Genomic DNA, 288,358 nt, shown 5'->3' with positions numbered 1-288,358 from the left:
CAATTTCCCCATGGTGACATAAAATGAAAGGCTTATTTGGGTCCTCTGCAGTTTCTCATCAAATGGTCAAAAGAGTAGGAGTCCCGAGGGAAAGCGGCATACTGTGTGTACTAAACCCCCCCCCCCCCCCTTCTTTAAGAAGCACCCATGACATCAAACTAATTTATGTCTGGAATTTAATGGCTGTTCCACCCAGTCCTTGTTATCTGTGTATTTATTTATAATTTTTACTTTGTAAATCCAAGAAAGGGGCTCCAATCACAGGAAAGTTAAAGCAGGGGTACGTTTTCCTATCAAAGGATTACTCTGTTTATTGGCAGATTGCTTAATAGAGTACTGGGTCTGGTCCACAATGTTTGCAGCAATTTAAGAAGCTGATAAAGATAAATCTTTTTGATATTTGGCTATGGGTATTGGTCTTTTTGTCATGCACAAATTATTGTTTGTAATAAAGGAGATCAGTGTTGTTCAGATTTGTCAATGGATCGTGGCTGATGTGCCCGTGCAGAGCCTGACGCTGGTAGCAGTGACAGCATCATGTCCAGCCGAGGAGGAAAGAAGAAGTCGACCAAGACCTCGCGGTCCACCAAGGCCGGGGTCATCTTCCCCGTGGGGCGTATGCTGCGCTACATCAAGAGGGGATTGCCTAAATACCGCATCGGGGTGGGAGCTCCTGTCTACCTGGCTGCTGTCCTCGAGTATCTTACTGGTGAGATTTATTTTGCAATGGAAGAGAGTGGTTAAATATTAACAGACAGCAACACAAGGACTGACTCCAGAATCAAGACAATAGAACTACCAAATGACTACTTTAAAATCATTTTAGGGGTATGTAAGGGCACTTTAAGAAAGAAAAATCCCTGTGACGAAGCATGCTTTGTTATTTACATATTTGTAAATCTATTGGATAGCAATAGATGGATATCCAATAGAATGCAAAGTGCTGCAGATTAGCTGCTATTAGCGATGGTGATGCTAGAGGATACTGATGAGGAAGCACTGGAAATCTGTTTATTGAGGGATTTCACAGTTCAGAGATCACCCATGTTTGTCCTGATGTTTGCTTCAAATGACATTCGGAGGCACATTTACTCTTTGAAGACCTCATGAAAGTTAATCAGGTTCACTCATACATTCAGCATTCAGGACACAAAGCTGTTTTTTTTAAAGCACCCTTGATTATTTTTTCTTCTTTTTCTTTTAAAAAAATCCATGTAGCTGAGATTCTGGAGTTGGCAGGTAACGCGGCCAGAGACAATAAAAAAGGCCGTGTGACACCACGACACATCCTGCTGGCCATCGCCAACGATGAGGAGCTGAACCAGGTGAGCTGCTCTATAAATAATGATCCTAACTTCCAGGTGGTGCAGGGCATCATGGACATTGTCTTGGTTTGTCTAATTTCACATTTGCAACTGTTTCAGTTGCTAAAAGGCGTGACCATTGCAGCAGGTGGAGTCCTGCCCAACATCCATCCAGAGCTGCTGGCCAAGAAGAGAGGCGCCAAGGGGAAACTGGAGACGCCTGTCTCACCTGCCCCCGAGAAGAAACCCAAGTCGGTCAAGAAAACGACAGCTAAGAAACTGAGTGGGAAAAAGGCAGGAGGCAAGGCTAAGGTATGCCTTAATGTGAACAAGACTGATGCCTTTAAGAGCGACTGTGACTGAATTTAACTGTTTGAAGTGTATCATTAGTCGTTACTGCGCTTAATTGTCGGGCATGTCTCAAAATCAGTCCAGACTATTGGGTTTTTTGTTTTTTTTTTAAAAAGCATCCATACTGACCATAGCGGCAGATGCTAGACACTCCACTGCTGATTGCAGGGAAGCTATTCCTGTCCAAAGTGCTTGCAGCTCTCCTGCTGATAGCTGTGGAGCTGCACCACTTCACAAACACACGTTTGACCCATTGTGGCTGTAAGAGAGGAAATACACCCTCTTTACACAAACCAAGCAAATTGAGACTAATCAAATTTGGAAAGACAAGTAGGAGCAGAAAACCCCCAGCCTTCAACAAAACATACACAATGTTTAAGCAAACCTTTTTGCCCCAGTTATGTCTGGAGTGGATTTAACACTTCTGGAGCTTAAGTTTGGAACAAAATAATTTGCATTCAGGTAACATCAGGAAATTATTATTAAAAATTGAGATTTCATCCTTTTCCACATTGTAGGAAAATAAAACGGGAACTAATGGCACTGCAGGATTTACTGTATATACTTTCAGAAATATATGCAACTGAAGGCACAAAACTGAGGCAAGATATTATTAAAAACTGCAGCTTTAACACAGAGGCAGTAGCTGACCTCTGACCCTCCCATGGTGGGGGCATTATTGCTGCAGTGTCACATGTCAACATGTATTCTGTGTCCTCAACAGAAACAGGGTGAGGTGAGCAAGGCGGCGTCAGCAGACAGCACTACAGAGGGATCTCCATCTGACAGCTTCACCGTGCTCTCCACCAAGAGCCTTTTCCTGGGTCAAAAGGTCAGTCCTCTGTCAATTCAGACATGCACTAACCTCAACACAGGTCACTGCTAATTATACAGAGTCGAGTTCAAGTTTTAGATGGTGATTCATGAGGCTTACGAAGAAAGTCTACACAAATCTTTTATAGATGCAGTAAAACATACGTAGAGCCATACGTTGGATATTAAAGGCTGGTGAGGGTTTTAAGGGGACTCTATTGTGCTAAAAAGCAATGCTGAGGTCAGCGTTTAATAACTTTTCATTTAAAGGATGGACAGCTTGAGATAATGTTTTTCTTATTTCAGTTGTGAGTTTTCTTCTGTTTTCAATGTGACCTGTGTTTCTTTAGCAACCAAATGCTCTGTGTGTACAACTCAAATCAGATAAGAAGCAGAAAAGAATCCTTCATGCGCTGCCACAGGGTCTCTCAGGCTCTTGGTAGACTCAATAGACTACAAACTGTTGCCTCCATATTACATCCGACTGTTTTTATTCAGTCTTTTATCTGTGCTGCTCCCTCATGACTGAACTAGATCTAACACGGGAAATCTGACAAAGATGATTTGATAACATCGAAGCCATTCAGTTGGTGTCTTAAAAGGAAGTTTAAGTTTCTGTTTAATATAAGTTTCCTCACACTGAACATTGTGATAGTTTTGTTGTAACTCACGTGAAGGTCTAATAGGCTTAAATTGGAGTATAGATAGATAGTTAGATAGATAAAGATATGAATGACAGAGATATTTTGTGATCCGTTAGCTCCCATTGCTTTGGTCCTGCTGAGCATTAAAAACTGCTTTTTAACCCTTTGGCTGAGCTGAAACCTGAAAGTAAGTTTGCAACAAGTCATAATCAGAATTCCTTCAAAAGATTTTTTTTTTTCAGAATATACTTCAAGAGCATAAGACTGTCATCAGATCAGATGCTCATGAAAATCACTGGAGGTTTAAAAAAAACACATAAAAGGCACTGAAGTGACTGTATTAGAGAATGAATGACTCAAGAATGATGCAAGAAGTGCCACCGGTTCCCTTTTTATTAATTTCACACATTGAGAATTGAAGATAACTGCTGATTTAATATGAATCTGACCCTTATTCTTACCCTTTGTGCTAACTTTTTTTTCTTTGATGTGTAGACAAATATTTGAATGAACAGCATTCCTGTTTGTCAACACCAGTCTGACTTTTTTCACCTTTCACTAAATGTTTTGGTACTTTATCACAAATTAAACACACAATGGTAATGACATAACAACATCTGGACACTTTACTTGTATTAGACAGTAGTAGCAGTTAGACCACCACCACACAGAATCACCGATATGAGGCAGGGTGGATCCATGCTTTAGTTTTTAGGCCTAATGTCACAGCAGAAATCAGGACTTATGAGACCAGGCAACGTTTTTCTAGATTCATGTTGTCCAGTTTTGGTGAGCCAGTTCAAACTGAAGCTTCAGTTTCCTGTTTGTAGCTGACAGGAGGGGCACCTGGTGTGGTCTTCTGCTGCTGTAGCCCATCTAGTTCAAGGTCTGATGTGTTGTGCATTCAGAGATGCTCTTCTGCGTACCCTAAGTTGTAACAAAAGGGTGTATCTGAGTTACTGTTGCCTTTGTATCAGCTTAAAGCAGTCTTCTCTGAACTGGCTCACTTGATATTTCTTCTTTTTTGGCTATTCTCTGTAAATCCTTGTGCAGGAAAATCCTGGTAGACCTGGAAGTCAGCCACGCCATATTCAGTATTCAACCATTCTGATGCTCAGTTTGAATGTCGGCAGGTCATTTTGACCATATCTACATGTGCAGAACAGGTTTACCCAACAAAGTGTCCACTAAGTGTACTCATTTTTATTTTGCAAATTCTTGAATCATAAAATATGTTCTTACACTGTTTTAATGCAAAAAAAAAAAAAAAAAAACGCATTGGGAGAAGTAATTTACTTTAAGGTTTCACCTCAGGCCTCAGTCACACAGACTTGGAACCAGTCAGCAACAATCTGGCAACAACCGGTTGCGAAGGAAAAATGCGCCAGGGAGTTGCTTCTCTGTCCCGGTGTGACCGAGGGTTTAGCTTTCACCTGGCAGTTGGCAGCTCTGCATGCTTTGTTCTGCCCTGCGTATGTTGATGCTAATATGTCATTTCATACTAATTAACTTGACATTTTCTTGCTAGTGAATTAGAATTGATTCTGCCCTGATTTAGCTGCCGTCTTCTGCTACCGCTGGTACTTTAAAAGCATAATGACTCTTGGCACCGTGCTTGTGAATCTTTTATGAGCTGTAACAATGAACAAAGAACAATGAAGTGCTTGCATTCCTTGATGATGCATGTAGTGTACTGTAGTGTTTTAGTGAAGGATTAAAAAAATGATTAGATGCTGAAAATATTAAAAGCTTTCAGCTTTTCATTTGCGGATTGGAAATATTATACTCGGCAGCAGCAGAGTATTAGTGCTTGATTGTGTAGCTGACCAAAGATTACAGCAGCAGTTATCATCAGTGGATGATAATTAATCAGATGAATGCAATAAACCTCCCACTGACTATGATAATGAAGTCATTAATAGAAAATCTAGTCTTTTATTCTGTGTGTTTTTTAAGATTCAATTGTTGTAACTGCTATCGTTCTTTCTGATCTTCTTGGCTTCTGTTTTTCTTTGGCACAATCTGGGCGTTTATCATCAACTCTGACTTTCAAATGCTTGTTGCTGAAATATAGTGTCTGGGGAATAGCAGATGACTATTGAATCTTAAGCTGAGAGGTGCTTTTACTGGATGTCTGTTTGAAATGATAAACATTCAGAGGAATACCTTGACATTTTCAATTCTTTTTCTTGAAACTGTTGGTCCTGCTGCCATGAAATAAAACTTTAAAATCAAGTCAACAAAGAAGCAAATTTATCTTTTCCAGTTAATGCAGCAGGATTCTCCTTTGTACTCTACAAAGATTATTGCAGGACATGTAGGAGTTGGAAACCTTGTGGGACACCACGGGACATCCTACTAATATAAGCTTGTTTTAAAATGCGTTCAATAAAAAGAAGTCATTGCATTTAGATGTAGAATACCATAGGCTGCATCCCCTCTGGACAATATACAGTTGCAAATGAAAGCACTTTATCATGTCATTTAAAGGACCAGTGTGCTTATAGTTGGCTTTCAACTAGATACGGTAACATTCAGCTTTAAAGTAGTGTTTAATAAATGCATATAAGGTTTGCAAACTAAATCATTTTCAGGGAGTTTTCAGGTGTTTTCTTGCATGCCCTGTGCAAAATTGGCTTTGAATCTAAATTTAGGAAACAAAGTGCACTGTGTCCATTTCTGTAATTCACCAGAAAGTCAAGGTATCCCTACTGAGCTGCAGTGTTACTCTGGTTTTAATGGCTTTGCTTCCTGACCTCTTCCTTCTTGTCCACCTCCTCCTTGGCATGCCTGCTCCCCCCCTTTGCTCTCCGCCTCGCAGCTCAACCTCATCCACAGCGAGGTCAGTAACTTGGCTGGCTTTGACGTGGAGGGGGTCATCAACCCCACCAATGCTGAACTTGAACTTAAAGATGATCTAGGTGAGCTCCTCAACTCCCTGCCCTCCTTCCTTCACCCCCTCTCGTCCGCGTGGGCTTAGATATTCAAAATCATTGAAGGTTCAACAGTACAGCTTCTTCTAACTTAAATCCTTACTGGGTTAAAAAATATCAAAGTTTCAAGCTTCTTAGAGGGCCTTTTTCCACCCGTTCCATTCTTTCACACTGTGAGCAGCTCGGTTCAGATGGTGGACAGTGGAAGAGATATTTTAGGTTTCGGTTTAACAGAAGGTGAAAATCAGGTTTTTAAAATGCAATTTGTAGCACAACCAGTCTGTAGTTTCGACATTAATTGTATTAAACTGTGATTTCTAATCAGCAGGTATTTGAGATGCATTTTTATCTACATTTTCTGTTCCTTAAGACATTTCTATGCTGACGCTACTGCAAAAAGGCTTTAGTTATGTTCACCCATGGCCATTGGGGGAAAATCAGAAAAGATTTTTATCATTGTTTCCTCTGGGTTGATTGCTTTGAGGTGGCAGGTGGTCCTCTGCAGCAGTTGCACTGTTCAGCTGTCATTCAAAGACAGAGGTTCTTTAGTGCTGTAGCTCTCCAAAAAGGTGATTCTGTTCATCTGGACGTAGCGTTTTGTGGGTGAATCCAAGTGACTTTAGGCTGAATGACGAAACGTTTCTCCCACTAAACGCTACGTCCAGATGAACAGAATCAACTTTTTGGAGATTTCCTTCCCTGGATGATTGAGAATGCATCGAGACGTTTAGTGCTGTAGCTAAAACTTCCCTGCCATAAGATTTGTATGACATCAACTGTTCGTCTTTGGTTTGGGGCAAATTAATACTTCAATAGTTTGTTTTTCTGCTGACATTAGGTCAACAGTTTCAGAGAAACTTAAGTAACACTGCCTCTTTTCTGCTACATGGAGAAAATGGTTTCTCCTGTGTCTCCCTCATACATGCACTAAAGAGAACTGTGGGGTAAACTAGCATTTAAAAGTAGATACACTCACAATGCACTGAAATGAAACAAGTGCACACAAATTGTGGAAATAAAATTAATAATCTAATTTTGTTTATTGGTTTCATGGGGAGACACACCGTTTGTGGCAGCAGTCTGAAAACACTGAAGTAATGAAATTTTCTAAATTATATGTAAATGAAATATAACATTATAATTGTATAATGTTCTATTTAATAGAAATAGAAGATCAGATATATTAAAGCTTAGTAAACGCCAAATGTTAGATTAGATCTTTTTTGGGGTGTGGGTTTAAATAACTGCGTCTTGTTTTTATTTATGCTTATAATCTATTTGGTTAATGCTCCTGTAAACGTTCCTTAGTAGACTTATTCGATGCTTGCTGGATGGTCAGCTCCTTGGAAGTAACAGAACTGCTCACAGTGTGAATAAACTATGAGATGCTTTGATTCTTAAAGTAGCCGTTCCTGCTCTTTGACTCGTGAATATAAGAGCAGAAAGGTGGAAATTTTCCTTCAAATCAATAGAAAAGCATGGATAAAATGCCGCTTCTAGGAGAAGAAAGCGATTTCTGTGGAGACTTTCAAGGATTTTCTCAAAGCTCCTCAGAGCAGCGATCCTGCTTGCTCCTCCTGTTGTGTAAATGTGTTGCGGTTCATTCCAGGTTGTCCTCCTTTCAAAGGGCTGCAGGACCTTTTGTAATGCTTGAAGATCAGTGTAGTGCACTGAAGTAGAGCGAGAGAAAACCCGACACGAGCCTCATTTAGGCGCTCACTTCAGCCTGACTGTGAGGTTGTTCACCTGGAGTGCGATCATAACATTCAGGACTCGGGATGACACAGTTGGACGGAATAAATTCTGCTGCTGGAAAACTGTAGGAATAAAAATATTTTGGGGTGTGGTTATATGCCCTGACGATTACACGCTTTTGGATTATTTACTCTATTCTTGTTTTATTTTAAGCAAATCTAGCCAACTGTGCAGTCCTGCTTCCTGATTACATACTGTAACATGACCTACCATTCCCTCAGTTGCCTCCTTGTTCCCTGTGATGTCCTCAGCCAATAAGGAGCGTGCTCACTTTCTCTTTTCTTCTTCTCTTTCATTCATTTATTTCTTTTCTTTTTGCCATCTTATTGCTCCTGGTCACTCACTGTGTTTTTTACCACCATGTTTGTTTGCCTGTCGTTGTTGTTGTCTGTAGTTGCAAGTTGTCCAAGCCGACATTTCCATCGTGGAGAGCGACGCTGTCGTTCACCCGACCAACTCCTCCCTCTATACAGGTGGTGAAGTAGGTAAAGGAACCACTGACACTGCAGACACCACGACTGCCTGTCTGCTCTCCCTCTGCATATCCAGATGGTCAGCGCTGCAGTCTGTGGGCAAACATCACAGCAGCAGCACAGTTTTTATTCTTTAATGAAGCGCTTTTTAGACCACGACCAAGGTCCCTGCTGTTCTTACTGTAAAAGCATAACCACAGAATATATGATCAGAATTGCTCGATGGTTAAAAATTGAAAAGGGAGGAAAAACCATCCTTCATTATCAGTGAAAAATTAACTTGCAGAGGCTTGAAAAGTGCAAGTAAAGGCTTTAAGATTAGTGCAATGAGGTACTTGTGGGTAACTGCCAAGATCTGAAAGTTGGCCGCCAAAAAAATGTTCTGCATTCACACGCGATGTTTTCCACAAACCGAAGCCAGTAGGCAAACAAAATGTGGACACTCAACTCAATTGGTTCATGTAAATTTTGGTTTTCATCTCGACTCAGAATGTTTCGAAACTGGTTCCCGCTCGTTCTCATTCGCAAAGCAGTGTAACTGTAGTTAGCTGGGTGACCTCGAACTCCCACGTCAGCACCAGGGGTCGAAGCGCTGACACTGTGTGAGGTTTATATGTGGATGAAAAGCTGGACTGCCACATACTTCTGTGACAGCTTTTCAGAGATGTATCTGGAGCGTAGCGTGTTATAAGCTTTTTGTAAGCGTGTTCAACAAGCTTTCAGAGTCATATCATATCTTCTGCCTAAATTATTCCTCCTGCTTTGTGAGTCTGGCTCCTTGCCACAAAATCTTAAATCAGACTGCATTAAACGTTCATGGTCTCGGCTAACTTTCAAATCTTTGCCAGTTTATTATCACATCATCCAGGTATTATTTCCAGCTGGCCTGCAGAATGTGTAACAATTAACCTGGGTAGCGCATATTTTTGTGCTGTGCTCTCTCCAACAACCTTTCATAGTTATTCCCACCAAAGACAATGTACACAATGTTTATGCTTCTCCTAGTGATTCTCTTAGTCCAAGCATCAAGTAATGCATACACACACTTTCTCAGTGTGATCCTAACACAGTGCTGCTGCTTGTTGTTGCTTTGTTCCACTCGACTGAAACGCAGACAGTCTGGGACTCGCTTCATTTCCTGTGACATTTAACCTCTCTGACTGTGCTGTCAGTTCAGACGGTTAGAAAGAGAGAAAATGTCTAAGACGCTGTTTCCTGAAGCTTCATATTAAAACCCGTCAGGGTTGATTTGTGGCAATTTGGATTAATGACTGAACAAATATTAACTAGCTCTTTACCTACGAGGACCATCACCCTTTGTCTGCTTTTCTTGTAATGACTGTTAAATGATTTCAGGGGCTTTTCTTTAAAATGCTGACTTTTACTCTTACTTCCAGACCTTGATTTTTACCCCCCCCCCCCTGCCTGTTTTTAATATTGTTGCAGCCAGAGCATTCATTTGTCTGCTTCTGGTGACGTTAAATTGCCTCCCCTCTTCTCTCTTTAGCTCTGAGTGCATTTTAAAGTGGTATAAATGTCGTCAGTGAGACATGAATACACATGAAATCAAGTATCCTAGTTAAACTTAAATTGCTAGGACTATTTTACTTTAAGTCCATTCATCAGTGCTGCAAAGCTTTTACATTGTTAACTATAATATTCGCTCACCCACTTTTTTTTGTTGCTATTTTGAGAGTGAAAGAAAATACTCTCCTCACTGTATATAAGCCACTATGGAAGGACAGAGGGAAGTAATTATAGACTGAAGCTTTAATACATTAGTTTAACTCTCAGAATGAGTCATTCTGAAAATGGCAGCTTTGAATCCTTACACTTCATTTATGAGACTTTCCCAGACTCTTAAAATTAAAGTAACAGGAACATGTATGTTTGATTATAAATGTGAGTGCAGAGATTCAGAGAGAGGCCGGGGGAAATGATTGACAGCATCATTGTCTGTTGTGTGTCTGCCTGCCTGTCTGTCTGCATGATCACCAGTCAGCTCTCTTCTTGCTTGCTGTTTTTCTCGCTGCAGTATGTGAGGATGCATTCACCTCAGTCCTCTCTCCCCTCGCAGGCTCTGCTCTGGAGAAAAAGGGGGGTAAAGAGTTCGCCGATGCAGTGCAAGAGCTGAAGAAGAAAAACGGCCCTCTGGAGGTGGCTGGTGGTAAGTGCACAGAGGATTATTTTTATTTATATTTTAGATACAGAAAGTAGAGGTTATATCAGGAGGTCTGAAAGATCTCGCTCGGACTTAGCTGTGGTACTGTAAATAAGACATTAAATCATTCTATCACCATTATTTTAACACCACATACAGATAAACATGTGGAAATGATAAAAATTTGGCAGAATGTTTTTGTTTTGTTTTTTTTCTTTCAAATAAACGCTGGTGTATTTTAGTGATATAAAAAGATAAATCGCCATAAACACAGGGGTATAAAAACCTGCTACATGATGCTAGGCTGGCAACACAGGTGAACTGAAACATCATCGTCACTGAGTAAGAGGAGTATCAGCTGAACAAGGGGAAATGATATATTTTACTTAGAAATAAATACAAGATCCAAATCCAGAAATTTAAAACTAAATGCCTGCTCAATGATGGAATATCCAGATAATCCTAGTGAGTTGTTTTTTTGTTTTTTTTGTTTTTTAATAATTTTTTTTAGACATTTTCAGGCTCGATAAATCCTCTGAAGAGTGACAAGAACTCCTATAATTTCTGGTAATGATTATGAGACCATGTGATGAGCGAGCAGGTTCAGAGTTTAGTTTTCTTTGGAGTCTGAAAAAGTTGCTGATTGGATGAGGTCTACTGCTGTAACCTGCCTACACTAACCTTATCCTCCAATCACATCAGAGTGCTCCTCTCACTGTCTTCTTGTTACTGGCTTGTACAGTAACAAATAAGCATGTGCTTCTTTAAACTTTTAAACTACTCGATTAAAAATTAGAGGAACACTTTTTAATAAGGCTGTGGCATCAAGTCATTTAAAAATCTGGGCTATTGATCTGGTCAGATAAATGGCAGAGAGGTTTGTTGCTGTTTTGGTGTTAACAAGAAATTAACTACAGGTGCACCACCTGTGGGCAGGCGAGGACATGGACACCCAAATTTGTGAATGCAATAACTTGAGAACAAAGCAATGTAGGAATTTTAAATTCCTACCATAGGTGCTGCCACTAGTGTTAGTGTCACTACTGATATCATGAGGTGATACCTGGACCCTACAGAGGTGGCACAAGTAGTCCAACTCCTGATACATCAAAGGGTGCCTTTTCCAGAAGGTTTGCTGCACCTCCCAGCACAGAGAAGCAACAGAGAACGTTGTGCTGCCTGTAACATTCAGCATGACTGGTTTGCTGACGGGTCAATGATAGTCGAGGGACGCACAGGCTTCTACGGGCTAGGCGACGGCACCCTGACTGCTGTTAGGGGACCTATCCGATGCTGTCAGATTGCACCTCAGACTGTCCGGCTCCAGATCCCCCAGGACTGTATCCATGACATTGTCTCGTTAGAAGCACACCCTGATGTTGTCAAACATGCAAACAAACACGTGGGTCCATCTCCATGTCTGTAGAAGTCAGTGATTGGTCCATCCATACAGTAAAATTGACTAACCTGCCAAAATATTTTTTTTCACTTTGATTTTCGGTGTGTCTTTGAACTCAGGCCCCTGTAGGTTGACAATTTTGATTTCCATAATCAAAGTGGCATCCACTTATTCACTGAACACACACAGTTCATGATGTCAGTTGAGAAATCCAGCATGATTATTCAGTTATTTTCTTTACCCTGACGTCTTGTGTGTTTTCAAAGTCTTCCTTTTATTTAGGAATAAACAATCTCTGGCTTTCACACACACTGTGATGAAAAACCAAAACTGTCCATAAAATAAAAATGAATTTTGCCACCTCACAGGATTAGCTTAACATTTTAAGTGCTCAATAACAACTCCCACCTTTTCGTTCTCACTTCTTTTCGAAGTGTATTGTAACTGTTCCTGGGTCCTTTTTAACAATGTTAACAAGTTTATTGTAATTTGGTATCCAGAAACATTCTTGATCAGTGTTGTTTCTAGATTATTTTTTTGTAAAAAAATTTTTTTTAATCTTTTTTATGAAACATTTGGTTTGCTGGAAAGGAAGTATGAGCGTAACACTAAGATGCGCTGAAACTGCCTCTTTTTAAAAATTACTTTAACATTCACACACTGCATCAGATTTTTCCACACTTTGATCTGATTACATGATTGAAAGGGGTTGGAAAAGTGCATATTGATCCACTCGAGCACCACCCAGCTCGTATGACAGTGATGTCAGCGTGTCTCATAAATCTCTCATCTCGCACACCATGCAGAGCAGGGCAGGGTCTTTTTGGCCTTCCAGCTTAAGAAAATGACACTGCAGCCAGGATTAGCTCTTTGGACATGGAAGCCTAGATTTTACACACTTGGACTAATTCATTCTTTACTTAAAAGCTCAGTGTTGAACTTGAAACCGTGAATCCAGGAACTTTTTTTTTTCCTTTTGGTCATGACTGTGATCAAAGACATTTAGCACTGGCACATCGCATCTGTTCTTGGCGACTTTAGTCTGCAGCTACAGGGATTGGCCTTCAGAGAGCAATATTATTTTAGTCCTTAAAGATTATTTTATCTTTCAGTCTGTTCGCTCTTAGTGCCTCTCTTATTCTTTCTCCATCTGTCTCTGGTTCTTTCGCTTTATCTCTCTCATTATTCATCACTCACACTCACTTTTTCAAATGCTGCCCACCTTCAGCCAAGTTCGCTCAGTATCCTAATCCTGCTTTCTATGCGGAGCTCGTAAATAGATAACCAGGTGACTGAACACCAAGCCAGCAGCGCCTGACGGGGATTCTGGGATCGGCCCTGTGGTCACACTGACCACACCTGCCTCAGGACAGCTGTCCAAAAGGTCCTCAGTGATGTCTTTTACCAACATTTTTGTCTCTCTGCAAGCAAAGTTTCACATTTTAAGTCCAGGCAGGTACTAAAGTGAATTATTCAACCCCAGGTTATTCATTTAGTTTAATATTCTGAAATTACGAGTGATTTTTAGGTGGTAATTTCTAAAATTACTGCTGCTGCCTGCATAATAACATAAAAGAAAACGTTAGCTGAGTAAGTAAAAGCTAATTGTTCTATTTATACAGCAAAGCTCAGAGTGCATGAAATTTCCCTTCATTAGTTTTCTGCGAAGCCTGACTTGCTCTGCTGATTATAGAAGATTTTTTTTAAATGAGCAGCCAAGATTCTGAATTTTGGATTGAATAAACAGCAAAACTGATAATTTTACTGATTTACAGTTAGCTCATTAAATCTGTAACATTTACTGTTCTTAGAGGATAAATCGATTCATTTGTAATACACTCTGCACGAAAAGCAGCAGTGGGTTTATCTATTAACAAGAAGCCAAAACTCGATATGGCTTAATCATCAGTGCCATAAAGCTCCATTGTTGTCCAGCACTATAAAATTGCAGGAATTAACCACACTCTTGCACATGTTCCTGCGTGACTAATGAAGGAACTTGCCACTGCACTTTATTCACAATTAGTCCCACAAACACCATCCTGCTGCTCTAGATGGCCCCATGCAACCCTAAGGCTGGATGGGTCATCCCAGTCCAGCAGAGATGAAACAAATAAGGTCTGAGGGTAAATAAAAAGGTGTTTATGTAATAAAAATATTTAGTGTTTTGTTTTTTGTAATATATGTCAGATGACAGTACATAATGCCAGTCATGTTTCCAGTGGATGCATATAATAATCAACAAAGTTTCATACAGAACTGATGGATGGATTTTGTCTGTAAAATTGAACAAAAATTTAGTTTAATCTTTTCAGGAACCATTTGAATTTTCTCTCTAGCACAAAATGGTTGAGGGATAAGCTAATGTGAAGTGCACGTGGTAAAAGCACATTCTTCTCTCCGAAACATCTGAATTTTGTCTCTAGGAGAAATTAAGACTGACAGACCTGGGGTCAATAAAGGGTTAACATGAGTATCAAAATTTAAATGCACAATATGATTAGCCTGGCCATCGACCAGCAGCTGGCACTGGGTATATATATATATTTTTTTTGTTTGTTTGGTTTTTTTTAGCCTGTAAATGGCAGTATCAGACCCACAGGTACATGCTGGGTTCCTGAAGGTTCTTGTCTCTTGCAGCAATGTGATGGTGTTCATATTTCAGTGGCAGACTGATTAAAAGACAGCGATCATTAGCGTAACCAGATAAGTTCCTTGCACCTAGATGCAGAAAATCCACATAAGTGTTGCAGGGCTGGATTTCATCATCGTTTGATCGGCAGGTTATGCGCAGTGCACAAACACCACCACACACACTTCCTCCCACCCAAACCATAAAACAAATTGGACTCGGCAGGCAGTCATGAAAACCATAATCATCATCGTCCTTCAACTTTACCTCACAACCAGATCACACATGCGGTGTGACTGGCTCTCGCTCAGCTGTGTGAAGTCTCTCCGTCCTCTCTGAGCCATCTGGAAATGAACTCGTCCTCAGCGTTGACTTCGGTCCAGTCACACGTTCGCTGTGGGCTAATAAACTCTGACTGGAGGCTTTTGCACTTCACAGAATCAGAGGCTTTGGCTGAGTTACACTTTTTACAGCTGCTGGGTTTGAGGGAAGACTAAGCTAAATGTTAAACAACAGAGTACAGGCTTCTCTCATTTTTCTTTCTCTTACTTTCACTTCATTCCTTTTTCTTCCCCGTCTTTGCTGTTCTACTTTTCTTTTCCCCCCTTCTTCTCTGCTGTCTGGAGGAACAGCCCACCTCACTGAAATATCCTGGAGATTTTGGAGATTTTCCACTAAGCAGTGATCTTTTAGCACCTTTGGCCTCCAAACAACTTGTAGGTTTTTATTTCTGACAAAACTGAGTGAAAGAAGCTGTGACATTTGACTGTTCTGACTAAATGAATCTCGGGCTGTGTTTCAAAAAACTCATAATTGCAACAAGACTAAAAATAATGGCATTTTGTGCAAGCATAGTATTTATCCTTACTTGTTTCCCAGTTCTTCTCCGTCTGGTGTCTCGATTTCCTCTCCTCTTTCCTTCATAGTGATTAACCATTCTTTCCTCCCCCTTCTCTCAGCCGTGTTGACCGCTGGCTTTGGCCTGCCTGCTAAGTACGTTATCCACTGTAACAGTCCAGGCTGGGGCTCCGACAAGTGCGAGGAGATGCTGGACAAGACGGTGAAGAACTGCCTCGCTCTGGCAGATGAGAAGAAACTGAAGTCTGTGGCCTTTCCCTCCATCGGGAGTGGAAGGTAAGAAAACACGCAGATGAAAGACGCCTGTAAAAACAAGACACTCTTAGAAAATGTAATGTTATCTGGTCCACATCCTGTATATCACCAGTATGCAGTATGATTATCCACTTAAGGACATTTTTACTTTTACTTTTTTTTTTTTTGGTCTAAAGCTAAAAGTGTTTTTTTTTTTTTTTTTTTAAAAAGGGGGATAATATGAACACTTTGGAAACCCAAAAAACTGTACTGAGTTCTCCTGAAATAACATTCCAGCTGGGAGAAACGTCTCAGATCTCCTTTGAGTAGCATTCTTGGATCTTCGGCTATAGAAAATATTGTTCATGCTCATGTTTATGTGCGTACCCATACAGTTTTCCTTCTTTTATTTTGTAACTTAAAATGGGGATTGAGACGAATTCTTTGGCAACAGAGGTGAACACATCCAGCTTGATCCCATAGAAAGCACTGAGAGCAGCACAATGAGGTCATAGACTGTATGTAAAAGATGGAGATGACCAACATGACATCCTGACTGTACGTGATGTTGCATTTTAAGCGTTTTTTTTCCCTATAAGGCTGAAATCAAACCCGCTTCTAGTGCCAATCTTCATTTTAGATTTACATACTTGATATTAATTACTCAGAATTACTTTACTGAATATTTGACAATGGTTCAAAGTTCAAACAAAGGTTTGATTGAAAAGGTAACTCTGCATGTTGTAGCATCAAAATTAAGCAATAAAGCAACATTTTCCAAAGTAAAATGCTATGTGGCTTTACATTAGTCAACTTAACACACATTCACATCTGTCTGAGGAGAAATTGGCAAACTTTTTGGTGATCTGCAAACATCTTATGTCTTTACACACTTGTTGTTTTCTTAAACTCTATAAAAGATGAACAGGCCTGCAGAAGTTGACTCCTGCATAGCAATCAGATTGCTTTTTCTGGTCTAAAGCCACATCTTTGCATTTTCATAGAAATAAATTATATTTAATTTTAATGAAGAAATGATAATTATGGCCTCATTTAGAGGAGACTGAGATAAAATAGGTTGTGATTTAATCCAGAGTGTATTCCTTGACCAGTTGCCTATTGGTAGCATGAAATCCTTTGCAAACCTCTGCGATTTCTTTGGTGGTAGTAGTTTACATGGAATATGCTGACTTGTTTGCAACTCAGTCTTTATTTAGCAGGAGTGAAACTCTGAAAAGTGTGGCCCAGGCTGTTCACCTTTTAAAGTGAAAGCTGTGCCTTTTGAAATATGTTTGCTGTAGTAAGGCTGCTGAACGTGAACGTCTTCCAAGTTTCACTATGGCTGGGAAATTAAATTGGCGGATGTTTGCAGACAAGTCGTCATTTTTCCTGCAAACTACAGACAACTGCAGCAATCTGCTAAAGCAATCACATGGAGGTTTTTTTGGTGCTGCACCTTCTTTGCAACAGATTTAACTCAGCTTCACGCAAAAACCTTCAGCATGTACTCCAAACTAGTCAACGTTTATTTTAACCTCGTCGGATGGTCGCACAGTTTAGGCCTGTGTTACTGAGGTCTAAACAAGATAGTTAGCATGAGCTTTAGTTAACCCACACCACCCACTCATCCAAATGTGGCTGCATTCAGTATCTAAAGACCAAAATGCCAACAAGACGACAATTTCAAGACCAGTGGATGATGTTATACTGGCTACGTCTGACTTTTTTAGCTAACGATGTGTAATTAGCCTGCTAAACTTTTTAGCACTTTTACTTTTGTTCTCATTAGCATTTAGCTTGAAACCTTTTTTTTCTCATTTCTTATCTTGATAATCAGAAGCTCAGATTTGATCTTCCCAACCTTTGTTAAGCCACTGGTTGGAAACCAGCGAATAACGGTGGGCAGCCAAAGTTCAGGTTCATGAGGTTTGAACAGCTATAGGAAAAACTTTACCTTGCCATTCACCCTTTTACAGCTTAAAATTGGTGCCTGAGTTGAAAGCAGTAAAACTTGGTTCCAAATTCAATCTATAATATGTGCCTAGTAAATAACTACCTTCATGTGTATCCTTACCACTAACATAATGACAATCTCTGCAGTGTGTGCGTGTGAGACCACATTTCACCAAGTGTGTGCGAACTCTCCCATCAGGAATGGTTTCCCGAAGCAGACGGCAGCCCAGCTGATCCTCAAGGCCATCTCCAGTTATTTTGTGGCCACCATGTCTTCCACCATCAAGACCGTCTACTTCGTGCTGTTTGACAGCGAGAGCATCGGGATCTACGTGCAAGAAATGGCGAAGCTGGAGACGAGCTAAAAGTACGGAATATTCCCCTCCTTGTTTTTACCTGCAAGGAAAGAAGGCGGCGTTTACTAGTGATCGATTAATTTTGAAGAGAAGAAAAAAAGAAAATTTTTTCTTAAGGCTGGGAACTTGTTTTTGCATTAAGTTTGTAAAATTCCTATATTGTTTTTAATTTCCTATTTACTTGTCATCACTGGCATTTAAATGTAGACGTGCACTGTTCATTCTGCGGTCTTTTAACACACAGTGCCACACAAAACAGATTGAACAAGTGAGAACACTCACTCTAAGATTTAATTTTCAGAACATATACGGTTTAAAAAGATGCTATGAGACATTGCTACACCTCAAGTACAAAAGGCTTCCGGAGAAGGCCGATAAATACGGGTTAATGCATGTAAACACAGTACAGTCAATAAAAACAGCTACCCTCATTCTTTCGTGCTTAGTAACACAGGACACTTAATCGTGTGTTGTATTTTTTTGGGTATTAAGTCTACATTTTTGGATAATTTCTGTTGGTATCGCACTGTGTAATGAAAAGCGTAAAGAAAAGTTCCGTTTGGTTTGGTCTTTACGAGATCGGTGTTAAAGACTAAAGGAGTGAGTTTTGTTTTTGTGTTGTGTGTTGCAAATTCCTCTTTTTTTTTTTTTTTTTTTTTTTGCCTTTGATTCCACAGGCAAAAGATGCTTTCGCAGTGTGCTGCAGATGCCTTCAATTTCCAAAAAAAACCTCAATTGGAAAGAGTTTATTGATATGTCTTGACCCTAATATTAAGAGTTTATACTTGCACCTGGAAAAATGTACATTTACATTGAATAAGTGGAGATTGGAGGTCTTTGCAGAGCAACAATAGGTTATATTGTGTGTTCCTATAAGTGTTTATATAGATGGAGTATTTGTGAAATGTTATAGTAAAATAATGAACTGTAACATAGATTTTTATTTTCTATTTTAATTTTCTGACTGATTCTAAGTGGCACGGTATTTGGAAGGAAAAAAAAATGTAGAAGTGTGTTTGTCTTTGTTAAGCCATAAAACATACAGTATGTACTCATTCAGAGGCTGTCTTGCTGTTGCTTTTGGTTTTTGGTTCTTTCCATTCAGCCACCACCAGATGGCGCCCTATAATCACAAATTGGACTTTCCATCTCAGCCATTTTCTTGTGCAGCAGCAGACCTCTTCACACAGACAGCGGTTGATTTGAGGTTGGATTTGAATTGGGACTATTTGAACGTACATGAGGAACCGGACTGTTTTGCTGCATTTAGACTTTTCAACAGTCTAACTTTTTATGGGAAAAAAAAAAAGTAAGGTGCTTTCTAATAATTGCTACAATTGATGATTGCAAAAGGTCTGTACACACTCCGGTAATAAAATACCTTCAAAAATTCTGAGATCATTTTGTGTTTCATGCAGATCTGTGGGATGCTGCCAGTAACCGTGAGCTTCATGATTAAAAATGCATGTGTGAGCGTGAAGTTTAATTGAAATAGAAGCCTTCGTTGTCCCCTTTGGAAAAGAGTGTGTGTATGCTGGATGTAGTAATAAATCCCTCTCCACTGTTTTAAAGTGAGCATAATTGTAAGTGTTGCAGAACAAATGGCAAAAAGATGACACGCTACATTTATTTGATTTGACTGAGAGCCACAGCGAAAGCCTCACGAATCTCAGCTCATTGAGCATATGCGTGTCTGTGTTCAGGAGGCCCAAACGAGTTTTTTTTTACTGGAAGAAATCCTGAGTAGTTTTCATTTCTCTTTTAATTTAATTTAGGGTCACACGTTTAAGATTGGTTCAAGTTGTGCATGAATCCAAAAGACTTAAAGCAACTGTTTTTGGTTAGGATGAGTTTGTCATCGTTGCTTAACTTTTACTTCCCTACAGATTTTTTCACATGAGCTTCTCGCATATCTCCCATTTTCATCAGTGTAAAATGGAACATAAGGAGGCAAATGTTAAAATAATAATCGTAGAAAACCCAAACTTTTCCAGTTACTTATTGCAATTCAAGTTGTTCGAGTCCAATCAATAGCTTAAAATGGTACAAAGGTATGGTTAAAAAAAAAAAAAGTTAAGGTTACTCAAAACTGAAAGATAATGTACATTTCAGAATTATACAAAAAGGCCTTTTTCAGGGAACACAATTTAAAGCTGGAGGTTAATCAAGCCTTGACAGCTGGTGCTACCAATTCTTACAGGTGTTGCAACTTCTCTGGATTACTTATAACCCCCTCTGTCTGCATGAAAGCAGTGTTGGAAAACACTGCGGTACCATACCCCCGTGAGCATCAGTTGCACCACATTGTACTGCAGAAAGTAGTGTGTTGCTACAAAAATGGTAAGAAAAGGGCAAATAACAATGGAGGAGAGACAGACCATCGTAACACTTAAAAATGTCAATCTTTCCTATAGAGAAATTTGAAGGAAAGTCGAGGTGTCTGTGAGTACAGCTTCCTTCACCGTTAAAAGGCACTCAGAAAATGGGGTAAACTGTCACAGGAGGAGGTCTGGCAGACCCAAAGCCACGACTGAATCAGAGGACAAGTTTCTGAGAGTTAACAGCTTGCATGATAGGTGACTCACAGGACAACAGCTTTAAGCACAGCTTAATAGTGTTCGTGGTAAGCAAGTCTCAGTTTCAACTGTGAAGAGAAGACTTCGAGCTGCATGTTTGACAGGACGAGTTGCAGCAAGAAAGCCACTGCTAAGATGTCAGAATAAGACAAATGAAACACTGCCACTGGACTGCTGAAGACTGGAAGAGGTATTATGAACTGAGGAATCTAAATTTGAAATTGTTACGCAGGATCTTTGCACGCTGTTGAGTAGGTGAAAGGATGGCTCCACAGTGTGTGGCATCCACTGTCAAACCTGGACGAGGACGTATGATGGATCCAGGGTCGGTGACTTAAATAGACTGAGAGGCACTCTGAACCAAACTACTACTAGAGGGCTACCACAGCATCCTGCAACGCCATCCAATTCCATCTGATATGCACCTAATTGATCAGGGGTTCATCCTACTGCAGGATAATGACCCAGAACATACGTCTAAGCTTTGCCAGAACTACCTCAGGAAAAAAGAACAAGATGGTAAGCTTGAAAACATGGAGTGGCCAGAACAGTCTCCAGACTTAAACCCCATCGTTCATCATTGGGATGAACTGGACAGAAGAGTGAAAGCAAAGCGACCTACAAGTGCCACACATTCAGATCATCTACCTCCATCTCACCCTACACCTACCATCCCCTTCTATCACACTAACCCTCTCCATGTCCTCCTTCACTACATCCATGGACCTTCTCTGTAGTCGTCTTCTTCCCCTATCCCTGCTCTTCATTGCCCTGCATGTCCAAACCATCTTAGCTCAACCTGAGCTGGCCCTCTGAAATACTCATTTGGTATTTTGAGCAAAAAGCCTCTATGCATAATTATGATGCACCATCATTTTTAAAGTAGTGTGTGTTTTCTGCCGACTCATTCAACAAGTACAAAACATTTGGAGTCATTTAGAGTTGTGTTACTTGGCACGTGGTGAACAGGTTTAATATTCACTCTACTTTTTAAACTCGTTTTTTCTCATCTGTTTTTCTCATCTCCTGACTCTACTGCTCAAGGTCTCTTCCTATTAAAGAGGAGAGTTTGTTTACAGGGGACTGTCATATAGTTGATGTTCTCACTCTTATATTAAAAGCTCTTTATAACAAATTCATTAAAACGCCTTGAGATGACTGTTATTTTAATCTGGTACTATATAAATAAAATTTCAATTAAATTCAATTAAATTGAAGTTATGTTCTCAACTGATTTCAGCCACCAGGTGCTATCTTGTCTCTAGCTTGTTTGGTGTTGGGCATGTAGAGCAGGTAAAATCAAAAATTAGCTGAAAGATGAAAATAAGGAAACTGGGATATTGTACCACCATGTGATCCATTGTTGATCTACAAATGTTGCCGGTACAGTAGTAATAATATATTTGCAACATAAAATTCATTAAAATTGCTGGTAAAAAATTGTGGTATGTCTCAGTCATACTATAGTGAAAACAAGACGACAACTTCCTTGTACCTAGGAAAAATCGGTGGTTGCTCAGTGATCGCACTGAGTGTTTTCTCACAGTGACTCCAAGTGGTTGCAGTGACCAACTGGTTGCCCAGAGTTTGAGCGTGCAACACCCCCAACAATTGTGGCCAGACTGGGAATGGCTGCAATCACTCTCAGACAGATTGGTTAGGGTTTGGAAATAATTTGGGTCTACGTGATAAACACAGACAGATTGCCAACACAGTGTAATCAATCTGAGTCAGTATGGGCTGAGCAGCTTGTCTGTGATGTGTGTCTTTGCAATACGGGACTCAACAACTGGTGGTTTTCTGGTTATATTCCTGCATGAAAGCAACGTTGCAGATTGTCTATGAGTTTAAAGTTGAATCGATAGTTTCTATAGTAACTGTTTCACTATTTGTGAAGGAATCTCTGAATTTCAAATCTGTGAGCCTCAGGCTGGAGTCTGAATGTCAATAGTTAATGTTAATTTTTGTATGCTAAACAGCAAAAGATTTGTGATTTTAGCTGGTTTATCTCAGTTAATGGCTGTATTATCGCAAACAGACTGCATATAAATGCCAACTTGACTCCATTCTGTTGCAAATTCAGTTTTATTGCAATTGTAACTCTGTTTTGATGCCCAAGTTGCTTTGAAGACAGCAGCTGATGGTGATTGACTACAGACCTGGTACCTGTCACTAAAGCAACCTTGTCATAGGCAACATTGCTCACAGTTGCAGTAATTTGGTTGCGCTGGCATGTCCAACCACTGGCTTCCCTCGTATGATTATACCATTAGGCCTCAATGGCATAGGCCTGGAGACCAGTTGGTGGCAGTCTGGCAACCACAGGAAAAATTGGCATTCCCCGATTGAATGGTTGCTGTCCCAAGGTAAAGCTGGCTGACGTGAGGCATACGGTTCTGTACCGAAAACCGCTGTGTGATTGCTTTGGAAGACACAGACTGGTCTACCAACACTTGCCAATGGTTCTATAAGCAGAGAAACTGTAAGAGAAAAAAGATGTGACACAAAATTGACACAAAGGTCAAAATTGTGCCTCAGTGCTTCAGCCAACACATGTCAACACATTACATTAGGCGAGCGTCCTCTGTGTCAAGTTTATGTCATGCTTTTCAACCTCATCTGTATATTATCTGTGAATCAGACTTCTCAAACCAACTGTATACTTGTGTCCCCCCTCTTATTTACATTTAAATCAGGCTAGGTTTAATAGTTTTTGGATCATTTCAGTCATTTTAATGTCGGTCTTATTTACTGAGGAAAATTGCTCCAACAAAATCAAACAGGCTGTCTTTTTTCAGTGATTTTCCCAGCTCTCAGTAATCATATTGTTACTTCAGATAGAAATGATGAAGAAAAACTGTAAAAACAGTTACACTAAACCTGAAGTCTTTGAAGGTATAAAAAAACATGAAATAAACATTCTATATTTGGTGCACCATGCAGGAAAAGGTGAGCCGGCTGGTTATTGGATAGAGCCCAGGCCTTGGTCCTGTCCTGGGGCTACATGCTGGTAGGGAACAGGGAAGACCATGGAAGTCAGATGGGGGTCAGTTTCCCAGCCATCCAGGGAGGCCGGGACCTGAGACCTCCTCTGAGGGCGCCCATCTGATGCCTAATCCCCAGGAAATACAGGCAGGTTTCAACCCCCTTCCAACCCCTCCCATCTCTTTTCCTCCATCTCACCATCCATCCCTCCATCCAACCCCGCTTCAGCTCGCAGGCAGAAAAGCCCCATAAATTCAAAGCATCTGTACGGGCAAGGGCCAATCCGATGGTCGCCTTTCCCAGAGCCCGCGCAGATGAAATTTTATTCTTTGCACGAAAAAATTACAGGGGGAGGGGGGGGGGAAGGGAGGGGAAGGAAAAACAGAAAATAAAGTAAAGCAAACAGTGAGGAAAGATCAAGGAGTAGAAAGATGAGGGGTAAGAGGCTGGTCATCAGAGATCTGCCCCGCTTTTCATTGTATTCATAAGACGAGAGCAATATTATGTTCTTTATAGCCATGAGTCCTGACTGGAGCCTAATAACAGCAACAGTCTGGTTCCAACTGCTACTGGTTTTGGACATCGAAGTGTACGTGTTGGCACCGAGATGAGTTGAACACAAGAAAGAGTCATTAATAGAGGGTCAAAGAAAAGGCTAACAAGTGTGTTAAAGGTGTTATCACTTTGATTATTTCATAAAACTGAAATCAAAGAGGAAGAAAATGTTATATTTCTATTCTTTTAATAAAAACAGTTTCCATTAATTGGCCACTTTCGGACTCTGCAAATTGCAGGATGTTCTAAAAAGCTAACATATGTAGCTTACAACACAAACACCCCTACATACAGATCATTCAGTGGCATAAAAAACATAAAACCTCCAAATAAAGAACTTCATCAGCAGCATTTATTGGTAAACTACTCTGGCTTCTTTCTGATGTCATTGTCACTATCTTCTACAGTTTTTTACATTTCAGCTGCAACCTCCTGCTCCCCCCCCCCCCCCCCCCCCCCCCAAATGAAACAAAACTGTACATTAACATAAACTTAAAGAAAAATTATTATGACTATTTTTAAAAAGCATGTTCAGTTTGGTCACTTTTCCAGTGTAAATACACAGCTTACGTTTTCATGGTGCCTCTCAGAGCTCCAAGGACATTTTGAAAAAACCTGTGTACCAGACTGCTTCTCATGTTTGAATAAGTTAATAAAAACCTCCTAAACCCTCTGCGGTGCAACTGGTTTTTAAGTCGAGCAGGAAATAAAGCCTCTGTGAAGTATATTTGTGAGCATGGTTGGTGTTTTGTGCTTCTCTGAGACGGTTTAACAGTAGCCTTTGGTTGTTTTTTGGTCAAGCTGGGGTTTCATGTGGTCGAGGACAAAAGCATGGCGAGAAATTTGATAATTTCCAAGAACTCAAGAGATGGATTTACACATGAGCAAAAAAATATTGCATCTGACCTCATGTGACCCAAGTGGGTTATTTTGGGAAAACCATGGAATCTGGGCTTAAAGCAGACCTAACAAAAGACTCACTTTGAATCACTTCCTGTATACTGTAAATTTTAAACTCTTTGGAGGAGCGGATGGTCCCAGTTTGACCACATAAAGACAACAGGAATTGTGTCCAAAAATGACAAACTTTAGTGTCTAAAGAGCTCTATTTTCACATGCTTTCTTCTACTCCCTGGCATCATAGCAACAGGGGTGAATTTCATCTAAGATAAAACTAAACTTTGGTTTCTAACAGTTACGGTAGTTTTAAAATAAAAAGTTGTTTTAATACAATAAGGTTGTAGACCATGTAAAACATTAGCTGAATCGTCCAGCAAGAATTTGTGTCCAATCATGTGGAAAAACCCCATGTACACACCATGACTGATTAGTTTGCAGAACCACTTTCAGCAGCAATAACTTGACATAATCGTTTTCTGTATGACTTTATGAGCCTGTCACATCATTGTGAAGGAATCTTGGCTAAATTTTCTTTCTTTTTAATGTTGCTTCAGTTCATTCAGTTCTCTTAAGCTCCTTCGATCTGAACCTTGATTGGGACATCGGAGCGCTATGATTTTTTTCCTTTGCAGTCTTTTTGTTGTAGATTTGCTGCTGTGCTTGGGATCGTCGTTTTTTTTGCATGACCAAGTTTTGGTCAAGCTTTAGCTGTTTGTCAAACGACCTCACATTTGACTCTAGAATACTTTGGTATACAGACGGCTCAGTGAGAGCTAGGTGCCCAAATAATCACCTGTCCATTGCTTTGCTTGACAGCTGGTATAAGGTGTTTGTGCTGATAGGCTTTGCTTGGCTTTGACAAAAGGTGGGGCACTGTGCTTTATGGCCAAACATCTCCACTTTGGTCATGTTGTCCAAAGGACATTGCTTCAGAGGTCTTGTGGTTTGTTCAGATGTTTGTTTGTTTCTTGCATTTTCTCTGAGTGCTGGACAGTTTGACCTTAGAGTCAGAATTTGCTGGGAAGACTGTAGAATTGTATTAACACACAGCATAACCTCCTTTATGGAGGTGCTCACACTTGTTTGATGATCTGATTTGATTAGCAGCTGTAAAGATGTTTTCACAGGACTGCACAGAGTCCTTTTTTTTTTTTACTGAATATTTAGCAGTATTTGAGTTAAGCATTTGTTTGCTAAACATCCAAAATGTGAAAGTAATTGCAGTTTTGGGGGGTTATAACATGTGACTGCTTTTACTTCTGCATTTTGAAAAAACCCCACTCACTTTACAAAATGTTGATATTGGCTGAAATGCAAAACAAGTATCATTGCCAACCTCTTTAAAGGCCAATTTTGCTTGTTTCACATGATAGTTTTCTAAATTTGTTGTTTTTCTTGCGCTAGCCCCGTCGGTTTGAAGTGAGCTGCGATCTTTGGGGAAATGGCAGATGTTAGCAATACTGGAATCAGAAGCTGATGGCAGTTGCTGCTGTTTTCTTTTGCCGCCAGGAAAATGCCACCATCAGTCAAATGTGATCAAATCACACCCACACAGTCCTGGAGACGCTGTCCAGCTCTTCTTCTTCTTCTCCTCTATCTAACATACTGCTACAATCTTTCAATATTTAAAAAGTCTCTTTAAACTACACTTAAGGCTACTTCAACTCTATATTTAGTTAAACTGAGCTGTATCGTGTTACACTAAACTCTGTGCTTTTCCTTATCTAGCTTTCTATTCAGAAATAGCCTGTATATATATATACTGTATTAGTATCACATTTAGCTGAAGTTGTTCAGTACTGAATTGCTACAACTATAATAGTATGGTTAAGACTTAAGGATTTATTATGGCAAACACTGGTTCATGTCACAGGCGAGATATGCGCAGTATTATATGAAGTACACTGCCAGACAGGACTAGAGCCAAGCTTTCATTCAACATGACAGTTTTTATATTCATGCTTTCTGTCCACAGAGTCTAGCTTTAACATAGCTGAGATTTAATTTATTAACACTAAACTCTGGTGCGGGTTAGATAAATAAAACACCCAGTTTTCTTGGTTGAGGAAAAGCTTGGGAAAAGGTGAAAGGTGTGGGTCTGTAACCGGGTGAAAATGCTCGCATCCGGAACAAAAGCTGAATGCATCACACATACTTGCGTTCCAGTTTTGTGTGTTTTGTGTTGCAACAGAGCAATAGCAGCAAATTCAATTGTGAGGTAGAGAAACGTCCTCATGTTTTTGCCTTACTTTATAAAAATCTTGTGTGGGTACTCAACTGGATTTAAAATATGCCGCGCTGAATGATCAGGCTGGTATTTCAACAGTTTACTAAAAGGGAGGCTATGCCGAACTCCTGTGACCTACTGTGAGCCTGTGTCCCTTAATCCCATGATCCGCAACCATTAAACAGGGCTAAAGAAGGGATCGCCAACATCTACCAAACATTAGGAGGGAGTGCCATCCTTCCACACATGGTGTCACCTTCAGTACACACAAACAAGTCGATGTGTTTCTCAGTCTGCAGCCTACGATTGTCGGGAAAGAAATTAGTTTGGACAAGCAAGGCTGCTGCCTCTGATGCTTGTCTGCCACCTCGAAAGGGTTAAGTTGGATCCCAGACTGGCCACATCACACTGTTGGACCATTTAGTGCAGGAAACCTGATAGTTTGGTTCCTTTTGATGGCCTGATTCCCAGGCTTAAGAGAATAAATTAAATGCAATCCCAGCCTAGGCCTCAGCTGCAGCAGCAGGGCATACTGATTTAGGATTTTCATCTGGGGAGCTTTTCCTTCTCTTCCTGCTCTCCTTGTCCACAACCCCTCCTCCTCCATCAATCTCCACCTCAGTCAGAAAAATGGTAAATACATTTTAAAATATGGCTTTTTGTGAAAAGCTTCAGTGCAGCTGTCAGTCACTGCAAAGAGTTTAAGAAGGTGAACAGAGGTATGACTGCACAGAGGACAGTGACGGAGATGTGTCCCCAAGTGGCTCAAGAGTCTGAGATTCCAGATATTCAGTCTTTATCCCCAGTGTCTTGTTCCAGGTTGAGGGGCTTTAGTAGAGCCGCCAGTCTTATGGACAAAGGGGAACAGGCCGGTTTTATACGTTTATTCTACCGCTGTGAGTCAATGTCACCCATGACTCTGAACAGCAGAGCAACACGGGGGCTTTGAAGGATGATAAAACAAGAAAAAATAACAGTGGTTGAGATGAGATTTTTAAAACTGCATAAGCTAATATTATAGTGTTTACATCCAGCTGGATTAGAAAGTTTTAACCCTAGTAATAGCATTAATGTGTGTAATGTTAATGCATATTTGTTGGTAAAATATTATGAATCAAGTAAGTGTAGTCTAAGTAACACAACACAATTCTGTGTCTGCTTATATGTTTTCTATTTAGATCTGTGGAGGCTGCAGCTTACTGCAGAACATCACTACGTCCCGTTATCTGCAAGGAAGAGTAAATATAGAAGAGGGTATAAAAGCTCTGGCTGACCATACCTGCTGTAATCATCTGTTTTTATCTTTGATATCAAGTAATTCATTTATTGCTTTAATCCATCTATATTTTGTCCTTTATATCTGTGAACCGTGAAACATTATTTCCTCAACAGAGTATCACATGCTGACTGACGGCAGCAATAATCCTCGGTTCTTTTGTCAAAAGGGACAAAACTCCCAAAGAGCTGCAGTTTTACAGCTGTGATACTGCATTATGTCAAAGAGAGGGGAAAGAAGTACTCATTTAAATTAAATTTTATTTATATAGCATCAAATCACAACAATGGTCACCTCGAGGTGCTTGATATCGTAAGGTAAAGACCCAACAATAATGCATAGAAAACAATCAACAAGTGGGAACCAAAACCCCTCTGTTTAACAGGAAGAAACCTCCAGCAGAACCAGGCTCAGGGAGGGGCATCAGTTATGAGGGGAGGAAGACAAAACACACATTGTGGAAGAAAGTCAGCGATTAATGATAACTAAAGATTAAAGGCAGAGTGGTGTATAAACAGATAGAGAGTGAAGTGTTGAGTGAAGATGAAACACTTGGTGCATTATAGGAAGTCCCAGCAGTCTAGGCCCAGCTCTAACTGTAAGCTTTATCAAAAAGGAGAGTTTTAAGTCTAATCTTAAAAGTAGAGAGGGTGTCTGTGTCCTGAATTCAAACTGGGAGCTGGTTCCACAGAAGCGAGTCCTGAAAGCTGAAGGCTCTTCCTCTCATATGGTCCTAAAAAGACATGTTTGAGACACACTGCAGTCACACATACGTGACTTTCTATACATCCATTACTCCAGGATGTTTTTATGTTAAGAAAAGCAAATCTTTTGCCTGTATTCAGATCTGTGTCTGTCTCTGTGAATGAGACCGACAAGAAAGCTGAATCAAAAACTAGCTTTGGGGTGAGGAATTACAGAATTACAGCGCAGCCCAAGGCATCCATGTTGAATTACAAATTTAAACGAGTCATCAAAAGCCAGCCTAATATGAACGTGTGGACGGAGACGTAGAGTAGGGCTGGCTCTCGGGTTCTTTCTCGCCTTCCTTCTTGCTTATTCCATCCGTCAGCGGCAGACAAACAGACTGTGTGCTGTTCTTGTGTGATACATGAGCAGCTGTGGGTGGCCGCTGTGATGTCTTCATCCACCGTTTGGTGAGCAGTCAAACCGGAACAGAATTTCATTATAGTGGAATAAAGCGAAACCAGTTTTGTCCACCGAGGACATGAAGCCTCTGGGTTTTAGTGCAAAGAATGCTGACCTTGTAGCTCCACTTTCAGTGTTGCTCTGTTGTTTAAAGGGACAGCTTTATAACTTTAGGTTCAATTAAATGCCTTTACTAACTTATTTCGAAGAAAACAAAATGTGCAATAACCTCAGTAAAAATCTTCTGTTTAAGAATTGCGGCTGGATCTTTCAAAATAAACTCTGCTTCACGTTGACATTTGATAACAATCTGAGGATCATAAACTTTATCACTGGCTTAAACGTTAACACACAGCTAGGACAAATCTGTTACCATCATGAGGCTTTCTCTTTACTGCCAGGCAAATTAGCTTAACCTTTCAGTTTTAGCACTAGTCTGAGAAGGACACGCTAATGACGGGGCAATCAGATGTACTCTACAATTTGAACACATTAAACATAATTTCTGAACATTTTTAACATAGTAAAGAACAAATAGTTCCTTCTTAATACCATGCTGGGTTTTTAACAAGACCAAACTATTAATAAGAACTTCAGCACTCACCATGACGTATATAATGCATTTATTACGGCGTGGTAGTGGAAAAAACTGACCTGTTTCAGCCTGTGGCTTACCTCAGGTCTGAGGAAATTGCGAGCGTTGAAGTTATAATTAATATTTTGGTATTTTATTGGCTACACACTCATTAGATTGTTTAATTGCTTGGAGTTGGGCATGCGTTTTTTTTCTCCAAGACCAGCCAGCTGACCAATGCCAGATTAACATGAAGGATGAAACATTGCTGTGCAATTTGCAACATGTTGTTAGTAACTAAAAGGTATTAGTTACTATTTAGCACTACAGGAAAGACCTTGTGGGCATGAAAAGCATCACAAGTCCTGAGTTCAAATAAAGACTTTAGCTGCACAAACTGCAACAGTGTCCAAAAGTTCATCCTCTGGGGAGCAAGAATGTCAAAAAACACAAGTCTGGCCACCAAAACCTTCTGGGGGCCATGGATATTCTGGGCTTGGTTATATTGCAGTATAATCAGGCAGAAAATGCTAACATGCTGATAATTTGTTGCTTGGTGCAGTGATGCAAACGTGTTCTCCAGTAGCATGATGTGATTAGCGAGAGTGATGCTGCGCTGAAAATGCAGTGGAAATATTTTTAGAACCTGACGTTTTATGGGTTCTGTTTGTTGAGCGGTTTTAGGCAAAGAGCAAATGAGCGATCACTTTTGAATGGGCTTTCGTTGTGTGTAGGTAAAGGGCTCATTTATTAAGCAAAAGGGGAATTGTATCTGCCAAAATGTAATCTCATCTTGATCTTGATAGTTTGACAAGTGAGAGATGGACAGAACTGAAGTCTTGGGTCTGACAGATCCTGTCTACACTGGGAGTCGACCCCTCAAAAAATTGTATATACTGCCCTCAGTAGCTAAGTCAGCAGGCTAGCCAGTAGGTTTAGGTGCAAGAAGCTTGCCCATTCAACTTAGTGCTTGAGGGGGCAGCAAAAACCTGTTGTTCACCCTGCTATTCACTGTTTGATTAGAAATAATCAAATAAGCATATCAAATAAGTTTGATATGATTGTTCACAGTTCACTGCTTAAGAACTAATCTTACATTTTCTGTAAATTAGTATTTAGTTCTTTTACTATACATTTGCAGAAAAAAAGGATCTTCATTAATATACAAATAATTTACATTAGTTGTACATTTACATACATGCCAGCTTCAAAAGGTCGAACTGAATGAGAATCATTCCAATAGCTAATGAGATACAGTACAGTACAGTATGGTGTGTGTGTGTGTGTGTGTGTGTGTGTGTGTGTGTGTGTGTGTGTGTGTGTGTGTGTGTGTGTGTGTGAGACTGCCATCTCCATCTTACTCTAGTGATTAATGAAAAAGCATTGCTGCAGAATCATAGATAAGGTGTTTACATGACAGATAAACATGACAGTGAATTTCTCCTGGGAACAGAACCGCAGGGTCAGGTAATGCATTGCTGGTCAGTTGTAAATAGCTTTTATTGGTCTTTCCAGGGTCTTTAGGGTCATACAGAGGTTATTCACCACTCAACCATCTCCACACACATATTCCCACACGACATATATGCTGACGGGACACACACACACGCGCACAAGCTCTATCTCTTTGTCTGCGGGGTTAATCTGAGGGCCAGATCAAAGGGTCAGGTCCAGAGATAAACTCCGGCCCCGGAGGTTCCAGCTTTCTTCTCTGCGTATATCTGCAAATCATTAAGCTCAGTGTGATTCACTGCAGTTCGAGCGGTGGGATTCTGGGCCAGATAGAGGAGGATTTGTTAGAGCCACTGCTATTGAGCCCACTGCCACTCATGCTGACGTTATTCTGTCGCTCAGCTTTGTGCCCCTGCATGTTCTGAACCAGACGTGCTCAAGACACCCGCAGAGATAAAAGAGTCTTCACCCCTGACAGGAGGGGATCTTGATGTAAACACACCACGCAAATTATACTCTCTCATGGCTTTGTACGAGGGCCCTCCAAGGAGGAATCCTTTTCAAAAGGCCAAATATTCAGCCAGTCGAATGTCTGGAGGCTTTATTGGGCAGAAAATTTTCAATGGGAAGCAAAGGGCTCTGCTTGTTCCTGCTTGACTTGGAATACTCTTCTAACAATGTAGACAGGGGAGGTTGAATGGGTACATGTGTCATCGCTGCTGACACGCTAAATGAAGGGTATCAAAGCATGGGGGTTTGGCATGAAGGGAGGGCCAGAATGAAGAGGGGGGGAAGGAGGCAAAGAGGAGAGGTGCAGGAGAGAAAGCCAAGAAAGAACTGGAGAGGAGAAAAGTGAATGGAGGCTGGGAGGCACCAACAGCTGGGCAGCTTTTCAACAAAGCAGGCCACAAAACACATGCAGCTGCCATTATGATTTTTAAAAAGAGGACTCGCCGCTCTGGCCTCTTTGGTCTCCACATTTCTTCATCACTGCGATGCTTGTGTGGAGGAGGATGCTGGCCTTCGGCTACCTAGGATCCCAACCTTCTTCAGAACAGCAAGAGGGCTCTCACCTCGGTGCTTTGACACCTTCAGAAACAGACAGGTGACACCAGGCCTCCCCTCCCCACCCAAGATGAAGAGGATAGAGAAGGGTGGAGGTAAGATGAGGGTTCACCTCGGGGCGAGCTTTAGCACCATGACTCATGCTCAGCTCCGTGTTGGTGGAAGTGTTGCTTTACCTGTGTCTTAGTGTATATATGATGTATACCTGTCTGTATTCATGCATGCACATGTGGAAGCCTGCACACTTTGAATACACAGGGAGGTGAGTGTGCGTTCGGTGCGTCCGACTGCTCATTCCTGCGATGCAGCACGGTGTGTAACTGGGAGTGAACACAGTGGGAAAAACTGACAGAAAAGTTCTTATACTCAATTAATGCCATAATTGATCATTAAAAGACAAAGAAAATGCATCAGAACTCCTAACTCACACATTTTCTTGCTGACTTTTGTAAAAATCAACAAAGTAAAATCAGCAGAAATCACTGTAAGTGTACACACTAACCAAAAAACTAAATGATATTGTAATTAATGAGCTATAAGTCAAGTGAGCCTAAAATATATGTACGTGCTAACAAAAGCACTACATAAGCAGTATTTTCTTATTAAATTTCCTTTTAATAACAAAGGGATTTAAAAATAATATTTATTCAGTTGTGCTCAAGTGACTTGAAATAATTTTTAAAATAGAACAAAGCCAACATTAAAGGTTTATCTCTTCCAGCTAGAATATTGTCAGAGAGCTGGAGACCATTTGCAGATTTGCATCTATCAGCATTTGGTTGGTGTTAGGCTGGTGTTAATTTCAAACACTGGGTGTGACCCTAAATCCACTGAAGCTGGTCTCAGCCACGCAGGCCCACTGACGCCACTTTCTTCAGCCAACTGATTTCCTGAATCTCCCGAGGCCAGAAGAAAGATGGCAACAGATGGAGGCATGGTGAGAATTGTGGACAATAGCGTGTTAGCTTTTCACATGCATCACTAGCAGCGAGAACACTTTAATATGGAGTCAACTGTCAAGTGTGTAACTTTTTTAATTATAAAGCAAAAGAAGAAAATGTGTCCCAAAGCATTACATTTTTAAATACTGTCAAAAATAAAATGCCTAGGGATTGTTATTGGACCTCAGATGAACTAGTTTTTCAGTGTCTTCCCAATCAGGAAAAATAGAAGTTTGCACCATTCCCTAAAGATCTCTATGTGCAATATCAGGAAAGAGTGTGTGTGACCCAAATACAAAAATAAATCAGATAAAGATTTTGACACGTTTGCACAAATTTAAGACGTCAGACATCACACATAAATTCATACAAGCAAAATGTTTCAATCCTAAACATCCTGCCTATCAATCTTGCACACACTCACATGGATACATCGGGGACAAATTGGAGTTCAGTGTCTTCGACATGCAGACTGGAGGAGCCAGGGCTCGATCTACCAACCTTCCTGCTGTTATCTGGCCGCTGTTGCCTCATAACAAGAAGTTTCTGGGTTTGAGCTCTCCTGAGGTCTTTGTTTTCCCTGTGTCACCTGGTGTTTGTTTTTTCTTCTTCTCCTGTTTCTATGCTATCTCCCCGAAAGTCCAAAGACACGCATGTTAGGTTAATTGGTAATTCTAAACTGGCTGTAGGTGAAATAAATAAGTAGATATTGTCACCAATGCTTGAAGACGAGTCTCTATGCTACATGATACAATAGAAAGATAAGTTCCCCCCCCCCGTCAACGGTTCAACAACACCTTTGAGGGGACTGCACCTATCTACGGTTACAGCAATGTAGTTCATTTTCTGAGTGTGTGCTGTAAACTGTAGTTTATTTTTATTTTATTAATTAATTAGTTTATTTTTCAACAGGTGTCTGGATGGTATAAATATATTCATAATTCTTTAGAGGTAAAGAGCAACCGGTCATTATGTGGTTTGAATGGCAGGTAGAATAAAAAGCTACTTCTAGCTCCTCCTTATTCACAGAGGGTTGTCACGGTAAGGACAAATATCTCATTTGGCCGTTTTCCTTTAGACGGATGCACTTCCTGATGGAACCCAAAACAGATACAATCACGTTTGTATCTAAAAACACCTGTCTACAAATCAAAGAACAACCGCTTGTGATCACACAGCAGGCGATGGCTGCTCCTTATACCATTGTAAAAACCACAAAACTATGTGAACACTATTGAAAAAAAAATTACTTGGATCAAAGCGGCTTTGGATTTATTTTCACATGGTTCAAATGAAATTGTCAACAAGATCTGTAATGAGCTTAATCTCCATCTAAAGCAGTTACATCTGGCATCTACAAACAGATATCCAAGAATACTGGCACTAACAGACAACAGCACGTGCACAGATGGAAAATGCAAGTGTAGACATCATAGCTTACACGATCATCCCTCAGGTATCAGTAGGAAACTGTCTGTTTTCGATTTTCCTTTTGGTTTTAGGCCAGTGTTTAAAGATTTTTGTGATTTTTTTTTCCTTTTCTGAATCACTTCTTTTATAAAACATAGCTGGTATAATCATGAACTGCACCAGAACTTCATGGGCACTGTTTCTATCATCTACAACATCATAAATATGCTATTTCTGAAATAGCATATATGAACATTTCCACATAAAATTTCCATTTCATTAGGATTTCAGAGCAATGATGTCCACCCAATCCAAAGCTGATGACACTGGATCACTATTTATGGCCAAGTGTTGCATTCCCATGGCCACTCCAGGTCACATAGCTACACAACACAATTTGTAAGTTGCAATAACAGTTTATAGCTCTACCTATCTGATCTCCAGATCCACATCTTTTGCCAAACAGAATTTCACAATTTCAAAGAAAGTAATTTGCACTAAAATTGAATAAAAACATCCTGTGCCAGTGACCCACGTCTCCATCACAATACACAATCGTGTTTCCAAACACAGAGACAAAACAGACAATCAACCAGTGCCAATCACAAATCTCCAGAGACTGTGCCACAACAAACCGTAACCGAGACATCAGGAAGGATTTACTGCCAATCATTTGACTCGACCACACGATGGATGATTTTCACGCATCTACACTTTGATTATCAGTTTAGATAGAAGGGAGAAGTGCAAATGAGGGGCCATTAGATCAAAATAATGAGTTGAAAAACACAGCCACTCATTAGTTTGGCCCTGCTTTGAATCAGGTTAGGGTCCCAGTATACATTACCTTGGCAAAACCCAGCGTAAACCCTGATAAGATGAAATTATTATTAATAATAATCATAATTATTTATTTATTTGTTTATTTTTCAACAGATGTCTGGATGGTATAAATATATTCATTATTTCTCAGAGTTAAGGAGCAATAGTTATATTTGTAATAATTTACCTTAATGCTTTACAGAATCTGGAACCGGTCATTATGTGGTTTGAACGACAGGTAGAATAAAAAGCTACTTCTAGCTCCTCCTTATTCACAGAGGGTTGTCACGGCAGGGACACATATTTCATTTGGCCGTTTTTTAAGCCGGATGCACTTCCTGATGGAACCCAAAACAGATACATCACGTTTGTATCTAAAAACACCTGTCTACAAATCAAAGAACAACCGCTTGTGATCACACAACAAATCGTAACCGAGACATCAGGGAGGATTTACTGACAATCACTTGACTCGACCACACGATGGATGATTTTCACGCAAGCCGCGCCAAACACTGCTTCTTACATATCTGCACTACGGATCTGTGCGAAAAATAATCATAAATAATAAATGACCCAGAGGGTACAAAATGTTTTTACAGCACAGAACATCTAAGGATTAGTCAGGACGTGTCAGCTCATTGATTCTTAGATGTCCTGGGATGCATTTGGTTTCACATAAACGACCACCATGACACATAATGGCAGTGAGTAGTGTTGAATTTGGAGGAATTAAATCATCCCAGCGAGTACAAGTCTGTATCTGACTGAAAAAAGAAATGAAATAAATACAAATGCCACACATTTTCTTAACTGTTCATTTGATTACAGTCTTGGGGAGGCTACAGTCTAAAGACTCAGAAAGCTTTGAAGCAGGTGAAGAGGCTAAAAAACACAAGCGCACGCTGCATGCAGTCAAATTAAAATCTTGGAGGCCAAAAATACACACGCCTTAACAGATTTTAGCCTCTTTAATGCAATTGAAAAATGTCATATATCATAATGTATTTCTACATATACATGGCTTATTTAAGCATGAACAATATAATGAGTAACTTAAATTTCTGGCCACTTTTTAAGGCCTAATTTGTCAACAAAAAAAGAAGTTGAGACTGAGATATCTTCAAATGTGTTTGATCGCATAATGTTTTTCATCCTTCTGCTCTGAGATGTCAGGGGCTGCAACTTAGACTCTACAAACCAATTATGTTAGTAATTGTATCAAAAGAAAACCCTCCAACATCTATGGTGCAAACCTGTGCCATAGATATCTCAGCCCCTTTACACAACATGTACCACTGTGAGATAAGAAAACGACCCTGGAGACAGATTATGTCTGAGAAAATCTTTTCAGGGAAGATGGACAGGTGGAGCCAACCTGGTGGTCTTCAGCCTGGATGCTTTACGAGACACTCTGAATCACAAAGACTTTGGTCTGGGCATGAAAAGTGCATGTTTAGATGCATGTACCTCTGTGTTTATTGTCACACAGGTGTTTTGAGTCTTTATATATTTATATGCTGGGTTTTCATGCTTTTTCAGGCCACACATGTACACCTTTATCTGTGTGTTTTGGGTGTCAGGGTCTCGACACTTTAAGCTTCTGCTTTTTGTACCTTCAGGATCTGAGGCCTTAACCCATCCTATGCACACACAGCATGCACACAGACACACACACCACAGAGGGTGTACAGGAGTCAAACAGCAGCCCTGGGTGTCATCTATCACCTCTCAGAGTTCAAAGTCCAGCAGGACAATGGAGCTCAATTAGGAGCTTACAGGGGGATCTGGGCCTTTTGCTGCCAGGTTAACAAATACTGACAGGGGAGCACACTCGAAATCTCTCTGTGCCTGTATTTCTTTCATTTAATGCCTGCCTTTCTGTCTGCTTTCTATTATATGTAAAATCGACATTGTTTAACAGGAAATAAAGGCTGTTAGACGACTTCCACAGACTGTACAAGGATGACTGTACAAGATTGACAAGGATGAAGAGTCTTCACTATTTACCATTATCATCATTTCAAAGTCTATTACCTTATTGTGGAGTGTAAATGAATTTATTTTGAGTTTTAACAAAATAAATTGAGGTAACAAGTGTTTTGGTACTTTTCTTCTATTTTGTATTGATTTGTCGATAAAGCTTCAAAATGACAATAAATATCCAGTTCCCACAGCCCCACATTTGAATACCCATACCCTATAATAGTACATTTTTGAGATACCCCATTTGCAAAACAGAGAAGTGCAGTAAATCCTCATATTTAGGAAGCTCGTAGAAGTTAATACGTTTTTTCTGTCACACACACACACACACACACACACACACACACACACACACACACACACACACACACACACACACACACGGAGAGAGAGAGAGAGAGAGAGAGAGAGAGAGAGAGAGAAACCTCCTCCACCCATTAAGCACATTGTCCATGGTGTCCCCACTGTCGGCATCCTAGTCATTGTGTGCGTCCACTGTAACTGGAGACCAGTCTAGACTGGCTGGCTACTACCTCTAATCCTCAGAAACATTCAGCTGAATCAATCTGAAACCAGAGAGCTGCCGTCACCCCTGTTAGCAGCCCAACAACACAAACACCCATTGTGAGGACAAACATACAAATAACAGACATCTACCAGCAGACAGGTCCTCATAATGCAACACCACGACTAGCCTGATGTACTGGTTTAAGTGGTGGTGGCACAACTAGCCGCAGATATGTTGGTTACTTTAATAAAGCAGCAGTAGCATGGAGTGAAGCAGGGATGTAGTACACATTTAACTGCAAGTTTCAACTAAAGCGCTTTTACCAAACTGATGCTTCACAAAACATGGTTTTAAATGTACTTGAATTTATCCGTTAGGCCATCAATTTAATTGAAAATACACCAGCAGCTGCTGAATTAATAACAGTTCATTGAGTAGTTCTCAAGTTCTAAACATCCACCACACTTTAATTGATCTTTGTGCACGACGAGCTGAAAATCAGTAAGCTAAACTGTATGTGGGGCTTTCAGAAGAAACTGGGAATATATTAACATAAACAAACACATGAGAGGAACTACTGAACAGGTTCTGTTGACTTATGGGCCACAATGATGCGGTCAGGGTTTATACAAAAATGTCTGTGGCACTCAGGAATGTGGTGTGGAAGAACCGGGCAGATTGTACTATGTCGGATACTTGTAACAAATGATTTTGTCTCTTCAAAGCAGAATGTAATAATGAGATGCAATGAGCAGCAGAATGGGACAAAAATGTTGATGAGCAGAGACACATGGTGACGAGGCGACAGGTGACCAGAGAAAATGTCGGCGATGGCCACATCTGTAGACCTCAGATCATCTTTACGTCCACGCTCTGGCTCATTCCACAGCGTGACACTGAGGGATGATTGTGAAATGACACTCCCTCACAGCCATATAACTAACACATGTCATTTGTCTTTAGATTTTTTTTCGGGGGGAAGATCATTTATGTGTAACCAAACCTCTGAGCAACATGCTGAAATACCTAGAAAAGGAAGACTTTGAAGGTGAATAAGTAAAATGACAACATGTCTTCTATTGTTTTTTTTAAAAAAAACCTACGCAGTGCATTGTCCATCTTAAACAGTAGTGATCCTATCACAACTCTGATAATTCTGATACCATCTTTTTTCCAGAAGTTTAACTTTCAAGGTCTTTAAAATAGGCCGGTAACCAAATGGGTTTAAAGGTCTTCAAAAGTGGTGCAGAGATTAGCACTGTTGCCTCACAGCCTAAAAGCCTGGGTTTGAATCCTCTGTGTGGAGTGTGCATGTTCTCCCTCAGACTATGGATTTTCTCGAGGCACTCTGGTTTCCTCCCACAGTTCAAAGACATGCCTATTTGGTTAACTGATGATTCTGGCTGTTCACAGGTATAAATGTGTGTTTTAAAGTGTTAGCCCTGCAACAGAACGGCAATCCAACCAGAGTATACCTTGTTTTTCATTCTGTGACAACTGGCATAGGCTCCAGCTCCCAACAGTCCAGTGCTCCCAACTATTGCATGAGCATAAGAAAATTGATGGATGGCCTTTAATACATAGGTCTAATCTGGAAAATGCTTCTTTCCAGGGAAGATCTCCTTTTTTGCATAAAAATGATTGTAAACCATAATTAATTACATTAGAACATTTAAAATGCTGAACACAGATAAAGGTAACAGTAGAGTTAATTAAATATCATCACCATCTTGGTCATTTTTGTCACTACTTTTTTGAGGGTTAAAAGGTTTTCAGATGAAGTTCAAGTTTTGGCAAAAGAGCATTAAACTCATTAAATTTTCTCAACACAACTGCACAGACGTTGCTTCACTTGACCCCGTCCCCCAAGTAACCGTAGAGGAATACTCCAAAATTTCTACTAAACTCAATAAAGAATCAGGACTCAGAAACACATCGAGTGCACTGTGCAAATCATTCATGCACTAGCATCATACAGTAATCAGACCCTTATTTTCCATTACAAACCTCAATAAAGTTCCATTTAATGTCTCAAAATGTTAAGCTCTGTTCAGACCAAATGCACAGGAAAGTTTCATGTTAAAACAGAGAGCTTATTAATGCACTCAGTCACTCTCAGTCATGGTTAAAAGAAACCATTGTTGCATTAGAAGTGGAAAGCACTAACTTGTTGACCATTTCAACCGCTCTGCCTCAAGTGAGTAGAAATAAACAGTAGACGAAGACGCACAATGGAACGACTCCTTGGCCAGTAATTGTGTAGAGTCATATTTAAATTGGGATTAGAAATTAAATAAGTGAAGCAGAGAAAACAAAGTCATTCTATTTCCTTATTGGTTCTGAATGGACAAAAGTGGTAAATCCCATGGCCAACAGATGCCTTTGTGATTTGAAGGTAAACATGGAGTACGCCATTTGCTATAACAACTGATGCCGGAGTACTGTGTCAACAATATTTTTCTAAAATCCCTTACCATGATCCGCACAGTCTACGAAGTCATATGTTATTCTGAGATTGTTCCTGAATCATTTTAAAAGCTTTAACAGGTTAAAATGAACAATTTTACAAACAGAAACAAGTAAAATGTAGCAAAAATCACATTCATGTTTCCTATTGCCAAATCACGCCATTTTTTTTGTGCAAACCCACCTGCTCTGCAGAGCCGGTAGCAGACATTATAATATCCCGCATCAGCCAGAATACAGTTGGCTTAGTAAAATGATCCTATGGTTTTGTTTGCGAAATGTCTATTTGTTACCAGGCGTAATGTAAACAAACACTGCGGACAGACAGAGAAAGTTTTGTGCTTTGACAAAACCGGCCTGCGTGGAAACCACATCGTCGATCAAATCAAGAGCTCCGGGGCACAAAACCATGTTATATTACTGAACTGTTTCCAACAAGGAAAGACAAAATTGTTTGATTTTTTAAATCTGATGATGTTTTCCTTCCCAGGAGCGACAAGCAACGCTAACTTTAGTGCTTCTCGCTGCTCACCTAGTGAGAGAGGATCACATTAATGGTGTAAATGGGCGCATGCTACACTGAGTTCGACTTCCCTCTTCTGATGGCCTCTGAGGATTGAGTTGTGTTTATACTATGACACCCTCCCATTTACCCCTCTCGTGTCAGCCAGCGATCCCAGCATACTTTAGCCGAGGACAGCTTGTTTTTCACTGTATAATCTGGGCCAGCAGCGTGACTCCATCTCTCTCTGTGAGGGGAGATGAAAGCGATGAAAGCGTCTGGGTCAGACGTGTATATTTGACTGAGGGGGCAACCACTCAAAGCTGGTCAAGATAAACCAACACTGCCTTTCCTCCCACCCTCTGTCCTCTCTCTTTCAGCCCTCTAACCATCAATTCATCCTTTTCTCATTTCCTCAGACTTGCTCACCCCACCCGTCACCACACCGCACGCTCTCACTATCACTCTAATGAGAAGAAGCTGGGAAATTATGAGTGGCTTCAATTACGGATAAAACAATTTCTGTCTTTAAATTCAGTCTTCATAAACCCCTGTAAAATGTTCAGCTTTCTGCTGAAGGACACGATTCAAAATCCAGGATTAAAAATGGAGCATTATATGCAAAAGAAATGTAGACACATCTTCATGTTACTAGAGGAATCAAGATCAGGTGAGACCCTGTATTCAGAGGGCTGCCATTGAAAAATGCTCATAGATGCCTAACTGCTGACCCAAAAAAGGCAGAGAGTATGTGATGAATAGGGACGACATTTAGGCTTCTCTTCTACTCACAAGGGGGTCACTACATTTTTATTCTGGATACCCTTCCCAACACAACTCCAAAGGGATTTGTGTATCTTCCCAGGATCAAACAGGGATCTTTCACTCATTAGGCAAATGGATAAACCACTACACTGTGGAGCCACTATATGAGGAAAAGGGTTGTTTTTTTTTAAGTGCTTTGAAGTCAGTTGCTAATACTGGTGTTCCACTTCATCTACATGTTACATAGGAAATAGCAGTTGCTGAGGTAAACTCCCTCACAGCTGCTACAGTAACCCATTTGGTGACAACAGTGCAATAGTCTGTCTGTCCACAGACCAACTGAGTTCACACTGAATCTCTCTGCAAGAAGAAGTGGGCATATATATATATATATATATATATATATATATATATATATATATATATATACATATATATATATATGTATAAAAAAAAACACCCAGCACGCCCCTGCGGGCGGTTTATCCTTCAAGCTCGGGTCCTCTACCAGAGGCCTGGGAGCTTGAGGGTCCTGCGCAGTAAGTATCTTAGCTGTTCCCAGGACTGCGCTCTTCTGGACAGAGATCTCCGATGTTATTCCCGGGATCTGCTGGAGCCACTCGCCTAGCTTGGGAGTCACCGCACCTAGTGCTCCGATTACCACGGGGACCACCGTTACCTTCACCCTCCACATCCTCTCGAGCTCTTCTCTGAGCCCTTGGTATTTCTCCAGCTTCTCGTGTTCCTTCTTCCTGATATTGCTGTCATTCGGAACCGCTACATCGATCACTACGGCCGTCTTCTTCTGTTTGTCTACCACCACTATGTCCGGTTGGTTAGCCACCACCATTTTGTCCGTCTGTATCTGGAAGTCCCACAGGATCTTAGCTCGGTCATTCTCCACCACCCTTGGGGGCATCTCCCATTTTGACCTCGGGACTTCCAGATTATACTCGGCACAGATGTTCCTGTACACTATGTCGGCCACTTGGTTATGGCGTTCCATGTATGCCTTGCCTGCTAGCATCTTGCACCCTGCTGTTATGTGCTGGATTGTCTCTGGGGCATCTTTACACAGCCTGCACCTGGGGTCTTGCCTGGTGTGATAGACCCCAGCCTCTATGGATCTTGTGCTCAGAGCTTGTTCTTGTGCTGCCATGATTAGTGCCTCTGTGCTGTCTTTCAGTCCAGCTTTGTCCAGGATTTCTGGATATCAGCCACCTCCTCTATCTGCCGGTGGTACATACCGTGCAGGGGCCTGTCCTTCCATGATGGTTCCTCGTCTCCCTCCTCTTTCTTGGGTTTCTGCTGCCTGAGGTATTCACTGAGCACTCGGTCAGTTGGGGCCATCTTCCCAATGTATTCTTGGATGTTCGTTGTCTCATCCTGGACTGTGGTGCTGACACTCACCAGTCCCCGGCCCCCTTCCTTCCACTTAGCGTACAGCCTCAGGGTGCTGGACTTGGGGTGAAACCCTCCATGCATGGTAAGGAGCTTTCTTGTCTTTATGTCAGTGGCTTCTATCTCCTCCTTTGGCCAGCCTATTACCCCAGCAGGGTACCTGATCACGGGCAGGGCGTACGTGTTGATGGCCCGGATCTTGTTCTTACCATTCAGCTGACTCCTCAGGACTTGCCTGACCCTCTGCAGGTACTTGGTGGTTGCAGCTTTTCTAGCGGCCTCTTCATGGTTCCCATTCACCTGCAGGATCCCCAGGTACTTGTAACTGTCCTCTATGTCTGCAATGTTGCCTTCTGGTAGTTCAATCCCCTCAGTTCTGACTACCTTCCCTCTCTTTGTTACCATCCGACTACACTTCTCCAGTCCGAACGACATTCCAATGTCATTGCTGTATAGCCTGGTAGTATGGATCAGTGAATCGATGTCTCGTTCACTCTTGGCATACAGCTTGATGTCATCCATGTACAGGAGGTGGCTGACAACTGCTCCGTTCCGTAGTCGGTATCCGTAGCCAGTCTTGTTAATGATCTCACTGAGGAGGTTCAGGCCTATGCAGAACAGCAGTGGGGACAGAGCATCTCCTTAGTAGATCCCGCACTTGATGGTGACTTGTGCTATGGGCTTGGAGTTGGCCTCTAGTGTTGTACGCCACATCCCCATTGAGTTCCTGATGAAGGCTCTTAGGGTCCCATTGATCTTGTATAATTCTAAGCATTCCAGTATCCAGTTGTGGGGCATTGAGTCATAGGCCTTCTTGTAATCAATCCAGGCAGTGCACAGGTTGGTCAGTCTGGTCTTGCAGTCTCAGCTGACTGTTCTGTCTACCAGTAGCTGGTGTTTTGCGCCTCTGGTATTCTTGCCAATCCCTTTCTGTGTCCCGCTCATGTATTGACCCATGTGCCTGTTCATCTTTGCCGATATGATGCCTGACAGGAGCTTCCATGTAGTACTGAGGCAGGTTATTGGTCGATAGTTGGAGGGGACCGGTCCCTTCTTGGGGATCAGGACCGTCCGACCTTCGGTTAGCCATTCCGGGTGTCTCTCGTTAACTAGCAGCTGGTTCATGCCAGACGCTCGTGGAGTGCAGTCAGCTTCTTTAGCCAGTAGGGCCCTGGTGCTGTCCAACTCTTCATACTGGAGACCCTTTCTTGGATATCTGCCACTGTCCTCAGGGAGGTCGCTGTGGTCTGCCCTCAGATCCACTAGCCACTGAGCATTGCCGTTATGGGTTGTGTCCTTCTCCCATATGCTCTTCCAGTATTGCTCCGTCTCCAGCCTTGGTGGTGCTGTTCTCTTATTATTATTGTTCCCTTGCCACTGAGAGTACACCTTTGCTGGTTCTGTGGAGAACAGCTGGTTTATTCTCCTGCCTTCTATCTCTCTGGTGTACCTCCTCAAGCGGCTGGCCAAGGCTATGAGTCTTTGCTTGGCAGTTTCCAAGGCCTCAGGTAAGGACAGCTTGCTGTATTTCTTATTATTCATGTAGCCCCTTCCGCCGGGGTTACTTGCGTAGTAGCATTCCAACAACGCCCTGTTTTCGTCTCTTGCCCACCGATGCCTTCTTGTTCCAGTAGCCCACTTTTCGTCAGGGTGCCCTGGTTCCTCAACACCTGACGCGGACCTTGTTGATCCGGGCGACGTCCGAGCCAGCATGCCTTCATATTTACAAACACATAAGTTAAGAAGAACAAGCTGATAAGAGATGATCGACACCGTGTCACACTACACTGTATCTGTCTGTGTGTGGTGTGAGTGTTGTTGTATTTGCATCTGTATTAATCAGCAGATGCCTCATATTCCTGTACGCCCAGTGCTACCATAACACAAAACAGACCGTTGCAGTTAGTTTCATAAACACTGAACAGAAGAATAAAGAGGACTCTGTGTCTCTATCCCCAACCTCTTCAGCGCCCCCTGCACAACGCGATCTCATGACTTTGAAGCTAAAGACAAATAAACAATCTATTTAGAAAACAGCACCAGCACCACTTACTGTATAAATTGAGCATAATGAGCATAAGCCATGACAACCTGCAGGCAGAAATGGATCACCATCAGTCAGGATGTGGCTCAGAAGCTGATAAACAGCAAGGGTAAACACCGACTCTTTTGTTCCTCACTATATCATTGAAACATGTAAAACTGAACCTGAAGTGTTTCAGTGTATGAAACACAAGATTTGTCCCACTGCTAAAACTTTTGGCCATGACTCTGCCATCAACATCTTTATCATGGTTAGACGTGGTGAGCAAAATAAAATCAGCAAGATGAGTAATTTTCATAATTTCATCATATGGAAAGTTTTGCAGTGACTCCCAGCCATTCACCAAGTGACGTGTTCTCTCATAATACTCTCTTACTATATATACATATATATATATATATATAAAAGATTGGAGTGTATACACACATACAGCAGAGGTCTGGGTCAAACACAGTTAAAGAGAACAAGCTGATAAGAGATGATCGACACCCTGTCACACTACACTGTATCTGTCTGTGTGTGGTGTGTGTGTTGCTGCATTTGCATCTGTATTATTTAGCAGATACCTCATATATCTGTGGCCTGGTGTTACCATAACACAAAACAGACCATTGCAGTTAGTTTCCTAAACACTGAACAGAAGAATAAAGAGGACTCTGTGTCGCTATCCCCCAACCTCTTCAACTCCCCCTGCACAACGTGATTTCTGAAAGGCTTTTAAGCTATAAAGACAAATAAACAATCTATTTAGAAACAGCAGCACCACTTACTGTATAAATTGAGAATAATGAGCATAGCCTATGACAACCAAGCTAAAAACCTTTAAGCAGCTACATTGCTTCTGACTGAAAGTATTTGGCTTTTTAAGAATTGATCACACATTCTCAGTCACATTAAGATCTGGGGAGTTTCCATGAATCCAAAATGCTGATTTGTTGATCTCCGAGCCACTTATCACTTTTCCCTTGTCACATGGTGTTGCATCATGCTGGAAAATGCACATAGTCACCAAATTGCTCCCAGATCATCGAAAAAGTTGGTCTTTGATGAAATTTGTGTTGGTTGGACCTGAAAAAGCAGGTGGGCAAGAGAAACCCCCAGAACTCACAAACTGTGATTAACTTGGAGTACGGGTAAGGCAAATATGGATCGCCATCAGTCAAGATGTGGCTCAAAAGCTGATATCCAGCAAAGGTCAACGCTGTAAATACTGACACTTTTGTTCCTCACAAAATCATAGAAACGTAAAAAAATCTTCAGAATTAAACCTGAAGTGGTGCAACGTCTGAAACACAAGATTTTTGCCAGTACTTTTGGCCATGACTCTTCTTTTCATGATTAGACATGTGGTGGGTAAAATAAACTGCAAACCAGCAAGACGAGCACATTTCATCATCACAGGCTATATGCAAATTTTTGTGTGGACGCCCGCATGCATTTCAGCTTGTCATGACTCGGAGACTTGGGTGCAGCAAATTGAGTAGAAGGGCATTAATTGTACACGAACGAAGTGCAAGCATCATCACTCTAACCTCTTCACAAAGAAAGCACATGGGCTGATGCAGCGGTGTAATGTTTACTGAATGAAAAAGGCTGAATATGTTTAATTTCTCAGGTATTTAGATTAACAACTTAATACCTAGTGTATCATATTTGATACACTGTCTGGGGTTTTTTTTTTTATTTGTCAGAAGAATCAATAAACATCCTCACTTTCTGGCAATTATTTCATGGTTCAGGTTTTAAAGAGTTACTGCAATCCACTGTAGTCCAATATTTGCTATATATTTAGTTCCAGATATTTCACTGAAATTGTGACGCAACACTTCAGCCAACAAACACATTAGAGCCTTGCCACAAATTTCCAAGCCTTTGCATAACATGATGAGACATAAACATAGCAAAAGGACCAATGAGAGTCAGTGGGAGAAAGAGTGTGAGCGACCAAAAGGAGGGGTAATCAGAAGAGCTTCAGACCCAAAGAATCCAAAGAGAGGTGCCCCCCCAATCATGCACCAAGCCGACCTCGGCGGGAAATTGCACTGTTTATAATTAATGCTCAATTAAATTTGACATGGTCGCCCCAAAGCCTCTGTAAGGTAACAGATTAGTCTGCACAGCTGGTCCACATTGGCTGTGCTGCAGCAGACTCTAGAGTTACCATGTTAAGGTACATTCCCTTCCTCAATGATAGTATTTATGAGATTTGTTTCATCTCTCTCAGCCAGCCCCTGAATAAGAGAGAGAGAGAGACGGTAACTTCACCATTTGATTATAGCAGAGCAACCACTGACACTTTGTTAGCACACACGCAAACACACACAGGAGGAAATAATCTAGGGAATCCTTCTGCACGTGTGTGTATTAACTTCTTATCAACAACACATGTTATCTGAGGGGAGAAACGATATGTTGACAGTGAAATGCAGCGATGCGAAATCTGTGCTGTTATGCCTTCTGTCTGTGTCACTATGTGCAGATATTTATTTAACAAGGGCTTCGTCCATGTCTAACAAGGTTAGATGTGCTGCTAGGAGGTGGTAAAAGCTCTGGTCTTCTCTCGCAATGTTTGCCGTGCAATTAGGTGAGCAAACAGACGAGACTGATTTGTTTGTTGGATACAAAGATAATAAAGAGAAGAAACTTTTTTTAATGGAGTCTTTAGCTAATGAATTTTGAGCATCAGTATTGTGTACTAATCATTCATCTGCTCCACTTTGCTGTTACATGGTAGCATTTCAGGAATTATCTTTGAGAAACCATCTAGATTACTGTGAAAGAGTTGAGCTTTTACAGGAGATAGGCCAATAGTTAATACACCACATATTCACCAGATAATGATAAAATCCTTTTTCAATGTTTTAGTGTCAAATTTGAATTTTGACCAAAAGCCTGGGGTTCAAATCAGGCCTGGAACTATTTTTAAGTTGGGTTTTTTCTCGTTGTTCGGTTATGTTTCAGAAACAAAGCCACTGGGAAAGATTATGTTTTGGGTTCAAACAGGCAGTTTTACAATAGCAAACACATGTTGGAAAGCTGTTTTAACAGGTTTCCACCATGAAAAATTTTACACAATCTAAAGGTGAAAACTGGAGGTGTAACTAGAGCTCACATGTAACTATGAGCAATTATATGCTGCTTGCACATCACCTGTGATGTCATTATTTGTAGAAAGTTGGGTTCAAGTTTATTAGTATCTGTTTTAGTATCATTGAGGAAATACAAGAGTAAAAAAGTAAAGTAAAAGTGAAATAAAAACAAACAAACGATGAGCATAATGTTTATCTGATATTTAATCTGTAATAAAAATAAAAAAAATCTGGGATTATTAATCCTAACCATATCTCTTTTCAGCTCTATATCTATTTCCTGGAAAGGGAAATAGAACCTAAACTAAATTCTTTTCTTTGTTTACCCCATTTCTTTTTTTAAAAGAACCAAAAAAAATCTTTATTATAATATATGAAAATTTGTCTCATAGTAAAAAAATGTCATAACAGAAATGGTTTTACAAGCAGCTGATCTAAACATTCTTATATAAATGTCGCACATTTGGTGTTTGGTTTGACCTAAAAAGCCAAAACATTAACCCCTCATTGTCACTCATTCTCAAACAGCTTGCCTTCACCTGTGACATTCCTGCTCGTAGTTTTATATGCATACCTGTGTGAGTTCTGTTTGTCGAGCGGTCTTTGGTGTTGTTGACTCTTAGTCAATGTTTACCTCCCCTGCGTTGTGTTGCGACAGGAACTGCAGTGGACACACAGGAGGCCATCGTGATAAACACCTCGGCTGTTAATTTGGGGTTGGGATCTGTGGTAATCGATACTAAGCATTTGTTCACTCGCTGGGTTTGTGTCAGAGGAGAATTTGCATGTGCTGGTTATTGATCAATGTAATGACCTACATGCCAGGAAAAGAGGCCTTTAATCTGTGATCTGTCATGAAAAAATGTGGTTTTGTTTGGAGGTTTATTACATGAAGATCTTTGCTGCTGATACCTCGTGTATGCAGGTGTGTTTGACTCCCCGTTGATGTCTTCTGTCATTAAAGCAGAAAGTGCAACCTGCTCTAATGTTTGGATAGTGATGATGTTCAGTTTGTTTTGTCATGAGAGATACAAAAAACCCTGCATGATCTAAACCGGCAACGAGAGATCAAAGGTTAAATTAAGTTGCGGCTTTGCAACCTGCTAACACGACAGGATCAGTTACCTGTTCATTTTATAGTAACCCTTAAAGGAAAGACAACTACATCTTAGCTGTGAGAATACAGAGAATTTTGGGGGATTTGAAATATTGTGCTGCTCTTTTTTTAAATACAATCGAGCCATTTCAAATCTTATAATTATACATTATACCACAGGATTGTTTTCATACTGACGTCACTCTTTGTTGCTTTAGTCAACTCATAACTCTCATAAATCTGAGCAATATGTTGCATGACGGTTCTTGACTTCATTGACCAAACATTTAAAAAGTATGGATAACAGAAAACATTAAACACGGCTCCTTCTGATCGAGGCCAAAAATACATACGAATACAAAGGTTAAAGTTCATATCAGTTGTTTTGTTTCTGGTAGCGTTTGTGTGCGTGTGTGTCATCATTCTGTTGATAGCTCAAAAAGTTTTGAATGAATAATATAATATAAAACTTTGCAGGGAGTGGGGTCATGTTAATTAATTGAAATATGGCTCGAGCCACCGAGGTCATCAAGCTCAACTTGACGATTTATTGGTCGAAAATTGACAAAAAGGCTAATAGCTTAAAAACTGTGATTCTTATAAGTGCGCTATGAATTGTCAACACATTAAAAGTATTGAATTAAGTATAAAGAATTCAAATATCATGTCACAGCTGACCTCTGATCTCTCCTTTAAGGTCAACAGATTTACCTGAAGGATAATCGAGCTATTTAAACTGTTTCTTATTGCCATTGCTTGAATTGACAACATGTAGGTATATGGGGATATACAGGGATTCTAAATACCTCATTACGTTGGACCTCTGACCTCTTCTTCAATGTCAAACAAGGTCAAGCTTTCATTAAATTTTTTTTTAGAATTATAATTTTTTTTTGTATTTGTAACATTTAGGAAATGATACTGGTGTGTGGGGATTCTAAATATCACATTTATGTTCAAATATCATGCCACAGTTGACCTCTGACCTCACTTTTACATCTGCATTTCTTTAAAGTTGACTCCAAAATGTGTTGTTGCTTTTAAAGTATTTTCAAGAGAATGAGCTACCTAGTTAGTTAGAAATATACTGTAGTATATTATAATTATATAATAAACTCAAGCTTTATGTCTAGTTATTTACAAATCAATACCGATAATCCGCATTACCTACGCTTACACAATGTTTGTGCAATCAAAGGAAACCTCTGTCATGTTACACTTTTCTGATTTGTACTGCAATACAAATTTCTTTATGTGCATTTAAAAAGAACAAAGAGTACCAAGCCTTTAAACTATAAGTGATATTTAACCATAAATTCATAGAGCACTTTAGCCTATAAACCCAAAGCACTTTAGACCAAGACACAAGTCATGGTGTTTTTATACATCTAGATGAAATACTTTTATATGTTTTACTATTATGAACTGTTTATGGAGATTACCATAGAACAATAAAATAAGAATAACAGTGTAATAACAACCAAACAGCTTATAGTATTATTTGCTAAAGGTTACACTTTTTATAACACATTACAGTATTTTTACTGTGGCTATAAAAGTTAAAGGATGGCAACACTAGTTTTCATTGTCAGTGTTTTACTGTCATTTAACAGGGACATTTGTTATGGTGTACTTACACACATCTACATTTTTATGGTGTAGTATTTTATTATGTTTACAATTGGGCATTAAAAATCATAACATTTCAAAAACAACTATGTCACTGTGGAAATGAAATGCAACATAATGAGTAAAAAGTTTTACTAAACATCTAAAAAACAAATGGGGTTTGTGTGCGTGCGTGTGTCTGTGTGTGTCCTCAGATCCCTTGTTAAATAATTGTCTTTTGACTGAAAAAGTGACTTATCTTGCCAATAAAACGATACATTATGTTACATTTGTTATCAATGAAAAATGGTTGACACACAAAAAAAGTCTTCTAGTCTAATTAGAAAATAAAGATAATAAAATCTATGAAAAGTTTTACGATTGATAGCTCTAATTGTACTATTTGTCTTCATATGTGTGTACAATTATACTACATGGTTAAATAATGTACACAGACTAAGTTAACAAATCCCAGAGGCCCGGGTTGACATTACCTCAATATTTTGCTCATGCGTCACAGCTTTTGCTGTGAAAGTCAGGTCAAACTGGTCCGTCTGTCAGTCGGACTGCTGTTTTTCCACCCATAACCTGCCCAAGGTGTTAAAATGAAACTGACACATGTGACATGTAAGTATGATGTTTGGCGTCAGTGGGAGGCATGGCTCCGGGGCGTCCGGCTTGTGCGCTGCCTAAAAACTTAGACAGGAGCTCAAGTTATGCCTCATCGTTTGGGACAAGTGTGTGTTAGAAAATCTGCATGTCTGTGCGGTGCAATAAAGTAAAATATGTTTCTTTTAATGAGTATTTAAGGCCTTAAAGCTAGTGTGTCAATCTTGAAGATATGATCTGTGTTTAACGGTCTGTAAGCGACTTGTTTCACTATCTAGAGTCAATGTTACTGACGCTGATGACATGATTACTGATGTCAAGCAGAAAATTTTTTATCATGTTTACTCATTTACCCCAGTGCTTTCAAATGCACAATATCTGCTTTTAAGACACAAACATAATGTACAGCTGAGGAAGGAAATTTTAATTGTTGTTCATTGAATTTTATCAATAAAATTTTTTAAACTAATGTTAGAGCACAGATTGCCAACCTTTACTATCAAAAGAGTCAAAATATCTTTTTGGAGCTGCAAAACATATTTAGGCCTTATAATAAGTAGGTCAGTTAAGTAGGTAAATAACAATTAGCCTTTAATGAACTAGTTTGCAGTGGGCTATTTATGATTATTTGAGACTTTATTTGGTAAAATGACATAAAGTCAACAACAAGAACAATTGTAAAGTGGTGTGAAAACATATTATAGTGTGCTGGCCTTCTTTGACAAGCTATAAAGTTATGTGAAATTAGACAGTCATAGTTAGGGGAACTCAGGATTAGCCATTGCCAGCTATATGTATAAATCCAGGCTAGGTACAACAGTTGAGGTTCATCAAAATTAAGAGGATAAGATGTCAGGTGGTAAGAAAGGGTGAAAACATTTGTTCGATGATCTGAAATACGTAAGATCCGGGGCAAATACTTTTTCACAGCTCTGCAACTGCACAGAGTCATGTGAAACTGTATTTGTTGACACAATGCTATGTGTCATCAATGACAGACATACAAAGAACAGCATTAAAATAGTTACCCCAAGCACACAGCTCTGGCTACAACCACAGCAGCTCCACTCACCTGCTGTTCAAACCTTTATTCGTTAGGGGCAGCCAATCAGAAGAATGTTGGTAGAGGTAGAGGATATGATAAGGGATCATTTCATACAGACGATGAGTTGAGGGGATGGCAGGAATAATAAGGATTATTTTAAATCATGTATCATACAAAGCTACTCAAATGGAAGAGTCCAAGAATAAGGAGCAGTGATGCATCTCTTACTGTGGATTATTTAGACACAAACACACAAAAACACATCAATCATGTATTTTGTAACTGTAACTCATTTTATTTCTAAAAAGGGAACTCATCATTAACAAACTTATTTGCTTAACTTCCTTGAACACAACGTTACCAAATCAGTTTGTATCATCGCTGCTTACTGATGGGATACTGCCATGTTGTAGCAGCACATCATGCGTTAAAGATGATGAGATGGCAGATTGTTGTGCAACTCCGCCACTTCCCACTGTTGTCAATGTCTGAGAGGATGGATTTGTGAGTTAGTGTTTTCGAAGGTCTTAGTGAGAGCGGGACTGTTGTCCTTATCTGATCTGCATTTTAGCGTGGAGGAAGCAATCCACTGTCAGCAGCTGCTTGTGTAAACCAGGGGTGAAGCTGAGGAAAAGAGGAAGTGTCAGCTTGTGTGCAGAACAGGCTTAAGAGCATTTTCAATTCACACTGAAAGGTTTCTGCAAAGTTCACCTCCTGATGGCTGAGTTTGCCGCCAAGAGGCCAAATTTCTCTCCCGTGTAATGTTTTCACAGTAAGATAATGCATGCACACAAAAAAGAAGCTTTTCAGTACATAAATATGTTGCTGATTCCCTTTTCAATGTGGTCTAAATGCTTTTGACTCTAAATAACCATAATACACATTTTATCTTTCTTTATTTGACGATTGTGAATCGAATATATTTGGGTTTTTGGAAAATGTACACTAACCACTAAACTTACAGCAACCTGTGGATAGAGACTCAAATAATGAGGTCATAACAGAGATAGGGTGAGGAGCTTGGTCATTTGAAAGGACTTTCAGATCAAAAAGACTCAGTTAAAGTGGTAAAGGCATCTCACTAGGCATCTTGCTGCCTCCTAGGTGATGTTTTCCAGTTAGTATCTTGGTGCCCCCCCGAAAAGCTGGAGGAAATGGCTGGGGAGTGGGAGGTCTGGGCATCTTTGCTTAGATCTGCCTCAAGGACCCGGATCCAGATACCTGGCAAAAAAGATGGATGGATCATCATATTGGAATTTAAAGGACTTACTGATTAATTGAGATAATAAATTAGATGTTAAAGAATATTAAAAACAACAATAGGTTCAAAGTCAAGATAAACAAAATACCTACTTATGTGGTGGTTTATTTATAATACAGTTAAAGTAAAACCAACATGTCTGATCCTGAGCAGACTTGTTGGCCGCTAAAGAGAGTTTTGTGTATTTAACAAACCCTTTTTATTCATTGTTTCACTTTATTACAAGTCATGAATTTACCAATCATGGTTTCTGGAAAGTACCTAAAAATTACAGTTTACTGTAAATTTGTGTCTTTACCTTAATTGACTGTCTAAACAAGGTTAAAAAAAAAAGAGTCACAAAACAAAAGATTACACTTTTAACTCTTCAGTAGCGCAGATCAAAACTTCACAGACTGAGCCTATATTCGTTCAACTTTAGCCCTGTTTAGAGATCCTTTAGGTGGCATTTGCTCCACAAATAGTTAAATGTTCTCTCTGATCCTCTGTAAATGTGGTCTAAAAGAGCGCAGTAAGCACTTACAGGTCTGTGCATGAGTCCAGAGCTGTGTGAGAAAGTGCTCTTTGTACTGCTGCTGCTGCCGAGTGCCAGCTACTCATCACATGTCACTGGTTAGAAGACTGAGAGAGCAGCTATTAAAAGGTTTTGTGCATATTCGGAGATTTCTAATGTTATTCAACTTGTAATTAAAGAGAAAAGGGATTTCTTCAGTGCGTGTATTTGTTTTAGACAGTTTGTATCGCCTTCATTCCTTTGGATTTTTTTATTAATAATGTGCAGTAGCTGAGCAATTTGCCAAGAAGATCTACAAAAAAGCAAAATAACAAAATACACGCAATTATTCCAAATTTTACTTAATAAGGCAGAAAACATTCCAGGAGTTTAATGAGGGTGACAATACATCCAACAAAACCAACATGAATTAATTTTATTAACATTTTCTCCAGATTTCTGCATGTTTGATATTATGCTTGATGTATTTAGTGCCTCATTAGTTTGTTATTCAGTAATTTTGTAAGTTTAGCTCGTCTAAACTAAGATATGCAATCAAAAAATTGAATAAATTATATCGCCATTATTCAACAGCCACTGTAGCAGTAATTTAAGTCTGGATTTGCCTTTGTGACACAAGCAGGGTCATGTCATCATGGGGGATGAGGAGGAGGAGAAGGAGGGTGTGAAGGCCAGCCTCCTCCCTCCTCCTCCCCTCGTTAGTTAGGAATTTGTTTACCCTCCGTCTCAAGCCGTGACCTGTAATGGACCACGAAGCCCTCTGGTCAACACTGGATTACCCAAGAGCCTCTCCTGAGGGCGAGGAACACACATGCACATGTGCACAAGCTACATACTGGGCGATAGGCCGCCTAAGCCCTACTGATAACAACCGTTACTAATGGCAATTAGCCCATTAGATCCTTGTTAATGCTCAATGACTTAAAGATAGTTTGGGTGAATGAATCTGGGAGTATTTGGTCAATGTGGCCTATCTCGTTTTACCTCTGTGTCCTTTTTAGAAGATATAAATCCCTGTTCAAACAGAAGGTGATGGTGATTTCCTCACAGTTTACCAGGAGTGATGTGGTTTGAGGAAGTTGGTCGATGAGTGCTTTAACATTTATGGCATGCAAAACTTTCAGAAATGAATATCGGAGAAGAAAGTGCCTCTATATCTGAGTTAGGAAATGAAATGAATCAGCAGAAATGACAGAATTCTGCATCAGATTGGGATTTGAGCTAATTGTAACTTAAATCAAAGGTCAGTAAATAAATCACTTTAATTAATATAAGGGAGCCTGCCATAGCTTGCTATAATGGCAAGTTTTTATAGTAGTTTACATTTCCATTTTTAACAACTACCATTTATCCATCAGAATACACAGACCACAGTGCTGAACACCAGGAGCCAGACTACCTGAGTATCTAAGTAAGTACCTAAAGCTTAAGTGGTGATCTTTAAATTTTGTTGGTGTGTTCAGTGTCTGTCCACCTCGAGCTCCATTAGAGGACTTTGTGTTAATCCGACAGGGATTCTGCAGCACCCCCCCACCAGCCCCAGGCCTCATACGTAGGAGATAGGATGGCCGGGGATGGTATGAAGGCTTGGAGGGAAGCCCAAACACTGCTAAAATAACTCACTAGCCTTTTCCCCCCCTCCCCGCATCCTTTCTGTGAGCAAAGACAACACACACATACCTGTTTGATGAATAGGAGTTTCTGCCTGGTCTGCACTGAAAACACCTTGGAGTGACTCATTCTATACACACAGACAAAGAAGAAGAAGAAGAAGAGGTAGAAGAAAGCACGTAAATGTAAAAATGGGGAGTTTTTGTGTTCCCTGCATCAAAAACATTTGCTTACTCTTTAATACAAGGCCAGAGTTGTATTGAACAATGTTAGGGAGTTTTTTCCCCTTGAAGGATGTAAAAGGATAATGCCTTTGTGAATATTTTGCCCCCCTATTGCCCCCCTTTCAATCAGTGTCAGTGCTCTTCCCTGACAGCAAAATACATACCAGTCGGCAACCATCTGTCAACCACTGGGAGGGAATAATGCGTGTTTGCCAACCAGTTTTTGAACTGTTGCTGCCAGTCTGTGGGTAAAAGTGGTCACAAAGAGGTGTCCTAGTTTGCATGGAAGACAGAAAATGTTCATCTTCAAAGGAAAAACCGTGCTTTTCTGCTGCAGCCAACACGTTTCAAAAGGCACAACTTTTACTTTGATGTTAATGTGCTCCATTCCCGGTCTCAGAATTTGAACTCAATGCCATCGATGACTTTGCACCTAATTGGTTGTATTGTCAAATAGCATAATTCAAACACCACTCAATAGTTAAATTTTTGCCAGTGCAGTAATTTGCAAAAATATTGATCTGTAAAGTAGATATTTTAAGAAAAACTGCTGAAAAATGGCAGAACAATTGCAATACTCTGTAGTAATTAAAAAAAACAAACAAGCTCGTTACTGAGATACCACTTTGATTAGAAGTAGTAGGAGTATTTATTAGTATTTATATCTGTTATGTTGCATGTTGGGAACATTTTCTTCATCATAAACAAGGAGTACACAACAGTACGAAAGTGTCTTGTCTGTGGATGGTGACCTGTGCAGAGACAAGTGCAGAGGTAGAGGAGGGGTGGGGTGAGTGGCAGCTACCTTGTGACGGAGAGGAACGAATGAATTATGGGACTTTTGCATCAAGCCTGGTGGTACGGTTGCACAAAGTAAACTTCTTGGAAGGGAGTTTCCCTTTAAAATGCGTTCATTGGAAAAACAAGCTGGGTCTGAAACAAAGAGTAAACAAATGTAGATGAATAGGTGGACGACATGTTCTGTTTGGTGGGGCGAGGAGTGGTGAGTGAAAAGCAAAAAAGAAAAATGCTGTTTGACATCTTTTAATTTAGAGAAAGTTCACTGTCATTTCGTGCCAAGTGAAAATATCTACTGATGCACTCTTTATAATATGCCTTAGTCCAAAACAAAGCATATAGCAGTTGAAGGGAGACGTCTACAAGAAGATTTAGTGACAAATATGAAAATTCAGGGAAGAGAAGTTAAAACTGGGCAAATGACATGAATGCCTGTAAAGTAAAGGCAAAAACAACTGAATAAACTCTTGCACAGTGGCCTTGCTATTCAACCATTTACAACACTTCATGTCATGATCAGCTTTTACCTGAAATGAGACCGATGCTCAAGTGGGGAAAAATCTTTTTTGAACAAAGCCTACAGTATCTGTAAGAAGTCATGGGTGCTGCAATGTTTATCAAAGGACTCGGCTGTTGTCAAAAAGACAGATAGTCACCCTTTGTCAACATTATTTTACGTAATGACCATCATTATTTATTTGGTGACTACAGTTGGACTGACCTAATGTAGGCTGCAAGCACGTTTCTCAAAGCTCTGACAACGGCATTCTCTCTAATGACGCATCCAGCGTTTCACCAGGACCATGCACTGCATGAGAATCCAAGCGTGAAACACACTAAAGCAACAACGGCTAAGCAAAAGCTTTACGTGACACTTTGAAGTGCATTTCATCAGGAGATTACCGACAGGAGGAGGAGGAGGGAAAAGAAGATTGCTCTGAATTTACTTCATGGTTTTCTGGCACACTGTACACATGGAAAAAAGCACTGAAATCTAAATTAATGAAAGGAATTTGCCATTTCAGACGGTTTCGCCCTGTCACTAGTCTTGTCATGGTAACTGATGCCGTGAGCAAACACACTCCCAACAAGCACGACATTAAAACTTAGATTCCTTCAGTTGTTAATGTTTTACACAGCTAAGGCTCATAAAGCAATAGCAATAGCTCAAATGCCAAAGTATATGTATGTGTACGTTGGTTTGAGTCCGTGCCGTATTATCTGCGTGCACGTCTGATTTCGGGTCAGATGTGACGCGCTGCGCTGCAGTGCTTCATCACTGCACTGTGCAGCAGAGATGTTCGTCTGACCAGAAAACTCTGGTCTGAAGTGCGGAGCACGCTTTGATGTGAGCCTAATATGGCTTGTAAAAAGGGGGATCCTGCACTTTGAAGTGTTGCCTGACGCTGTCCAGACACAACTGCCTAAGTGTATGTGTGTATGTATGTGCAGAACTTGGGCTGTAGTAGGTCTGTGAATGTCATCCCAGACTTATAAAAAAGTGATGTAAACATTGGGAGAGAGGCCTAGATAGGAGAGAGGTCATGAAGGAGACTGCTGTCATAGACCAGGTTATTACGTTCTGCAGAGCATCCACTAATTCTTTTATTTAATTTTTTGTATATAATTGAACCGTTAGTGAATTACGAGCTGTTTTTTTCCACCACAATTTAGGACAGATTTAAAGAAAAAAACTGCAAATGAAAAGCAGATTATGTACTTAATTGCTTTGCGCAAATTTTAGAAGTTGCTTCAGCAAGTTGGAGAGCTGCTGGAGGCAACTCTCAAATCAGCTACCATAAATCACTGCAAGAAGAAGAGGAAGAAATCAAGAAGGCTGCAATATAATGACACAATTAAACAGCAGTAAAACATTAAACATCAGCCACTTCTTAACATACCTGAGGAGTACATAATTGATGCTTTATTTAGTGCAAGTTTGTTTTTGTAGCACTTATTGCAGCATCACAATTTTCATATATTTTAGTCCAAATATTGAGAAAGAACAAGATGAAAATGGAGAATGCAGCAGCTGGATGAAATATACATTTCGACTTTGCACTGGTTTCTACGAGCACTATTAACTATTATTCTTGTTTTGTTCATCATTTTATGCTTTAAACTTAGCGTTTTCGCCCATGTAGAGATTAATTTTCTATTTTCAAATTGTTTGGTTTAAGTTTTCTCCCTCTGGACATCACTCAGTATTTCCAGATTGCATTAGAGTTAACTGGGTGATTGAGAAATTATCGCCACAACCCTAAAGCTAAGATAGTTGTGATAAGTTGTGATAAATAGATCATATTATAATATATGTGCCATCTTGTTGGCAAAGTGATTTTTAAAGCATCAATCAAAATACCAATAACACTCAATCACTCTGATTGGGTATGGGGGCTATTGAGGGAAGTGGGAGAAAAGATGGAGAAACAAAAACACAATAAACAAAGAGTTTGTCTTTTAATTTGCACGTTCCTAAAATCACAATTTGATTTTTTTTATCGCACATAATCCAAATGCTATGTTGCATTTATGTATCTTTCCAAAAAGCAAACAGGCTTCATATCACAAAAACAGAAATCTATGTAATATTTTGTACACGTGTAAACATTAAACTTAAAAAATGTGTGACTGTCTTAATATATGATGGTTTGCAAAGACTTTATCTGACCAAACAAAGGTATTTTCTTTTACTATTTTATGGACCGAAAGGATCCTTTCACTATGTAATAAGCTCAAACAAAGATAAAGAGCTGTAACGACAGACATAAAAACCCCAAAGACCTTCAGATAACACATTAAAAAGGGAGTTACTCAGCCTTGGCTCTTCACAGCCAAGTTATAGCACATATTAAAAGAGCTGTGACTTTGAATGTGTCCGGTATATCGACCAGTGTTAGTTGACAGCAATTATTAGAAGTAGAGAAAACACCTTTAGTTTGCAAAAAGTGCTAAAAATTCACTATGAAAAGAAAATGTGAAGACTAAGAACATTAACATTAACTTTTAGTCAGATTCTTGCAGGCAGGACCTGGGAGTTGGTATGTTTGGCAGGGTGTGGTGTATAGGAGCTGGGGGCTGGAGAGTATAGATCACAGTGCTAGTGAGGAGGAGGTCAGGGCCAGTGCAACTAACTCTTCTACTGATTGTTATGAAGGGCCATGTGTCAGCATCCATCTGACCACTTTATAACTCTTGCCTGTTCCCTGCGCCTCTCCGGCAAAAGGTCCTAATGCATTCTCTTTGACCTTGCTGGTGTAAATCAAATATCTGGCCTCAGATCTTGTCGAGCTGCATGGTGCTGTATATGTGTGTGTGTGTGCGCGCAGGGGTGTGTGTATAAGGGAAGTTATGTGGGCCTGAGTGACTGAAAGAGATTTAAGAAAAGAAGGAAAGGAGAATACAGTTTTGTTACTGCTGCTCTCGAATGAGCTAACCAATCTAAAAATAGCAGATACCAGCAGCAGGAGCTATGCCAGAGGTAAACACGCATTCGGTCACATATATTTCCCATGTTAAAAATAAAAAGATAAGCCTTTGATAAGATGAAAATCCTATGATGAGGTCTGAAATGGAAAGAACTCGGTGCGGTTTGGGTGATAGTAATGGTTTGGATTAAAATAAGCACTTAGCAAGAGTTAGCAAGATTAATGCAATGATCTGTGCTAAAGGAAGTAATGCTGACAATCGGTTTAAAATAGGTATATAAAAAAACCAAAAAAACAGCCCGCTGCATTAAAGTGCAAAATAGCGTTGGCCACTCCACTGACCTCCATATTCCTGCACAGGCTTTTTGGCTCTGGAGCTATGTCACCAAACTTCCTGCTTTGCTCCACATATCATTTATATATAGTCTTTTAAGAGTGCTGTCTTTTGGAAAATTGTTGATTAATTTGGCCTCATGCAACCACTTAATGGTGCTTACCAACAGAAGATACCCATTGTTCATCATACCAGTGAGGTCTTTTTAATAGAAGGTCTCCATGTTCGGTGAGGAAAAGCTTGCATATGTGTTTTTTCAAATTATTCACTGGGAAAACTTCTAAAGATAAATAAAGCATGCTGGAGTGGGCGTTTCTATTGTGCTCATTTACACAGGCAGAAGTAAATAAAACTTAGCTCTGACCTGTGATGGCCAGAGATGGCTAGTGATCAGAGCCAAACTCTGATCACTAGCCAATGTGTCAATGTAGGAGATGAGATACACACTGAATATTCAGATACACTGACACTATTTTATTAAATAAAAATGCATTGTGTACTCTTTATTTATATTAAAAAGGATACATCTGGTGGTTAGCACAATCACATCACAGCAAAAAAGCCCTGGGTTCAAATCCAACTGGCCAGATGGGACAATTCTGTTTGGAATCTGCTTGTTTTCTTCATTCTGCTACGACAAGGTCATAATTTGGCATAAGCAACATGAAAGCATGGATTCATCCAGCCTTGTATCAACAGTTCAGGCTGCTGCAGTGGTGTAATGATTTGGGTAATACTAACTCAGCATCATTTAAACTCCAAAGCCTACCTGACTGTTGCTCCTGCCCATGTCCATCCCTTTATTCCATCTTCTGTTAGCTCCTTCCAGCAGGATAACACAGGATGCCACAAAACTCAGATAGTCTCAAACTGATTTCTTGAACACGACAGTGAGTTCACGGTATTCAAATGGCCTCCGCAGTCACCAGATCTCGTTCAATACAGCACCTTTGGAATGTGGCTGAACAGGAGACTGACATCATCAATGTGCATCCAAAACACCTGCAGCAACTGTGTGATGCCATCGTCTCAATATGGATGAAAGTCTCTGATGAATGTTTCCAGCACCTTGTTGAATCTGTGCTATCTGTGATTAATTACTGCACTTCTGAAGGCAAAGGGGTTAAAAAAAAGTCAGCAAAAATGGATGGTTTTTACCAACAAAATAGCAGACAGTCACAGGTCAGTGACAGAAACTAGCCAAGTTCCTGTCAAACTTGGCTAGTTTCTGTCCAAAGCTGACATCAGCTTCTGTCAGTGATGGACTTTTAATGTGGCGAGACATTAAATTTCCTGTGACACGGTTTCACTTTTTAATCAATCAACACCAAACACTTTGAGAAATGTACCGTGCAACCACATCAATGTCTGCAGCTCGGAGAAAATGGACTTTAACCGTTAGTCCAAGCAAAAAAGAACTGACATTTAGCCATGAAACCACAGATGGTTTTATCCTCAGATTAATATTTTTTAAGAAAAAGTACTAAGAGTATAAAAGTTTCAAAAAAAAAAGAAGAAGAAAGAAATGAGATCCCTTTAACAATGACTCTATCTTGCTGCCTTTGTATTTTTTTTTAAACTAGTACTTTGGCATTAACATACAATAAAAACACACTGTCTAAATCTAGAGTCAAATGTCTTGGTGCACTACTGGCCTGTGAGTTTGGGTGTGTCTTAAAATAACTCAAAGTAGATTTATACACTCCTGGACAAACATGTCATGCACGCAAAGCCCTGAAATACATCACATACAGGATTTACTCCTAAAACAAGAAGGTAGCAGCGGATCCATCACAACAATGATGTGAAATAGGATAAACATATCAATAATAATAATAACAACGGCAACCTTTCTTTTGTGGATAGTTTCCATGTCATTATGTCTACGATTGCCAGAAACTCTGCTCTCAGCATTCCCAGCATTCCCATGTAGCTCTTGACCCCTGACAGCCTTAAATTATTAACATTCCCATATGGGCTTAAACCCCTTGATCGCCGCTTGCAGCTACACTTTTCATGTGTTTTTCATATTACCGCAAGAATTGACACAGAAGATAAATATCTTATTCTTAATCAGGGCCTGTGTGTGTTTGCATTTTAGGCCTCTGACTTCCTGTTTATCTGTCTTGAAAGTCTCACAATCATGTACTAAATTTTACTTTTTGGAAAACTGCAGTCAGAAAACTCTTCATCTATCATGCCAAAGCCCTTGCAGTGTTCTCAGTGAGCACCTGAGGCCAATGGGGGGCAGTAGTTTGCCTCTTTCCACTGTAAAAACAGTGACTCAACTTTCTGCTGCTGTCTTTGTATCCAGGACCACTGACAGCACACAGGGGCCAACTGCACAATGGGTTATGAATGAGCTCCCATTTATCACAATTAATCAGTGGGCCAAACCCATTAACTGTCAGCCGGAGGACGAGTTTGTCTTTGTAAGAATGACAGACTGCTTGACTGTTCAAATGCTTGAGACGGCCCCAGTCAGTCGAGGAAAAGGGGGTTTGAAACAGAGCTGGGATCTGTTTGTTTATGGGTTTTTTTGGAAAAAGTCACTCTTCTTTGTAGTTTCTTCAAAGAACCTTTAAAGATGTGTATTTTTTAAAAATTCTGAACAAAACCTGCTTTGTGATTTGATTAATCTGAAAACTACCCCTGCTTCATTTCAGAGCTCAAAAAAGCTTTTTAAAGTATATTTTGAGACACATATAGTCATTTTTCATGTACCGGTCCTTTTTACTCTAATGCTCCACTGCATTTTAGAAGAAAATATAGATTTTTTTTTTAGCATTTTTCCAGATTTCAGTTATGAGGTTTTTTTTTTTTAAAAACAGGATAAAATGTGAAACAAAGTAGCCACTTAATGTAACAGGATATTAATTTGTGGCAATAAGCTCAATTTAAATACACAAAAACAACAAAAGGGCTAGAGTTAGAGTAAATCATGTAGAATGAGTTTTGATGTGAGTTTCATTTATTAAAGTCTATTAAGAGCTGCTAAAATAAAACTACCTGTGCTGAATTTTTGTAACTTTTTCCTTGAGTTTTATATATTTTGAGTTCTATATGATATATGTTTAGATTTACAGCACATGAGCATCATTACATTCAGTAAAGTTTTGCCTAAGAATTTTTAGTATGGCGTGACCGTTATCCCAGACACTCTATGAAAAAGGTGGGGTGAGGACATTACCATATCATTTTGCATGATTTTTGATTAAAAGTAGCATGGATTAAACACGCGAGCCAGTGTAGCACGTGCTCGGTCAATAGCCCGTTGGTAACGTCTTAAAAGAGGAAGTCGAATGATAAGTATTTTAATCAAGTTTGAAAGAACGTCTGTAACATGTCTGAGTGGCCGAACTCTCAAAGTCTTCCTCAAACAAAACTAAATCTATCTTCTTTTCTGTTTTTTTCTCCCCTCTTTTCTCCTCACTATTCTCCCTCCATAACAAACACCACATAATGATTTTGGGTATCTGGTAGATCAAGCAGGGTTATGCCAGCAGCTGTGTGGTGGTTGCTGGGTTGCCAAACCAAACAGAGGGGGGCTCTCAAAGTCACCTCTGCCCAAACATACACCTAATCCTTCCAGCACCGGCCAGATCACAACTCTCAAAATGCACAAGACAGTTTAAAAATAGAGAAGGAGGACAAAGGTCAAATCTACAGAGGGATTTAAGGCCTTATCATTATCACGGAACAGCAGAGCCGAGCTGCAGCCCTGAGAAAGTGCCTCTGTGTCTACCAGAGCTGGAGGCAGGACGGGAGGCCTGTGCATGACTAACAGCAGGCAGCAGGAGGAGAGACAAAGTAAACGTCCATACTGACCCAAGGCTTTTTTTCTTTCTTTTTTTTAAAACCAAGGTTAAAAATCCAACCTGTAATTTTGGGTAATATAATTACAAGTATCTTTACTTCTACTTTGTGTATTTTATAGAGTCAACACTAAAGGCCTACGGCTGCACCTTTAACCTCAAAAGAAGATCCTCAACAGCTCTAAATGTCACATTTTTATGTTTGGCCTATCACATCGCATATACAGCATAGGAACTTCAAGCTCACATGCAGACCTCAAATAAAATAATCATGAAAAGTCTGATAAACATACGTGCCTAAAGGTAGCTGTCTATCTACTCTAAAATAAAAAACTGTCAGAAAGCCTTCCTACTTGAGTGTACATTTAGAGGAAAAGCGTGAGGGCCTGCTTTTAACTCCAGGAAAATCCTTGGACAACATGAATGATAAAAATCAGGTTTTTCCTTACTGATCAAATGGAAAAATGCTGAATCTTAGTAACAAGGAAGCAGATGGCGGTCACGCAGTTGTGTCCTTGTGTGTGAACTTCATGTTATCAGCAATTGTCAGTATGAAGATCACTTCAGGTCTGATGAAAAGCATTTGCACAGGCCATTGAGGAGTGGAGAGAGAACTCCCAGCAACCATATCAAATACAAGCAGTCAGGGTGGCTCGAGCACTGGCTCTGGGCTCAGGGAAGGGCTGCAGAGCTGCTGATGGATACACGATGGAAGAACACTAAATGAGCTTTATTGGTTTGTTACGTTTGTGTTTTTAGGAGAATCAGTTCTGTTTTAATATTCATATTAATTTGGGGAAAAAGATTATACAAGAAATTCTCTGCATGTATTTTATATATGTAGTTTCAGTACTTTACACTTCAGTAAGTGCATTGTATTTGGAGTACATTCAAATGATGGAGAAAAAAAAAGTAGTAAAATACACATTATAAAGTGAAAAGCAACTGAGCTAAGGTTACCTTGCTGCAAACTGAGAGAAAAAACATTTTCTGCATCAATCAGAACCTTTTACCTCTTGATGACAGTGAAATCCCACATAGCCCCATTATGGTGAAGCTGCAGCACAACTTTACTCCAACCAGTTGAGGAATTTGATTAAAATTGTCTGGTTTTGTAACTAGTTGGCGAAAGTGACCACAGTGATATTAAATCAAAACCTATTGACATGTACTCATTTTTTTTTATGAAATCTCCAAATCTTTGGCACACCAGTCATAATTCTGCAAGGCTTTAGCCACACCATGAGCAGTTAGCAGCTGGTTTATTATCACCTTGTTGTAGCTTAGCGTGTATACATACACTGTATACAAAGTTATTACAGACATGAAAGCACTTAAGCCCACTGAAGGAAAAAGGGTGTTCAGAGGCTTGATAAAAAAAAATCTCAGTTATTTCAAGGGGAGTTGAGGGCTTTATTGTTAGCTTTTGGCCACAAAGCTGGAGTCAGAGATGCTTTAAAAGTAAAACTCCAAAGCTGACCTTTAGGCTTCAATCAAAAACAGACCTTTGGTTAAAAATGAAGGAGGAAAGAAGGAGGGGAGAAGAATTTACCGCCCTTTAAGACAAAAAAGAAGCAGAAGAAGAAAGAGACTTGGCTCTGTGTGAGAAAGACATCATGAGGTTTGTTCAGAAACAAAAAGAAGTGAGCTGAGCTGATGGAGATTTAAACCTGCAGCAGAAACCTCAGCACTAATAACTGATCATTTTACTGCATTGTTTAAAAAGAGAGAGAAAAAGAACGAAAAAAGAAAAGCGTTCATGTCAGCAGTCTATTTGGTTTAATTACACTTATTTTAACTTCCTGCTCAGCTTTTGAACTAAAACGCCAAACACGTTTAATTTGACATGGCACTAATAAACAGACCACTGGTTAACCCATGCATGCAGTCTACCCACAGATGCTGTTAACTTTTCCATGACAGCCTTTATTGGGAGCCACCACTAAAAGCTGAAAATTATTTTGTGCAAGAAACGGCGATTAGCGACGATCCGTGTGCGTCTTCATTCATTTTAATATCGCGACAAGTGAATTTTCCCTCTTTGAAATAAAAAGCCACGAGCAACACCAAACGACTAAAAATCTTATGAGCTAATTTGCTCGGAATAAAAATCGGTTTTCCACGGATAATTCAAACAGGCAGACAGGCAGAGAAATCCGACGTTAATTGAACCTCGTTGACATTTCACTCCGCTTGTTAATATTCATTAAAACACGAGCAAAAACCTTTAATCAAAAGGAAACGTCGACAAGGGACGCTTTTTATTGAACCAGAGAAGACATCGGGGTTAAAAATACAATTAGGATGACGTTTAGACAAAGTGGAGGAATTTAAGGGGATTAAAGCCAAAATAAGAGTTTTTCTTTTATTAATGAATAAAACAAACAAACTGTGACACACGTTGGCAGATTCAGGCTCAACTAAACGTGATTCATCATAGAAATATAAAAAGGGACATTTACTGTTTCATTTTGTCAGTTACGGTTGAAATATTTCTCAAAAGTCCCTCACCAAATCCAACTGTAACTGTAAGTAAGTAAACAAATCGTTTTTAATAACGGTTCCTTATACCATATTTCTAATCTAAGGAAAAATATCTAAAGGAATTTTAAAAAACTAAACATCAAAAAAAATATACACAGCGTAAAATTTATCTGGCCTTAAAAAGTGCCTGCGTGGTTTATTTATTTTATTTTATAAAATATGTGGGCATTCGTGTATTTATATTTCTTCCTGAAAATAAGGAACTAATGCTTCTTACTTCATACACACTCTTAGAAAAGTATAGGCTACTTAAACCTTGTCACTTTAAATGTCCACCTCCCCCGGAAACACAAAAGGACGGGAAGATAAGCAAAATAAACATTGCTTGCATCTCTAATCGTATTCTAAAATATTACAAATGAAGCTCCTTATTTACCAGGAGCAGAAAAATACCCCACTTAACGAAAATAATACTGGGAGAACATAATCCCGCACTTCAGTGTTTCTGACCCCAAAAAAGGCAGAAAAGAAGTCACAGAGTGCACCGCGGAGGATATAAAGCGTCACAAGATGAAACCGTTTCGTTGTTTTGGTTCTCACAAAAAGAAGAGGAGAGAGATTATGATCCGAAAACATGAGGCCAGAAGAGCAAGGAAGATAAAAAGAGTGCAAATATCAGAAGTGATCATCTAACAGAAGCCAGAGGAGGCAGCAAATGTCACCTGATCTGATGGACACGGATCGATTTCCAGGCTTTAAACCTCAGTCTCCAGCTGAGGACGCATTATAGACATGAATCATCCCTTGGTGTATGCGTGCGCGCGCGCGCGCGTGTCATCGAATATTTGTCTTCCTGAAGGGAATTCAAGTATCTCAACTCATGGTCTTAATGCTTGAAATTATTCTTAGGTCACTGCGCTTTAAAGTCTGAAATATGTACGTGGATGCCCGCTCTTTTAATTAGACCCAATATATCTGCTGAGGTATCTATAATTTCAGAACAAATCATGTTGTCTCTTTTTTTTGTAGCCTGTCTGATCTCGAGAACTTTCAAAAACACTTTTAAACGTGCATTTATTTATTTATTTATTGAGCTAAATCAAATTAAATACATGAATGATTTGCAATTTAGGCCGTTTTTATTAGAAATGCATCAAATGCCAAAATGTAACATCATTTTTAGTGTTTATAACACCAATGTATATTTTAGTGTAACATCACTGCATCATGCAGTGACATTTATGTAGTCTTTTCTTTAATTTTTTATTATTTTAAATCTATTTTCATATACTTATATAAAAAGTGAATTAAAAAAATGTGAAAGCTGCTCTGAACTGACCCGAAGTGCAACTCTACTTGTGCTGCAAGTACAATCTTTTATTGTTCAGGCTTTCATAAAAATGCAGACAGCAAGAAATGGCTGTAAATCCCTTTGCTTCAGCAGTGAAAATTACTAGGAAACATGAATTTAAAGGAGATAATGCTAAAAAACAGAACAAAGAAAACCTTTTAAAAACCAAACAGCACGCTTTACAGAGCAAAGGGGTGAAACAAAAACAACAAACAAATAAAAAGAAGAATTTCAATGATGTAATAAGGACTTTAAATTTATACTGAAGTCTCCCACTATGTTAGAGCACAGTCTTACCTCCAAACAGGCAGACAGAGTGCTTTATAATAGAGTCCTTACTGTCTTATAAACCCTGCCAGGCTGTTCGCTGGGCCAGCAGAGCCATAAGCCCCTCACACACACACACACACACACACACACACACACACACACACACACACACACACACACACACACACACACACACACACACACACACACACACACACAAAGCTCTGCCTGCCTTCTATAGGAGGCTTGTGCAGCAGATGTGGGGTCAGCGCTGCAGGGCCTTACATAAGGCCTCGACTGAGCCGAGCTGATCTTTTATAGCACTAAAGCCTCAACCTGGATCCTTTAATATTGTTTAATTAGTTTTCAATTAAAGCAATAATTACAAATGAGTTCAGTTCAACCAAATAGCCCTAATAAGATTCATTAAAAAAAACCTTAAAGATTAGCAGATGTGGTTGTGGAGATAGGAAAAGACAATAGACGTGCAAAAAACTTTGCATGTAGAGCGGAAACATGTCATCCGAAGCGTGTTTGCGCATTTTAACTTGATTACCTTTTTTATGTGAGCATATAAAAATTGAATCCTTCACAGCTTTGGAATACCAGGACCGAAAACCTCATGTTTCACTTATGTCAGTACTGGTCCGAACCCTTTTAAGGCCATTATGCAGGTTTTTGTGTGTTTTTCTGTTGTTTTTGTTTTATTTTTGTATTGAATTTGCTGAGCCAGGAAGACATTAAAAATGACTATAACATCTTGAAATGTGTTTTTAAATATGTAAACTGCCCCAAACCAATTAATCAAAAAAAAAATAAATAAATACAGGACCCAGCAAAAATGTACACGTTGATTAGGTTTTTTTCTCTGACCCCATGGTTGCTAACGAGCCACTGAGTTTACTCATCTTGCCTTTTTGTTGTTTTATGGTCTAAAGTAAAGGATTAGCATTAGTTAGAAAAGTAACCATGGCAGCATAATTACAAGCAAGTGTTGAATTGTATTGTTTATCCAAAAGTGCACCAGTTTCCAAAACATATTGCCATTCCTACCTGACTCTTAGTGGCGAGGCAAAGCCTTCAGTGTGTCTGGCTCAGGCGGCGGGGCATTTGAGATCACAGCTGCTGCAGAGCCGGGGGGAAGGCACCCAGCTAATGCAGCCAATTAAAGCCTAATCCAGTGATGAAGCATTGTCTCAGGAAGATAACTGAGCTGCTAAGTGGCACTGCTAATGACAAGGAAGAGGTGAAGATCACTGCTGGATAATGCTGAACACCCTGTCTTTGTGGAACACAATCAAATGAAAACAGTGTGATAGCGAGAAAACAGAGGTAGAGGTCTGGAGAACACAGCTGGATGTAACTAACAGGAAGCATGAAATCTGACAAATTTGCCAAAATGTGCCTTTTGGCAGCGCACTCAACGACAAACCTAGAAACTGCTTTGTCCTAATAAGACTAAATCTTATTTTGACACAGGATACTTCACCGTGTCATAGCTGATTTTTTTAGGCTGAAATCCTTTCAGTCAGAGTTTTGGCTGCCTTAGTTAGGAGTAGGATACAGGTAAACTGGTTTACTTTCCCAGACATGACTTGTTTAATTACTAAATAAAAAGTAACATATGTAATTAAGTGTTTTTGTATATAACACAAGCAAGCTTGTATTATGTGCAAAACCATTACTCGATATCCAAAAAAACTCTAAAAGGAGGCCGTGCACACGTGCAATTATGCAGCTAGGAGAGCTGAAGCATGCTCCACTTTTAGTGTAATCTTGCTTCTTTTGTGAGGTAGCTACACAACATTTTCTGCACTCCAGCTGCACTCCAGGAAATTAATTGCTCCTGAACCAGTAACACAATTTACAAGAGCGCACAAACACACATGAAGGATCTGAACCATCACGCACAACTTTTTGAAAACTCAGCTACAAAAAAGTACTGCAGAGAAAAGCATACACACTGACCTCCTCCAAAACATCAACACACCACACAGCCCGTACTACTGTGTTAATTCAGCAGGCTTCCTCAGGCTTAAGCCAACATTGTCGTGCAGATTAAAACGTTATGGTGTTTAGATGCAAAAACAAGATTAGCGGCAACTTCATCCACACCTTCTTGCTGGTGCAGAACACACAAGCAGCGTCAGAGAGCTCCATTTAGACAGTGAGGCTGCCGCAACCAAATATTTGACTGTAATTTTAAGGTAACAGCATGAATGTAGGGCAGAAGCTGTGGTGTGGTAACATGAGCTACTAGCCAACATTAAATGGAAAAAAATACCTTTAAGTTAGATTTAAAATGACTAAATATTGTGTGATGTTTTCATGAATTAGATAAACTGCTACCAATTAAACGTTTGTTGACTGCATGAATGCAGCATAATGGAGAAAAGAGTCCAGTATTTTATTTCTTTGTCCTTACGCTGAGGCTGAATTCTTTATTCTTGGTTAAACTAAACCTGCTACAGCGCAAAGAACAAAACACTCTGGATAAACATATCTAAGTAGCTCGTTACGCATTATTCATAATTACAACTTTACCTTAACTTAGTTCATTTAGAAAAAGACGTCCAAGCCTCTGAAAAACATGCATTTCAATCTACAAAGGCAGCTGGGTAACTTAGATGTTGAGAGTACAAAACATTTTAAAATAATATTTCAGCCATACCTTCTAAAATATGAAACAATCCTGCGCAGATTAACTGCATTGCTACTGTAATTGCAGTAAATCACAAATTTTTGCACAAATATGAAACATACATCTGAAGTTTTCTGCTCTCCTCTCTCCGTGTCTGTTTTCTTTTATTTCTGGGGGGTTTTCACATTTCATTTGTCTGCACACAGAGAATATCCATGTACAGTTTATCTGATGATGTTATGCTTGAGTAGGTAGTGTTGTGCATGGTTTTTATAGTTGCCAGGAAGCTCATATGCTACATACAAAAGTTCATATGTTCCTTTAACATTTAAGTAAACTTATCACATTTACTTAACTTTCAACCCAACTTAATAAAATCTAATAAAGTATATTGCCAATTAACTGCATAAAGAGTGAGATCTGGAAAAACTGATGTTTGATGTGATTTAGATTCTTGATCTTATCCCTTTGTTAACTGTTTCAGGTTGTTGTGTCCTTCCCGCTGTTTCCTACCCGAGGGGGTTAATCCTGCTTGAAATACATCTACTGTGTCAACTTTCTCTCTGTGTGTTGTTGGCAATCTGTTTAAGAACTAATATTTTAACCTGCAGAGAGAAACACCCCACCCCGCTCATAAAAATGAGTGGATTCTCCCTTTAAACATGTAACACAAGCTCAGTAATCAGCCCTCCAAGTGCTTACAGGCGTAGCACTGTACAATCAACTGAAATTTGTAGGAACGGAAAGCCCTGGCAGGGCCCAAGCACCTGAGATCATGTCTGTTTTATTGGGGGATAAATGTTGCCATTGACATTGTGGAGGGGGGAAAACTGAGCGTGGTCGCACAACTCTAATTGGCTGTATTAACATCATCATTGCTGAATGCCCGCTCCTCCTACTCTGGCTCCAATTCCTGAGATTTCATTGGTTAAATCAGCATTCCAGTGCAATTTACAAGCTACCTCAGGGATATTTTTTTCCCTCTCCCTCCTTTACTAGTTTTTTTTCTTCTCTCTGCCAGGGCCTAACAAGCGTCATTGTGTGCATGCATGCATGCATGTCTTTGTGTCCTGTGTTAGCTCTAACTGTTTGCTAAATACAAAGAGGCTTAAAGCAGTGGAAGATTTGAGTGCAACCAAGCCCACTGCGCAAAGTGTCGTTGGAGTGACGTCTTTATAAGTCATTTTTGGACGTACAGTTTTGGTCCACTGAAGGGGTTGTTTTGCAACGTCAGGCGACGTCTTATTTTCGATGTCTATTATACTTCTAGTGTTGACGTCCATAGGACCTCCGTGTAAGGGCTATTTATAGTCCAAATGTAGTTGTTGTGGATGTCTTTTCAAGGTTAAACTTTTTATACTGCTTCCACATGTATAGGCTCTGAAGTCCCCGGTTTCCAGAGGGTGGAGATGATGTTTTCTGTGCAGAAACAGTTTAGTTTGAAGGAATCTCAAAGGTGGCGTGAGCTCTCGACTTCAAACAAAAGTGAGCAGCTGCACAGGGGATTTGGAGCAGAAATGTCCTGAGCTTCGCACAGGCAGTTTGCAAAATGTGCACATCAACAAAGACTGTCGAGCAGATAGTCCAGTTCTTACATAGTCACTTGCACAAACTTCTCACACTTTCCTGCTACCAATCACAAACACACTCACTTCCTCTTACACAGCTCTTCACAATAAAACAGGAGACCAACCTCACTAAAACAAAAATATATTGCAGATGTTATGTTAAACTTATTAAACACATTGTACTCCTTTTAACACGAATTCCCTTTTTTTCTACATACTTTAACCATTATTATTTGACATTTAACATGGATTTCAATGTTTTTAATATTTCATAAAATCTTAATAAATGTCAGTTTTAATCTGATTACACGCACATAAGTCTAATAATTAAAATAAACCAGTTAAAGAAAAACAGGAAAATTTAAAATAGCCAACAAAACAAAAAACCCCCACATGTACTGAATAAATCAACAGGCTAACACATAATAAATCATGTTTGTTTATAAATGATCCATATTTATATCTATCATATTGATTACAACAATGTTGTCATTTGTAAATAAAAAAAAAAAATTGTTAATCATGTAAACTCCCTGCATCATAGACGTCCACATGACATCCAAAGTTTAAATATTGAACATCATATTTATGTCCAGGTTGGGTCATAGTTGGACGTCCAAATTGTGGACCTAGATTGGACGCCGTACAGATGGACTGACAGGCCCAATATAGACACGAGTTCTAAATCTATCCGACGTCCAATGTTTAGTGAGAGGGCTGGAAAAGTAGCACTTGTGATCAGATTTTTAAAAAAGAAAAAAAGAAGCAAACTAATGAATATAAAGCAACAGAACAGCCTTTTTCAGATATGAACTGAATGTAGTTTAGCATGATGAAGTGAGGAAGCAGACGTTTATCACAGCTCTATGAATAAGAGTCTTCATAGTTTTGAAAAGTGAGCATTTTCCAAATTAAGAATTTATATTAACATAATATTAAGATTTAAAACAAATGAAAGAAAAGAAAAAAACAGAAAACCAAATTATTTGTGGCAAATGTGGGGGAGAAAAATGTCAATAAATTATTGTTCCTTTGTCAATATTGAGCAAACTAGATACAATTACAATTTGTTATACAGCACTATGATATTTGTGATAATCAAAATATTATGTTTACATAGCACAGTGCTACCAAAAGGATTCATCACAGTTGTTACGCTCTGCGTTGCTGTTATCCATAGACACATTTCAGGCTACAGGGTAAGCCACAGCTGCAGCACAGAATTACCACAGTATTATAAATCAATAGTATACAATTAACAGGGATTTGTACAAATAATCAAAAAATAAATTAGCTAACAGAAGAAAGGTTTTTTTCAGATCTTAGAGGTTTGTTATTTGTCACATTTTTCCCCATACAATCTGTGGTTATTTGTTGTTCTGTGGTTGCGGATGATCCCATTGAAAGGCTAATCTTGGAGATGCTGGCACCTTGTGGCACTTTATAATGGATGTGTAATGACAGCCGGTTGGTAAGTAGAGCAACGTGTCTGCCATTTTAGCATATTCAAAGTTTTGCGTAGTGATCTCCTTATGGTAAAGTCCAGCACAGATGAAAACCTAAGCGGGTTAGCAGGCAAACAGGTACAAAAGCGGAACAACCCATCAACAGACTAAGACAGACAGAAACCGTCCACCCAGCTCCCAGTGAATGCTGACAGTTCACAAATGTGCAGACACACCTCGTTAGATCTCCGCTGGTGTTCATTTGCGCAACTCTCCACCTACGCAATGAGTAGGATTATGGGAATTCGATTGAGTGCGTAGCCCTGCTGTATGTGCAGGCTGAGTATGGACTGGGTGATGAGCAGAAATCTAACAAACAACGGGTCTATTCATGGGCATTTTTTGTAACTGATTATTATGCAGCCTACTGGATATTAGCTCATCCCCAACACCGACCACTAATTTATTAACACCAGGCTGCCTTCTGTATTCTCAGCAGCAGGCTCCAAAGAGATAAAAGGTCCCACATGAGTATTCAACGTTTCTGCTTGTTCTATATATTTTTCTTCCTAAACCTAACCCAGTCGCAGTAGACAGCATAAAATAGAAGGGCATGTGTCTGCGGAGCAATGCAAAGCTCTTTAGTAATAAAGTATTTCCAACATGTTACTAACGCAATACCATTGCAGTAGCATGCTGGAGCCTTTGCCTCCATTCGTCTCTCACTAACTAACACCTACTCTCTCACATAGTAACATGAAAGATCAAGAAGCTTTGTGGGTCCTCTGTTTCATCCAAACCATCTCTAATCCCTGCGCAGGGATTGATCTCGTAAGGGGTGGGGGAGAGATCTTGTGGGTGATGGCTTCCCTCAGGTGCACTGAGGGAGCAAAGGCCTAATTGGGACCTTTAAAGCTAGTCAGTCCAGAATGACAGCTATTCTTTGGAAATCTGTCATAACATATTTAAGTTTAATTTGGGTCCAATTATGTGAGTTTCATCTTGGAATTATTTTATCAACATTATTTAATATTTCATAAAATTGCTAGTCTTCGCGTAATCCTGACGACAGGCAGACAGATAAATGGCACCGAAAACATTCAACCGCCTCCGCTCTCGTCTTAGAGGTTGGATTGCAAAAGGACAGTTTTACAGCACACACCAGAACAAATCTTATATTCTAATATTCCAGATGTCAAATCCTGTTTTCCATACTTCATCTTGAATTCAGGAATTGATCTGATTGAAGTGGAATCAGATCATTCTGGATCAGCTTGCATGTATATAGTGCATGTATAGGTTTTGTATAAAAAACAGTTACATCCTAAGCAGCTATCTACATGAGATATAGAAATGATAAAATGGACAGTGAGACATCTGTTGACGTGTCTAAGGGGGTGTTAGTTTTTTCAAGGCAGCTGCACAAAGTGAAAGCTTATTTTGTGTGGGTTCTGTGTCTTAATTGAGAACTGGCAAAATAAAGATGTTTTTGTCAGTGCTAAAGTAAACACAGTTGGGTGATAAACATTGATGTTTGCTCCAGAATCAAAATCTCTGGTTTTGGCAGTGTGACTAGAAACTGTAAACCAAAAAAAGAAAAAGGAAGTGAAGGAAATGACAGCCACATGAAAGACAAACAAGAGAGAGCCAGTAAAGCTATAAAGACATAGAAAAGTAAACTGAAAAATAATCTTGGTGTATTAACCACATTAAAAAATAGTTCAAGTCATTATATGTTGTATGAATTATGAGGAAGTAATGCTCATCGTGGTACAGTCCAGATTTCATAAGCTGCTGCTGTGTGTGTGACAGATGGTTCTCGGTGTGACGACTGTCGGGATGACTCAGCATTCATCCATTAAAGGATTAGATATTCTGCAGATCAAAGCTTCAGCAGAAAAGCTCGTCTGCTCCAGTACGTCGCCTTTCTTGCCTCATTGTTTTACGATGCATTAGAAATAAAGCTAATCCAGCTCAATTACCCAAACAATATAAAACAAGAAGTACACTAACAACACTGTAAATTATTCTCTTGTACAAATTACTTTCATATACTAATTTATAATCATGTATTTGTTACAGGAAATGTATCTTGGGATAAATGTAATCATCACTGAACTTCAGGATCTTCATCTGTCGACTAAATACATAAATATTTGTGACAAATGTGAAGGTTTTTGCAATAAATTATCATGTGCTACTGCCAGATTCCTGCATGCATGTCACTGACATGAATTTTATTTTACAACAACTTTACTACAACTATTTATAGTAACTCTATCACTTCCCATCCTCCTAAGTGTTCATATGTGGAATTAACCAGCAGGGACGTGAAGTGTTTCAGCCCATACTGTTCAGTACCCGACTCTTCTGATATGAAGCCATGCTGTTGTAATAGCTATGACATATCAATCCCTGAAAACATGAAATCTCGATGGGAGCATATGTTTCATAGAATTTTTAGTTTTCCACTTTGCCTCAGTCCTTTGTAGATGAGCTTTGGTCCAGAGAAGACCATCTCACTTTCCCTTTTCAGGGTCGTATGGTTGTCATAAGATGAGAGGAGGGGTATATCCTGGACAGGTCACAAGTCCATTACATGGCTAACACAGAGACACAGACAACCACATTCAGAGCTCACATGCATGTCTTTAGAACAGACAGGGGCACACAGAGAACATCAACACACTGTAAGAACAAAGCAGGCCCCACCTTGTGAACATTTTTCTAAAAGCTGGTAAAAATGTTGATTGGCTTAGTCAGAAAATATTGTGCGGCACATTGTGACTGAAGAGAAAACCATGTAAAGTCGTTGGTTGGTCTATTAGTCAGATCAAATGATGTACACAGTTTTTATTTGCGAGGGTGTGAAAAAGCATCCCATTGTAGCAAATGTTAAAGGTTTGGCTGTGGAGTAACTCACATGTTCATCAGCAAGGACTATACTTCACGAACAAGTATGCATAATTTGGAGATGCTAGCGGTTTAAACCAAACAGTATTTTTCAAAGTGTTTTTCATACCATGGGAAAAAGAATGGATAAAGGCGTTTATACTGTACACTCTGGTTTAAACTTTTCCCAATGTTAATATTAATAAAATGTGTTCCCTCTACTTTAGCTACACGTATGCTAAAGTAAAAGTGGTGACATGAGGCATGAGCTACGTATCCCATATGTTGAAATTGGACAGCAGTGTGAGGAAAGAGAAGAGAGAAGGGGTGGGTATGGTGCTCGGGATAAAAATCAGGTAACAAGGAGTGAAGGGAGTGTAAGGGTGAGTCAATGAGATGATACAAGGGAGGAAGGACGGGACAGGGAAGTCTATAATCGGTTGCCTGGAGAGGATTAACCTGTCTGCCTCAAGCCTCTCCCTTCTGCTTTAAACAATATACCAAATACCTGGGTTACAATGGCAACTACCCTCTTTGCCTTTAACCCATAATAAAAATGATTAATTAGGCATGAGACTCCCAGTAAGGGAATTGTATTGTCTGCCTGTCCAGGTAAGCGGAACACAAGTTACTGTATGCTACATTAGCCTCTGCGTTTCCTGACTCCTTCACCACAAACACTATGATTAAAAGGCAGGGAAGGGCATTCCCTTCCTTTAATCTTTGGATTTAATTTTGATTGACGCTTTGAGACTTCATACCCCACACACAGCAGACATGTACACATTTCACCGCGTACACACTCCCAACCTCAGATGTAGCCGCGAGGCAAGCAGCTACTAGTTTGTGTGAGAAACCAGAGGCCGCTAGACACACAGAAACACAGACAAACACTCCTATGAAAAGATGAGAGCACACTTGCGATGTTCCCACCATGCCACTGTATGACAACACACAATAGGACAGGAAATAACACCGAGAATACACACACCTTCATCCTGCATTCTGACTGAACAAACACTTGATTGAAAATAGTAAGATTAATGGATAAATGCTTTGCTCAATAGCAACAGTGCAATGTCTGACAATTACGTATGAGAACAAAGACTCATTTTACAGACAGTGTAATTGTGTAATTGCAGACCTGGGCTGTGGATGCTTGCTTTATCTGATTATTCATCTTACAACAATTGTTCAAATGTAATAATAAACAATGTTATGATGGTCTGAATAACTTGGCGGATGATCGATTACCTACTTTATACTTTTTTTTCTACCTTCAAAGCATGTGTACAACTCTGTGTTAAAATGTTGCCAGTTGAAACACTGAAACAACAAAAAACTGTAAAACTTTTTTTTTTTTTGCAGGACTACAGGAAGTACATTAGCTCCTCTATTGCAAGAAATGGGAAGAGCAAAAGCTACACAGTGGCGATTGACAACAACCCACCCATGAACTTCATGACTGATGTTGGATCAACTAAAGAGGCTGCTGATGATCCATGAAAGTCAGGCTTACCAAGATGAGTCCTAGTCATAACTTATAGTAACTCTCTTTTCTTTCTCGTAAAGTGTTTTACGCACCTGTGCTGAAGGAGTAAGCAAAAAAGATAGCAGATTAGCAGATAAGAAATCCTCCAGAAGCAAAGCGACAAAAATATAAATCAAAACAATGATTAAGGTTATGGTTCTTTTGCTGATAACATTTATGCGCATTTAAACACATTCTCTCACTGATTGAAATCTATATAAAAAATTGTAAAACAACAACAAACACAGAGCCTTCACTTCCCAAAACACATTATGAATCATATATTCATTCAAATCCATTATTAGAAAACATTGGCACAGTTTATAGACCGAGATGAGAGTCAAAAAACAAAAAAACAAAAACATATTAGTAGATATTCACTGCATTTTGTAAGACATTAAATGCTGCGACTCTTGCCATGTCCTCAACCCATTCTTGTATTGAGAGTACTCTATAGCACTTTCATCTTATCAAAAAACTCAATCTGCCTATCATGAAGCTAGTTTTTTTTTCTCAGGACTAAATACTGAAATTGGGTCATCTATAATTGTGTCTCACTGTAAAATTTAAATGGTAATGTATCAATAATATACCAATCTTTAATGGTATATTATGCAAGTTTGTTTATTATGACTCTATGTATTCATGTACAGAAGTAGATACACAAAAGTTAGTGTGTACTGTATCTTTTCTATGTTCCTGTTGTAGCAAATTTAATTACACTCTTTGTGTGATTCTGCATTTCTCCAACTAAATCACATTAAATGACAGGGTCGCATTGTGAAAGATATATCAGTTATATTCATACGTGTCAAGAAACTCATACACTTTTTCAATACACATCCGTGTATATAAATCACACAAAGAAAAGAAAATATTGTAGGTTTTGTCATCTCAGTCCCATTTTGCTTTCTTTCTCTCTTTGTTATTCATCTCTGCATTTCACAGAAAAAAAATCTGTACCCACAAACACTTAAAGTTCTCCAGGAAAAAATAGAATCAAATAAAAATGTTTGTGGCCGATACCCAGTGATGACTGTTACAGCTGAAACCCACATGCGGCAGAGCCACATACCTCATTAAAGACCCAGGGATTAATTTTTTAAACATCACGTCCTTAAACGTCCTTCTCACCAACTTTCTGAAGAGGAGTCTCTCGAACCACTTATGGGCAAGTCTGGACATACTCAGGATGTGTTGCCAAAAAAACTTTAAATCATACCGAACATTAAACACTCATGGAGATTAAAAATGAATTTTTTGGTCAGTATTCTTAATATTTTGAAATGGCACAACTCCACAATAAAAAAAAAATCAAGTTGTTATTTATAAGGTAAAAAAAAATGTTTGTTTCCGTTTTCTAATGGAAACTTTCTTGATGCCATCATAGAAAAATTAGGGATGTTCATGATAACTAATTTGCAAATGGTAAATTTAACAGTAGTTAAATGAGAAAAATAAAAATCAGACAAGTCAGCCACTCTAATAATTTTAAATCCTAATTTAATCAATCAATCTATTTAATATTTTTATAACATATTTTTTTCAGTGTGTAGGAAGTTGTATGAAACGCTTAATCAAATCATGTTTTCAATTTGAAACTTTACATTGTATATAATAACATAATATCATTATATAATATATAATTGTATATAATGATACACAATGTCAGTCATTTATAGAGTGGCTAACCCTTAGCTAGAGTCCACATCCCAGTGCTGAATGTGATTAGATTCAGTTTCCGATAGTCAAGTTTATTCTAATGAAGCCAACAGACAGCCACTGTTTTTTGTTCTTTTTTACTTGTGCATTTTTAAAATAATTAATTAATTTTCAACATTGTTTGATGTTTATCGTTCCATTCAGGGATACAGCACAGCTGTCTGTCAAGGCTGCAACACCGAGTAGTAGTGGGTGGCATATTAACATCTTTGAACCAGTGGCTGCCTTTGTATATTCATAAAATAATAATAATAATAATTTATACTTTATTGATCCCCGTGGGGAAATTCCTCTCTGCATTTAACCCATTCACTCAGTGAAGCAGTGGGCGGCCACTGGCCGCCCGGGGAGCAATGTTTAGGGATGGTACCTTGCTCAGGGGTACCTCAGGGTAGCCGTTCAGTGGATTCGAACCCCTGACCTTCCGATCATGGGGCCACCACTCTACCTACAGTAAGAAATTTAACCAACTGGGGGTGTTTTCAGTTTTTCTAGTTCTAGACTAAGAAAAAACATTGTATTGTGAATGCACAATAAAGTTACACCATCTACTAAGAAAGAATAAGATTTATATATTAAAAATGAAACAAAGGGGTATGTTTTTTAACTTTAACTTTAGATTTTGTTATGGAGAACGTTAAACTTAAGTCTTTTCTTCATTTTTCCATGTTCGTTTTAATATTCAAAGAATAAAGACAGATCTATAAATGTAATTTTCACCTTTTTTTAAATTATTGGCTATAATTACATTAACATTTTACTCATCAGGTTGATTTCTAAGGTTTAAAGAAAACCAGCTAACATCATATTCATTCCCACAGGGCAAGAACCACAAGCAGCCAGATGAGCATCAACCAACCAACCAATCATCTTAAGTGAAGAGAAACATAGCAGGAGTACGACAAACAGTCGAATGGCTTAGCAAAAAGAAAGGAGAGGAAAAAAAGAAAAGCCCATCAATCAAGTTGTCAGCTTGCCAACATACCAATCAAACAGCCATCCACTGAGGAGGCAACCATACCAGGCAACCACGCCTTGGGGTTTAGCACTGTGTGGCCTTCCACCACACATATTTGTACATTTCTGTGCCACATGGGATATTCAAAAGACAGAGATTAATTACACGCAGCAGGGAGAGATTATGTCTTGTTTACCCCAGAAGAATGCCATCTGTACAGTGCCAAGCCAAGCCCAAAAAAGCAGACCTGTGACTGTACAGGGCTACCTGCTCGGGAGCACTTAACCCTATGCCACCCACATCCTGTCTGCGTTACACAGGTGCAGTCGTACTTTGTTCAACAAATAAGAGAGATACAAGAAACTGTTAGTTTCTGGAATTTGAGTTTATTGTACAATTAGACTATAGCTATGAAGCCACCTGAAATGGCATATAAATGGGCTGAAGAGGGCAAAGAAAAGTGGACTCTAACTGAACAGAGTGGAGCAGAACTACTTACTGTTGCTTAGATATTTATACCAATCATTTCCCAATGCGGGACACTAAGAAGTCTAGACAGCGACATCAAAAGTTCTCCTCTAACACACCAGTTTCTACACAGTCTCTCTGGCACACTGAGTGATATATCAGCTATTGTTTATCTACATGCTGTCAGATCGTAATCAGTTTATTACAACCATCTAACATGACCACGTTCTGCTCTGACTTTTGCTGACTTTAGACATAACCGCCAAGCTCAAACAGAGAAAATAAACACATCCTCTGTGATCAGCCATGCTTGGTTAACATCACTGACAACAAGATGTATTTCATACAGTCATAAAATAGTTGTGTCACGCTGCAGTTTCAGAAACCAACGAAGCATGGGCATGCCGCTTTTTGATGTAATGCTCTCCTGCTCTGTCAGCAGATGTGTTAGGAGAGGTGTTGCTGGCACGGTTGCTGTTCTGATGAACAGCTAATTGTGTCAAGTGTCTCGCGTGTTATGTTTGGTTTCATATTTTATCTCTGTGAGGTTTGACTATGAAGACAGCAAGGTGTGCAAGTCTTTATCAGGTCTTGTGATCCGGCATTAAACACACAACTCAAGAATCTAGCATGCTTAATATAAATCATCATGGAAATGGATGGAGGTAAAAAGCAGTCGATGCATCATAGGAAAGGATATTTGGAGAGTTTTAAACAGCAATTTTCATCTTATAAGTCTTCTCTTCCAGAAAAAAAATCCTCTGTCCTGATTTCTTATTGTTTGTATACACTTCAATCTTTTAGATCACCAAGCAAATTTTAATGATAACCCAAGTTATCATAAAAAAATGCCATTTTTAAATGAAGATTGTCCCAAGTGAGCTTGAGCTTCAGGACACAAACTGATGTTTGGACATTTTCCTTCAGGACTTTCTGTTAGAGAGCAGAATTCATGGTTCCATTAATTACAGCAAGTCATCCAGCAGCAAAGCAGCTCCAGGCCATCACACTATCACCACCATGTGTGACGGCTGGTATGGTGCTCTTTTTGAGAGATGCTGTGTTAATTTTATGCCAGATGTTTTGGGACTCAAACCTTCCAAAAAGTTCAACTTCTGTTTCATCAATCCAAAGATTGTTTTCCCAAAAGTCTTTGAAATCATAAAGATGGTTTTTTTTTCCTGACAAATATGAAACAAGCCTCTGTGGGGGGTTTGTGTGGTTTTTGCTGTGGAATTCTCCCATTGATTTTTGCCCAGTCTATTCTAATCATGCACACTGACATTAACTGAGGCAAGTGCAAACTGCAGGCCTCACCTCTGTATAATTGCGCTCACTGTGGTTTGCTGGAGTCTTAGAAATGGCTTTGTAACCATTTCCAGACTGACAGATGTCAGTGACTTTGTTTCTCATTAAAAACAGACATTTACACCACGCCATGATGTGTTGTTTATTGAAATCTTTTAGCCTAGTTCGTGTTGTCAGACAGGTGACTTCTTGATTCAACAGGTCTGACAGTAATCAGACCTAGGTGTGGCTAGTGAACTTGAAAAAAATTTGGTTACTCCCAGTTACTTCATAATTTAGCAAGAAGAGGGGCAATTACTTTTTCACATAAGGCCAGGGAGGTTTGCATAGCTTTAAAAACTGCATTTTCTAATTACTCAGGTTATCTTTGCCACAGATAAATTAACATTGCTCTGATTTTCTGAAACATGTAAGTGTGACAAATATGCAAAAAAAAATGTCCAAATGGATTTTACCCTCAATATTTATTAGTTACTACTATTAAATATAGAACTTGGGTATTACATACTACAGTGCCTGCTGTTTCTTTGCTTGATGCACTTGCCTGGATGGTTGGTCTTCTTTTCCAGAGTGATGAAAAAACCCTTTGTGTTTGAGGTGTTTTGTCAGTTGCTACTTCTGCTCGTAATACTAATACTTGATTCATGGCTATGTAAATTAATTATGTACGCCTGATTTGGTAGAGAACTGGGTCATTGTAGATACAAGAGCTCATTAAATATTAAATGATAAGATCTACAAACACAACGTTAGTAATACCTGTTAGCCTTTCCCTTAGTTCCTCCTTGAGGCCATGCCCTGTTTGATGTTCTGGATGAGAGATAGTATTTGTTAATTCCGCCACTGGCAGAGACCTACCAGGTCAGCATTACCTCAAGTTGGGTCATGTCAGGCTGCCTGTGGGTGGCAAACATTACCTTAGAAATACTCAGATATGGAAGGAGAAGCTGTGGAAAAAAGGACAGAGGTGTGCTCTTTTCTGTATGTTTGAGTTGGGTTTGTACAGTTGTGGCCAAATGTTTACATGTATTCATCACGGGTGTGAATGTCATGGTACGTTTGAACTTTTAATGATTTCTTTAAACTGTTCTTTTTCCAGGGTGGATTTATTATACAGCATACATTTTAATGACTTAAATAAGTATTGGGTGCACAAGTTTGAATGTACTTACATTTTTTTCTAATAAATGTAATACACTGTGCAATTATTAAAATTCTGCATTCAAGCCCAAATTCACTGCACTGCAATTATAGGTTTTTGAATTTGATATCATGCAGGCATAATTGGTCTTTCTGTTTATAATACTTGGTGCAATTTGTAAAGTCATACAAATAGACACAAGTGAAGCATGATGAATAACTTCACCTGCTGTGGCCTTGTTTGCCACCCCGTTCTTTACAGTGCAGCTAATCCACAGATCCACTAGAGATCCCTTTATGCATTCTCCATGAGTGGAGGTCTGCAGCTTTGAGCATAGGCAGCCTAACTGCCCCCCGTGAGACCAGCATTAGCAAGGGAGCCTGAGCCTGTCAATTACCCCCAGGAGTCACTAAACCCAAGCACATCGATGCTCTAACACAGACCTGCGCGCAGCCTTTCTTTCATGTTAGGTAGAGGAGAGGTGGCATCATGGATATGTATGACATGTACATACACACAATCACACACCCAGACAGCTGTGATTTCCCCAGGTAGCCTATCTAAGCCTGCAGAGAAAGGACTTGTCAGAGGCCTTGTTTAACAAAGATGTCAAAATGAGTGCAGTGCGATGCAGCTGACGGGGGGTGAATTTGATTTTGACAGAGATGTTTCATCCTGTACTGCTTTGATTGACAAGCAGACAAGCTCCCAGTTTAACCCAGCACACTGACAGAGCACCTCCTGAATGATCAAGTGGTAACACAACTCAATTTAAGCAGCTGTTCACATTCAAGAGGTTTTGTGGGGTCAAAAAGGGTTTTGCATTTGAATCGACCGCAATTTTTGGTGTGTGCGTGTGCGAGAAAGACCGGTACATATGCTGGGCAATTTCAACTAAGCTAGCAAATGAAAGAATGGACATATCGGCCAGTCTAACAGTTTGGTTAAGACTAGAATATCTCAGAGCAACTAGATAAATTTGCTTTAAATTTTGCACATATATTCAAAGTCTTAAGAGCGTGAACATGCTGACTTTTCTCTATTGCCAAGAGCAGTAGATCAAATGGCTCACTTATCCTAAGAAATAAATCCAAATCTCTGGATCCATCTATTCTGCATCATTTGCCAAACAGCAGCAGGGTTGGCATTATCTTTTCATATGGTGCAGGCTGTGTACAGACACCTTTCCTGACTGAAAACGTATTGCCTCGCAGTCTTGGGCTGACGAGTTTGTGAAACCTTCTATTAAGCAGCTATGCTGTAATTTAAATCAAAAGAGCAGAACTTATTGGCTTCAATGATTCACTATATATAAAAAATGGTCATAGTCACCATGACTTCTGCTGTCTGCATTTTAAAAACCTCTATGTTAGCATTTTTGTCACTAAGTAACAAAATAAAAGAAATCCTACAATTGAACTAACAATAAGCACTAAGAATACTGAACTGATGTTTCAACCTGGAAAGGGGTTAAACCAGGGATGGGCAATCTCAGTCCACGAGGGCCGGTGTCCCTGCAGGTTTTAGATGTGTCCTCGAACCAACACAGCTGATTTAAATGGCTAAATTAGCTCCTCAACATGTCCTGAAGTTCTCCAGAGGCCTGGTAACGAACTAATCATGTGATTCAGGTGTGTTGACCCAAGGTGAGATCTAAAACCTGCAGGGACACGTGGACTGAGATTGCCCACCCCTGGGTTAAACAGCAAACATGCCTGAAATACAGATCAATAGATCAATTGCAACTTAACAATTTGCAAGCCCAGATGCCAAGCATAAACAGCCAAGAGGAAGACAAAAAGCTTCGCTATAAACACCCTGAAATAACCCGCCTGGAAATGTGATATGATGATATAAGGTAAGAGACGTTTACAGAAAATAAGAGACAAAGCAGTCAAGTGAAAAAGCGTGCGGCATCAAGTACCAGAACCAACACTGCAGAGCATTTCTTTGAGTGTCCAGTATGTGGTAAACTATATGTGTCAGACTTTGGCCCACAAGGTACACTAATGAATGGTACTAGGTTGTACTATACTGACCACAATAATCGATCATATACACCAGCGGTCCCCAACCTTTTTTGCGCCACGGACCGGTTTATGCCCGACAATATTTTCATGGACCGGCCTTTAAGGTGTCGCGGATAAATACAACAAAATAAAACTATTACCGGTACCGAAAAAAAGAAAATTTATTCATAACACACATGAAAAGACCCAGGAAAACCGAGTAAATGATAAAAACGATAACAAAATCACACTGAAAACTGATAAAAACTCTGAAAACTATACATTTCACACCTGAGCCTCAACTCTCGCATTTTGAAACCTCAACTTTAGCGTATTGATCACGTAACAGAATAAAGAACATCAAAAGTGGAGCATCAACTTCTTAGATGGTCTGTACCTTACAGTACGCTGTGTTATTTGTCAGAAAATGCAATTAAAATGATCATAAAGCCACCAACTTCACCAACACGGTGGAAGGGTCTAGCTTGAGGTACAAGAGTTTTGTCCCAGCAGAAAGCGCCGGGCTCCTGCTTAATGTGTTTGGATACCAGTGAATCAAAGTAGCTTCCTTTTAAGCCTTAATACAGTGAGTTTAGAGAGAAATCAGTTTTTAGGAAGGAGGGGATTTGCTAAAGAGGCTGTGACCATGTTGATTTCGCTTTTTGAGTTTCACATTTTTAATCGATATAGAAATGCCTCAGTCAGTTTTTCCACTTTCATCTTGGATGAAATTAGTTTTCACATACAAGAAGTATGACTTCCATAACCTGAACTTAGATAACAAAAAGAAGTAAAAAGATTTTTGACTTTGTTAAAAAAAAGGATGCTGCCTAAGAGAAACATTTTGACCTGTTTCCTATCAGACCCCAAGCACTGCTAAAAAGGACTCCACCTTAATGAACTCCTGTGACTGTCTGGAGCGTGGGACGCATGAGAAATATCAAAAAGATGGGAAAAAAACCACTAGAGATGTAATCTCCTCTCCTGAACCTGCCTGCAGCCTTTTGGTTACACTTGCAAACAAACGGTGTGTGGAAGAAAAAACCTCGCTCCTGTGGGAGGTGAAGACAACCCAGACAATGATTGGCAGCAGCTTAACAAAGCACCTGTCTGACAGACAACACGCACACACATGCACAGATACACAAACATGCAAACAAACACTAGAACATGCGCTATTCTATGCCACTACAAATGAGGCAGAAAGAGAAATGGTCTTTAACTCACTGCTGCCCTTCCAAATTGGTGTGAGAGGAGGAAAGGCGAGAAAGTAGCATTACAGCATAACAAAATGAGTGTGGGACATTATGCAGAGGCAAACAGTGAGCGTTCCTAGAAGAGGAGGAGAAGATGTGGTGACATCAGACTTAAAGCCCAGAGATGGGGCTTGTTAGCAGGAAGCTCTATTAGGTTCGCCTCATGCCCTTTTCTCCATTCTCCTTTGTGCTCCTCACCTCTCCCAGCAGACCTAAATTGGACTCCAGGACTCCACCTGACTCCCCTCCCAACCTGCACCGCTCATGTATATGCATCTCAAATCCCCTCTAGACACGGGCAGATAGGCAGGCCAGGCATAGCACTAGCCTCACCTAACAAAAGCAATTTACTGCGATAGACCGTTTGGGTCAAGTATCCTGTGTGTTCCCCTTCAATTGTTTTAATCAGGCCAAGGTAGCAGGAGAAAAAGGGCTCGGAGGCACCTAAAGGCACCTTTCCACTTGGCCATTATCCTCTAGTGGGTGAATCGTGGATGTGGCTGTTAAGAGAAACCGATATGACAGCCCATCTGTTAGACAAGTCAATTAAAAAAGATAGGAACTTTTTTAAGGGTGAAAAATGCATATAGACATATATGTTTTCTGGAAATTAAAGGACAAGTTTGACACCAGACAGGTGGGAGCGAATGCCAAGAGGAGAAAAACACTTGTTAAATGGAGACTTTGACATTTGTTATAAGAGTTGTTAAAGCTCTCTGGAGCAGACAAATGATCACACTGCAGAGTGAAAACTTTTTACAGTTGCCCTTTGGCTCCTTTAAAGTCCCATTACAAGTTGCTTTTCTATTTAAAGCATTTTCCAGCAAAGTGGTAGATTTACCAATACTGCCAATTTATAAGTTATTATAACTTATACAAAAATAATGCAGCTATTCTTCAGTGACATTTATAGTGAAAGTTTAGTATTCGCCTGCTTGATGCAAGGATTTAAACACACTTGCAAACTGAGTTTTAAACAATTCATATATAGATATATGTATGTGTGTGTGTGTGTGTGTGTGTGTGTGTGTGTGTGTGTGTGTGTGTGTGTGTGTGTGTGTGTGTGTGTGTGTGTGTGTGTGTGTGTGTGTGTGTGTGTGAATAAAATATTTACAAGCCAAAGAATTTAACAGATTGCAGAGAAAAAAAACAGGACTACTATCTGAATTGTTCTTGTTGTCAAGTTTGATCCTGACTTGCATGTAGTGCTGATTAGCAGGCGTAGTGGAAGCTTCAGATCTAAGCAGCAGTTCAAAATGCTGGAAAGTGAAGTGATGCGTTGGAACTGAAGTGATGATTCTTTAGTGTGATATGTGTCATTAGCTCAGCTAAATCAGCTCTCATCCTGATTCAGGTCACAAGAGAACAAACAACAGCTGCAGAGACAAAAGACGAAAAATGCAGATAGATTCCACTGATCAAAAACAAACGTTCATATCCTCAGGCAGTCATGCCTTTACATGATCCACCTTTACAAAGACTCTAAATGTTTTAATATCTGAAAATCCACAGGTGTTGATTCTTCTTGGTGTGAGCTGTCACAGCCCAGTGTCTTTGATATCTCTTTGGCCCGAGGCAGCTTTACTTGAAATACAACCGACAGACACCCTCACGTGAATTGATTAGAATTCTGTTTGACAAGCTCAGCGTGGTTCAGTAATAACATGGCATTCACCTGACAATCAATTCAGCTTTCTGCAAAATTTCAATGTTGATAATACCTTTTTTTTGCCTAGTTATTCTAATGGAGGTCATCTAAATCTACATCAGCAATTTAGGAATTCAGGAAAATCCAACACTCCACTCCATGTATGCAGGAATCTTTTAGTATCCTTTACACCAACCTATAATTGGTATCTATAGAGCACTACTGGATCAGTGTTACTCTAGATGTCACTGTAAGGTGAGGTATTTCTAACAAAAACCACATAACCTGTCACTCACTGAAAATTGTATTATAACACTCAAGAGTTCAGACTACTTGAAACCAGCAAGTCACAACAAATACCTTGAAAATACAGTAAGAACCACATGGGATGTTGTGAACTGACCTTTACAAAGTTGGCGCTGGTTGTTAACGTGCTACAGTGTACTGACAGATGCATGACTCACAAAAGAGTTTTGACAGACTGACTTCAGCCATGCACGTCTGAATCTAACAAAGCTCACGGAACTTACACAAACCATTTGTATAAAACAGCGTGGGTGGAATTTCGTGGTAGCTATGCGCTGTACCAACTCCACACCCATATCTGAATGTGTTATATTTAACTATGACTGCAATCTGTTTATGTTTATCCCCTGATGTTTCCTCGGAGATTCACGTCTAAGCTCTTTGACGAAATCTCAATAGCCGCTGCCTTGATAACCGTGAAATTGAAATTACAATCAGTAATGCTGATTCCATGACTTGGCATCCAGTGGAAGCATAAGACAAAAATGCCACTTTGTCCCTCACAAAACTACTTGCCTGGCTGTACGCTTCTTTTTCAAATGTGACAAAAGATTGGGAAAAAACTCTGAGAGGTAGGTATGTTCCTCCAGTGAGGATGAAATATGACAAGCCCTTAGTTTCACTGTGCTTTTTTATAGTTGCAGAAAGCATGAACACTTTCCATAAACTGTCAAAATGTTTAGAGCTACACATCTCACACCTTCAAACGATGGCGTGCGTAAAATGGAGGATGATATTTGAAAGGAGTTATTACTAGAAACTCTGACTGGCAAATTCTGCTTCTTCGAATACTTGCAAGGCAATTGTCCATGTTACAGGCAGAATCAGGTTAAACCTGTAGACAAACCTACAGGAGCAAGAAGAATGTGTTGATCAAAAGCCACAAAGACTAAGGTTTCAGCTTTTAATATTAGAAGTAACACAAGATGAGGCTTTCTGGAAATCATGACTTATAAAATGATGATCAAATATAAGCTATTCTGTATATATCTCCCTTAATGTTATAATGGAAAGCAGGAAAGCGCTTTGAACACAGCTCTGCACTCCAAAACACAACATCCAAGAAGTGACAGTAATATCGCAAACCTTCAGTAGCGTTATGAAAAGGATAGCCATCACAAATGACAATAACTGCCTCTAATCTAACATGCTGAACTAAATGCAAAAATGCATCAAGACGATAATGCAAAAAATAATGAACTTTATCTGCACACAAACTATGACTCCTTAGATGAAGGCAACCAATCAAAAACATTTGGCATGTTTGTGAAACTTGAAGTGAAAAGTACTGAGAATGAGTGATTTCGATAATACGTGCACCGAATAGTTTTTTCAAAATTCTCATGCCTATCAAAAACAGGCTCTCCAAAGGTGACTTCATGCCTTTCTTTGTCTTCGAGGTACCTCATTGGTTTAAACTTTCCATGCTCTGACACACCCAAACATTGTAGTCTTCTCCCTTATTACATCATGCAATCTTGCTCATTTGTCTGATTTACATAGTACACGGGTGGAGCATGGCAGACATCCTGAAACCGTTGAACTTCAGCCCAGCCTTAGAGGCTTTCCGCTTTTTAAAAAAATTGTAACTTTCAAACACAGTTGCGATTCTGTCAGGCAGCAGCCGGCGGATAAAAGATAATTTGATCGCTCTCTCATTTTCATTTAATGTCATGATGAGTCATTTGGGAGTGTTAATCATGAGCCACAGTTTACGCATGCACATGCATGCTCTTGCAATTGTCCAGCTGACTGCGTGCATACTAAAAAAAAAAAAAAAAAAAAAAAGCAGAATCAAAAACTTCTTCACATAATGTAAATCTATTTATTTGTGCACTAATGCCCGCACACTGTATGTGCATGATTATGTTTGTTTTGACTGTTCAATTCAAAGCCAGACATTAAGAGTAATAGTCTCCCAGGGTGTGCTCTAAACTAGACTTCCTGAATCTTTACTTGTTACTGCAGCTACTCACGTGTGCAGGCTCCTTTGTTTTTGTTTGTGAGCCAATTCTTTTAACAGCAGTAACTGACAGGTCACGCTTCGGGGAATTCTGTCATGCTAAGGAAAGGAAAGCAGACAGCGAGAGAGACAGTGCAAAGGACTCGAGGGAAAATCTGCACGGTGATAATTACACTGTCCTTGACCTCCTCTACTTAACCTCAAGATCATGTAGACCAAAATCGTTCTTGTCACTCTACAGGAAGCACTATCTGTGAGGTAATGATAGTCAAGCACTAAAGGGGGACTGACCTCTATAAGGAATATCAAAGATAGCCACAATAAAGTGTAAAAGTCCACTGATCTTGTTCTGCTCACTGTAAAATATGATAATGTTAATATGTACAACATATGCATGCACTTTATTAATTTAATCATCTTCATTTTTTTACTTTTAATTGTTAGAGTATCACTGCATGCTGCAGGGAGCAACTGCTTGTGATTAGGCTGTTCTTCTGAGGTAAAGATTTAAATCTGGACTTCGGGTTAATCAAGCGTGGCAAGAAATCCTCCAAAGTTCTTCAGCATCTCCCGCACAAGTGCTAATTTTAATGGTGTCTTTGGACGAACCTTTATTCTCAACCCTTATTCTATACTCAACCATCCTTCAACCATGTAATTCACCACGTGCAGCTCTATGAAGGGATACAGATTCATAAACCAACATGCTACATTTACACGTGTTTGTTGCCTAATGTAAACACCGTTGGTGTAAAATCTCTCTCAATCTTTCAGAGTGGAAATTATGTGGGCTGTCTGTAAGGCAGATTGTTTTTCAAGGGCTTATTTTTCGTCACAGGTTAAAAATAATTTAGTCATAACTCCTCCAGGGTAAAAAAACACCATAGCTGATTGAGGCAAACCACAAGCAAGAGTTTTAATGATGACCAGAGGCACGATTAGAAAGAGCGATGAAAAGATTAAACCTCAGACTATTTCAACAATTTCCCTTGTGTATCTATCTGAACCTTCTTGTTACTAAAAAAAATAAAATAAAATAAACTCTGCAGCAACTTTTTGAGGAATTTCAGAATTTCTGTTTCAATTCTGAATGTAAGTAGTTAATGTGGATATCTAATCTGAATGCGGTCACATTCTGTGACTGTATTTTCGCACATTGTACACTTCCTGTCAAATTTTGGTCCTGGAAAGCTACTACTTGACAAAAGACAGTGGAGGCATAACTCTGATTTTACAGCATGACACTTCATCCATTAATTTGTGCACGTAAGAAGATCCTAAAGTGCTTTCTTGGGATCATCCTGCCAAAAATCTTTTATATCAGTTTCCCAAGATTGACTCAGAAAGCTAAATTTAATTATCTCTAGGCCTTAACAGATTAGTAAAAAGACTGTTGTACTCTACCATGAATTTACAAACTATAAAGACTATCTTTTCAACATTAGGTTGCAGCCTGTCCATAGTAATCCAAATCTTCTTAGGAATTGAAAATCCTTTTGTAAACTTCATTTTTTCTTCATGCTTGAAGTGGATTTAACAGGTGAAATCAATAGGAAATGAGGGCTTTCACCTGGATTCAGGGGCTCTTTTGAGTTTATGAGAACAGCATGTTGTTTTTTGTGCTCTTTATGTGTGTGAATACAACAAATAAGCATTGTGTGTAGAAGAGAGAAGCTTTCTGGCCAATGCAAAGTGTGTGAACACCTTGTTTTGACTAGAGCCGTGAGAGAATTGCCACTCTGCCATTGAAGCAGTTCGTGCGTGTTGATAGAGGCAGGTTAAGAGTGTCAGTCTTGCATCACGCGGTCGCCCTGCCTTCAATGTTGTTGCTACAGCTATTCAAATGCTCCTCTGTCACTTTGACACACCGACTGTGCCAGAACAAGAGGGAGAACGGTAAACGGGAAGAGCGTCTGTATGTTTGCGCACATGTGTATGCCAGCTTTCTTTGTAATCACATGCCTCTTTAGCTGAGTTATTGTGACGTTTCATTGCAGGATCTCTGCGCATCTGTGCATTTCAAAGCCCATCCTCACCGAAGTGACTTTGTGACAAACAGGCAAAACATTTAACTCGAGGCTGTAATGTCGCTGATTGAAGCCTCCATCGTTTTTTTGTGACTCGGATTTACCTGCTATTCAAAGCCACTGAACTTCTGCTAAATAGTTTGGGAAGTTATTACTGCCCTGAGCCAGGCTGTTGTTGTTGGAGTCCAAATGAGACAAACAAGAATCAAGAGGATTTATCTGATGCTGCCTTTACTTCATTGAAAATCTGCTTATTTTAACTGAGACTCGTTAGTTCAATCAGGTTAAGAAACATCAATCTGATTATAAAAGCCAGTCAAACAACTTAGTTTCTATCGTCCGTAAAGTAAGTGACCATGTTGAGTTTATAAATTAAGAACAGGGTGGAAAAAAGAAGAAAGAAAAGAAAAAGTTCTTTAGATCATCACCAGAAGTGATTCAATTAAATGTATAAAAACATTTACTCTTAAGGTGAGACGAATAACCATCATCCTGTTACATAGAAAGAGTCACCATCACAACGTCACTCTTTAGTTTGTGAAGCTTTAAAGACTTCGACTAACTAAAGAAGAATGCTTTTTGGTCATTTCCATCAGTTTTTTCGAGCGAGAAATGACCATTTGGACCAAGCAGACTGCGGAAGGGTAAGCTATCAGTTAATGCTAGGTTGCTTAGTTAGCAAGGTAGAACAACAGACAGTACGGGTGCATCTGAAATACATAAATGCCTGAACCGTTGATACAATTCAGGATGGATCAAGGCTTTCATGTTGCTTATGACATATTCTAAACACCGCAGCAGAAATCAAGACTCATCAGATCACAGATTTTCCACAGATTCCTGTTCTTAGCCCATCTGCTTCTCCTGCATTTGGTTGTAAAAGTGATTTTTTTGAGTTATCAGTGCAAAGCAGTCTGGCCATTCTCCTCTCACCTCTGACATCAAAAGATCATTTTTACTGACTTGGCTACTTTCTCCTTTTCTGACTGTAAACCATTGACATGATTATGATAAGTCCCCGCAGATCAGAAGTTTCTGAAATACTCAGACCAGCACACTTGGCACCAACAGCCATATCACGTTCCGATGCTCGATTGAACTTCAGCAGGCTGACACGAGCAGTAAAAGAAACTCAGTGCATTTAGACATGTAAGTAAGTAAGTAAGTAAAATTTATTTATATAGCACATTTCACAGATAAAAATCACAAAGTGCTTTACAATAAGATCAGACATACAAGTTAAAATTAATTAAAAGCCTGTTTGTATAAAAATGTCTTCAGCTGCTTTTTAAAGGAGTCAGTAGAGTCTAGACAGCGTAAAGACAACGGCAGAGAGTTCCACAGCCTAGGTGCCAGTGCCTGAAAAGCTCGATCCCCACGTGTTTTAAACCTAGTACGTGGGACCACCAGTAGCCTCTGACTTGAAGACCTAAGTGCTCGGGATGAAGCATGAGGTTTCAACAGGTCAGAGATATACTGGGGAGCATGTAGGCACATGTCTTAATGCCATGTGATTGGTTGATTAGATATTTGTGTTACCAAGCAGTTGAACATGTGTACCTAACAAAGTGCCTAGTGAGTGCATACTAGTTAGCATTAAGTAACATAAAACAAAAATTCTAGAATTTCAACCTCCACAACTTGATCACAGACCCCTTATGCAGGTTGTTACTACAAATAATCACATAGCAATCACACAAGCCTTGATATTTGTCAAATAGCTGGATTTTTAAAAAATGCTCCACAATGCAAAAGGCGAGGTTAGTGACTCTAATTAGCCGAGGTGATGCTGAGCAGGCAGATAGCAGCAGTAGCAACAATGTACATCTACCTGTCAGTCAACATAGCCACACTTCTAATAATCTATTTTACTCTATTCCAAGACATGGTTTGTTGTAGAAAAGTTTGCAATTTCTTAAATAATCTTTTAATTCACCACACCATCTCTGATGGCAGGAATCTTACAGTTTACGGTAAGACTATATAAGACACTTGACATCTGTGACTTTAATAACAGTTCTGCCATAACATATATTTTGAAAAGCTTTGAGACATGATCGGCAGGTATTACAGTGAAATACTGGCATCATTACTTAACCTTTTAAGTATGCAGATTTTGTAGAACATCATCATCTTAATGACGCTGCATGATAGAGTGAACAAAACAATTTAGGCTAAACATTTATTATTCGTTAAGCAGCTGAAATCTACACAAACAACCATAATCACAACGTAGTTTCATCCAACGATTGATCTAGAAATCCATCATCTAATTACAAACTAAAGAGCAGCTCAGTGTTGGTACAGTTGCATCTAGGAAAACAGTGTTAATATATAATCTCAGGCACTTCTAAGGGTGGGCCGTATTTACTATACTGCAATAATACCCTATCATCAATTCTCTTTGTACTGGCGGATTGTGGCGGCTCACAGGATTACAGCAGGTAGTCTGAGTGAGGCACATTTACAGGTGTAAGCTCAGACTTTTGTCTGCACTTTGTCTGTGAAGCCTGTGTGAAGACTACTAAGACAGTGAAGCACTGTGTTCTCTGCTGCTGCCTTAAGCACACAGCCAGGACCTCAAGCTGAACAGTGCAGAATCCAAAATGACCGGTTATCTCCCCAGAGGGGGTTAGAAGGATTGCGCAGGTATACAGATGTAAAATCTATCTTCCGCATATTCTGTCACTGTCCTGTAGCAAATTGGCTGCACAGTTTTGTGATACAAATTCAAAGATGCAGTATCTCCAGGCCCGGGAGCAAATCTCAACACATGGCCTCGTCAACAGAGATCGAAACTCAAGCAGCGGAGAGACAGGATTACATCTGCGCTGCACCATATCCAGTCAATCCCTACCTTAACCTGCACATCCTGTCCTCTTCTGCGTCTGCTTCCACCTCACTTACATGTGCTGACCGGGGTGGCTCCTAACAGACTAAATGAGGGCCACTTAGGTGTCGGCATTAGGCTTAGATATCAGAGTGACACACTGAGGACTTACAGTAAGTCCACAGTAAGTCCTTACTCTCTCAGTGTCTCTTCCTCGCTCTGTCTTTCCAGCTCTTTCTTTTCTGTTTCATGACTTTTCCAGTCACGCTTACCATCTTTGTCTTTTTCTTTCTTGGCATTTTTCATGCATTCGTCTACGATTTTAGTTTTTATTGTTCTCTGTTTTCCATCTCTCCAATCACGGCTTATCAAAGGCTCACATGGGGTTTGTGTGCAATGACTTCAGTTGCCATGTTTGAATAGTTCAGGTGGGACTTCACCTTAACATGCTGTCAAAACAACAGTATCACTGTCACACCTGAATCCCCCTGGATTTTTACCACAATCATTCAGTCACAACACTCCAAAATTTGTTAATAAATAGGGAAGCAAAGAAAGTTTGTCTCGTAGAATGTCTGCATATGGACAAAACCCCCACAAACGATAAACATGAAAATAAAAATACACACAATAAAACTTTTCATTTTCATGCACTCTTTATGCAGAATGGCACTACTTTTTGGTAACTCTTAGTTCTCAACAGTAGAATTAATCTCTACAGTTCAATGTTCTTCATCATGAAGGAGAATGCACAACGGAAAAAACATTTTGTTTGTCTGCTTTCAGATTATTTCGTCACTTCGGCTGAAGAGTATTCTTCATAATTTCTGTTTTTATTAGAGAAGCTATGCAGTGCAGGGTTACAAGTTGTCGGAAAATGTTGACATTTCTCTTTAATCACATGCAATTTTCTCTTAGGAAAAGAAAAGCAACCTAAGGAGGATCAAGTCCCACACTCATGGTTTTCAACAGCTTGCGCAGAATATCTAAAAGAAAACAAGGACTCGCTGAGAAAGGCAAAGCTAGTGATACAGATATATAATCAGTTTTAATTATATGTATGGTGGGGAATACCTGGCTTCCGGCCCTCCTGAAAGCCGTAAACTGCCACTGCGGTCACGTTTTTTGACAGAGGTAATCACGTGGGCCGTAAAATCTCTTTCGCTTTTTTTGTTTGTTTCTTTTATAGCTGTGAAAAAAGCAAATGATTTGTTCTTCACACGGTTCAGTGCTGAGGTCGCTTAAAACGGTTGATGATTAAGATATCCCCCTTTGTTATATATTGATTACAAACCCAAATCTGTCACACACTACATGATGGCTCATTAGGTTAAAACACATACAGGAAATAAAGGTCTTTTCTTTTCTACTTTTGATTGTTTACACCAAATGGTTCAACAAAAATCCTGCCAAGTGTGTACAAATAGATATTAATGTTACAACCAGGCCCATGCACAAAGGGCAGAAAGATTTCACACGCACACTTCCACAATTAACTCTTTTTTTGTATGATGCAAATAAACAGCTTTCTTGTATATATTAATGATCTATCTGGTTCCACTCTGGCCTCTGCTCCTTTCAGGTTTTACTTAAAACACCACTAAACATCTAGTTTAGGGTATGGCTTATGGAAATGGGTGTTGAAACAACATGTGAAGTTGCCATGTGGTTCCAAAGCGCAGGAGGACTGCTCGACTTTGACACAAAGTTTGAAAAGTAAACCATAAGTCCAGCAAACAGACACCATCCTTTAAATAAGATAGAACGGTCCCTGTTAATGGCTCTGATGGCAAAAAAAGTACTTTAGGTGCTCCATTACAAAGTTTTGCTTTAAATATGTGTTAAACCGTAAGCTTATACTGATGTGAATGGAGCTGCTTGATGTGAAAGAGACAAGTCTCATCTCTTTAAGGTGCAGTCACAAAGATTTGCAATTCCATCCATGCAAAGTGAACAGCCATACCCAATTTAAATTTGGCTGACCTCTCCTTCAAGCTTGTGCATCTCTGGCTGCTGTTTTTAAGGTTTCTCTCTGACAGTGCGCTCTGCATCTATAGTGCATCGGACATCACATTTGCACTGAGAACAAACAGTGACTTCTGATTCAAACTGGCCTGTTGAAAATCATCACTGCTTATAAGAGTGTATATATGTAACCAAACAGCAGCCTTTAGTGGGCATGTCAAGGTGATGCATTGTATCAGGAACTAAATCAAAAGGAGGCAAAGTTATTCCCACTGAAAACGATACGTACAGATGAACAGAATCAACTATTTGAGATGCAAAGTAGGCATTTTGTTTGTTTTTAAGGGCTCTCTTTGGTTTTCTTTTTACTTTCTTTTTCACTGGTTTGCACATTGATTCAGGATTAGACTGACAGACTTCTACTGCAATCCATTTGGGGAAAGATTTTCTACAGAAAAAAAACTTTCCTGCCATTGTACAACTATACACAAGACACTGAAGAAGCACGAGTATTTTTGGCCACACTAACACAAACTTGGCCAATCACCAGTTCTCCTCACACAAATGGCAACCTGTGACATCTTACCCCACACAAGTCAAGTTGTAGGGCTGCAGCATGATTCATCATTCATTACAGACATGCAGTTACAAGACATCAGTTACACAAAGCAATCTAGAAATAGCAGTCAAGCTTAGATTTGGGAAGCACAGCCAAACAAAATGATCTGGAAAGACACACCAGTGAGTTCTCCCACCTTACAAACACACTACAAACCAAAGGTCTCTAGGACAGGGGTGTGCAAAAGCCTGCTTAGACCTCATACATCTATGACCCCGTACCTCTATGCATGTATGCTGAGCCATTTTACAACCATAATCTAACATCTTCAGCACAAACTGAACATATTATTCATTATATAGGAGGTACCGAATGTGTGAAAACTGAATGTAATACAGATGCGGCTTTTCAAAAGACTTAGCGTGCACGAACACCATTTGCCTTCAGGGTTTTTTTGTTGTTGTTTTTTCTGCTGCTACAGCCTGTAACAGTGACTATTAAGGACTCAACAGCTATTTATACCACTCACAGAGTCTTCTGAGGAAATGATTATCATTGATGACACATTTGCTAAAATATATCCTCAGAATCGCTAATATTGTATCATTGTTGTGACACAATACTAGCGTTTGAAATGTATCCACTTTCATGTAAAATGACCTGCAAGCATAACAGGAAGTTTTGGCCCAGATATCTGCTGACTTCATCAGAAACTCTGAAATATTGCCCATGGTTCCCACAGTCATCAGGTCATTGCTGATGAGTTACTATGTTGGAATCACACTGAACAAGGTTTGTTTACTTCAGGGAAAAATAAAGTAACAGCATTTAAAAATGTAGGAAACACTATGTATGACTTATAGGTGAGAAGCTGCCGCTTTTTTGTTTTCCTATACGCCAGCCTCACACAAAGACAACAACAGATCATTGTGAAAAGGAAAGAAAACTGAATATTAGTAGTCTGATGTGCATTCATTCATAACTCTGAATTTAACTGTACAAGTTCATTTCTTTTATCTTATCGTGCCCCACATGTACATAGCTATTAGGCTCTACAGTTATGCAAAGTGTGTTGTGCTATATACTCTGGAAATTGGTACAAGCAAATGCTTTGCATTCACTCACTGTAACAAAACATATGCACCACCAGGCCAACGGTCTCTATCATCTGCCTGCTGAATCTGAATAAAAATACACCTTCAATCTATAAGAACAAGAGCAAAAGGGGGGGTGAAATGTAAGCTTGTCTCTCCTTGATCTCCTTGCCAATTTATTCCACCTGTCTGTCAGCACTGCCATCCATCTGAAACATGAAGACAATGATGAAGCTGTCTCTCATTTGGCAGCTGTGGCTTCTTGTCAGGAGCCAACCAGTTCCTTTGCATGCAATGCAGATGCCCCAGCCTACCTTGAAGCAGGCCACTTTTCATTTTAAGCAGGTAGAGCTGGTTGGAGACAATCAGAAGAGGTGTAAATTTAGTTGTAGCGCTAGGAAAGGGCGGGGAGTGCATGAATTAATCAGACAGTGTTTCTGAATAGCCTTGACATCTGCATACAGAAAAGCAATCAGACCAGCACCGAGCAGAGGAAAGACTGCTACATGCTAGAGATCTTTAAGAAAATGCCCTGAAACCACTGGAAGTTCCAAAGGTCAGGCACGCCTCCTGAGACAAAACAAAAAACTGCATCACGGTGACGCATCCTGTGTGCTTAAAAACAGTATTTGAAAAGTTGACAAAAGGGCAGCAATTCATAACATCAAATGCTGAAACCGCCCAAAGAAAGAAAAAGTGCACACCTACTGTAGAAATGTCCTTAAACACAATTACCACATCCGTATGTGCTTCACTCAATTAGACCACAACTCTAACAAACAGGATATTTTCTCAGTTGACATCTTCCAGCAGAAAGGTGTAACCTTTTGTTAACCTTTATGTAATCCCGCTTGAATATTTATTCACTTAAGCACACAGCTTTCACTTAAGTCTTTTGTCTTCTATTGTTCTGTGCTGATATTTTATCAATTGTCTATTTCACATCAATAAACCCACAACTGTGTGCTGCTGTCTGCTGACCAGCCGGGCAGTCAAGCTCCATTCAAAAGTACTTTACACACAGAAGTAAGAACTGTACACTTATAATATTCCTGCTATGATTCTCGAAGTTGATACAGGAATTCATGTCTCAGCTAAAACAATTCAAGTGTCCAGCTAAGTATTCTCATAGATTTGATAATGTACAATTTGCTGTCTGACAACTAATGCTTGCTTTATGGTACTGTGGTTGTGCATGTTTGTGTAGGTATTTGCCTATACAAACCCGTTCGTGGAGGCAAAGAGTGGTTTTCAACTTATGCAAACATGCCCCCGTGCAGTCCTCCAAAAACCCAATAGTTAGCAGCTCACCTACATGTCAACCAGTCAAATAGCTGACTGGTTGACAAGTGGGCAGAACAGGGAAAGGAGCAACTGAGTTCAGTAGGAACAGAAGAAGCATGAAAAAATTCTTTCTTTGTTTTTAACACTCGTTTCATTTCAGCTGTTTGCATATTATAACGTCATTGTAACATACATTAACGTTATAACGTCGCTCTTCCCCGTAACCAACTGTCGGACCAGCAACAGCACAAGCAAGAGCAGCCCACAGAGCTGTTGTACCACATGCCATGGTGCCAGTGCACTGCAAAAAGAGAGAAACATGTTCAACCCATCGGGTGGTGGTAAGGTGGGCAGGAGTTTTTGTGGGACTTTTGTGGGAATGATCTCACATTTTGAGATTGTCCTACATTATGATTGGCTCTTGTTTTCCAGGTAGGAGGAAATCAGATCTGGTCATGATGTGTTTTGGTCAAGACCAACCAAAAAGAAATTACATAGATCCAGGACACCATGAAAAGGCTCAGTTACCTTGGTGTCCCCTCAGTGTGCTGTAGGCAGTAGTTAGGGGACAACTACTATGTCAAAGCCTCACATCGAGGTCTGGGTGGCTCTGAGTCTGCCGAGCAGCAGTAGTATATGGATGAATGGACAGATAGCTTTTAAAAGCTTTTAAAAGAACAAACACTTTTCTAAAGTCTGGCTATAATCCAGCAGTTGTGAAGAAAGCAAAAATAATGTTGTTGTTCAAAGGCACAAGGCAGGCATTTTAGCAGAATTTGCTGAACATCAGCAATAACAAAGCACATGAAACTGTTTCTATTTAGGGGAAAGTTGGTGGCTTTCTTCCTGAAGCTTTCTTTTTTTCTTTTTTTTCCTAATTTGTATGGAGATAATATGACACACATGTGAGCCTCACACAAAGATATTCTTTGCCCACATTTTGCTTTTTGGGATACGGTTCCCCTACGAGATGGCATTGATGGATGGAATCTCAGCAACTAAAGACAATGAGGAAGCTGCTGTTTGACATTCTTGGGGAGACATCTTCATCAACTAAATTGTATGAGGGAAGCAGACACTAGAAATGATAACTGGATGAAAGACTCTCCGGCGTGTAGCTCACAGAATCTTGAAACAAACTTACAGATGTGCACACAATTTAGAGCAAATATTTCCTAACGCACATATGCGTGCACATACACACCAAAGCACTTAGACGCATAAATCTTGTGTACAGACTCTAATCTTCTTGACTGAAGGGGGAAGTCTCTATAAGAACATGCTGACGGCCTGTCAAAGGTGTCCACTTGTTCTTCAGTTCATAACAGAACCAGCCTTAAGATCTTGAGAACAAAGACTCGTGGGAAATGACCTATTATAGGACACAATTTAGTGTAAATTAATCCAATACAAATTTTCCAACAACAGCCCGCATAATCAGGTGTTTAAACATCAGTAAACCCTTTGTATTTATCAAACAGTACACGGGAAACACAGGAAAAAGAAGTAGATACTTCTTATTTCTTTTACCCATGCTATGTTCAGAAGGATGGCAATGCTGGTCTGCTGAAATATCTCAGCAGCCACTGCATGGACAAGAAAGTCATTTTCACTCATTAAATCCAGACACTATCAGGAGGATCAGTTTTGGACAGCAACCTTAAATCAGTTCTTAACTTTGGTTGGTTTAGGCAAGCAGCAGGTGGTTGAGGAGGCAGGAAACATGACTCTCACGGCCACTCTCTGAAATCACCAGATAGTAACCTGTGCCAATCTCGCAAGGGCAAAGTCACATTACATTACAAAGACTTTGTACTAAAGAGCTGGCAGATTAAAGACTGTGTAATGTCAAATCCAACTAAATCATATATTTTCATTGTCACATACAGGTCTGCTGGATGATCTATGAAAATCAGTCCATGCCAGCAAGTAAAAAGATCACTCCAGGCTGTTTGAGATGCTTAAAATACTCAGCTTTTAATAATTCTTCATAAACATTTATCAAAAACAATGAATTTTGTACACTTGGACAACACATGTGCTTAGGTATAAAGATCAAAAGCAAACAAGAAAGTAAAACTTTATTTATACAGCACGACATTACAGGTGGAAGCACAATGTGCGGCACAATGAATAAGTTACCACAAATACTGCAGCCACAAAACTATACAGATACAGTAAAAGTAAAACAATAAACAGGGGTTAACAAAAGAAATTGTATAATAAACAAGCATAATAAACAGCTTAACTTGCAAACCACAAGATAATATTTACAATAACTCTGAAAGACTCCTAAGATCCTAAAGAAAGGATATGTCCATATGATATACTGATAGCTCTGACTTTGAGTCCAACATCAAAGGCCAGGTTTAATAATGCTCATGTAATTGCATTCAAACCGGTCAATGTACACGTGTAAAAATCAGGTATCCAAATAGTTTTGGCCACAATGTGTAGATAGCTCCACAAAGGAGACGGAAATAAGAAAAAAATGATTTATTAATAAAAGTGTAGAGATGATGAGAGGGATCTGGCGATCAGGGGAACATTCCAGTCTGAACCAAGATGATGAAGAGACAGAGAGAGAAAAGAGACAACAGATGTGAAGAGGAGTAGCAACAAGCAACAAGGGAAATAGGAGGGATAGAGAGGAAAATCAGAGCAAACTGTAAAAAAAAAAAAAAAGTATCACAGTGACAGAAAAGGAAGAAGAACTAGCAGGAAAGAATAGTAACAAAAAGGTAAATGAAAGAGTTAAAGGGCTGCGAAGAGAGAGGTGGGTGAGAAAATTGCAAAGGGATTAGAGAAGGAAATACGAAGACGGCAAGAAAGTTGCTGAACTAAAAGACTGAGAGAAAAAGAAAGATCACGAGGGAGGCAGACGTGACACAAAATAAGACTGACACAGATGAGGGAGGGAGAGATAAGGGAAGAGAGAGGAGGTGGAGAAAATAAAAAGAGGAGAAAACAGCTTTCCTAAGCCAGCCAGGAGGAGAGTGCCAGCTGTGTTTATCTGACCTTTGACCTGAAGGCCACTCCAATCTCTACAAGACCTCAGTCTGACTAGCAGGAGTACACAGACACACTCTCATGTATCTCACAGCAGCACGGCTGCAAACAATGGATTACTGGAGCACTACTTTACCTGATTAAAACAGAGCAAAGGTTAGATCCACTGACTGAGCATGAAATGTCGTTCATGAAAAACACACCTGCAGGAAAACTACATTTTGCCTTCACAGCAGCACTAGACCATCCGGTGTATTTACATCTCTCAGATTGGACTAATTTTAAAGATATAATGCTATTATCCCAAATACATACAAACAATAAACAGTTATATTAAAGAATTATATTTATATTTTATATTTAGTTTGTTTGTTTGTTTGCTTGTTTTAATCAATTTTAAATCATGCTTTTTATTTGTTTTTGTTTCTAATGTCTCTGTAAAGCACTTTGAACCACCTTGTTGTTGAATTGTGCTATACAAATAAACTTGCCTTGCCTTGCCTTATATTATGTTTTAATAGGTTAGATCATAGGAAAGCCTGAGAAACTCTGACGTTTAATCAAACACTGCTTCCTTCACCTACATATAAAGAATCAGTGGCATCCTGATAATTCCAGACTTAAACAGGCTTATTTTTCAGACATGACAAAACTTCCTCATAAGAGATGTTGCACAAAAGTTTCTTTCAACCTGAGTAGTATCAATCAGACTGAGTAAACTGACTTATACATGAAAATAGCTTGAGTATGAAAGAGCTGAATTGTTTTAATTATACCAAAATATTGAATTTAAATGATGTTGTAATAAATAAGATTCTTTAAGCAGTGTCTAAATAAGTGTGAAGTGGACAAAAACTGAAGGAGGGTACTTTTTGTTTTTTGCTTTTTGTGCCAGAAGACAAGAGCTGCTCCCTAATCCTGCAGCCCTGGCCTCTGGCAATAAGTTTCTCTCACACACAGACACACACCTACACACAATGCGTAGCCCAGATCAAAGCTCAAAAGCCTCCCCAGACCCCCTCCAAACTCCAAATTTGTCTCTGGGTTTCCACATCGTGCCTCTCTTTGTTGCTCTTCACAATTAATTTGTGTTTATTCCGTTTCTTGCGTATGAACCTCATCCATCCCCAAATGTCTAATGTGTTGTCTCACCATGTTCCCTCTCTTTCAGATCCACATCTTTCTCTGTCCCTGTGAAATATGTGCAGCTGGATTTAGCTTCTTCCTCCTCAGCACTCAACTCAGCAACCCAGGAGAGAGAAAGAGAAGCAGCTGGTTTGACAAAACAGGAGGAAAGGATAGATGGATGGAGAGGGGGAAGGGGTAGAATAGAGGGCTATGGATGTAGATAGGAAGAGAGATATAGGGAGTGGGAGATAGAGATATATGGCAGAGCGTGACTAAGGAAGAGTGGGAGAAGGATGAAAGCAATGACTACAGAAGGGAAGGGGAGCGATGTGAAGGTAAATTTGTTCCCAGTATCTTAAGAATTATGTCCATGTTGTACCAATCCTTAATATTTACATCCAACATTCACATCAAATGAAGGAATTTATACAGTGAGGCAGAAAGTAAGAGTTTAGATGTTAAAACATAACCAAAAATCGCATCGCACCCACAAGTGGAGCGATGTAACAGCAGCATAACTTCTAGTGTAATAACATATGTTTCAATATAAATATGGCTTTTAAAAATTTACAAACCAACACATTTAAACATGAACAAATAATATAATTAACTTGTATAGAGCAATCTACATCTACTATCTTTATCCAATGACAAACCACCAGGATCCTGTAGTGCACTCACTTCCTATTAAAGTTCCACAGTTCTGCCATCTACTCACCAAAATCCAAATTATTTCCAAGCTCAGAGAGCAAATCACCAGGCTATAAACTCTTTACCACTCATTGCCACACTGTTATTGCCAAATTATTCCAGGTCTAAACCAACCCTGTTTCCCGCACTAAAGATCAGGGGATTAAGCATTTCTTAAATCTCTTTCAAACACAAGCTACAACTGTTAAGTTCGCCAAAATACGCATTTAACCTTCAGTTACCATTAACCACTTTTTACATATTAAAAAACAGCCTGTAACAACTGAAGAAAAAAAAAGTATAAAATAAAAGAAACTTGCTAAATTTAAGGCTTAATGCTGTTTGTTGTTAGGCAATATTAGTCCAATTATACATGCAGTGGCCACTTTATTAGTTATAGGTTCCTTAATGCATTAACAGTGGTTTGAAAAAGTGTTTCCCTCCTTTCTGATTCACTATTGTTTAGTCACACTGTAATGTTTCAGATCATCAAACAAATTTTAACATACATAAAACAAAAAGCAGTTTTTAAATGATGATTTCATTGATTAAGGAAGAAAGGTTCCAAATAAGTAACTGCCCCCCTTGTTAAATAACGAATGGACTGTGATTAACCACATTTTTTTGGAAAGCTGAGTTCAGCTTTACTAAACACACTCAAAAAAATTAAATCAAGAAATGATTTCATTTTGGGTCAAGGAGGCTAAAAATTCTCAAAAAGCAACACATCCAAACAAACACCTGAGAAACAAAGTGACTGACAATCTGCAAAAGTTTACAAAGCCTAATAAGGCAGTGTGGTTCATTTCTAGCGCCATTATATACAAATGGAGAAAGCTTGGAACAGTGGTGAAGCTTCACAGGAGCGACCAAAATTAGCACATCGACAACTCATCTAGGAGGTTACAAAGAACCCAGAAAGAGATATGTTGATCTTAATGAAGTTATTGTTACTTTGTCATATGTATAAGTGTTATTAAAGAAAGCATTACGCATTACAACATTCAGCCATTAATCTAACACAGCTCAGGTCATTCCAAGTGCCATTAACTGCTGGATGCTGAATGACATTTCAACTTAGATTTTCATAGAATTGATACTAGAGATAAGTTTATTTTTTTCAGAAGTCCCTCTTTGTGTACACACTGCTGAAAGAAGACATGTACAAGACACAAAGGTTTTCATTGTGCAAACAGCCCTGTGTAGTAATGTGACCAAAAACCTGAAAAACTGCCAACCGCTCTGCTCACTGTGAAAAGTAACTTGGCAAAACAAGCTCGATCATTGTATGCGTCTTTTATTGGGATTCTCCCCCTCACTAAGAAAGACACTCAACATTAAGTTCAATTCAGTTAAGCTACGCTCCATTTCATCTAAATGCCAGTATTACTGAAGATCACAAATACATAGGATTCGGCTTCTCTAATTATGGAGGGTGAAGACTGAGTGAAGCACTACAGCACAGAGCCAAAGTTCAGGAACTTTGGCTCTGGGCTTCAGTCATCCACCTGCACCAATTACACAATCATTCACATGCCACCTTCTCATTGCAAATAAAAGAACCGAACAACAAGGGGCATAAAACATGACTTTTTTCACCATTAAATTTGGCAGAATTTGCAGTAAATTGATGGTTGAAAACCTTAAACCTTAAAGTTTTATGTTTCATTACAAAATTTTGCACTCTACAAATAAGTACGCATTGCTGTTAATCGGTTGGATAACTTTTTTACCTTCAGAACTGCTTTATTTCTTTGTGCCATATATTCAAACAGATACTGGGGGGGGGAATATGATATTTTTGTCCCAAGCTGCTCTACTGGATTGAAATATGAGGCTTGTGGAAGCCATTTGAGTAACTCATGACAGAAAATGTTAAAGAAATGCTCAGTTTAAGATCTATTATTGATATCGATTTCAATTTCAATTCAATTCAATTCAATTTTATTCATATAGCGCCAAATCACAACAACAGTCGCCTCAAGGCGCTTTATATTGTAAGGTAGACCCTACAATAATATATTCGGAGAAAAAAACAACAACAATCATATAACCCCCTGTGACCAATCACTTTGGCAACAGTGGGAAGGAAAAACTCCCTTTTAACAGGAAGAAGAACCAGCAGAACCAGGCTCAAGGAGTTGACCTGATTCAAACCACTGCAGCACAGTACCTGTAATACCTACTGCGTGCTCTAATTGCGCTAATAGGATATTATGGTTGACAACATCGAACGCTGCACTGAGGTCTAGCAGGACAAGCACAGAGATGAGTCCACTGTCAGAGGCCATAAGAAGATCATTTGTAACCTTCACTAAAGCTGTTTCTGTGCTGTGATGAGCTCTGAAACCTGACTGAAACTCTTCAAATAAACCATTCCTCTGCAGATGATCTGTTAGCTGTTTGACAACTACTCTTTCAAGGATGCTTGATATGAAAGGAAGGTTGGAGATTGGCCTATAATTAGCTAAGACTGCTGGGTCTAGAGATGCTTTTTGAGTAAAGCTTTAAATACAGCCAGCTTGAAGGCCTGTGGTACATAGCCGATTATTAGAGATATGCTGATCATATTCAAGATTGAAGCATTAATTAGTGTTAGAACTTCTTTGAGCAGTTTTGTAGGAATGGGGTCTAAAAGACACGTTGATGGTGTGGAGGAAGTAATTATTGAAGTTAACTCAGAAAGATCAATTGGAGAAAAGGACTACATAAATATAAATGGTACTAAGAGTAGCTGTAGATAATATTACATCTGTGAGATGATTATGGGTATTTTTTTTTCTCTTATGGTTAAAATTTTTTTGTGAAGAAGTTCATGAAGTATTACTGGTTAACGTTAAAGGGATGGTTGGCTCAACAGTGCTCTGACTTTTTGTCAGCCTGGCTACAGAGTGCTGAAGAGAAACCTGGGGTTGTTCTTATTTTCTTCAATCAGTGACGAGTAGTAAGATGTTCTGGCTTTGCGTACGGCTTTCTTATAAAGCATCACACTATTTCTCCAGGCAAAATGATGATCTTCTAAATTTGTGACACACCATTTCCTCTCCAGCTTACGAGTTATCTGCTTTAGGCTACGTGTTTGAGAATTATACCACGGAGTCAGGTACTTCTGATTAGAGACCTTAGTTTTCACAGGAGCAACAGTATCCAGAGTCGTACGTAGTGAGGAGGTGAAATTATTAACAAGAGAATCAACCTCTGTTGGAGTAGCGTTCAGGTAGCTGCTCTGTGTTGATACAAGGCATCTAAGATGACAATAGTGGGTGGATTATATTCTTAAACTTTGTTACAGCACTTTCAGAAAGACATCTACTGTGATTAAGTCTACTCTCCACCGCTGTGTAATCAATTATTGTAAATGTAAGTGTTATCAGGAAATGATCAGACAGGAGAGGGTTTTCAGGAAACACTGCCAAATGTTCAGTTTCTATTCCATATGTTAAAACAAGATCTAGAGTGTGATTAAAGTGGTGGGTGGGTTCTTTTACATTTTGAGAGAAGCCAATTGAGTCTAATAACAGATTAAACGCTGTGTTGACACTGTCATTTTTAGCATCTTTAGCATTTTGAGATTGAGATCGATTTATTATCTTTATTCAGTTGACTTGCATTCAATGATGAAAAATAAAGTAAATAACACACCAAAAGGGTGTAGGGCGAAGCTACAGCTTATATAACACCGAGCCCAATACAACAATCATCACGTAACGTTAAAGAAATTAAATGAACTATATCTTTAAATCTGGGCATAGATACCCCAGTAACCCCAGTAACAGAATGACACTTCTAATTGATGCCAACCTTGGGGTATTCAAAAATACAATTTCCTATTGATTTGCTTTCATTATGATTTTGAACAGCTTGTTGATATTAAGCGGTAACTGTCTATTATATGCTTTGTACATAATTTGAATTATGATCTACAAAATCTTTGAGTTTCAGTATATTTAACTGAATAAATAATGGATTTGTTGACTCTTGATAGGGTTTTTTGTTATCATTCTTATGGATTTTTGGCAAAACTTGATGTTTGTCTTGTGTTTCCACACACCTCAGTAAGTCCACAGTAAACAGTAAGTCATATATGGAACAATACGTGAAGTAATTTTTGACATAAGAATTTTCACTTTGTACAGTACTGGAATAGATTTAGGCATTTTAGCTTTGGCATAACTTATATGCAATTTCTGTTAGATTTGTTATCAACACTAACTCCCACAAATTCAGGTTAAAGAACTTTCGGCTTTGTTCATTTTCATTTTCATTCATTTATTTTCCCTTTTCCAAGGCAAAGGGACAATTTATTAGACTCAAGCCATTTTTAAACAATCAGTAGACCTACTGATTTCCAAGGTGTTTCAATTTTCCCAGCAACAAAACAGTTGGGTCATGAACAAATAAAATACACTTCAGAAACCTGGAAAACAAATAATGCAAACAACAATGGTCCAAATACATAACCCTGTGGCACCCCATACACTATCCTTAATGAACCAGAATCTGTGTTATTTATATATGCATATTGATAAATGTCATCTAAATGGCCAATCATACAGAAGTCCTGCTTAATTTGCTTAAAGGTTGTGATTAGAGATGGACCGATCCGATATTACGTATCGGTATCGGTCCGATACTGACCTAAATTACTGGATCGGATATCGGAGAAAAATAAAAAATGTAATCCGATCCATTAAATATCACGAAAGCACCTCACAAAACTTGCAACACGCAGTAACTCACCTCAGAACGTTAGCACGTCGGAGCAGTATGCATCATGTGATAGAGCGGCGGGACCTGTCGGTGGTCTGGATAGCATTTGGAGCTTCGCTAGCAACCCGGCATTTCATCTCCGACAAAGTTATCCCCGAGAGAAGTAAAGCAAGTGTGTAAGTCCATCTCTGAATGTTTGTAAAGCATTCCTGCGTTAAGCTTACCAAACGATATATGGAGCAACTGCCTCTTCTTGCTGCGACTTCAATCATGAAACTGCTTAATGATCAGCTGATCAGCTTTTCTGTCGCGAGTCCGTCTCTCTGGTTTGTTTTTGGCCCACTTTGCACCAGAAAGAGGAAACCAGCGGCTGAACAACAGCAGCATGTTTAAGCTTGATCAGCTGTTGTTAGAATTTATTTATTATTACTTTCTACTCAAGGATCTTTTTCTACGTAGCTGACGCTGGTAACTGTGCAGGGGCGGATCTAGCAAAGTTTAGCCAGGGGGGCCGATAGGGCATTAACAGGGAAAAGGGGGCACAAAGACATACTTTTCTTTCTTATTCTCATTTAAAATGTCTAGCTTTTAATAAATAATTATCCGAATCTTACACCCAAAGTTTTAATTTGATGTAAAATGAATAGAAGTCAATTACTGTATATAGTGACTATTAAGTCTAATATATTGTAACGATGGTTAAGTGTTACTGGACAGTGACATGTTGGTTTTCTCTGCACACTGTTGTTGTTCCTTTAAGATTCATGTTTGGTTGGGCTGCAGGAAGTAGTGAGGGTGGTGTACAGGAAGGGGTAGGGGGACCTGGTTGTTCTGTGTGTGTGCCAGGCTGAAGAGAGGTGTAGTTCGAGAGCGCTTCCCCCTGAGTTAACAACCCGCTGGCTTATGTGCATGCCACCATCAGTGCAGGCGGAGTTAGCTCGGGACCAGTTCCTGCAGGCCCTGAGCCCTAAAGAGCTCCGCATGCAAACTCAGCTTGCTCGGCCGGCCACACTCAGTGTGGCCGGCCGAGCAATATACTGGTTGGTTATAGCGTTGGAGAGGGAGATGCTTGCAGGATCCTCTGGGGGCGCTGACGACGCACACGTGGTGAGGGCTGTGTCAGCACCTGTGGAACAGATGGAGACGCCAGCGGGCCTGTGCAGTTTGGTGCAGACAGCTTCGCTGCAGTCGCCTTCCCCTCGGGCTGGCCCACACCGCCGACCTCAGAGCTGCTGGGGATGTGGACAAGTCGGACACCTCATCAGGCAGTGCCCCAAGCTTGCAGCGGTTCAGGGAAACGCCCACGGGCCCGTGTAGGCGGGAGTACACGGGCCTGGGAGAACGACATCCCCACACCACCGCCACCTCCACCCGGTGCGGCCATCACTGTGGGCTGGACCCAGGTTGGCGGCTTTTGCCATGTTCCAGTGACGATTGCGGGGGTGTCCTGTACGGCCCTGCTGGACACGGGATCCAATGCAACGCTGGTCCGACCCGATATTGTCCCAACCGGAGCTGCTGTACAACCAACTAACGTGCAACTTAAGACTGTGACCGGTGATCTGGCCCCAATGAGAGGGAAGGGAGTGTTCCAGTTCAAGGTGGGGGACCTCGGTGTGTCTTATGCTGCCTGGGTGGCTGACGTGCAGGACGCCTGCATCCTTGGGCTGGATTTTTTACGAGCCATTGGTGGTGTACTGGACTTAGGCAAAGGCCTCCTCGTACTCCCTGATGGGAAGAAGGTGCCGCTTATTCCTCCCCCGGTCTGCACAGCATCTGCCGCGGCGTCCACCTCCACCGCAGAGACCCCTGCAGACCCGCCAGCAGAACAGCGAGCGGAGGAGGAGGAGGAGGAGAGGCTCTCAGCAGTGAGGAGTATCTGGTCAAAGAACTGTGAGGGGCTGACTCCACAGCAGCAAGAGAGTCTATGGCAGGTACTAAAAGAGTTTAGTGACATTTTTGCCCTGAAAGAAAGTGATGTTGGCTTGACACACTTGGTAGAGCACGTCATTGAGACCGGGGATGCCCAGCCTATTAAAGTGCGCCCCCGCCGCCTGCCCCTGGCTCATCAGGAGGCTGCAGACAGGGAGCTGTGTGAAATGATGAAGGCGGGCATCATAGAACCATCTGATAGCCCGTGGGCCTCCGCGGTGGTGATGGTGCCTAAGAAAAAAAGTCCTAGGATGCGTTTCTGTGTGGACTACAGACCACTCAACAAAGTGACGAAGAAAGACTCTTACCCCCTTCCCAGGATTGATGAGTCCCTCGACTTAGTAGCCGGGTCCTCCTGGTTTTCCACCCTGGACCTGCGGAGTGGCTACTGGCAGGTGCCACTGTCCCCGGAATCCAGACCGAAGACAGCCTTCTGCACTAACAGGGGACTATGGCAGTTCAAAGTCCTGAGTTTTGGCCTTTGCAACGCTCCTGCGACCTTCGAGAGGCTCATGGACAGTGTGCTGGCTGGCGTCCCACGGCAACGGTGTCTGGTTTACCTGGATGATCTTCTAGTGCACGGGAGCTCCTTTGATGCTGCCCTGGATGCCCTGAGACAAGTGTTGGAGAGGGTGGCGGCTGCAGGCCTGAAGCTGCATCCCGACAAGTGCCACTTCATGAGGAGGGAGGTGGAGTTTCTGGGCCACAAGCTGGGTCGTGAGGGCATCAGCACTTTGGAGGAAAAAATTCACACCATTACCGAGTGGCCCACACCAGCAGACCAGAAACAGCTCAAAAGCTTCCTAGGACTGGCGTCTTATTACAGGAGGTTTGTGAAGGGCTTTTCCTCCATAGCCGCACCACTCTTCCACCTGCTGCAGAAGGACCGTGACTTCATCTGGACCCAGGACTGTCAGCAGGCGTTCGACACCCTCCGCAGATCGCTGACAGAGTCCCCAGTCGTTGCCCCCCCTGACCCCGCCCTGCCTTTTGTCCTGGACACTGACGCAAGTAATGTGGGGCTGGGAGCGGTGTTGTCGCAGGTTGGACCGGAAGGGGAGAAGGTGGTGGCGTACTTCAGCCGGGTCCTGAACAGGAGCGAGCGGCGCTACTGTGTCACACGACGAGAGCTGTTGGCTGTGGTGGCGGGGGTGAGACACTTTAAATACTACCTGTGTGGCACAGCATTTGTTGTCAGAACTGATCATGCTGCCCTTCAGTGGCTGATGTCTTTCAGGGAGCCAGAGGGACAGGTGGCTCGCTGGCTGGAGGAGCTCCAAGCCTTCAATTTCACCGTGGAGCACAGAGCAGGGACGCACCATTCTAACGCAGACGCCCTCTCTCGCCGCCCATGTGCTGCAGCTGGCTGCCGTTACTGTGAGAAGCGAGAGGAAATAGAGCGGGAACTCACGACAATAGACGGAGCAGCACAGCTCGCCTGCAGGGTTCTTCTGGTGGTGGATGCAGCGGAGTGGAGGGCACGGCAGGAACAAGACACAGACCTGCTACCGGTCCTGCAGTGGCTGGAGAAGGGGGAGCAACCCCTTTGGGATGAGGTCACTGGGTTTTCCATCTGTACCAGGGGGCTGTGGGCCAAGTTTGCAGCTCTCAGGCTGAAGGAGGGGGTGTTGGAGCGTGCCTGGAAGGATCCTGCCACGGGGGAGGAGAGGTGGCAGGTTGTGGTGCCAAGGTCGCTGAGGTCAGCTGTGCTGGGAGCCTGCCATGGGAGCACTGGCTCTGGCCACTTTGGGGTCTCCAAGACTCTTCGCCGCCTCCGCCAGGGCTATTACTGGGGTCAACAGCGGAGGGATGTGGAGGACTTTTGCCGCAGCTGTGATGCATGTTCCTCACACAAAGGGCCACAAGACCAGTCCCGGGCTCAGCTTCAGCAGCAACCAGCAGGAGCCCCAATGGAGCGAGTAGCTGTGGACGTCATGGGCCCATTTCCTCGCACAGACAGAGGAAACTGCTATGTTCTTGTGGCCATGGACTATTTTACCAAGTGGCCGGAAGCATACGCCATCCCAGATCAGGAGGCTGAGACGGTCGCTGATGTATTAGTGGAGGGGATGTTCAGCCGCTTTGGAACAGCAGAGACCCTCCACAGTGACCAGGGGCGTAACTTTGAGTCCAAGGTATTTGCTGCCATGTGTGAACGCCTTGGGACTAAGAAAACCCGCACCACCCCACTTCACCCCCAAAGCGATGGGCTGGTGGAAAGGTTTAACAGGACGCTGGCCCAGCAGCTAGCCATCCTTACCTCAGAACACCAACGGGACTGGGATTACCATCTTCCCCTTACCCTCATGGCCTACAGGTCGGCAGTGCAGGACTCCACCCAATGTACGCCTGCCCTGCTCATGTTAGGGAGAGAGCTGAGAACTCCTGCAGAGTTGGCTTTTGGGAAACCCCCGGACGCGCCAGAGGCACCACCGGGCCGGGACTACGCAAGGAAGCTGCAGGACCGGCTGGATTCTGCACATTCCTACGCCCGAGAGCAGCTGGCGAAGGCAGGCCTGCGCCAAAAGAGGAATTACGACATCACCACTAAAGGGAGGCACTTCCGTGCTGGGGAGCTGGTGTGGGTCTACAGCCCAAAGAGGAAGAAGGGACGGTGTCCTAAACTGGATAGCAGCTGGGTGGGGCCTTGCAGCGTCCTAGAGCGAGTGGGGGAGGTTGTTTACAGGGTGCAGTTGCCTCCTAGGGGGAGGATAGTAGCGCTGCACAGAGACCGGATGGCCCCCTACAGAGGACAGTCCCTCCCCTCCTTTCCAGAGGGACGTGTACAGAGCGTCCATGACCCTGCTCAGAGGGGCCCCCGACCGGGGCTGCGTTCCCCCCCCTCGGACTCTTCACCCCAAAGCCCCGAAGCTCCGCGTCCTCCTCAGGGGCTCAGGAGGTCAAGGAGGGAACGTAGGCTACCGCCCCGCCTCAGAGACTGTGTCGTTCCCTCGGGGACGAGGAACTTATTGCTGGGGTGGCAGTGTAACGATGGTTAAGTGTTACTGGACAGTGACATGTTGGTTTTCTCTGCACACTGTTGTTGTTCCTTTAAGATTCATGTTTGGTTGGGCTGCAGGAAGTAGTGAGGGTGGTGTACAGGAAGGGGTAGGGGGACCTGGTTGTTCTGTGTGTGTGCCAGGCTGAAGAGAGGTGTAGTTCGAGAGCGCTTCCCCCTGAGTTAACAACCCGCTGGCTTATGTGCCGAATAAATGGACAAACTGAGACCCCAACCGTCTGGTTCTTGTGAACGTTACAATATATACCCTAGTAAGCTATAGTACTTTTTCCTTTGGGAAGGTACCATCTGTGCAGTCTGCAATTTTGTTGAAGAAAGATGTTGAATCTATTTAATATTTCTTGAAAAATAATTGATTTCTGTGCATTTTTTTTCCACACTGCATCAAATTAAGGTTGATTACGTTGATTAAGCATCATGAGGTGGAGTGTGAGGGGTGGTTCCCTATTTTTTATTTATTTATTTTTGTTGTTGCTGGGAGTTGGAACCCTATTAGTTAGGTTGCTTAATATTTACGCTAAGTGCTCTTTAAAATACCAGAATAGGGAGGATGGTGTAGGTTTAAGTTTATTAGATTGATCAGTATTGCTGAACTATGAAATATATATTTTTTTGCATATAGGTATAACAGAATAGCTTTAGTGTAGTTGTTGTTTTAAACTTGAGTATGAACTTATACAAAATGCAGCAAGATATAAAAAAAAACAGTTTTGTTGATTAAAAAACACTATATCGGATTCATATCGGTATTGGCAGATATCCAAATTTATGATATCGGTATCGGTATCGGACATAAAAAAGTGGTATCGTGCCATCTCTAGTTGTGATTAAAAGTATCAAATGCTTTTTGTAGAGCCAAAACACCTCAACGGTGTGTTCCTTTCTGTCTGACTGTAAAATCAAAACTCATCAAAGCGGGAAACATTTTTAAACCTTCTACTATCCAGTGGTAAGCCTGTTTGAACTGTAGCCTCAGTTTCCTATTCTGACCTGACAGGAGTGGCAACCACTGTGGTCTTCTGCAGCTGTAGATCGTTTCAAGGTTTAATGTGCTGTGTGTTAAGAGATGCTCTTCTGCACACCTTATTTGCTACAAGTGGTTATTTGAGTTAACATCAAAACAGTCTGATGCACATACTCCAGAGGATAAAGATCTCTGGCATTTTCTCCCACAGAACTGCTGCTCACTGCATATTTTCTATTTTTCTCAGTTTTTTTCAGCACTTTCTCAAATACTCAGACCAGCCTATCTGACACCAACAACAACAACAAAGTCACTTTAATCACTGTCCTTCCCCGTTCGGAAACTTGATTTGAACTTCAGCCGGTCATCTCCAACATGTCTACAAGCCTAAATACAATGAGTTGCTGCTATGTGATTGGCTGATTAGATATTAGAGTTAATGAGCTGTTTGACATGTACACCTTATGAAGTGACCAGCGAGTATATGTAATAAGGTCAGTCAGAAAAATATCTGTGCCCATATCTTTCAGTCGCAAAACTATGACTGTGCTGCTTTGCTAAAAACAAACTGTAGTTTTTTGGGTTTTTTAAATTAACATTAAAAGAGGGCCATTGCAGAACCTTTTCATTCTGGCCCAAGAGTTAATGCATCAGGACCCCCAAAGTCAATAAAGTTATTTTCAAGGAAATGAAAATGAAAAATAAATAAATAGAATTAAATATTGTCAGTCTATTTGATGATTTCAGATATAATCTAGTCTGGATCAGAGTGATAGATTAGTTGACTATCTGTATCTGAACGGCTGTTCTTGAGCCACAGCTGTGGATTAAATCAGTATGATATTTAACAACTGCTATTTGCAGATGTTGCCACATGTTCATGTTTAACACACCTAAACAAGAAGATCTGAGTCTATATGTTCACAATTGAAATAAACTAATAACCTCTGGACATGTATTTGTTACATATAGTGAAAATCCATGGCACTGTTTCTTGCGATATATGCCTGCTTGCTTGTGTACGTGGCATTTCTCACATGCACATAAGAGACTGAATAAGAGCTTGTAAAGTGCAGATATCAAAAACACTGAACCAAAAGACAGAAAGCAATGTCAGATAAGTGCCTCCAAAATTCAGATTTAAGCTCAGTGTAGACAACAGCTTTTAGAGCTGCTGCCAACAACAACTATCAATGCCGAAGAGGAAAGAATTCCAACCATTCAACAATATACATTCCATTTCAAAAAAGAGGACACACAGCATCACAGACACGGGCCTGAATGAAAGAAAAAGCAAAGATCTCTGGGATTATAACATTTAACTCATCCTCACTCACCACAGATGGGAACACTGGCTGAACATTAGCAGTCTACATTCATCTTTCACATCATTTAATCACACCTATACTTAACATATTAATTTGGCATTTGAGGATTAGTTTAGTAAATTACAGTGGCGACTGTTGATTTCTATGATAGATCGAGTGCTTTGGGTTTTAGCACACCCGCTCTAGGAATGAGTCACAGCATTATACTTCTCAGACTGAGACAAACAGAGATTACTGGGCTTACCTACTGCCACACAGGTAGACACTCTGTCAAACGCATATTCACAACACACAGACACACACACACACACAGACAGCAGCTAAAGCCTTAAGATACACACAGTTAAGCACAAGCACCGAACACATGAAAATGGATCCAACACTGTTGCAATCCCTTTGAACTGCTGCTCAATTTTGCAAGAAAACTTGTTTAATGTTCTACCTCTTAGAATTGAAAGCGCCGTTTCAGTTTAAGGGTTATTTCCCCCTTTTGAAAAGAGCCTTTACGTCACTTCAGAAGATGCATTGTGAAAATTTTGTCGTTGCCTCTTATTCATATAAAAAACATTTAGCAACTTTGTGGTTTCCATGGATCTTGGGAAAGAGGTTCGTTGAAACCACTGGATTCTGCTGAAATGAACCAGGAAAGACTCTATACACGGTAAACCCAGAAGAGTTCGACCATAAGCAAACACGGATATCATGATTTTTGTTATATAAATTGTTTTTAAGACCACAGATTATTTATTAATCACCAGAAAGTCTCTATTATTTTTAGCCCCATAGCTTTTTAATGAGCCATATACGTATGCTTAAATTTATTTTTCCAGCAAATACTTTTAGTACATTAGTCATTTTTATATTGGAATAGCTGATTTTCATATTCATAATTCTACTTAAAAAATCTTAAAAAGTTTCAACCAAATTTTGTTCTTTTAAGAAAATGACGCTGGATCCACAATCTAAGTCACATAAGGAGCTGCAAAAGTTCTTTAAAGCTTTGGGGTTTTTTTAATGTATAGCTCAAATAATAACCTTTGACAAAACTGTTGAGAACAAAATGTAACCGATTAGGGGGTTTCCGATGAGTAATGTCTTCAACATTATTTCCCCATTTAAAAGCAGTACTCAGCATCCCATTGAACCCTGCTCAGGGAACTTTTAGCGATGATGTCGTTTGAATGCTGCTGAGCCTACAGCATACGTAACGACAAAACAAAAAGTCTCTGTGGAATAATACCACTTTTTTTTACTGCAGAAATTTTGATTCGTCATAGCAGGAAAAGAACAAGTGTAAATAACTGACTTCCTTTTAAATGAAGCCGTTTTAAGGGCTAAGCTCACTGGTATTGCCGACATTAAAAAAATGTTTTTATGCCGTGGAAAACATTAAATGTCAAGAAAAGGGTTTTTTTGTTTAAACAAACATTACATTGAGCTTGTTGAAGTAGAAATATATATTTTTTTATAATAATTTAATATTCACACCAGTAATAAATGTTTAAGGTTTTATAAGGCTTGCATGTGTCATAGTGTCCAATTTTGATTTCTGGATATGACTGGATACCAGTCATATGAAAACATTTTAAAGGTTATGCATATAAGCTCACAGATATTGTCACCATTAAAAAAACATGTGGTTTCACCCTTTTTGTGCTTTTTGTGCTGTGAAAAAAGTCATATGGCAAGAACACAATAATAATTATTATTATATGTATAGATACATATAATCTTAACTCCAGTAATAAATGTTTATGTGGTTTTATAGTTTTTTTAGACTTGCATCTGGCTCTGTTGGATTATGATACCTGCTTACTTGTAATTTTCCTATTATGTTATAGGCAAAAATGCCTGCTTTAATGAGTAAATCATACTATTACATATAAGTCCTTTGAGTAAAAATATGAGTAAAATTTAAGCATTTCTGATTTATTATGTTCTGAAATTTTCTTTTCCATATGTACAAAGCTGTCACAACTCACAAACCAAATTTGAAAAGCACAGATTTATATCCAGTTCAATTTAAAAAGGTATTTCATTTAGTTACAATTAATTTTATTCCAAAAAAGAAAAGATCAACATTTTTACATTAAAAGCTGAAATGAAATAGTTTGTTCTTGTAATGTGTGTCAATTACTTGTACATGATAGATAAAATAATAAAATAAACTAATATTTTTTTAATAATTTAAAATAATTAGATTCATTTTAATCACTTTTTTGTTAAACATATTGCTGCATTTAATATAGTATCGATTTTTTTCTGTCGATACTATACTGTGTGCAAGGAGAACTTAACATTTGATCATAGCAGATGAACAGAACAAGGATTTGTTTGTTGTTTTATTGCCAAAACAATTTTTCACTTATTGATGAACTACTTTAAAAGATGGGTTTTTGATGTGAAGGCTGGATGTCTTCTTCAGTGTTTTTCCACCCAAGGACATGCTATGTGTTGCATGAGCTAAGTCTCTTAAAAGCTTTAAAAAAGAAAAAAAAATGGACCTGATGTTAATTTTGATTGATTGATTTATCCTTTTTCATGTCAAATAGTTCCCAGAAAAATGCAATTTAGATCATTATTTCCACTATGTGTTCATGTTGCTATATACCATCAGTGACAATAACTCACAGGCAGGACCTCATAATAAATGCATGTCTTAAATGACAAATTGCAACACTTACATTGCATATAGATGGAAACAAAGAAGCACAGACACACAAACACACAATGCTAACCCTAAACCCAATTCCTCAGTCCTCTACTGCGTATTTTGTCTGCTCCTCCTGAAAAACTCATTAGTCACACGTATTTACATTTGTACACAAATCCGCCCAGCAACAAACACAACAGGAGCTGTGGGCTGTCCTTGCATGTGCAATTCACATGCATTCATGTAACAGGCCATTCAAAAAAACCTTATGTGTACAATTACACGGTCAGAAACACGTGAGAAAGTATAGATGGATGGACACACTTATAGACAATAATTTCAGCATGAGCACTATCTTATAGGAAATTGTACTACACAATTGGGGAAAATGCGCACACACTGGCAACACTGGTGGTCCTGCTTGCAAAGAGCTAAAGCTCCTTTTTTTTGTCTCTCGTGGGAGGCCCAGACAAAAGCAACAAACTGACAGGTAAACAAGCAGTCATGTTTGGGCAGACCTACCTGAGTAAAGCTCTCACCCTTCTCAGCCTCTCCCATCACACCCTCCTCCCACTGTCAGGAGCTCCATCCAGTGGTTTTATCTTCCCAATGCCCCTGCCTGGGTCTACGATTCATGTCTGAAACCTCATCTGCCTAGCCTTTAACTTCGTACCTTGATGCAATCCATAGCTCTGAAGGAAAACAGAGCTCTCAACTGAAACTGTTAAGGTGCTACACGTGAGATGCCTCGCAAGTGACGTAACAAAAGCAGCCATATTGAGCTCCGCAGCTCTCCAACTGATTGCATTTACAATTGCAAAACTTTTGAACAAAATATGTTCCAGCCATCCTACGTGTTAATCTGCAGACATGCAGAAAATTGTGTTAGTGGGTATAAATGCAGTGCAAAGGTTTTTATGTTTTTCATCATTTAACAGCTTCAGTGTGTAAAGAACATTACAACATTTTTACTAATAAGAACCTACCAGAAAAAATATTTGACTATATATCCCCATTGCTCAAAAAACTGCAGGCATACAGCTATGATTTGAAAAGAAGGACACTGAAATTGTAGTGGCTGCACATATTCTGATGGATGCAATATAGTATAATACACTATGATGCCCACATCTATCAGCATAACACCACTAGGCTATGGCTCTAAATGTAGGCCTGCATTTTCATAATGCATTAATTTGGTACAACATGGTTCGGAAAAGAGACGATGCTTAGCACTGCTGTGTCTGTGCACAGTACATCATAATTCAAAATATTCACTTTTATTGTAAAACTAGAAAATGAAATCGTATTATTATATCACAGATTCCTCTGAAAGTAGCGGTGTCAGCTGACTCTCTACCTAAAATCACTCAGAATCTATGTAAAGAACTGCTATGACTGCTTCACGTTTCATTTTGCAGACTTGTGTTAACAAGTTAACTTATGTGTAAATGTTTTTCTAAAATACAAAATACCTCAGGGCTTGGATTTACATACTTAACATGACTCCTAAGAGAATCAACAGTTCCAGTATCATGTTCACTGTGCAGATTGGGGCAAAGATGTTTAATCTTACAAGCTACAACAAAACAAAAAAATGAAGACATTTTTAACAAGACAGAACAACAGCTGAGGCATTAACCATTTTTCTGGGCAGCATGAGTCGCTCTGAATGGTCTTGTTTAGTCAAAGCTGGTAATAAAAGTCAAATGTCAAAAAATAGCTTAAAATCCATATTGAAAACAGAGAATTTGTAACAGATATAATATATAGATATATAAAGCACTTTTAGATGCTATAATATGAATTTGGCATGGCACATTGTCGATTCAATGTCTTTCCTACCCAACAATAAGGTTTTAATTGCAATGCTGAATTGTGTAAAAATCTTTTCCGATAAATTCAAACCAAAAATAACATATCACCAATCTTCATCGTTTGCATTGCAACATGTTTAAAAATGCCACGAAACCCTGTATGTTTGTCAGTTTCGACATGGAAACTGAACATGCGTCACACTAATTGACAAATATTGATCAAACCAAGTAACCAGGCCATTAGGACAGTGACATTTTGTTTGATAAGTGTATTATACACTGCTATTTTAAGTGCACAGAGATGAACACACATACACACATGCAGACACACACACACTCAGGCAGCAAATCCCCGTCAACTTCAGCCTTTCCAAACAATTCAAAACATTTGGGAACAAAGTCGAGCAGCGTAAGACAAGAGTCTAACAAAAGCCACCCACACCTGTTTTATCACTGGAGTGTGTTTCCCTCCAACTAAACATTGGAAACGGGTTTGCTCTTTTTGCACAGCAGATGTTAGACAAGGGGAAAACCACGACCACAAGGACAGAGAGGGAGGAAGAGGCTAATAGTTCTGAACTGAACTATTGAATAATGAACTGAATGAATAATGTATTTAGAAATTTTGTACAAAGACCCTGCTAAAAGATAAATGATCAGCGAGAAAAGGTTTTCTCACCTAATTATGTAACACTTTTTTAGCTAGATAAGAATGGACAAGTTGCTTTAAAATGATTAGAATAGATTTCATTTTAAAAAGTAAATCCTTTTAAATTTTAAAAAGGATTAAAACACACACACACACACACACAACACAATCTTTTACTGCCACAAATGTAGCCAGTCTGATATCAGCTGGCATTTATGGTGGCTAATGTTAGCCATTTTCATATCCCATAACTGAATTGGTTTGCTAAGTTTTATACTCTTATCCATTTCTCCCTCTGTTATGTTATGACATCTAAACATCTAAACACCCTTATTTCCTGCTCAGTTAGTACCAAAACCAAATTAAAATCGCCAAGGATATGTCATAAAAATATTTTAACTTTTTTTTAAGTGGGACTTCATTTACTTAAGCTACTTAATTTTATGTTCAAATTGTCACCAAACTGTACAGAGGAGTCTGGAGAGTTACATCAGTGAGTGCCTACAGCCATCTGTAAATCATCCGTAAGGCTCTGTCATGGTTTGTGGCTACATTTCAACCAGTGGTGGATCTTGTTGAAAAAGGGTAAAATTATAAACACAGACAAGCACCATCGGATTGCAGCCAACATCCAAAGCAGAGCTTTGGATTTCCTTCAAGAAACTGGCCTTTTGCCTTTCCACGTTTCAATAAATCACAGATTATGCATTGATTGATCGATTGACGGATAGATTAATGGACGGACGGACCATCCTTTATCGAAAGTGCTACCATAAGCATTTAGAAAAGACTATGTTGGGGAAATTTCTTCAAATTTAACAAGAATGTTCACTTTGATTTAAAGATGACGATGGGTTTAATGTCAAAGAACACAACGATCTCACAAAACACATTTTTGCCTGTTGCATAAGGATTCATAATCTAACTGACAAGCTTTCATAGAAAAAAGTCTAGCGCAAGGATAAAATGATGATGATGCAAAAAGTCAAAGGTCAAGGGTCATATTTCAAATTATATTGTCACAGAATGGCATAGATATAAGCTGTAAGTGGACACAAGCATACAACAGAGACATGATAAGTCTAGTTTAGTGGTAACTCTTTTAAAAGAAACAAAAATATGTTTATATATATATAATGGAGACATTAAATTGGAAGAAGTCAACATAAAAGTGTGTCTCTCTGAGAAAGTGAAAAATGGCCCATTTTGTTATTTTGTTAGAGACATTTTTGCATTTCAACATATTAAAATCTGCTCATCTGCTCAGCTTGGTGTCTGCACATGCTTGGTTTATTTAAATATATAGTATGCACGGTGCAGCACAGGGGTCATAGGTTATTTTTTATTGGAATCTTCATGATCAGATAAAACTAACAGAGCGAAAGAAGAGATGAACTCTGCGTCACACAGGCAGCCATGTGAATCTGCTGTTGCGTGTGCTGCTCTGGGAAAATGCATTTTACCGACTGAAGATAACCAGAGTCCCAGCAGTTCATCCTCCTACTCCTCCTCCCTATTTAACCTGGGCTGCTGGGTCAGGCTACTGTGTGTATGTGCTGGTATTAGCGCATGTATATACCTGTGTTGATCTATACCTGTGTTTGTGCATCTGGCTCGGCGGTGAGCATGGGAAAGAACGAGGGCAAAATACAGAGAAACCCATTAAAGGATGAATGCTTTACACAACATTTGCACCTAAAAATCAAGAAGTACAGCAAATTTTAATCACCAAAGAAGTGATTGTGGTGCTGTTTCATACGCCTTAATATTTATAAAGGATTGGTTTTATCCCTCATAATCAAAACACTTTACAAAGAGAACAACCAGACGTACAGTGCTTTCACAGAGTAAAGGCTCAGCATTTGAGTCTTTGATTGATGAACTAAGAAAGGTTTTTATTTCTCCGCAAATATGTTGCTGCTTTAAATAGAAGTCTTCTAAGGAATCTCCAGCCTCCCTGCACCTTTCTTGGCCTTTTTAATGACAGTGTTTTCGTGATTTTTATCAGAAACCAGAACGTGAGAAGGAGCTAAAGTGCTTCTTGCTAAAGACTCTCGTGTAGGACTTTAAAACACCAGATACTGTTTTATCTGGCAATCAAGATAAAACTGCCAGAGTGAGTTCACTGCTCCAGCTATTCCCACTCTCCATTCCCATACCTGGATCATGTAGAATTCCCAGAGAAGGGCAGTAAATTGTCCAGCGGGGAGACGTTGTCCTCTCCCTCCTGAATACCTTTCACCCTGAGAAAATGAGACAAGAATGGAGGCATGTTGAGTTTCACCCATGTGTCCTTTCTGAAAAACACATACATCACTTTTCGTTTTTTTTCTTCTTTTTTTTTCCATGGGAGGCCTGAGGTGGAGTAGCGTCTGCGTGTGTTCATGTAAATATCTGCTTGAATGCATTCAGTCCATGACTTTCTCAGGTCCACCACCTACTATATAGAGATGAATGGGGAGTGCGGTACTTTCAGAGAAATTAAATATGTGGTTGACCTTTTGTTGATGGACAAACATTACTGAGGCTCCAGAGCAAATATGAAGGAGGCGGATTCAACCTCTTGTTCAGTTTGCAACGTTTACTCGCTGCAGAGAAGTTCAAACCTCGCCAAGAACATGTCAGCACCTCTGGCTAATGTGCAGGATGTGATATTTATGTATTGGCATCTCAGAAAGAAATTAAATCCGCAAGGCGATGCTGTGGTCAATTCAGGGTTTGTTATCAGCTCTCTAAAGGCTGAGGTGTAAGTCAGTGCACCATATGGATGACTGGCAGACTCATTTTTACTGGTGCAGGAGAAGTCATTTGCACTATTTACCGCTTAACCAAGTAAATGTCGGCACCTTTAATGTGACAGTGCCGTAGCAGGTAATGCTATTATCATATTTCAAGTACAAAACAGACCAAACCCATAAAAAGCGGGATATCTAACAAATGGAAGGCTATTCTTTAAAGTTAAACTTCAAAGATTTTGTCCATTAATCAGAAGGGAAATATTCCTAAACATATCATCAATATTTTCACATTAAAGAAATTCTTTAAAGATGAAAAATCTTGGTTACTTGACATAACAAGAACACAGGAAGTCACTGCAGCCACCTGAGAATGATAATGTCCTGTGAATTACTCAGCGTGACAAAGGTGCAAAGAAACTGAATTAGCAGAAAAGCTCTAAAGTGGTTTGTGATCAGGTTTTTTTACACATTCACTTCATTTGATCCCAACTATTAATCACTGAGATCTCTCCTCACACCATCTCAGTGAAAAAAATTTCAGAATTAGCATCACGCGGTCTGGCAGAACTCTGAGCCTAGTTCTGCCAGAGGTTTCTTCCTTCCCACTGTCGCCAAGTGTTTAGTCATCTGATTGCTGGAGTTTTTTCTATATTATTTGACGGTCTTTACTTGATAATATAAAGTGCTTTGAGGTGACTTGTCGTGATCTGGCACATCATGAATAAAACTGAATCAAATACCTATCTTCACCATGAAACTGAAATAACACAAGATTATAAGACACCCAATCTGATCTGGGAGCATCATGGGACATAAGGACACCTGGGCTACCTTAATTAACCCCCTGCAATGTTCTGACATGTAGTTGTAAAGAGACATCTCTCTCATAGGGTGAGGTCCATATGTGGTCCACAATGGCCAAAGCTATTCTAGTAGCATATGATAGTTTACATAGTTCTCTGTCCAAAGAACTATGCAAAGATTTGCAGTGAGTCATGACATGATGCCGAACATCCCGTGAGAACTGTGTTTACTTATATGATGCTTTGGCCAGTTTGTCTTTTCTATTCTGCCGTAGCTGGACAAACTTGTCTTTGAAAAATGTTCCTCGCCCTACTGGCAGAGCGAGTACAGGAACATTTGGATTCAGATGTATAAATTAGCATACAGCCTAGTCAGTAAATGAGCTCAAAGCTGCAGTTATCCATATATCTGTGGGTCCATGCACTTAAACCTTTACCCCTTGGAGCTCAACTAGGAGTAAGCCTTGAAGCACTTTTCCGAACTGAGCTGTTTCAGGCCTGCTTATACAACAAAATTACTAGGTTTGCATAGTGAACATGGTCCCTGCCTGTGCAGCTACCTGTGGAAAAAACCCAGAAACTACCATCTTTATTGATATATATTGAAGAGGCAAAACTCATCACACAGGCGAGGTCATCAGATGCCATCTTTATGGGGGAAAGAGTTAACGTGCAGCTGTGCGAGTATCTCAGTTTGCATGTGTGTGTGTCAGTCTGTGCACATGCACACAGAAGTGTGTTTATAACTGTTTACACTCTCCGGCTTTGCTCAGCCTGGTTCCTCCGAGCAAGCAGGTACACCAACAGGCAGGGAGTCCATGGCAGCCTCTCAATCATGTCTCCCTCCTTTTTGTTTCTCTTTTTGTTTCTCTCCTTCGCTCTTGTGTGACGGCCCACAACGTCGCCCCGGCCTGCTTACCTTTTCAGCGCTCGTGAAGCGAGACTACTAATGCACTTGCTGCTCTCTTTGCCGCCTCATCGGCCCACACTGAGCTGCAAACTCCCGTGACAGCACAGGAGGCTCACTTTGTTTCATGTTTGCCCAAAAATTGTTTCAATATGTATTTTTGGGACCGGTGATGTTTGCATAATAAATCTTTGTGTCAGTGGAATACAAAGAGAGCTATAGGTCAAAACCTGGGTGGGTCACACTCTCTCTCTTTTTCCTCATTAACTCTCCTCTACTTTCTATTCTCTTTCTTAGCCAAGTTGTTTTTCCAGCCTGCTGTCAGTAGGTTTATATAGGCATGGTGCAGAGGCTGGAACTGTCTCTTTTAACAGTTCTCATTCTCCATGTATCGTTATTACACGTGGCCAGGTACAGTAAGCTGGAGGAGTATTTGCAGAGATGCACAACATGAAACAGCGAATCATGCTATGAACATTTTTCTGCCGTATGACTCAAATACAAAGCAAGACTGAACATTAGCTGTTTCAGTGTTCCAGAAAAATCCATCATCAACCTGAGTAAGCTTCGGGCTCTTTGACTAAAGCCAAAAACAACTTATTTAGAAATTACCCGTCAATTACACTTCCATTATGTTTAAACTGAATTTTTTTGAGATGGCCAAAAGAATTTTTCCTAATATTGTGCATGATGCGGTGAAGTTGAGTGGACCAGCAAAGAGTGAAGTCACGGTAATGTGCCTTAAATGGTGGGAAACCAAAGAAAAAATGAGGAAGTGGAGAAGCACTGACTGACATGCACTGTAGAGATAGAGATCAGCCCAACACCTGGCTAAAGCTGTATTTATTTTTAAGTAGCAGAGTACCAGAGTTCATTCTCTTTAAAACAAATTCTTTCAGTGTGTTAGTGGTTTAAAAACTGTTTGTGAGGTTTCTATATAAAAATACTTCATTAAAATAGAACTCAAGTTTAAGAAATATGCTTCTATATAAAAGCTATGATTTTTTTTTTTTTTAATGCGTTGGCCTTGTTGCACAATGCCAGGCTCAGATTATGAGAGTTTTGGATTTAACATTTAGCAACAATCCACCCCTAATTAGATTTCCGACACTGGCCTTTGCACTCTCATGAGTCACTGGACTCCAAGGAGGCTGTGTATATTTTTAAGCAGTAAAAGGTACTAACACAATTTTTCCTTTAATGTTCAATATGAGGAATAAGTACAAAATTATGTAAAATTTAATTTAACGAAGTTTGAATGTTTCCTTGTTTATGTTTTAACATTCTGGCATATATGTGGTACAGTGGTGCAGAAGTTGACACTTTCACCACACACTGAGGTTAGAACCTTGCCCTCCTGGACTCGTGGTCACTAAAAGTAGAAAAATGACATGTATGCCAGTCCATTTCAACCAGTAAACTAAAACTTTTTTGAAAAACACAGTTGCACAAATAACTAACCTCTGATATGGGTATGACCACAGTGTGCACCACCCCACTGGGAAGCCTTTATACCACAATAAGGCTACATTAAAGTAGGCTAATTTCTATTTTGAGAGTGCCAGTGGTCATCCCAGATTATCTGGTAACCTCCCAAACTGCTTGCTTGCATGCTGATAGTATCAGCTGCGACAAAGACAAATCTGAGACCCATAATATCAAAGGGAATATAAGCGACCATACTGTTGGCAGTCAAAGTCTTACCTTGAATAGACAACTTGTGCTGACAGTGTCTATCCAACCACTTTGTTGTCAGTTTAACCTTGTGTTTTTCCACCTCACTGCAAAGTAATGCTGCTACAACCACAGCCTCCATCTTTGTTTACATCTACGCCCCCATGACATCATGTGAGGTCGTGCGTGTTGTCCTCTGACAAGATGACGATTATAATTTCCTGCAGTGTGGATGTTATTCTATTATTGCCAAAGTCACTTTGAGTGAGAGTAGAATATCTGTCAAGTTTCTCCTTACATGTGTGACCTGGCCCGATTTCCAAATAGTTTAGTGTTTTAAAACTTCTGTTATCTGATCCTGGCATTACTGATAACTGGAACATCGAGCAGCTGACAGTACACAAAGGTATGAAATACTATACTGTTTGTAATCTTGTATTTGTTGTCATTTTCTGTGCAAAAACTGAGCGGTTAAAGGCGCTATCACATAAACTGTATATAAAAGATGGCCAAAGTCACGCACTGGTTTGCAAACTCCTTTTAAGGGGTTTTCCTAATTTTATTTTCTTTATTTATTAGTTATTTATGTTTTTGATTTGTTTGGGGGAGGGGGGGGGGGGGTTTGCACCTGAGGTGACCATATATGGACAACAGAGTGGACTGCTGTTATGGAGTTATCAGCTAATGCTAAGTGCCATAGAAAGTTGGCATTGACTGTGTGAATTCATGGCAAACAGAAGGATGTCTGCTAAAAAGTCTTAATATACAGGCTCCTTAGAGTACCGCATGGTCAGCCACATTGTTCCTGAAATAATTACATAAAAAGTGATGTAAAAGGGCTTGAAGCTCAGCAGACATCTACCAGCTATACTCACCTGTCCTGGTATCCAACTGTCAATCAAAGCGGCCACAGCCCTAATAATGCAAACTTGAATTGGATTAACACATTTCAAATGGAGAGGTCATAAAAACACTGTTGCTTCCATACTACTGTGGTTTCAAAGGGATGACGTAGCTATTAAAACAAAAATCTGTTTTTCTACCAGGTTAAAAAAATGTTTAATGTGTCGTGCTGCAAATGTTTTAGCACAGGAGCCAGCCTCAAGTGGCCATTCCACAAACTGTGATTTTGGCACTTCTCATTGTACTCACTGTTCAACAACTTCTTGGCAACTTCACCCAAGCAAAGCCTCACAGAAGCAGCATTTTTCAGAATAAGAGCTCTAAAAGCCCCGCTGTATACTCAAATGAGGCACATAACAGATGAATGTGGAGTTTTTAGTTTCAACGCTGACTGAAATGAAAACATGGATGAGGATTCTGGGTTTGAAAAGTGAAACCAATACACAATTGGCTTAAATCTGCATTCTTTCCAATTTGTCAGCAGGCAGCAACTCCTGTGGTTGCAAAAAGAAGCCAGATTATACAGATATTTATAAAAATAAAAAGATCGCACCCTCCCTCGATTTAGTTGAACACATGATGGTATTCATTTCTAAATTGTGGTTTCCATTTGAGTCAAAAAGGAGGATAAAGTAGAGTATGCTTTACAAGTCACTACCATCCAAGTGTGCAGTGCTTTCAGTCAGATCAGCCTGTCACTCGTCACAGCCGGTTTTAAAAACCAAGATGGTGATGGCTATGCTTCCTACATAAGTTGGTAGTGAGAGAATGAATATCAGACTGCCCAAATGCAGGGCTCTAAATGAGCAATCGTGGTTTTCTCTAATAGTTTATTTTGTAAAGTAGTTCATCATATCAATTTTAGAGGCGATGATAAGTTGGCACTGTGTTCAACTTATTTCTGCTACACACAAGTGGATAAGTAAATTAAATACTTGAGGTTTATTCTGTCAAGCAAATAAACTGCCATGGTGAGAAAACCCATCAAAAATCAGTTAAATCATCTGAATGTGAAGCACCAAAGTTCAGCCACTTTCCTGCAAATCCGACAGTCAAAACCCTGTAACCAGAGCAGCCACATGACCTCGAGGTTTTTATTGTCCCTCGCTGGTGACAGAAGCAGACTGAGAGGGGGAAAAGTGGGCGGACAGTTTTCCTCGACGAGCCAGAGCCTGGAGTGAAAGCGGGTGAGAGTACAGCGAACTTAGTGGGACGAAGCAGGACAACGCTATCCCATACACAGCAGAGTGCTATAAGCCACCACCATAAATCTCAGATCTCGTCCACAGCTAAGCTTTTTCAGTGCTGTGTGCTGCTCCAGAGGCCAGAATCCAGATGTTGGAGAAAGAGATAGTAAATAAAACAATCTATCAAAACTGAAAACGGGGGAAAAATAGGATTTTTTTCATGTAGCTGATATTAAAAAGCACAAATTCTCTACCTGTTTTAAATCATTATCAAATTAAATAGCATACACAGCAACAGGCAGACATAGAGAAACTCCCTCAGTGAGTGAAATCAGTATGTTAATCCCATTTGGGATAACAGATATTATAGCACCACTGGTCCATTGTAGCTCAAGGTGTTCCTGAATAAAAAACAGGCCTGCTCCTCTGGATTAGTTTTTATCATTTATGGTGCACGTGGATTGGAGGGATAAACAGATATGGAAGCCTCATTGTGGAACAAATATCTGAGGCTTAACATCTTATCGTCCAGAACATGGCGATGGCTTATTGTTTAAGACTCTTTGCCTCTGGACATGAACTCCTGCTGGATGCTGGTGATCTCTTGTGTCAATGCTGCTACTGCACGTTTCTCAACTTTCAGCTGGCTTGATGAATAAAATGTAATAAGAGAGCACCGAGAGATGTGCAGCTACTGCGTGAAGTTTTTTGTTTTGTTTTGTATTTGAGCAGCTGGAATCGAATGCCAACTTAGACCTATAAACTGGAAATGAAGGATGGACTATAATGGCTTCCATTGGTTAGTGAAGCCTTACATCGAATGTTTACAGAGGGATAATACACGCTTATATTGTGGTGACTTGTCAGTAATAATGTACATAATCAGTATACCCTGAATTCTCCGTGGCTCCGCTTGACTTTGCTTTTCAGACCTGGAAGCTCTTTCTGTCTTTTATATATTTTATAATTTAACAATTTATGCATAGAACACACAGAATTACTCAGTTTCATAGCTGAAATTATGGTGTCAGGTCAGTTGAAGGAAATTAGGTCAGTGTGGTCGGCTGCTACAGATATTACTCCAAATACTGGAAAATGGGGTTCACGCAGCTAACCTGTTGCAGCTATGTCATCCAATCAACATGCACAATAACTCAATTCAGCTTTGATTTTGTCCTGTCTTCCTCCCCTCGGCAGATGGCTGCTCCTCCCTGAGCCCGGTTCCTTCGGGGTTAACCTTCAAGATCAATAAAGTTTTATTGAATTGAATTCTATCGAAGGTTTCTTCCTGTTAAAAGGGAGTTTTTCCTTGTCACTGTCATCAAGTGCTTGCTCAAGAAGGTCGTCTGATTGTTGGGGCTTTCTCTGTATCATTATAGGATTTCTACCTTACAATATAAAGTACCTTAAGGCAACTGCTGTTGTGATTTGGTGCAATAGAAATTAAATGTCCTTTTATTATTGTAGCTAAAAAACAATCATACGTATTCAGCTGATCGTTTTCAGATTTTTGTTTTACAGTACTAATTTGTTATTAAAGTCAGTCTGTCAGATATAAAAAGCATGAATGAAATAAGATGAGTAAATCTTATTGCTTTATCTAATAAAGAAGTGAAACTCTGTCACTCTGGTGCTGAGTAAGGCTCTCCAGGTCAGCCGGTTTTAGTTTAGCCAGTGAAACATTACAACAAAAGGAAATATCACTTAGTCAGCATTAAGTTTATGCTCAGATGAAAAACTGGAAGCTGGACGTCCGATTCTCATCAGCACTAAGCCCGAGAGAGCTGCCGAGTTTGGACAGAGTGGAAAAAGGGAATGATGCCTCCTCTTGAAAAGATGATCTATGCACCAGACCTGTTTATGTTAGTAATCTCCAAGCCCAGTGTAATCAAAACATCACTAATTTCACTGCCGATTGGAAACTGTGACATCTGTGTTTTCAACACACTTCAAGGGGGACTTCTTCAAAGGGGGGGGGGAGGCAACTGGGAAGCATCCATTCCTTATAATAACCCTAGTGATGAGAGGATGACTTCATCCTTGTCCACTTAAATGTTTTGAAGAGGATATATCCACAGTAGTGGAAACTTTATGCAGTAAATACCTCGGCATTGCTTGCTGAGAGTGTGTATAACAGGCTGTCGTGTGTCCGTCTGAGCATCTGGGCAGGCTGGCTGGTTGGGTGTTTAGCTTGTTGACATGCCGGCAGATTCTCCAGCTCTGCTCTGAGTTAGAAGGTCGGCTGTGATGTTACAAAAGGTTTTCCATCCCGTCGAGCAGCCTGGCGTCAAGCTTGCAAGACCTTCCTGATTGATTCTACAGAGTCTGGATTGCACGTGGTGCAAAAGCACTTCTATAAGCCTCGCTCAGCGGAAATGGGCCTTAATGCAACCAGCACTGCTTTACTATGATCATCAGGGATGTGGCCATTGTTGAGCGTCACTGCTGAAAAGGCCACAGTGAAGAGAAAAACACAAAAATGAGAACCTTTTCTTTTCTTTCCGTTTTTTTGTGGGCTTGGCGAGAGCAAAAAAAGACAATAAATATAAAATGTGCAATGCTTGGTGTGTGTGTGTGTGTGTGTGTGTGTGTGTGTGTGTGTGTGTGTGTGTGTGTGTGTGTGTGTGTGTGTGTGTGTGTGTGTGTGTGTGTGTGTGTGTGTGTGTTAAATGTATCCCAAACACACAAATTCACCCTTCCGACTTCTCCAAAAAGCAATCTGGCATTTTGTGCACTCTGGGCTTGTTTTTTTCCACCTCTCAAACTTGGATTAGCCCTTGTGTTATTTAGGAATAACTATTTATGCTGCAGAGGTGACCATCAGACAGCTCCTGGCCACAGATACACACCTCCTCCCCCTTCGCACATACACTCTTAACAGCCCTAACAATCCCTCCACCTATTTGCACAGGAGAGAAGAGGCCACTGCCTCACCTTCAGGGTACTACTTAACTCTTCGAGTAACTCGTGGAGTAATCACAGCATTCTCCTGCCAGCCTACTGCCTAATTAGAGTGTGAGCATGTGTGTGTGTGTGTGTGTGTGTGTGTGTGTGTGTGTGTGTGTGTGTGTGTGTGTGTGTGTGTGTGTGTGTGCGCGCGAGACAGAGAGTAAAAGACTCATTATTTAGCATCCCAGGTCTCACAGGTTGACAATTACACATGCTTGTAGAGTATTTTTACTATTTTTTGGATACAATTTCATACAAAGTAGCTGGAGTCAGTACTGGAGTCTAAAGGAGCCATAACACATTTACTTTGTTGCTCCAGCCAAGCAGAGGCACATGTCTGAGGCATAAAGTTGGTTTAACTGCAAACTTTTAATTTACATTAAAAGTAAATTAATTGTAAGTTATTATTGTCTTTTACCATAATAAACTTGGTTGTGACAGTAATATCCAGCAAAAAGTGGCTCCTGATTCTAAGCACAAGCACCTCCTGGCAGTAAATGATTATGGTACAAATTGTCTGGCTTTTCTGCAGTTTCGGGTCTGTGGATTCCTTAGTATCTCCTGCATGCACAGGATAAATATTAACATGACCAGATACAGCCTTCCCTGTCTCCAAGAGGCACCTTGGGAAGCAGGTCTCTCCGAGTCCTAAAGGGAGGCCTGCAGCTCGCCTTTAATCCCTCCGGGATCCCTCTCTCAGAGCTGGGCTTTGCTTTGTGCGCAGCTCTTGGCCGAGTTAAAAAGGAAAGTGTAAGGGTGGGACAAATTTCGCACTTTCTCCCATGTCTCAGGCCAAAAGAAGGAGCTTGTAAATTGAGTATGTGAAGCTGGAAATACTCCCTGCCACACGAACTCTGCGGTGGTTCAGTGGTGGGGCCGGCTGTGTGCGTGGGCTGCACAATCTTGGCTGCGGACGCTTGAAATCCGGCCTGAAAGTGTGTTTTGTCCCAAGGATCATCTATCTAGCAAAGACAATTAGGACTTGTAATAACTTTTCAGTCACTCATTTTTCTTTTAAAATAAATTTCTTTTAGGTTTTTTTATTATATTTTCTTTGTTTTATTTTCATTCGTGGCCTAATCGGTGATGCAGTCCTTCCACGGCTACGGTGGAACAACTCTAATCTCTGTATGTGTTTCTTGTGGCCTTCGCTGTTACTTTGCGTCTCTCTTCATGCTTTTTGTCCGTTGATACAGCAACGCTGCAGAGTTTACCCGACCTAAATCTTCCGTTTATTTGCTTTTGCAAGAGTTGTTTTGTTGGCATGGCGTTTTTACTCTATTTCTCGCTCTCTCTGCAACCGCTCACGGACACACAAAGGCCTGAATGGCTTCGTCTTCCTTTTACAGAAAACATTAGCCTAATTATTTCCCCTTTTTAGGGCGCAAACGCTTGTTCACAACTCGGTCATATTTCCTCCATTTAAAACCTCAGACCATTTTTAATGGGATGCAGATCGAATGTTTTACTTTGAAGGACAAAACAAATCTGGACCCTGCGTGCAAAAATGAACAATTAGTCGTTAAATAATCATCTGCTAACAGAGAGGTTCACAATGGTCAGACGGCTTATTGTTTGCCGACCCGGTTCATTATCGAAGAGGAAAATACGGCCAGTGCGCAACCACGCAAAAGCCTGATGCCAACTTATAGAAATAAAATGTTGTCGCCTGTGTCAGCAAAATATTGGGATCTTTTCGTGCTTGAAAAACAACTTAAGTCATTACATTAAAATAAATTAATTAATTAAAATTAACCTATGTGTTACACAAAACTTTAAGATGTGTGGTTGTGTGTGATTTACAGTTTTTGGTTTTTTGAATTTATTTAAACTGTGATAAATAAATAAACAAATAAACATTTATCTTTATCTTTATATGTATACACACACACACACACATATATATATGTCTACATATAACAGGATGTGCGTCTTCTTTTATGTGAATTCTTCAAAATAGATTTTTTTTCTTTCCTCAAGCTGATGGTCATCGGTGTGAGGACAAACACCCTCTGATGAAAATCAAGAAAACTCTTCTCACCTTTTTTTTACGCCGAAACTGTCCTTCGTCAACGCCACACACACACACACACACACACACACACACACACACACACACACACACACACACACACACACACACACACACACCAAATAGGTTTATTATTATTACATCACTTGTTGCTTTCCTATGTTAAAGTAAAAGTCAGAAAAAAGCGTTTGAGAACATATTTTGCGGAGAAGAAAATCGTGAATTAAGATGGGGAGGAAGAAGAAGGTGACGTCAGGTGCTGATGGCAGCACAGGTGAGGAATTCAGTGATGTCTTTTTTTTTCTTTTTTTTAAGAAAAGTTCAAATGAAGATGCGATGGGATGAAAAGGAGACCAGTGATTGGGGGGTGACAGCGGGGGAGGTGTTGGTGGTGGTGGCGGCGGCAGCGGGGGGTTGCGGTGTGATGACGTCAACGCTAGGCGTGCAGCAGAGCAGTGAAGAAAACCAAGGTATCGTCACAGAGACGACCAAAGTGCTGATTACCGCGGACGCAGCATTTACGCGCAGCTGACGCTAAAGTGGATTTACTGAACACCTGCATGGGGAAACCGTGAGGGTTTATTCCGTTTTTCTGTCTTCTGCTGGGAACCAACTGGTGAGTAAGGCACGCACGGTGTCGTGTCAGGTCAGTGGATTTTAGCTGTGGGAATTGGTCAGAAGGTGTCGGCGGGCAGGTCGCTCTGTGCCTTTTAACACTTCAAGATATTGGGAATGTGAATCAGAGGGGAAGATGTGTCCAGCGTGAAGAAGAAAATAAAATATTTAAAAGCGCCGACTCCTTTAGGAAGAGCATGCTGTTGGCCATTTGGTTTTCAAAAACCTGGAGTAGAGACTGAGCGAATAGAGCTTTGCGCACAGCAACGATTTCTGGCATAGAACTGCAGCAGCGAGTGTGACAATAGTTTGTCTGAGCATTAGAGTCAGCCAGCTGCACCTTACAACATTATTCCCACTGTAGCCCAGAAAAACACTACATTAGATACTTAGAGTAACTAATATAGAGTACAAGCGTGTGCGCGCACTGAAGCGCGAAGGACGAAAGTACGAAGGGTACTGAGTAAAGATTTACTGAGGACATAAAAGCAGCAAAGGGATTCCTCTAGATAAGAGGGTCAATCTTTCGCTCTGTGTGTGTGTGTGTGTGTGTGTGTGTGTGTGTGTGTGTGTGTGTGTGTGTGTGTGTGTGTGTGTGTGTGTGTATGAGAGAGAGAGGGGGGGGGGGGGGAATTGAGGGTCTGTGATGGGCAAGGGAGAGGGTGTTTCTCATTCTGCGAGCCGAAAACATGAAAATCCTTTCTTTAAAAACGAATAAATATTACCACAAAATTCGCGTTATTTTTTTAAGTTGTATTAATCAGTTTATTAATTTTGCTATTGTCCTTAATTGTCTTGCATGTTTCTTCTCACAATCAATTTTAATACAAATGTATTAGCCAAGGGTCCAGAAAGAATTAAACTTGCTGTTGTAGGATTGTGACACAGCCTGCTCTGACTTGTTTTTTAAACAAACTTTCATTTATTCAATATTAAAAAAACAACAACATTGTAATGGTAACTATAATATGATGTGGTTTAATGAGAATAGGTGTGTTTAGCCTCTTTGATTTTTTTTTTTATTTGGAGGAGAAAGTTTGATTTAATTGGGTTTTTTGTGTTTTTCAGGCAACTGGAATGGAACTGAATCTGTCGAAGAATGTGATTTCTTGTGGGGAATCTGGTATGACATTTTTCTGTGCTCAGTTTAACATGTTGATTATGTTTGACTTTTCAAAATATCCATATATATATTCAGATCCACGGTGGTGTGGTGGTGGTTAGGACTGGGTTAGAATCCGGCTGAGGCGATTTTGTGTGGAGTTTGCATGTTCGCTCCGTGTCTCTGTGGGTCTCGGATTCCTCCCACAGTCCAAACGCAAGGATGTTAGGATGACTGCTGATTGTGAAGTACAAGTCTAGAGTGAGTGGTTGTCTGTATCTCTGTGTTACCCTTGCGATAAACTGGAGACGTGTCCAGGGTGTACCCCGCCTCTCGCTCTATGACAGCTGGTATAGGCTCCAGCCCGACCGCGACCCCCAATTGCATAACCGGAAGAGAGTGGATATTGTGATTCATTAGCTGCAAAATGATTATGGAGCTCTGTGAAATTGGCATCGGCAATAGATAAATAAGTACATATACAAACAATGAACTTTTTTCATCTTTCTGGTGATAAATCCCAACCATTTATCTTTTAAACACTAAAAACAAAAGGAAAAACGAAGCAACATCAAGCCAGATGCTACAAACGACACATAAACATGCCAATCTGTTCAGTGGAAAATATTTCATTTAATTTTTTTCTTCAGATCCAGCAGTCGTAGCTCACATAAAAATAAACCAATCAGTCTTTTCTGGATTTAATCACAACAAAAAACCAAGAATCCCCCATTCGTTAAAAAGATACGTAAAAAAGTTGGAATAATTTCGAGGTTTGGGGGAAATTTAAATGAAACATCGTGTGCAACCTTTCACAAAACGTTCCCCGAGGAAATAATAATATGCAGTAGCAATCAAGTTTCACCCTAAAAGGCAGTATATGTATATTTTTATGTTTTCACATATTAAGAACCACTCTCTTTTCAAATATCAACACCGCGTGTATGTAAAACTAAAAGAAACGACCGAACGTGTGGCGGACTGGCTCTGGTTTAACAACGAATGAAGGGGTTTAAAAGGAAATTTTACATATTCTTGCAGTTTAGTGGATTTGTCCTATGGGTGTTTCCCTGTGCTGGCTATTAGACGTTGTTTTATTTACACCTGCATTCCCTGCACAGGCTGTTTATTGGTTGTCAGACCTCAGGTCAAACAGGCCTTGGACCAAGCAGGGAAACCATCACCAAGGCAATAATCAGCTCTGTCCTTCTCCAGTTACGCACCGTGTCCAGTTACATCTCCGCTGCTGTACTGCTCTTGAATCAGCTCGCCAGCTTTAATTTTCTATATGCTTTGTTTTTTCGGTCCTGTGGTTAGCTTTACTGTGCTCGCTTTCCCTGGAGAGAAAAATAAACCAAGACTGTATTTTTGTGTGTGATTCACGGCGTTCGCCGAGTTTATTTTCACTTCTTGGGGGGAAAAATATGAGTGTTTGCTTAGCCACTGGCCTTTAACCTGTCCTGCCGGATGGAAAGGCTTTTTAACTCATCCATCACACGCAAGTGCCCTCCAGAGTGCTGGAGGAGCGGGACGCGGGCATAGATGGAGGCTGAGGAGGCTGGGTATTTAGATTACCCCCATCTATCAGCCAGGAACATGTGGACAGAACAAAGTAGAATTCATAAGAGCTCCGCCATGGCGAATCTCTTTGTGCTGTAAATCCCATAATATTGACTTCAAGAGTCACTGGGTTTATTGTTATTTTTTACCGCTGCTTTTGCTTTTGCTAATACTTTATGGCACATAAGACTTTTTTCTAGGCTGATTTTAGTTTTTCAGGAGTCCGCTGCAATCTTGAAACAAGCTAGAGCTTTAAGCACTTCATTGATAGACTACCTCCCACTAAACCCTACCAGCTACCAACAGGTAGTCTCTTTCACTCAACCTTCGCAACCTGAATAGTAAAGACCACCTGCTGGTCACGAGGTCCTCGAGTTCACCTCATCAACGCCTTTTCTGCTTTCTTACTCCAGAGTTTAGATGCAGATGAACTTTTGTTGTTTTCAAATATTGTGTCCAAACCATTTAACCATCTTGGAATATGAGTAAGCAGGTAGGCGATGCTGGTGTCGTGCCCAAAAGCACTTCGGTAAGCTGCGGCGGTAAACTTGTTGACTGCGATCCTCAGTAGGTTAAGGTGACGCATTCATATTAGCTAGTCAAATACTTATGCCATAGTAATACAACAGTTACACACTGTGCACTAAAAATTTAAAAAGTTCGTTGATGAGTTTCGCTGTATTCAAATTTCTTGAGTGCATTCAGTGTAGATGTCTATGAAAACACGTGCCACTCTCTCTGTGCAGAAAGGCTGAGCAAATATTGATGAACACGGCAGGTGATTTCTGAGAGCTAACACAATTCTTTGCCAAAAAAAAAAAAAAAAACCCTTCGGGGGCGTTTTGAACAAAACGAGGATCTCGTGTCAAAAGTCATACGCTCATACAATGGCCGAAAGTCTTCGACCCTGGCGCCTGTGACAGTCTGACTGTCTGTCAGCCTGAGACTCTGAGGCCTGATGTGCGACTCTACCTGAAGGAGGTAGCAGACTGGCCGAGCAAGCCAGCAGGTCAGCTGGTCTCATATCGAAGATGTGGCCAAATTATACTGATCTTTAATCAGCTTAGAAAGAGAAATCTGGAACTCTTTACATTCAGTAAACCTGTGATTTCTGGTCACTCAGAGGTGATTTAACTCAATAAATTATTATTGCCCGTAAGTGTTTGTCATATTATAACAAAACACCTACAGGCACATCACATTTAAATAGAAAATATATTTATCTCAAATACAAACTCAAACTTTCAAATAAGAAATGTGATTTATACACTCTGTGCGTCTAATGACTCAAACCCTAATGCTAAATGGAGACTTTTGCCCACAGATTCCAGTTACACGAGTAAAGGCCTTTACATTTTGCTTTAATGTAAAGGGTTACTCATAGTGGTCTGAAACAAACGCTTTTTACGCTGGCCTTCTTTTCTTTTACATTATTTTCAGCTTTCATGCGCAATTTGGTTAGGCAACGAAATACTTGGTTTGGTGGATGAAAAGCTCATGGTTTGGGTTAAAACAGAGACTTCTTGGCGAGTCTGTGGCAGAATGCCTGCAGAGCTTTTCTCATGCAAAAGTTACATGGAATCTATTTCTGCCATCCTATAAAAGAGCCCCGCGCTTGGGTAAAACTTTAAATATTATCTAACCTGCATCTGTGCATTCAAGAAAGACAAGAAAATAGCCAGTGCGACACAGACTACGATCAGCAACTCAGCTCTTCAGTTTTGCACACGGACACATTACAGTTCACTTAGCTCTAAAGCACCACGAGTACTGCGCATACCTGAATGTCAGATTATAATCCCTGTAGCATCTAATTTAATCTTACTTGTTTTCCATCTTTAGCGGGATGAGGTTGGTTTGAATTAGCACTGCTAATGGATACAAAGACGTTATGTTCTGGTGATGTTGGGGCTCCTTTATCAAGCCACTGCTTGCTGCTGTTTGCGCGTCATAGCCAACAAAACGCACAAAAGTCAAATGTGTCATCATTCGCAGCGGTCCATTTGTCATATTGCGGTTGTCACTGAAAGGCTGGGATCTATAGCGGTTGGATTCTGAGTGCATGTTGTTGGAGTTTAAATATATTATATCAGTAATGTCTGAAGTGGTGAGGTGGTGGCTGTTTAGGCAAAGTGCAGGGCAGACCGATCTGCTGCTGCTGATAGATTACTTATTCTTTGACTGATGTGGTTCAAACGATGTGGTGCACAAAAAACAGCACGGACAAACACATCCTGTTAAATAATGAGAGATGTAATGTTCCGTGTATTACTCCCGATTGTCTCTTTGTGAATGAGCGAGCTGACAGAGCGACTCTTGTCAGGTTACAGCGCTCGTATTCACGCACACAACGAGCCTGATATCATCGAGCACTTTTCATACTGGAGACACAGTAACTGGGCAGGACCGTGTTGGATGGCAAATGTTTATTCAGCTCGGTACATATCCGAGATATACATTGTGTGGCCGAGCGTGTGTGTATAAGCGCGCCCAGCTGCATTGCTTTGGACACATTTCAAACATGCCTGCGCGAATAAAAGGCCCCTTTTTTACTCCTGAAAGCAAAGCTTCGCTTTGTGCGCTCTCGATAATTGACAAAGCGTACACTGCAAAAAATAATAAAATGAAATAAAATACAAAGTAATAACAATAACTAGCCTTAAGACTAACAAATGAGCAGACAGCCACCGTGGCAGGTTTTTTGTTAGGAGTGTTTAGCAGATGAGTCACCTCTTATAGTTTCGCTCCACTCACACTGGAAGAAATTTCCTGATCTAAATGCGACATATACGTCTAATAAATCTAAAATTAATTAAATGCACCTTTTCACTTTGTTAAGCGCGACGTCAGACTTTGTCTTGTCTGGGTGGGTATTTTCTTGCAGCGGTCACGTTTAGTGGGTGGGACTTGTTTTGGGGAGGTTTAACGCAGCTAATGGGTGGGTCTGATGTGAGGGTTGGAGAGCCGGAGCTTGTTCTCAGTCACAGCGGGTGGAAGCTTTTCCTTGCTGCGGATAGAAGGAGAGCGCACAGGGCTGTCACTGCTTCAGAGGAGGGGAACGGGGCCGTGTGATTTTTTTGTCCTTTCTTTCTTCTATTCTCTCGAAGCACGTTTTGCGTGGAAGAACAAACGAACCTGCATGGTTAAATATCCCATGTCGTGGTGTGTGTCTGAGAGCGGGTGGATGTTTTGTAGCGTAGCTCTGAAAGAAAGCCTCGCGATCCACAGGATTCACCCCGTTTCCTCTTTTTACGCACCCTTCTCTTCAAGGTGGGATGAATTTGGACAGAATTGCAGAGGCAGTGAGAGCACCGCCGCCCCGCGACGTGGCCCCCGCGTTTCATTTACAGAGAACTTCAAACAGCAGTCGAGAAACTGTAGAGAACTCAAGCAGCGAGTCTTCAGACACAGAGTTGGCAGGTACACAGTCAGAGTGCTTTTAGCCTCTCCATTCTTTTTCCCACTGAGTGCTGTAACAGTTTATTTTACGTGTCCGTAAGCATTTTTACGGCGAACTGTCAGAGAGGCATCTCCAGCACTTAAAAGCTACAGAACAAAGAGAAAGAATATTTAACTTTTATATCCCTTGTGTTTGCTTGATTTATTTCCGTGTGTCATCGGGCAGCGTGCACGAAAACGACAAACTCTAAAATGTGTTTCCATCAAATCTTAGTATTTGAGTGTGTTTGTGTTTGTGAGCGCTTTTTGTGCAGTTACTCCCCATTTTTTGTTTACTGTGCTCCCAGAACCAAACATTTGGCAGGAACCCGAGATGTGTCAGGGAAAAATGTGCAGAGCAGCCTGGCCTGCTGTCAGTGAATGCATTAGAGCAAACTATAAATATTGGAGCTATCCACAAATCCAAACTAAAAACCAAGCGGTCTGTGTTGACAGTTCCCGGAGACACTTTTTATTATTCAGCTTTTCCAAAATTTTAGGGGAAAAAAACAGAGGCCTTTCTGGCCTTTCTTCGCGTATTTCAGGGCGCACTAGAAGCAAATAGAAAATACACCAAGGTCAGTTAGTTCTATTTTTTTAGCTATCAGTCACGACAGTAAATCGTTTTAAATAACAATCTTGAGTCGTGATTTTAAGCTTTTTTTTGTTTTTAGGAAACTCTCAAAATCCTAGCTCCCTTTCTGTGTGTGCGAGTGTGTGTGTGTGTGTGTGTGTGACTGACCTTTGCGCGTGTGGCCTCTTAAGTTTAACGAGGCAATTGTTAGGACACAAAATACAAGACAGTTGGGAGATAAGAGTGGGCAGACCTCATCGTAAAGATATTGATCTCTAAGCGAAAACCGGAGCGATCCGATGGCTAACTCTGACACACGTTTGTGAATGTGTGACTAATTTGTTTCTGTTCTTTTGAGGTTTATTTTTTATGAATGACTTCGTAAATAAATTAGCCAAAATGGTTGGTTTCATCGCGGTGGGTCTTTTTCAATTGCTTTACTTAAAAAAAAAATCCACGTCGTTGTACTCAATCCTCGTGGGAAATATTGAACTGTCGACGTACACACACTAACTTCTTCATTGTTTAAACTTCCCTTATTTGCATGCCATTCAAAATATGTTATAGGAGTACTGCTGTTTCACACCGGTTTGTCACCTACAGAAAAGGAAAGAAACGCTGAACACAGGAGCGATGACGGAAACGCGGACGACCCCAAGAAGAAAAAACAGCGGCGGCAGCGGACTCACTTCACCAGCCAGCAGCTGCAAGAGCTGGAAGCCACGTTCCAGAGGAATCGCTACCCTGATATGAGCACCAGGGAGGAGATCGCGGTATGGACCAACCTGACCGAGGCGAGAGTCCGGGTAAGATAGCGGCCGTGCGTAAACCATACGAAAAGTTTGAATAAAGACAAGCTGGCCAAGTAGACGCTCATCAAAAACAGCAATTATTAAACTTCCAAAACCAACAAAAAATTATAAGAAAATGAAGAAGATATTTTTTAATAACTTAAAATTATATATTTTTTAAATTGTCAAAATATGTAACTTTTGAACTTGGTTCCACAAGACTTTTTACCCAATTTCAAGTATTAAAAAAACAAAAACAAAAAGAAAAACAGAACTTTGTAGAAATTTTCAAATAAGGATGTCACAGACTCATTTATGCTGTTTGTCAGTACAGCGAGAAATCAGATGTATATTAAAGTCAGTACATTTCCCTGAAGGTTCTGAATTCATGCGTTAGTCACTATTCCTATTTTTAACAGAGTCCATGTCACATACAGACTTTGGTGACTTTAAACGGATCAGAAGTAATAAACTAAATCTGTGATACATTTCAAATACACGCTTACGAAAATCCGTCTCCAAAGACCTCGGAGGTTTTCAGCAGAATATTGTTAACATATTAAGTTGCAGTCATCCCTGACTGTCAGCTGTCAGCTACGGTGCATCCAAAAGTAAATCTACCGTTATTACAGCACGTGCACAATTCCCAATACTGGCACAGAGGACGTTACAGGCCTTAATGGCACGCAGTCATGTTAACACGTCTCGTGCTGAAAACTCAGAAGAAAGATAAGCTTTAAAAAAGAAAGTAAGGAGAAAAAAAAGTAGTTGAATCTGTTGGAAATTGCAGGTCCTTTCAAAGGGTGTATCTGCTAATGTAGCCAATGGATGATTCGCATTTTGATGACATCATCGAAAATCTGGACCCTTGTTTTTTTTTTTCTCCACGGAGAGCGTTCACGTCTCTCCTCATATATATATATATATATATATAGATGGCTTTTTAAAGAATATGACTTACATGTATTATATTTATTCTAGATACATTTTTAAACTGTTTTGAGTAAAAATGAATCATAACAATAATAATATAATATTTGAATCAGCACAGTTCTTATAATATCTTCAGTTTGAGGTGTAAAATGAAAATAAGTTGCTTTTTATGCATTTTGAGCCAAGAAACTCACTGCTGTCACGAGCAGGTTCAGATTTAAACAGCGACTTTTTTTTTTTCTTTCGTTCCCCTTTTTCATTAGGAATAAAAAAATAATAATATTAGGATTAAAAAAAGGGGGTGATGGTACGCTGAATGTTTGAGATTCAGTGAAATTTGAAATAATTGGAAATATTTTAAAGATCAATTTACATTAAATAAGATGCAATTATGATTTTAAATATAATTTCATAATATTTACAAGCACACTTTGACACGTCAGTCATTATACTCATATTCTTAACGTGGTTTTCGTCGTGCAAATGTCATTAAAATCCAAAGCATGCATTTTATAGCTGGGTGCAGGAAACTCGAGGCTGGGCTCTGCAGTCTTGAGTGTTTCCTCCACAGCTCTCTGTCACATCGCTCAAGTCTTTGTGGACAATTTGTCGGCCGCACAGTGTTCCCGCACCACTATAAATAGCTTCCGCGAGGCCGTCTGGTGATACCAGTTGTAAATTGTTTCTACTATGAATTAACAATGAATTGGAGAGTAGCGACTAGTATTTTGTTAGGTTTTGATAAGGTGTGAGGATATCCAGAAGCGCTTTTCTGTTTCATTTCGAGTCATCCGCGGAGCCGTTCGAGTTGCTCTGTGGACCTGGTTTTACGTCTGACTTACACAGACACACACGCCTTTTATTTACACTGATTTATCTTTAGAAATACTTCTTATTTCATTGTAAGAAATGAGGCCAAAAAAATCTACATTAATGCACCTCCATCTTAGATCTGGTGTAAACACACATTCTCGTTGTGATGTACAAGTGTGTGGTAGTCTTATACTAATATGTATAATATCAAAACACCTGGAAACAGTTTTCATAAACGATTTAATGTATTTGCTAGTTTATTTGTAAAGGGCAAAATAGTCTACAGGAAGGAAAAATTACATTTGTAAAGAGAGTGTCGAATATATTGTATAGTCTATATGAATATAACCAAAACGAATTTCTAACATCAGTCCACTGATTAGGATTAATACATCCCGCAGTCGTCGTCCACATGAACTTAAAGGATGTCCACTCATTCAGTCTCGCTGATTTTGTATTTATTTTACCGGGTTGTAGCTCGTCAGCAGAAACTGCTCCCCCTGACTCCAAGGCTAGTTTGTCGACTCGGGTATGGAAACTCTGAATATGCATTTCACTCAAAAAAGGATCCTTTCTTTTTAATGTCCGGATTCATCTTAATAAGCAAAAGTAAGTAACTGTTTTGGTATTTTTAAAAAACAAAAACAAAAGAAGTGCGTGTTTCGTAACTAATCATAAATTAAAAAGCAGTTGTTGATATTTGACATCTGAGAACATTGAAAATGGGACCGCAGCTGAAACTGCTGAATATGCAGTGGGCCTATAAAAGATTTTAACTCATCAACAATTAACCGCTATAAAATTCAAAGATAATTTAGTTAAAAATGCCTTTATTCTGTAATGGGTTTTTTTGTTTGTTTGTTTTTTTTAATTTGTTGTTGTTTGTTTCCTTTTAATGAAACGTTTTAAGGCACCCTAGACACTAACTCACCTTAAAGGCAACAATTCAAGGGCACCAAAGCGGGGTCTGAAGCTTGTTGCCACAATATATGTGGAAATAAATGATTCAGACATCAATAAATGATCATTAGTGTCGTTTTAAGAAAAAAAAAATTACACTTATGCTTCATGAACTGAATATCACACGAGCTTGAAATGCTGCTTCGGATGTGGACTCGAGTCATTCCTGTATCATCTGTAGCAACGTTGCAGGTTTATTTTATGACAAGAAAATTAATTTTACATTTTACAGCGTTCTGCTGTGGTTAATGCTCACGGTTCTGTGTGTCCCTTCCAGGTGTGGTTCAAAAACCGCCGGGCTAAGTGGAGGAAGCGGGAGCGGAACCAGCAGATGGACCTTTGCAAGAACAGCTACCTGCCCCAGTTCAGCGGTCTCATGCAGCCTTACGACGACATGTACCCGGCTTATACCTACAACAACTGGACCAACAAGGGCCTCACTCCGGCACCGCTGTCCACCAAGAACTTCACCTTCTTCAACTCCATGAGTCCCCTCACCTCGCAGTCCATGTTCTCGGCCCCCAACTCCATCTCCTCCATGACCATGGCCTCCGGGATGGGCCACTCCGCGGTGCCCGGCATGCCCACGCCAGGTCTTAACAACATCAGCAACCTGAATGGGATCGGGACATCCGGCATCAACTCAGCTATGTCATCATCGGCTTGTCCTTACGGGCCTCCCGGCTCACCGTACAGCGTTTACCGGGACACTTGCAACTCCAGCCTGGCCTCTCTCAGACTTAAATCCAAACAGCATCCAACATTTGGATACAGCGGCCTGCAGAGCCCGGGCTCCAGCCTGAACGCCTGTCAATACAACAGCTGACGGGCCAAAAGGGGGGCCTTAAAAATACAAATATATATATATATATATATATAAATATGTGATAAGCGGACACGGTGTCATAGCTTATGGGCTACCTGCGGATCAGGGGAGGGGGGGTATCAAAGACGACTAAACTGGATTAGTTGCAATCATTTTTTATTTTTTTTTTTCGAAAAAGAAAATGAAAAAGAAAACGTGGATAATGCGGGTTACATGTGTTTACCAGTGAACTTGCACAGCAGTTTAAATGTCCAGGTTTTTTGGATTCTTTTTTTTTAATGATGAAGACGTGTTACATGGCTGCACTGTACATATCTAAATGTAAATATATACAGGTCTAACATGTGAAACAGACGGTGGGATTTTTTTTTTCTTTTTTGTGCTTGCTTACTCTTGAAGACTGACTCGACCAAAGCGAGGATTTGCATCAAAATAATAATAATAACAAAAAAAAAAAAAATCGAGCATGTAACGAATCAATGAGAAAACAGAAGAAAATCCGGCCTTTACTGTACATACTTTATACTGCTTCTGTGTGCTTTCTATTTACCGCATATGCAGGGTGACTCCACGACGCCTCCCGTTTGAAATGCTTTTCATTTTGTTTGCTCCAATAGAAAAAAAGAGAGAGAGAGTGAGAGAGAGACCCTGCATGTTTAACTTGAGTGCAACGTGTTTTGTACAATAATGTAAGACTTTGCAGAAGTACGTTCATTAGCCTAAACTGTATACAAAAGGTGATTCAAAGTCCTCATGTGTTTATGGTAACATGTTTGTTTGAATAAACTCCAGGAAAAGAGAGGTTTATTTCAAGTACATGTCTTAGAGAGGTCTTTGTTTAAGGAGACAAGCACTCGGGCTCCGGGTTTCCCCCCTCAAAACATGAGAAAAATAAATAGGTTGGCTAAATATCCCCAGCGTAGTGGTCCACTTAGTTTAAGGGAAGGGGAATTACCTTAGAAAGATGAAGAATCCTTTGCGGTTATTTCGACAAAGTGGAATCAGTCCGAGCTTTAACTATAATATTTGATTTTATGTGTTTGTTTGTTTGTTTTTTGTTTGTTTTTTTGTTTTTTGAAGCTCCTTTAATATCATTTTTATTTCAGAGGAGGGTGGGTAGATAAATCCACCTGACCCAACTTTGGGACCTCAGCAGCTACATTTCTATGAACTGCTCTCATTATTATTTGGTCATCGTGTTAATGAACACATCTCAGCGCTCACTGGATTTTCCAGTAATAGATTTATGGTTAATTTTACTCGACTTTTGTTCCCTTCACTCCCTATACAGAAGATTAGATTGGGGGCTCATTCAAACCTGGCTATTCTGCTGCAACACAGAGCTATTTCTGTCTGCGTACTAAAGGACGGAGATTATGTCCCACTAAAAGGATGATTTCAGATCACCTGAAACCTGAGCTGCTTATTAAGAGTTCCACCAGCGTGTGTGGAAACCTGGAGTGCGCATTCAGGAACATTAAGGACTGACAAACACGGCAGTTAAACTTTCTGGAAGGGGGCGAAAAATGCTGAATACACTGAGCAGATTTCACAAAATAAATAAGTAAAAACATCTTCAAACACACCTGGAGGGAACATTTTATCTAATTACATCTACATGGATATTTTGTGGGCTAGAATCTTTTATTTGCACCTCCGGGGGGAGGAAAAAATGCAACTGGCGACAAGCCCGTGCACACAAAATGATTTCAGTCAATACCCTATCTTGTTTTCTGACACCTGCAGAAATCCCCATATCTATATTACTCACCATTAGACTGATATTAGTGCGCTGCTGGAGCAGCCACCAGTGTGTGCTTTAACTGATAGCGCTGGGTCTTAGAGGATATTGGATTAGAGGCAACACTTTAATAAACAACTGGATAGTGAAAAGAAATGATTTATATATACATATCTCAATAAGACAGCAAACTCCAATGTAAACTGAAAATAATTTTTAACTAATACTAATACTTTTTATACTTTTTAGTTACACGGTCCACACAGCAATTTCCTTAAGGTAATACTCACCTTCTGACATTTTGTATCAAATTCTCTGTTTCCCATGCTCAACTGTAAGTTTACCTTGATTCTGTGGTTATTATTCTCGATACTTCATGTAAAATGAAGGTGTCTATGTAATTTAATAAGCATAAAATGCAGTGTGACTCAAGCTCGTGTAAAGTAAGTGTGAATGAATTATGTCTTCTAAGGGGGCTTCATATTATTCTTCCACAACTTCGTCATAATTGTATCTTGACATAATCTTACCTCCACTCTCAGCACATGACCGTTTGTGGAGATCTTCCCTCTTTTTAAAGTCGTTTTATTCATTTAAAATGAAATATCAACATGGGGTGAGTTTGTGGCTCTTGGATGGCTCTCCAGATCCGATTAGATATGAGGTTATGCTCCTTTAAAGGACTATTGCACATTTTTATTACAGTTTTTATTTCTCTAACCTTCTGCTGTGGCCTTGCTGACGCTCTTTTGTCATTGAGATTTCACTATTCACAACAAGTCACAACAGTCATATCAACCGCGTGCCCGGCTGCAAATTCTTTCCTAGGGCGCGCCTGAGCGCACGGACGCACGGAACATTTACTTAAGACGGGCATGCGCACCGGGTGTAATTGCAGCCATCCGCTTTGATTTAGAAATGTTTGACGAGAGGACAACGCGCAGCCAAAGACTCACGGTGATTCGTAACAAAAACAAAGCGCGCAGGCGGTCGTAAACCTTTCCCATAATACCCGTTTCCAGTCGAAAATAAAGACGTGAATGCGCCCGAACCTGGAGGGCAAAGTTCAACACGCTGCATTATAGCCGGTAAATATTTGAACTAAAGTATCTCTGTTGAGGAAATCCCCACTGCTCCTGAATTGTTGGAAATACAAGAATATAATAAAATAGAATATAATAGAATAAAAAGTAAACCAGGTGTATGTTCACTGTATCACCGGTACTTTCTGCTTGTTTGGGTCTACAGGTTCCACGGAGGTGTGCCCCACTTGGGAAAAACTCCAACACATTCACAGCACATAACCAACACTTATTTTCACTTCTCCAAATTCTGCAACTAAATCTAGCCAACATTTCATGACCAGACATCCATCCAGATACAAACAAACTACACCTGGTGCGGGATTAATACAATAATAGGTCATCACTTATGCGATAAAGCAATTAAAATCTTCTTTCCTTATATACAATGACCACATATTTTTTTGAATATCCTGTTAATTGCATACTATTTCTCCCCCAGTGCTCGAAATATACTTGAGTGAGTTCTGCTAAATTCCCACATTGCATTCTGCAGACTACACAAACAGGGAAATGTGACACACAAGAAAGCAAGTGTGACTACTGCAACCGAGCCAGCAATAAATAATGATAATGGTGTTTTATCCCATTTTGAGCCCCTTCTTTTACCCACATTACAGAGTTAAAACACAGACCAGATGTAATAAAAGAAAAGAAAAGACACAGAAAATGTTAGACAAGACATTAATTGATCAACTATATTGATAATAATTGTGAAGAATTACAAAAAACAATCCAACTGACTGCTGTTCCTCATTTGTGAAGATTAAGTGCATCTCTCTGGTTGCTGAAGAAAACAAGACATTTAAAGGCATCCTTTGAACCCCACAAAAAAGAAAAAGAAATGCTAGCAGTTTTTAATGGTTTTCTGCAAATCAGATGGAGGGGGTGGGGTGGAAAATACCTAAATAAAACCTTAGTGGAAGCCCAGCAACTTGAGACCACCGCAGAATATAGCAAAAGGACTCCAGTATCACAAAAAAATTCTGCTGGATTTCAAAACGATTTCAAGGACTGTTTCTGAACAGTGGCATGATAACTCGTAGCTAAGCTTTTAAAATGGCTAAAGCCTTAAAGCCGATGCTAACATGGAAACAAATAAACACAAGAAAATCTAAGTTTAATTTGTAAGCAAAGCTTTATTAGTAGTTTTATTATAAAATCTACAGTGATATTAAATAAAAAATACTAGTTGTTTATGAAAAAGCTTTAAAATACACCCAATCCCCACCTCACATACACACACTAGTCGACATCATTACAAAGAAGCAGATTATCAGTCATAGTTGTGAATTTTTTCCACTGCAGTGCATTATCCTTTATGAGATGGTGCTCATTCTTTTATAAAGCTGTATTTAATTAGTCAAATTCTACTGAAAATGTTGCAGGTGATGTTCCACAGTAGCACAGGTCCATCCCAGTGTCTCTGATCACATGATAAAGCTACCCAAACAGCATTCTGCGTTGGGGGCCCGACAACATAATTTCTACCCTTGGGCCCTGTAAGAGGTTAATGTGGCCGTGGCTGAAGTTTCACCATAGTGGGCTATGGAGGAAATCTTTTCAAGCAACAAGAAGACCAGACTGAAACGGTATTTGCTGACACAACTGCATAAAGGAGGAAGCAACATTAACAAATGTAAACAAAGGCTTCATGAGTGTGGCGCAGTTATTAGTATTTGACAAGTCGAATATACAGCACTATGGTGAAGGAGTCCAAAACTTGCATTTAAAGCTGTTACAGGGATATTCTACCCATTGTGTGACTGACATTTGCAATCCAGCCCATCTAGAAACAAAACAATCTCTGCTAAACCAAGGCCTCCCCCTCAACTTACACTAATGCTGCTCAGCTTCTGTTTGTTTTCTCCTTCTGCTGCCACCAGGTCCCTGCAGCAGTTCACATGATCCTGAAATCTGTACTACAGCTGCTGCATCCTGTAAACATGCCAAGTCTCCGTTTAGATCCAAAACTTTAATTTAAATAAAAAAGCCGCTTTGGTCTAATATGACCCCATAGACTTTTTCTCACAAGGAGATCAACATTTATTTCTGGGTGTAAGGATACTACTATAAAACCCCAAATGAAACATAACTAATGATGGCTTTCCATGGCATTATGTTGATTTTGAGCAATAGTAGACATATTTCAGTGTATTAGGAAGCCATTAAAATCCAATTTCAAACACCTCAAAGACCTGAGTAGGGTGCCATCCATCCTAATCAATGTCTCATCTGCATCTATTATCAGCATATCAGCAAATTGTTGACAATAACGGGCTTCAAATCAATCAATAAAAGCAGATATTGACAGTGACAGATAACATTTTTATAGCCCCATTCCAACTGTGTTTAAATCCCTGCACACTGATTTTGAAACCACACTCAAATTAATCTAAAGCAAGGACTGTCTGGAAAGTAGGAAAAGGTTTACAATGAAGTATTTATTCTCATTCTTCTCTAAGACATGTAGTTTTTTTTACATTTCAAATAACTATGAGAACAATAACCGACATTCATAGCAAAGTAAACCAACAGGCTGAATCCTGAATTGCTGCTCACATCAGATTGCTTCTGGATTACTGTTGCCATGAAACATGTATCACAAATAGTAGCTCAAGATGCTGCATGTTTTGTGCTTTGGCTCATTTCAAACACTTTGGGTTTGAGATTTCAGTGAAGAGGAACCTCCACAGCGCACACACAATTTAAGCCACTGTTTAGTTTTCTGTTCTGTGTTATGTGTCATTATTGAGCGAGCTAACCGCAGCTCAGCCAAACTGTCATGAATGATAAACTTGCAGCAGCTGCCCCTGTTGCTGCCATTGTCCCAGTTTCAAATATTCAAATGCAAGCAGTTTGTAAGTCACATTTTCAGGTTTCGCATTTTTGTTTCTTTCCTTATGGAAGCGGCCTTGAAGTGCGTTCTAAAACACCTTTTAAGAAATCCGAACCATCAGTTACTTTTTTGGTTCACACTTATTTTAAAACATAAAATCTAGTTTATATTTGCCAAATGTTCAGATTTGACATCTTTTTGCATAATATATAGTTAAAAGGGAAGACCACTGTTGTTGTAGACTCACAATCTGTCCTGGATGTACCTTGCCTCTCTCCCCATAACAGCTAGGCCTCGAACTGGATAACTGCGGATGGATGGATCAGTAACCTCCTATCCCATTAACTTGAGCAACCAAACTTGACACATAGGCATATTTAATGCTCCTGAAGGTTCCTTTCTATATAAAATATTATGACAAGATCAAATTGCCTAGCAACCACCTAACAAAAGGCTGAAATGACCTGTTTTCAGCTTTATGCACCTACAAGACCTTATTAAAGCATATCATTTTTATTTCACGAACATAACATCTAATTCATGCTTCATAGGTTGCATGAAAGGTTGACTGAATTCCTAAATAAACAACAACTTTTGCATGAACAGTACAGTTACAGGGGAAAAAATGGATGCCACAGAACTGGTTAACCAGTTATTTAGAAGATCGGTACCAGTATGTCAGTGTAAATAACACAAGCCCATAATTATAAAGAGTTACATGTGGTGTTCCACAAGGCTTGGTACTTGGTCCTTTATTTTTATATATAAATGATTTATGTAAGGTATTTGTGAATTTATAATGCATATTGTTTGCTGATGATTCAACTTTGTTTGGTTGTGAAGAAAATCTGGATCAACTGCTTGATACTGTCAACAAATAATTCGATACAGTCGAGCAATGGTTTGCTATAAATAGGCTGTCACTAAATCGAAGTAACACAAAATTCTGAATATTTGGAAATCAACTAATAATACTAATAATAATAACAATAACAATCAACAAATTTACATTGTGAAACTGAAAGTATATCCAAAGCTAAATTCATCATATAACATTAGATCAGCGCTGATCTTTCACTATTTCTAGCTCTATATTTATTTACTATGATATTTGTCTTGTTTTCCATGTCTTCATTTTGTATTATTATTATTATTATTATTATTATTATTTGTATTCATTTTGTTTTATTTTTTATTTTACTTTTGCTTTGCATTCTATTGAGCACTTTATAACTTTTTGCTTGCTTGCCATTACATGAAAGACATTCGCAAGCTTCCAGTATGGAATAGTGAAACAAAGCTCTCTTTCCTGTCTCCATAAAGACATTTTAAAGACTAGAATGCTGACTGTGACCCGCAACACTATTACTAATGGCTTAAGTGGAGAAAAAGAAGCAAATATCCAAAACAAAAGAATGATGATTTTAACATTCAGTAATGTTCAAGTGTTATTTTTATTTTAATGTAAAATGATCTTATGACAGAAGATCCACAAATTTTATATCTGCCTTAAAATCAAGTGATGTCATGATACTGACAAACGGACAAAGCCTCCAATGCTGCCAGTGACATTTACCACGAGAGAACATAAAGCACAAGCTCCCTGCCTTGTCAGCATCGGGAACAGGACTTTCCATTTTCAGATCTTATCATCATCATCAGAGGTGCAGCCTGATGTTGAGTGGCATGTATCTGATTCATGTGTGGTTCATGTGCACACGATCAACGTAAGGAGGTATTTTTAAATTCAGCAAAACGGCTCCAATGTCAAAAAGACTGATGTTTCAGAGGTAACAAACAAAGCACATCATGCGATGAGTTGTGTACAGCCTGCATGACATATGAGGGCAAAACAGCTTCGCCCTTAGTACAACTTCCCTTGAACAGAAACCTGCATGCCGTTGCAAAAAGGAAGTTTTCATAAACTGTTCATTCACAGATTTCATTGTCACTTGATATCAGAGGGTGAACACGCGTTTTTCAGGTATCAGGTTTATGAATGTGAGCGTACTGCTATAATAAAACAATTGGCCAAAAAATAAACCACAACTTGAAATGTTCTCAACATGTCAAATGCATTTATAAAAACCTTTGCTTGCTGGACGAGGAAGCCTATGATTGCTTTATTGCAGACAATGAATGATGGTGGTTTTTATCTACAGAGGGGAAATTTCATGCCATGTATCCATTAGTGTTTGAATAAGATCGTCAGATTCATGAGTCTACAGTTTGTGACAGTTATGGAAGAAAACGAGAACTGCACAAAGGATGAAAATAAAAAAACCTAAACGCTGATAACTGTAGGGACCTGTCTTTATAGTTTGGGGTTTTTGTTTGTTTGTTTTTTAATCAAATATGCTTCTTTAACATTGATGATTTCGATGCTATTTGGTGCTATCATTACTTTGGGAAGTTGAGAACAAAATTGTTTTTGTTGTTATTTATGTTTTGGGATATTTATGTGTTTGTGTGCTTACCCTGCAGGTCACTAAGAGGTAGATTAATGCTCCACAGTCCAAATCTTTAATCAGAAAACAGGCTGAGGTCATTAACAGGTGATCACTCAGTGGACCAAACATATCCAGCAAGGCATAGTCAACAGGCAAATCCAAGAATAGTCCAAAAAGTCACACACAGGGTGAGAAATAACAACAAAATGGGGGACAAAACAAAGGGATGTCAGAACACTTGATTGCAAGGGGTACAAGTCAAAGAAGTATATGTACACACACACACACACACACACACACACACACACACACACACACACACAGGAGTAATTAGCTCAATGAACAGGTGAGGCAGACTGTACACAGGTAACATTAATGAGGCTAGGACAAGCGATCACAAAGGAGGGAAATTGACAACTGTCTAAAATGACTATGATTAACAAAATATAACAGAAAGTGGATAAACAAACACTCAACATCACGACACTAGGAGTTTGATACTTGACTCCAATTAAGAGATGCTTAGAGTAATATACTAGGGTTTATTGTGTGCCATAGTAGCGGAGTCTGAGTCCTGTGACAAGCTTTAAAATGGGTATATCCAATAAGTATCTGGGTTTATTTTTCTTCAACCCAATCAGGATGAATTAATTAAGGGAAAAGGGCAAAAAAGGAAATATTGGTGCTGATATAAAAGTTTGTAGCAAACTAGGTGAGAAGTAGTTTGCACAACACTATCCTGAATAAAATGTGCTGTTACAAAGGGTCACAAAAAGCGAAGGAATACATTTCACCAAGAAGAGAGCTAGGTTATTGTGGTGGGGTGTGGCTTGCGGATGCCGTGCATGGAAGACGGACGCACCTGCACGGCATCCGCAATCATGCCCTGCCTACTTAAATATGGTACTGGGTCCTGGAGTTTTGTTGTTGATGTGAGTCGGGCTGTGCGCTGCGGAGCTGCAGCTGACTGAGTTGAGTGTAGCCAGCTGCCGTGTGAATATTGTAAGAATAAAGTGTGTGAGATGCTGCAAAGCATGAAGGTGCACCCAGGTCTGCTGTGGGTTTATTACAGTGATATACATTCAGGTGCTGAAAGACATTCAGTGCATATCACCTTCAGACAGTTGTTAGACTTTTTCAACTGTATCAAGTGATTTAAATCTTTAGTTGGAACTTACACTCGCCAGCCTATTCATTATGTAAGGCATACTAGTATTAGGTTGGACCCCATTTGGTTTTTCTTTAATTTTAATGCCAACAAGGTGCTGGAAACACTCCTCAGAGATTTTGGTTTATATTGACATGATATCATACAGATGCTGCAGATTCAGAGACAACAATACTCAGGTATCATGTGGGGTTTAAACACTGCTCAGTTGGTACTAAGGTGTCGGAGTTTGCCAAGAAAATATCCTCCACACCATTACACCACCAGCAGCCTGAACTGTTGATGCATGGCAAGATGGAGTTATGCTTTCGTGTTGTTTACGTCATATGCTGATCCAGATTCTCTTATCTTGTATTATCTCATTTTGGTGAGCCAGTACAAACTGTAGCCTTAGTTTTGCATTCTAAGCTAACATGAGGGCCAATTGGGGTGGTCCTCTGCTGCTGTTGCTCATCTGCTTCAAGGTTTAACATGCTTCATATTCAGAGATGCTGTTCAGGATAACTTGGCTGTAGCAAGCAGTTATTTTGTTACTGTTTATTTCCTTTTAACTTGAAGCTAACTGGTCATTCTCCCCTGACCTCTGACATCTATAACACATTTGGCTCGGGAAGTGTCACTCTTTTGTACAGTCTTTTGCAGCTTGAAAAAAGAAAGCAACTGGACTTCTTTAGGTTTGTGAAGCTGTTTCCCTCTCATGCAAGAGGCTTCTTTAGTTCTAAAAACAAATAGTTTCTAACCAAGTCTGCAGATTGCAGATCATTCTCTCTAAACCTTAGAGATGGTTGTGCAGGAAAAACTCAATATATCAACAGCTAAACAACTAGAATCAACCTTTTATTCCCCAATCTGATGCTCAGTTTGAACTTCTGCAGGTCATGTTGGCCATGTCTACATTCTTAAATGAATGGATTTGCTGCCATGTGATTGGCTGATTAGATATTTGCATTAGCAAGCAGCTGAACCTGAACTAGTTGTACTTAATGAAGTGTATCTACTTCACTAAACCGACTGTGGCTGAAATTCACAACCAGAGTAGGAAAGCTTGAAAGCAGCAGAGAAATGTTGCTTTTTTTTAATGTGACCCAAGGTATATATTTTGGAGAGAACTTTCTTATGTTGAATATTTCGAGACTAAAGTCATGGTTAAAGAAAACACTTTTTTTAAAAAGCTGCTATGTGGACATGCTGGCTGAAAAAGTATGGAAAAGTTGATGGTATATGTAGAGGCTCACTGAGGTGGCAACAAAACTTCTTGACTCAGACACCAGCACACGAGTATTTCCTTGTGTTTCCCACGTTAACGACGTAACCAGCACCTGAAGAGCTCGATGTATATTCAGGATACACTCAAAGCCCAATACGTTATCTTAATTAATGAGTTTATTTTAATCAAGCCAAAGTCAACATGCTGCTTGTAATATTAAGTGATATAACAAGCCCAAATTCAAGCTGCGCTGCAAATTACACTTTGATTTATGGAGCTGAAGATTTATTACAAAATATTGGCTCACACAATCAAAAAGAGCATTTGGCCAATACGAGAATATGGTTGCAAGCCCAAGTACAACAGCATGAATTACTATAATTATATGTGTCCTGAGAAAATTATGTTATTACCTCCAGGACTCTGTCTCTGTACCGCAATAATTCTAACAAAACTGACACATGACTGTCATTTTGGGATTAGTGACTGTGCTGAGTCGAGCTGCTAGGACTTCACAGCCTAGTCAAAGAAAGCTGTGGGTGGCTGAGCAAAGAATGAAGCACATTATATGAAAGATATCAACATTATTTATTTTAAAAGACCACCAGTTATCTGACTTCTTGACCTATATACCTCCATCAAAGCAGTGTGTGCAAAGTTACACTGAGAGAGATGGATCAAAATGGAAGAAAATGAGCAAAACTGCTGCTTTCTCTTTGTTGGGTTTTGATGATAATTTCATGGAGAAGTAGCAAGTCACTACTTAAAATGCACTTTTTATTTGTTTTTTATGAGCCAAAGTTACACATAATGACAAATGAGCCAGCCCGCTCAGGTTTAGCTCACTCCAAACTCTCAGTTTCTAACATTTTTTTCTACTCTGGGGTCTTGTTGATGTCACTGAGAGGTGATTTCCTTACAGAGTCACAGGAAGATCCGTTCTCCAAGCACAGCATCAGTTATGAGGAAAGTTAAACTTGTTTGGCTTTCTAGAGAGAAAAGTTTGTTTCACGTCAGTACAGAGCACTCTTTCATCAACAGAGTCCATTATGTACCTGGATTTCCAGCTATGCTAACACCAATTATAAAAGGTATGTACTATAGAGGGAATGATGAGGAGTTACTGAAATGTTTATATGCTAAAAATGATAGATCTCTCCTATTTTCCATACAATGTGGCATTGTGACAAGGCTTCAAAAAATGTGTTTGTATTGGTTCATACAAAGTTACATTTTTGTAGAAGCTTTAACAGTACAGTGACACTGGTAACAGATGTGAGTTTATTTAGGACCTTCTGTTGCTGATCCTTTTCGTCTCTCTGGAATCGGCATGATATCCATTTCTGCAGTCTGTAAAAAGGAAAATCCTTTTTACAGACGGTTTGTCTTTTAAATCGAAGAAGACAGCGTGAAACTGCCATTTATCAGTAAAATAGACAGCAATATGTTTCTGTTCACACAGATAAGAACAGCCAGTGGTTGTTCAGTAGTTACTGCTGCACCACATGGGAAATGTACAACCGGGGGTGCATTTGATCAAAAAACAACTGCCATACAAATGTGTGTGCAAATGTTAGGCTGCTGGTTGTTTTTGGCATTGAGCGCACACTGTGATTACTATCACACTGTGTCTGCAATGAGTCCCACTACAGACAAGCCCACATGCTGAACGCTGGCCTGTTCACTCCCCCTGGAGGCTCCAAAAGCAGACTTAAGTCAAGACTGACTTTCAATGACCTCTTTATCTTTTTTTGTCGGGATCCGATTGCCACTACCAGTCCCCCTCGCCTCAAACCACCCCTCCACGGCCAGGGAGTGAAAATGCAGTTCACACACGAGAGGAAAAATATGGGCCGCTATCACGCACTGCAGCTACTTGGAAAAATCCCAGAAAGCCTCCCTCCTGCTTGTGGTTTCTTTTCTCACTTGCTGCCCCCCCCCCCCCCCCCAACTCCATGTCTCTCTTCTCCTCTCAGGGGCAGGAGACATTTATGCAAGGGAGAATTATTATTTTTCCATCTCAAGGTCTTCACAAAACATAGGCCTGCCCCACCTGCCCGTCCTACTCATCCATTCTCGACTCTGTCCCTTTCTACCCGCTCTCTCTGTTTGTCATTTACTCCCCTCCACCTCTGCAATCTCCCATTAACTGCCCTCCCCGCTTTCTCTGCTTCTCTTTTCTTCCTCGTTCCCTCTCCTGTTTGTCTGTCTGTCTTCCTCTGGCAGGACTGCTGGCAGCACAGAATTAGTAGGTGAAATGGATTAAGGAGCCAGAATCCAGGGACTTCACTAATGGGAGGTCTGCCTCGGTTGTCTGCTGCTGCTGCTGCTGCTGCTGCTGCTGCTGCTGCTGCTGCTGCTTCTGGCCATCAGCTGAGGTCAATTATCTGAAGGAGCCACATCTGGCCTGGCCTGGTCCAGCTTGGCCTTGTAGCAAGGTCCGTCCGGTCACTTAGAAAGTGGCCCTCCTCCTTCTCCTCAGACAAAATAGAGTGTTGAAGTGATAAAATATACTGATTAATCCAAAGGGGGATAAAGAGAAATGAATGAATGAGTGGATTTTTAACCAGTTAAGAGATTTATCATGGAAAAGCAAGAAGCATTTGCTAGATCAAGTTCTGAGACACGAGGCTCCAAGACATGGTCCATAAAGGGTTATTAAGTTTTTAATTAACTGTTTTTGTGATTGGGTTACAGTTGGAAACTCTTAATTAAACCACAGTTACTGATTTCACAGTATGTGGTCAGCTTGTTTGCTGTCTTCTCAGCACTTTTCTGGAGTATTGATTGCAGGTTGGTCTCTGCAGTCAGTGCAGAAAGAGCCAGCGAGTTAGTGGAGCAGAGGCAGGAGTTGCAAGGAGGCATAAATCCAACAGGGGAGGAAGATCCCTCCTCTGTTGGGTTATTTAAAAATAGAAAAATATAATTCTGAGGGAGAAAAAGAGCTTTGCTTTTTAATCCTCTGTCTTCTATTATTGTTTTCAACCTCAGTTTTCTAACCACAGAACAATGCACACCTCCACAGAAATTTGTTAAAAAGGAGCTAGTGCATTCACCTTGAGACAATACAGATGACACACACGTTAGAGTGCAAACAGAGGCAATGTGGTCTCTATTAGCAACACTGAAAACACTTGAATTCACTGCTATTGTTTCCAGCCTCAAAGTTGTCCTCCTGCACAAAAAGCAGTTTGAAGGGTGGCTGCCTGGGTCAGTGTTGTACAATGTAACACACAACAGATGCAACCGTCGTCTTATTTTGGTGAGAACTTCCCCGTTCAGATGAATAAACTGGGGCTACTTTAGTGCTCACAAATCATCTTTGTAATATGATATATATATATATATCTGACTTTCAGCATGTGCTTTAACCTCACCAGCGTGTGTGGGCTTAGATGGCCTTGGCAATACAATGTGAAAATTTGACAAATTATACAATATGTATATTCAAGTTACCCTGTAAGTGGAGGCCTAGCAGCAATGAGAAAACTGAATTTAGCAGCAGCATCCCGCGATCCAGCAATGCCATCTGAAAAAAGCATTACACAGTACAGAGCTATGTTATATGTTATGGGGGTCATTTTGCTGGCGGGGTTTAGGGGGTGAATTTTCTGATCCTGATGGGAATGGACTCTTCCAACATGAGAAGGTTCCATTCAAACAGGACAAAGGGATTATGGATAGCTTGATGAGTATTAAAATTATATGAATTATATGGTATGGGCTTCCCAGTCACTAAATTCCAATCCAATTGACTTCTGGGAGATTTCAGGCTGACAAGTTAGCGCTCTCCTCCGTCATTTAAATACCAAATGAAAGAATAACATAGGAGAGTCCCTCCAGCTTAGGTTTCGAGACATGTAGAGTCAGTGTCAAAGTACACTGAAGCTGTTCTGACAGACAATTCATATTTTGCTTTGGGTTTTTTTATGTCACTCGTTTGTGACCAGAAAAACCTCATCAAAGTCATTACCTGATGCTTTGCGCTAAAAGCCTTTCTAATGGCTAATATAGTCACCCAGGCTTGTCAGCATGTAATTAATTACCACTAATTGTGAGAAGAAGCACACCCAGTCCATCACCCCACATTTTAACCTTACTCTTTAACTAGAACAATTACTGATAGTTACTTAAAATCCAGTCCAAGCATCAGTACAACTGCAATTAGCTTCTGTTTGGCTTATTACAATCACATACCACATGGTCAGCGATGATTGAAAATCCAGCTGCATTCAAGTTGATGCAATAAATAAACTATTTGACATTTAGAAATACGATTAAATGAGAAAATTGATATTACAGAACCTGCCCTGTCTCTGATTATTCCATTCATTCAGTGTTTCCTTTGTTTCCCATAGCATGAATCCCTCAATCCAGAACTGTGATCAAGATTTAGTTTTTTTAGGTATTGCACATATGACTGATTGTGATCAGATTTAAGTAATAGAAAATGAAAATGTGAGCAGGGCAGGAGACCTCCAATGTTTTCACTGTCCTGAGGATGTGTCAAACTCCAACATCTCACCCATTTTGTAGAAATTAAAGAAATGGGATGGAACATGTTAAACGAGTCACTGTTGGATGAATTTTGTAACATTCAGACAGTTCATGCTGCCCAATTTTACTTTCTATGCTTAACTAGCAGACACTGACTTGTACTTGAAGTGTTGTCAGGTTCCTCATTTAAAAAGGTAGCAAATCTGTTTGAGCCGACTCTGAATTTAGTTTGGCGATAAAATGAGAATTTACAGCATTTTTTAAACTCACTATGATCAGGAAAGACCAAGGAAGCATATTTATGCTTTATTTATGCATATTTATGTTTATAAACTTGGATTTTCCCCAAAAAACTACAACCAAACACATGAGAGGTAGAAGGCACTGAATTTAGTTCAGCCTTTACAAAATCGCAAATCAAATTAATTCCCTTCCTACTGACTTTGACCCCTTCCACGATCAAGTGACAAAAGGAGAGCATGTGATCTGATGGACTCACATGTAAAAGCTCACTGGTGAGAACTTGACAGAGTACTGCTGACCAATCACGATCCATTTTAATTCCATATGAGAAAATCACTCCGTGATACCTTTCCAGTCTCTGACTTTTGGGGAAATCTAAACCAAAGAGCTTTCATACAGTGTTAATTCAAGATACACTGCATCATTTTAAAACAATTAGAGATGAAACAAGAACATTTGTAAACAGTGTAAAATGTTTATTTTATTTTGACAGATTTTATTTGGGACAAAAATCAGAAGCAGGATATGCACATGTGAAAGACTAAATACATTTAACTCTGTAGTGCAGTCGTCTTTTTAAAGAGTTGAAACTAAAATCAGTGTATCTACAAAGGCTGTGACAGATTGCAGACTAAAGACAAAAAAAAAACTACATGGAAAGTGAAATTTTGTCAATAAATTTGGCCATTTTGATGTCCCGTTTTGACAGCCCTCCACAATCATGTGTAGACAGTGTAATTTGGACCTGTGAAGACATATACATGTTAGTGTCAATCACAAGGCAATGACAACATGATCAAAATATTTTCCTAAAAACAACTTTTAAGAGTTTAATAGTTGCAAAAAAAAAAAAATCCAATAAAATTACATTCTTTGTCATTTCAGAAAACCTTCCATTCTTTTAAATTGTGGTATAGCTCAAGGTTTTGCGTTATTAGGACTGTGGTCACTTTGACAGGTAGGTGCCGGCGCCTATCTGCATCACCAGGCTTTGCCTTTATTCATTCGAGTGACTAAACAGGAGCTCTCGCAACTGTTTGTTTTGGTGGCGCCTTTTGGAGTCATCAGTTATGGGACAAATAATATGGCTTGCTCTGTGGTTAACTGAACCAATATACAGTTTTGTCAAATTAAATACCATGGTTTTACCTGTAAAAATATACTAATCTAATTAGAATCACCCCGTTTTCCAAATATGGGCGCGTCTGGCTCCAGTTGTATAAGCTATTAGGCTCAAGTCAAAATGCTGGTCACAGTCTAAAGGGGGGAATGTTAGAGTAATTATGTCCACCTTTGATTTCCAGTCTGTATTCAAGAGTACAAGGTACAAATCAGATAGCATATGTGTGGCCATCTAGACACAGCTTTCAGTGCATTATGTGTCGCATCCAGTGTTGTGCAACCTTGGAAAAAAATATTAAAACTATCACCTAGTTCTGTGACAGCTCTTGCACATTCTGGTGGAAATATAATGTGACCTTCCTGTGTATTGGTAGGTGTAACTACAGCGTGCAGTGCTCCCAGCTGTGCTGTGGTTTGCCACTTGCAGCCAGTGAATACAGGTTTTGGTTTTTGGTCTCTGTGTGACATTTCTGTGATGACAAACTCAAGCAAACTGCCCACAGGCGCTGAGACTTCCTGCTGCTGTCAAACAATACTCTCCTAAAAACCACTCTCTAATCATACTTTACAAAATGTGAAACTTTGTACATATTGTGATACACATTATAGTTTTATTTGACATAAACTGTGATAACTACTCCTTTCCTGCAGCAGTTTGACCCCCCCGGCTTCCAAAAACATTTTTTGTAAATACCCTTAAAACTGACAACCACCAAAACAGAACAGAAGGTTTAGAGTGAATTTTAGAGAATATTAGCAGCAGCTCAGCATACAGCTTCTGTTTTGTCGAGGCTGTACCTCAGTCGGTGTGGGATTTATGTGTAAGTGTCTGGTGGAAAGTGCTGTGGGGGCCCAGAGACCTGTTGCACCATTGTACAGAGACTTTAATAAAGAGTGGATTAGGAGCAGCATTCCTCCCAGAGCGGCCCGGTCCGCCACACAGTAACTCAGTGGCTACAGCCTAATGCTGAGAGATTTTCAGGGACTGGGTTTGTCATATCAACCACTACTTTATTTGTGAGGCAGGGAAAGTGAGAGAGCCTGTGTTAGTGCTGGGGCTGTGAAGGAAGGCAGACATATTTGCAGAGCTTTTCACAAAAAAAAAAAAAAAAAAAAACTATGGGAGTAAAGTGTGAACCTGATTTTCTCTTCCTTTTTCTTTTTGCATAAGGAGTGTGTGAAAGCCTGGCTATGGGCCAGTGATAACCGTTTGACATAAATAAATAAATAAATAAATAAATAAATAAATAAATAAATAAATCAGGCTTTATACAAGATCAGTTGCAGTGTGTCTAATTTGTTATTAACAAACCACAAAACTGTAAATATGGCAACAAATCAAACAAACCACTATTGATTTTGCAAGATGCACTTACTCTAATTGACAGTAAATAAACACAGCACTGTAAATGAATCTCCAGTCCCTGTTACCTTATTATAAACATTGAACCATTCTGGGTGATGGTTCATCTTCTCTGCCTGCAGAGCCACCCGTGACATGAAGCCAAACGCCTGTTAGGGGGAAAATAAAATGATGGCTGAATTTATTGCGAGCATGCTTCAAAATGCATGTTTTTAAGCACAAAGTGATTAATACACTGCATTAAATTTGATCCACTTTTTTATAAATAAATAAATAAATGGAAAAAATACAAAAAGATGATCAAATGTTCAGATGTACAAATTCTGCTAAAAGCAAAGTCATCAGAATAACAAACAGAAAAGGACTCCTGCATTTTTAATGGTCAAAATCTAAATTAAAATAAATAAATGTTAACAGTATACACATAATTAGTGAAAACAAATCATTCTGTAAGTAATCTTGCTAAATTGTAACACTTCAACAGAACTATTGATTAGAAAATATAGCGGGCCTGTTTAAAGGGCTCTGTCATCAAATTTGAAATAAGTTAAATGTGAAGTTTCATAAATAATAAATAAAGTAAGTAACGTTTATTTATATAGCACATTCACTGACATAAAGGTCACAAAATGTGGTACAACAATTAAAACACAATGTTAATAGAGAACCATGTTAGGACAGAATAAAAAAGTTTAATACTATATAAATAAAATAATGTCAATCCAAAGCTTAATAAAGTGCAATACTGCCATCTGAGGCGGGGAGAAGTACAAGACGGATTTCTGAATATAGAAGGTCCTCTTGGATGCATGTGTTCAATTTCCACAACCACAAAAGGACTTTAGAGCATGCATGCACACACCGAGAAACATACACACTCTTCATAAGTTTGGCATGTGACTCGCTCCAATCACAGGCCATCCAGGGAGTGATTACGGTTATTCTAATTATCTACAAAGAGGAGAGTGAAATCCCTCGTCATGCTCTCTGTGAGGAGAGGGAAAAAAAAGAAGAAAAAAAGAATCAGGTAGACCTATTTCAGAGCAATTTCCCACTGCAATCTCAATTAAGCCCCTAAATGCTTCCTCTCTGCCTAATTAAATCAACTGAAATGCCATTGTTTACATGCTATGGCTGTGGCCCCATCCACCACCTGACATGACGAAACAGAATTAGCCTCAAAGAGGAAATTGCGTTTAGCCTTTTTAGTGTGTTGTAACCAATTTCTGAGACAGCCAGCTCAATTCACGTGTAGTGCTATGCATGTAACACGATCAGGAGCTTGATCAAATTGGTTATCAAGGAAACCGTCTCCCGATCAATTTAAGTAATTGACATATTCCTGCAACTTGACCTCACTGGCACCAATTTAGAGAGCCGGGCGGTCTGCTTTTTCTCAGTTTTCATTGGCTTTAATGGAGATTGCTAAGCAGCCTGTCATGTCAGGTGTTGTCCAAACATGTCTTCTCCCTCTAAGGGCTGACTTCAGGTTAATATACCACTGAGGAACATTAAGTGACAGGTAAAAGGATTCTGTGTTAACACTTTTGGTTCCTGCACAATGTCCCAGTTCAAAACACTGTGCTTTTTCAGAAACTCCCTTCCTAATCTGTCCCTTGTTATAGAACAAAAAAGTCATCTCGTGGTATTTTAAGATACTTCCGACTGATTAAACATGGTCTATGAATGTTTATAACTCATTCTTCAGGCTAACATTTTTTTCCTTCTTTTTTGACACCATCATTGGTATTAGGGTTTCCACTACACAAGATGTTGGCTGAGACCATGCAAAGTGCCAAATACTGCAGTTCCTCTGGTGTCCACTAGAGGCTTGCTCCAAAAGTGAATTGATCCCCATACAATCCAATGTTAAAGTGCCCAATTTTACAGCAGAATTTAAGAGTAGACATTCACAGCCTAGTATAGAAAGTGTTTAGGGCTCTATAGACAGTTTCTCTAACTCATCTATCTGGAAACTAGATTTGGGGGTGTGGCCACTTTAACACAGACAACTGCTGTCACACCTCACCTTTGGTCTGCTCCACTGCATTTGTGTTGTAGGGACCTCATAAAGCAGTTTTAATGCATTTATTTGACAAAAAATGGTTTCTACTTGAGTTTTGCTAAATGAAGTTCTGGTATTTTGCTATTTAGCTACTTCACAATAACTGGAAGATTTCAATTTGTTACTTACAAAAATACAACTTAAGAATGGTAACCAAATTTGCTAGTGTTAGCTGACACTCTCATTCAAGAGTGGAAATGTGTGGCATTAGAAAACTGATGGAAACACAGTGTATAGTAACAATATGTACATTACAGTGGCTACGTAAATCCTTTATGGTAGGAACTAGCTTATACTGTACACAAGTGGGTTTTTCAGCTTGAGTACCTTTTTGTTTCAAAGAGAGAAAGATGACAGAAATTCAGTCTACACAGCTTTTAAAACTGTGCTCATGAATGTTTGTGTCCATTAGCATAGCACTTTGCTATGCATACATTCAATAGCAAGGCTGAAAGAACACACTGATGTACACTCTAAAAACTCAACAATGCTGTCTTAGTTGGCGAAAAAGCTAGCTTCAACAGAAACACCAAAATAATTCAACACACACACACACACACACACACACACACACACACACACACACACACACCTGAGAAGCAGAATCAATGACTGGCATGGGCAATGAACTTTTTTAACACTCAATTTCACTCCAATAAAAAGAAGTTTTGTTGTCTAAAATGACTTCTGTCTTCTCTGCAGTAGGTGCTAAGCTAAAAGCCCAACAACAGCACAAACATGAACAACAACAGGCCAAATGACAGTACACAGCTACAAACATATACACATGGATCTGTAAAGCTTTTTGGAGCACCTATAGGCTACCAGCCCAGTACCATGCTGGTACCGTAAAGAGACAAGCATGCATGTATAGCATCCTACGCTTTTAAATAAAAGCAAAAAAATACAAGCTGGAGAAGCTTCAGCTCATCTTTCTTCCTCTTCTCCCTGTGCACTGCCACAACTTGTACATAAAACTACAATGTCCTCTAGTGCCTTCAGGCAGCTTTTCACTAAAACTACACAACACCGCAGTGTCTAACAGGACACTACTCAGAACAGAGTTCACCGAGAAGAGAAAAAATAAAACAACGAGTTCTTTGTGTGACTTCCGTCTTCTCTATAGCAGGGGCTAAGCTAAAGGATCAACAGCAGGACAAACACAAACACGAGTAGCTTACATTTCCAGCTGTTCCACATATCTTTGACACCGTCCCCATTTGGCGGCAGACAGCTACGACATGTAGGTGTGCGTTTACTGATCATGCTCGCCGCCTGCGCTTCATCAATCCTATGCTAAAGTTATTGCTAACCACAAATATTAGCAGTCTTATTTTCACTGAAGACTTACATAAAATACATAGAAACGATCAATTTATTTGCAAATGTGTAAAAATGTGACAAGCTAACAAAAATTAAAAGCATGACAAATGGTTTCACTGGTGAACATGCAATTAAGCAACTTCTTAAAAAGAAAGGTTTGTCATGTTAGCATTGTTTCCAACAGCCTAAAATGATTATAAACAATAGGAATGAATCCCTCTGCAAGTATTTATTTTTTCTTGTTTAGTAAATTCAAGGATTTTAATCATCAAATGTAAATGCAGATTTCATAACTTTAATCCTGCAACAGCTAAACAGTATCATGACGTTTGCCAATGATGAAGAACAATGTATTTTGAATTATCTAACCATCCATCCATTTTGTTTACCCCTAATTCATTCAACTGAAACTGCACTAAACCGGACTAGTTTATATTGATAACCCAAGCTTGAAAAGTGCTGTATAACATGGAAGCTGCACTGCTTTTATCATAAGTATTGTCACACTTTCCAAGACATTTCCTGTCCCCATTCAGCTGTCAGTGATGTGCAAATGAACCAAAGAGCATTTGGAGGGAATGGGAAACATAAGATGACTGTTAAGTATCATGAAGCCTGATAAAAGAAACAAAAATGGAGAGAAACAAGAAAAAAAATTAAATAAAAGCAGTAATCTCTCGCTACAAATGAATTGGAGTTGAATGTCAAAATAACCTGAAATAGTGAATCCAGAAAATAAATCCTGCCCTACATCAGCCTTTTCTCAACAGACAGTGCTCCCTTGGGGGCAGTAAACAGAGCATGAGGAAACAATACAGGCAAAGTGACAGTGCTGTGCCTGTCCGTCATCTGTAGGTCATCTCAACACCCTCCACTTGGGCCAAACAGAAATTAAAACCAATCCTCAACTCCCAGATGAGGTCTCGTGTCAGCAGAGGTCAAGGGCTTGGCCTCTCAAAGTGCTTTGTTTATCCCATTTGTATTGTACGGGCCACACTTCTCGAGCCAACAGGTCAGCCAGCTAGTCGGCTATCCATCCTCTCAGCCAGCCAGCCAGCAGTTCTCTCCAACTGGCCCAACAAGCTGTAGCTGTCAGAGTCACATAATTTGACGTGACATTATGCAGGCCCCCATCTCAAATAATCAGAAACACCCGACAGCAGACCGCCACTATGCCCCTCTCCCCTCCACACACACACACACACACTCTTTTGAGGAGCCATTTTGGTGCTATTACAGCATGATTGTCATACAACACTGGATGAGACAATTTGACGTCGGAGCGGAGTGGTGTTCTCCCTCTCATTGCGGCTCTGGGCTGGAATACAGGACTCAGTTTCAAACACATGTGTCTGTTATTTACAGATCGGCTTTCCACCACCCCGCGGTCCAAGGGCTTAGAAGCGCCTGCACTGCTTTGCCAGGACTAAGTGCATGCAGATTGTGCCCACCCTTACTAGCCTCTGACAGACACACACTTTCACACTGGTGCATGCACAAATGTACACACACAAGCCTCCTCGGCATATGCGCGAGTATTCGCCGACACGCACGCACAGGAAGACGAGCCGCTCTCCTCCATTACACACCGCCGTGACTACCCGATGATTACTTCGCTAGCCCCATCATCACCCGCGTCAGCGTTAGCCCCCTGGAAAACCTTCGCTCCTCTGCAAGCGAAGAAAGCTGTGATTTCGATGGCGGTGGTTGTGGTGGTGATGATAATGATGATGACCACACCTCATTTCTCTTCTTTCCCCAAACAGCTCTTCACGAGCTTCCAGCTGGCCAGACGTGGGCTGCCCGCTGAGTTGACATGTAACTTAAAGCAAAATATCAAGTAATTATGAAGCAAAGCTGCCAGCTGTGAAGTTCTTTCATGTAGTCAGAGAGAGAGAGAGAGAGCTCTGCTGGGCAAGTGTAACATCAGCGGTATTAATCTTCTCAAATTAAGATTCTTAAAGTTGAGAAAAGCAGAGCAGGGTTTCAGTTTGACTCTCTGCCAGTGTTGACGCTCATTTAGTGACTAATATCATGTGTTACAACTCTTCACACACAACTCAGCTCCTTTTTGTAACGAGTGTCACGTAACGCTCAGGTATGGTGTTAAGGCCAACTTATGCAAACCCCTCATTAACTGCGGGGGTTAGTAGCGAGGGCTCAAAAAGGCATTGGGCTTGTCAACAGACGGCAGACGTCAGGGCCATCTTACTTTACCCAAGGTCTGATAGCCAGATTATCTAACCACCTCCGCTTGGGTGCCACACCTTGTGGCTTCCCTCCAGCTATTCTCACAGGATGGGATGAACGCAGGATGCCTCTGGTTCCCAGGGAAAGTTTCACTTTGGAGATTGAAGGTGGGAACTGAACACCGCTGAGCCGATTAATTGGCTTCTTGCTCGTCTGAGGACAAGTGTAGGAGTTGTATATGCAAATCTGTGTGCATACCTCTAAACATTTGAACAAATTATAACATTTTCTTGTTAGCTTTCCTTTTTTCTCCCCATCCGGTGGAATGTAAAACACTGCCTAAACTCTTTGAAGGGTGGCAAATCCCTGAATCATCGCGTCCAAACAATAGTCAAGAAATGTGGGATACTCCCGAGTCCACTTAAAGGTGGCTGAAATAATAGATCACCAAAGTCATGTATCAAGGAAACCAACCATTCACTAGTTCCAGCTTCTTGGATGTAACGACTGAAGTGGAAACTGATTATCTTTTGGTATCTGGAAGGTCTAGAAGGTCGACTGGCAGGTCAGTGATTTGATTCGCTGTCCAACCGATCCGCCAGTTTAAATGTCCTTGGGCAAGACACCAAAGCGTCATAACTGCCCACAATATATTATCTGTAACAGGAAGACGCTGAGGTTATAAAAACATTAAGGGCTGTATGAATGGGTGTGGCTTGCAGTGTAAAGTGGTCAGTAAGACTCAAAGTGCTACATAAATACAGCACACATGACGAAAGGAATTAACGTTCATTTCAAAAAGAAATAAATTCACTGATTGATATTGACTGACTGGGAAATTGACAAATCAACCCAACAGACTGTCCAATCTGATTGCTCAACTATTTGCCTGGGAGAAGAGGCCCTGCTTGTTTGGTATGGAGCATGAGCAAATGAATTCATCAGTCTAACCTGTATGCGAAAACATGTGCGTGTGTGTGTGAAGCTGGAGGAGGATGGCTTTGGGAGTTTGGTTTACCCAGGGGCTCAGTTTTAGTTGTAGGACAACTTATTCAACACAAGTAGACCAAGTCCCATAACGAGAGGCAGAGGCTTGAAGGAGATTTGGAGGAGAGGGAGCCTCTGACTGAATATAAAAAAGGGATGGGGGAGGGGGGGATCAGCCTCCAAGAGCAGAGCAGGAGCAGAGGCAGCTGTCTGAACACAGTATTGCACTCTTCAGTAAAAATCAGAGTCGCTACCTCAGACTCGAAATTGGAAGTTAAGTCCAGAAGTTTTTTCCCAGAGCTTGTGATGTAGTTATTGTTTGCGGCAACCTTGGGAGGTTGTTTGTGTATGGCAGACACTTAAAAAAAAATTCACACAAATAAAACTAAAATGTTCGGAATTTATTTTATTTATTTTTTTATTTGAAGTGACTATTTTTCAAAATAACAATAAATTAATTTTAAAATATTTTCCACAGCAGCTTGAAGTCGTTTCCGAGGAAAAGAGTTACAAGAGTAGGAGGGGAGTCTTTTCAGCCTTTCAAAATTATTTTAAAAATAATGTATGAGATGAAATCCAGGTAATTACTGATGCATTTGAGTAAAATTATACTTTTACATTTACAGTTCCACTAATGTTATGTGTTCAAGATAGGATTACTTTTTCATTTCTAGGCTGAAGTGAAATGTGAAAAAATAAGCGTACTATCAGCAACCGATGGACGCAGGAGTGGATGCAGTGTTTATACTTTAAGCTAGCCAGTGAAATATGTTTGTATTATATCCCAATATGGGGGGGGGGGGGGGGGGGTCTATAAGAACAAGATAGCAGTGAGTGAATAATGTAAATATGTAATCCCTTTAAAATAGTTAAACATACAGCAATTAAATAAATTTTACTACTAACTTTTACTATTAACTAAAACTGTCAGAATCCATATATATTTTAATACAGCACATGATAGGAAATACTTTTAAATGCTTTATCTTAATGTGTATATTTGCTATATGTTTTCGTTTCATCTAATAATATCATCGTAGGTCTTTGAATTGAAATGTTTTAATAATACTATTGTTGTGACTTAATTATTTATTCAATTACAAGAAAAACTAATTAATGGTTTTACTTTTTCTTTCATTTGGTTTTTATTTTTTTATTTATTATGTATTTTTATTATTTAGTTCAAATGTACAGCACTTTGTGTCGGCTGTGGTTGTTTTAAAGTGCTTTATAAATAAAGATGATGATGATGATTTGGAGCCATATAAATAAAATAAATTGACCCGAATCATCAATGATTGCACAATTACAAACAAACATGTTGCACAATTAAAATGAACATTCAAGGCAATGTTTTGTGTGGAAAACAGAAATGAACCAGATGCGTAAACATTGAGCAATATTTTACTATTTTACTGTTTCTATTTAACTGTTGTAATTTTATTATGCTCGTCTGAAACAGGTCTCTCTTGTAAATGAGACATTCAATCTCTGATGGGATTACCTGTTTAAATAAATGAAAAATAAATACTTTTATTTTTAAAATAATTTATGAATGAAAACTTCAAAACGATTGAAAATTGTCCAAAAATAACATTAATTGCCAACAATACTATCACTGATAAATTTAATAACCTCTTCACTGGTGCTCATACCCATTTGCTTTTTAATCCCTCTAATAAAAACAGTGGAGCATGCTATGGATGCAGATATTTAACCATTAAAAATTTCCCTCCTTAGGTTAAGACTGCCCTTGTTTACTTTACAAAAAAGACTGAAGATAATAACCGGCCATTTTTCCCCTCTATCCTAAATGTAGCTTTTGAGTGATTTTTTTTTCCCAGGGCTGCTTGACTGAATATTTGTGGGAGAAGGAGGAATGCCATCGATGTCAACCTCAGCTAACACAACACAACAGTTGAGCATGCACAGCTCACCCTCTCTTATACAAGCTGCACCCGAAAGCTACCCGTTTCACTTGTGTCGCATGAAAGTTTCCACTTCATCCACCGAAATGTATAGCAGATGGTAATCTGTAAACATACATAACATAAAGCTTGATGTGTAAACAATATCAGCGACCACAACTTAGAACATGTTCAATTCCAGCCCAGATTTACAGTATTAAACACACACACACACACACGTACGTCTATATGTGATTGCAATAACTCCCACTGACCAAAGCGACTCCAGAAAGAGGATTTCACCTCTCAAAGCACATTAAACAGACTGGACTTGACAGGAAAAATAACTCACAGTTACTCCTCCGACTAATGCCACAAACATCACACTGTATACCCACACGCCGCAGCTAAACTCCTGAGCCATTTATAAAGGCATCATAACACTTTCCACTTGCTGTAATCAAAGAAAAATAAACTCAAAGAAGCAATCCCAGCTGCCATGTTTCCTTTAAATTCATTTCCAGCTCTTGAGCATCTCATGAATTCGCTCAACTTGCTGTACTCACTTCAATGCATGAGTATGGCTCTACCGCCCCCTAGAGATCAGGAGAGGAAGTGTTTTGATACACAGGAAGGGGATTTGTTATTCTCATTATAAACTCTTGGGGATCTGATTTCCTCAAGCCCATCACTTGGAGATAAGTGGCGAATGGAAATCAGCCAGCATGTCGCTCCTCATCTCCATTCCCCTTCGGTAAAAGCCCTTTAAGAGCAGCCATGAAAAACGAGCTGGAGAGTTTGTGAAAATGCATCAGAGAGTTTGAGTGGTGTCTGGAGAGAATAAAAGAGGGTGAAAAAGAAGGATAGAGAGACAGACAGACAGAGCGAGCTGCCAGCATGTAAAATTGGAACAACATGAGCTCATTCCCCCAATAACATGGGGCACAGAATGGGAATGAGAGACAGACAAAGACTGAAAGGCAGAGACAGGGGAAAGGAGGGTGGCAACAAGTAAGAATTTAAAAAAAAAAAAAAAAGAAGAGAAAAAGAAGAAGAGAAAAAGAAGAGAGAAAGCGATGCACAGCAGAAGGAATGATGGGGTTGTTAGTGGTTTGTGAACCAGATGAAACATTTTAACCAATTTGATTGTTTGTGAAAGAAATCATTCTGATCAAAACCCTAATTGCTGCCAACTGGCCTCCTGGCGAGTCTCAGAGTAATGCAGCCTGACGTGTCGGGGTAAGAGGAGAGGCTTTAGAGCCAGGAGGAGTAGATGGGGGAGGTCAGCGCTCACCCTCCGACTTCAAACATGGGGAAGTGTAAAAACAGACTATTTTAGGGACTAAAACAACTAACGATGGGATTAGAGGAAGTCCGCTAAGTGGCCTTGAGATGCTGCAGTTTACTTCGCCCCGCACAGAGTGAGCGAACGGAGCAGCTGCTTACAAGACGTGCCAAAAAACTTTTGAAAAGAATATTTAATGTTTGTTTTACCCCAGGAAGCAAGAGAACTAGTTTCAGCTGCCAGGCAGCTCTCAGGAACTGTGTTACAGTAGACACAGTCACCAATATTATAAATAACTATATAAATATTATAAATAACCTTCTGATAAATTGCCATAATTCATTTTAAATGAAACACTTACTTTCAGTGCAATCCTGAAAATTCAGAGCTAAACTGTACCACCAATGTGCACCTGTCCATTTCATCTAAGTACCTCATACAGTACCTGCATATTTTTCCATCCATCCATTTTCTTCCACTTATCCAATTCAGCGTCTCAGGCTGTCATGCCCACTTATACACCTAGAGTCATTTTAGTTAGAAACACCAGTTGACCTAACCCCATGCATGTCTTTGGACTGTGGGAGGAAGCAGGAATTTCCCAGAGACAACCCATGCAGACAGACATGAGGAGAGAATGCGAAATGCAAACAGTAAGAGACCAAGCTGGATTTGAACCCAGACCTTCTTACTGTGAGGCAACAGTGCTAACCGCCATCCTGTTATTGCACATGGTTCACATGATCAGGTTCACTTGTCTGTATGGAATACTAGGTGTATTTGTTTCTTTATGCATTATATTGTTATGCATTGTATTTGGTGTAACTTCAGATGCCCTCATGGTTGGGTATCTTAATGATACTTTTATCTGGATAAATAAAGGATTACACCGCCGCCCGGCATATTCGCCCTACTCAAATATTACCATACTTTACTGTTGACTCTGATTAGCATCCCAAAGTATCCTTGCACTGTGTCCTTGTGTGTCTTTAGAAGCACTTAAAATTTAAACACTTCGTGATAAATATTCAAAGGATGGATGCTGGTTTTTATGGATAGTGGCACAAATTATATAAAGAACAGACCTCTGCAACATGTGCAATTAAACTATCCTGGTGTCACTGAACGTCCTGAGCACTGCCTCAAAGTGTCTCTAGACTAAAGTAACAATCTGGCATTCAGGGCTTGTATGGATTCATGGTCTGTTTTAGTTATTCTTTGAATAATATTCCCCAATGGGAATCATAACAGTTTTTAAGGCAAGGTTTTCTTCAGCTTCCCTTTTTCAGTAAATATTAAACACAGATGGACTGAGAAGTTTGGCAAGTTTGGTGGAATTATAAGAACACGGGCACTGCTTCTATTTAAAATTGTAGTTTTTGTTGAGAAAACGAAAAAGCAGAGTATATGGCGCGAAACCACAATGTAATTGCAGGGAAAAGTGTTTTAATTTAAATACTTTTTTTTTTTAAAATATACTTGCTAAGTATGAGGAATCTGATCTCAATGTCTGTTAGTGAGTAGACTGGACTGAGCAGTGTGCTTTGTATTATTGCAGCTACAAACCAGTTTGTTCATAAATAGATTTGTAAATAGATAATTTTGACTATTACACTGTATATATATTGAGCACTGCAGCAGTAGCAGGAGTAAGAAAACTTTTTTGTTGAACCATTTTTGTCTTGTTTATTGGTTATGAGTTTAAGTTGGAGATTTGTCTTTTGTTTGTTTCTGGCCTTTTCTTCGGTGTGGTTGGTGTGGGTAGCTGCACCTCATGTTACATCCAGGTTACCCCAGGCCGGGGACGTAATATTATTTAAATCACTAACTTTTTCCTGCAACTTCATGTCTTTTCTTGAACCACAAAATTTCTATAATTCAGTCTCACGTAAACCAAGTCAGAGATATTGCATAACAACCAAATAATAGTTCATTGATGACACGATGACACTGACACGAAGAACGCTAATCACAGTATTGTTTTTAAACAATACCAAGCCCTAGATGTTATTATCCTGCACATTTGGTGTCTTAGGTCATTCATAAGTACTTCAGAAAAAATGCTGAAACTTGACACAGTTATAACCTGTGGAGACATGTCTGACTACTGATTTCAATATCACAATTTTATGCTCAGTATGCTACCAGAATCACAGCTGAAATTATGAGTTTCCGATCAACACTTTGGGCATGCATCTGGCAGCGTGCAACAACCCTCCTATAGGTGAACAGATTTTCAAGGCTACAGAAACTGGAAAAATGACTGCTTCATCCCAGACTCTACTGGCCACCTGGAATAAAAAAAGACCACTAAGACAGAAATAGATGTGCATGTTTCTTTTTTCCCCCCCCTTTATGTCAAATTCAAAGAAACACCATTTACACACCATCCAGCTGTGCAGGCATGGCTGTTGTGGTCTGATATTGTGATCCCAGCACTTATATAAAACTGTTATTTTGAGGCACTTTTCTTTTATTACACCTTTAGCATCTTACATCCTGCGCTTGATTTAATGACAACAGACACTTCAGTTTCAATCACCATATGCAATGGTGCCTAGATGTCGAATTAGCTGCTGATTTTTGCCTGTCGTTCAATCTTTTGCACGCATAACTGCATACTAATCGTGGCAGAGAGAGGCGCCTGCCTGTCCTTTGGAAGCAATTACAGTTTCAGGGTTTTGCTCAAGGGAATGTGGACAGAAGAAGACAGTGATAGAATCGCCATCCCTGCAATTTGTGGACTAGTCCGCCACAACTCAACTATACGTGGTAAATCAAGAATAGGACCTATGCATATTTTGAAAAAAGTGCACACATGCATGACAGGGAAAGGGGAGAAGACGTTAGATACACCTAACTGCACCTGATCATGAATGGCTAGCCTTACATAAACATAATCTAAATTAGGTCTAAACTCAAATCAAAGGAAGTGATGAAAAAATAACAGCAATATAAAAAAAATAAAATTCTAAGTCATAGATCCCTAATTAGATCTAAGACTTCAACAAAGCTAATTACTATATTAACATAAATACACACACCTGATTAAAGGTTTTAAAGTGAAGCTCTTTGAAGATGGCATCACGGTCCTCCACCTCCATCCAGCCTGTGGCCCTGAGCTCGACCAATAGCTGCTCCCGGTCTTCAGGGGAGAGCCAGTGTGAGTCTGATGACTGGACAAAATCATATTACGGTTAAACTCTTTAGCCCTGGAATTATAAAGGACAAATCACGTTTTTTGTAAAAAAAAAAATTTCTTGCACTATAATGAAAAGTGCTGATTCAACCTTTACACACATGCTTAGTCTAGTATTAGGAGTTCTCTGACTGCTATTCACGCTGCGTCCAAAAGGTGGCGGTCTAGACCCAAAAATGAACGTTAACGCCGTCCTTTCCAGGACAACAGGTCAGGCTTACCTGGGTGTAACCTGCATAAGGGACCTAACTTGATTGGTTTAAATAACGGATTTGGACGGGACTCCACTCAAGCCCCGCCCTACTCTAAAAGTCTCAACCAAGCCCTAACAAAGCGTACAAAATGCAGGCATTTCACAGGCTAAAATAATAAATAAATGTGATGGTTAACTTTTAATATACAGTTAATCTCAACTTCGCAATAATATGAATACCAACCTCGCCCCGCTCACATTTCTATTGCACATGAGCCAAATGCCAACGTAAAAAGCAAAGGGATCAAATTAACTGAGAAATCTAAAAAAACTACTAACGCCGAATTAAAGAACAGCATAAGAGCAATTCATAAAACTGTTACACACTTTAATCGTTTGCGCCTTAACGTAAATGGACGCCTTAAAGTTTGTATTTACATTTTTCCTGGTAGAGTTCAGCGTACGGTTTCTCACGTGATAGAACGACGCGAGCTGGATACTTTGGAGGCTACACGTCGGAACGGTGCTTGGCTTGTCACGTGGGAGTGCACCCACACACTTAGCTGTGTTCAAAAACAGACTTTCCTCACGTGGAGTTTGTTTCTTCTGTTATTTAATGCTAATGCTAAAGCCTGTCACTACATTACTCACCATTTTAGATGAGTTGTTGCTGCAGAACGGAGGCGCCCTCAAGCTGCTCGGCAGGTGTAGAAGGCTGCCTGTCCTCAGGCTAAACATTAACCTAAACATTATCAGTAAACTGTCAGCTGTCCTCTCTCCCTACCAATGCCCCCTCTGCTCTTCCTCTACTGCCCTCTCATACTTTGCCATAGCTGTTTAACGTAGTGCCTGATTAAAATCACGCATTTTTCCAATGGAGTCTGGTTTTCTATTGAGAAGCAGTGGTATGATACTGCAAATATAGCCGAGAGCCATGGATTTGTGAATGCTTTTTAAGGACAAGTAAATGATGTGATTTTTTGCTTTCCACTGCTAATTATCTAACATGACAAAAGTCACTTTTCGCTCGTCTTCATGTGTTTTTCAAACTGGATTTCGATGCAATTTCTGTTGTGTGCTTATATAAATAAAAAATAACCCAAAAGAGTTGCTATAGCCAGATATTTTATGTTTGAGGTGTTTTTTTCACTTAAATAAAATTACTTACTGAACACGTTTCATTAGGTTAAATATATAAATATAGAATGTCTTAATACACCCTATAGGTATCAGTCTGCTAAAGTAACAACTATGATGACAAATTTCTCTTCAATTAATTAACACTACTACTGAACATCTGACATATGCCATGATTGAAACGTCATTTTCACCACTGTATAAGCTAACGGAATATTCTTTGATCCTTTGGAAGGACTCTGCCAGTGACCTCTGACCTGTGCCAGGGGGTCTGCGCCTCTGTCCTCTTTTCTTTTGCTGCCACAACAGAGAATTTCCTTCCTACACACATCACTGTTTGCAATGTTTTCATTTACAGCTGTAAAATATCTCCACAGGATGTTCCTCTCTTTCACTCACTGCAGCCTACATGTTTGTTCAGTGCAGCTGAATCAGGGGACTGCAAGACAACAAAACACAGTAGAGCCAGGAGGAGGAAGAGGAGCAAAGTGTGCCTGCATGAGAGGAGCAGTGTTTGTACAGACATGTCAACTATTTTGTTTTTTTGTACTTTGGACTTACTTGGGTTCAGCTGAACATCAACTAAAAGGCACAAAAAAAAATGACAGCACAGTTTGTCTTCTCGCACACAGCCTCAAAATGTTACTTTTAATGCAAATCTTTATTCTAAACCGCAAGAGCTCAAATGTTTTTATTTCACTCAAACACTTAAAACATGAGCACATTAGCCATTTTAATAAACTAAACTGTTTAGCGAACGATTCTTTACATCATTCTTGACGAACAGTCTGTGAGGTTTCAGTCTTGATGCTCGTGCTCTTGTCCGGGTATGAGCCAGCGTATGCTGTCAGTCCGCAGGATGGCGTACAGAGTGAAGCTTGTGATGAAGAGGATGGAGAAGACCAGCAGCCAGTCGATGCTCCTCACGGGAATGCTAGGGAGGGGACCGAGGCGGTCTACGTCTGTCACATTTCTATCAGGGCCGGCTTCAAAACCTGGAACACACAGAGTTGGATCTTTTGAGTGGTCGTTCAGATTCATTTTACATGACTCAAAATGTTCTTCCAACCACCCAATTCTGACCCTTTTTAGCCCAAACCAGTAAGCTCTATATAATGTAACACATAACCTGCATTTGTACCTGTCTGGTTAACAAGAAAAGATGTGAGCGTATCCAGCGTTCTGTCAGTGTGGTTGAAACGAGCCATCGGTTTTGCCCCTTGGAACAGCAGGATGTTGGGCACTGCCACAGTCCCAAACCTCGTGGAGAGGCTGGTGGAAGATGGAGACATGCATTACAAGAAAATAACACGCAATAGATTTAAATATTCACTGGTCAACAAAATAACCTACAGAAAAATCTTTTGAATATACATGATAGATGCATTCAAAACAATTTTTGAGTCTGCAGTTAGTCGATTTTTCTTATTTCAGCTGTTTCCTTTAAAGGTAACAACAGTGGATCATCTGCCTCCATCTAATCCTGTACCAAGTATTCTCCTCTGTCACACCAACCCTCTGTGTACATTATACTTACACAATGTCATGTATAATGTACAGGGATACAGATTATTATAAGCACCCTTTATGAGAACATAATCAATCAATTCTTGGATGTTTACACAAAATAGAGTCCAAACATTTGTTGCAACAAAATGATTTTCAGCTTTTCAAAATTCTGGTCTTTAATTTACTTACTTTTCCTCAAATGTGATTATAAAACCAAAGTCACAAAAAAGACTTTATTCTACATTTGTATTTTTATCATTTTCAACACAAAAGAACTTTTATCAACTACTCTAATTATGCAATTAACTGTTTGCTAATAAACATGAGCTATATTCTGCTTCTATATAGATGCTAAGGGGTGGTGAGCCACAGACGACAACAGCTTTAAAAAGTATTCTAAGAGGGGTTTTCACAGTGAGATTACACAGTTAAAACCAGAACAAAGGTGATCATTTACCTGCTGTGCTGTGAGGCATCCAGTGCCAAGAAATGCATGCTGGGAAAAACCCGGGGAAGGGCGTTGAAGTGAGGTGCCAGGTTGGCTGAGAACTGGCACCAGGCGGTGAAGAACAGCACCACAGAGCACTCTGTGCTGTTAGCATTGAGGAACTCCATTAGATCCTGAAAGAAAAGAAGGGATGGGTTTAGTGTTTTTTATCCAGGAGAGAAACAGGAAATTCTCCTGCATGGAATTTTATAAGAGGGATACAAACAGAACCTGAATTCTGGTAAATTCACTCAAAAATGAAAGGTGTAAAGGCAACAAACAACAATGCTCACGATACAAACAGTGAGTCATGCTATGATGAAATAAAACAAAACTGATTTACAAAAAGGTTTATACACACAAAAAATATACAAATAGATGCATTAGAAAAGTTGATAAATGAATCTTGTATATGGTAACTGGTGTAAATGTTTGGGAAATTGGTGGCACACTTTTTACACACTTTACACAGCGTGTAAACATGTGCCTCAGAGGACGGAGTGAGTACCTGTGAGGCATTGAGGACCTGCACAGTGAAGTTCTCCATTCCTGTGATGTTCCGTCTATCACAGTTGACTTTGTACGTCTTGGCGGTCTCCGTGGTGTTGTGCTCCTCAACCGTTATGACCTCCGCACGCACAATGTCAAGCGTGAGCTGCAGGGAAACATTCAAGGAAAAGTTAGTTTCAGCAAAACTGCATTTATAACTATGCATATTTGGGCTAATCTTCAGTGAGACATTATCAAGCACACGTCAAAACATAAAAGCTAAGCTGAGGCTGAAATTAAATTAACCTTGTTATTGATTTTTTTATCAATTCATTTTTAAGATAGGAGAAGACTTTATTGATCCAACAGCGGTTTAAGTCAGTTGGTTTATAACAACCAGTGTTAATATCTTAAAGTAAATTTGTCCAGGAAGACATTTGAGAATCAAAGGATCTCATTGTCTCACTTAATCATCTTAGAAGACAAATCTGCAAATCTTCACAAGTGCAAATTTTACCTTAATAATAAATCATTTACTAATTTGTGATTATCTTTATATTTTGGGTTTCTTTTGGAATTTATACATCAATTTAGATGTCAGTCACTGTGGTAACTGAGGTGGTAACTCTTTAAGGCTGCAGTCTAACAGCAGTCCCTTTTTATGTCTCACAGTTTCATCTTACTAACCTGCTGTGATGATTCAGCATCTTCCTCCTGTGATCCACCATTCTCAGCTGGAGCCGGTGAACTACACTGGGCACTGCTGTCATCACAGGGCGGGGAGAAGCCTGACTGAAAGTCTTTCACATTTTTGGGGAAGAGAGACTCGATGTCAGATGGATCGATGGGAGTTTCAGTGCCCATCACAGCATCTGCGATCTCAGCCGTCTTGAACTGCCTCTTCGGCAGAGAGTCCAGGTCTCCGGACTCTACAAACTTGGGGCTGTTCTCCAAATCGGACAAAGTGTCCTCTGACAAAATGAGCTCCAGTGAGTCGTCATACTCTAAGGGACAAAAAAATAATTAAACTCAGTACATATAACATATTTGTAATTGTTTTCCATTCCATCTGACTTTTAATAGTGAATCACTGCAGAAGTTTATCTGAGGACAATCAGATTTCTTGCCATAAGCTGACAGTTACACTCCTGTGAAAAGCATTTGTTCATTTCCCGATTTCATAGTTTTTTGCACATTTATGACACGTAATTGTTTCGGATTCATAGGCATCTGATTAGAATGAACAGCGTCTCTCACATTATTTCAGTCATCTAAATCCCTTTGAAAAACTAGCTAACTAATAGAATATTACACAGAGAGAATATCCTGTGTTACTGTTAATGATCAACCTAAATACAAACATTATATTAGATAAAGGTTTGTACTGTTAGCATTGAGGCTAGCTGCAGCTATCAGTCTCTTACCTTGACCAGACGAAAACTTGAAAACATCCTCATGATGCAGCAAAAACAATAAGACAAACCGTAATTGAAGCTTATTTAAAATCCCCCTCATGTTTTTGAAATGTAACGAGCCAAACACGATTATGAAACGCTGTCACGACATTTTGAGCCGTGAAGAGATGCTGGTGGACTCATAGGAAAGAGTGGTCGGATCTGTGGCGGAAGAAAATAGACGATGCACATGAAAAGGTGGCTTCCGGGATGCTTTTTTTTAACCCATACATTTATTTTTCTCTAGGAAATCCATCCCATATATTTCTAGACCATTCCTTGGCCGTTTTTGTGCTGTTATTGGTGCCTTTTACGGGGAACACTGATTTCCAGTTTGGGTACTCGGGTATATCAAACAGGGTTTAAGACAGCGTCACCTCACTTCCTGAAGTTTACTGCACAGCTCCACCTTTTGTTTTGCGTATGTGTCCATACTACGTATTACGGTAAGGGAAACCGAGAACCGATTTCAAAATAAACGCGATCTTCAATGGAACGTGATTTCAACATTACCCTACAATTTTAGTCTGCCATTGACGATATAATAAATAATGGAATAAAAAAAACATGCCAATATAGAAATGAAAAATAACTTTTAAATGACAAAAATAGTCAAATATGGCAAACCCACATACGTAAACTTGCTTAACCAAATTAGAAAATTAAGACTTCAAGATATGTAAAGGTGATTTGAGAGGGGGGAAATGGTTTGTATAAAGTGATGTCAAAACGCTGATATCCAAAATCAGAGTCACTTACTTACCCTATACTGCCTGAGTAATGGTGTCAAAATTACTCTGTGGAAACTGAATTTACTTGCAATGGCTGTACACTTCTTTTGAAATTGTAATTTCTAAATGTGGTTATGCATAAGTATTTCATACTTGAATATTTCTGCCTTTGGCAGTTTTTAATTTGTATTTAATGTTTATTTCTGTATTGATATTTATCTCATGGTATATTACATCATTGATCACCGACTCACGTTGATTAATGTTAAAATTACATTCACAACTAGATTGCTAGATTGCTTTTATTTTGGATTTAGGTCTAAGTTTCCCGTACCGTAATGTGTAGCACATACACGTAATGCAAACTAAGGTGGGGGCTGGCTTGACTGAGTGTCTTAAAGTGGTACAAAGTCCGTTTATTCCCTCCCCTTCTACTCCTCAGCCAGTTAAAATATGAATCTAAACACCATGTGATCAAATGAAAGCGCTGAAAAGACCATACACCACAGATTAGTGTGTAAGGAGGCAATGAATGCAGATTTTCTCTGGTAGCTGAAAGTGAAACTTAATTTGACTGGACAAAATGGCGCTGCAGCTGATTCAGCTGGATCAAGAAAAACTGAGCTGTTCCATTTGTCTGGACCTCCTTAAAGATCCAGTCACTATTCCCTGTGGCCACAGCTACTGCATGGACTGCATCAAAAACTGCTGGGATGAGAAGGAAACACACAGCTGCCCTCAGTGCAGGCAGACTTTCACACCGACGCCTGTCCTGGTGAAGAACATGATTTTAGGTGAGTTAGTGGAAGACTTAAAGAAAGCAGAACATTCAACAGCTTCATCTGATCATACCTTTGCTGGACCTGGAGATGTGGCCTGTGATTTCTGTTCAGAGAGGAAGCTGAAAGCCTCCAAGTCCTGCCTGGTGTGTATGGCCTCTTACTGTGAGCAGCACCTTCAGCCTCACTACAACGTAGCTCCATTAAAGAAACACAAGCTCATCAAAGCCACTTCAAAGCTTCAGGAGAACATCTGCCCTCGCCATGATGAGGTGATGAAGATCTTCTGCCGCACTGATCAGCAGTGTATCTGTTATCTCTGTTTAATGGATGAACACAAAGACCATGTCACAGTGTCAGCTGCAGCAGAAAGAGCCGAGAAACAGAAAGATCTTGAAACAAATCAGCAAAATGTCCAACAGAGAATCCAGAACAGAGAAAAAGATGTGAAGGTGCTCCAAGAGCAAGTTGAGGCTATGAATCTTTCTGCTGATAAAGCTTTCAGAGAATGTGATAAGGCTTTCAAAAATTTGATCAGTCTCATTGAGAAAAAAAGCTCTGAGGTGAAGCAGAAGATCAGATCCAAGCAAAAATGTGAACAGAACAGAGTCAAAGAGCTTCAGGAGAAAATAGAGCAGGAGATCAGAGATCTGAGGAGGAGAGACACTGAACTGCAGCAGCTCTCACTGACAGAGGATCACCTCCATTTTCTGAAAAACTACTCCTCACTGTCACATCAGAGTGCATCTACAAACGTACCCACCTACAACAATCTTACTCTGCAGTACTTTGAGGATGTGACTGCATCTGTGTCACGGACCAGAGATAAAGTGAAGGCTCTTCTCAGTGATGAATGGCCAAAAATCTCAGTTGGAACGACCAAAGCAGATATTTTACTGCCTCAAGGAGAACCCAAAACCAGAGACGACTTTTTGAAATATTCTTGTCAGATAACACTGGATATAGATACAGTGAACACACTTTTATCATTGAGTGACAGCAACAGAAAAGTAACACTGATGAGTAGAAACCAGTCATATCCAAGTCATCCAGACAGATTCCTTGTTTGCCGGCAGGTCCTGAGCAGAGAGGGTCTGACTGGACACTGTTACTTGGAGGTGAAGTGCAACGGGATGGTTGGAGTAGCTGTTGCATACAAGGATATCGGCCGTAGAGGGACGGTGAAGGAATGTGGATTTGGATTTAATGACAAATCCTGGGCATTAACAGTTTCAGGCAGTGGTTACAACTTCAAACACAACAACATTTCCACTCTCATCTCAGGCCCTCTGTCCTCCAGAATAGGAGTATATTTGGATCACAGGGCAGGAACTCTTTCTTTCTACAGCATCACTGAGACCATGAATCGTCTCCACAGAGTCCAGACCAGGTTCACTCAGCCTCTCCATGCTGGACTGTGGCTTCCACAAAGTGCTGGAGACACTGCTGAGCTGTTTGACTTCAAGTAGATAAGAGATATTGAACTGTGCAATACAGTATTTGTTAAGATGTATGTATGTACACTATCAAAGATCTTTATGTATGTTATAATTTGTACCTTATTTTTTTCTGTTTACAAAATAATTTTTCAATAATTTAATAACTAATGTATGTATGTAAATATTGTACTTTACTTTCAAACTCATAACTAAAACATTTATCAAAATTAGATTTTTCAGAAATTCTCAATTTATACAGTGTGTTGAGAAATAATGATAAAAACTGTTGTCACTAGTTTAACCGCGGGAAACAAAAAGAAAAATGCAAAAGGATGACACAATATGTGTCTATGATGACATGTAGGTTTGAATAATTTCGTTTGATGTACTTTTATTTTTACAAAAAAAAAGATTTTATATAGGATACCTTTTTTTAATTTACAAAAAAGCAAAGCATTGGCGTTTTCGCCCACATGAGATGCGCTGCCTTGGATCCTCCAAGATCCTGGGTCCTGAAACTTAGTTCACTTTTATTTATATAACGCCAAACTACAACAGTTGCCTCAAGATTCTTTTTATTTTAAGCCAAGACCCTACTTTAAGATCAAGAAAACTGAAAAAACCCCAACAATCAGAAGATCCCCTTTGAGCGAGCACTTTGGCGACAGTAGGAAAGAAAAACTTCCTTTTAACAAGAAGAACCCTCCAGCAGAAGGGCTTGTGTACACACAAAGCCTGAAGAAATTCATCTTTCTTTTCGAACCACTTGGAGAGCTCTATGGTTTCATTCGGCTTCATCTGGCCATCACTCCTCGAGAAGATCTGCTTAGCAGGTGCTGCAGTTTCACACTCTTTGCCTGCCTGCAGGGAGTTACTGATAATAGATACAACAACATGAAAGTTTGACTCAAGCCTGCCTTTTATCAATGGTTCAGATTGCTGATGATGTAATGCTGTGGTGATTATGTTCTCGGCACACTTTGGGCCCTGTAGTACCAACTGAGCATTATTTAAACCCCTTAACATACCTAAGCAGGAAACTCTCCATATTGTCAATATGGAGCAAAATGGAGCAGAATTCTGGACAAATGTATCAGTTTCCATCTGGTATATCATACAGACATATGGCTAGTATAGAGTAATGGATCTAAATGATCATCAGTTCCCAAAAGCTGTTAAATTTGTTTTTTGAAAATCATTCCAGAAATGAAGTAACCTTGGAAAATCCCAAAATATAAGTGTAAAATCCTAAATCCAAAGCCCCTACAGCAAAATTACCAAATTCAAATTTTCAAATTCAAATTTTATTTGTCACGTACACAGTCATACACAGTACGATATGTAGTGAAATGCTTGGACAACTGCTCGTGACCTAAAGAAAACAAAAAAGGAAAAGGCTATGAATAAGATAGGAAATAAATATGAAAAATTAAAAAGGGTAAATTTAACTAAGAAGGAATAAAATATAAATTAAGGTTAAAAATGAAATAACTGTACAACACAAATTAGAATGAAGGGTAAATTTAACTGGGAAGGAATAAGATAAAATATATAAATTAAAGTTGAAAATAAAATAACTGTACAACAAAATACACAATATAGAACTATATAAGAATGTATGAAGAAATATAAATATAAATAAATATATACACAATAACAGCAGCTGTACAAGTATTAACTGGAAATGAAGAATATAGTGACCAGTGTTGTGCAAAAAAAACAATGTGTGCAAAAACAATGTCCAGAAAGTCCAGTGTGTGTGTAAGAACCATATGTGTGGGTCAGTACTGTGTGGTGGTGTGATTGAGAGACCGTATCGCCTGCGGGAAGAAGCTCCTCCTCAGTCTCTCTGTGTTGGTCTTCAGGGAGCGGAATCGCTTTCCTGACCTCAGCAGAGAGAACAGTCTGTTGTTGGGATGGCTGAGGTCCTTCACGATCTTCCTGGCCTTGGTCCGGCACCGCCTGCTGTAGATTGAGTGCAGGTCAGGGAGCTCGGAGCGGATGGTGCGCTCAGCTGACCGCACAACCCTCTGTAGAGCTCGTCTGTCCTGCATGGTGCTGTTCCCGAACCAGGTTAAGATGTTTCCCGCCAGGATGCTCTCTATGGTGCATGAGTAAAAGTTCCTGAGCACCTTGGAGGGCAGTTGGAAGTCTCTCAAGCGTCTGAGGTGGTAGAGACGCTGTCGGGCCTTTTTCACCACGGTGTTGATGTGACAGGACCATGACAGGTCCTGCGTGATGTGAACTCCGAGGTATTTGAAGCTGTCCACTCTCTCCACTGGGCACTCGTTGATGACGGGGGTCTGGTAGTTCCTCTCCTGCTTAGTGCTGAAGTCCACTATCAGCTCCTTTGTCTTACTGACGTTTAGAAGGAGGTTGTTCCTCTGGCACCAGTTCTCCAGATTCCTAATCTCCTTCAGGTAGGCCGTCTCGTTGTTATCAGAGATCAGGCCCACCACGACGGTGTCGTCAGCAAACTTGATGATGGTGGTGGAGCTGGTAGTGGCCACACAGTCATATGTGTACAAAGAGTACAGCAGGGGGCTCAGAACACACCCCTGGGGGGCTCCAGTGCTGAGAGTGGTGGAGGCTGAGACATGTCCGCCCATCCTTACTGCCTGTGGTCTGCCAGTTAGGAAGTTGGAGATCCACTGACACATAGATGAGCTGAGTCCCAGATGCTCCAGCTTGGTGGTGAGTGTGGAGGGAATTATGGTATTAAATGCAGAGCTGTAGTCTATGAAGAGCATTTTAACATAATTCCCCCTTCTAGTGTCCAAGTGAGTGAGTGATGTGTGGAGGAGATGAGAGATGGCATCGTCTGTGGAACGATTTGGACGGTAAGCGAACTGTAGTGGGTCCAGTGTGTCTGGTAGTGAAGAAATGATGAAGTCTCTGACCAGGCGTTCAAAGCACTTCATCACTACTGAGGTGAGGGCTACAGGGCGATAGTCATTGAGAGAAGCAGGGTGGGGTTTCTTCGGGACAGGAACAATGATGGACTCTTTGAAGCATGTGGGGATCACCGACTGAGATAAAGAGATGTTGAATATCTCAGTGAACACAGGAGCTAGCTGGTATGCGCAGTCTCTTAGGATACGACCTGGGATGCCGTCTGGTCCTGCTGCTTTCCTGGTGTTCACTCTCTTGAAGGCTCTCCTTACTTCATGCTCGGAGATGACGAGCACGTTTCCGGTGTTGGCAGTATCTTCCTGTCTGCAGCCGTTAGCGCCGCTAACACTAGCATTGTTGGAGACCTTAGTTGCAGCTTCGAAGCGAGCATAGAAAGTGTTCAGCTCGTCTGCCAGAGTCACGGCCGCGTTCGTCAAACCGGTTGTTGGTGCTTTATAGTCCGTTATTGTCCTTAGTCCCCGCCACAGGCTCCTAGAGTCACTCTGTTGGAGTTGTGACTCTAGTTTCCTCCCGTAGCGCTGCTTCGCCTCTTTCACCGCCCTCCGCACGTTATATGACGCGGCTTTGTACGGGTCCATGTCCCCCGTTGTGAGTCCCGTGTTGTAGGCAGCAGTGCGGGATCTCAGAGCGTTGCGGATGGTTTTATCCACCCACGGCTTCTGGTTGGGAAACGTTGTGATAGTCTTTGTCTCCACGGTATCATCCGCTAGTTTCCCGATGAATCCCACAACCGCTTCCGTAAACACGTTGACGTCATCGTCGGAGCTGTTTCTGAACATGCCCCAGTCTGCGTCATCGAGTGCGTCCTGTAACGCGGCCACCGATTGATCCGTCCAGCGCGCAACCTTCCTCTGAACCGGAACTTCCTGTTTCAGCCTTTGTTTATATTTTGGCATGAGGAAGATGGCGGCGTGATCAGATTTGCCAAACGGAGGGTGGGATTGTGCCTTGTAGCCGTCCTTGACCGTAGTGTAGCAGTGGTCCAGTGTCCTTTCACCCCTGGTGGGGCAGGTGATGTGTTGATAAAAGTTCGGCGCTGCGCGTTTGAGGTTGGCGCTATTAAAGTCCCCCGTCACAATAAGCGCAGCGTCCCGGTGTTGTGTCTGGTGCTGTGTGAGTGCCTCATGCAGCTCGCATAAGGCGGTGACCGTGTCCGCTTGTGGTGGAATATAAACGGCACTTACAATGACCGATGTAAATTCCCGAGGTAGATAAAAAGGACGACACATGATGGACAGTAGTTCCAGATTTGGTGTGCAGGAGCGTGTGAGAGGAACAACGTTCGCACTGTTGCACCAGTTGTTGTTCACCATTAAACACACGCCGCCTCCCCTTGACTTCCCCGAGTCCCGTGTCCTGTCCATGCAGTGAACCGAGAAGAACTCGGCCGGCTGGATGGCGTGGTCCGGCACCGCTGGGTTCAGCCATGTCTCAGTGAAGCAGAGGAGATTGCAGTCCCGAATGTCTCTCTGGAACTTTATCCTGGCCCTGAGGTCATCAAGCTTGTTCTCCAGTGACTGGACGTTGGCGAGCAGGATGCTAGGCAGAGGTATGCAGTGTGCACGAGCTCTCAGCCTGTTCCTGATGCCGGCTCGCTTCCCTCTAGGCCGCCGCCGCTTCCCTTTGTTCTCCCTCGAGATCTCACTCGGCCAGCTCGGATCCGGAGTTAAAAACTTCGAATTGTGAGTACATTGTATACCAATAGAAACAAGAGTGTCACTGTCATACCTAATGTACCCAATGGTGATGATTTTGCCGATTTAGAAACGCTGAAAACTAACTTAAAAAACAAAGACAAAGAAAAAGTGGTCGGAGCAGTCGTGACGGCAGCCGACCTCACCGGCGCCATCTTCATCATATCTTGAAATAATAATAATGGGTATATTGAAATATCTCATTTTTATTTTCACTTTGCTAGTTTACTTCCTGCTTTAAATTTTGCCTTATTATGAAAACATTTTTCATCTGTTATACTCCTACTTAAATTAGTATAGACCTACAGTATGTACGTTTTTGTCATGGTGCTGGGTTGACCCAGCGTTTTGCCTTTGTCATTATGTTTTATCAGATTTGATGTTAATTTCTTCATGGTTATTAGTATGTAGGTTTCATTCTCAGGGTTTCCAGTCCTAAGGTTTATTTCCCGTGTCGTCCCCCTTCGTGTCCATGAGTTTGTTTTATGAATTTCCTGTTTTACTTTGAAGGTCTGTGTCTGTTATCACTGTGTTCAGCTTGTATCCTCCCGTCATCTTGTGAATTAGGATCATCTGTGTGTCATTGCCTGATAACCGTGTGTGTGTGTGTGTGTGTGTGTGTGTGTGTGTGTGTGTGTGCGCTCTTTGTCGGCTCGGCCCTGTTTCATGGTGTTTTGTTTTTTGGTCTGTGTCTCTCTGCCCTTCACCCAGTTTCATTATGATTTAAGGTTTGCTCTTTAGTTTTCCCAGTTTAGGTTTCTTCAGTAGCTCATTGCCTCTTTTTCTCCCCTTGCCACTTTGTAAATGAACATTCACTCATATCAGTCTTTTGCCTGCATTTTGGGTCCTTTTCCACCAACACCACACGGCTCGCCCCGGCAGCCGTGACATTTTTTAAGATTTTACTTTTTTAATTTCATCATTAATGCTCTACTGTAAATGTCTCTTAACAAAAGGTTCCATTCATCATGTTAGTGATATTTTATTTCTTGAAACAAGAAAGTTTAGTGTACATTGCTCACTTTATTTCACAAACAGCAGTAAATAAAAAAAAGGTTCATGAAAACATAACTGAAATTAAACATTTTACAATCCACCAACTTAAGTATAGAAATTTAAAAAACAAAAATAGAAGCAACAATTATAATAAAAGTGCCAAAAAATATATTCTGTTCATCTAAACGTTTCCAGTGGGAGAAACATTACATCAGTTATCCAAGTGACTTCTTCAGTCTCAGCTGACTGCAGTTTCCCCCGACCTTATAAACAGTACATATTCACAATAACTGAAACTAGCCCACTGAATGAATAATAGTATGTGAGGTCAGTTTCTTTATCAATAATATGCAAATTGTCATGAGCATTTCTCCTACTGAAAACGTTATGTCCAGATAAACAGAATCAGCTTTTTAGGATTTCCTTACCTGGATGATTGAGCATGCATCAAGATATAATAACCCTGATTCCAACATATCTGATACATAATTACTTTTTTCTCTAATTTTAAATATACTGAAGTTATTTTTATATGACTTTGTTTTTTTTGCTAATGTTACAACAAAACAGTGGTTAAATGAATATTGTTTTGCCAAATAAACAGTTTTACCCAAATAGCTATTGAAAACAACACAATCAAAGAAATTAAAGAACACACTTATATCCATAAGGATTCATCTCTAACAGGTGCAGGATAGATAAACACATCTCAACAAGTAGCACATGGCATCAAATTTTACTATTTTATGTTTATTCTCTTCTTGAGCTCACACACCTCAGCAGTGTGTCCAGCACTTTGTGGAAGCCACAGTCCAACATAGAGAGGCTGAGTGAACCTGGTCTGGACTCTGTGGAGGAGATTCATGGTCTCAGTGATGCTGTAGAAAGAAAGAGTTCCTGCCCTGTGATCCAAATATACTCCTATTCTGGAGGACAGGGGGCCTGAGATGGGAGTGGGAATATTGTTGTGTTTGAATTCATAACCGCTGCCTGAAACTGTTAATGACCAGGATTTGTCATTCAATCCAAATCCACATTCCTCTCTGGTCCCTCTACGGCCAATATCCTTGTATGCAACAGCTACTCCAACAGTCCCGTTGCACTTCACCTCCCAGTAACAGTGTCCAGTCAGACCCTCTCTGCTCAGGACCTGCCGGCAATCAAGGAATTTGTCTGGATGACTTGGATATGACTGGTTTCTACTCATCAGTGTTACTTTTCTGTTGCTGTCACTCAGTGACAACAGTGTGTGTGCTGTATTTGGATCGAGAGTGATCTGACAAGAATGTTTCAAAAAGTCGTGTCTGGTTTTGGGTTCTCCTTGAGGCAGTAAAATATCTGCTTTGGTCGTTCCAACTGAGATTTTTGGCCATTCATCACTGAGAAGAGCCTTCACTTTATCTCTGGTCCGTGACACAGATGCAGTCACATCATCAAAGTACTGCAGAGTAACATTGTTGTAGGTGGGTACGTTTGTAGATGCACTCAGATGTGACAGTGAGGAGTAGTTTTTCAGAAAATGGAGGTGATCCTCTGTCAGTGAGAGCTGCTGCAGTTCAGCGTCTCTCCTCCTCAGATCTCTGATCTCCTGCTCTATTTTCTCCTGAAGCTCTTTGACTCTGTTCTGTTCAAATGTTTGCTTGGACCTGATCTTCTGCTTCACCTCAGAGCTTTTTTTCTGAATAAGACTGATCAAGTCTTTGAACATCTTCTCAGTTTGCATTAACGCTTTATCAGCAGAAAGATTGATAGCCTCCACTCTTTCATGAAGCGCCTTCACATCTTTCTCTCCGTCCTGAACTCTTTGAAGAAATTTTTGTCGATTTCTTCCAAGCCCTTTCTGCCTCTCAGCTCTTTCTGCTGCAGCTGACACTGTGACATGGTCTTTGTGTTCATCCATTAAACAGAGATAACAGATACACTGCTGATCAGTGCGGCAGAAGATCTTCATCACCTCATCGTGGCGAGGGCAGATGTTCTCCTGAAGCTTTGAAGTGGCTTTGATGAGTTTGTGTTTCTTTATTGGAGCTACGTTGTAGTGAGGCTGCAGGTGCTGCTCACAATAAGAGGCCATACACACCAGGCAGGACTTTGAGGCTTTCCGCTTCCTCACAGAACAGAAATCACAGGCCACATCTCCAGGTCCAGCAAAGGCATGATCAGGTGAAGCAGCTGGAAGTCCTGCTTTCTTTACGTCTTCCACTAACTCAGCAAGCATGCTGTTTTTCACCAGGTCAGGTTTCAGTGTGAAAATCTGCCTGCACTGAGGGCAGCTGTGTACTTCCTTCTCATCCCAGCACTTTCTGATGCAGTCCATGCAGTAGTTGTGCCCACAGGGAATAGTGACTGGATCCTTTAGAAGCTGCAGACAGATGGAACAGCTCAGTTTGTCTTGATCCAGCTGAATCAGTTGCTGCGCCATGTCTCCTCACCACGACTGTAAAAGATTTCCTTTCTTTTACCGGATGCAAATATGCACTGAAATTTGAACTCAAGGTCCTTTTGAGGGAAGTCTGTGACATCTCACTTTCAGTTACCAGATAAAAGCTGCTTTCGTTTCTTTGATGTAGACACTGACCTGAGCGTAGGGTGTGACTAATGTCTGAGTGAGCAGTATATAAACTGAGTGGGGCTTAGACACGTGTGCTTTATTCCAGGAAAGGGCCTAGACAGACTGGTCTTGTAATTTGATACAGTACTGTTCTCACCATTTCAGCTGTGCATTTGTTAGTGGGTATTGTGTATATTTTCTATCTAATAAGTATAAGGGTTGTGAGTTTTCTGCTAGTTAATGTGAGTTATGTATTTTTATTTAAACAGGAAACCACCCCACTCTAACTGTTGATGGACTCATATAGAGGATAATTTTCACTGTAAGGTTTTAATTGTTTTTTTTAAGAATTCAATTTGTTCAGAATAACAAAGAATAATAAAGGACCTTTAAATATATTTTGTGCTTTGTCCTGAGCTCATTTTACCAGACACCACATATGAATAATGGCAGTCAATTAGTTTTTATAGTAGTTTTTGCTATTTTACTTTAGTTTTTATAGTAGGTTTTAATAGAGCTCATGCAATAGCTGTGCGCACAGGGAATAGTGACTGGATTTAGTAGTTCCTGACAGATGGAACAGCTCAGTTTTTCTCGATGCAGCTCAATTACTTGCTGCACCATTTCTCCTGCCCTCAAACGACGTCTTACTTTCTGTTTCAAGATAAAACTTGTTTTTGTCTCCTTGATGCAAAGACACTGATCTAAAGCATATGGAAATGTTCTGTTTTGCGTCTTATTACACGACTGGCAGATCAGTAGTCTGGGAGGAGCTTAGAAAGGTGTGCTTCATTCCAGGAAAGGGAGTATTCAGATTGATGTGAAACTGAAAGTGTTTCAGATAAAAACAGAAATGTAATCGAATGTTTACAGTGGAAACTGTTACTGGACAATTCAGAAGGACTGGATTAGTAATACTAAATATTAGTAACATTCAACCTTAATTCTTTGTTATCCCAGTAACAATTAAAACTGTTTGTTTTTTTTTTTGTTTTTTTTAAAGTGCTGTCCTTTCTAGGAATCATAACTGGGTTTCACAAGGGACGTATCGATCACAGGCGTAGACAGCCACACATTTCTTTGTAAGATTGACATGATGTAAGTAAGTAAGTAATGTTTATTTATAGAGTACCTTTCACAGACAAGTGGTCACAAAGTGCTTTACAAGAAAGGTAAGAAAACACAATACACTCATAAATACATCATAAAAACCATGGTCTATATAAAGCTTTTTGAAGGTCTCCACAGAGTCCAGACATCATAAAAATAGAGGAAGTGCATTCCACAGTCTGGATGCAACAGCTTGGAAAGATCGGTCCCCTCAAGTTCTAAAATGAGTGTGGGGGACCACTAAAAGGTTTTGATTAGATGACCTCAGGTTACGAGAAGAGGTATGTGTACGAATCAAATCAGCAATATTGGAAGGGGTCTGTCCCTGTAATGCTCTAAAAGTTCAAACTATAATTTTAAAATGGAACCTAAATCTGACTGGTTCGACCAGCGACTTTAAAACAGGGGTCATATGAGCTCCCTTGTTCGAGCAGGTCAGTAGCCTCCCTGCAGAGTTTTGAACAACCTGTAGACGAGCTAGCCCTTTCTCGTTTAGACAAGTAAACAGGCTGTTACAGTAGTCAAGTCTTGTAGAGACAAAAGTACAGAATTATGATCTCGAGTTCACTTGTTGACACGATGGATCTAAGTTTGGAAATGTTCCTCAAGTGGAAAAAGCAGGTTCTTACTGATTTAAATGTCCCTCCAAAGAAAAAGCTTAATCAAAAATAACACCTAGATTTCTAAGGTTATGCTTCTATAAGGAACCTAAATCACCTAATCGCTGTTTAATATCAGTTATTGCACTGTCTGGTGCAATAATCAAAGTTTCTGTTTTCTCTGGGTTTAGCTGTAAGGAATTATTGTTCAACCATTATTTAATGTTGGTTAAACAGTCAGAGCGGAGAGCTTATGAACTTCAGAAGGCTTAAATGAGTAGTATAGCTGAATATCATCAGCAAAAAGATGATAAGATACATCAGGAAACTGCCGTATTATCTGGCTTAAAGGAAGAATGTATATTAAAAACAGAATAAGTCCCAGCACGGAGCCCTGAGGAACTCCACACAGCAGCTCTGTAGATTCCGACATGACATGTAGGATGAAAACCAGTCTAGAACAGAGCCAGACATCCCAACCAGGTCTATCAGTCAGTTTATCAGGATGGTATGATCAACTGTGTCAAGGGCTGAGGTAAAGTCTAACAAGACTCGAGCTGTGTCCCAATTCAGGGGCCGCACACTTCAGAGTACCCGGCCTTCGCGGTCTACGAGCGAGAAGACGCAGACACACCACACTGACACCAGTGAACAGCCAGGGAGTGGACATTGAGATAGTGGACTCTTATAGGTACCTGAATAATAAACTGGACTGGAGTCACAACACTGATGCTCTCTACAGGAAGGGTCAGAGCAGACTCTACCTGCTGAGGCGGCTGAGGTCATTTGGAGTACAGGGAGCGCTTTTAAAGACCTTCTATGACTCTGTGGTGGCATCTGTCATTTTTCACAGTGTGGTATGTTGGAGCAGCAGTTTATCGGCAGCTGAGAGGAAGAGGTTGGATAAACTCATCAGGAAGGCCAGCTCTGTTCTGCGAGGCACCCTGGACCCAGTGCAGGTGGTGGGAGACAGAAGGACTCTGGCCAAAATAACATCTCTGATGGACAGAGTCTCCCACCCCATGCATGTAAATGTTGCTGAACTGCAGAGCTCCTTCAGTGACAGACTGCTGCGTCCTCGATGCATGAAGGAGCGTTTCCGCAGGTCCTTCCTCCCTGCAGCTGTCAGACTGTACAATCAGAACTGCTCCCAACAAACACAGATGTTTACATCTGCACTGTAACTGCAACAATTTAATCAACTGATTCGCACTATAACCTGGTTTGCCTCTTATCTGTAGTTATTTTTATTTAATTTGATAACTGTACAGTACTCTGTTTATAGTAATCATTGTCCTTAATGTAAATATGTAAGAAAAATTGTGTATGTTTCTGTTCTGTGTCCTGTTTGTTGTATATGTGTCTTTTTGGCTGCTGTTACAACCAAATTTCCCCTTGTGGGACAATTAAAGGATTATTCTATTCTTCTATTCTAAAAGGAAAGACGCACATGGACTGCTAACTCTGAAAGGAAATAAAGTGTGATTTAAGTCATTCAGTAACTCATAATACATGAACTCAGGAAACTCTAACAGAAACTCACTTCAGCTGCCGCCCCATGAGGGAGTGAAGAAGGAGTTAGCTGTAGGTGAATGCAGTCCTTATATAACTGGTTACAGGTGAGTGCAATTAAGGGTAAGCACCACACCCAATCAAAGGTGAGGAAAAGAAACTAGGTGCATCTGGTGAAGTGAGTGCACTGAAAGGTGAGTCTTTACAACATCTATATGACTGAATAAGAATATTTACATCATTTCCAGTAAAAAGTAGAGAACTGTCAAATATGATGGAGAACCTCCCAGCAGTAGTCTCAGTTATTATGCGTCTGAGTTTTTAACTTCCAAGGTGTTTGTTTAGAACTAAAGTTGAGTTCAAAAAAGACAATTATGATCACTCAAAAGTGCATGCTCGACAAACACGTTGCCAATGTTGAGGCCCAAGGAAAAGACAAGTTCCAAGGTATGGCCTTTTAAATGGGTTGGACCAGAGACATGTTGGACAAAGTCAAAAGAATTGGATACAGATAAAAGTTCTGCTGCAGAGTTTGATGAGGCATCATCAATATGAATGTTAAAATCCCCAAGAATCAAAACTTTCTCCAGCTGGATAATAGAAGATTAGAAGTTCGTAAAATCCTTTAAGAACACAGCAGCAGAGACAGGAGGGCGATAGACTGAAACTGTCATGTCAAACTGTCAAAGATAAAATATGTTCGTAGAGCCAACCTTAATTTTTTTGACTCAAAAGAAGAACAGTTTTTAGTTTGCATATCTCTGCATGTGTAACTGTCCTTAAAGACAACAGCAAGTCCTCCACCACGGCGACGTAAATGGGAGGCGCCCAAGTAAGAGCAGCCAGCAGGGCGCAGTTTGTTTAGGTGAATAAACTTGCCATCCCTCTGCCATGTTTCAGTGAGAAACAGAAAAAAAACAGGGAGGGGGGAAGGGTTTCTGTGAAGAGCTTATTCAGAGAGAAGGATTTGTTTGCGATGGAGCGGATGTTCAAGAGCAGAGTCCAACTAAATACTGGCAGCGCAGGTTTCACATCAGATTGTCGAAGTGGGACTGACAGCAAACACCTTGTCCGATCGCATGGTCTCCAGCAGCGCCACGGACCTAGTATTGCATGTGAATTTCTAATTATAAAACGCAAACAACTACAAATGAATTATACTTGTGTAGGGACCCTTCATGTCATATTTCTCCACACCTTAAAATTAGGGAGGTTTCCTATGATGCACTGAGCATTTCTTCTTCACTCTGTTCACTCTCTTTTTGTTCCTGCACCACTTGTTACAGTCTAGCTGAGTAGCTGACTGTGTGAAGTATGAATAGTAGACCCAAGAGCAAACAAAATGGAACATGGAACATAACTTGAGTTAACAAAAAGTGAGCTGTTTAAAGCGGCTGATGGAGAAACACAAAGTAATGCACAAGGCAAAAAAAGACGAGAATAAACAACAACCGAAACTGGGGGAAAATAAATAAATATGAAACTTGGTATAGATACAAAGAGACCTGGACCATGGAGACATGGCACAAAAAACCACAGATGACCTGACACTGAACAAAGGAGGACAGAGGACTTAAGTACACAAAAATATAATGAGAGGATGGGGAACAGGTGGAAACACAGCTGGGACAAATCAGACCTAACTAGACAAGGGGAAGAAATCTGGACACACTGCATACTGGACAGAGACTTTCACAGTAAAACAGGAAGCAGAATGGAATGCAGACATGACAACACGAACTTGATAACATAAGACACACAAACATGAAACACATGAAGGGTGAGGGAAACTTGAAACACAGGGGTAGAAGACACAAGGGGAATCTGAAAAACTATAAACTATAACGGAAACTTAGGTTTAGTGGAAATGAACTTAGAGAACCTAAAGTACTTAAACATAAACCACAAACATCAAAATAAGCTAAAACTCAAAATGCTGGGTCAAAAAACCCAGGATTATGACACATCCATATTCTTCCACTTAAATTAGTGTAGACCTACAGTTAGATTTGGATGTCTCAAGACAGGTCTTGGTCTCGAGACTTTGATGTGGTCTTGGTCTTGTCTTGGTCTAGACGGACTTTGGTCTCTGTCTTGTCTTGGTCTCACTGTCTCGGTCTTGCTGTCTCAGATCTAAATAGTGGTAAGGAGATTTGGAGTCAACAGTATCCATGACACACAACGTAACGTTCGATGATGTGTCATACGCAAAAGCATCAGCTCTAAGAGCCGTGCTTAGAGAGTGCTTTGTAGTGAATCAGAAGAGTCGACTCTCATTGAGCGAGAGCCGGCTCCTCAATTAATTTCCTTTCGTTGCTCAGCTCTCACACAGTGGCTCAGCTATGCTCCAATCCTTCCATATTGTGGCCAATCACATGCGAGGATATAGGATAATATCATTATGTGAAAAACAGAGAGGGTGAGAGACGCGACAGTCAAGTGGAGCGTGCGTCTGTCCTCTCAGTAAGTGAGTGAGACAGTAGACAGCAGTGAGGAGGGCTGTGCGAGTGCATCGCAAAAACACATAAATATGCCTGACACCTGTAAACAAAGCAGCATCTGGCTGCAGTTTATAGACTTTTTTGTGTTGGTCTCGGTCTTGGTCTAGTCTTGGTCTCGACACCCTCTGGGCTTGGTATTGTCTAATGTACATTTTTAAGGTTATACTTTTTTTAAATTTCATCATTATTTGAAATTGTTGAATGCTCCACTTTAAATGTCTCTTTACAAAAACCTCCATTCATCATGTTAGTGATATTTTATTTCTTGGAACAGGAAACTTTAGTGTACATTGCTCACTTTATTTCACAAACAGCAGTAAATAAAAAATCATCATGAACACATAACTGAAATTAAACATTTTACAATCCACCAACTTAAGTATAGAAATAAAAACTAAGTTGAAAATGCAAACATCACAATAACCCTGATTACAATTATCTGATACATAATTATTTTTTTCTGTAATTTTAAATACACTGAAGTTATTTTCATAGGAATTTATATTTATGGGAGTTTTTTCTGCTAATGTTACAACAAAACACTGGTTAAATATAAAATATATAAGAAATGAATATTGTTTGCCAAATAAACAGTTTTACCTGAATAGCTGGTGAAAACAAGAAAATCAAAGGAATTAAAGAACACACTTATATCCATAAGCATTCATCTCTAACAGGTGCAGGATAGATAAACACATCTCAACAAGTAGCACATGGCATCAAATTTTACTATTTTATGTTTATTCTCTTCTTGAGCTCACACACCTCAGCAGTGTGTCCAGCACTTTGTGGAAGCCACAGTCCAACATAGAGAGGCTGAGTGAACCTGGTCTGGACTCTGTGGAGGAGATTCATGGTCTCAGTGATGCTGTAGAAAGAAAGAGTTCCTGCCCTGTGATCCAAATATACTCCTATTCTTGAGGATAGAGGGCATGGGATGGGAGTGGAAATGTTGTTGTGTTTGAATTCATAACCGCTGCCTGAAACTGTTAATTACCAGGATTTGTCATTCAATCCAAATCCACATTCCTCTCTGGTCCCTCTACGGCCAATATCCTTGTATGCAACAGCTACTCCAACAGTCCCGTTGCACTTCACCTCCCAGTAACAGTGTCCAGTCAGACCCTCTCTGCTCAGGACCTGCCACCATTCAAGGAATTTGTCTGGATGACTTGGATATGACTGGTTTCTACTCATCAGTGTTACTTTTCTGTTGCTGTCACTCAGTGACAACAGTGTGTGTGCTGTATTTGGATCTAGAGTGATCTGACAAGAATGTTTCAAAAAGTCGTCTCTGGTTTTGGGTTCTCCTTGAGGCAGTAAAATATCTGCTTTGGTCGTTCCAACTGAGATTTTTGGCCATTCATCACTGAGAAGAGCCTTCACTTTATCTCTGGTCCGTGACACAGATGCAGTCACATCCTCAAAGTACTGCAGAGTAACATTGTTGTAGGTGGGTACGTTTGTAGATGCACTCAGATGTGACAGTGAGGAGTAGTTTTTCAGAAAATGGAGGTGATCCTCAGTCAGTGAGAGCTGCTGCAGTTCAGCGTCTCTCCTCCTCAGATCTCTGATCTCCTGCTCTATTTTCTCCTGAAGCTCTTTGACTCTGTTCTGTTCACATTTTTGCTTGGATCTGATCTTCTGCTTCACCTCAGAGCTTTTTTTCTCAATGAGACTGATCAAATCTTTGAACATCTTCGCACTTTGCCTCAAAGCTTTATCAGTAGAAAGACTTATAGCCTCAACTTCCTCTTGAAGCACCTTCACATCTTTCTCTCTTTCCTGGATTCTCTGTTGGACATTTTGTCGATTTGTTTCAAGATCTTTCTGTCTCTCAGCTCTTTCCACTGCAGCTGACACTGTGACATGGTCTTTGTGTTCATCCATTAAACAAAGAAAACAGATACACTGCTGATCAGTGCGGCAGAAGATCTTCATCACCTCATCATGGCGAGGGCAGAAGTTCTCCTGAAGCTTTGAAGCATCATTGATGAGCTTGTGTTTCTTTAATGGAGCTATGTTGTAGTGAGGCCGAAGGTGCTGCTCACAATAAGAGGCCATACACACCAGGCAGGACTTGGAGGCTTTCCGCTTCCTTCCAGAACAGAAATCACAGGCCATGTCCCCAGGTCCAGCATAGGCATGACCAGATGAAGCAGATGTGAGTCCTGCTTTTAGATCTTCCACTAGCTCACCTAAAATTATGTTTTTCACCAGGACAGGCTGCGATTTGAAAGTCTGCCTGCACTGAGGACAGCTGTGGGTTTCCTTCTCATTCCAGCAAGTTTCGATACAGGTCATGCAGTAGCTGTGCCCACAGGGAATAGTGACTGGATCCTTTAGAAGTTGTAGACAGATGGAACACCTCAGTTTTTCTCGATACAGCTCAATTACTTGCTGCGCCATGTCTCCTCCGCTCAAACGACGTCTTACTTTCTGTTTCCAGAAAAAAGCCATTTTCATGCAGAGACACTGACCTGAGCAGATGGAAATTCTTTGCAAATTTTTTTGTTTTGCATCTTATCACATGACCGGCAGATCAGTAATGTCTGAAGTAAATAGTCTATAAACAGGGAGGAGCTTAAAACGGTGTGCTTCATTCCAGGAAAGGAAGTATTCAGATTGGTGTGAAACTGAAAGTGTTTCAGATGAAAACAGAATTGTAATTGTACGTTTACATTGGAAACTGTTACTCAAGAATTCACTAGGAATACAATTAGCAATACTAAATATTAGTAACATTCAACATTGATCCCTTTATGCCTTTATAGAGAAATATTAAATTGACTCAAATTTATAGGAAAAATGGACTTGTAGTTGTCAAAAAATAAACATTTTAGTACATTTAGTGTCCATTATATAATTTTAAATACTGGGAATGGAGCAGAATAGACTGGAGCCAATACAAGTTTAGAATAAGCTTAACAGTTGATGTGAGACATCACTAATGCTGAAGAGTTCTTTCAAGTCTGGCTTGAAACATACGGAATATACAGATTACAGGTCAAGCATTTAACATGTTAATAACAAATATAGGCCTAATTACTTATTAGAAAGCAACTTTCACATCTCTGTTTAGGTAAATGTATTATGGTTAAAAGATGCTTTGTTATCCCAATAACAATTAAAACTGTTTTTTAAAGTGCTGTTCTTTCTAGAAATCATAACTGGGTTTCAGTAGGGACGCATCCATCACAGGTGTAGAAAGCCACACATTCCTCATTATAAAACGCAAACAACTACAAATGAATTATACTAGTGTAGGGACCCTTCATGTCATATTTCTCCACACCTTAAAATGGGAGAGGTTTCCTATGATGCACTGAGCATTTCTTCTTCTCTCTTTTGACTCCTTTTCTGTTTCTGCACCACTACTGTATTTAACACTTAGCAGTTATTAAACTCTCTTCGGTAGTTTGCCTTTTGTCTTGTCTCTCTCCTCTCTTTTCTTTCTCCTCACCCCCAGCTGGTCATGGTGGAGAGCTGCTCCTCCCAGAACTTGGTTCTCTTGGAAACTTCCTCCTGCTAAAAGGAGTTTTATCTCCATGCTGTTGCCAAGTGCTTCCTCATAGTGACTGAACTAAATGTGAATAAAACTGAACTGAACTGAACTGAACTGACCTGACATGAAGTCATCATGGGTATAAATATCCTGTGAACCAGCCAAACAGCTAGACATCAGCCAGAGAAGGTAAATATAGAGGACAGTAACAAAATATCACCAATATTAACAGTATTGGAACTAAACAATGATAGAATTAAATAAATAGCTCATAATGGGATGAAAATCAAAACAGGAATCCAAGCTCAAAATACAACCTAAAAAGAACTCAACTTAGAAAATGTTTATTAAAAAAAAAAAGAAAAGATAAAATCATACTGAGAATAAAGATTAACGCAGAATGGGGAAGGACAGAACATCGGCAGAACTGGGAAAAAAAATACTGCAAACTCTGTAAATACTACTCTAAAACACAAACAAAATAATTTAAAAAAAAATAATCCAGACTCCTGAAAACTCAAAACACAGGAATCAATATATATGGCTACAGCTGAATCAAAACTACTGACTCATCCCAGAAACTAAATAACAAAGAATAATAATAAACTAAACAAAACTGTGAGACACAAACCCAGGGGCAATGACAAGTTCAGGCCTGTCAATGAACAGTGGTGCTAGAGGGCAGTAGCATTGGAAAATATCTGCTGGTGTCAGAGTGAAGGGCACATTATTCCACACTTAAGTTTATCAACTTTTTGTTTTTCATTTTCTTTGTTTAAAACACAAAAAAGGAAGAAAGAGGAAAAGAGAAAAAAAACCAAATATTTTTGTTAATTATTTGAGCTAGAGCGTATGGATATTTCCTTTTTCTCAACTTGTCACATGACTGTGATAAGAGAGGGTGTGCCTAACGCCTGAGGTGAACAGTCTGTAAACAGAGAGGTAAATAGACGGGTGTGCTTAATTCCAGGAAAGGGAGCAGTCGGATTGGTGTGAAACTGAAAGTAACTTTTATAAGATATCTTTTTTTCATTTACAAATATAACAAATAAAAAAACATAACATTGGGGTTTGCCACGCGAGACATGCTGCTGTGCAGTCCTCCAAGATCTTTACACTTTTATTTATATAACGCCAAATAACAACGGTTGCCTCATGGCACTTTATATTTTAAGGCAAGACCCTGCTGTAAGATGGAGAAAACAGAGAAACCCTCAACAATCAGAAGACCCCCTATGAGCAAGTGGTTTGGCAACAGTGGGAAGGAAAAACATCTTTTTTTAATAGGACACACTTGTGTACACACAAAGCCTGAAGAAATCCATCTTTTTTTTTTCCACGTGGATGGAGAGCTTTAAGGTTTAATTCATCTGGCCATCACTCCACGACAAGATCTGCTTTGCAGGTGCTGCAGTTTCACACTCTTGGGTAGCTCTTTACCTGCCTGCAGGGAGTTACTGATAACAGATACAACAACATGAAAGTATGACTCAGTCCTGCCTTTCATCAACGGTTCAGAGTGCCGATGATGTAATGGTGTGGTGAATATATTCTTGGCATGCTTTGGGCCCTGTAATACCAACTGAGCATTATGGGAAAAAAAATCAGCCTACCTAAGCAGGCAACTCTCCATATTGTCAATAGGGAGCAGAATTCTTAACAAATATATCAGTTTTCCATCTGATATATCATACAGACATATGGCTAATATAGAGTAATGGATCTAAATGATCATCAGTTCCAGAAATCTGTTAAATCCCTTTTTGAAAATCTTTTATGAAATGAAGTAACCTTGAAAAATCCCAAAATATACGTGTAAAATCCTTAATCAATTCCAAAGCCCCTACAGCAAAATTTACATGAATTACTAAATAATAACGGACAAACTCGTCTGTTATATTTAAATTTCTTTCCAATTCAACTTTAACATCCACATCCTCCTACTTAAATTAGTGTTTTAGAGCTATGTATGTTTTTAAAATTACACTTTTTTAATTTCATCATTATTTGACATTTTTAAATGCTCTATTTTAAATGTCTCTTTACAAAGTTTACATTCATCATGTTAGTGATATTTTATTTCTTGAAACAGGAAACTTTAGTGTACATTGCTCACTTTATTTCACAAACAGCAGTAAATAAAAATGAAATCATCAATCATCAAATGAAAACATAACTAAAATTAAACATTTTACAATCCACCAACTTAAGTATAGAAATAAAAAGTACATTAAAAATGCAAACACCATATTAACCGTGATTACAACTTATCTGATACATAATTATTTTTTTCTGTAATTTTAAATACACTGAAGTTATTTTCATATGAATTTATATTTATGTGAGTTTTTTCTGCAAATGTTACAACAAAACACTGGTTAAATATAAACTATATAGGAAATTAATATTGTTTTGCCAAATAAACAGTTTTACCCAAATAGCTATTGAAAACAACACAATCAAAGAAATTAAAGAACACACTTATATCCATAAGCATTCATCTCTAACAGGTGCAGGATAGATAAACACATCTCAACAAGTAGCACACGGCATCAAATTTCACTATTTTATGTTTATTCTCTTCTTGAGCTCACACACATCAGCAGTGTCTCCAGCACTTTGTGGAAGCCACAGTCCAACATAGAGAGGCTGAGTGAACCTGGTCTGGACTCTGTGGAGACGATTCATGGTCTCAGTGATGCTGTAGAAAGAAAGAGTTCCTGCCCTGTGATCCAAATATACTCCTATTCTGGAGGACAGAGGGCCTGGGATGGGAGTGGAAATGTTGTTGTGTTTGAATTCATAACCACTGCCTGAAACTGTTAATGACCAGGATTTGTCATTCAATCCAAATCCACATTCCTCTCTGGTCCCTCTACGGCCAATATCCTTGTATGCAACAGCTACTCCAACAGTCCCGTTGCACTTCACCTCCCAGTAACAGTGTCCAGTCAGACCCTCTCTGCTCAGGACCTGACACCATTCAAGGAATTTGTCTGGATGACTTGGATATGACTGGTTTCTACTCATCAGTGTTACTTTTCTGTTGCTGTCACTCAGTGACAACAGTGTGTGTGCTGTATTTGGATCGAGAGTGATCTGACAAGAATATTTCAAAAAGTCGTCTCTGGTTTTGGGTTCTCCTTGAGGCAGTAAAATATCTGCTTTGGTCGTTCCAACTGAGATTTTTGGCCATTCATCACTGAGAAGAGCCTTCACTTTATCTCTGGTCCGTGACACAGATGCAGTCACATCCTCAAAGTACTGCAGAGTAAGATTGTTGTAGGTGGGTACGTTTGTAGATGCACTCAGATGTGACAGTGAGGAGTAGTTTTTCAGAAAATGGAGGTGATCCTCTGTCAGTGAGAGCTGCTGCAGTTCAGCGTCTCTCCTCCTCAGATCTCTGATCTCCTGCTCTATTTTCTCCTGAAGCTCTTTGACTCTGTCCTGTTCGGCTTTTTGTTTGGATCTGATCTTCTGCTTCCCTACAGAGCTTTTTTTCTCAATGAGACTGATCAAATCTTTGAAAGCCTTATCACATTCTCTGAAAGCTTTATCAGCAGAAAGATTGATAGCCTCCCCTCTTCGATGAAGCATCTTCACATCTTTCTCTCTTTCCTGAATTCTTTGAAGAAATTTTTGTCGATTTCTTCCAAGCCCTTTCTGCCTCTCAGCTCTTTCTGCTGCAGCTGACACTGTGACATGGTCTTTGTGTTCATCCATTAAACAGAGATAACAGACACACTGCTGATCAGTGCGGCAGAAGATCTTCATCACCTCATCATGGCGAGGGCAGATGTTCTCCTGAAGCTTTGAAGTGGCTTTGATGAGCTTGTGTCTCTTTATTGGAGCTACGTTGTAGTGAGGCTGCAGGTGATGCTCACAGTAAAAGGCCATACACATCAGGCAGGACTTGGAGGCTTTCCGCTTCCTCCCAGAACAGGCCACATCTCCAGGTCCAGGATAGGCATGATCAGGTGAAGCTGTCAGATGTTCTACTTTCTTTAGGTCCTCCACTAACTCAGCTAACATGGTGTTCTTCACCAGAACAGGCCGCGGTGTGAAAATCTCTCTGCACTGAGGGCAGCTGTGTGTTTCCTTCTCATCCCAGTAGTTTTTGATACAGTCCATGCAGTAGCTGTGCCCACAGGGAATAGTGACTGGATGCTTTAAAAGTTGCAGACAGATGGAACAGCTCAATTTTTCTTGATCCAGCTGAATCGTTCGCTGTGCCATGTCTCCTCAATGTAAGTAACGTCTCCCCAGATAAAAGCTGCTCTTGTCTCTTTTATATAGAGACACTGAGTATGGAAATTTCCTGTTTTTCCACTTATCACATGACTGTGATAACAGAGGGCGTGCCTAACGTCTGAGGTAAACAGTCTGTAAACAGAGAGGGGCTTAGAAAGGTGTGCTTCATTCCAGGAGAGGCAGTCATCAGATTGGTGTGAAACTGAAACTTTTCATGTTTTTGATTAAGATGTATTTGTAGGTGCTTCAAGTCTTTGTGCAATACTTGCAGGCTGGTTGGTAGGTTGAAGCCCATTGGTTTTCCTTACTTATTTGCAATGTATATTATGGGGTTATTTCATGTTTTATTGTTCTATTACTGAAAATGATGAATTCAATTAGTATTGTCTGTATTTTCTAACTGTTAATGTGAGTTTTGTATTCTGATTTAAACAAGAAAACAAGCCTCTATTTAGAGGATAATTTTCACTCTAAGGTTTTAATTGTTTTTTTTAAGAATGCAATTTGTTCAGAATAATAATAAAGAATAATAAATGACCTTTAAATATATTTCTACTTTGTCTTGAGCTCATTTTGCCACACACACCACATATGAATAATGGCAGTCACTTAGTTTTTACAGTAGTTTTTAATACAGCTCATGCAGTAGATGTGCCCACAGGGAATAGTGACTGGCTCCTTTACAAGTTGCAGACAGATGAAACAGCTCAGTTTTTCTTGATGCAGCTGAATTACTTGCTGCGCCTTTTCTCCTCATTCAAATGGTCTCTCTTTTCGTTTTTAGATAAAAGCTGTTTTCGTCTCTTAATGCTGAGACACTGAACTAAAGCATATGGAAATTTTCTGTTTTGTATCTTATCACGTGACTCTGTCAAAGAAGAGGGTACGCGTAAACAGTGCAGAGAGGAGCTTCCATCCAGGTACTCAGATTGGTGTGAAACTGAAAGTGTTTCGGATGAAAACCGAATTATAATTGAATGTTTACACTGGAAACTGTTACTCACTGTTTATCTACCCGCTGTTGCCAAGTGCTTGTTCATACTGAGTGAAGCAAATACAAATAAAACTGAATTTAACTGAACTGACCTGAAGTCATCATGGGCATGAATTTGGACCTTAAAGACTTCAGTAACTTTTCAACTTCAAACTTTTCATTTATTAGTTAAATCCTGGCAACACATGTCACATTTTTTTTAAAATTTTCAATCTGTGTTCAGATCACACCACAAAACTGAAACTGCTCTCATCAAAAACACAAACTACCTCCTCACTGCTGCAGACTCTGGCCATATAAGTACCCTCACTCTCCTGGGCTTATTACATTGTACTTAACTTATTTATAGGGCGATCGTCACTCAAGAGTTGGCAGTTCGTCTTGTAATCGGAGGGTTGCTGGTCCAAGCCCCGGCTCGGACAATCTCGATCGTTGTGTTCTTGGGCAAGACACTTCACGTACCGCCTACTGGTGATGGCCAGAGGGGCCGATGGCGCGATATGGCAGCCTCGCTTCTGTCCGTCTGCCCCAGGGCAGCTCTGACTACAACTGTAGCTTGCCTCCACCAGTGTGTGAATGTGAGACTGAATGAAGAGTGGAATTGTAAAGCGCTTTGATGATCTTGAAAAGCGCTATATAAATGCAATCCATTATTATTATTAATGCTTAGCGTTCATCCTCCAGCTTCACTGTGTTTCTATTATTTTAACCATAGCTGTGTGGCTAGCTCTATAAATACTACTCTAAAACACAAACAAAATAATTAAAAAATAAACCAGACGCCATATAACTCAAAACACAGGAATCAAAATATAGCTACAACTGAAAGAATGAAGACTACCAACTCACCCCAGAATCTAAATAACAAAGAATAAGGAACACTGGGACAAAAACCCAGGGGCCATGACAAGTTCAGGCTGGTCAGAAAGAACAGTGGTGCTGCAGGGCAGTAGCACTGATGTCAGAGGGAATGGCACATTATGTCACATTTATTACGTTTATTTTCTTTTTGTTTTGTTTTTTTGACACACAAAACATAAAAAAGGAAGAAAGAGGAAAAGAAAGAAACAAAATCTTCTTTTTATTATTACACTGTACTCTGTCCAGTTAGCAGTGTTCTTATATGCTGTACGTTTACAACACAACTATTAGTGTCAGGACCAAAGCTCTGAGTAGTAAACACTACTGATACAGTGTTTAGTGTATTTTGAGCTACAAAAGACTGAAAATGAGCTTTAGAGGAGATCCTTCTCTAAAGCTCGATTCTCACGTGAACACTGTGGTAAAATCCTGCTTCCAACTGAGGCAGCTGTCAAAGATCAAGCTTCTTTTGGTCAAACGCAACCTTGAAAGAGACATACATGCTTTTATATGCTCTCATCTCAACTACTGCAGTGCACTTTTCATCCAACTCACCCAGGCCTCCATTGCTCACCTTCAGCTGATGCAAAACGCCACCGGTGGATTTTTATCTTGTGCAAGCAAGAGCTCCTTCACTCACCGTTTTAAAACACACTTTTACTCCCTGTCCGTCAACCCAGTGTCAGATGTCTGTGATCTTATGTTACTTTTATGTACTTGTTTATTGTTTAACTTCAACTCCTCTTTTCTGTTTCCGTATCTTTTACCTTCTGGTGTGTGTTGTTTGTCTTTTGTATTTGATATCATTTTACTGCACTTTGGTTTGCCCTGTTGTTGTTTTTAAGTGCTTTATAAATAAAGTAGTACGGTAACTGTATTTGTTTAAATTACATACTTACAAGTCACCATTTTAGAAAATGCAAGATCAAATCAAAAATGAGTTACAAAAATACTTATATATTTGCCTCCAGTTAGCTGTATTATAATATAAAATACTTAAAAACATAACTATTGGAAAAGGAGTGAGCATCTTTACTCTCCAGGCAGAACAAAGCAAGTAACATGTTGAATATTTTCATGTTTTGAGACAGGCGAGATCACATGAAACAACTACTTCACCTTAACTCAAAAAATATATACCTAAGATCGTCTACAATCATTCACCGCACAACCCTTCCCTTCTTGCCCTGCTATCAGAATCAAAGTCCATTCAGTGTAAATATCTTTGTACCCTCCCCTTTCACAGACCTCCCTCAAAAGGACTTTGGGTTCGAATTTCAGTTCATATTTGCATTCTTATAACAGAAAGGAAAGCTTTCAGACATTTACAGTCATCGTGAGGAGACATGACGCAGCAAGTGAATCAGCTGGATCAAGAAAAATTGAGCTGTCCAATCTGTCTGGATCTCCTTAAGGATCCCGTCACTAATCCCTGTGGGCACAGCTGCTGCATGAGCTGTATCAAAAAATATTGGGATGAGAAGGAAACATACAGCTGCCCCCAGTGCAAGAAGACTTTTACACCGAGGCCTGTCCTGGTGAAAAACCATGTTAGCTGAGTTAGTGGACGACCTAAAGAAAGCAGGACTTCCAGCTACTTCACCTGATCATGCCTATGCTGGACCTGAAGACGTGGCCTGTGATTTCTGTTCTGGGAAGAAGCTGAAAGCCTCCAAGTCCTGCCTGGTGTGTATGGCCTCTTACTGTGAGCAGCACCTCCAGCCTCACTACAACATAGCTCCACTAAAGAAACACAAGCTGGTCAAAGCCGCACTGATTAGCAGTGTATCTGTTATCTCTGCTTAATGGATGAACGCAAAGACCATGTCACAGTGTCAGCTGCAGCAGAAAGAGCTGAGAGGCAGAAAGATCGATCAGGGAATCGACAGAACATCCAGCAGAGAATCCAGGACAGAGAGAAAGATATGAAGGTGCTTCAGGAGGAGGTGGAGGCCATTAATCTTTCTGCTGATAAAACAGGGAAGGAGAGTGAGGAGTTGTTCAAAGACCTGATCAATCTAATTGAGAAAAAAAGCTCTGAGGTGAAGCAGAAGATCAGATCCAAGCAGGAAACTGAACAGAACAGAGTCAAAGAGCTTCAGGAGAAGCTAGAGCAGGAGATCAGAGATCTGAGGAGGAGAGACGCTGAACTGCAGCAGCTCTCACTGACTGAGGATCACCTCCATTTTCTGAAAAACTACTCCTCACTGTCACATCAGAGTGCATCTACAAACGTACCCACTATCAGTGTTCAACCTCAACAGTACTTTAAGGATATGATGATGGAAGTGTCACACCTCAGAAATGAACTACAGGCTGCTTTGAGTGAAGAGCCGGCAAACACCTGTCAGAAAATGACTCAAGTGGATCTAAAAGAGCCCGTGACTAGACACGAGTTTTTGAAATACGCCCGTAAAATCACACTGGATCCAAAGACTGCAAATCCATATTTATCTCTGAGTATGAGCAACAGGAAGGCAACGCTGACGCAAGTCAAACACTTGGTTTCCATTCATCCGAAAAGGTTCTTTTTTTTTTTTTTTTTTGCCTGTCCCATTTGGTTCTTTAGCCATCAGAAATGTTGTCTGAAGACCAACAAGGATACCCAATGTTACAGACGGGACAGACATGAGTGAGGGATAGGAAAGGGAGAGAGAAAGAGGAAGGAAAGGAAAAACAGAAGGGGAGAGGGACAGTGAGAAAGGGGGGGAGAAAAAAAATAAAAATCTCCTGGATCACCTGTTGAGAGAAGAATAGAAAACAAGCAAAAAAAAAACAAAGCAACGTACTAAACACAACACCATCGCATTAATCTAGCTAAGTGTAAACAGCAGTAAATACTAAATATTCAATGTTGTGCAGCACGCAGGACAGATGTGCTTCGAAGTAGCAGCCAAGAAAGGTGTAATTTGGGTCTACGAGCAGTGAACACCCGTGTGCATACCTGTGTGGATCAGCGCGCTTGTATTCCAAAGGTTTCTCCATGTAACGATCTGCTAGGGAGTGTGGGGGCCACAGCCCCGTCCTCCGGGGTGTGAAGCGGGTATGGAGGAGATCAAAACTCCAGACATCCAGAGGCCCCCAGAACACAAGAGACCATGGAAGACCAACAGAGGGGCAGCCGCGCCACTGTTCCAGTAAGAGCTGAGGAGAGTCCCAGATGAGGGTTCACTCAGCAGCCGCGGAGCAGAAGCCAGGGGGAGTTGCAGTGACGCGCCCGTGAGCTCCGCCGGCCCCCAGCTGTGCCTGAGTGACCGAGCCCCAGGCCGAGAGGCCGGGGGCACCCCACCTCCGAAGGGGCCCAAGCGAGCCCCAGGCTCCAGGCCCCCGATAAGCGGCCGCCAAGGAGTGAGCCCACCTGGACGCCCACCCCCAGACACAAAGAACCACCAACGCACCGACACCTGAGGGAGTCCGCCACTGCATCCGAAAAGGTTCTTACCATGGTGGCAGGTGATGAGTTCTGATGGTCTGACTGGATGTTGTTACTGGGAAGTAAAGTGGAGTGGTAAAGTTTTAATTGCAGTTACATACAATGACATTTGTAGAACAGGAAACAGGATTAAATGTGGATTTGGAAATAATGAGAAATCGTGGGCACTGGAATGTGAGGACGGTAGTTATGTTTTCAGACACAACAGCATTTCCAGTTTAATCTCAGGCCCTCAATCCTCCAGAGTGGGAGTGTATTTGGATCACAGGGCAGGTATTCTGTCTTTCTCCAGCATAGGTGTCAAACTCTGGCCCGCGGGCCAAATTTGGCCCGCAGCCTAATTACATTTGGCCCGCAAAGCCATACCAAATTACTATTAGAGCTGGCCTACTGGTATTATACAGCTAATATATATATTGTTTAGTATTAAGCTTTGCTTGTTCCATATTCAGTTTTTCAGCAAAACTTGCTTCCTTTAGCAATTTGCATACATTACTGCAAAAAATCATGTCCAACTTCAGAGGGATGCATGGCACATTCCTTCCCCCCTACCTTATCTCTTGGTACATCATCCCCCTTTTCACATATTCATAATCCCTCCCCACATAAACTTAAACATTTTTCATATAAACCTCAACACACATGGAATTGGGAAGATGTAAGCAAGGTGGAGAAGGCCTGGTAGGATATCAGCTTTGATAACTAGCACCTTTCCCAAAATGGTAAGCTTCCTCTTGTTCCATAGCCCCAATTTTATACGCATCTTCTTCAAAATCTTTCCCCAATTAAAGATAGCATCCCCCTCTGTATTCCCAAAGGAAATACCCAAGACCTCCATTGGCCCTCCACATAATTGATATTCACAAATTGCCTCTCTCCTGCCCGCCCATCTTCCCAGGTATTTATACATTGACTTATACTTGTTTATTTGAGGCCCCGCAGCCTTCAAAAACTCCTGTATAACTCTTATTGATTCTGTTACACTTTTATCATCAGCCAGGTACAGCATTGTGTCGTCCGCATACTGTTAAATTTTTAATGTTTCTCCTCCCGGTAACTGTATTCCTGTTATGTCTGGGCTTTCCCTAATTGCACAAGCCAACGGTTCTACATATAACATGTACAGTAAGACTGAGAGGGGGCAACCTTGGCACAGACCTCTCATTTGTCTTTCTTGTCTTACATCCCAGCTTTTTTGGGGGTGACTGGGTGGGGGGATATTGCTCACAGCAAATTCCTAAAAACTCCCATTGATCATTGTTGCTCCCATAGATACATTTCAGTTTACCAGTCATGAGGCTCCAAATTATACCAGGAGTGGGGTTTGAACCCACGAGAGCATCCGCTCATTGGAACTTAAGTCCAACGCCTTAACCACTCGGCCATCCTGGCGCATATATATTGTGTATGTGTGTTCCTTTAGGAAACAGGAAGATTGGTAGGAGAAAGAAACGTATTATTCTTGTTTGTTAGGATCATAGCCATAAATGGAGGACTCTTATAAAGTCCATGGATTTTCATTCACACATATTACATGAGTTATCTACTCTTTACACACTAAGGATCCACACTACCAGGGCTACGGCACACAGCTGTTTTATAAATCATCAAAACCAATACTATCCTAAGATTTATTATATACAAAAATGATCTGTTCCAAAATGTTTTCATGTAATCCTGAAAACAGAAAAACAATCTTCTGCACTATTAACCATCCACAAATGGAAACAACAGACAATACAGGTGATTTTAGCTAAAGAAGCCAAGAAAAAATTGTGGGGGTTTTTTTTTTTTCAAACGATGTAATTTACAGCCACAGAGGACAGGAAGCTGCAGTATGTAGAGAAAGAGAAGAGTTAAACCTATAATCAACATGAGTCCTTGTAGATGGCAGCCTCCGGTTTTTAAAGACTTCTATCGGTCTCTAGTGGACAACAGAGGTAACTGCAGGATTCGAGCCAGAATAATGTAACTGCAGTTCAAAACTACATATTTTTTTTGATTTCCCATAGAAAGTGTGTGTCCACGTGTCAGTCCAAGTGGCAGGATTTAGTAATTCTCGTAATAGTTAAATGTAACTCATTCACAAATATTAAGTCGCAACATTTCAGCCTGACTAACCTTCGAAGATTACACGAAGGCAATGTCCACATATCCACATGCACGCATATACCTAACGTATAACAAATTTCTTTACAGAAACTATTGAATCAAATTACACTTCTTTTTCACAGCTTCAGGGAGTGCACCGTTCCTGGAAATACTGCAATACCAGGTCGATGCGTGGAGTGGACGGAGCAAGCCCCTATTCCATCTCCCTGTTCCAAAAATCAATTTAATATATGGTCCCCGGGTAGGGGACGTATCAGATATTAAACTGATAAGAACAGATACTACACTTGATCTTAGCCAAAAGGCCGAGAAGCGATACCCACATATGGCACGACAGAAACGACTCATTCTGCTTACTGCAACTCTAACTCATGGTTACAATGAAGAACACAGTCGCCTTCTAACAAATGGTAGAGGACAGGTCGATGTTTTACTGACGTTTTACCTCCGAAAATCACAATATAACTATGGTCGGCATGTTTCAGTTTATAAACGGCGCCACATATATAACGACACTTTAGTTTCTGAAACGCCGGTCAGCGCGTGCCGGTTAATGAGATTCAAAATCACGTGGTCGTCTGCAGTCCAATCAGCGGTCGTTAAGACGGAGCGTCTTCAATTCATTTTTATAACTTTCTTGGCGTTATAATTGTTTTCATAATATGATAATTACAAGATGAAAGAATTATAATACCAGTATCGTGCGTTGAAATGAAACGACGAAAATCAAATAAACACGTCTATGATTGTTTAAGGTTTCACAAAGACACACTTCCGCCCTCAGGTGTACAGACAGAAAACTGCACAAAGTCTACTCTAGACCACAGTAATCTACTGTAGAGTACTGACACTGGATTTGCAGCAGTTTCTAACCATGGAAGTGGACATACAAAACTAGCTTAAATAAGTTACAATTATTTATGCATTTTTGTAACTTTGGTGTGAAATGAGAAAGTCTGAGAAAACTTGCAGCTGGAGGGAGGTTGAATGTATCTGTTTATCTTTTCTGCATTTGTATTACTTTAACGAACTAACCCCAGTGCTATTTCTTTTTTTAAAAAAACAAACAAAAAAACATAACAAACAAACAAAAGAAAAGCGAATAATTTTTTTTACACTTTAGCTTGTTTAGCAGTTAGCAAAACACCCTTAGGTTAGAAAACACACAAAAAATAAACAAACAAAAACAATTAGGATTAACAAAACAGTACGACATCGACAATTGAAACTAGGGTTAAATGTCAGAATGAAATAAAAGGCACTGTTCATAAAGAGTTGGTTTGACCACACCTACGTTTAAAAGGTTCTCTTAGGGGGCAGTGTTTACTTTATACGAAGTAATAGAATACAAGCCACCCTAAGCCGTAGACCGCAAGACGTCTTAAGATTGTGGTGTGATGGTGTGACATTTAATAAAAACATTAAATAGAACTATTGCCAGCTATTTTTTAAACACTTCAAAAACAAAGCCAGTTTAACCACCTTAAACTAACAAAAGCTACACTTACACCAAAAGAATCAGACATGTAAACTGCTCTTGAAGCATTTACAATTCTTAAGATTGCAGTCCCATTTAGAAGAAAACTGGGTGATGTAGAGACAAGGCACCATCTTGGTTAAAATATATATTTAAGTCAGCTCAAGAGGACAAAGGCAAGGAAGGCAGCAGGTTCGAATGGAATCTGCTCCAGATTGCTCAGGGACTGTGCAGACCAGCTGTGTCAGGTGGTCCTGTACATCTTCAACCTGAGCCTGAGTCTGGAGAGGGGTCCTGAACCGTGGAAGACTTCCTGCATGGTTCCGATGCCAAAAATCGCACACCCCAAGGAGCCAAACAACCTCAAGCCTGTGGCCTCGACTTCTCATCTGATGAAGACCATGGAAAGGCTCGTTCTGCACCACTTTTGCCCACTGGTGAGCTTAGCGATCGACCCCCTGCAGTTCACCTACCGATCTGGAATCGGGGTGGATGACGCTGTCATCTACCTTTTACACCGATCCCTCTCTCACCTAGAACAGTCTGGGAGCACTGTGAGGAAAATGTTTTTTGACTTCTCCAGGAGACTAAGGTCCTTTGGAGTCTGCAGGACTCTCTTAAGGACATTCTATGATACTGTGGTAGCATCTGCCCTTTTCTATGCAATGGCCTGCTGGGGGAGCAGATGCACGGACAGGGACAGGAGCAGGTTTGACAAACTGGTGCGGCGCTCTAGCTCTGTGCTGGGATGCCCTCTGGAGTCTGTGGAGGCAGTGGGCAAGAGGAGGATATTAGTAACGCTGACATCCATCATGAACAACCCACATCACCCTCTGCATGAGTCTGTGTGCTGAGCAGCTCTTTTAGTCAGAGAGTGAAACAGCCTCACTGCAGGAAGGAGCGCTCTCGCAGATCATTCATCCCAACAGCAGTTAGACTCTATAACTCCTCAATCACAAAATCATAAGTCACTGGACATTGTGGACATACACTGTCACACTTCATGCATAATGCATCTTTTTATATGTATGGACGTGTGCAGGTATATGTGTATGTATACATATGTATATTTAGTGTGTACATTCAATTCAATTAGATTTTCAATTCAATTTTATTTATAAAGCGCCATATCACAACAAAAGTCGCCTCAAGGCGCTTCATAGATACAGAGAAAAACCCAACAATCATATGACCCCCTATGAGCAAGCACTTTGGCGACAGTGGGAAGGAAAAACTCCCTTTTAACAGGAAGAAACCTCCGGCAGAACCAGGCTCAGGGAGGGGCGGGGCCATCTGCTGTGACCGGTTGGGGTGAGAGAAGGAAGACAGGATAAAAGACATGCTGTGGAAGAGAGACAGAGATTAATAACAGATATGATTCAATGCAGAGAGGTCAATTCACACATAGTGAGTGAGAAAGGTGACTGGAAAGGAAAAACTCAGTGCATCATGGGAATCCCTCGGCAGCCTACATCTATTGCAGCATAACTAAGGGAGGATTCAGGGTCACCTGGTCCAGCCCTAACTATATGCTTTAGCAAAAAGGAAAGTTTTAAGCCTAATCTTAAAAGTAGAGATAGTGTCTGTCTCCCGAATCCAAACTGGAAGCTGGTTCCACAGAAGAGGGGCCTGAAAACTGAAGGCTCTCCCTCCCATTCTACTTTTAAATACTCTAGGAACAACAAGTAGGCCTGCAGAGCGAGAGCGAAGTGCTCTAATAGGGTGATATGGTACTACAAGGTCATTAAGATAAGATGGGGCCTGATTATTTAAGACCTTGTATGTGAGGAGCAAGATTTTGAATTCAATTCTGGATTTAACAGGAAGCCAATGAAGGGAAGCCAAAACAGGAGAAATCTGCTCTCTCTTTCTAGTCCCTGTCAGGACTCTTGCTGCAGCATTTTGGATTAGCTGAAGGCTTTTCAGTGAGTTTTTTGGACATCCTGATAATAATGAATTACAGTACACATGTGTGTGTAGTGTGCATGTACATGTCTATACTTATAGATATCTATTACTTACAAATTAATAGTAGCGGTAAAATAGTTAAATTTATGTCTTGCATGTTTCTACAACCATATCCATAATCACATACTGTGTATACTACCACTGTATATATCACAGGTGTCAAACTCTGGCCCGCGGGCCAAACTTGGCCCGCAGCCTAATTACATTTGGCCCGCGAAGCCATACCAAATTACTATTAGAGCTGGCCTACTGGTATTATACAGCTAATATATATATTGTTTAGTATTAAGCTTTGCTTGTTCCATATTCAGTTTTTCAGCAAAACTTGTTTGAGTCCATAAGAAAAGATTCATTCTTATATCTGAGAATCTGAAGATTTTGTTTTTCAATAAATATTAACGTTAGCCCGCAACTTTGTTCCAGTTTTGAATATTGGCCCACTGTGTATTTGAGTTTGACACCCCTGTTCTACAGCATCACTGAGACCATGAATCTCCTCCACAGAGTCCAGGCCAGGTTCACTCAGCCTCTCTATCCTGGTTTTTGGTTGTCAGCATTTGTTGGAGACACTGTTGAGTTGTGTAAGTTAAAGTAGACCGGAGTGATGACTGATCTGTGGTGAACAGTAAAATAATATATGCTGAGATGTGGCTGCACTGCTGAGGTCAAACTCTGTGGGTGAGAATTTAAAAAAATTGAAAAATACTGCATTTATAAAAGCAGGTATACTTATAACATATGCAGATTTTATAAGAATAAAACTTGCATTAGAAAGTGTTTTGATTTATTCATTTAAATAAACCTATTAATTTCTCTGAACACAATCATCTCCGAAAGGAATGTATTATAATGTAAGAAAATGTCATTATAATTTATATATTAATTAATTCAATGTCTATATTTGTTGCTGGGTATTTCATATGCTGTGTATTCTTCTTGTATATATTATAAAGCTGTTTTAATGATATTACAAAATCACAGCAGTATTAAATGTAAATTTAAGCACGTTTAATTGAAGCATTCTGAATAATGACCAAATTTACTTTTGGTAGCTATAATGTTAACACTAATGCTTTCAATCTTTACAAATGCAGGATTTTTAATTGTTATAGAGTATATTTAGTGTAAAAGCTCAGGTTATCTTTTCTTCCACTGAGCAAAACGGTCCCGTCTTTTGTAACCTGCAAAGCAGAAGAGCCACACCTGATGGTTGCATTTATTTCTGATAGATTTCCTATTGTCCTGTCCATGGCCATTTAAAATAAATCTTGGATTTGTTCCACTTTTATGATTCTCAATTTCTTTACTTTTATTTTAATATAACAAATAAGTAAAAGGTTACAAAAGTAAATAAAAGTAAACATTTCACCAGACAGTGTTACTTTCAGATTTATTACACAACTTGTTTAAACATTCCACAACAATCATGCAGGAATAAAATGGGAATTATACAAAGCTTTACACGCTTCTCCAATCACACTTCAGGAATAACTGGACTTCTGATCATTGTCTCAAAAACACTCAAAATGTGAGGTAATTTTTAAAAATCATTATCTACAGACGAAAGACCGTGTGTTGACTGAATGCCAAAGAGGGTGAAAGAAACAAAAACACTCATTATAGGGTAATGAAGTCAGCAATTAACTATACATAACTGTGCACTGCGTCAGCATTGAGTTCATTTGGAATATTAAAGTTTAAAATGCCAGGAATGTCAACAAATGCACCATCAATTCCTTATCCCTTATTTGATGTCCTCCTTAGAAGTAAAAAAAAATTACACATCAGAAATTATTAACATAACACCTTGTCCTTTTTTCTTTTGTACATCAATTCTACAAAAGAAATAAAAGCTACAGTAAAACAGACGCACAAACAAAGTCAGGGCGCTCTGGGATCATTGGACATTTATCATTTCATTCCCTTAAATTCTTACCATTCAGAGAAAATCTGTAAAGGTGCAGAAAGTGTCTTACCTAAATTCTGACTTTGAAAGGTCAAATACTTGAGAGTCAATCATAACTACCTCAGCCTCAGCATATATCTATACTTAAAAATATCAAAGCTTGAGATAATTAAGATAACGGTTGTTATAATTACCTTCTGTTCTTTTAACGCCTGTAACACAAAAAGCTTCCTGTCTTTTTTTTAAGAGCTGAAACATGTTTTGGGGGTTTTCCTTAGTTGCATACACTATACACACTATATGGACAAACGTATTGAGCCACAACTTTCAGTCTTTCAGTCTCATTGCCACAGGTGTGTAAAATCAAGCACCTACCCACACAGTCTGCCTTTTGTGAAAGAATGAGTCATTCTGAAGAGCTCACATTCAAGCGTAGTGCTGCGGTACCTCTGCAACAAGTCAGTTTTCATGCTAGATATATTCAACAATCAGCTGTAAGTGGTTTTATTGCAAAGTGGAAGTGTTTAGGAACCACAGCAACTCAGTCATGAAGTAATAAGAGCAGAGGAGGCATAGTGTTTAACAGTCAGCAACGCTCTGCTGACTCTGCCGCGCTCCAAAGCTCCTCTAGCATTAACATCCTGAGTTCAATTCCACCATCAGGCCGGGGTCTTTCTGTGTGGAGTTTGCATGTTCTGCCCGTGTTTGCGTGGGTTCTCTCCGGGTACTCCGGCTTCCTCCCACTGTCCAAAGACATGCACTTGGGGATAGGTTAATTGGTTAATCCAAATTGCCCATAGGTGTGAATGTGCGAGTGAATGTGAGTGCGAATGGTTGTCTGTCTCTGTGTGTTGGCCCTGCGACTAATTATTGGAATTCAATCCAGATAACAGTTTCCCCCTTACTTGCTAAAAAAAAAAAACGCATATGAGAGCTAGCTAAGCTCTTTCAATAAAAAATTGAATATGCCTGATGAGGGTTTTTTACACATAATCTGGGTGTTTGGCGTTAAACACTGTTGTTATTAACAGATTTTAAAAAACGCAAAGTTTCCAAAACTCCACTGTCTTTGTGCAAATATCTAGCTTTTAGCCGCTAATAGCAAACTAGCAAGATGTAAAAGTCTATTGGAGCTGCTAAAAGTGAACAAAGCTAATTGTGTGTGTGTGTGTTCACTTTTTCAGTAAGTTGCAGATGTTATAAGAACAGAAGCTACCCAGAAGATTGAAGAGCAGTAACAAAAAGCCATATGTCACAGCTTTTACTAAAAGGTGACTTACACATGTTATAAGCAACCTTAACATGTCTTCAAATCTCCCTTTAAGTCACTGCGAGCAAACTTCACAATAGCCATTGTGTATGCTCTTATTTATGCTTTTCCTGCTGTGTCATATATCAAAATGTCTGCTGTGGGAAAAGCTCCCCAGTTTTGTTGATCCTATCAGGGTTAGAAACAAATAATAACAATTTAATAAACACTTTAGCCACAAATACTGTGTAAAAAAAAAAAAGGTCAGATCATGAGAAAAACAGGCACCATATCCACCATAATCTCAATGGAAAATATCAGGTAAATATCAAACATGACTATATAAGAATTATGGATAAAAAGAAGTCTAATTTTGAAGCATATAAATAGAAAACAATGAAAAGTAAAGTTTGTATTATCAACGTGTACTACTTTACAGTGTGCTCATTAAACACATACTCTCCCAGATGTAACAATGTAACGATGAAGCCAAACAATCATATTTTATGGGTTAGTGGTTTGTTTGTTTTTTAACTTCCATTTCCATTTTCATGCGCCGGCTGTTTGTGAGGTTGTTCGAGTATTTTTAGATCAAGTCAGATGAGATCATATTCTTTGGTAAAAGGAGGGTGAAGAGGATGTTTGTATGAATTACCTCTGATAACACTACGCACGTCAACAAACCAATGATAAAAGGCCTTATACACAAGTTTAAAAATACAATGATAAAAAGTGATAGTATCAAAGTTTCCACAGTACAATACATACAACAGATTATTGCACCAAATGTAACTATTATAAATGTTATAGCAGAGCGACTTAGTGACACTGTTTCACTTTCTCCACTCTCTGGATTTAAAGCCACCCATAAATGAATAATACAATTAAAAAGCGAATGTTCAGTAGGGAACATTTTAAAGACCAAAAATTATTATTTGCTGAATGATTAAGTAAAAAAATTATAGTGGCAAGTAGTTACATAGCCAATCGGTCATTTTGTATCAAAATTCTCATTAACTATATGTGTATTACACATGTTGTAAAGTCACAAATATTAAACCAATAAAGCTTTGTGCATCTTACATTTACACTAAACTGGCATTTCAGAAAACATCGCTTTCACCTACAGTCGGCTTCAAGTGCGTTACAGGGTAATGGTAATATACCTAAAAATGCACAATAAATACTAACCTTAAATAATAAGCATGATTGGACTTTGTCATCACTTAAAAAATAATGAGCTGCTTAAACTTTTCCTTTAGGAAAGTTACATTTTAAGTGATGATTTTAAGTGATGATGCTGTGAGACTCACAGCAGTGATGGTGTGATCACCAAATGTTGCTATCAGCTCGTCTTTCCTCTGGAGGAACAGCGCCCTCTCTCTGCAGATTTCCCACTAAAACCTAGAGGCCTGTGGTGGGAGAAAGCCTTATTAGATGGTCTGATTTGTTTACTTTCAGCATTTTGTCCATACACTGCCTGGCCAAAAAAACAAATTTTACAAAGCAAAAAAAAAAGAAAAATTTTCATCCATCATTTTTCATCCAAGTATGTTGGAAGGGTCAAATTATTGGCCTCTTTCAGGCAAAGAAAACAACTAAAGAGACTGATAAACTACTAAAACCGGGTAGGGGCTTTCCAAGTTCTCATTACAATAAGGCAGTAAGCACAGAGTAAAAAGAACAGGACTAAACAAAACCACTCGTCAATGAAAGGGTAGAAAAGGGTTCAATTTGGTAGGAAGTATAAAGATTGGACTCAGCAGTGGAAAAATTGCCAGATTTAACCCTTTAACGCCTATTGTTTCATATTACATACATTCAGTTTTTTGTGAGTTATATCATCAGTGTGATTTTTTTTTCCCAATAACAAACCTAAAAAAATTAATTTTTAAGTATTTTCTTTGAAGCCAGATGTAGCAAACACAATATAAATTAAAAGTCATATATAGAAATTAAAATGTAATTCATTTTTCAAACAAATTTGCTAGATAGTTCAATAAACTCTCCATTTTCAAAAAATTCAAAGAACTTTCTAGCAATTATTTCATATTTCAGGCTTTCATAACCCTGCAGGAGCATGCAACTGTGTATGTACAAAAACGTGGTGACGCTGCATAAGCTTATCGAAACAATGCCATGGTGAATGCAAGCTGTCATCAAAGCTAAAAAGGCAGTGCAAGATATTATTAGATTTTTTTTGACAGGCAGTGTATTTTCTGATCTGTGAGCAAGGATGCCAATAAGACTTTTGAGTCTTTAGCTGGGTAAAAGTGTTTAACTTTTAAAAGTCATATCATTCGAATTACATTCAGCAACACATTCATAGCAGATGAGATTCTGAATATCTGTGAATCTGTTCACTATCTTGGGACAAATGTAACACTGACGCAAGATTTCATTATTTTACACCAACAAATGGACCCTGTGGTTTGACACAAAACAAGAACACAATAATAGGTAACAGATTTTCCTCTACAATGTGAGCCTTTTAGAATAAAGCAGTGTACCCTTTCTCTTACTTTATACTGACATCTACACACTAAAAACAGTCACACGGGTTTACATTTTGCCGTAGGAGTGATAAATGCAAAGCTAAAAATGAAGCTTTTAGATCAATATAAGGACATTTAAGCTGCGTTTCAAACACAAGTGCCTCCTAAAAACGAAACAAAACATGTCTAAAAGTTGTTCCAGAGCAGGAACAGTGAGGAAGGTCATATTTTTAAATGGGCATGTTGCTTTTTTAAGACATTAAGTTTGTCGTTCTTGTAAAAGTAAGCTGTGTAGAAAAAGAGCGCATTTTAAAAAATGATTATTTTGGTATTTGTGCTGAAATTTGCAAAAGAATAGCAGACAAAAGCAGAGAGTGGAGAAACAAGTCCCACCACAAATAAGCCAGCAGGTTGCTGGGACTAGCTAGTGGCTGTGAAGAGTGATCAAATACAAAAACACCATCCATCCAAATGTCTACAGCTTCTCTGTGCCGAATATGTAACAAAAAAGGCAACCACAGTCCACATTAGCCAATTTGTAGCAAGTCATCAGAGACGAAGAGTGTTGCTGTGAAGGTGTGTACATTTTTTTTTTAAGTTTTATACTTTTAGTTTAAAAAAATACAAACAAAACCTTAGCTGAATAACAATGATCTGCATGTTGAGTGGTTTTGCATGCAAATAATATGTAGATATTTTGCAATGTGACATTTAGAGAATAAAATCTGTTTTTAGGAGGAATTCCTTTTTTGTGTTACATGAGGAGCTGAGTGGAACTGGATCGGTCAGATTTTAGTTCTTGGATGCTGGATAAATATTTAGATTTCTACTTTTGAAGTGCCACTGAGCAAACCACTAGACTACCAACCTTTCCTCTATAACTATATTTCTTTACTTCCTATCAACCTGCCTGTTTTTCATGACGGCAGCTCATTTAAATTACAAACTGTAGTTCAGCAATAATGTCCTTGTTTACATCAAACAAGATTTTGAATTGTTTCCATTAGAGGTTTCCTCGATAATTTAAAAATAAATGATCAACATCACATCATACATTATTGTGTAGCTGTTCTTATTCTATGCTTTTGCATGGCTATGGTTACACACTCTCTTGCGAACTCCATTTATTTGGAGATTTAATTAAATTGCCTCAAAAGAAATTATGCAATAGACAACGGTGTAGATGAACTTGCAAAATTGCAATAATATTGTCGTTATCGGCAATAATCGTGAAGAGAAAATCTGACAGGACAGTCCAAGTTTCCAACATTTGTTGGCGTTAAATTGCTACATGTAACACTCTAAGACTTAACTACCACAGTAGCTGCTGGATAAAAGCCTCTTGTTCAATGAATATCTGGTATTTTTTTCTCCCCAGAAAACAGATACAGCAATGTGTACACTGTGTAGTGAAACCTTTCGCACACTATAGATCTCTAGCACTGAAAAACAGTAATTTTATCAGGTGGCAGGCACACAAAAGACACAAACACGAATAATAGAAAAATCCTCCCCTCTCTCTGCCACACAGCAGACTAGGAAAGTTTGCAATCACCCTCAATATGTGGCAGGAAACCTGTGCGTGTCTGTCTGTTATTCCAGAGACGAAGGGTGAAGTAGAAACGGGGTACAGGCTTTACTCATTAGCGGGCTTCTCTTTGCAGGAAGGTTCACAGAGGATTTCTTTGTGTGGTAGTGGATAGGGGAAAGCTGCTCCGCTGCAAGTGCTACTGTGAACCAGTTTGTTGAGGCGAGAGAGGCCCTTGATGCTGCCAGGAGGCCTCCCGGGGCTGACCTTATACCCCGCCGCTCTGGTCGTACCGAGCGGCCTTCCAGGACTCGTCTTGAACCCGGCAGCTCTGGTGGTGCCGAGTGGTCGCCCTGTGCTGGTTCTATAACCAGCTAGCTTGGTGGTTCCCAAAGGCCTCCCACGTCTGCCCGTCTTCCCGACAGACTTGTTCTTCTTCTTGGCATCATCTGTTGCTTGATTGGTGTTTTTTAACCCTGCTAGCTTTCCAGACGAGCGGGGGTCACCCCCAAGAACTTCCTGTCTCTGGCACACCATGGGCTTGTGGCTCTGGGTGGGTAAGGCCATGGGAGCCAGTGTCATCTGGAGGGATGATGGAGGGGGAGGAGGGTAGAACTTGCTGGCCTGTGAGGTGCACAGGTCAAAGTGAGCAGTGGGGTGGTGGCTGTCCTCTGCTAGGCACGACGGCCTGCTGTTCATGCAGAAGTCACTGGTTGTCACCTGGCGCATCATCTTCTGTTGGGGGTTGGAAATAATGCATCATCACTCAAACATCAGGACTAATGTTTTCTGGATAGTGCCATGTCAGGTTAAAGTTAAAAAACAACTCTGCAGTTGAAACTGATCATACCCATATTTGCATGAAGACAAGAAACATGGGAACACTAAGACTTCAGTGAAATATTCTGAAAGCATCATCTGGTCTAATCCAGATCTACACACGGTGGGTCTAATCCCATCCCAACAGATTATTCTCATAAGAAAGGTCAAGAAAGGGTGCTGCTTATTTCTGAAGTGAGCTTCACTTTTGTGCTGCTGGTCAAAGTTCAAATTTAGTGTCAGCGCTAAATATTAAGGGCTCATTACTGCCACGCTGACAGTAGAAGGCTGAAAGCATCTACTATGACCAAGGGGCAACAATGACCACATTGCACACTGAAAGGGGAAACTTCAAAGTGCATGAAGGTGGGAGACGATGCTATATCTGAACCATTTTAACAGAAGAAAGGACTTGAGGATTGTTTTGCTCTGCAGAGAAGGAGCAGCAGCATACTGTAATGTGGCTGTGTGCTGAAGTCGAGGTTGTTACAGCAAACAAACTACACAATAACTGTTGTCTCATGGTGTTTGTACTATAAGATAAAGACCCAACAATCAGACCTCAAATAAAACGTAGACTCAAAAAGAAAGGCAAACTAACAGAAACAATAATGGACTTACAAAAGTAATCCACAATATTGAGTAAATATGCTTAGTCTTAGTTAACTTGCACTACTTCTAAGCACTTTGTTCTCCAATTTCTCTTGTTTCTTATTTATTCCTGCTGTCTTACTCTTTATATTTTGTTCCTGCACAGTTGGCATGGAGGACTTATAACTTAGTTCTACATGTACAGTGACAATAAAGGGCTATTTTATTTATTTTCAGCCTGAGGAGGCATTGGTTAATCTGTTGGGTTGTGTGTTTGTTTGTTTTTATTATAATGACTGTGAGTCAACTGCCTTCACACAGTGTTGTCCTTGTTTTATAATACCAGCTTTGAACTTCCTAATCTGCCTTCAATAATAATTAGCACGGAAACATACAAAACTAAACTAAAAGTAAACAAGAAAAACAAGCAAATCCACTCTGAAACTAAACAGAATTAAAACCAAATTAGAAATTTGGATTCACACCCTTCATGTAACAACAACAACCCCTAAAAGTTAAAAAACATTATTGTTATTATTACTACTACTACCTATATAACCAGGCAAATACCCTTCATATAACAACAAAAAAACAAGTGCTGAAACTATTAAAATAAACAAGAAAATCCCCTGAAACTAAACAGAATTAAAAGTAACTTATTAGAAATATTGAAATAACAAAAAAAAAAATACAAAAACTATAGATCTCGATGAAAAATGCTTTGTTTAGAAACTCAAGTTCACATCTAGTTCGCTTGTTTACACGCAGACTTTCTCGTGTTAACTCGACCATGAAAAGCTGTTTCATAATTTAACAAACAGCATATGATTACATACGTCCCATAAACAGCTTCGACCTTAAGAATAAGGATAGACCTCACCAAAGTGGTGCTGAAGTGCCTTAGAGCAAGACCTCTCCTCTCGCCGGTCATAAAACCGCGTTAGACTGAATGCATTTGGCTGCTTTGCACACTTTAATTACAGTAATGAAGAGTGTAAATGGAGTGAAGTAAAGAGTGCACACAGCTGCTGTCGCCTTTTCTGCAGAGGAAACGGGACGCAGGGAGGTGTGGACTTTCACCATCACACACGCTACACTGTCAGTAGTAATATTCATTCACAAAAAACAAAATGCACATGGATTCCGCATCTTTGCATTCAGACAAAACCTCCAGCTCTCCGTTAACGAGCAGCACCGAGGGCTGAACGTAGCCTCGTTCCTGGCCCGAATAACGGGCTTTTTTTTTTTAAGAGACACAGAGACTGGTTTACTCTGTTTACAACATGGCAGCTGACCGCGGACAGAGCTGATTTATGTGCTCGCATTTGAGCCGCATAACGAATCTAAATGCCCCTCCGGAGACCCGCGTTAGCGCTAACGTTACTGTACCTCGATTGTTCGCAGATCTCGGAGCAGAAAGGGTTAAGGAGCAAAATGATCTTTCATCCCCCTCAAAGCGCGAGTCGATCCATTTTCCAGAATATTTTCTCGCCACAGGACATCGGTTCGCTAACACACGATCACCGCATCGGGTAGTTTCGACGCGAGCGACGATGAGAGGTGAGATGTGGTCAGCTAGACGGCTCCTTTTTTCATCTCCCAGCTCCAGCGGTTTGGATAAGAAACGCAGCCATTTTCCATTAAAAATTAATAAGACAGCAGCGCAGTCTGAGCATGCGCACAACAGCAAACTGGGGATGTGAAGAGGTTATTCTCCTTCCCCTCCTCCTGAACTGCTTTCACGACGGAAAACGCTTTTTTTGTCTCTCAAGTCCTGAAAATTCTAATTTTCACCAAACAAGCGAGAGTAAAGGCTCAAAAAACGACTTTATTTTTCAGATTATTATCCTGAAACCGAGCCATGAAGCAGTTTTAATGCTCACCAAGCATCACTTCCCACCACTGATGAATAATATACAAAGAACTGCTATTAAATAATTAACATTAGCAGTCTGAACAAATACGAAGCACCTTAACAGACTGGAAACAAGTTTATTTTCTTAGCAACATTGTTTTCTTGGGATCTTTCATAAAGATGATGGTTGGTGTGGTGTTCCTACATAAATGTGACTAAAAACATCTTATTAATGAAACCAGGTCTTATACTTAAAGACATATTGTGGATAGTTCACTGCAGCATTGTGCTGGTTTGATGGTATAAAAATCATTGGACATATATGTGTGTGTGTGCGTGTGTGCGTGCGTGCGTGCGTGCGTGGGGGGGGGGGGGGCAAAAATGCAAACAAACAAAATGCAACTAAAGTTGGACACATTACAAAAAATCTTGACTAAAATATTCTTCAACAACTTGGATGAAACTGTGGAGATGAGGAATGGAAGCTCCTCCGGTGTGCCTCGGTTCATCCTCTACAGCACTTTGTACCGGCCTTTGCTCGTCGGCTGGTAGGAGTTTTGCTGGGGGGGGAAAAAAGAAAGAAACGGGAAATAAAATTAAACATTTTCGGCATAAAGTCACTGCATAATAAGAGTGGATGACATGTTTTAACATGTGTGAGCAAAAAGATACTTACTAATCGGATGAGCTCTTCCTTGATTAGCCGTGTAATTTCTGTTTTGGCTTTCTGCACAGCCAGTTCATTTGCACCTACAACACAAATAACATGTTAATATTCAGTATAGGCTGCTCTGTTAAGGAAACTGGACACCCCATTAGGAAATTCATTGCCTTCGAGGTAATTAAAAAAAAAATACCAAAAGGGAGGGAGGAGTTGTATTTTGCAAGAGGCACTTTTAACAGCATGATTTAAGCCAACAAAAGCTTTTTTTCCTTCTTTAAAACTTGAAAAGTCAAGATTATCTGCTCCGTGTGATAACTAGTTTATAAACTTCCTGCGTTGTGCTGTTCTCAAGTTATCATGTTCATTGTTCGTGTTCACTGAACCTTAGAGTTCAGCAATTGTACAGCTGCCCTAAAAATATCTTGTTATATCAGGTGTCAGGACTTTAAAAAAAAAAAAAGGACAGACGTTCTTTGACACATACTCTCAATAGCCAGGTAGATCTTGCGCTCTCCTTCCTTGGGCTCTTTGCCTGGAGGGAAGTACGTTCCTCTGATGGTGATGGCAGCTTCAGAGTATTCACCGATCCTCTGCAAAGCTTCTTTAGATGTCACCTTCCACCTGGCAGTCTGAGGGAAGGAAGAAAAGGAAGATTTTATAAGCCCTTTTTTGTCTGCTTTATGTTCAGAGGAAGAAACAAAATACTTTGGGATTCTTGATTGTTAATCAGTCGTGACAAAAAACACAAAACGCTCAGTTTAAGCATCTGTCATCTAAAAGATAAGCCCCTCTCCCGGACAAAAAGCATTTGTATTGAGCATAAACATTTTGCCAAAAATTAGAACAGCTTAGCTTTTTTAATCAGAGATTAAAAGAAAGTTATTTTCTTAGTAGCTTAAAGAAGTCGAGGATTTTAATGTCAAGTATTTTTAATAGATGGATTTGCTTAATTTTCCACTCAAATTTGCATATGTTAGACTTTACATCATGATGCACCAACTACATGCAAGAGGTGGATTTTAAAGGAGTATAACAGGAATGACTACTAGGCCCTCAGGTCTCCAGCTGTCTGCATCCGTGTTCGCAATGGAGAATAATCAAGACTTACGTGTAAGCAAATCAGGAACACACATTCACAGATGTTTTAAAAAAAAAGTACAAATGGCTTTCCAACTTTAAATCTGAAATTGCATTGCTAAAAAAAGCGACAGTGTAAGTCTTACATAAACACTTAGAGAAACAACGTCTATGCTAGAAAAACTTGAACGCGTTTCACTTGAAACCACAACCAGGAGATGGGTTTGGTGTGGTGTGAAAATCACTAAAAAGAAAGCAAAGAAAACACTCAAAGACGTGTAAAGTGGAACTTCTGGTATGTATGGGTAGAATGCCTGCAGACTAAAAAGTGAGCAGACTCTAAAATGGGAATCATCTCTCAGTTTTATAGGGGTTTTAGCAACGTTCACTCAACACAACGTATAAAAAGCAAGATGAGAGAAGAAGGAGGTCTTACAATAATGCAAAAAGAATGACAGGATATCTGTGCATTTGGCAGGAAAAATAACTTTTGAAGGAATTTTGCTGGATTTTTGTTATTGCTCCCCACATGAAAGTACACTTTAATAATAGTAAATCTGGGTGTTGGAGGAATTGTGGCTCCCAAACTGCAGAGCATTATGTCTGCTGGGAATGTCAACACATGCAAAACTACTGGATGGAAACAGACAGGGTGTGACAGGGTGGATCGTCAACACTCACATATGACCTTATGTCTGGATAACTTTCCACCAAAGGAATCAATAAATAATCATATTGATGATGTTGTTTTATCGCCTTATGATGTATTATGATCCTTAGATTTCCCCATTACGCATTCGTTATTTATATACAAATGTATGGTTAACCAGGTAGCTGCAGGTTAGTCTTACATGTCTGTAAATTTGTTGAAAAGTTTTAAATAATAATAGTTTTGGGGTTTTTTTCTTTCTTTTTTTTTAAAGTGGGCTTGAAAAACAAAGGGAGCAATAGTAGAGCTCCGTTTAACAGGAAGTAGTCAGGAAAAAAAATGCAAAAGCAAAAGTTTGTTTTATGTTTTGATTTGTCTTCTGTTTGGTCTTTTACTCATTTTTAAGTCCTTACATGGCCTTGCCCCACACGACATCTGAGCTGTTTTATTTCCCAGTTGCTCAAATCAGCAGACCAGCTGCTCCTGGATGTGCCGAGGACACAGTGGAGGCTCGGGAGAACAGGGATTTGCCATGGCGGCTCCCAAACTGAGGAATTCTTTGCTGTTAAAAAGACAGGCCTCTTCACTACCAGTTTGCGCTTATGACCCACCTCTTCATCTTGGCTTTTCCCAAGTGTGAGATGTTGATTTTACGTTTTGATTTTAAATTTTTACTCGTGTTTAATTCTGTCTTGATGCTTTTATTTTACATTGTAATTTTAATTCTATTTATTTTATTCTAACATATCTTTATTTTTGTATCCTGAGGTTTTATCAGTGGTTGCTGTTTTTTAAAGTGCTTTAAAGGAAGTTTGCTTGGCTTATCAGCAGCACGGGCTAAGCTAACAATCCAACAACAGCACAAACAGAAATAAGCTAGCATGCAGACAGTTGATCCCCATATTTTTGACACAGACCCCTGGTGACAATACACAGCAACAACATCCAGATTCATGATTCCTTCCCTATTCTGTTTTGGAGAAATGACTTAGTCGAGTTAAACTACTGAAACCCAGCGGCTGTGAAAAGAAAACCTGAGTCCAAAAAACAAAGAGCAAAAATAAAACCGATCCTTGCTGAATATTTCAGTACAGCCCTGCGCTGTGTGCCGCTGACCTGAGGGAAGTCGTTGATCTCCAGCTCCTCTTCATATCTCCTGACTGTCTCAGCCTGCTCAGCCGCCTGCCGCTCCTCCTCCAGCTTCTCCACCGGGGTGTAGTTGAGCTTTGCATTGATCTTTTCTGCCAGCTGCTCTGCGATGGTTTTGGCTGACACTGAGGGGGTCATGATGGTGCCGCCCCGCAGGATGGCGTTGGTTGCCTGCTGCATTACATCCTGTAGACACAGAGTAATTGTAATTGTCACAATGCAAACAAAGTTTTAATTACTAGCTGAGGTCCTAGGATTTTTGTGGGTACTAAGTATTGGACACAATAAAAATTAAACCTAAGTGGTTAGTCTGAAAAATCACAAGTCCAGCAATCTCAGCTGTGTCATGAATACGTGCACAACCGTCCACTTCACGGTGGCACTGGAGTCTTGACGTACCTGAGCCTCAGCGCCCAGGTTCTTCTGAGCGTTGATCTTGAGCGCCAGCCTTTTGGCCATTTCCAATTTCTGGATGTTACCAGCAGACGTAGGCCCGAGTCCTGGCAAACCTCCGGGGGCAGCCGCTGTGGCGGCAACAGCTCCAGCTGGACCAGCAGCCGCGCCCGGAGCAGACAGATCCTTCACCCTCTTCTTGGAATTAAACATACTTTCGATTTGCTCCTCAATCTAAGAAGGAATAACAGTTAAACATGTTTAATAATAATAGAACTGCAATTAGAGGACAAAAAAAACTTGAAGCCAAGCAGCTTAGCAGAGGTAAGTAAATAATTTAAATAAAAAAATTTAAATCTCCATTATTTAAAAGTTACTCACATCCAGGGCTCCGTCCTCATCGTCAGAGTCCTGCAAACCGAGAGCAGCTTTCTGCAGCTTCTTCCTCTCATTGGCCAGAGCATGCTCAGTCTCATCAAACTTGAAGCCTTTTCCTGAGAAACCACTGCTGCTCTTAATGGTCTTACCCTCCTGCACAGAGCAAAGGGAGGAAAGAAAGAAGCTTTCAAGTTTGTCACATTGTTCTTCTAGATCCTTTTCAATCTGCTTACTAACTGAGACACCAAAGATCAAATTTTATCCCAATTAATGTTAAGCATTTACAATATAAGAAAACAATAAACAAATGAAATACGAAGTATAGAAGCAACAAACTAGCACCATGTAACTGCAAAGAAAGCATAAAAAATGAACATGATATTTAAGCTGATGCATTACATGTGCAGAAAGACGTTGCTAATACCTTCAGAAACTTCAACATACGTTTCTCCCTGGCAGTAAGTACTGCTAAAATATACGATTGCCTACTGCGGGTCTTTATCTTACCGCTTTTTGTTGGTCTTTGAAAGAGGCCCAAAGCTGCTCCAGTTCTGGTGGGACTGGAGAGCCCGACAGCTCCAGAGCTTTAATGATATCGCCAGCATAGCGAACCTGATCCTCCGTGATGAACGTGTAGGCGTATCCCTGAGAAGCAAATGTGTACAGATTTAAACATGATTACCACCAAAAACAAAACACCCCAAATGTCAACACAAATTTCCTAGTTTTTGATGTCTAAAATTAAATGAGCTCCCTTTAAAGGGGCTGACCTTGTTGCCTGCTCTGCCCGTGCGCCCGGCCCTGTGAACGTAGTCCTCGTAGTGGTTGGGACAGTTGTAGTTGACCACCAGGATCAGCTGCTTCACATCAAGGCCTCTGGCTGCCACAGAGGTGGCGACCATCAGACGACACGCTCCATTCTTAAAATCGTTGATGATGCTGTCTCTGTCGTACTGATCGATTCCTTGGAGACACAGAATTACTAATTTGTAGTAAATGTGGCCATAACAGAACAGAAACCTAAAAATATAACTGACAGATATAAAACTGACTGATTGTATATTCACATTAGGAGGACAAAAAAAAATATATGAATTCATGTGGTTTGATGAGACTTTTTAATATTCCTGGTCGTTGTTTAAACAGACCAGATCATCCCAAATACCTGAAATTGAAAAGTGATTGACAATCTGCTAGCCAATGAAGATTCAATATGATGAAAAAAAAAACAAAAAAAAAACTAATGAGGCTTCTAAATGAGACTTGAGAAACCAGAGGGTGATGTCACAGTAGCTTTGTTATTCATCATATGGCTGTCAAAGTCAAAGTGTGGCTCACTACCTCCATGTAAAGACATGCAGGGGTACGAGGCTTTCATCAAGTCTTTGAGCAGTCCGTCTGCGTGCTCCTGTTTGTCCACAAAGATGATAACAGATCCTTTTTCCTGGTAGTGACCCAGAATCTCCAGCAGCTTCAGGAATTTCTTGTCCTCATCGATTACTAGCTGCAGAAATAAAAACAGATACTTTTTAAAAAGGGGGGGAATTAAAACTGAACTAGTAAGCAGAGAAACTGAAAGGGAAAGTTACTGTTTAGTGAGATGTAACATAAATGGCTTACCACGTGTTGCTCCACATCAGAGCAGACGACACTGCGGCCTCCCACCTGGATCTCCAGGGGCTTTGACAGGATCCTGCGAGCCAGCGCCTCCATGGCTCTGGGGAAAGTTGCTGAGAACATGACCGTCTGACGGTCTGGACGCACGTTGTCAACGATACGCATCACCTGGTGTGTGAATCAGAGGGGGAAAAAAATATATCTGAGAATTTTTGTCACTGAACATTTTCTTTTGCAGGTTCAAAGTTGATTTGTCCTGGCTTTATAAAACATTATTGTGACAACCGTTCCTCAAGTGCTAAACATTATACACTAAAAATGCTTCATTTGATGCTACTGATGCATGAAAAGCTGTATGTTAATGTATGATCCCCCACCTGTGGCTCGAAGCCCATGTCAAACATCCTGTCTGCCTCATCCAGGACCACATATGTGACTCTGCGGAGGTTGGTCACCCGACCTACACATTAAGGAAGACGGGCATAAGGAAATCAGTTAAATATGAACAACGCCAAGGCTTAACAGGCATCCTGCCTTCTTCACATCACATGAAACTAGTCTAACAAAACACAGAAAAGCTTTTTCCATGATACAACTACTTGATACAACTGGACAATAAATCAAGGCATCCTAATTTCAGCACATTTTTCAAGTGGCCAGAGTTTTATTGCATTGGTATTTTAGGCTGTTCATTTCTTTGCTCGTCTTGCGTACCATCTCAGGGGCAACTGGGACCTGTAAAACATATAATACAAGAGATGGAGCCACATCAAGCACTATCTGAGCGAGCGCCTTTTCACCTACAAGGGAAACATATTACAGATTACCTCGCATGTGTGGAAGCAACAAGAAACCCCTTCTATCATACTAACTGCTACACACATGTAATAGCTACTTTCTAAGTACACTAATAGTGTTTTTTTCACATTTCTATGCAAAGGCTCAGTGCTGCGCAGGACTCTACAATCATATTTACTCCCAGAAGCAGCACATTAAGTCAAAATAACCTGACATGATGCAAAACTCTGATATAATACAGTGCATACCCCTGACCACCTTACATCCATGTTATGATACACTTATCAAACATTACGATTGTTTCCTGCTTTAAGTCAGAGGAACCGTGGAGGCAGCACCAGGTCCACCTACCTGTACTTGGCCTGAGCTTCGGGAATAACACATCAGTCTTGTAGATATGAGTGATCCCAAAGGTGGTCAAATAATGCCAACAGTTTAGTAAGTAGTACTGATTTGGTTCATTATGTACTGTATCATACTGTTTAATCCATGCAAAGCAACAAGAAAAGGCATCAAATGAGCAGATTTGCATTTATGTCCTATAAGGATAGAGAAGCGACACGACCAAGAGTGATGAACTCACCGCTGTTGGCCCCCAACATGTCAATCATTCTTCCTGGTGTGCACACGATGATCTCAGCTCCTCTCTTCAGCTCAGCGATCTATAATACAGAAGGCAGCGTTAAGGAAAAACACACATTTTCTTTCTGTTACAGGAGTTTTGAGGGAGGAACAATGTCCAGAATTTAAACACTTATAATACCAACACAAACACAATAAAGTGATTATGGTGCACGAGGAGCGTATACAATAATGAGCAACTTGAATTTGGAAGTTTGTGCTACTGGGTCTCAAATCGGTGTTTCCTCTAAAATTCTTCAAATTATTTTACAATATATTTTTTAAGAAGTCTCAGCCATGCATGTTTTTGTTTAAATATATACAAGAATTGCAAAATAGTCTAGAAGACCAATTTTAGGTAGGTATTTTATGCCGTTATTTGATAGTATAAAAGGTAGACGCGGCCACAATGTCGTCACCTGCTGTTTGGTGACGTTCAGTTTGACATCACCACCTTGGTGTTTTTAAATTAGATGTGAAAAGTGAGACTCAAACTGAGGATATCACCACCTGGTAAAGAGCCTGGATAATCCAAGTCGTTAGCCAGTGAACATAACCTGGATATTCCTCCTTTCTGACGACGAATGGCCATCATTTAGACTCAAGTCTTCAGGAAAGTGCTTACAGGTAACAGAGTAAAGGAAACCAAGGGCTGTTATAGCACAGACTCTACTACTTAAAATCTTCTTGCAATTGGAGGAATCACCCCCTTGCTGCCCATAAAAAGAAGCAGGTTTAATCTTCTACTCCACCTCAAAGTTAAAGTAGAATTTATTTATGGTTCAGCAGGGAGAGCTCGCTCACAATATGCTGGAAGTCCAGGGATGGCCCATCTACGGTCTACCTGCACAGAGCTTTTTGTCAATTGAGGCAGCGAACAAATAAGTGCTACAGCCGGTCTGTGGGCCACTCTTCTTGTGCTGTTGATATACAGTATTTTTTGACATGCACTACTGGCATTTTGGAGGACTGCATGGAAGTGTTTTGCAGTGGATGAAAACCCTTCTCTCCACTCACTGTCCACACAGAAACATGTACATGGATGGAACAAGCGGAACCACAATTTGCTCTGAAGCCTGTGTTATACTGTCAATGTTGACAGTAGTCCTGTAAGCAGTTATTATAGCAGCAGTTGTTCTTTTGTTGTTGTTTGTTTTTTTTAAAAACAACCTATTGTAGTTTCCCACACTATTACATCAACATCAGCCTGAATCATTAATGCAAGGCAGGATGGATCCATGCTTTCAAGTCGTCTATACCAAAATCTAACCCTACCATCCAATATATAAATCCATTTTTGGCTCTACTGAAAAGCATGAGCTGCTATTTCAGATGGACACCATAGGTCTATTAAACCTCTAAAATGATGTAGTTGTGCTACAGCGCACACTTACCTGTTCACTGATGCCCGTGCCTCCATAAACACACACCACCCTGAGTCCCAGCGGTTTAGAGAATTTCTTACACTCCTTTGTGATCTGCAGAGCCAGCTCTCTGGTTGGAGTCATAATTACAGCTGTGTAAAAGGGAGGAAAAACAGGATAATTGGATTGTTGTCGTTAGGAAAAAAAAAAGGAAGAAAAGAAAAAAAACTTGACCATTTGGTCTTCATCTGACCTACAGTTGGATTCTGAACCCGGACTATGAAAAGCAAAGGAATCAGACAGGATTCATATGTTTTTATTTAAATGTGATCAAAAGATGAGTTTATTTATATTTTAGTGAGAAGCCCAAAGGAAAAATAAAAGTTCCTGTTGCTTACAGATTGGGCCCTCAGATTCCTCCAGGGGTCTCTGGTCCATGATGTGTCGGAACATGGGCAGCAGGAAAGCTATGGTTTTCCCGCTGCCGGTCTTAGCAATACCAATGAGGTCTCGGCCCGACATGATGGCAGGGATGGCCTGGGCCTGGATGGGTGTGGGTTTCTCATAACCGTGCCTTTAAAAGAAAACCATGAGCATCTTGTCAGAAAGAGTCATATGCAATCCCAATATATTAATTATATATTTGTGGCTAGTCTTGAGTGAATATGAATGGTCATATTTATTGGCTTATTAATGGATTTTATATAAAGAGAAAAGACTGCTCACTGCACAATGATTTTCAAACATGCACACACAGAGACACACTCACTTCTTCAGGGCGTTCAGGATCTTCATCGACACTCCACACTGCACCCATGTCTTGATGGGTTTGGGACAGCCTTTCCCTTTCACCGTAATGCCTTCCAGTTCCAGCCTGTACGCATTCACTTCTGTATTTATTTAAAATAAAGTAAATAAACAAATTGAATAAAGAGATTTTAAACAGGTAATTAAGCATGAAAAAGACAAGTCGTTTATCATAGAACAGATATGGTTTTCTCACTGACCTTCTGTAGTCATCTTGGCCAGCTCAGGCACCTCCACGTAGAAGTTTTTGCGGTACGATTCATACTGGATCTTTGTGTGGTCAACAGGCTCCAGGATCTTCCTTTGTTTGGTCTGGAAGCCTGTCAGAGCCGTCTGGAGATCAACCTCTTCCTCCTCTGATGAGTACTGTCAAACACATGAGCATCATTTTAGATTGTTAAAAGATGAGCCCATCAGCAGAAAGCAGATTAATTACTGAGGATCTCTGTTTCATTCATATCAGCTTCTCGGGCAGCGAGAGAAGAGGTTTAACCTTTATTATATAATCAAAGCAAGCATTAAAATCTCACCTCCATGGCATCCTGGTCATTCTCCATCAGCTCTCCCTTCTTTTTGTGCGTGTGAGGTCCTTTCTTGGTTTTAACGACTGTCACCACTTTGGTCACAGTCATTGCACCTTTCTGCAGAAGAAGAGAAGACACGCATATTCATCAGCAGAAGAACAAACATCCATAAAGGCAGCATCTGGTCTGACACTAGTAGATGATAAACCCAAAGCCACACGCTTCCAGTGATGAACACCTAAAGACAAAATGATAGCAACTACACAAACATCAGGAAAATGTTGACAAACTTCAATTGCATTTGAACATTTTTTCTAAGATTTTTAGTTCAGGTGTGTTTTTAGAGCTGATCCTAATGACTTTGGGGAGGGTTGGGCAATAAGGATAACACTGCAAAATGCGGGATTTTGTCCTCACCTTATCATTTCCTTTCATGGCTCCAATGTTGAACTTCTTCACTTCCTGTTTCACCTCCTCCATGTAGGCATCCAGGGGATCTATATCATCCTCCTCTGTCTGCTGCTCCATGGGAGTCTCCTTGTCCTTATCGTCATCACCCTCTTTCTTACCATCCTTTAACTCCTCTTGCCTTTCCCCTTTCCCGTCCGCCTCCTCGTCATCATCTCCCTCCATTACAGCAGAACCGTCCTCGTCATCGTCTGAAATGAAGAGTTAATTAAGATGCTGGGCAAAGATAAACCTATAGCAAGTATTGGTCAGTTAGCTGATAAAATTAAAGCAAATAAAGGGTGACTGATTGGTTTATCACACAGATAAAGTTTTGTTAGACACAGTTTAAACAATTTAAACTACTCGTGAAGTCCAAAGTAAAAATTCAACAGTGTTTCCTCCAGTTACTTCCTCACCATCATCGTCCTCCAGGCTCCATTTCTTGCCCTGCTTCATCTCCTCCAGTTCTTTCTTGATCTCTCCGATGTTTTCGATGGCCTTCTTCCTCTGCTCTTCCCTCCACTTCTCCACCCGCTCCTTCCTCTTCCTCATCTCCTCCTCCAGTTTGTTCTGGTCAAAGTCTTGCTGCATGAAAACAAAGGAAAAGCACAAATATTTTACTTCTCGTTATGTTCTTTACTTACTTGCTTATTATTTCAAACAAAGAGGCACTTTAAAGTTCTTTCTATGGGCAAAGAAAAACATGAAGAAAGGACAATGGCATTCAAGCTAGCAGAAATAAACATATCAACCAACTTACATCCTCAACCTTTTCATCTTCTTTCTCCTCTTTAATCTTTTTCTTTTCAGCTATTGGCTCCAGGGTGTCCTTCTCTTTGCTTTTAGCCCTGCAAGGGAAAAAGAAAATAAGACAAAGTGTAATAGATGGGATTATGGAATTGCTCAGATTAAGCAAACCATCCATCCAATTTCCAAGGTCTTCTATACCGTTCACCACTTCTAGAGGACAGTTTAATCTTTATAAAAATGGAAAGCTCCATATATTATATGGTGTTTTTTTTAACTGTCGCCAAGCTCTGAAAATATGCCTCACATCCTGGCTGCTGATAGCATCTTTACATGACTCTGCGTGCCAGCAAAAGAACACAGTGGAAGTACAGAGTAGAAGACTGTGTGTTTTCAATTTCACAGATGGGAATTTAAAGCCTCACTTTTCATCCTTTTTACTGCTCTTGCTGGGGCTACCAGAGCGGGACCTCCGGGCTCGGCTTCTGCTGCCCGACCGCCTCCTGTCTCGGCTTCTCGACCTCCTCCTCTCCCTGCTCCTGGAGCGCCTGGAAGCCAAAGGCAAACATATCACATGTAAAAGGACAAATCAACAGGGAGACAACAGTTTTGTCAGTTTCAGCTTTTTAAGTGTGCAGATGCGCATCTGAAAGGAAACCTCACAATAGCTTAATCATAATAAAACTGTATCATAAAAAAAGTGCATGAGAGTTTTCATTGTCTCGATTCAAAATGATTCTTCGCCATCACTGTGATTTTTATCCACTGTCCTACTGGATTTGCAAAATTCAACACATGTGAAAGTTTTAGTTCAAAAGAATTTTCAAATCAATGGATGCAATTCTACTGAAATTAAAGATAATTACCAGACAGAGCAACAGCAGTAAACAGTTTTGTTAAAAACTAAATTTGGCTTCTGTTCATCACCGTATAGCTTGGACATATAGCCTGTTGTTTTTTCCCCCCATTAAAGCAGGCTATTGTCTGATGATGTTTATCAAAGAGTTTTTGGTGGACTCTGTTGTCCTAATGTCTCTGAAGGAAGAAAAAAAAAATTGAGAATGTGCCCCTCTCCAAGCAGACAATTGACCTTTTCTCATTGGCTCTGGACAAGAACTGTAATGTTTGCGAGTCAAGTTACTCATCTTTGCAAGTGGGAAAACAAAAGAGTGTGAGATTAGCGAGTGCCCCAGGAGTGATTTATTAACAGAATACCTGCATGCTGAAGCTGAAATGGGACAACAGGCAGGCTACAACCAAAACAATGTCAGACTTTTGAAACAGATACAAGATAAAGTGACTGAAATGAACCCAGAACTGCAATTGGTATTGTTGCGTCGTATTATAGGTCAGGAAGTGTTGTGCAAGTCTGCAAGAGATGGTCATTCTGCCTGCATATGGTTGGAAAGTCAGTATTGTTACATCGGATCAAAAGAGTGACCAAAAACTTCAATTTGTGTTCAGGCTGTAAACACCAGAAGACTTCAGTCCACTTCAAAATGTATTTATTTACGTGTACACTTAAACTTAAGTTCAAACCACCACACACCTGGCTCGTTTTCTGTCTCTGGAGCGCGACCTGCGGCGATCCCGGCTCCGTGACCTCTCCCTCCGGCTCCGCTCGTCTTTCTTGGAGCGCTTGTCCGGGGAGCGACTCTTTGATCGGCTACCCGACCGTCCCCGAGATGCGGAACGTTTCCGGTAATGCCTGTTGATTAAAAAACACATGATATGAGAGATTAGCTCTTGGTTAACGTGCATAAACATCAGTACGCTTTTAGCCAGCATGCTAACGCTAATCTAAAATCGCTTCCTCAAACAGAAGTTAGTCACACTCGATTCACCAGCACCAGACTAACCGGAAAAGTCCAGACATACCTCGACTCACGTCCCATCTCGAACCCACGCAGATAAGTCTCGCAAAAAAAGTGAAATTAGTTCTCAAAAAATAAACGAGTCTTGCGCGTCGAGTGGATGTTTGTGTGTTTGAACCCGCACGTAAAAAAAGTGCGACTCTACAACTCCTGAACTCCACGGGTAAAAGGTTGCTGCGCCACCAAGTGGTGGGAGGTCAGAATACCCCAGCCTTATCACAGGCTGTGTCGCAGGGCTTTTCATTTGTGAGCGGTTCCCGAACTTTATGAAGATGATTTCATTTTCATTTATTTCACCTTATTCATCTCTTTATCTTTCGTGGAACTGAAACATTTTAAAATGCTCTCATTCTTAAATATAAGATGTATTAATTGGAGGATCAGTGGTTTATTGGTTCCACCACAGAGTTATAAATTAAAAACCTATTTATCTTTCTTGTTATCTTCAACATTTTAAAGCTGAGACTTACATGAGAGATCGCACTGGATTTGAAAAAAAAAAATACTTTTTAAAAAAAATCCTCCAATGGCAGCTTTTTGTCACTACTGGGGTGAATCTAAATGCAAAATGTTCAACGTAGCAAATATTTGCCAGAAGATTGGTTAAATTTCAATATGAACCATGAATAGTAAAGTAAAAGAAGAGTAGTAACCGTAAAGACAAGACGTATAACAGCAGATCAAATAACTCCAATAAGTTTTACTCAAAGATAACCCAAGTAAATACAAAATGCAGTTTTTAAATGACTTCATGTATTTAGGGAAAAAAATCTAACCAAACTTACCAGGCCCCTATTAAATACTACACCATTACAACCAGAGGAGCGTGAGCTGTTGAAGGCAGAATGGATCCATGCTTTCATGTTGTTAACATCAAATTCTGACCCTACACTTTCAATTGTGCAAGAGTTTGTTGGTTTGATTCCAGCTACAGACACAAATACCCTTTAGGGTTACATCCTGTCTAAAACGCTGCCAAACCAAACATGCTTGACCATGCTTACATGGCTATACAGGCATTTAGTTACTGCCCTGTGATTGGCTGATTAGATTAGATACATATTTTTAATAACCTAAATTTAGTCATTTCAGTTCCCTTGGTCTTTCAAATTAAGGCTTTTTCAAAGTGTGGCTTAATAACTGACTGCCAAAAAAAAAAAAAAAAAAAAGGTGAGTCACACAAGTAGTATTTATTTGGTATGAATTGTTCGGTTGCTCATTCATCTTTTGGAGCAGAGACTGTTTACATCACATCAACACTACATTTGTTACTCACGTTCAAATATGTAAGATACCGCAAGAGCCATTAAAAACAGTATCTGCAAATTTACCTTATCAAAAAACAATCAAGTAGGTCAGACAAGTTGTAGGATAAATTACACCAAGTCATTCACATGGAAAAAATATTCACATTCATAAATTAATCAGGTTAAAATTACAAATATGAAACAAGGACAGCACAGAAGTAGAGAGAGCATACTGTATATTTATGCAAGTATGTATGAGAGAGGCTTGAACAAAGCAAAGCAGGATATGTCACCAGAATTACTCAACACAAATAAGCATACGAAGTCCCACTGCCTCACACAAAACTGCAGTGACAGCACTTTCTAGTAAAACCCCCCAAAACACTCTCAGCGTGTATAAAGTTCACCGCGGTTTTAAGCTCACCGAGCTTAATAAAGTACACAAAACATACAAGGGCTAAACTCTTCATCAGACGTAAACAAAGAAGGAAATTGTTTGTAACGTAAGTGGACCCTTCCCAAAGATCAGAGAAAATGTGATTTTTAAAGCAGTGCTATGAGGAAAAGAAAATCCCTCAGAAATGGGAAGGTCCTCAACACTCGACTATCTTTAAAATCTCTAACTGAAGGTTGGAGGGCCATCTATGTAAAAGTTTGTTTTGTAGAAAAATCAAAGAAGCTCACAGTTTGAGGCAATCCAGAAATTCTGTCATTCTTCCTCATTCCATTTATACCAGAGTAGTTTTGTTCTTCCCGGCCTCTTCTACCTCTAAGATCTCCGTCTTTTTAAGCCAGCTCATTCTGATGGACAGAAATGTTTGATACGGCTCTTTCTACAACAGATTATTAGTGTGGTTAAACGATGTCTAACTGCTGGCCTCTTTCTCTCCTTCTTATTATTTGTTTTAAATAGGCTGTGCAGCAGTGTCGGAGGTCATCCGAACCTCTCCACTCAGAGAGAAGCAACGTAACTGTGAGATCTCTGAGATTAATCACAGTATTCACAAAAAAGCTGAATTAATAAACCTGAGAATAAAAGTCAGAAAGCAAATTTCTGAATCTTGTCATTAATCTCAGGGCGAGTATTTTTCCAACGCTGCTCGAGTTAAACGTTTCTCACACTTTTGTTTGCGGGAGATTTTTCTACTGGGCTGCTATGCTACGATCTGTGACACAGCTGTCACGTCTCTATCTCGTCTACAGCTCTGGTGTGGACACTGCAATCAGCAGGGGTGTTTATGTACCGTATGAGAAAGAACAGAAAACTGCTGCTTCTGTCAATGTCATTCATACTGTCAATTGTAACGGATCAAGAAACTTCTCCAATCTTTCCTTGCAAGGTTGTACCAACGTCACTTTCACAATGTACAAATGAAGCACTTCAACCTAAAAGGCCAGCAGTGTTCTGCGTTTGATTTGAGTGGCATGAACTGAAAGTGAGTTGACCCTGTGCGATGCCCTAAGTTGACAAAAAGATTACCGTACTATAGTGTTGTAGACTAGCTACCTCCAAAATTCTCCAGCAGTTTTCATCGGTTTGACAGCAGATTTTGGTTTTACAGAAGAGTTAGAACCCTGCTGAGGAATCTGGCTGAAAATATGACACCCTGCTCAGACTAACCTCAACTTTGGAGGTTATTACTCCGCAGAATGACTCACAGGCTTGGCGATAATTCAAAGCGTTCTGACTCAACATCTTGTTCAGCAAACAATTGTTCCTATTAGGTGTCAGATTTTGAATTATGACCCAGCCTTTGAGGAGTCTCCAGTGTTTCCCCTTCATAAGTTAAATGCAATCTGTGGCTGCCCACTGGGATGTCAGACTGATGACTGTACAGTAATCCAATCCTCGGCGTGATACTTCCCATTTTCCGTACTAATAAATATCCTTCGGCGCAATAAATGGCAGTACATTCTTTACACACAGGTAACACAGGTTTCACAGCTTCTGTTCAGAGAAATATTAACCTGGAAGTCTGTAACAAACACCGAACTTTGTGGTTGGGCGTAGCTTTAGCGTTAGTGAAATCCCGAAGAGCTCAAATGACGAGCACTCGTCCAGCTGGCGTGTGCGGGCCTGATCATAAGGCAGCAGGGGTTCACCTCCAGACTGTCAATGATAAACAAGCACCTAAGGGTGCAAATGAGCATGCCTATGTTGCTATGACAGATGGGAGGGGACAGCAAAAAAGGAGGGGTGGGGGTTTACAGAGGTCCTTGTAACCTATCAGGGAGTCTCTGAGCCAATGAAGAGCAGTATCTCATGCGAGAGGATGAAGGTGAAGAAGTAGACACAGAGGTCAGCGAAGACGTCACCCATCCTCCTGTAGGTGTCCATGGAGCGATTGATGACCTCGGCAGGGATGCCGGACAGTAACAGGGCAGCAGTTAGCACAGTGGTCTGGGTCTTCTTCTCTACCTGCAGAAACAGGAGAACCCAAAGCACATTATATGCAAATATATGTGCTTACTTCTCATTATTAATCAATCTATTTTTGCACTAAATAAATCAAGATTAAAATGTTCAAAAACTAAAACTCTATTAGAAATTTGTGCCAAAAGTTCCTTCAGTGGCCACTTGAGGCTGGCTCAAAGAGCAAGTCAATCCCCATAGACTCCCATGTTAAAATGTCCAGCTTTGCAGCAGAAAGAAACATGTTTACAACCTGCTTTGGTTGTAAATTAAGTGGAGTCACTGAACTGGACCTCTCCATCTATTCTTCTGGTGATGACTTAACAATCCACCAGCTTTTCCAAATATGATCACTTCTTATTTAAAAACAAGAACAGCAGCTGTTAAAATTAAACCCTGAGCCTTCAAAATGAGTCCAAAACTAGTGGGTGATGTCACGGTGGCTATGTCCATGTTTTAAAATATCACTGGACCCTCTGTGGCATAAATTCAAAATGCTCCTGGAAATATTCCTCACATATTTTGGACCATACTGACATTAAAGCACCACACAGTCGCTGTGGATTTGTTAGCTGAACATCCATTATGCAGATCTCCAATTCCACCACATCATAAATGAGTACAGTGAACTCAACGTCATGCTCATGAAAGCAGTTCAAGAAGATGGGTATACTGTAGTCATAATGGGATGGGCATGGTCGGCAACAGTACACCAAAATCTGACCCTACTATCTGAATGACACAGCAGAAATTCAGACTCATTGGAACAGGCAGCATTTTTCCAAACTTCTATTGTCCAATTTTTGAGACCCTGTATGAGCTGTAGCCTCAGTTTCCCTTTCTTAGCTGACAGAAGAAGCACCCGGTGTGGTCTTCTGCTGCTATAGCCCATCTGCTTCAAGGTTCAGGGTATTTTGCATTTAAAGGTGCTCTTCTGTATACCTTAGTTTTAACAAGTTCTTTGAGTCAAACCCTCAACATGGATTTTTCTCACAGAGAATTGCTGATCATAAGATATTTTCTCTTTTTTCAACCATTCTCTGTAAACCCAAGATATGATTGTCTGGGGAAATCTTAGTAGATCAGTTTCTGAAATACTCAGACTGCCTAACTGGCACCAGAAACCATGCTATGTTACATTTGAATCATCTTTCATTCCCAGATTTTCTGATGCTCGGTTTCAGCAGGTTGTTTTAATCTGTCTAGTTGTTGAACAGGTATTTGTCTTTTCCTTATTAGCAAATAGTTTTTATTGTACTTTGTATGAACTTGGCGTTGGTTGAGAAGATTGTAGCTAAAAAGACTGGGCTGTCAGACACAGCACAACTACATCGGAACAACTGCAATAGGTCATTGTATTTGATTTTCTATTTATACAGAGAAAAACAAAACTAAAATATTATTCGTAGTGCTGTCCGCTCTGCATGCACAATGTGTGCATGCAGAGTGACGAGAGTCTTAAAAAAATAAAAACTCACCTTTGGAAAGTATTTGGACAACCCCATGTAGGCCAGTTCAAGTGTCAAAAATGGAGCAAATATTGACTAAAATAAAACAAGATAAATGTAGCATTAACAAACAAATAAATAAATACATATTTGGTACTGATACTGGCATAAAATGTAAAAATGAACTCCTTACTAGTGCACTAACAAGTCTGTGTTAAAAACCAAAGGCTCACCAGATACTTGCAGACAAAAACCCTGACAAAAACAGCAAGGAGGACGCTGCCGATGAGCCTGAAGACCCTGAAGGGATCAAACTCCTCTGAGTCCGACCTTCCATCCTCGGCCGGCTTTTCATTGGCCAGCTGACCCCGAAGCTTCATGGCATCATCAAAACGAGAAAAGTAGGATGCAGAGAGAAAGCCTGGACGAGGAGAGCCACTGACATCATCTGACGGCCGCTCGCCCCTCGGCCTCCGCCGGACTCCTCCGATATCATCTTCTGAGGATCCTCCGGGTGGCTCACTGGAGAGCTCTGGCAGGGGTGAGCCTCTCCTCTCCGGGGTGGAGCTGTGGGAGTGACTGCCAATCCCTGGAGACGGTCTCGGAGAAGATGAGGCAGTGGACCATGGCTCTAGAGGCAGATGGAACCGGGGTTCTGCAGGACGCCGCGACGCTCCTGACAATGAGAAGACAATAATCAATAATATGACATTAGCTAGTGCTAAAATGATTGGTCACCCCCCCGTCCCAAAAAACCCCAAATCCAGGTGTGATGTAACTGCAGTTTTAGCTTTAATTCAAAAGGATTTAACAAATTAATTAATTATCTTTATAAACAAATTGCAAGCAGTTTAGATTTTGTACAGGGGACTATGGTTTTACTTCAGTTCAGAGACAGCATAATATGGATAACAGATTGTAGTACCAGTAAGTTTCCATTAAGTTTTTTTTTTTGCTGGGTCTGATGGCGTGAAGACACTGATGAGTTCCAGCTTGTCTGTGTTGTTTAAGTTAAACTGGGAAGTTAATGTCAGCATAATTTTTTGCCTCACAGTGTTCAAGAGCACAGGAGTGAGTGAGAACAGAGAGGTCTGAGCAAAAACAATCAGGACTTGTCAAAACTCATAGTATGTTCCACAGAATTGAGAATTTCAACACATTCAAGTCTGGGAAGATTGATTTTGGATATTTAGAGTAAGATAACTTCAGCGAGGGCACTCATGATGATGGAGGAGGACCTGGGCTTGGTAGATATGGCCACACTGAAGAAGAGGGCTTGAAGAAGTCAATTAAGAAGAGAACAGTGACTGATGATGATGGTCGCTTCGATCACTTTTTGAAACATGATAACTATGATGTGTCGCCAAAGAAAGGGAATGACATCATAGACAGTACTGTTGGTGTTGTGCCATAGAGTGATTGTCTGCCACTTCTGATTTTTCTATGCATTTTCAATGTATAATATCTTTGCTTATTGTACCTACATTATAATAAATACAGTCATTTTTGGCCACTTAAAATATCTCAATAATTATTTGTTGCAATTTCAGCCCCCTTTTGGCCATATCTCTCTATTCTTCATGTCAATGACACTTTTTACCCTGATAAATAAAGGATATATAAAAGTCACAGCCAAAAACCAACTGCAGCTTTTACCTTGTCACTCACTCCTGTGCTTTCTGGTTCCAAATGACTAGATATTTGTTACAAGAGATATGCTTGGCATATATGTACTTTTTGTTTTCTTATGTACTGACTACTGCAGCTTCTCTGCAGGTGTCTTAAAGCCTGTGTGCAATAAGACAGGTTGGCTGAGGTACCTTCTATCTACACTGCTGTATTGTTGTGTATTAATTATTCTGTTTATCAGAGCTGAGCAGCCTGTGAGCCACCCTCTGATCTCCACCTGCTAATGCTAACAACATTTAGCATGATTTGAATCCCAAGCTGCTGCCATTTTCCTCTTCTACTTAATATATCTGTAGTGAGCCCGATTATTTACATAGTAAGTTATGGTCCTAAAAGACAGCACTAACGTCCTAACTGCAGCCGCAGGATGAGGCGGGTCTCTGTCACGACAGCGTGTTTCAATAGGAAAGACACGCCCAGGAGAAATTCAGAGGATCGTTTGTTACCGATTACCGTTATTTTCAGGCTCGTTTTTGGTGATTCCCACGATCCTGTTCATCCTGTCCTCTGAATTCATGAGCAGCCTTTTCCTCCGGATCTCCGCTCTTTTCTGTGCCGCCGACATGGAGCCCGTCTTCTCCTCGCTGGCCTCCCCGGACTCCATGTCGATAATTAAGTAAATGACCCTTTAATGCAAACTCAACCCACAGTACATAAAGCTAGTGCTTCAGTAGCTCACGGTACACGACACAGAAGCCTCAGACCACTGAATTAAACGCTTAACACGAAAGAGCGACGAGCCTTAACTGTGGCGCACAGTGATGATGTCAGCACGGCTTTTTTAGATTACGTCAACGATATGCGATGATTGCGACGGTCAATAGTAATAAAATAATAATAATAGTGAAGGGGCCGGATGGGTATATTCTGCAAAAAGGCAAATTTACAACAAAACGGGTCATATATTTAAAAGAGAAAGGTGATATTTAAAACAAATAAAAACAAATGGCAAGTTTACAAGAAAAAGGTAAAAAAAAAAAAAACTATATAAATTTATGGTAAATAAATTTATTTGTTCTTAGTTTGTTTAAATCCTCAGCCTCTTTATGCCTTTAATCGGCTCTAATACGCCTTCATAAAACTGTATAACAATATTAGCATTTAACGAGCATATAAAAGTACAAAGAAACACTAAGGAAACAGTGTGTTCTGAGTGGCAAAGCATAAGCATAACAAAGCATAAAGCATAAAAAACGGGATAATTTCATTTTTAGTTTCATTTTTGTTTTTCGAAATGGCACCAAATTTTAGATTTTCTCTAGACCTCAAGAGGCTGGAAGTGACAAGTTCTGCCTTTTAAAAAAAAAATCCATTTCTGAATGGTCTGTAGTGTTAATAGGAAAAATAGCTCTAACCTCTAGGTTTGGAGTATTCTTTACTCAAGCTGAAGTAAAAAGTGCATTAACGATGCAAAAAAAATCAGACCTGAAATAACAAATTTTTTCAGTTAATTATATAAAAGCAGGGCATATTGATTTAAATAATTGTAACTGAGCTATGGAAAAACTGAAGAAATGAAACAACTTGATCATTTTATTTGTTTCATCTTTTGGTCATTGGTTATATTAAAGCAATGAAGTGATATAATTAAAGGTCTGAGAAAAATGCTTATTGCAAATGTCAACACAGCACATACTGATGCTGAAAAACAGACAGACAGATATCACTAAAACCATATCAATATAAATGTCCACTCGTCAATATTCTACGATAGAGTACTAGCACTGTAGAGAAAGGTGGGATTGAAGTCCACTTGGCTAACCTCTCACTACATTGGAGATAGGGTAAAAGGTCTTAACATCCAGCCTTTATGATAACAATGAAACAAAGTTCTAGAAAAGATCTTATCAATGTGTGTTTTTAATTTGTATCAAAGTTATAATTAAAGTATACATCTAAGTAATATGATGAATGAGAAATCTGAGTAATGAAACTGATTTAATATTTAATCTCCTGACCTTTTGCTGTGATTTGGTGTGTGCGTGTGCTTTTGTGCTGAGGTTGATTGTACCAGCAGGGAATCTAAATATGGCACACAGCCTAGAGCTTGTCTGAGGTCTGTAGTGCTTGGTCAGAATGACTAAGCAAATACTCAGAGAAAGTTTGATTTTTAATGTTTATGATTTAATTAATTTAATTGATAAAACAAAATTATATGAAGTAAATTGTGATTGACAAACTGAGTTTTGAAGAGTAAAGATGAGAGAAAGTATTTCTATATAATGAGCTGTTTGGAAGATTGGATCTAAGCAGATCCAGCAGAGACAGCAGAGGGATCTATTGCTGAGCCGGGGACAGAGGCTGACTGGAATTTATTCTTTATTGACAAAAAACAAACAAAAAAAGTCTGGTGCTAAGAAACAAATATTTTATGGTGATAAGTTAATAAATTTTCACTCAATTGTCACTTTTCTCCCCTTTAATTATCTTATACCAACTATAACGCATGATGGCACAGGCATGATGATTTGGCCTTGCTCTGCAGCCACAGGGCACTGTCATGGCTGCTGTCATTGAGTTGACCATGAACCATGACCCCAGAACAAATTTCCAAATGAGTGCCTCAAAGCCCAGGCCTCCACCTGACTGGAGTGAATATCCACAAACCTCAATAATCTGAAACAACATTGTAAAGAAGAGTGGACCAGAAGTCATATGGAAAATAATTATTTCAAGTTATTTCATGTCACGCTGATGTTCATCTGAGGTTGTATTTAAATCATTTTAGAACCTGTAAGGACAAAATGATTTTTTGTTACATCCTGATTACATGAAGCCTAAGAATTAAAGGAGTGTGTACTTTAGTTTTTACAATGCCTGTACAATTAGGGAACACAGAGTGGGCCAAGAAGAATCAGAGAAGCCTCTCAGATTAGAGAAAAAACCTAAAATGAGTCTACATTCCTTCAACATGAGTACTGAGACTGAGGTCCTGCGCACAAACACCGATGATACAGAGGTAGAAATTCATCAGTGCTGCTACTGTTTTTGAACAGTGTATAGATGTGGGGCAAAGCCAATATTGATGATCCACTTTATACTCAAGACACAGCTAATAACTAACAGGTAAACCTCCACCCACCCTCCAACCAATTTTAAAGTTTCAAAGACAAGGTCTATTATATTGTATAGCTTTCTTGTTATATGTAAAATTGTATTGTATTTATTTAAATTTTTACTTTTTAATTATTTTACCTGCATTTTTTAATCACTCTTATATTTAAATGTTCATTTGCTATTTTATCTAGGGATTGAGAGTAACGTAGTTTCTATTCTCTGTATGTCCTGTACATGTGGCAGAATTGACAATAAAGGTGACTTTGACTTCATGTTGTCCATGTAAGTCAGAAGAGAAGTCACAGGTCAAGTCAAATTTGTATTATTTTCTACTTTATTTTTGGGGTGTTAAATTAATTCAATTTCTTGTTGAAAGGTGAGGTCATTCTAAAAAGCCAGTGGCATTACATCTGTTGATTTAATCCACTCTGTCCACACTCACGAGTGGTGTTATTTTAGCTGTAGTCATGTGACTGACATCCAGTCCTCAGCAGGTTAACTCTGTACAAAAACAAAGCTGCTTTTTATTTTCATCAGTATTTTTTTATGAAAAACAATTTTCCTTGTGCATGAAGACCAAAACATATTTGTCTGTTCCTAAATACATTTTTGTTGATATGATACATAGATTACAAACTGTATGAAATGAGACCAAACCAAAAAAAAAAAAAAAAAAAAAAATTCGATTCAAATGCATTCAAGAGAAATATAGACTGATTTGGTCCATGTTGTCTTTTGTAGTCTTTGTGTTCACAGAATAAACACTGTTCACCCACCAAAACACAAACTACACTTAAAAAGTCCCAACATTTTATTTTCTTAGCGTCATTTCACCTTATTTGTACTAAAATCATCAGCATGTCTTTACCTTTATATAATGCAATCTTTTAATATACAAGTATCAATAAGCATGATTAAAAGATCACAATGGCTTTGTTATGTCTGTGTTAAAGAATTTCCCATATCCTATTATATTAAAATATTTCATATATAGAGTCTGTATTTAAACAGAGGTTTTAATAATAAAAAGTGAGTTCCCATACAAGGCAATTATAGAATTTAATCAGATTGGGAGTCTCATAAATTAAACAATCAGAAAAAGAAACAAACAAACAGAACAGCAATGTCGTCAGAGGTGTTCTGAATATCCAGATAGAAAGAGCGAAAAGATGAGCGACAGACCAGACCGATGAAACCACCTTCCGCTGCCAAATCCAAACATTCGAGGCAGCGACGGCAACGAGGCTGATCTGCCTTCAAACACCTTTAAAATTCAGGCTTTCAAACAACAGAGTCTACAGATTTGTTCAACACACAAGTATAATGACTGTCAAATAAAAAGCACACGCTCTCTCCTTCAGGTACAATATTAGAGTGTTGTTAGAGCTCAGCTGCTGTGTGTACAAATACTCCAGGTGACACCCAAAAAACAAAACAGTCTTTTTGCCGGTTCCTTTCTGTCTTATAAACTAGTCTTAAGCGTATGTATATATGTTTGACTCTTATTAATAAAGACTGTGCTTTTTCCAAACACAAACACTTCACACATCTGTTTTCCTGCACTGTTTCTGAGCACTACCTCAGTTAGACAGCATTGTTCTGTGAGAATAAACACTGATTCATTCGATCATTGACACAATAATCATCCAGGATTTCTTGTTTCTTCAGCAGGGTTCAAAAGTGCCCAATAAGCATCAGAACCAATTATTTGTCACATCCTCGTCACATGACTTGATTGGGCTGATGCCTCGTGTTAAGTTCAGCTCGGGTTTCCCCCCCTCAGAGATATGGTGGACCACAGCTGAAGAAGGACCAAGAAGCGACCTTGAGTGTAGTCTCACTCACACGCATACACACTCTCACACCATATACATATATACTCCCACACATACACTGACGCACATGTTCGCTTCAATGTTCCCTCGTCTCCGCAGCCACACTGAAGATTATTTGGAGATTTGCTGTTGGAGGTGAAGGAGGAACTCGTAGTACGACAGGGCCGACTCTGTTCGGTCCTCGATCATGTTTTGCATAAAGCTGGCTTTCAGCTGGCTCTCGTCCCTGAGTCACATGATAATGGGTGGGAAATAAGAACACAATGAGAAGACGTGAGTTGGGATTGCTCCTACATATTCAGGTACTAAAGATGTGCAATTTAAAATACTTTCATTCATTTTAACAGGGAAGAAGAGGAGATGCTAAAGTTTTTCAGAGCATTTCCTTCAACATAGCACAATTGCAAAGCCTATATTTTACTATTTTGTTAACATGAAGTCTGTACTATAAAGGAGGGTTAGGAGGCCTGTTGACGACCGTCTGGGACTTTCCCATCAATAGTCATGAAAGAAAAATTGATTTTTACTGACCAGTTAAAAAAGTGTGACGCAAACCAGAAACATAGACCATGGGCTTTCAAAGTAAAAGCTGTGCTTCAGCAGTACAACCAACACGTTTCAAAAGTAGCAACTTTTACACTGGAGGGGAACGGTCTCTGTTTGCGGTCTGCACCACACTTTTCAGTTTCTTAACTGCTCAGTGAGTAGTCAATATCTGCCCTGCAAACTAGAGGTAGCAACTCCATGCCCACCAAAGCTACTGTAAGGTGGTTTTCGATGCTGCTTTGTAATCCTCTTTGCTTGTTACACAGATAGCAAAAAGGTCTATTGGTTTAAGAGATCATCTACAGTTTTTGTCTTTACTTATCAGCCTCAACAGGAAATACAGTCCCTCATAAGCCACTTGCCTTACTTGATTTATACATTACATTATAGTTAGTATCATAAGCGTTAAAGTGCTATAATCCTAAAGGCACAGGGTGGCTTGTATTTTTTAGACCCTTTTGTTTTGCTGGGTTCTGAAAGATCAAGTCTGAAACAGTCTTATATGCCCTGAGAAAACATTAAGTCAACACATCACCCTATAAAAAACAGTTACTATAGTGAAATTTTAGCTGTTATATAGATAAAGCTATAAACTGATCTTGATCTTTTACCTGTGGAAGAGTGTGGGAAAAACTGACAGCACTACAAAAAGTATCGGTAGTTTATAACAGTTCTTAGCTAGACCACCAGGGAGCACACTTTTTACTTTTGCAACTTAATTCATTCTTTTCTAATACCCAGTGAGGTCCCACCTGATGATATGCAGGGAGGGGAAAAATGGCCTCTGATCTCTCAGCCAACCAATGAAAGCTCTGGTTCTCTGAGACTCTGCAGTGTCCAGTTCCGGAAGCAAATACTGTGAGAGGACAGCAACAGTTTTTGTTATCAGCAAGTAGGGGAAGGCGTCAACATATGGAAATGTAGCTGGGCTGCATGTTTTGAGAAGTCTTGTTACAGAGATAGAGCAGTTGACCCAAAGTAAGAAATCCTACCAGATTATCAGGCACAGCAGCGTAGTTTGGAACTCCTAGGACCTGTGTGAGGAAGTTGGAGTGGCAGTTTCGTCCAATCCACAGGTATATCACCTTTGGGAAGAGAATGAGGTTCATTTAAATATCTTTAACTGAAGAGCAAGAAGATTACAGTACTGAGAACTGTGACTGAAGAGCTGAACACCTTTAAGTACAGCTCAGGAAAGCTCATAACTGATGTTTTTAATCTAGAACTGTGCTACATGGTTACATAAAATGTTGAGTGTACAAGTTATTATCAGGCGTGGGGGGAGAATGATTAGTGTCATGGAGAAAGCTGGAGTAAGGCTTCATCACAGAGCTACACATTTGCATAAGTCACACAGAGAAGAGGCACTAGTGATACAAAATGTACAATTCAGTGATTTCTCATTTTCCAGAAAAGGAAATCTCTCAATCTCTCTCACTATGCCAATATTAGCACCTTTTAAAAAGCCAGAAAAAAGGGCCATCTAAAGAATCTTTAGCACTGCTGCAAATAAGTAGGAAAAATGTAGGAAATAAATTAAATGAGACATTCAGGATGGGAAATGCCAAGCTGTAATTTTGCCCGACATTGAAAATTGTTAGCTTGCTCTAAGAGCTCATCTTGAAACGCACAATTCCAGCATCCATGAGGAAAGCTCCCTCCCTGCTGAGCTTCTCCACAGACAGCTGCAGCAGTCTGGGCTGAGGGATGGTCCGCTCGTTGATGTTTAATGCTCCCTGAAGATGGAGAAAAGAAAAGATCACTTAGTAATGAAGAAAAGCTGAAAATAAATAAAATCCTTCCGAAAATGGTTTTAGTCCAGTCATGTAATCTTAAAACTACACATTACGCATAAAAAGAAATAAAACACAGGGCTTTGAAACTTAAATTCATCCTCCTCACCTCGTCAGTCAGGTCGTCGACACGGTACAGAGCAGGATGGATCATCAGCATGGCGTAGGCCAGTGGCTGGTACTTCAGCTGAAGCATGGCAAACACCCGGTCATCCAGCCTGGTGCTGGTGCCTGTCCTGAAGGCTTTCTGCAAAGCGCACATATAAACACACCAAAAACCTTCAATGACGACTCAGTGGTGGCGTATTCAAGAAAGGCCTCTGGAAGTAGAGCCAGTTAGTGTTAATGTTCATAAAAATTAGTGAATTTAGCAAAGAGAGGATATAGTAGATCGATCTTTACACCAAACAAAGGTACGTTTAAGCACAGGGAAAGGTTGAAAATCAGTCAGTGGAAAAGATTAATGGCAGTGTAGCAGTTGTGTAAACCAGCCAACCTGTTTGAGCAGCGCAAGAATGTAGAGCGGGAAGAGTCTGAGGCAGGCCGGAACCAGCAGGCCAGGCTGCTGGATTGTCAACACAGACTGCCGGTAAGACATCAGCGAGTCGATAGCAGCGTTGGTCATTGCGTCTCTTGCATCGCTCAGACTTGCCGTCACCGAACGGTCAACAGCTGTGGAGAGGGACATTAAGAACTTTTAGGCAGATATTTGTGGGATTAAATAGAAGGGCTGTCTCTACAAACAACACCGACTACCAGAGTAGTTTAAAAGAGGCTCCAGTCTCACACCAGTTATGAGACAATCATGCATTTTAGGTCTGATATTGTAATATAAGGGGCGCTGTTCCTAGACCATGTTCAAAACGTAAAAAAAAAAAATCTGTGATCAAGACCTCAATAATTACACTTTTTAAGACAATGTTTTTTTAAAATCAGACTTTTATGAACCTTTCTTAAATAATTTAACTGAAACAGAAATATAATACTTCTCTTTACCAGAATATGGTAAACTAAATATTTGTGTGATTAAAAGATGAACTTTCTAAAAAAAAAAAAAGATTCATTAAAATTTTATCTGCTAATCTAATTCACCTAACAGCAAAATTGTTACTGTTAAAATTCACAATATGTGTGACTTTACAAAAACTTATTTTCCTTCATAGTAACGCTCTTCTAATAACATTTCAATGGAGACTATGATGTGAATTCAGTTTGAGGAAATTAAATAAATTTGTGTTTGACAGAATGAATGACCTGCAGGCCTGTGGCTATATTGGTTCTTGTGGGTAAGCGACAGTTGTGTTGGTGGGCCAGTAAAAGTCTGATCTACTTACCCAGAGGGTGGAAAGAAAAACATGCTGAACACTGCTAAGTGACCCAATTTTATGCAGTAGGACATTTAACTACCAAATGAATTTTCTGTGAATTTAAAATGAAAAAATACGTCCGTCTTTGAGATGTTAACATTTGTGACATGACCTGTAAAAAATGCTTATATTTCCCAGCAGAGCTTAGCATTAGGATTAGTGTTTATAAATCTTTTTGAGTATTAGCCTTGTGTATATTACAGTTGTGAGTTGATAATCATCATTCACATGGCATGGCTGCGCCTTACTATGCATTTGAAGTCACAGTGCTAAAACAGCCATGCTCCACCTGATTGTTATAAGATTAAAATGAAATAAACTCTTCTGAAACATAATATCAGTATCTGTTCTCCAAGTTAACATCAGATGAGCCAGCACAGATTTGAATGCTCGGTTATAGAATGGTCGCTAGGACACCGCAGCTGTCACCACTCATCACCATCTGTCAGTGCTTATAACAGCGAAGACGATGAAAACCCTGTGAGGATTTAGGATCCAGCCAATTAAAAGAGTATTAACTGTGACAATGAAGAATAATCGCCTAGTTATGCTTTCCACAAATCCAAGTTTATCCAGATTTTACAAACACACAATCACGTATCCAGAAATTTACAACTGGTGAAGACAAAGCTCTCACACTGTTACTTCACTTTCACATTTCTGCCTACAATTATTATATACAAGTTTCAAAACAAACATAACTGGTAATAACTCTTAAGTATGCAAAAGAGATGTGCAAACTGACCAAATAAAATTAAGTATGAGTGGTTAAAAAAAAATAACAAAATAATTGTAAAACTTTATTATCTCATGTGAAATTTTAGAAAACAGTTTAGCACGTACCCATGCAAGCCAACAGCCCAGTGATGGCTTGAACATCAGCCCCAGCAAAGATATCCGACAGAGAATTCACCACAGGGAGACACAACGTGTGCACGCGGATCCTCCTCTCTCCTGTAAGGGACCATTCATGTTATTTAAACATATTTTAGTTCTACCCATTTATTGCATATAAAAATGTGTAAATAATAACATCTGCTTTTCATTCGATAAAATTACACTAAGTAGTTCCATCTTATATAATAATAATATTCATAAGTCACTATTTGCATGGATGTTTTTTTTTCCATTTATCAACACTATTCTGCAAAAAGATAAGGAACCCAACAGGCTCGTCTAAGTGAGCATGTGCGTACCTTTGCTGGAGGTGTAAAGCAGCGCAGCCTGGAAAGAGACAACCTGCATGTCATCAAGGTTTTCCTCGATGGACATCTGAACTGCGAAGCCGGCGTCTGGGTTGACGTTGGGGAGGGACAACAGATCTGTGGAGCGCACAAAGAAGTTTCCGTGGAACGTGTGGATGGACAGACCTGCATAGGAACAGAGAGAAATAAAAATCAATTAAACTGGACTGCATTATCTTAAAAGGTAGCAAAAAACAGAAACCATGAATGAGTCCAAATGTGTTTTCCTCTCTATAATGACTCAGAGTTTAAGCTTTTATGTCCAATTTCCATGATGAGCAAATACAGGGCTACAAAGACCTTGGTGTTAGCAACAGTAAGCATATACTACTAATACTTTTACCAATAAATCAAACATGTAAAGAGAAACTTGAAACCATATTTGGGAATTTATCGCTGTAAGGAAAAGTTTTGAACCAATTACCAGGATTTCTAAAAATTATTTTTGAGTGAAAATCAAAACTATTTGTATTATTATTACTATTACAAGTGTGTTTATCTAATTGTGCCTTGGATGATGATGAATAGACCACATTTTATGCCAAATCAGTGCAGAGTTGCTAATTCCAAAGTTTATAAACAACATCATGCAACGGTAACCTTCACTTCTATTCAACACTCAATCATCTTTAGCTCTTTTGTGCCCACAGACCTTTGGTGCAGCGTATCCTCATGACAGCCTCAAAGCCAATTTTCCTGGTTAAATATCTCTTCAGATCCTTCTGGAAGCGCTCAACCTGAGCTGGGTTATGCTGGTGGTGGTAGGATGGGTAGTAGTAAACGCTCCCTGCTGAATATCTGGATATGCATCCTGCAATAAAGAGAGAACACACAGAAATGGACTGGTTAAGAATTTCTATCAATTTCCATCTCGTTAGGGAAGAAATAAAATCTGATAGCATCGATTCTGTAATCAGATTTCCTCCCATTAACAACAAATATTTTTGTGCTTAACGTTTTTACCACTCAAGAGTTTTAAAATCTAGGAATATGAGGGGATTTTTAAGCAAGAGGTTAACATGATAAAAACAATAAAAGATCCACTGCATCCATCTTTTCCCTCCATTGTCCCCCTCCAGTCCATTGAGGTGAGATTTACCAAGAGATGCCAGGTCACAGTACTGAGCACTGAGCAGGAACAGGTCTACAGCCACCTGCTGGCTGGAACAGTCCAGAGCCAGCTTCTTGTAGAAGTCTGTCGCCGGCGCTAAGTGCTGGATATCCTGAAAGGAATGCACATCAGATAGCGCCATGAACATAAAGTGTAAATGTAAAGCAACAACTCAAAAGTCGTCCAAAGTAAAACAAATTTTTACAGTTTGTGGAAAAGCTGACATTTTTTAATCCTGATTTAACCCTCTGGTTTAAGATCACCAAAATCAAATAACGCTAAACATAAAAAGGTAAATCTTCTCTCTCTCTCAGTCTCTGAAAAGTTAGTTTTTCTACAATAAATCTGATCTTATTCCAAAAAAAAATGCTTTTATTTTGCATTTACTAGAAAAGTTTAAAACTAGCTGTCAAACATTCGTCATGTCCATTTTTGTTCTATGACTGACTTGAAACACTAGTCATTAAGACTTACTTTGTTTAATATAGTTATGGCAACTGGTGTCTACATATAACACAATGGTTATATTTAAATCCCGCTGTATACCATTCAGCACACTTCTCTCATTACCTTGGCAGATGCCCGCTGGTTGGGGTCCTCTCTCGACTGCAGTGCCCCAACACCGAGGTTAGGCAGCTGCGTTTGAAACACTGACATGCGCCCTCCAGTGGGGGACAACAACTTAAAGGCTGCTTGCAGAGCTGAACCCAGGGCGGACTGCGTCTCCATCGTCTTCTCAAATAAATTTGGCAGGCTCTTCAACAGATCCTGCACAAGCTGAAAGGAAAATGGGTGGACATGAGTCATATTTTTATGACGTGTTATCGCTATTAATCAGAGAAAACGGATATGAATATAAAGCAGCAATCAATTTTACTTCCTACATAATGTAAACACATAGTAAACTGTTACACTGAATCTCAGTTTCAGAATACAGTCATTTATAAATTAAACAACACAGGACTTTAACAAAATGTGCATATCTGACCTCTTTGCTTTCATTGAGGTTTACTAGAAGGCTGTCTGGTGTTGGTAAAAAGATATCTGTAGAGAACAAAACGTATTTATTTAAACAAATATAACAGTAGGTAATGACAACCATAAATCAAACAGGCGAACAACCATAAAGTGGTTTCATTAAGAAATAAGAGTCACTGCATGTATTGCAACAGTTTTTACAAAGTTTCGCTTAAAATAAAGGCGAAAAAACATAAATGTACTAATTTACCAACATGGCATTCATGTTTAGTGAGCCAGTAAGTCTGTGACCTTATATGTTTGCTGGTTCTCGATTCCTGCAGCAAGTGGGCACACAGCTGATGTCAAGTTACTGTGATAATGAAAGTGTGGCCTTTGCCGTCAGCTGCGTCTCACCTTCTATGTCAGACACGATTAGCATCTGAGGCTGGGAAAGTCCTTCCTGGAGGTTGTAGAAGTGGATGGTGCTGTCAAAGGTGATGAAGCCTACCTTAGTCCGTGAGTCTCCAGGAAGTCTAGGACACATAAACACACACTTCAGTAAAGCTTGCCCTTATGTGTCAGGGATAACCTATTTTCATCGAAGTTAGCAAAGACCCAAATTAAGATCCTTCCATTAAGATATTATGTTGGATCGTGTTACTGCACATTACAGAAAATAACCATCTGTTGATCAAATATGTAGACAGGTGGTCAGAGTCAGCCTGCCAGGGGGTCCAGTTTGTCCTATATAAAAGGGATCAACCTTCATGTGCAAATATTAACTGTACATGTTTAATATGAGTATCGTCCACCAGAACAGTGTATGACAGAAAATAAGGTACACTATGTTGCCAAAATTATTCGCTCGTGTACCTTCACATGCATATGAACTTGGGTGACATTTTATTCTAATCTATAGGTTTTCATATGATGTCAACCCACCCTTTGCAGCTATAACAACTCTTAAACTCTTCTGGGAAGGCTTTCTTTACGGTTTAGCAGTGTATTTATGGGAACTTTCGATCATTCTTCCATTCCATTAAGCTCTCTACAAACTGTTCTTGAGCTAATCTAAAGTTCAAATAAAGTTTGGAGATTTGTAGCGAATGACTGGAGAAAGTCGGCGACCTCTGTGCACTATAAGCCTCATTGTTGCACAGGTGGGATCCTATCACAGTACCATGCTGGAATTCATGGAACTCCTGAGAGCGACCCATTTTTTCACAAATGTTTGTAGAAGCAGGCTGCATGCCTAAATGCTTGATGTTATACTAAATACGGAAAATTACTGTTTAAAAGGCTATTTTGTCAAAAGGACTCTAATGAATCAAAATTAAAGGTTGTACATACGAACTGATGTTGTCCAGCAGTGACTGACAGAACACATTTAGGTAGCCTGTCTCCACTGCATTGTGGGAAACGTCCAGAACGAAGAGGTAAACAGCAGGCTGGGGTGGCCTCAGCTGAACAAAATCAGAGCAAACACAAGCTAGTTAAAGCAGGGTTAATAAAAAGAGACAAAATTACTATCATGTACACAGAAGACTGCACAATTTCCAACCCTCAGAATTTAATTTAGCAGGTTAAAATAGCAAGTTAAAAGCTTAAAGTAACCACTAACTGACTTTGCCCTGAGACAGAGTCCTGGAAAGTATTTTCCCTGCAGAAGGCTACACCTCTCCCACCATCTTTGAAATCTCCCTCAGCTTTCAGATCATAATTCTTCAATTTTACATCACTCTGAAAATGCCAGTTTTATAATAGCATGGATTTAACTGGTGACAGATGCAATGTTAAACACCTACCATGTATTCTGAAGGAGCAATGAACTCAATGGTGGCATTCTGGACCTCAGGTCTTTTGTGTGGTTCTCCATATGATCTGCTGACAGGGTTGTACATGAACTCCTCTGGAACTACACACAAACACACAAAACTTCCAGTGAGATTTTAGTACTGAGTCAGATCTTCTACCTGAGGTGAAAACACATAAACTAACAAAATCTTCTTTCCAAAGTAGGTGACATTATTCTCTCTTTGTACTTAATCTGTGGGTGGAAAAAAAACCCCTCCTGTTACTTACCATCATTAACCCGATAGCAAAGGTTGCACTTCCACCTTCTCTGGTCCAGGAAAGAGACAAAGGGATTGATGTAGGTTCTGCAGAACCGACACCTAACAATCGTGCTGGATGTCACAACAGGAAGCTGCTGTATTTATAAAAGCAGATGAGAAACAACTTCTGTGAGATGAGAGCCTCAAGGCAAACATTATCTGGTATGCAGCTTATTTCAATAAAGACGTTTCTTGTTGCTGTCCAAGCTGTGAAATGTCTCTGGAATTTGTGTCCTCAATTAACAGGGAAACATAAACGTAGTCACTGTGATAGATTTTGCCCAGGGGTGTATTAAGTCAAACCCTACTGGGAAATAAACAGCTGTTAGGAAGACACTGTTTAACCAATACAAATTTGATGCAGCTCATGCATCTTTTTAAAGATAATATAGCTGTTATATGTTGGTGTTATATGAGGATGAAACGTTTAAAAATGGCTCTGGGAATGCCTCATTTTTAAAAGCACCACTAATGAGATTAGACAATTAGCTCCTGTAACATATACCGTAATGGTCGGGCTATAAGCCGCTACTTTTTGCACAAGCTTTGAACCCTGCGGCTTTTAGTCAGGTGCGGCTTTTCTATCCGGTTGTTCAGTGATGACGCCACGAATCCTACTTCCGGGTCTAAAGTTGTCTGCGTTTAATATGGCTTTTGTGTTGTTAACATGTTTAATGTTATGTATTTTCTTCTATTTGATCTCAAAAAGCTCCTAAAACAGTCAGTGATCACTGTTGACCTCCCTCGGCTTTTATTACCGCTAATCATTTATTTAAGCTCAGTTTTTAAAACCTTAGGATGTAACTACAGCCCAGCCCATGCAGCAGTATATGAATGACTAACCTCGTATTGTGGATGGATTATCTCAGTTGTTCTCCTGGTTGAAGTTTGGTCCTTTTACAGCATCCTGCCATGCGATTACATTTGTTTCTGACCACCGAGAACACTCACGTTAACTTTTATCAGTGGAAAAAAAGTTAGCTTGTTTATATTATGCTAACATACCTGTGTCGCTAGCGGTCACGTAGCACATCATTATATACCAGCTAGCCCAACTTCAGTAACCCTACAAACGTCACTGCTGTTTAGTTTTCTGTCTTCATTTATGCTGGAAGTGATAACAGAGCTGTACGTTTTAATTTGTTTCCAAAACCCCGCAGTCAGGACATGCTATATTGTATTTAGATAGAAGCTAGCGAGCTAACTCCCTGCTAACTTCTAACTCCGTTAAATGTCATAAATTCCGTTTTCATGGATGCCTGGATGTTAAACTCAATTGTTACGCCTGGTAGAGCAGACACTGATCATTTTATTAAAGATGAAAGACTTTAGACAGTTTTTCAACTCTCAGTAATGCCATAGTGATCGTTTGATATGGACCTGCAGCGGAGTTTAGACCCAGACACGGCTAGTGACGTCAGACTGAACAACCGGATAGATTGTCCATGATTTTTGTGATATCGTAAGACGATTTGTTTTGTTTGTTCCGCTGTTGTACGGCACTACGTTGCCTGGCGGAAGGATCGGGGTTCAAGAGTGGTATGTTGGTCACATGTCCATCCGCCAGGCAACATAGTGCCGTACAAGTAGCGCGAAAAACAAACTTCAAAGTAGCGCTATGCGTTCAGCGGGAGTCGTGGATGACGAGCGGCGATAAACTTGCGAAAAGCAAGTTGTGCTCAACTCCACCGGTGGATTCTGACAGCGTGGAAAAGTGTGAAAACATCCACGATCACCAACGGATTTCGAAGGGCTGGACTGCTGCATGATGAAGAGGAGGACACCGCCACGGCCCTTCAGAGGGTGTTCGACTCCGACACTGACAATGACAATGAGGATTTCTTTGGTTTTGAAAGTGACAACGAAGGAAAGAAGCTGAGAGTGGATGACGAAGCCATCCTGAGCCTGTTCGTTTCCGACACTGGAGAAGAGGACTTTGGTGGTTTTAGAGCGCAGGAAGATGGTGGTGAATGACTGACTTTTCTTCTTGTTAAAGCCGTGTCACTGCACCTGAGCCTAAAAGGTAGTCCGAATCTATTTTTCTGGTGTGCTGTAGGTTATTGTTATGTACTACATTTGTTACTCATTTATGAAGCACAGCACATGTGCAAATATGTACCCATAACTTGTTTTTCAAAATATTAATAAAAGGGGTGTGTCTCCAAACAGCCATCTCTTTCCTGACAATTCCTTTTGTGCATATTCTCTTACATATGATGAGTCAACATTGAAACACCTGCGGCTTTTGGTCAGGTGCGGCTAATGTATGTACAAAACAGGATTTTCCCCTGATTTTAGCTTGTGCGGCTAATATTCAGGTGCGCTTTGTAGTCCGGGAAATACGGTATATGATTTCTGTGGGGAATTCATTTAATGAACTATAAGTCACAGGCATATGTTTAAGGAAGAAGCCAGAGGAATGAGGCACCTATTCCAGAAAGACACAGAACAAACTCATTCACTCTGAGTTAAGCATGTGTGTGCCACTAAGTAAAGAGGAAAGTCTGTTCCACTGAAGGGAGACATTACCGCACTTTTATCATTCAAACCAGACATGCAGCAGTTAAAGCAGCAGAAAGAGTCAATATCCTAACGCTACATTTTATTCAATGCAATCCTCTTATTTATAATTTAGTCTTTTGTCAATGTGTGATAAGTGCCAATTGCCAGGTTTGACCCAGTGATAATGATGACATAAAACTGCATGGAAGTGTTTAAGATCAAGACAAATTCTTATCCACTTCAAATGAGAGAAAAACAGACAAAAACAGAAGTTAAGACATGCAACCTATATTCATAAACAGTCTATAAATATTCTCACCATATGACATAGCTATGACAGCGATATATGGAGAGAAATTTGTCTTAAAGTGTTAGTGCGTGAAATGATTAATACATGTGCAAATGCATAATACTGCAACCCCTGCATTCATGTAAATAACCAAAATAAGTCACTGCTTCGAAAGACATTTGAATGCTGGGAGAAAACGGAGACATCTGAGCTTTGGGTGTAACCCAGTATCGTTTCACATAGAGCAGACCTTTTTTCTAAACAGACAGAAATACCTCGCCACCCTCTGTCTAAAAGCCATTAACCTACACCTCTAATTGTTGATACATGATAATGACTACACACATTTGTGACTAAATTGTCTCCTATGTGTCACCAATATTATGTGTATAACTACTTAAATGTGAGGACAGAAATCAGTGCTGTCTCCTCACACTCAGGATTGATCATAAAAGTGGTAATGATAGTAAACATAGGCCCCGGGTAACAAATCTCCAGCTGGGATTGTGGTGATGTGTATGACATGTAATTAATGTTCTCTGCTTTGAAATAAACGAAAGATAGACTCAGCACTTGTTGCTGAAAACCTGCTGGCTTGCAGCTGAGGTTCACAGTGGAAGCTGTTGGAGTAACTGACCCAGTTAAACTGACTGACAACTTAGAATGAACATTCAATAATAAATTGACACGTTACCGAGAGGTCTTTGAATGGGTGAAGCAGCAAGCCCAGTGGCATCTTGGCTTTATTGAGCAGAGACTGGGTCTGAGGGATGCTGGTCAGTGTAGAGCGAAAAACTCTGGAAGCACACAGAGTGGCAAATTCAGCGTTTAGGCTGTGTGCACTTAACACGAAACAGTGATATGATTGATGTCCCACTTTAAACAAAGCATTTCTTAACCATTTATAATTTTGAGTTTAAAAACATAAAAACTAAACAGAGATCATTTACAGTATTACTAGCTGTATGAGATAAAAACAATCAATTCAATGAAAGACAAATGCAACAACACGGAAAATTAGTTCATTATGACTCACTCTGGGCTGCAGTTGAGTTTCTGCAGGTCCTGGGTGAGGCAGGGAGTCGGGGCAGGGACTGGAGCCGGTGGCAGCAGGTTCCTCTCTTGCAGGAGGTTGACCACTCTCAGGGCCTCTGGGGTGCTGGACTGGAGGCTCATGGCTGCTAATGATGGGCTTAGCTGAGCTGGCCCCGGGCCACCAGGTGGCTGAAACAAAAAAAACAAACAAACAAACAAACAAAAAATACATTAAGCCTGATAGTCTAATAATATTTACTTGACACAATAAATGTGAGAATTTTGAAGTCCACACGTGTTCAAGTGCTTTTTCCTAAATTCGTATCTTGAAATAAAATTAATTTAAAATTGATTTAAATATTGGTTGCAAACTGTTCCCTCACAAGCCCTTTACTATAATTCACCTAAGTTTGTTTAGCCATTCCAGTTCTATAACCAGTTCAACCCTATGCAACAGTGAAAAAAGCAACCCAGTGTTGGTTATTCTCCTTTCCATATAACCAGCACGTGTTTTGCATTCATGTGCAAGTCAATGAAAAATCGAATAAACAAACTGTGTATGCAAAGTCATAACAACCATCTGCCTCTCTTCATTGGCAGTGAGGCGGTGGAGAGGGTGAGCAGTTTTAAATTCTTGGGGGTAACTGTGACCGAGGACCTGTCCTGGGGCAACCATATCACCTTAGTTGCACGGAAGGCCCAACAGCGCCTCTACTACCTGAGGAGACTACGGAGCGCACACATTCCCAGACCTCTGATGTTGAACTTCTATAACTGTGCCATCAGCAGCGTCCTGACGCATGGATTTCTAGTGTGGTTCCCCAGCTGCACCAAGGCCGACCAGCAAGCACTCCAGCGGGTGGTGAAAGAAGCTGGCAGAATTATTGGAACAATTCTGCCAGAGATTAGTAATATCTTCCCCACTCGCTGTCTGAGGAGGGTGCACAGTATCCTGCGGGACCAACATCACCCTGCGCGCCACCTTTTCCACCTGCTGCCCTCAGGGAGAAGGTACAGGTCTATACAGGCCAGAACATCCAGACTGGCCAACAGCCTGTATCCACAGGCTGTGAGGCTCCTGAATTCTGCCCCCCTCCCCTCTCTGCCCCCCTCTCACGGACAATAACCATATCCAACTTCTTAATAGCACTGAACTGGTTTGCATTGGTGCATTATAACTTTATTCTCTCTCCCCCCCCCCTCTTTCTTAAATAGACAACCATCATATCTCACAGTACAATAATATTGAACGGGTTGCATTGTTGCATTTTGTCATGTTTCTCAGGTCTTTGTCTGAATGTCCTATGAACATTACCTGTCTTGTTCTCATGTTGTTGCTAAGGATTGTCTCATTGCACTGAAGTCACACTGGGTTAAATATTTACACTTGGGTTTTAAGGGGTATTTGTTTGTTTTTTTTACGGGTTGTACGGAAGCCCCAAACGCAATTTCATTGTTCTTTGACAATGACAATAAATAAATACTTGACTTGACTTGAAAGTGTTCTAAAATTATGTGGAACTGGGTTGTGACGTTAGGCTCACCTGCTGATATGGCTGAGGTGCTTGAGTGTAAGGCTGCGTGGCGGCTTGCATCGCAGGGTGGATGGGAGGGGTGGCGTGGGGAGCTGAGGTGTTCTGGTACCCAGGAGGGAGCGAAGGGTAGTGGCCCAAGTGCCGACCGGGTGGTCCAGGCTGAGTCGGGCCAGCTATGGAAGAAACAGTAACATTAAAAACATTTACACTTACAAAGGTTTACATGAGAACTCAAATAGCAGACATCACTAAAAATGGGAAGCTCTGTGGCTGACAGGTACACACAGCAGCAAGGCATATTAGTCACCAACTTAAATAAAACCCAGTGGCAATGTTTCGTGGTAATGAGGATTTGAATGTGTTTTTATAGGCTTAAGCTACTTAATGTTTGTCTACACAAACAATGGCTGTTAGCAGAAGTTGTTTATTGTGGATTTTGTTCTTTTCATGGGATTTGCTGATGATATGAAAAGTATATTACAAATTCCGAGACGCCTGCTGGTATGGAACCAAAGGGAAAAACAGAAAATAAAAGACTGTTCACCAGAGCTGACAGTCGCAGTGGGATTTGTGACAGTTAATATTTAGATATTTGTACTGAAAAGGGAATCCAGTTGGGATTCAAGACGTACATCACACAATTAAAGATTGTACAATAAAATGTAGAAATGCCTCATATTCGTCAAAAAATGCAAGGGCAGGCATTTGCAAAGGCTGCAAATGTGACTGGTGTGTGCACAGAAAACCGCCTTACCCATTTTGTTGTCAAGATGATTATAGCTGTTTGTTGCTTGCGGGCCATTGCCAGCCACAGCTCCTGTTTCAAAGCAAACACAGACATGATATGAATAATTTAAGCGGCACTTTGCCAACCACAAATAACAGGGATGGAACAAAATGAACTACAAAAAGGGTCAAAACAATGACAATACTAATGATGACGCAAATTAAAGAGACACTAAACATGTTTATGGGAAGTATTATTACATTGGTGATTTTAATATTTAGAAGTTGAGCCACATGGAAGACATGGTGAGTCTAGATGACTGAAAAGGTAAAACACACCACCAAGAAATAATTGTTTCCATGGATGCTCAGTTTAGCACTAAAAAGATACAGAGTTACTATGAATGCCATTACAATATCTCTAGATTAGTTTTCATTTTATATCCATTATTCTTTAAGACTATGAGATGAAACCTCTGTATATGCTCAATAGTGCATCCAGAGATACAAGCAAGAACTGTACAGATGAGACAGGACTGGCAGCACAGCACTGACACAACATCTAAGAGCTGAAAACTGATTTTGCCACACCTGGACATTCAATATCTCCCTCCTGGCTGTCGGGCTTAGTGGGGGAAAGAGTGCTGTTAACAACACCCCCACACTGAGCTGGCATGTAGTGGAAGGAGCGGAGGGAGGGAAACAATGGAAGGTGATCAGGAAAAAAAATATATAGAGAGATAATAACACGTTGGCTTATACAAAGGATATGCAGTCATTAAATATCACGATTATCACATCTGTGGGAGTAAAATGTTTAATGATTATTCTAATGTTTCCAAATGTGCTGAAATCTGGGCTCTGTGTTTTAAAAAAAACTTATAAAAAGATTACACATACCATCTGCTTTAGGTGGTGGTGGTGTGGCATTTGCCACTGGAGGACCAGTGGGAAACGATGTGGGTTTCATTGTTGGTGGTGGGCCTGCAGGTGTTGGACCTGTAGGTGGAGGCCCATAAGCAGGCCTGTTTGACTGGCCTTGGTATGTATGGGGCGCCATGGGATTCATTGGTGGAGGTGCCACACCTGTAGAGAAACAAAGACTGTAATTTGTCATGATTTCCTCTATTCAGTGTATAATGAGCTAATTACTTTGCATACAAAATGTGAAAAATTTGAGAGGTTTCTTTGACACGAGAACTGGAAAACTTTAAAATTAAAAGGCTTGAATCAATGACTATGTTTATCTTTTCTTCTCTTTAATAAATGACTAATTAATCAGAAACCAGTGTAGCTTGTTTCTCTGGCACACAGCCGGGACTTTAGCAACATCTTCTATCATCCCTGTGAATCTGCTGACATCATGTTACAGCTTTCAGCTGCTCAGTTATCACTTCTAAAATTATGTCAAGGTTGCAGTCTATGTAAAACAACTCCAACATGCTATCATGTACAAGACATCAGAGTGTACTGTACCGCACTAAGCTCCAGGCTGTGGTGACAGCAGCTGGTGGCGCTACTAACCTACAGCAAGTTAACCTCAGAGCACAAATGAATTCATCTGCACTAACACACCAGCTAGTTCAGGACTGTCTGTGCCCAAACAAACACTTCTTGATGAACTTAGTGATGACTGAAGACAGCAAGTATGTTTACTCTTTTACTATGTTAATTATGCAATTTCCTAAGCTTGTATGCCAAGGGTGGGCAACATTTGCTTTCTGTCTTGAAGAAAGAGTCCCGTTTTACCTACTTAAGTTAAACTTAAAAGTTAAAGTTAAACCATCAATTTGCTAGACAGCATTACCTCCTTTACAACAGGTCTGGCCAAGACGAAACAATTTTTGTTTGTTTTGTTGTTTTTTTGCATTAATATGAGACACTCCAAACTAAAACAATCCACCTAAACACTTATTATTTAATTTTTGTAATATTTACTGTTGTAGAGCAGGTGTTTGCAGCAATGAACTAAGAAAATATAAAGGTTCACAGACACAAATTAGGAGCAAATATTTAGTCAGAAGAATGACTAGTGAGAATTTAATCATTTTGTCTATGACTTGGACAGGTATCTGAAACTTTAAAACCGCTGCAGTAGAGACCTGTATCACCAAATTAGAGTGAATTAAGACATCGACAAAGATTACTAAATACATTAAGTTATTAGTAATTATGATGTGTGTCAGAAATGTGTAATTTAGTTTAATGAGAATAACTGCACCATCAAATCATGCCATCGGATGTTAAAAGGATAGATGTTTCAAGATCAGCTAAGAGCTCTAACATGATGTCTTTGTCGCCTCACAGAAAAAGTGGCACACCTTCTGTTAGAACTGGGCTTAGAAGCACTGCAGACCAATTACAGTCTAGTGATTCAGTCACATTCAGTGCTCTTTAATGATTTGGGGGGATTTGTTTAGACTTCTTTTTTAGGGATGCCTGGGGAGGATTTAGACTGTCTGTCAGGCGGATGTATTTGTGTGTGCATGTGCTGTATAGGTTGCACACACAATCAGTGGCTGTATAGGTTTCCATTGATAGCTAGGACCAAATCCAATCCACTGGAATTTTATGCCTGATCATCTCAATTCCTTTTATTAACACTGCAGTGGTTTTCTAACAGTTCACACTGCAAAGCAAAGATTTTGTTCCACACTGTGGGAGATAACACAATAGTTGCACTGATGCTGGAAACCTATGTCCTCCTACTTTTCTTCCCAAAAAAACAACAACAAAAACACAAAAACAAAAAAGGACCTGACCTATATGAAGAAAATCTTAATAACATCCATCCTTAATGAAGTTTTAAAATGTAGTTTGGCAGGTTCATTATGTATATAGACATAAAATGGCTTCAAGTATGCTTTTGCAGACTGGAGCAACTCAACAGAACAAAACCCAATTTCATGATCACAAGCATTTTTTTTACCACTTAAACTAAATGCCCTTTGTGCCCATACAGAGTTTATTCAAAAACTGATTTATGTAGTAAAAGCATAAATAGACAAAGAACTTTAAAAAAAAAACAAAAAAAACCTTTCCTTTACAGTTTTCAATGTTACAGAAAATGTTTCACTAATAATAATAATAATAATAATAATAATAATAACAAGAAGAAGAAGATATCAACACATAGTTCTGATGGGGCAATTTTAAATCAAAGTTGACTGAAAAATTAAAGACTCAAAGCAACCGTTTGACCTCTGCAAGTACTGCACTAAAACAAACAAAAATCTAGGTTAAATTACAGAAATGCTTTGTGAAATCACTTTGCCTCTGTGGTCACATATTACACAACCAATTTATGTCAAGCTAAATCATGTAACAAAGCCACTTCCTGTTACTAAGACTCTTTATGAGTGTTTTTTGTTACCGCTGTGAGCTAACTGAAGGCTACCCTTAACCCTCACAGGAAATTAAAATGTAACCAATAACCTTGAGATACAAATGAGTGAAACTGGTTAATATCAACAGCATTAATTTGTGCATTTTTCATTTTTCATCATTATCACCAGAGGCTGTGCCAAAAAGTAAAAGTGGTCCCAAAAGCTAAATTATATTCAGTATAAGAAACAATATGGTTTGTATTTGAACTTTGTATTCAGACTAAATGAGTTTCTGTGCTTGGGAGGGAGCCAGAGGCCACAGCAGGCCAACATGTTCAGTGTAGGAACAGAGGGCAATGTCCAGCTCCAACATATCAGCATTCTAGATATGCATATCTCCAACACATATCAATGAAAGAAGACAATGACAGGGAGAAATTAAAGCAATCACACCACAGAAAAGATACCAGAAAGGAACAGTGCCAAATTAACACACATTACAGTATATATTTTCAAGTAATTAAATAAGCAATAATTGCATGATAATAATTGGTTAAAGTTCAGTGCTTTCAGTGAAACCCGACAGGATGATTCATCTATTTACTGATTTGACCCCAGGACAGGGGGCATCATTATGGTTTCATTTGCAACAACTAAGAATTGTTGCCTCACCACTGTGTAATTACATCTTTTTTTAAAATGAAATTGCATTGGGTTAGTGCAGTGGCCTCTGGAAGTTCAGTGTTGTACACAGAATTCAACTGAACAGTGCATACAGTGGTGTGAAAAAATGTTTGCCCTCTTCCTGATTTCCGAGTGTTTTGCACATTTGTCACACTTGTTTCAGATCATCAAACAAATTTTAATATTGGACGAAGATAACCCGAGTAAATACAAAAAGCATTTTTTTAAATGACGATTTCACTGATGATGGTGAAAAAGTAATCTCTCCTCTTGTTAAACATAAATTAACTGTCACTAAACACATTTTTTGGAAAGCTGAATTCAGTTTCACTAAACTCAGGCCTGATTACTGACAGACCTGTTGAAACAAGAAATCACTTAAATAGAACCTGTCTGACAAAGTGAAGCAGGCTAAAAGACCTCAAAAACAACACATCATGCCAAGGTCTGAACCTGAGAAAAAGTCACTGACAGTTACCAATCTGAAAAGGTTTACAAAGCCATTTCTAAGGCTTTGGGACTCTATTGAAGCCATTATATACAAATGGAGAAAACTTGGAAGATTGGTGAAGCTTCACAGGAGCAGCCGGCCTACCAAAATTATCCAAGAAAGCATAGAGAACACATCTAGGAGGTCACAAAAGAACCCAGAAGAACATTAAAGAATCACAGGCTTCATGTGTCTCTGTTGAGGCCAGAGATCATGATTCAACAATAATGAAGAGACTGGGCAAAAATTGTCATACCACTGGTAAAATATGGTGGTGGTAGTGGGATGGTCTGGGGCTGTTTTACTGCCTCAGAACCTGGAAGACTTGCTGTGGTATATGGAACCATGATTTCTGCTGTCTACTAAAGCATCCTGAAGGAGAATGTCCAGCCATCTGTTCGTGATCTCAAACTAAAGTGCACTCGGGTTCTGCAGCAGAATAATGATCCAAAACACACCAGCAAGTCCACTTCTGAATGACTTAAGAAAAACAAAATGAAGACTTTAGAGTGGCCTAGTCAAAGTCCTGACCTAAATCTGACTGAGATGCTGTGACATTAGGGGTGGGGGAAAAAATAGATACTGTGTAGTATCGTGATATTTTGTTTGCTAATAATGTATCGATACAGGGACAGCAAAAATCGATATTTTGTTACAAAAAAGGTTTTTTTGCTCAGAGCATGTTGATCCTTTTTCTGAGCAAGAATCCTGACATTCCTTCACTGTCCAAATGTGTTTAACTTTTTTTTTGGCAGCAATAAACATGACAGTTTACTTATTTTAATTTAAGACATGTTTTATTTTAATTAAGTTTGAAACTTTTTTATTTAATGTAAATTTATATTTTGTTTTAATTTACTTTCAAATTCTTCAGTTGCTGAAGGGGCTGCATAGTTTTCATAAATTGCTTAGTTCAGAATAGCTATAATTGTACCAGATGGTTGCATTCAGTTAAGTTGGACTAGACTGTAATACAAACCGTTCAGTTTGTCAACAATAAAACTGACTGAAATGAGAGAAAGACTGAGTGCGAGACTTTGATATTAGATAAAATGAATATTGATAAAGTTTAACTTTATGTACAGAATCTGAATATTGCAAAATATTTTTTTTTTTTAAATCGCAATAATATCATATCGTGCGTTAAGTATTGTGATAATATCGTATCGTGGGATGTATGGTGATTCCCACCTCTATGTGACATGACCTTAAAAAGATGGTTCACGCTTGAAAACCCTCCAATGTGGCTGAATTATGGTAAATGGCCTGTATTTGTATAGCGCTTTTCTAGTCCCTAAGGACCCCAAAGCGCTTTACACAACCAGTTATTCACAGAGGCACACTGACAGAGGCGAGGCTGCCGGACACTGGCGCCGGGCCCTCTGACCACCACCAGTAGGTAACGGGTGAAGTGTCTTGCCAAAGGACACAACAACCGAGACTGTTGTGGGATTATAATATTATTTTATGCCATGTTAGACCCCTAATTAAAGATTGTGAATTATTATGTAGTTTTAGTTTGCATTATTCTCCTGAATTAGAAGAAGGTGATAACTATTGCATTTGTTAAACTGATTTGCATTACATTAGACCGCTGATTTATTGTGAATGAATGATATTGTTATATGATGCATTATACTGCTGAGTTATAAGAAATACTGTTCGCAGAAAGTCATCGCCTTATTTGTCTGATTAGAAGAGAACAGAATATACTGGAGTTTTCTGCCCCATCTCAGCAGGAGCAGATAAACAGGGAGCCAAGGTCGTAGCTTAGGCGCTGTGTGAGAGAAAGAATGTGAATGTTTAGGCTTTTATGATTAGGTGGGGGCCACTAGAGGCTATAAGAGTTTGATCAATGCTCCACCATTTTGAGATCTGATGCTGTCTGCGTACGGTGTCCATCTCCCACGCATGTGATCATTAAAATCATCGTTTGACTCAACCCGGCCGGACCAGTGTTGTTATTGTGGTTTTTCCTCTTGTATCCATCCCCAATATTTGAATCCGTAACAGTTTGGGGGCTCGTCCTGTGGTATTGGGGTGGAAGTTGGAGGTTTGGATGGTCCGAGGTTGTCGAACGGACAGGCACAAGCCAGTGGTCTGACGTGAGTGGGCATAAGCCGGCTTATACAAAGGTAAGGCACTACCTGTTGAATCTATTTCCAAAGTGTGCCAAATTGGACATGATAAAATTAAAGTCTACTCACTGAAGTTATTGGTAGAAGGCCTGTTTTGATTTTGATGAAAAAAATCTCATGAGAACTGAAGCTGAAGTAATGATAATGAAACGTTGAAAGTGACAGTACTGAGTATTTAAAGCAGTTGGACTGCTGATTGAAGTTAAAGCAGTTGGACTGCTGAGTGAATTTAGTTTGATAGGGAATTGGTCATTTTGTGGGTTAGAGTCCCATTGGTCAGACAGGTTGGACCTGGGTCAGTCATACACTTGTTTTGGGGTATTGACTGTTGTTTCAAAGTATTATAAATTATTATAGAACGGCGGTTGGACCGCTAAGAAACGCAGTGCTCAGAGGTAACGCTTGCCAAGGCCGGGGACGCCTAGGCCTTGTACTCTTTGAGGGATAGTCAGTTGGTCACTGTCACATTCAAAATGGAGATATGTAATAATAAACACTGGTCCCCATCTTTTGGGTGCTCTCTTGAAATAGTCAGCAATTTAAAAGTAGGGGCATGTGCTGAGAGGTGGTGCTGCACAAGAACAAGAGCAAAATAAAGAAAAATTATTGTGTTTAGCTTTGATAAATTCAAATTAAAATGTACCATTACACTCAGAGGATCAATATGAAATCAAATATATGCTAATTTTGTATGAAGTACATGGCTGATAACTGTTCTGTCCTGAGCATTTGTTTTTACAGCACCCACTTGACCACACCAACAGTTTCTCGCCACCAACAGGGGGTACTTGCAAAGAATAGGGAGGAATATCATCAAAACTGGGAAAGGTAAGCCCCGAAGGGGGGTGATAACACCATAACTTTCACTTATGGTCAAATTCTCAAAATTTGACCCCAAACTAGAAAATTCTTCAAACATTTAGAGACAGAGTGGATAAACATAATGTCGCAAACCACATAAGGATGGAGCATTTGAATCGATAAGATGGTGAAATAACACGCAGTAAAATGTTGATCATGTTGATTCTGTTTATTCCAGTGTGCAGAGCAAGGCTATTATTATTAACGAAAACAAATGAAATAACGAAAACTAGAAGTGAAAAAACATTTTCGTTAACGGAAATAAAATAAAAACAAAAAAAGGAAAACTAACTAAAACTGTAATGAGTGTTCACAAAACTAACTAAAATTAACTGAATTTATAGCAAAATGTGTTTAGTTTCATTGATGTGTGCGTGTCCTACAATAGTCAAGGGTGAAAATGAAGTTTAGCTTCCAGATTTTTTCTTGCTGTCTCATTATGCCAGCAGGTGGCAAGTACGTTAGTCGAGTCGTCTGTGTTGCTGCTCCGTCCACGCGCAGAATCATGTCAGGAAAAGTCGGGAGAAAGCGTCAGAGTCCAATTTGGGATTACTTTGAATACGACTGTGTTTTGGATAAAGCAAGTGTCTTGTAGTGGAAAGAGACAAATTGAGGGGCAAATAAGGGACATTTCTAAAGGGAAAAAATCCCACAAACCTTAAAGTGCACTTGAAAAGTTCACACCAGAAAGCTAACCTAGCTTACCTTGAGAAGGTACGGGAGCACACTCAACCGTCATCCCCAGAAAACAGAAGCTAACCCCAGACAAGGCGGCGTGATGCATCCCGAGACAACAGGACTGGGATATCTACATGACTGTGTGAGTCAATTGCCTTCAAAAAGTTTATCAATTCATTTGAACCAAAATTACGAACACCCGGTGCTGCAAGAGTTAATAGTCTCAATACCCAAGGATAAGCATAAGAGCATGACTGATATGATGAAACTGGGATTTTGTTACACTTAATTATTGCAGACACAACTAAAACTATAACTGACACTAATCAAAACTAAACTGAAACTAAGGATTTTCAGAAAACAAAAACTAGACTAAACTAGCAAACAATTGGTAAAAACTAATTACAACTGATATAAAATTGAAAATCTGAAGTCGAAGCTAAATAAAAATAAAAACTAATGAAAACTGCAAAGCTATTAAAACCCTGGTGCAGAGATTGGCAAATCTGACCAGCAAATGTTATCAAATGGATTGTCGGAACAGTCAGCGTTAAAGTCACCTTTGACAGTCCAGACTAAGATGGCGTTGAACATCTTCAGGGCGGAAAAGGGTTGGTGTGACCAAGGTGTGGTTTGGCTTGTTGTATGTATATTTCAAGATCATATGGCTCTGGATGGACCAGTTACCAGGGCATGGAAGGAGGACAGACTCATTAAATGAGGAGAAGGAATTTCCTGCGATTGAAGATCCTCTGGGTGAGTGGTTGACTAAAAGCATGCATAAAATAAAAGCTATTTTTTGTTATTGATTGATAATTGGCCACATTTACAGCTGTATTGACTTGTTGTGGACGCAGTCTACTTCATGTTTAAGCACTCTAATTAACAGATTGAACATAGAGACATTAAAGGAAGAGTATGCAGCGCCACCCTGTCAGATGCCAGTCACGGTGGGGCTCAGTGATGAATCAGGTTAGCCGGATTCATAGCATGAATCAAGACAAAGATTCCCCTGCTGTGGTCAGTGAGGGAAAAGCAGGGGGAAATAAAATTTAAAAGAGGCATTCATAAACGTTTATGTGTCAAGTTTATTAATGGGATAAAAGGGGGTGTTTTACTGTTATTTTAGCATCAGCATTATTGTTACATCAGAATCATATAACAAACATTGCATTGATCATTTATTGAAGCTTTTGACATTGTACTAACATTTGTGTTCCAGTGATTGTTATAACCTCAGGTTAATCTTCTATTTACAGGTGTCAGGATAATCATATGATCTTTCATTGCAGGTGTAACCATGATCATTTTTATACATATTGCAGTTTGTTGCTCATTATAGAGTTGTGCTCAAGTTAATAAGGGTTAAAAGCTACAGTCAACGCGATGTTTGGCTGATCTATGGACTGGAGTGACTTCGAGCATAGAAGGCCTCACGCGCTTACATAACACTGATATCATGTTTTTCTTGGCGATCTTTTATTCAGTTATATCTTTTGCTAAGTTTTAAGTAGTGGCAGTTAATTAAACGACATTCATTTAATATTACATACCTGATTCAGAGCATTACACACAGATCAACTTAACAATCTGCGAAACCTTGTAGCTGCAATATTGTGTCTCCATAAGGGACAGTTGGCTCCAGGAGATAAGTGGGAGTCAGTGCCTGTCCTCGAGAAGGAGAGAATGTTCCTTTGCTGTGTCAAAAGTAGTCAACAAGTTCATATTCCAGTGAAGTTCATATTAATGCAGGTTTTGTTTCTTGGAAATTCTGCAGACGCAGGCTCTGGGCGGAGCCAGGAGTTGAACAGATCTAACATGACAATTAAATTGGTTTCATTCCCTGGTACAGGCTGACAGGACTGGAGCAACGACACTGGATAGGAGAAGGTCTCATACTTTCTAAGATATGAGGTCACTAACCTTTTCTTTTAATTTTCTAGCTCCGTTGATTTGACACATGGGAACGTGTCAAAGAAGGGGGGAAGTTGAGTTTTAACATCAAACAAGGGTTATATGAACATCTTTATGACTTCATTTGTGTTTTAATAACTTAGGTATGGTAAAGCTTAAGCTAATAGTGACCCAAGAGGTTTCCGGACTTTTTTTAGAGATCCAGTGAGAAGCATAAATCATTATTTCTATGTTTAAGCGTTAATCATTGAAATGAACTGAATAGCGTTTAGATGATAAAATGCTTGTGTTCATGAGAAGCTGAGTACCACACTGGAGAGGAAACCATGGGACAGTAGGCGGAAGCAAACACATGATTTTTGGGGGGGGCAAATGTTAGGATTAAAAATGGCTAATTTGTTTTTGATGTCTTTTGTTAAAATGAGTGGTTTTAATAATTTTCAGACACACCTTGCAAATGTGCTTATAATGAGTTGGCACTCGGTCTTTTGAAGGTCATAAGCTTCGTTCGGCGTGATGGTCCAGACTGATAAAGTGTAGGAAATGCCTTGAGTGCAGAGGGCTAACAGCATTAACCCTTTAAGACCTACCATAGAACCAAGTCCGCCAGAGCTTATATCATATTTTTACATGCTGTGGAGCCATTTTTGGGAGCATTTCAAGTTGCTATACATCAATACAACCATTATAGCCCAGATTTTAATAATATGTATTCATTAAGTGCATAGTAATTACATAAATTGCAAAAAAGTGCAATAAACTACAAAAAAATTGAAAATCGTTTTTGCTTTTTTAACATATATTTGTAGTTAGAGAAATTTAAGAGGCTTATCCCTCAAAACTGTAAATACAAAAAAGTTGCACAAAATAGTTTCCCACCACAGGAAATTTATTTTGAGTGTCTTCATAGTTTTATTTTTGAAATACACCAATTTTTATACACTGCAGGAAAAACGAAAATAAATATTATACTGCAAATTTGCAAAAAAGCAGCATATGCATCAAAATAAACTATTTCCAGCAGTGCAATATGAGTCCTAAGCATCCCAGAAACGACACAGAAAGTCATAAAGTCAAAGATAACTTTTAAAAAGACGAGTATAGGCCCTGAGGCCCTGATAGTAAAAAAGACTACATTTCCGCGAAAATGACGTCACTTCCGGTTTCGGGCATGTAATGGCGGAAATGCAAAAGTTCGCGCTGACATCTATTCCAACGTAGGAAGTGTTATGACCAGCTGATTGGATCGGTAAAGCGTGTTTCTGGAATATTATGTTTTTGTTCCTGCAAGCGCTTTTTATTCAGTTTTTGCAAAGCTTTATGTGCTGATGGCATAAGATGTAAGTACAACTCCTCCGGTTTCATATGCAAAAAAAATTTTTGCGCTAGCTTACGTGGTTGCAGTGCTACCGGGATTTAAAAATAGTTACGCAAAACAGAGCGTGCCCACTCCGATCGGCTGTAAAGGGTTAACCATGAAGGGGTTGGCGGAAATCCAGGAACACCAGACCAACGAGGTTCGAGAGGCTCTTGGGCAAAAGGGGGACACGTTCCTGTTCCTTTTTCTGGGGAATACACAGGACACACAGGACCCGAGGATACACAGATCGTTGTTTGAAATCGGGGCAGAATAATCCCCTGATCTGTGCAACGACTGAAGGGTTGTCTAACCCCTGAGGTTGAAGAAAGAAGAGCAGAGGATCACCCAACTGGAAGACACTGGTGGCTGCAGCAATAAAATAAAGGCTAAAAGCTCCTCGGACAGGGGTTCTAGTCTGAATACGTCTGGAGGGTATAAGGTAGCACCAAAATAAAGCTGTGGCAGAACTGGGGAGTGTCATCTGTACCTGCTACTGTTGTAATAATAGTTTTTCTTGCATCTGAACTGCGCAAACACAGAGGCCATCTCACATATGGTTCGCCCAACAGGGGGACAAAGGGCCTCAGGGGGAAGAAGAAATGAACCCGGCCACACTGGATTACAGGGTGTAGGTGAGCTCTTTATTCTAAAGAGCTCAACAGGGGGAGTGTGAGATTATAATATTATTTTATGCCATGTTAGACACCTAATTAAAGATTGTGAATTATTACGTAGTTTTAGTTTGAATTATTCTCCTGAATTAGAAGAAGGTGATAACTGATGCATTATACTGCTGAGTTATAAGAAATACTGTTCGCAGAAAGTCATCGCCTTATTTGTCTGATTAGAAGAGAACAGAACATACTGGAGTTTTCTGCCCCATCTCAGCAGGAGCAGTTAAACAGGGAGCCAAGGTCGTAGCTTAGGCGCCGTGTGAGAGAAAGCATGTGAATGTTTAGGCTTTTATGACTAGGTGGGGGCCACTAGAGGCTATAAGAGTTTGATCAATGCTCCACCATTTTGAGATCTGATGCTGTCTGCGTACGGTGTCCATCTCCCACGCGTGTGATCATTAAAATCATCGTTTGACTCAACCCGGCCGGACCAGTGTTGTTATTGTGGTTTTTCCTCTTGTATCCATCCCCAATATTTGAATCCGTAACACTGTCCAAGCCGGGGCTCGAACCGGCAACCTTCTGATTACAAGGCGAACTCCAAACTCTTGAGCCACGATCGCCCCGAATTACAACAATTCTGTAAGAACAAGCGGCCAAAATTATTTCACAGCACTTTAAAGGACTAACTGCCAGTTATTGCAAACACTTGATTGCAGTTTTTGCTACTAAGGGTGGCCCAACCAGTTATTAGGTTTAGGGGGGTAATCGCTTTAACTTTTTTTTTTTTTTTTTTTTACTCTTTTTAATAACAAACACCTTCATTTAATAAGTGCATTTTATGTTTACTTGTGTTACCTTTACATGAAAGTGTGACAAACATACAAAAGAACAGGAAATCAGGAAGAGTGCAAACACTTTTTCACACCACTGTATATGCCCTTTCCAATAACATAACAAATAATACCATATGTATTTGGTTACATGAAATAACAGTAACAATTAGTTCCATCGTAAGGACAGACTCCAGCTATAGGTGGAGAAAGGCCTTGTTATGCTCTTTATCCTCATGAGTTTAGCTTTCCACTTGTGGCAGCTGGTTAGAGTGGCACTCTACCAGCAGATTTCCACACCAGAGCAAGGACTATAGGGCAAGAGGCTCAAGACGGCTCAAGTATAAAAGGCACAAGAGACAAGAGCAAGTTAACCAACTCACTTGTAGGAAAACATGGAAAAACTGGACGCAAAGGACTATAGGTCAATAGCACCTGAACATTCGAAATAAGACTGATGGGATTGTCAATTTATATATTAATCTTAATGTTGTTTTGGATGAAAACAACACTGTGAAATAATTTGCAAGAAAAAATTATGTCTTTGTCAGTTTGTCCAGGTTTCCCAGCCACGTAAAGTCTATGTGTGGGGAAACACTGAGTATCTCTTTGTTATATGCCTTGATGTACTTACCTGGCTGTGTATAGCCGTGCAGAGAGGTGGGAGGCATTCCTGGGCCCGGGGGTTGGGTAGTGCTGTAAGACATGTTGGGAGGTGGTGGTAGTGGTGCTGCTGAGCTGTAAGATGCTGATGATGGCAGTGATGGCCCTGCTAAGGTTGCAGCTGGATTCACATGATTTGCCACAGGGCCCATTGGAGGCGCACTAATGGAGGTTGCTGGCCCCAGTGGTGGTGTAGGTGTGTTGTACTGCCATGCTGGAGTCATGGGCTGCTGAGGGTTGGGGTAGTAGCTACTAGAAGACACAGAAGGAGGAGGTGGTGTTGCCTGTGCAGGAGGCATTGGCATCCTAGGACCAGGACTGGGGCTGGCAGACTGAGGAGGGGTATGTGATGGATGACCTCCCATTGGAGGCCTGGGCAACAGTGGCTGGCCTGCAGAAGATGGGTAGGAGGTGGGTGGTGGGCCTGGCTGATATGAGCTAACTGGGGGAATAGGCTGGTATAGCCCAGCTGGGTAAAGTCCAGGGCCAGGGGGTGCAGGAGCTTTGGCCTGCACTGGATTGTATGGTGGTTGATTAGTCATCCCATAACTAACCCCTGGTAGCTGCTGGAGGGCAACAGGATTCTGTGATGGACCTGGAGACCAGAGGAGGATAAATACAGACATGTTAATACATTTTTCTCACAGTTTGAGTAATTAAAATCAGACATGAAAATCATTTAATTCTCTGGTTAATTTTATGTCAATTTTATTTTTTTATAAAAACTCTTATTTCAATCCCTTTGTTTAGGGGAAAAGATCTGCCTGACTACTCGCCAACATTTCACAATGGCTGCAGCTCTTTAAATAACAGTATTGTCATGTAGGATAAGAGTTATATCTGAAATTTAGCCTTCGGTTCAAAAGCAGTAAAGCCTTTAGCGTTACAGAGAGATGTAACCAGCAATGTTATAGATTTCAAGCTAGGGGCTATTTTTTGTGATTCAAGTGCATTTTAATTAAGGCAATCCACTTGCTTTAAATGTTTTTATATGAAAAACAGATGGCACAGTGCTGGCAGTGAAAACTACACGGATGCATCAAATGACCAATGAGCCGACAGCCCAGAGGAGTAATCTCTTTACTTGGATTTAATTTGTTGTGATTTTCCCTCAGTGACAGTGGGTTTCAGGCTTACTTACTGAACACAGCAGTGATAAAAGCTGACACCTGTGCACCATTAAAATGCTGTGTTTACTGTGCAGATACTAGGCTAAAAATGTAACACAAACATCTCAGTTTCAAGAGTGTCAAACATTAATAACAATAGGCGATGTAAGATCTTGTTATGAACAGGAAACAGTTGTCAAATTCTAAATAGTTATAAGGAAGGAGGAAGGAAAGCAGGACAAAAACTACCAAGAATGATCTAATCAGCACACTTTAATTTGCAGCATCAATGTGATGCCATTTGTGGCCAAAACGATTATGTAATGCAAGCAGTTTCACTACTATGCATTTATTCCTTTACTTTATAACTGACAGCAGAGCTAAGTCAGCAGAGTGAAAAGGGATTAGAAAACTTTTCTCAACATGCAAAGATAGATGACGGAACATAATCCAGTCATCTATGCCCTTTCTAAGAGCAGGGAAATTCTAAGAAAATCAGAAATCATAAAGTGCCGAGTGTGATATCAGACCTTTCACTCCAGTAAAAAAACAAAAAGCATCTAATGGTAAAACAAGAAAAACTTCACTTACAGAGTAGGAAAATACAACCCATGTGAATCTAGACTTGAGGGTGTAAATATGCATTACAATGATTAAGATAATGAAAGCAGCTCTAAAGACCACTTTATGACAGCAAGTTCAAATAGTGAGGCTGTTAATGTACTGGCGCTGTTTAACTCCAAACACAAAACTAATAATTTCAGTTTAAATGGGAGAATGCCCATGGGTAAGTGCTGTAATGAAATTATTACTAAATTGTCTTCAGAAGTTCAACCCTGTGCTGCCAGAAATACTAATACTCAAGACAAGAAAATGAACCAAAGATACAGAGACAGCGCAGACTGTCAGCTTTAACTTGAATACTAGTAAGGCAGTCAGGAAAGCCTTTTGAGTCTAGTCCACTGCAACTTCTGGCTTTAACAAAAACTGGGTATATGATAATGATACCGAATAAAATATAAATCAGTCAAGAAAAAAACCCAACAACAACAAAACACACACACACACAAAAACCACACCCTCACCTATGAGCATATGCAGGGGCTTGTAATGGACAGTTTCCTTATAACTGCCTTTAGTCTTTATACACGAAGCTTAGCATTATAATATGACATTTCTGTCCATTCATAAGTGATGGGAATTACACCTGATATATGGAAACATTTTTTAAACAAAGATCCATATTCACACATTAACATTTCATTTGCATAAAGATAACCCAGGATAACAAATATTATTCAAGTCATGCCACCCAGCTTTATTGATGTGCTTGATGGTTTTTTTTTCTTGTTGGTAATTGGCATTGTTTATTTTCCACTGCTGTATTTTTAACTGAACTGCAATTAGAAAAAAGAAAAAGAAAGGAAAAAAACAATGCTATATTAAAATGACCAAAATCACGTGTACTCATTTACAACTTTTGAATTGGAGCTGAGGTATTATGACCTAGGGATGCTGTTGTCTGCACAGAACAAGAAAGTTATTTCAAGTGCAGACTAATTTGATTGTGAAATATCAGTACTCCACTGGAAAACCATAAAAAGATATGAATAACCTGAAATTAAGACATTTATCTGTTTCAGGCTGCTTTGCTTTAACATATTTGGATGGTCCCCAACGTGCCACATGTACAGAAAAACGCAGGACGCAGACAAGCCAGAGCTTTTAAGCCAGCTGAAAATCCGTATTGCACAACAGTGAAAGAACTAGTAAACAAGCAAATGTATTTATTCACTGCCACTAAAACTACATCGGGAGTTTAAAAAAAAAAAAAGGAAGGGAAAAAAGGTTCAGACAAATCCAGCAGCATGAAAGGAAAAAAACAATTACTTTTCAAGTTATCAACGAGCTCGCATTATATCTACGTATATTATATTATGTTGTGTGGAGAAAGGTCGGACAATTGAACACCTGTCTCTATAATTTTATGGTGCCTGATGAGTCCTATAATCAACCTGTTGGGCTGCCACCTCGACAAGGGAAAAGTAGCAAACATTCAAACACTAACTAAATGTGTATGTATAGCGTAACTTAAAGAAAGAAACTATTTTGGTCACGTTAAGTCATCATGGTAGCATAGATCAAGATTAACCTCAGCTCTACACCTGACAGGTCGCCCCTACTTAGCTACCTATCGTTACAGTGTTACTAAGCAAGTCAGTTAGCTAACAACTAGCATCAGACACAAGATCCAAGAAGTGCCGCTAGTGCTCGTTTGTGACTACCGAAAAGCCAGTTAGCGGTTAGCTACTTCGCGTTGAAGTAAATATATTTAATAAAAGTTACTCACCATTTGCGTATGTTTGCCCTGTCCCAGTCCCATTCTGAGAATTGAACCCCGCAGTTGACATCTTGAAACAGACACCAGGATCTAATTTAGAGGTGCTTGGTTGGCGAAAAGCTAGCTACGACTTTAGCTGGCTAACTAGCTGGCTAACTAGCTGGCTGACAGTCGCGGGTAACGTTTAAACCTGTAGCTCTGACGGCGCGTAGCCTGCTCAAAGCGTCGTCCGCGGCGACGTCTCCTATTATCTCAAAAAAAAAGTTGATTAGGTGACTTGTTGACGATTACAAGCCCATCGCCATTATCAAAAAACCCGTTCGGCTATCTACGGGTGAGTAACGATGGGCCTGGTCAGAGTAATCGTGTCAGACACTTCTCCCCTTTCACCGGAAGCTGGGATCACCCAGCAGGATCAACGTAGAAACTGTCGGGCATGCGCAGTATTTACACGTGGCATTTCCTCCGGTGCACAGGATTTTCCAGTGTACTAGAAACATCATCGAGTTCATGGACAATCACTGTGCATTTTTTGAGAAGCTGCTCATTTAATTGCACGTGAAATACAACCTGCGATACTTTTTCCAACGTATGGTGGAATCCTCTAATCTAAGTTAAAGCACTAAAAGAATATGCTATAGTTTGTCCCCAGGTGAATTCTTTTGGACATAACTGTATGGAAAAAACAACCTTGGTTAGTTGGGAATAAGCTTCATCTTTATAATAGGATTAATGTAGTTTAATTCACCTTTTTTGCATTTGATTAAACAGTCAAGCACTGGAAACATTTAGACTTGACATTGAGTTTCCTTACAACTTCTATGAATTCCGAGCTATTTGTTTTGTCCTTGCATGCAACTGGGAAAAATCCAGCATCATTGTTTTGAAAGTGATAAGAAAGTCAAAGGGAATACATTTGTACATTATTTTTTTTAATCACTGGGGAAATTCCATATGAATAAGAACTGGTGGACAAACTCCAAATCAGATGTTTGACCATTTTTGTCAAGAAATGCAGAAATGTGACAACAAAACTTTAAGAATAATAAGTCAGTTAACTATAATTTGTTAATTTTCTTTTTTCGTTTTTGCCAGGACTTTATCCTTCTAGTCATATGCACATAATATGATGTAGCCTATACATTTTGTGCTTATAATATAAAATGAAATAAGAATTGCTGAATGTAAAAAT

At 39.9% G+C, this 288,358-nt stretch overlaps 11 protein-coding genes, 2 non-coding genes and 2 pseudogenes across 22 annotated transcripts in view; 4 read left to right on the top strand and 11 right to left on the bottom strand.

Moving 5' to 3' along the window:
* macroh2a1 (macroH2A.1 histone) overlaps nucleotides 1-18,514 on the top strand; it is a 19,463-nt gene extending 949 nt beyond the window's left edge. The window contains exons 1-9 of one of the 6 annotated variants that reach the window (XM_026181730.1): nucleotides 1-280; nucleotides 509-709; nucleotides 1,219-1,325; nucleotides 1,425-1,616; nucleotides 2,380-2,487; nucleotides 5,934-6,033; nucleotides 10,351-10,440; nucleotides 15,425-15,599; nucleotides 17,710-18,514. The exon at nucleotides 1-280 is cut by the window's left edge and continues 203 nt beyond it. In XM_026181730.1, the coding sequence (XP_026037515.1) occupies nucleotides 538-709; nucleotides 1,219-1,325; nucleotides 1,425-1,616; nucleotides 2,380-2,487; nucleotides 5,934-6,033; nucleotides 10,351-10,440; nucleotides 15,425-15,599; nucleotides 17,710-17,875 (1,110 nt within the window). In that variant the 5' untranslated portion in view covers nucleotides 1-280; nucleotides 509-537 and the 3' untranslated portion in view covers nucleotides 17,876-18,514. Of the gene's footprint in view, nucleotides 281-508; nucleotides 710-1,218; nucleotides 1,326-1,424; nucleotides 1,617-2,379; nucleotides 2,488-5,933; nucleotides 6,034-8,194; nucleotides 8,286-10,350; nucleotides 10,441-15,424; nucleotides 15,600-17,709 lie in introns of those variants that run through there. The other 5 variants (XM_026181732.1, XM_026181729.1, XM_026181735.1 and 2 more) reach the window with 5 other exon arrangements.
* A 118,694-nt stretch (nucleotides 18,515-137,208) lies between these two features.
* pitx1 (paired-like homeodomain 1) lies at nucleotides 137,209-149,127 on the top strand. Of its 2 annotated transcripts, XM_026183015.1 has the most exons (5): nucleotides 137,209-137,330; nucleotides 138,398-138,452; nucleotides 143,262-143,411; nucleotides 144,607-144,809; nucleotides 147,778-149,127. In XM_026183015.1, exons 2-5 carry the CDS (start codon nucleotides 138,407-138,409, stop codon nucleotides 148,324-148,326), a joined length of 948 nt encoding a protein of 315 aa, XP_026038800.1. In that variant the 5' UTR covers nucleotides 137,209-137,330; nucleotides 138,398-138,406; the 3' UTR covers nucleotides 148,327-149,127. The 2 variants fall into 2 exon arrangements, with proteins under 2 accessions (XP_026038800.1, XP_026038801.1); XM_026183016.1 differs by lacking the exon at nucleotides 143,262-143,411.
* Nucleotides 149,128-164,014: 14,887 nt separating this feature from the next.
* LOC113030473 (pterin-4-alpha-carbinolamine dehydratase 2) lies at nucleotides 164,015-180,087 on the bottom strand. The gene is made up of 4 exons (XM_026181969.1): nucleotides 179,839-180,087; nucleotides 178,840-178,971; nucleotides 166,107-166,187; nucleotides 164,015-164,298 (listed from the first exon to the last, which is right to left on the bottom strand). Exons 1-4 carry the CDS (start codon nucleotides 179,935-179,937, stop codon nucleotides 164,203-164,205), a joined length of 408 nt encoding a protein of 135 aa, XP_026037754.1. The 5' UTR covers nucleotides 179,938-180,087; the 3' UTR covers nucleotides 164,015-164,202.
* Nucleotides 180,088-180,937: 850 nt separating this feature from the next.
* On the bottom strand, nucleotides 180,938-184,660 carry txndc15 (thioredoxin domain containing 15). Its single transcript, XM_026181967.1, has 6 exons — nucleotides 184,234-184,660; nucleotides 183,497-183,813; nucleotides 182,829-182,975; nucleotides 182,291-182,454; nucleotides 181,466-181,596; nucleotides 180,938-181,319 (listed from the first exon to the last, which is right to left on the bottom strand). Exons 1-6 carry the CDS (start codon nucleotides 184,322-184,324, stop codon nucleotides 181,123-181,125), a joined length of 1,047 nt encoding a protein of 348 aa, XP_026037752.1. The 5' UTR covers nucleotides 184,325-184,660; the 3' UTR covers nucleotides 180,938-181,122.
* Nucleotides 184,661-185,363: 703 nt separating this feature from the next.
* LOC113030471 (tripartite motif-containing protein 16-like) lies at nucleotides 185,364-187,324 on the top strand. The gene has a single exon (XM_026181966.1). It carries the CDS (start codon nucleotides 185,578-185,580, stop codon nucleotides 187,240-187,242), a length of 1,665 nt encoding a protein of 554 aa, XP_026037751.1. The 5' UTR covers nucleotides 185,364-185,577; the 3' UTR covers nucleotides 187,243-187,324.
* A 6,088-nt stretch (nucleotides 187,325-193,412) lies between these two features.
* On the bottom strand, nucleotides 193,413-195,309 carry LOC113030470 (tripartite motif-containing protein 16-like). The gene has a single exon (XM_026181965.1). It carries the CDS (start codon nucleotides 195,235-195,237, stop codon nucleotides 193,555-193,557), a length of 1,683 nt encoding a protein of 560 aa, XP_026037750.1. The 5' UTR covers nucleotides 195,238-195,309; the 3' UTR covers nucleotides 193,413-193,554.
* A 6,462-nt stretch (nucleotides 195,310-201,771) lies between these two features.
* On the bottom strand, nucleotides 201,772-203,497 carry LOC113030885 (tripartite motif-containing protein 16-like; annotated as a pseudogene).
* A 3,450-nt stretch (nucleotides 203,498-206,947) lies between these two features.
* Nucleotides 206,948-208,853, bottom strand: LOC113030726 (E3 ubiquitin/ISG15 ligase TRIM25-like). The gene has a single exon (XM_026182407.1). It carries the CDS (start codon nucleotides 208,827-208,829, stop codon nucleotides 207,156-207,158), a length of 1,674 nt encoding a protein of 557 aa, XP_026038192.1. The 5' UTR covers nucleotides 208,830-208,853; the 3' UTR covers nucleotides 206,948-207,155.
* Nucleotides 208,854-212,045: 3,192 nt separating this feature from the next.
* Nucleotides 212,046-218,575, top strand: LOC113030968 (E3 ubiquitin/ISG15 ligase TRIM25-like; annotated as a pseudogene).
* trnal-uaa (transfer RNA leucine (anticodon UAA)) lies at nucleotides 215,442-215,524 on the bottom strand. Its single transcript has one exon. It is a non-coding gene; the product is annotated as a tRNA-Leu (tRNA).
* LOC113031276 (U2 spliceosomal RNA) lies at nucleotides 216,371-216,561 on the bottom strand. Its single transcript, XR_003273707.1, has one exon. It is a non-coding gene; the product is annotated as a U2 spliceosomal RNA (small nuclear RNA).
* Nucleotides 218,576-226,392: 7,817 nt separating the features above from the next.
* On the bottom strand, nucleotides 226,393-230,488 carry c10h5orf24 (chromosome 10 C5orf24 homolog). 2 transcript variants are annotated; one of them, XM_026181811.1, is made up of 2 exons: nucleotides 229,667-230,488; nucleotides 226,393-227,602 (listed from the first exon to the last, which is right to left on the bottom strand). In XM_026181811.1, exon 2 carries the CDS (start codon nucleotides 227,597-227,599, stop codon nucleotides 226,976-226,978), a length of 624 nt encoding a protein of 207 aa, XP_026037596.1. In that variant the 5' UTR covers nucleotides 227,600-227,602; nucleotides 229,667-230,488; the 3' UTR covers nucleotides 226,393-226,975. The 2 variants fall into 2 exon arrangements, with proteins under 2 accessions (XP_026037596.1, XP_026037597.1); XM_026181812.1 differs by having other exon boundaries at nucleotides 226,393-227,599.
* ddx46 (DEAD (Asp-Glu-Ala-Asp) box polypeptide 46) lies at nucleotides 230,483-243,416 on the bottom strand. The gene is made up of 23 exons (XM_026181810.1): nucleotides 243,249-243,416; nucleotides 242,920-243,078; nucleotides 241,796-241,918; nucleotides 241,384-241,471; nucleotides 241,040-241,208; nucleotides 240,591-240,832; nucleotides 240,180-240,290; nucleotides 239,850-240,015; nucleotides 239,612-239,732; nucleotides 239,241-239,416; nucleotides 238,873-238,994; nucleotides 237,441-237,519; nucleotides 236,437-236,519; nucleotides 236,063-236,227; nucleotides 235,784-235,946; nucleotides 235,213-235,406; nucleotides 234,950-235,087; nucleotides 234,446-234,595; nucleotides 234,071-234,298; nucleotides 233,639-233,857; nucleotides 231,281-231,425; nucleotides 230,809-230,882; nucleotides 230,483-230,692 (listed from the first exon to the last, which is right to left on the bottom strand). Exons 1-23 carry the CDS (start codon nucleotides 243,263-243,265, stop codon nucleotides 230,645-230,647), a joined length of 3,180 nt encoding a protein of 1,059 aa, XP_026037595.1. The 5' UTR covers nucleotides 243,266-243,416; the 3' UTR covers nucleotides 230,483-230,644.
* Nucleotides 243,417-244,415: 999 nt separating this feature from the next.
* On the bottom strand, nucleotides 244,416-250,831 carry camlg (calcium modulating ligand). The gene is made up of 4 exons (XM_026182845.1): nucleotides 250,495-250,831; nucleotides 248,586-249,028; nucleotides 248,383-248,448; nucleotides 244,416-246,910 (listed from the first exon to the last, which is right to left on the bottom strand). Exons 1-4 carry the CDS (start codon nucleotides 250,643-250,645, stop codon nucleotides 246,719-246,721), a joined length of 852 nt encoding a protein of 283 aa, XP_026038630.1. The 5' UTR covers nucleotides 250,646-250,831; the 3' UTR covers nucleotides 244,416-246,718.
* A 3,258-nt stretch (nucleotides 250,832-254,089) lies between these two features.
* sec24a (SEC24 homolog A, COPII coat complex component) lies at nucleotides 254,090-287,585 on the bottom strand. 3 transcript variants are annotated; one of them, XM_026181649.1, is made up of 24 exons: nucleotides 287,176-287,585; nucleotides 283,688-284,311; nucleotides 271,056-271,241; nucleotides 270,747-270,824; nucleotides 270,184-270,246; nucleotides 269,439-269,602; nucleotides 267,896-268,083; nucleotides 267,554-267,656; nucleotides 264,037-264,163; nucleotides 263,760-263,869; nucleotides 263,305-263,417; nucleotides 262,369-262,487; nucleotides 261,983-262,038; nucleotides 261,565-261,771; nucleotides 260,983-261,106; nucleotides 260,536-260,694; nucleotides 259,836-260,009; nucleotides 259,483-259,593; nucleotides 257,769-257,944; nucleotides 257,382-257,519; nucleotides 257,111-257,215; nucleotides 256,472-256,564; nucleotides 256,232-256,335; nucleotides 254,090-255,159 (listed from the first exon to the last, which is right to left on the bottom strand). In XM_026181649.1, exons 1-24 carry the CDS (start codon nucleotides 287,234-287,236, stop codon nucleotides 255,045-255,047), a joined length of 3,498 nt encoding a protein of 1,165 aa, XP_026037434.1. In that variant the 5' UTR covers nucleotides 287,237-287,585; the 3' UTR covers nucleotides 254,090-255,044. The 3 variants fall into 3 exon arrangements, with proteins under 3 accessions (XP_026037434.1, XP_026037435.1, XP_026037436.1); XM_026181650.1 differs by having other exon boundaries at nucleotides 264,037-264,160; XM_026181651.1 differs by lacking the exon at nucleotides 270,747-270,824.
* Nucleotides 287,586-288,358: the final 773 nt, after the last annotated feature.

The sequence above is a fragment of the Astatotilapia calliptera genome, chromosome 10, assembly GCF_900246225.1.
Source record: "Astatotilapia calliptera chromosome 10, fAstCal1.2, whole genome shotgun sequence".
In the NCBI taxonomy this organism is placed as follows: domain Eukaryota; kingdom Metazoa; phylum Chordata; class Actinopteri; order Cichliformes; family Cichlidae; genus Astatotilapia; species Astatotilapia calliptera.
This window is presented reverse-complemented; position numbering and strand designations above follow the sequence as displayed.

Bases quoted from the DNA above. Each gene is read 5' to 3' on its own strand.
- pitx1 (XM_026183015.1), top strand. From the start codon at position 138,407: ATGGAACTGAATCTGTCGAAGAATGTGATTTCTTGTGGGGAATCTG. The intron at 138,453-143,261 runs GTATGACATTTT...CTTCTCTTCAAG, and splicing joins GATTTCTTGTGGGGAATCTG to GTGGGATGAATTTGGACAGA. The intron at 143,412-144,606 runs GTACACAGTCAG...TGTCACCTACAG, and splicing joins TTCAGACACAGAGTTGGCAG to AAAAGGAAAGAAACGCTGAA.
- LOC113030473 (XM_026181969.1), bottom strand. From the start codon at position 179,937: ATGTTTAGGTTAATGTTTAGCCTGAGGACAGGCAGCCTTCTACACCTG. The intron at 166,188-178,839 runs GTGTGTGTATTT...TCCCCCTAACAG, and splicing joins ACTTTAAAACCTTTAATCAG to GCGTTTGGCTTCATGTCACG. The intron at 164,299-166,106 runs GTAACAGGGACT...ATGTCTTCACAG, and splicing joins GGTTCAATGTTTATAATAAG to GTCCAAATTACACTGTCTAC.
- txndc15 (XM_026181967.1), bottom strand. From the start codon at position 184,324: ATGAGGGGGATTTTAAATAAGCTTCAATTACGGTTTGTCTTATTGTTT. The intron at 183,814-184,233 runs GTAAGAGACTGA...TTTGTCCCTTAG, and splicing joins CAAGTTTTCGTCTGGTCAAG to AGTATGACGACTCACTGGAG. The intron at 181,320-181,465 runs GTACAAATGCAG...TGTGTGTTCCAG, and splicing joins TTTTCTTGTTAACCAGACAG to GTTTTGAAGCCGGCCCTGAT.
- LOC113030471 (XM_026181966.1), top strand. From the start codon at position 185,578: ATGGCGCTGCAGCTGATTCAGCTGGATCAAGAAAAACTGAGCTGTTCC.
- LOC113030470 (XM_026181965.1), bottom strand. From the start codon at position 195,237: ATGGCGCAGCAACTGATTCAGCTGGATCAAGACAAACTGAGCTGTTCC.
- LOC113030726 (XM_026182407.1), bottom strand. From the start codon at position 208,829: ATGGCACAGCGAACGATTCAGCTGGATCAAGAAAAATTGAGCTGTTCC.
- c10h5orf24 (XM_026181811.1), bottom strand. From the start codon at position 227,599: ATGATGCGCCAGGTGACAACCAGTGACTTCTGCATGAACAGCAGGCCG.
- ddx46 (XM_026181810.1), bottom strand. The intron at 240,016-240,179 runs GTGAGATTTTAA...TGTGTTTGACAG, and splicing joins ATGACCAGGATGCCATGGAG to TACTCATCAGAGGAGGAAGA. The intron at 235,407-235,783 runs GTAGTGAGCCAC...TGTGTCTCCAAG, and splicing joins CTGCATGTCTTTACATGGAG to GAATCGATCAGTACGACAGA.
- camlg (XM_026182845.1), bottom strand. From the start codon at position 250,645: ATGGAGTCCGGGGAGGCCAGCGAGGAGAAGACGGGCTCCATGTCGGCG. The intron at 249,029-250,494 runs GTAATCGGTAAC...TCTCATTGTCAG, and splicing joins AAACGAGCCTGAAAATAACG to GAGCGTCGCGGCGTCCTGCA. The intron at 246,911-248,382 runs GTGAGTTTTTAT...CTGTTTCTGCAG, and splicing joins TGTCCAAATACTTTCCAAAG to GTAGAGAAGAAGACCCAGAC.
- sec24a (XM_026181649.1), bottom strand. From the start codon at position 287,236: ATGTCAACTGCGGGGTTCAATTCTCAGAATGGGACTGGGACAGGGCAA. The intron at 260,010-260,535 runs GTCTGTGGGCAC...GTTCCTATGCAG, and splicing joins GAGGATACGCTGCACCAAAG to GTCTGTCCATCCACACGTTC. The intron at 256,336-256,471 runs GTAGGATTTCTT...GTCCTCTCACAG, and splicing joins CTGCTGTGCCTGATAATCTG to TATTTGCTTCCGGAACTGGA.